Source organism: Amblyomma mixtum, chromosome 9 (assembly GCF_055824585.1).
Source record: "Amblyomma mixtum isolate Tamu chromosome 9, ASM5582458v1, whole genome shotgun sequence".
Classification (NCBI taxonomy): domain Eukaryota; kingdom Metazoa; phylum Arthropoda; class Arachnida; order Ixodida; family Ixodidae; genus Amblyomma; species Amblyomma mixtum.
The window spans coordinates 113759616-114047973 of NC_143020.1; the positions used below are offsets into that span (position 1 = coordinate 113759616).

General features: G+C 48.1%; 8 protein-coding genes, 1 long non-coding RNA gene, 1 other non-coding gene and 2 pseudogenes across 19 annotated transcripts; 5 read left to right on the plus strand and 7 right to left on the minus strand.

The window, feature by feature from the left end:
• Window positions 1-2056: 2056 nt before the first annotated feature.
• On the minus strand, window positions 2057-3295 carry LOC149330807 (uncharacterized). Its single transcript, XM_089559983.1, has 2 exons — window positions 2925-3295; window positions 2057-2229 (listed from the first exon to the last, which is right to left on the minus strand). The coding sequence occupies exons 1-2, from the start codon at window positions 3220-3222 to the stop codon at window positions 2057-2059; spliced, it is 471 nt and encodes a 156-aa protein (XP_089416109.1). The 5' UTR covers window positions 3223-3295.
• Window positions 3296-31986: 28691 nt separating this feature from the next.
• On the minus strand, window positions 31987-125204 carry LOC149330808 (uncharacterized). The gene is made up of 3 exons (XM_089559984.1): window positions 124944-125204; window positions 33047-33508; window positions 31987-32109 (listed from the first exon to the last, which is right to left on the minus strand). Exons 2-3 carry the CDS (start codon window positions 33392-33394, stop codon window positions 32059-32061), a joined length of 399 nt encoding a protein of 132 aa, XP_089416110.1. The 5' UTR covers window positions 33395-33508; window positions 124944-125204; the 3' UTR covers window positions 31987-32058.
• Window positions 68163-68672, plus strand: LOC149330809 (uncharacterized). The gene has a single exon (XM_089560423.1). The coding sequence runs from the start codon at window positions 68163-68165 to the stop codon at window positions 68670-68672; it is 510 nt and encodes a 169-aa protein (XP_089416549.1).
• On the minus strand, window positions 108514-109774 carry LOC149330810 (uncharacterized). Its single transcript, XM_089559504.1, has 2 exons — window positions 109115-109774; window positions 108514-108778 (listed from the first exon to the last, which is right to left on the minus strand). Exon 1 carries the CDS (start codon window positions 109772-109774, stop codon window positions 109130-109132), a length of 645 nt encoding a protein of 214 aa, XP_089415630.1. The 3' UTR covers window positions 108514-108778; window positions 109115-109129.
• A 144-nt stretch (window positions 125205-125348) lies between the features above and the next one.
• Window positions 125349-141514, plus strand: LOC149330811 (zinc finger Y-chromosomal protein 1-like). 2 transcript variants are annotated; one of them, XM_089561482.1, is made up of 3 exons: window positions 125349-125806; window positions 134983-135139; window positions 137763-141514. In XM_089561482.1, exons 1-3 carry the CDS (start codon window positions 125635-125637, stop codon window positions 138205-138207), a joined length of 774 nt encoding a protein of 257 aa, XP_089417608.1. In that variant the 5' UTR covers window positions 125349-125634; the 3' UTR covers window positions 138208-141514. The 2 variants fall into 2 exon arrangements, with proteins under 2 accessions (XP_089417608.1, XP_089417609.1); XM_089561483.1 differs by having other exon boundaries at window positions 125349-125803.
• Window positions 141515-150227: 8713 nt separating this feature from the next.
• Window positions 150228-172329, minus strand: LOC149330812 (uncharacterized). Its single transcript, XM_089561484.1, has 7 exons — window positions 171988-172329; window positions 169640-169766; window positions 166094-167136; window positions 162924-162970; window positions 158560-158683; window positions 155000-155168; window positions 150228-150744 (listed from the first exon to the last, which is right to left on the minus strand). Coding segments are annotated over exons 1-7 (2025 nt in total). The 5' UTR covers window positions 171989-172329; the 3' UTR covers window positions 150228-150230.
• Window positions 162097-167706, plus strand: LOC149330813 (uncharacterized). Its single transcript, XR_016285725.1, has 3 exons — window positions 162097-162131; window positions 165712-165806; window positions 166012-167706. It is a non-coding gene; the product is annotated as an uncharacterized LOC149330813 (long non-coding RNA).
• On the plus strand, window positions 172305-179797 carry LOC149330814 (uncharacterized). The gene is made up of 2 exons (XM_089561485.1): window positions 172305-173057; window positions 177873-179797. Exons 1-2 carry the CDS (start codon window positions 172761-172763, stop codon window positions 179598-179600), a joined length of 2025 nt encoding a protein of 674 aa, XP_089417611.1. The 5' UTR covers window positions 172305-172760; the 3' UTR covers window positions 179601-179797.
• Window positions 179798-182687: 2890 nt separating this feature from the next.
• Window positions 182688-203826, minus strand: LOC149330815 (uncharacterized). 8 transcript variants are annotated; one of them, XM_089561492.1, is made up of 7 exons: window positions 203687-203826; window positions 194597-194716; window positions 194008-194032; window positions 192417-192510; window positions 189907-190149; window positions 187806-187859; window positions 182688-184244 (listed from the first exon to the last, which is right to left on the minus strand). In XM_089561492.1, the coding sequence occupies exons 2-7, from the start codon at window positions 194638-194640 to the stop codon at window positions 184177-184179; spliced, it is 528 nt and encodes a 175-aa protein (XP_089417618.1). In that variant the 5' UTR covers window positions 194641-194716; window positions 203687-203826; the 3' UTR covers window positions 182688-184176. The 8 variants fall into 8 exon arrangements, with proteins under 8 accessions (XP_089417618.1, XP_089417619.1, XP_089417620.1 ...); XM_089561493.1 differs by lacking the exon at window positions 203687-203826 and adding an exon at window positions 201051-201798; XM_089561494.1 differs by lacking the exon at window positions 203687-203826 and adding an exon at window positions 197530-201028.
• Window positions 203827-204663: 837 nt separating this feature from the next.
• On the plus strand, window positions 204664-204736 carry TRNAA-CGC (transfer RNA alanine (anticodon CGC)). The gene has a single exon. It is a non-coding gene; the product is annotated as a tRNA-Ala (tRNA).
• Window positions 204737-214365: 9629 nt separating this feature from the next.
• LOC149330817 (uncharacterized) lies at window positions 214366-218238 on the minus strand (annotated as a pseudogene). Its single transcript, XR_016285521.1, has 2 exons — window positions 217963-218238; window positions 214366-215938 (listed from the first exon to the last, which is right to left on the minus strand). The product of XR_016285521.1 is annotated as an uncharacterized LOC149330817 (transcript).
• Window positions 218239-242020: 23782 nt separating this feature from the next.
• LOC149330818 (cytochrome P450 3A14-like) lies at window positions 242021-266706 on the minus strand (annotated as a pseudogene).
• Between the last annotated feature and the right edge of the window lie 21652 nt (window positions 266707-288358).

A 288358-nucleotide genomic window follows, 5' to 3' on the forward strand; every position in this document is an offset into this window, starting at 1 on the left:
CGGGTCAGCGGCCGAGCGCCGTAACCACTGAGCCACCGCGGCGGGGCGGGTAACTAAAGGAAGACACATTCTTATCTACTTACCTCTGCTCGGTTCCTCTTCATTCCAGCCTCAAGGCAAGTCGGCAGTTCGGCAGGCGTCGTACTAGAACAACTTCGGCACAGCATTTAAACCACCGCCTGCTACTAAGGAGACCAAGCACTTCCATCAGAAGCATCTTCACTTGGTAGCAGTCGCTCGTGAAATGTTGCGAGCACACACACGTTCGCGAAATCGGGGACCAGAAAAGGCGCCGGAGAGCATGAATTAATTTGTCGCGTGCCTCTTTGTCATCGGGAAATTTGCTGCTGATGACTTGTTTTACGCCGAGTGACTCGTGTATCCCACAGCAATAGCAACAATTTCTTGCTCCAAGGACATCAATGCACTAAGCGCGGGCTGAAACTACACGGTGAACCCATGATGCTGCTGCAAGCAGGCCACCGACCGTCTGCGCTTTGACAGGCTGTTCCGGGTAGCGCCGCCATCCCCCAGTCACGTGCCAGGCTGTGCCAAGCATGAGCACAATGTGCTAAGTCTGCAGGCGAACTAACATCTATTTCTCGGAAAGGTGACGACTTTACACTCCTATGCAACAAGCCATGCCGAGTAAGACTATTGCATTGTTGCCGTCCTCTGCCGTCTGCTCCGCGCTACATGTCAACCTGTGATGTCATCGAACACAGGGTTGGGCAAGCTGTTGGGCAGCGCGAGACGCTAGGGCGGGCAGCTATGTTTAAAATGATTTTGCGAGAAGAGCAAAGCGTACTCAGCTGTGCTGTTCGGCACACACAATCTTGACAGCGAGAACAATTCATGACTTAATTCATAGCTGTGTGCATCGAAAAATCGCCAGAGTTGCCCGTGAACCGGAGGCTAATATCTTCGCCAGAAGAGCAGACGACACACACAATAGGAAAACCAGGAGGGAGTCCCGAAGGTTAAAGACGTGCTTTCGCAAGCAGGCTGTGTTTAAGAACGGCGAAAGCGTACCAAATGTTTTTTTTTTCAGCATACTGAGGCAGCAATGGCTTTCTGCAAGCTCTAAATTCTCAATCGAAGCCAGAACCTGATCAAAGCCATCTGAGCACTTGGTTGCAAGCATTAAGCAAGTGCTAGCATTGCGCACACGGAGAAAAGCAGCAAGAGTAACTGAAGCTACCCAGTCTTGTCCTAAATGAAAATAATAAGGCCTCCTGATTCGCTAAACAGTCGCGAGTCACTATTAATGGACCTGTCGAGAGTAAAGTGAAGGCCAGAAACAGACTGAAAAACAGATAAAGCATTTATTTTTATACAACAAACAGTTAAACAGCGGCGAGAGGTATAAGGTCTCGAACGACGACGAATTTCCGAGCGTGCGCACATCTTCCTGCAGGTGGTATTTGGAAGGCAGGACGATGTCAGATGCCTGCAAGGGGAAAATGGAAGGCGTAACTTCAGTACGATAAGAGATTGCCGACGTTGACAAGCAAGTTCGCGGTAGAAGTGAAACTATGGGGTAAAGAATGGCAGGCATACAAATACTGGCGATTGCGTCGTGAGAAAGCATGACGCGGCAATGTCAGTCGTTACTGAAGCACGGTAGAAATTTCAGTGATGCTTCGACGGAAAAAAGCCTGACCTAACCGGGGAGAGCTAAAGGCCACAAAAAAAAAAAACCTTGTGATAAAGATAAGTGTTCTGGCGGGATGGCGAACTACTAGAGTTATGTGCCAAGAAATAGGCCGAACCAGAACAGCGGGCAGTAACACAGCCCCTCCCCCCCCCCTCATTGATGTCTCGTATTGGCTTCCTTGCAGTAGCACGGCAGCCAAAGGAATGCAGAAGTTCAATACAGTATGGAGTCCGCTGGTTTTGTTTGCCTAACATACCTTTGTTATGTTTATGTCTCCAATCAAAATTACATATACTGTTCTAAAGCTTGGTTTGCGGCTTGTACCAAACTAAAGGGGCAACTTATCTCCGCAGCACTCATGTACTCATAGTGATACAGTGCGAACAAACGCAACTCACCCTAAGCATCACCAGACGCACTTGGCGCAGCTGGATCGGGCTGATGTTCGCCTTGAGCTGGAGCACTTCCGCTGGCCTCGTCCTGCGGGGACGGCTCCGACGGAGTCGAGGAAGCACTCAGCACCAAGGACATCTCGGTCTTCGGGCTGCTGTCCGATGATAGGTTGCCACTCCCTGCGAATCAAGCCAGGAAACCCACGCGCCCTTCAATAACACGTAGATTATGGCGCCCGCCGCTGCGACTCGCCGGGCATACACGTCCCGCTGCCGTGCTCAATGGCATGGGGTACAATACATCCGTCCGCGACCACTACACCCTGCTAAGGCGCGATTTCATTTCATTTCATTCATTTCATTTATTTTACCCTCAGGGCTTTCGCATTACAGAGGGGGTGGGACAGTGAAGAAAACAATACATAGATCAAAAACGGGGCTATATATACGAACAATATTGAAAGATCCTAGAGACATATTTGGCAGGTGTCTGCGTGCCCGTCAAATAACTGTGCGTATTAGTGTAACCAGCCCGTAACACCAGTACCATAGCTTGCTTGACATCTTTGATGAGCATAACTACATTACTGGATTTGGCTGTCTCGTCTGATGTTGCACTGATTGAGGTGGTTTTGAAGACGTATCTCGGCCTCCTAAAAAAGCAAAGGAAACCCCGACTCCTTGAGGTCATCAGTTAGCTCATGCGGGTGCATAATAGCATTCTCCCAAGTAGCAGCGCACGCACGAACCACAAGCTCAGACCACACGACCGTGCTCAGCAAACCCGGTTGCACAGATATCCAACTCGCCATCGTACTCGTGGTCAGCAAGAATATTTCGCATGCACAACAAGCAACTAATACCAGCACAAGCACCTTGCGGTTGTGACCCCTCCGGCTCATCCTGCTCTTCCTGCGTCGGTTGGTGGCGCAGCCACGCTGGCAGCCCAGCTCGAATCCTTTTCTGGCAGGCTGGGCATATTGTGCACGTGCAGTCTTCTGGACGAGGCTCCAGGCCAAGTTCCACGGCCGGTTGCTGAGGTTCCACGGCCGGTTGCTGAGGTTCCACGGCCGGTTGCTGAGGTTCCACGGCCGGTTGCTGAGGTTCCACGGCCGGTTGCTGAGGTTCCACGGCCGGTTGCTGAGGTTCTACGGGAGGCTGCTGAGATTCCATGGCCGGTCGCGGTTATAGTCAAGATCGCTCTTTTGGGCGCTTATGTAGCGAGCTTCAGCCGGTTAGTCCCTAGTGGTGCGCAACGATGCGGCGCCGCGAGAACAATGCCTGCACATGCCCGAACATTCCTTCTTTTATATGCTGGGGAACGCATGACGTCACCAGTCTGAGAGCGATCGGCGAAGGAAGCGAGCCTATACGTCAGGCAAATCTTGATATCACTAGAGCTCTACTACGACGCGTGACGGTCTTTTTCGCGACAGCGTATGCAGCTCGTTCGGTCGAAAAGCCGTCGGCGTAGTAATAGCAGACGGCACCACGTGACGGAAATAATCGGGGGCTGCGTAAAAAAAAATCATATCATGGCAATTTATGGTTTTAGTAATTGATGATTGATTGGTATGGGATGGGCGACGACGTGAGATCATTTTAATTAATTGATTAGTTAAAGAAATGAGAAAATTGGAAAAATAGAGTTCAAAGGTGTCAAAATGCTCAGAATGAAAAACCAATGCTTGATGATGGTAATTAAGCAAATTTTGAGTGTGAAATTAATCAAATAATTAGTGAAACAATTGAAAAGTGCGTTCATTTACACTACCACCTGCAGCACGCAGTCGCGCTCCACTGTCAGAGGCGAAGCTTGTGGGAATCCTGGCTTTCCGCCGTCGCCTTTGCGCGGCTTGCCGGCCTCTCGCGTTGTTTCTCCTCTTTCCCTTGCTCCCGCCTCAGGCGGTGGAGAGGCGGCTGGGTGACTAATCACTGTCATTTAGCCACAGCTCCGCCCCGGCTCCCCAAGGGCCTTTGCCATTGGCGCCTTTTGGCGGGAATCCGGGACCCGCTCTGGGCGGCCGCGCACCGCGCGACCGTCCGAGCGGGGCCCAGAGAGAGAGATCCCTCCGAGACAGCGTAAGGTGCGTACGTTACTGTTTGTCCGTGCCGGCCTTTGCCGTTCGGACCAGTGCTTACTCGAGCTCGCTCGCACGTGTCCTCTGACCTGCAGCGGCTCGAGCCTGTCCAGCGGGGTCCAGCGACCTCCGACAGGCGTACCTTGCGTTGATTGCCCACTCTCTCTCGCAACCGGCCCAACGGTCGACACGAGAGAGAGATCACAGCACTGCCGCGGGGACATTCTCCTGCAGCGGCGTGCTAGCGGCGCACATTGCTCGAGTCGCTTCGTGCGCGCAGCGGAGCCTTGCTCCTCGCGCGCCCCCGGGACGGGGTGACGATTGAGTGTGTGTGTACTGCTGAAGGACGACGTGAATAAACGTCTCCTTTGTGAACTTGGAGGCTTATTTCTTTGCGGCGAATCGCTCTCCTCCCAGCGGAGGTTGAGTGCGCTGCAGCGGTGTCCCAGTGTGTGTGTGGTGACGGCTGATCGGGGCCCTTGGCTCGCGCGAAGCTCGAACCCGCGGTGGGTGGTGGCCTGTGTCCACTTAGAAACCCACAAGCTTAAGCGTCCTCCAATATTTAAGGCGAAAGCCTTCAATGCCTCATACTGCCGTTAGCAGCCGTGTCGGCAGATTTGTCCGCCTCACTACTTAAGAAGAAACTGCGTCTAGGCTGGGAATCGAACCAGGGCCTTTGGCATTTGAAGCGGAGATGCTACCACTCCGCCACGAAGGCTGAAGGCTTGAGCGTGAATAAAGGCGCATCTAGTGAATGCATGGGTTTCAGAAATAAAATAAAAGGAATAAAAAATTAAAAGAAGAAAAAATAAAAATAAATAAGAAAAATGAGGAAAGAAACACAAATAAATAATAAAATGAAGTGATAAAGTATGAAAAATAAAAAATAACACGCACAGTGCGCCAGGAAACGCTTTCGCCTTGCAGGGCCCAAGTGCCCCTGATTTTTTTTTCTTCTATTTTCCCCTCGGATTCGCCAGACTTCGGACGGGTTAAGGCTATTTCATGACATATACGTTTCTACTAGTCACTATGCCTTCATGGTGCCATCTGCAGTGGTGCTGCCTCTGACTACGGCCCTGCTTTATTACGATATCAAGAGCGGCGTTGGCAACCACATGGATCAGATTTATCGGTGAGATTAACACATGACTGCAATTCGATTGGATAAACTAGAACTACTGGTCACGGAAGGCTTCCCCAGCCAATGCATTGTATAGAAGCGTAAACCTCGATGTTCATGCTACTCCGCAGGTATAGCAAGGGCGACGGGCATCGCCAGGATGCCATGTATATTGTCACAGCTTAGTACTAAAAAAATTAGGCAGTGGTTCAACTCTGCCGAACCTAGTTTCACGCAGCAAAAGCTAGAAGCGGCTTGCCGCAATGTTGGAAGATGTAGTCACGTGACACAACGTGACTACCACGTGGCTTTCTACTGCCTCTGCCGACAACTTGCAAGGTCAAAGGTCAAGGTGGTCCACTGAGTAGGCCTCACATGGTTAGGCATATGCGCATAGCAACACTAGCCATGACTCATCTCAAGGTAGTTTCAAGGTCATTCGGAAGCTCACGGTGAAATGTGTTGCAGCTATAGTAGTGTAGCTTTTAATCGCACAGCTCTGGTTATATATACCCCATACCTGACGTCACAGCTGTGAATTGAGTCACGTGACACAACGTGATTACCACATGGCTTTCTAACTGCCTCTACCGACAACTTGCAAGGTCAAAGGTAAAGGTGGTCCACTGAGTGGGCCTCACATGGTTAGGAGGTGTATGCGCATAGCAACACTAGCCATGACTCATCTCAAGGTCGTTTCAAGGTCATTCGGAAGCTCATGGTGAAATGTGTTGCAGCTATAGTAGTGTAGCTTTCAAGCGCACAGCTCTGGTTATATATACCCCATACCTGACGTCACAGCTGTGAATTGAGTCACGTGACACAACGTTATTACCACATGGCTTTCTAACTGCCTCTGCCGACAACTTGCAAGGTCAAAGGTAAAGGTGGTCCACTGAGTGGGCCTCACATGGTTATGAGGTATATGCGCATAGCAACACTAGCCATGACTCATCTCAAGGTCGTTTCAAGGTCATTCGGAAGCTCACGGTGAAATGTGTTACAGCTATAGTAGCGTAGCTTTCGCTACAATATCGCAAACGGCGCCCCAGGTCTGCCGCTGTTTTCTTCTCGGTACGATCTCACACGTGTTAAAGGACAAAACGGGTGGTACGGCAGGAAACGGTTCCTCGAATGATACCTGAGGCTGTCTGGGTTTATAAGTGTCATTTTCTCTCGATCGCCGCGTGGATCTCAGGGCGGGGCACTTTATGACTCAGCAGAAGACACGGGTTCAATTCCTACCGCGTTTCGTTGAAGGCGAAACGAAAAACTGCCCGCGTGTTCTGAGAAGTCGGTGCGCGTTAAGTAATGCTAAATGGTCACAACGCCACGAGGACTAACATTCATGATTTAAAAATGTGAGCGAACCTTTGATTCGCAAGGCTCGCTATGCGGCTGCAAATCACTCACATACAAACCTCTATTCTACCAGGCACTTCAGGGAAAGTCGTGTATATTTTTAAATATGTTTGCATGACAAGTAAAACCAGTGTTGGCGAATGCCAGAAAAGAGGTGAATCATGTAACCAGTAATCGTACACTTTTTACCTGCTAGAGCTCATCAGCAGCCTGACTACGCCCACTGCAGGGCAAAGGCCTCTCCCATGTCTCTTCGACGATGATTTAGGCTGTTTTATTGCCAATAGAACACCTAAGCTAAAGAACACAAGGAAATGACATCGGATGCGAAGAAATTTATTACAAATGATGGTTACTTCATAACAGTGTTTTACATGAAACAGGATTGTACATTGTGAATCCTGCGATTTAACGTTCCTAAGCAACATATAGGCAATCAGGAACTGCGTAGTAGAAGTCTCCGAATCAACACCAGGGGGTCCTCAGCATGCACTGACATCGCACAATACACGGGCGGCTTGCATTTCTGTTAACATTTCTGATCGTCATTGAAATACCGCCGCGGCGGCTGGGATCAATAACGCGACCTTTCGATCACCAGCCGAGGGCCAAATCGGCCGAGTCGCCGCGGCTGGTCATGAAATAAAAAAATAAAAGCAGGTATCAAATGCCTGCAAAAGCGATAAGAACTGTCACTGTTTAAAAACAAACATTCAGACTTCTGTCTAGTAGTCACTGAAACATATACTGTAAAACAAACACGTTGTTTTAAAAAACTCAGCGCTTTCTAGCAAAAGTGTAGTGTTAAGCGAGATTCATTGTTTGTACACTTCAGGCATACAAGCACTTCGTTCTCTCTCATGCTGATTAAGCTGAATGAGAGCGTGAAAAACGTAGTCGTTAGGCCCTCATTTGTCAAACATAAGGCAAGAGCTAAACGTGACTAGATGGGATTGCGTCCAGCGCACGGAAAAAGGAGAAAGCAACGGAGGGATTGCGCAGATCGTGCTGCCGATATTCGACTAGGCAGGCAAAGATGAATCAGTGCATGCTCTGCAATGAAAAACAACTGAGTGGCCCAGTAGCAGCAGTCACAGTACACGCGTTTCGAAAACGGTACAACGGCAAATCATCGCACTGCTGGAATGAAAGATGGAACGAGGAGGCACATGTCCACTGCGCACATCGCTACTGCACGCCAACTTGAAGGCCACAGGGAGAACAACAAACGCAAATTGATAAGAACGCAAGAATAAACTGCAAAATAGGACAGGTGCCTGGGCATTCTATGCTAGAATTGGTCCTACATCGCTACTGCAAGCAGTGGAACAGGCAGCCTTTGTTTTTCGAATAAAGGTAGCTGTGCTCACTTGGACATTATAGTATTTTGTGCAGCGGCACCCGCCGGTATGGGGGGGGGGGGGGCGGCTAGGGAGGGTCTAGCATGCACGGCAGCGACGCTGGTGGCGAAGCAGAAGGTGGTGGTGGCTGTGGCGGCGGTGTCATGGGCGGCAGCGGCGGTGGCGGAGAAGAGGGTAGCGGCGGCTGTGACGGCGGTGGCATGGTCGGTAGCGGCGGTGGTGGAGAAAAGGGTAGCGGCGGCTGTGGGGACGGTGGCACGGGCGGTAGCGGCGGTGGCGGAGAAAAGGGTAGCGGCGGCTGTGACGGCGGTGGCATGGTCGGTAGCGGCGGTGGTGGAGAAAAGGGTAGCGGCGGCTGTGGGGACGGTGGCACGGGCGGTAGCGGCGGCTGTGGGGGCGGTGGCATGGGCGGTAGCGGCGGTGGCGGAGAAAAGGGTAGCGGCGGCAGTGGAGGCGGTGGCATGGGTGGTAGCGGCGGCTGTGGGAACGGTGGCATGGGCGGTAGCGGCGGTGGCGGAGAAAAGGGTTGCGGCGGTTGGAAGGGCGGTAGCGGCGGTGGCGGAGAAAAGGGTAGCTGCGACTGTGGGGGCGGTGGCATGGGTGGTAGCGGCGGTGGCGGAGAAAAGGGTAGCGGCGGCTGTGGGGACGGTGGCATGGGCGGTAGCGGCGGTGGCGGAGAAAAGGGTAGCGGCGGCTGCGGCGGCGGTGGGATGGGTGGTAGCGGGGGTGGCGGGAACGAAGGGCGCAGTGGTTGTGATGACGGTGGCATGGGTGGTGCCGACGGTGGCGGACCTGCAGTTGACGGTGTTACAGTGGATGGGAGTGGCCACGTCGGTGATATGTGCGGAACCGGCCGCGACGGAGATGTCTGTGCCGTAAGCGGCTGTGACGGAGATGCCTGTGCCGTAAGCGGCCGTGACGGAGATGCCATGGGTGGAAGAGGCCGTGGAGGTGATGCCATGGGTGGAAGAGGCCGTGGAGGGGATGCCATGGGTGGAAGAGGCCGTGGAGGGGATGCCATGGGTGGAAGAGGCCGTGGAGGGGATGCCATGGGTGGAAGAGGCCGTGGAGGGGATGCCATGGGTGGAAAAGGCCGTGGAGGTGATGCCATGGGTGGAAGAGGCCGTGGAGGTGATGCCATGGGTGGAAGAGGCTGTGGAGGTGATGATTTCGGGGACATCGGCCGTGATGGAGGTGACATGGGGGACAGCTGCCTAGACGGAGGGAACAGTGGCCGTGACTGAGAAGACTGGGCGGACAGAGGCAGTGACGCAGATGGCAGGGGCGACAGCGGCCGTGACGGCGATTCCATGGGTGAAAGCGGCCGTGAAGGAGAAGCAATACGCAAAATCTGCCGTGGAGGAGTTTCAATGACGGAGAGTAGCCGTGGAGGAGATTCATTTAAGGAAAGCGGCTGTGGCGGGGACGTCATGGACGGTAGTTGCTGTAGCGGTGATCCTCTGAGTTGAAGTGCCTCTATCGCGGATAAAGACTGCGGCGTCGATGCCGTGGGCGGTAGCAGCTGTGTAGTAGATGAAGGTGGCAGCGGCGAAACCATGTCCGGTAGCAGCCGAGGCTGAGATGGAGGCGTCGACGATGCCCTTGGTGATATAGACCATGGCATCAACGGTGGATACTGTCCCATAAATGGTTCCAGCTCTGGCATGAACGGTGGCGGATCTGGCTTCAACGGGTGCTGCTCTGGCACGAATGGTGGTGGCGGGGGCGTGGACGGTAGCTGAGGCGATGGAGATGAAAGGGATAATGGCTCTGGTAACGGCATCATGGGCAGTAGCGTCGGTGACGTAGCTGAAGGCGGCGTTACCGTGGGCAGGAGTGGCCGTGACGGTGACTGCATGGCCGGAAGCGGACGCGACTGTGATGCCATGGGTGGAAGTGGTCGTGACGGAGATGCTATGGATGGAAGCCGCTGTGGAGGAGAATGCGTGGGTGGAAGCGGCCGTGGAGGAGATGCCGTGGGTGGAAGCGGCCGTGGAGGAGATGCCGTGGGTGGAAACGGCCGTGGCGGAAATTCAATGGCAGAAAGTGGCGGTGGCAGAGATTCAATGGCGGAAAGCGGCCGTGACGGAAATTCAGTGACAGAAAGCGGCCGTGGCGGAGATTCAATGGCGGAAAGCATCCGTGGCGGAGATTCAATGGCAGAAAGCGGGCGTGACGGAAATTCAATGGCAGTAAGCGGGCGTGGCGGAGATTCAATGGCGGAAAGCGGCCGTGACGGAAATTCAATGGCAGAAAGCGGCCGTGGCAGAGATTCAATGGCGGAAAGCGGCCGTGACGGAAATTCAGTGACAGAAAGCGGCCGTGGCGGAGATTCAATGGCGGAAAGCGGCCGTGGCGGAGATTCAATGGTGGAAAGCGGTCGTGACAGAAATTCAATGGCAGAAAGCGGGCGTGGCGGAGATTCAATGGCGGAAAGCGGCCGTGACTGAAATTCAATGGCAGAAAGCGGCCGTGGCGGAGATTCAATGGTGGAAAGCATCTGTGACGGAAATTCAATGGTGGAAAGCATCTGTGACGGAAATTCAATGGCGGAAAGCGGCCCTGGCGGAGATTCAATGGCAGAAAGCGGCTGTGACGGAAATTCAATGGCGGAAAGCGGCCCTGGCGGAGATTCAATGGCGGAAAGCGGCCGTGACGAAACTTCAATGGCGGAAAGCGGCCGTGACGAAACTTCAATGGCGGAAAGCGGTCGTGGCGGAGATTCAATGGCGGAAAGCGGGCGTCGCGGAAATTCAATGGCGGAAAGCGGCCGTGGCGGAGATGCCATAGGTGGAAGTGGCCGTATCGGCGATCCCGTAAGTGGAAGCGGCCCTGACAGAGATGAAGACTGCGTCGTCGATGCCATGGGCGGTAGCAGCTGTGTCGTGGATGAAGGTGCCAGCGGCGAAGCTATGTGTGGTAGCAGCTGAGGCTGAGGTGCAGGCGCCGACAATGCCCTTGGCGATGGAGGCCATAACATTAACGATGGATGCTCTCCCATAAATGGTAGCAGCTCTGGTGTGAACAATTGCGGCTCTTGCATTGGCGCGAATGGTGGCGACCGTGGCATGAACGATAGCGGTCGCACTATGGGCGACAAAGGTGGTGGCGGCGGTGGCATGGGCGGTAGCAGAGATGTTGGAGAAGTTCGTGACGTTACCGTGGACGGGAGTGGCCGTGACTCCATGGGCGGAAGCGGCCGTGACGGAGATGCCATGGGCGGAAGCGGCCGTGACGGAGAAGACATCCGTGGAAGCGGCCGTCGAGGAGATTCAAAAGCGGAAAGCTGTTGTGGCGTAATGGCCGTGGGCGAAGATGCCACTAGTGCCAGCGGCCCTGGCGCAGATGCAGACTGCGGCGTCGATGCCAGTGGCGGTAGCAGCTGCAAAGTAGATGAGGGTGGCAGCGGCGAAGCCATGGGCGGTAGCAGCGTAGGCTGAGATGTAGGCGGCGACGAACCACTTGGCCCTAAAGGCAGTGACACTAACTGTGGACGCTGTCCCATTAATGGTAGCAGCTCTGGCATGAACGGGTGTTGCACTGGCACAAATGGTGGCGGTCGTGGCCGTAGCCTGATCGGTATCGGTCGCACTATGGGCGGCTGTGGTGGTGGCAGCTGTGGCATGGGTGGTAGAGGAGGTGATGGAGCTGAAGTTGGCGGCGTTACCGTGGGCAGGAGTGGCCGTGACTGTGACTGCATGGCCGGAAGCGGATACGACGGAGGTGCCATGGGCGGAAGTGGCCCTAGCGGCGATTCCATCAGTGGAAGCGGCCCTGGCAGAGATGAAGACTGCGTCGTCGAAGCCATGGGCGGTAGCAGCGGAGCCTGAGATGAAGGTGCCGACAATGCCCACGTCGATAGAGGCCATGACACTAACGGGGGATGCTCTGCCATAAATGGTATCAGCTCTGGCACGAACGGTTGCGGTGCCGGCATGAAAGGGTGGTGCACTGGCATGAACGGTAGCGGCTGTAGCCTGATCGGTATCGGCCTTACTACGCGCGGTGGCTGTGGTGACCGTGGTGGTGGGGGCGGCGAAGGAGACTGCGCCATTGGAGGCGATATTTTGTAGACCAACTGCTGATAGTGTTCCCTGAGCTCCGCGGCGGGTGTTACCTGTGCATCACTGCAGGAACGAAGCGCGGCTAGCGCTTACACGCTTTCTTTTATAAGGCGCAGAATACACGACGTCACTACTCACAGAACCATTAAGGAGCACGCGCAGTATAGCGCCTCAAGTAATACGACAGTCGCATTTCGATATCACCGAAACACGGCAGTCACTGTGTGATAGGTCTCTATATATTTATTTTTTCCCGCTGATTCACAAGGTTTCGCATGACTTTCTAATTCTTTTATTGCTTGACCTTTTACGGAACAGCCACGACACGATTATGACGCTATCGGCAATGGGACTGTACGCCGACTATAGGCCTACTTCCTTACTCCACTGAAGGCGAGCGTGACAGCCATGTTATCTGACCGGGTCACAGAAGAAAGCACCGGTCAGTGAACGCAATTTAGAAAATACTAAACATTTCCATTCAGCCACAACAATTTGTAATCTATGGGTAACGGACTTGATTAGCAACGACTCTTAGCGTAAAGGCGATATCATTGTTGCCGTATGTTTTCAGTTCCCTCAAGAGCTGCAAACATATCTTCAGAGACACTATCGAATCCACTGGATGCATGATGGCTGTGCTGACTGTGTTTGCGTGGAGGCTAGGTTTCACGCAACGTAAATACCCACTAAAGTTGAAGACTGGACAGCTGCTGGATCGATATAGTTTCGATATATCGGTCTGATATAGCTGCCGGATCGATGTAGCCGCCCAACCTCATTTGATAGAGCACCGTACGCGATATAGGGGAGTGGTGGGTGCGGATTACACTTGCGGCAAGTCGTTGTTTTTTCTTCTACTTTGTAAAGAACTTTTTTAGGGCTTTAAGCTCTACTTCCCGCGTTTCGGGGCTCAGCGTTATAACGCGTCGTAAGCCGGTGGTTTCCATGGTAACCGAGATGGAACATAATGGAACAAAATAATAGCAGGTGGCGGCGTGATGCCCGAGCACCACAACTATAAACGAAATCATGTCGTACCTGTATACGTATAGGTATATCCGTGTCTGGCAGGCATAAAAGTCTGGCCACTTAGTCCCGACATCCGTGTAAAGTTTGTGGGCTAACTGTTTGCCGTAGAATGCTGCGGGTTGTGTCATACTATTTCTCATTTCGTGCAGCATTACCTTACTCGTTAGGTTAGAGCCTATAGCTCGTGGAAGGTATTCGAACCGGCGACCTATGTTAGGTGTGTTAACGCTCGATATTCGATCGCTGCCTCAGCTTCGGCTCATTTTTATTTTGAGTCATAAAATAATTGCACTACTATTTTCCTGCTGACCAACGCTACAATAAAAAAAAAGAAAAAAAACACTCCCCTACACTTTGCTTAGTTTTGGTGGCAGTTGGCTTTCTTTATATGTATGTCATAACGACCCCCTCATTTTCATACCCAAGTCTGTTAAATAGCTTAAAGAGGGCCTCAGAACCGGCAGTCTAGTTGCCATAGGTAGCAAAATAGGGTTCTGGTACAGTTTCCGCCCTAATCGTTCAATCGCGTTCCACGGGACACTGGCGGTAATACAAGACGTCCTGTGTGCCCCGCTATGCACGAGGGTGGCGCTGGTGAACACTTTCCAATCTAGGTTACACGCAACATAAATACTCACGAAAGTAGAAAGTTGGCACTGTAAGCTACATATGGAGGTCGGGATTAGGGAACGCAATGGCGGCTTGCGGCTGATTTTTCTTCTGCTTTGTAAAGAGTTTTCCTTCAGCCATAAAAATATTACACTGCTGGTTTCCTATTGATCAACGTCACAAATTAAAAAAAGAGCAAGAAACATAAAATCATTCCCATGATTTCCTTGGTTTGGGCGACTGTTGGCTTTGGTTACACATAGTTGAAGCAAGTTCGCTTTACCTTTTTACATCAAGTGGGATGAGCCGCCGCGGGAGCTCAGTGGTTATGGCACTCGGCTGCTGACCCGAAAGACGCGGGTTCGATCCCGGCTGCGGCGGTCGAATTTCGATGGAGTGGATTTTCTAGAGGCCCGTGTACAGTGTGAAGTCAGTGCACCTTAAAGAACCTCAGGTGGTCGAAATTTCCGGACCCGTTCACTACGGCGTCCCTCCTAGCCTGAGTAGCTTTGGGACGCTAAACCCCACGAACCAAAGTCAGTGACCCTTTTCGCCACTTCTCTTGGTGCGGGCGTTAAGGTTAACTGCTTGAAGCAGAACATTTTGCTGGGGCTAGTTGGTTCATTGCGACGTGAGTGAAACAGCAAGGTAGATGTACTATGGTAGCGTAGGCTGCATAGAAGCCCATACGTTCAAAACATGGCGGCTTATGGTGCGCAGCCAGCGCCATCTTCGAAATGCGTGGACAACTAAAAAGTGACGTCATAATTAAAACAAAAACGCGACGTCGAAGTCCCGTGTTTTAGTGACGTGATATTCGTGACGTCAGCGTCACATGCTGCTTAGCGCGAAAAATTAACTGCTGAACGTCGCGACGCTTCAGCGCGACACCCGACATGAGAACGAAGAAAGAAGACACGACGAGTGCCGACCACCAATGCTATCTTTAGGTAGTCAGTTCTCGTTGTGCCTTTTTCCTTCGTCCTCGCCTCAGGTGTCGCGCTGAATGTCAGGGTTGTAATGTTATCGCTCGCATAGGTCATCGCTCGCACATCGAGCAACCGCACACCTCTTTTTTGCGTACGGGGGCCCATGGCCACAGACGATGCCCTTTTGGGGCAAAAGCGACAGAACCGCACCTAACCGAGCGAAACTACACAGAAGCGCTGGCAAAAGGGAAAAGCGGAAACTGTACACGAACGATGCACACCAAGAACTCGAGCAACAAGCAACGAGGAAAAAGTGGGGCTAGCAGAATCGAGTTGCAAACAAAAGCAAGCAGAATGGTCAAAAGATATGACAAGAGTACGACATCAGAGCACCGTCAACCTTGGTATCGTCCCGCTGCCATTGCCGCTTCTCTGAGCGAAAGCTGTCATAAAAATTTTTACAAAGCAAGCGCTACACTTTCTAACAAAATGCACACAACTAAAAAATTTTAAAACGCATTGCAATTGTTTTTGAATGCTTTTGAAACACAAAATATGTCCTAATTATTTTCCTCTTCTAGTCGTGTCTGTCCACTTATTTCATTTTGGCGCTTTTCCACTAATTTGATGTCGCTAGCACTTGGTTCTGGACCATATTCGAGCTCCGGCTTCACGACCTATTTCAATTGACCTTGGAAACAGCACGAAAGCAGCCCGAAGGCGAAACGAAGAAGGAACAGGAAAGAGCGCTGAACTGACAACTGAATTGTATTGAGCGAAACTCGTACAATATATACGAAGGCAGTGGCAAAGATAATCAGATGCAGTCAACGTCACATGGTGTAAAGAGCCATAAAAGCGATAAAAACATAACAGGGTGATAAGGCTAAAAGTCAACTGAATCTCAAAAGGGATGATAACAAAATGAAAAAAAAAAGTACACTTGATGTCTATAAACAGCTAATGTGACATGGCGTAAAGAGCCATAAAAACGGATAAAACATCAATAGCAGGTAACAAGGATAAAACCGATAAAAACTGACAAAATGAAATTGTGGAAAGAATAAAAAATTACCGACGATTACGTTACTTCCTAATGCGAAATTTGAGCGCAGCAAATAAGCTGTTTCACCTTTTCGATAGATTGAGGCAAAGAAATCGAGCAACACATGTATGCGCTATCACAGAATTTTTTTTTTTTAGCAGACGGAGGACTTCCATCGGTCGTCTCGCTCATGGCTCAGAAAGAACTGGCAGATAATTTCGCAGTGGCGAACGGCAGCGGCAATTTCGGCTCGGGCGGTGCACATATACAGATCCGCCGCCACCGATCTGGCTCTCTGATTGCCACCGCACAGGGGTTGCATTGGAGGAGGAGCGAAGAAAGGAATTAAGTTCGAGCCGGCGCTTTGGCAACCGGAGACTCGCAGGAAGAGGGGGGAGGGGGGCGGCGTGTACACCCAGCGGCAAACGATGGGGGCAGAAGCGCGCGCAGCAAGCGGACAACACGATAAAGGGAGGAGGGAAGAGATAGCAGCGACTGACTGATGCCGCTTACGCCGATAGTGAGTCAACCCCAGCTGCGGATGAAAGGGGGGCGGAGCTGGTTACGAGGCCGACGCCGACGACAACGCCGACGACGACGCGAAACCCAGGAACGGACGCCAAAGAGCTGCGCTCTAAAACTGACTGAATGTTAAAACGTGGGGCTAAAAAAATGCACAGACCTTAACAATAAAACGATGAAACAGTTGCACTCGATGATTGAAACACGCGCAGTCAGCAATAAAAATTGAGCAATGTAGTTCCAAAAAGGCAAGTTCACTCCCGTACAATGATTTTGACGCGTCACTGACACATTCCAAGTCCTTTCTTTTTATAAAGAAGGCTTCCTTCAACTCCCGGGCTAAGCTGTCCCTACTTCTATCTAGAACAACAGTTTCGTGTAAACGAGGCATGCAGTTGCATTCTTTGCAATGAAGCGCTAGATTAGAACCAGTGCATTTTTCAAGTGAGCGCTCGTGTTCCCTTAAACGTTCGTTCAAGCACATTCCGGTTTGTCCAATATAAACTTTGTCGCACGTAAGCGGAATCTGGTAGATCACCCCTTCCTTACACCTGACGAACATGTTGGCGTGCTTTACGCCACAGGTTTGGTCTCTTGGTTTTTCGTTATTAATCCTATGTCACAAGGTAGCTAGCTTGCAAGGGGCAGAAAACAATACGGGAATCTTATATTTATTGGCAACTTTTTTCAAATCATGTGCTACACGGTGGGAATACGGGACAACGGCTGGTCTCACCCTCTTGTTGCTTTCCTGAGTACCATTTACTTCTTGCCTTTAACTTTCTGAAGAAAAGCTTCAGTCACTGCCGATATCACTGTCTGCGGAAAACCTGCCTGTAGTAACCTTGCGGTCTGCAGTAGGAAACTTTCTTGCATGCAATGCTCACATGATTTCATAAGTGCACATCCTAATCCTGATGTGGTTATGGCTCGTTTCATTGTTTCTGAGTGAGCCGACTCGTAGGACAACAGCTCTTTTTGACTTCGAGGTTTGTACATCCAACAGAATCTGTCTCGTTCCAAGGAGAGTTCCAAGTCCAAAAACTAACTTGTTGTTTTGTGTCAATTCACAAGTGCATTCCAAACCATGGTTTTATTTATTTAAATAAATAAAACCATGGCTGAGTTCTTTAAACGCATCTAGAATTTCATTTGCAGTGGCTCTGTAAGTTGGTGCGTCTTGCTTGGTTTACACAACTAAAAAATCGTCGACATACCGGAAAACCTTTAAGACTTTCCTCTTGTCAAACCTATCGTCCAGATTTCTGTCAACTGTTGCGAGACGCAGGACCCTATGCAAATTCCTTTTTTCTGTATGTACACCCGATTGTCAAACGCGACCACAGGCGACCACAGCACTAAGGTAGAATTCCAACTAAGATAGAAAACTCTCCATTGAAATACCCGCTGAATTTTGAAACAAAACACCTTTCGCCTTCGGGCTTGTTTCGCGCTGTTTCACTCATGTAACTGCTTTAGCACGTTTCGCTCGTGCTATTTATGTGCCGGCTAATGCTGGTTTAGACAACGTTGAAGCATGTGCATGTTGATTTCACACTATCGCTGCAGCGCAAAAGACGAGGACAAGACGAGTGCACAGACACGGCGCTGTAGATATCAGTCTACCGTTATGGTTGCTTCCGAATCGTCAAAGAACGACGTAATGGTGCGGACAAAATTTGCGGACACTTTTTGCTGACGCGACTTAGCCATATATTGCTTCCGCAGTAATAAAACGTTATAGTGTATTTAGCATCGCTTTATTTGAAGAGGCCACTTCTCATTCGCCCACCGTGCACATACTTTTGCTGCCGATGTTCTAGGTGGTCAGCCGTTGTTTTCTATTGTACCCACAGTGAAAACAAACGAACAGGGCTGCCGTAATAGCTGGTATGTTTGCAGCGACAGCGGCTGGTTTCAGTTTGTGCGTGACGGCTATCGCTGATGATACCCTAATCTCATAACCTGGTCCAGCAGCCAACCGCCGCAGTGCAGATATAACATTTGATATTTATTTTATTTACCACCACAATATACATGGTGCCCATAGTAAAAGCGGCCTCTTGGACCGCTTGACTTGGCCATGGACACCCAGCTGCGAACTTTGGCAACAAAACCGTGGCACACTGTCAAACTAAATACAATATTGCAAAAAAATCGCGACAGGTACTTCCCACAAAAAACAAAATGACAAACAAAGCAATGAAGAGTGCAATACAGTAAATTCGGTTCACAGATTCAATGCAGTATCTGTAAATAAAAAGTATTCTAAAAGCTTTCTGTGTGAGGTGAAAGAAGCCAACAGCCACAGAAACCAAGGGGCACAGGGGATTTTTAATCTATTTATTTATTTTGTGGTGTTGATCAATTTAGAATATTACTGAACATGTTATCGCTTAAAGCTAATTGATTAGAAAAGCAGAAGAAAAAACAACCACTGCCGCCGGTGGGATCCGAACCCACGACCTCCGAATTACGCGTCCGGTGCTCTACCTCTGAGCTACGGCGACGGCTGTCAAATCTTCTGCTTTCGGGGGTATTTATGTTTACAAGTAACCTAACCTTGAGTGTTCATCAGCGCCACCCACGTTCATAAGCGGTGGACGTAGAACGTCCTGAGATACCGCAGGTGTGACGTAGAACGTCATCGAACGGAGAGGGTGAAAGCTGCGTGAGAACCCTCTTTATGCTTCCTAAGGCGTCAAGGCTGCCAGAACCGAGGCCCTCGCTAAGCAATTAAGCAAACAAGGGAAGGGGTATGAGGGGCTCGTTATAAATATGAAAGAAGCCAACAGCCGTGTGAGGTGGTTTTTAGGTCAATGTCATTGACACAAAGAGCATTTAGTAGACGCGGTAATATGTTTTCAAGTGTTTGACAGCCATATGTTGTTCTGTATGTTTTAATGTGCCACTGATCGACGTTTCTTGTGTTGTGTACTTTATAGCTTACTTCAATGTTGGAGAGTTCATGAAGGAAGGACGTGTGATTAATAATTTCGCGCTTCAGTGCGTGGCTGAGGCGAAAGGTGTACAATTTAGTTACCGGGAGTAGTCTCAAGCAGTCTCAGTATTTGTTTAGGATTTCGATGACACCTCTGCAGTTTCAATGGGGCCGCTCCAACCCGCTTACTGTCGTTCAGAAGCTGCATGCGGTACATTGAACAGGGAGCACTTAAGTCTATGGACTGCACAGCTGTAACAAGGTGAAGTCTGGAATTCGCGTCTTAAGCTCGAGGCTGTCATCTGCTTTTAAAATGGCTGCTGCGATGAACTGCCGATCCGTTCCTTTGTACACACCTGTAGATTTGCATACAATGTTTTGAGTAAGTAAAGTAGCGATTAATTAAAAGCAAGCTAACCAATGCACTGTAACACAACACCGGAAAGGTGCAGAGTCGGTTCCTCTCAAATTTTTTTGAAACATTTGCACTTGCCGACGCTTCTGTAACTGCGCGGCTTCGAAACACTGAGGGCTGCCAACAGCTAGGCGTCCAAGTATGTGCTTAACGACACTGTTGTCAGTGAAGTAATACAAGGAGAGCGAAGGCGAAGAATTCTTTGTTTATTTTTGAATGACGCAACTACAAGCTGTCCAAGTAGAAGACCAAGCAAGAAGCAAGTAGAAAACCAGAAGGCAGCCTGACGTCAGTGAACTGCAGTGACGAAAAGGACAGGTTAGCGACATCGGTGATTGCCAGCGATAACAAACAAGTTAGCACATTTGAAGAGGCGCTAGCAATGGAACTAGAGTGCGCATTGCAGCATACAAATGGGTACGAATTCATAGTGCATAAATTTAACGATGAAACTAAGACAATGGCTTCTCTTAATGCGAAACAAGGCTGCTGCGATGGCCGTTGGCAAATCGGTGCGAAAGCTCGTGAATAACACAAGCGCTGCAAACACAAACGCAAAGGGGGAACACAACGCTTATTCGCAACTGAAGGGTTTATTAAGAAGCACCCCACCAACCCAGAGCACTCACGTGTCAACCTATGCGCGGGAAACTTACCTTGCATTCGTCATCCGTGCATCTAAAAAATCTATCTCTTCCGGAAATGCTTACCGATCGATTGCGAAATCAAGAAGTCGCGTATTTTGATATAAAAAACGCTTCAACTACCTCCCGTGTTATTCACAATGAATGTCTACCAACTTGCTCATTTATCTGTCTTGGTGCGAAAACTGCACGGAATCAAGAAGATCAGATGACGTTAAAATCTCCCTGCTATGACGAAGGGACGAATTGTGCCAATGCCCAAGTATTTTATTTTATAACCAGTACCTGAACCGTTGTCAGTAACTAAATGTGCTTTCAGTATTAGTACAGCGGCGAGCCGCACGAATTTGAAAATGAAATTAGCAGGTCTCACCGTCCAAGCTTCTGGAAGCGCCGGGCCTTCTTGAAGGATTGTTTCGGGCGAGGTCGGACAGAGCGCCCCTACCACGGACGCCTGTCTTCGTCACGACCCGAGTCCCCAGAACCCGCCGCCTGGAAAAAAAAATTGGAGGCTTATCAAGGTTAAGCCCAGTGGATGCGAAGCATGTCCTTAGCGTTTGGAGCACGGTGCAAGTATATTATTCTTACACCGTGGTTTGGAGGCATCTTGACCGCATGCACGCCCGGCGCAAAGACGCTGGCGCGGTTGCGGGCACAGACTGACGCGACGGCGGGCGCGCGCCGCCTCATCCCTGGCGTGACGTCACTTACCACGTGATGCAGCGATGGTGGCGCCGCCGCCGCGTCACGCGCGACGGCGCGAACCGAAGCGTGGAGGCCTCCGCCGGGCGACGTCCGACGGCGCGATATGAGGCCCCATCTGCGGCCGGTGTGACGTCATCACGTGACGTCACATCATGTGATGTCACTTCAAGGTCAATGGTGGCCACCGCCGGGAGGCGACCGACGGCGCGATATGAGGCCCCATCTGCAGCCGGTGTGACGTCATCACGTGACGTCATGTCACGTGACCTACTTGAAGGTCAATGGTGGCCACCGCCGGGCGTCGCACGAAGGCCCGAAACCTACGTTAATATGCTTCGCATAAAAAATGCGTGTTGTGCATGCGTCTACAACCATTAGGCATTGGGTGGCGCCTTGGTTACTCGCCAGTTATGTGACGTTGTGTTCTGGAGTCCAATGCCACGTGTTGCAGTTGCCGTTCGCGATAGCGATGCTCACACCGAGACGCGATTTTAAAACCGCTTGCTGACAGCTCGGTGCACGTGAGAGGAATGCTGGTAGAAAGGACATCTCTGCCTATCCTCCCATTTGAGCGCCCCTCAGAGCTCTGGCTGGAGCTTAATACGCTGAATTCTATTACTTCCGCGTGGCAATGATGCCGAATTGCGTGGTCAGTGCACTGGTTTGATCTGGATGTACCGTGTCGTACTATGCGGAGAAGTACCAACGACCCACAGCTGTAGAAGAACGGAAGCAACTGTACCTCAATAGGTAGTGCTCGGCCAAGAACAAAGCTGCTGCAATTCACCTCTCCTCTGGTCCTGCGAACAGGCCTCTACGCGAATTTATTCCTGAAATTTAGAGCGCGACAATGACAGGCACAACGGAATAAATCGATACCAAGTCCCCTGCAGTTCGTATGTCATATATGTCATTGTTAGGCATTAATATCAAAGTACGAATACTGACTAACTTCTTCCACGATAACAATAACTTGAAAAAACCAGCTGGCCTATACTAGTATAAGTTTTAACGCCGGTAAACATCCACCACGCCGACACAAGGTTAGACCGAACGCAACAGCAAGGGCTCGCCAAAAGGAACCTACCCAGGGAAGCTGCGGCGCGAAGATGCTGGCCTCCCACGCACTGTACAAGCAGTTAGCACGATTACAACTATATGTATTATATGTCATGTGCCATTATGTGTTAGCCTCTTACCAGCTGAGGTGACCACGGCATCCGCGGCACGGTTTTCTGCGGTGCATCGGGTTCTGGCTGTGGTGCCACGGGTTCTGGCTGTGGTGCCACGGGTTCTGGCTGTGGTGCCACGGGTTCTGGCTGTGGTGCCACGGGTTCTGGCTGTGGTGCCACGGGTTCTGGCTGTGGTGCCACGGGTTCTGGCTGTGGTGCCACGGGTTCTGGCTGTGGTGCCACGGGTTCTGGCTGTGGTGCCTGTGGCTGGGGGGGCACTGCGTCGGGCTCTGGAGGCGGTGCGTCTGGTTCCTCCGGTTCTGGCTTTGGGGCCTCGGGCTGCGGCGGCGGTACCTGTGGCTGTGGGGGCACTGCGTCGGGCTCTGGAGGCGGTGCGTCTGGTTCCTCGGGCTCTGGCTGTGGGGCTTCGGGCGGCGGCGGCGGTGGCTGTGGGGGCACTACGTCGGGCTCTGGAGGCGGTGCGTCTGGTTCCTCGGGCTCTGGCTGTGGGGCCTCGGGCGGCGGCGGCGGTGGCTGTGGGGGCACTACGTCGGGCTCTGGAGGCGGTGCGTCTGGTTCCTCGGGTTCTGGCTGTGGGGCCTCGGGCGGCGGCGGCGGTGGCTGTGGGGGCACTACGTCGGGCTCTGGAGGCGGTGCGTCTGGTTCCTCGGGTTCTGGCTGTGGGGACTCGGGCTGCGGCGGCGGTGCCTGTGGCTGTGGGGGCACTACGTCGGGCTCTGGAGGCGGTGCGTCTGGTTCCTCGGGCTCTGGCTGTGGGGCCTCGGGCTGCGGAGGCGGTACCTGTGGCTGTGGGGGCACTGCGTCGGGCTCTGGAGGCGGTGCGTCGGGTTCTGAATGCGGTGGGGACACTGCCATGGTTTTTTGCGGTTCAGGGAAATGCCGCCTGTATGATGATTTCGACCGACGCAGCAGCGCGTGAAAAAATGGTGCATGGGCCCTTCAAACTTTCCCTTTTATTTAGCTGTACGCATGACGTCACTACTCAAAGTCATGGGCGGAGAAAACGCCCTAGCAGCTCAAGTAATACCACATTCACGTCTAGCTATCATCGAAATCGGACAACCACCATTCTGTAGCTTTCTTTTAATTTTTCCTCTGACTCACAAACTTTCACACGGGTTCATATTCTTCAATGTCATAGCGATCTTGATTCGTGCATGGTGCTATCGCAAATGGTCACGCTTCCGATTATAGGCTTACTCTATTACTGCTGTGATGACAATCGCATCAGCTAGCTGAATGTGTTTCGTGGATCGAATGAATGGACGACTAAACTAAATCTCCGGATCTCAGAAAACAGCACTGGACAGTGCATGCCATGTAGAAACGCCTGAACTGTGTCCTTCCCTCGCCCCTATTGTTGGTGTATGTATCGAGGACTCTACAAGCAGCCACTGTAAGTGTTAAGACGACGGGCTTCATTCACATTCATTTTTTTCACATTCATTTATTCCACATTTATTCTGGTACAGAAAAAATGTGAGGGCAAGGACTAAAAGCTGCTAGTTAAGCAGCTTGACTAAGGCCCTTGCCCCCTTTGATGGCAGCGTACAGGGGTTTAAAATCACACAAAAAATTACACACAATGATTAGATTAGTTTCTGCAGAAATTCTTGCACTACAGCACAAAATACGATCAAATAATATTTTACGCGCGTACACCAGAAAGCATTATACCGAGTCAACACACACACATTATATATATATATATATATATATATATATGATGGCTTGCAGTTCCTAAATGTCCCCCGGCATACATAGTGATTGCGACGTCTATGAATGTACGCTACATTTCAGTAGGAGCGAAATCACCTAGCCTTATAGAGGCCAACGCAGATTGGTATGGCAGGCAGCGTTGCGCCCGTACAACCTGAAGGAATCCAATTTCCTCAAACTGTTGCTTTCAGTTGGGGTGCCAGTGGCTGTGTCGTCCCATTAGTGAGCACAAAATCTTCAAGCGATCCCGGCTGATATTTTGAATGCGTGGGGCAAAACCTCCCTTGTTTACTTTTATTTTTGTGCGCGTAACCAATATCCGATGGTCAGAATGAAATCCGGAGCTCTCCGCGATATCACCAGTAAGGCTGTTCGAAGTCATTATTTTGAATGCAATAATATAAACCCAATAGAATTCAAGCTGGCTGGGTTTCGAATTCACGCTCCCTTGGTGCGCAGTCGGAAGAGTGGGTGACGCTTAAACAGCCCGGCTATTATCACAACGTACTGTCGCGATCAGAATATAGCGGGACGTGAGAAAGCGTGGCAAAACTGCGTTCTGCGCCACTTAAAGGCACACCCTCGCTCTTTCGCCCCTTGCAGGCATCTCTGTACCGTCACTCCTACCTTACGCGCGCCGTACGTGGCTCAGAACTGGTGCCAGGTGCCTCATCGATATCTGGAAAGCATCTGCCTAAACCGCTGATGGGCGAAGCAGATCGCGTGTCGCCTTTCACGGCGCAGCGACTCTTAGTGAAGGAGAGGGAGCGGGCAATTATGTTTTCTGTTTATTCTCGGGGTCCTCACAGGTGTGACCATCAATTTTTCATTGCGCAAGCGCTGAACGAACGGGCCACAATGCCGGGATGACCAACTGCTTACGGTCGAGAAGAGCGTTGGTATGCCAAGCCGTCCGCGCAAAATGCGGTTACGCGAAAGAGAAAAACTAAAAGTATAACAATGCTCGACAACAATTCACTCAGGTGTGTTCCGCGTGTCCAGCACTCTGCGAAGCTAATGGCCCGTGAACTTGGCGTCGGTGGTGTTTACTGGTTGTAGTTGATCTGCGGAGGGGATGATCGATGCTTCACAAGTCGCCGTTTTGAGAAAGTGTCGCTCATAGTGCTAACGCATGGGATGCATGGTGTGGGCAACAACAACAGCTGAAAATATTAACAAACTCACTGTCTTACAAAAACGTATTATACGCATTGCATGTAAAGTGCCGTATTTCTTCCACACTGCGAGCCTTTTCCACCGACACAACGTTATTCCAATGAAATCCATGTATAACTATAGGCTGTGCTATAAATATAAACTCGCCATAATGAAAAATGATGACTTCTTACTTACACTTGCTAGGTTAGAGCAAAGCAGAACTGTGTATGATACCCGCGCAGCAGAGCCTTGGAATGTTAAGAAATGCCGTACAAACTATGGCAAACAAATGTTGCAGCATACCTTACCGAGACTTCTGAACCAGTTGTACTGCCACAAGAATCTTGATGTCTCCAATATTTCTCTGAAAGAATTGCCCCAAATATTCGTGTAGTTCTTTTTTTTCTTGCTATTACCATTTTGAGTGCACCTGTCAGTTCTGCTGTCCTTTATTTTCTCCTCCCTGTGTTTGCCTTTATAGTCTCTTTGACCTAATATAGTTATTTTTTCTTTTACAAGCAGAATGTACTGCTTACTGAACGTACATGTGTCATTCTATGTAAAGAACGTACGAGTTTTTCTTACAATTTGTTTGATGTCATACTCCGCCGTCGTCAATGCTGCACTGTAAGAGGAAGCCAGTACCTCTCAAGCTGTCTATACAGCTTTTTCCCTGGCTGTCCTCGCAACACCTAGTTGCGGAAATAAACCTTCAAACCTTCAAACCTTCAAACGCAGTAAAACAAAGAACGCGTCACTACAAGTTCCCTCCCATTCGCGCAAAGTCGGTGATCCCGGAAAGGCGGCAACAATCTGTTCCGCCCTTCTCAGCGGCTGGGGCAGACACTAGCCGGATATCGAAGCGGCACCTGGCGCTGGTTCCTGTCTGCGTCCGCCGTGCGAAACGTAGGCATGAGGGTACAGAGATGCCTGCGAAGGAAGAACGAGCGGGAGCGCGCCGTGAGGTGGCGCAGAACGCAGTTTTGCCACGCTTTTCCACGGCCCCCAATATTGTGATCGCGACAGTACCAGCGAAAGTTTTTTTTTTTTTTTTAAGTGGCATTGGCACTTTGAAAAGTGCGGGCTCGACGTTGAGCGCTGGGAAGACGGATTCATGGCAGAGAAGCAGAGCGCGGAAACCAGAAAAATTGGAGGAAAGATACTGCGCCATTTTCTTTCCTCAAAAACCAATTTACCACTTTGGAGGAGACACCCGCCTTAAGGGTATGACGCGATGGCGTAATGGCTTAATTGCCATATATGAACAATTGGTCATTATCAAATCAAATCAAATCTTTATTTCCATCGGTGCTACAGATGGAGGGCTACGGAAAAAAAGCTGCCACTTGGCAACTTGACGACTCCGCAGCCCCAAATATAAGGCAGCGTGTAGACAGCACCAGATAATGAAAAAAACAATAAACAAATCAAGACACTTCATCAGTGCAGAACAAAGGAAAAAAAGTCCTGAGCTAGGTAAAACAAACATCAGAATAGATAAAATCAGGTTAGTCAATCGGCAAACATGTCTCTAAGTTTAAGAGTGGAACAACTAAATAAATCAAAATTCAGTGACTGATAGTAGTTTAACAGAGATGGCAAAGAATAACACAATCGCTCCATACCAGAATTCAAGCGTGGTACAGCAACCTTCCAGTTTTCTCCATGTCTAGTCTGATAAAATTTAGCATTTCCTTCTAAATGTGCCAAGGCATCCAGGCTGTGAATATTTTTTTCACTTCATATTTAAACCGAGCACTCAAACGGTAACGGTCACATTCATAGATCCCCGGGAGTCCTCCTATCACTCCTGGCGCAGTGGTGCAACGATTAAGCGATGCGCCACTGCCCTGCAATGGCAGGTGCTTCCAGCGGTGAGCCTTGTGCGATCAAGGTTGCTCTTCCCGAGCGACCAATCATTAATTTAACCGCCACCTCCCACCACGGGCAGTTTGCTCGCAATCCGGTGGGTAGGTTGTAATGACCCCACAAGGTCGCGTGACCTATGTGGCCCACCTAAGTTGCTTTTCCCGCGGGTGGCCACCCTACGCCATCCTATTTCTCGCACACAACGCCAACGCCCGTGGCGTTGGCACTCATCATCAGATCCACTCTTCAGAGACCTCAACATCATGCGTTTTCGTATAATTCGCGATTACAAAACAGCGCTCTTGGTGAGCACTATTATTAAAACGAATATACCGTACAATTCTTCCATTCTGAAGCTTCCTTCAAGTCACACTAGACACGCTGACAACAATAACCTCAATTTGCCCACAACACACAATGTATACGCACGTAGAAGCATAGCATTTGTCAGCGCTAAAGTTTGGAATATCATCCCATTCAGCATTAAGTCCATCTCGAACATTGCACCTGCTCTAAAAAAGTACATGCTATCAGAACAATACACCTCCCCTTATTGTTGAATTAATTATTTTTATTGCATTATATTAGTTGTATCTTTTGTATGTTTCAGCCTTGTTCAACTGCCTAGATTTGTAACATGTTTGCAATGGATCCGAAACTAGCCACTGGCTAAGGATCCAGATGCCTCATTCACCGTGAACTTTGTATATTTTTTCTGTGTAATAAACTTGAATTGAATTGAATTGAACGCCGACACCGGATTTTCTGGGTGACGGGGCCTCCTCCGCTATCGCGTTGAAAGGCTAGCATAAGCTTGACTGGGGTCGGAGGAATCCCGCCTGTACATTTAAACCACCACCACCGCCTGTGGGAGAGGGTAGAATTTTCACCAAGCGCCATGAACACCAGGCCGAGGCAGCAGTGCGCTAGGGATCATGTCCCGGCAAAGTTATGGCAGGATCACCTTCGTAGGCAGGGGGGAAAACTAAAAAGCGAAGAGAATATTGTACAGTGACGCATACTTGCGTATAGTTCAACCAAGCCTCCACAATAGACTTGACCATTCCGCCGCGAATACAGCGAACTATACACACAATGGCCTTGTTAACGAAGCCAATAGTCACGGAAACGAGGAGCATAGCGAAATGGTTCGATTTTTTTTATTTGTGGTGATGATCACAGAGAACCGTAAGAGAAATACGGAGGTTGTGGGTTCCGATCCCACCAGAGGCATGTGATAATTTTCTCTTATACTTTCTAATCAGTTATCTTTCAGCGATAACGCGTTGTAGTTTGTTGACTTGGTGTGTTGTCTTTGAGTTGAGCGCATGAGTATGTAGTGTCGTAGTATGTCGTGAAGGGTAACCTAGATAGTGATTGGAAATAGTATTTGGTACAAGCGGACAAGTTCATCATGGACGCCCAACGACAAAGGACATTTTGTGTGGTGTAGTATGTGTGGATGTTGTGTGTATGTGTAACATCATGTGTTGTGATCGCTATAATATTGCTGCCAACAAAATGAGAAAGAAAATGTATAAGAAGAAAAATAAAAGGAGGAGAAGGCGCTATCGCATATATTTTTAAGTCGAAGCTTAAGCATCCTCCTAATTTCTTTTTCTTCCTCCGGATTTATGATTCACCAAATCGCCGAACACCGGAGTGTTATCAAGAGCTATTTATCTGGTTGCTGGTTCATGCTCTCATCGCTGCGTGGAGCTACCGGCAGTTGTAAGGCGTCGTTTGTCAAATTCATCTTTGCTTGTCCACGGATGCGCATTCAGCTTAAAAGCTAGACTTAAAGAAAAAAAGCAAACCAAATGAATAACCAAAGTGCCTGCGGTTTAATCCGATTAAAACTACTGTGTCCACGTAACTGCGTCAACGCCTTACCTGAGAGCATGGTTAAGCTTGTTGCAGCTAAGTAACAATTTCACGAAATCAAAAAACCTCAGACATTTGTCATATCACATATATTTGGAACTGAACAAGGGTATGGAAATATTTTTCAACACAGGAGAGGAGATGCCATTAAAATCTCTTGACTGATGTTAATAAACTATTCTTACTTCCTTGCACATAGTGTTCTATTTTTTTCCAGAAAAAGACGGCAGCGCGAAAAAAAAATTACAACGTACGAAGGCGAGGAGACCAGAAGGAGAGCTGAAATTCAACAACTTTTATTATGACTTTTTCAGAAATTTATTTGCGGTTCGAGCCGATGGTATGACCTACGCATGCGTAAATATGCCAGCTGGCGTCACAAGAGCGATTGCCAAAGCCTGCTCTGTGATATGGCCGTTACTGCACCGCCCCCTGCAGAGTTAGCAAGAACGCTCGAGCACGTGGCTTGGATCGACGTTAGCGCCACAGAGCGGTGGCCGCTAGGTTCGAGATCATGCTGCAGGGCGTGTTTGCGGAGTTGGTGTTAGCTGGTGGCCTGCTGCTACCTTAAAATCGACTCGGACCTTTTTTTTTCCTTTACTGTCGGACTTCTAATAACAACAACCAAACAATAAGCAATACAGAAAAATCGTTTGACATATAAGCCAACGCTCAACGAAGATTGTATCTGTCCAAGGCACACACACTGGAGTGTCGTGTTAAGTATACGGGTGGGGCTACAGTAGCAGAGGCTTTCGTATCTGCGTCACTTCGAAGAGCTGAGGGCTACCGAAAATTGAAGGGGACGCTGAAGATCCGCGTTAAGGGTATGACGTAACAGCGCTTACGGGTTAATGTGGAATTGGTCATACCACTCCTGGCCCAGTGGTGCAAGGGTTAAAGGGACCGTGCAATGAATTAAAAGTCACTTGTAACTGTTTTCAATGCTTAGAAATGATGCTAAGAAGCATTCACACCAAGTATGAGTCTTCGGAACTGAGCCGGAAATTTATTATGAATTTTTAAAAACCGCGCTTTTTAAAATTCGCGGACCAATTGGTGTCTTCGTAGTGACTGACTTTGAAACTAAAATCGTGAAAATAGACGTCACTAGTCCCGTGACGTCGGCAGGCCACCACACGCTGTCATTCGCTGGAGCCACGGCAGCCACGACGTCACGGGCACACTTCCGGTAGCCGTGAAAATAGTTTGCTCGAGCCGCCGCGTGACCCCTTCGGGCAAACGCGAGCCAGGACATTGCCTTCACGCCTGTGTTTTCAATTTACCTCTGTCGCCTCTTTATGTCGGGAGTTCGGGAACCGCTCGCAGTGCCCTTGTCGCAGTGACAAGCAAAGAAATCCGACGTGCACCGCGATCCAGGAAGGCGAAGAGAGACCGGAGAGACGCTGCCGACGCTGCTGCTGGAGTGCTGTATGCGACAACCGAAAGTCGGAAACCGAACGTCAGCGAATGACACATTCATGGGTGGGGCCCAGTCCCAGGGCTGTTTTCTTTATTTTTTTTTTTTGGTGCTCCGCGCGTTCGAGTTTTAGGGGGGAGATGAGAAGCGTGATTTTTAATCGTCTATAACTTCGCTGTTATTGACGCTAGCTCAAAATACCTTTCTGGAGTGACGAGTAATAGAATGCCTATCTCTCGTCTGCTTTACGGAATCGCAATTAATTTATTGCATAGTCCCTTTAAGCGATGCGTCACTGTCCTGCGATAACGGGTTGTGCCACCATGTGGGCTTTGTACGACCCAGGTTGTTCTTCCCGATCGACTTCTCGATGCCATTCATCAATTTGACCGCAACCTGCCACGGTGGTCAGCTTGCTGACAATTCTATCGGCAGGTTGTGATGACATCACAAAGTCACATGACCTACCGTATTTTCCGGTGTATAAGACGCGATTTTTTCTCAAAATTCTTGCTGGTGCGTCCTATACAAGGGTGCGTCTTATACACCGGAAAATACGGTAAGTTGCTTCTCCGAGCACTTGTCGCTCAATGCCGACGATGACGCCAGGTTTCCTGCAGAGCTGGAGCTTTAACGCTGTCACGTTTAGAGCCGCCTAAGGAGATGGTTAACGCTCGAGAAATAGGGCACTGTACGAGAGCTCGAATAAACATGCTTTGTTTATTTTTGAATGAAGGAATAAAGGAAAGCTCTTCCAAAGCCAGGTCAATAGAGGAGACCAGAACGGAAGGCGGCGTCATTGAACTGCGAATGAAAAAAAGGGCAGAGGGGAAACAGGAGTCAGTGCGGTTGACAAGAAATACAAAAATTTCAAACAAAGCTAGCAACGAAGATAGAGTGCAAACAGATGCAGGCGTACAAATGGTTGCGAATACACCATGCGTAAAAATATTGCTGGCGGATTAGCATTGCTGAGCACGAAATATTGTGCGGAAGCACAGTTTATCTTGCATTTGGACACCACCGCCAAGTACCTGAAAGCGCGATTTAGGTGTCCACTGACCATCATACTGTTCACTGATTATACATCAGTAGGCACACTAGACCACGTGACACACCACAAGATACACAACGTCTTCCGTTTCAACAAGTACAACGAATGTGCCTCGGTGACCTAGGGATAGCAACTCCGACTCGCAGCACAACGTAAGCAGGTCTGACTCCCACCTAATCATGCACCAGTTTTCTTTTCAGCCTAAAGACTAACGTTTCATTCTTACATGCCATAATAACATCTGAGTCATGCTACAACCTCATATTCACAATTTAATTCGTTTGAAACATTACCGTTCGAGAGGTCAACGTATGACGCCTCGATCAATCAGTATTTTCTCGACACTCCAAAACTACAGCGGTTTTGCCAGTGAACTGGAGCTTAACGCTGTAACGTGACACGTTCTGCTATGACAAAACGAATTAACTGTGCCTAAAGATTTTATGATCTAACTAGTATCTAGTAGTAACCAATTTAAGCGCACAAGAACACGCCCACAAGAAGAGCAAACACACAGGACAGGCACGCACACAAGAGGAAACACACAGGACAGGCGCCTGTCCTGTGTGTTTCCTCTTGTGTGCGTGTTCTTGTGCGCTTAAATTCATTTCAAAAAAAGATATGCACCATCTAGCCCAAACTGAAGTTTTTTAAATTACCTAACTAGTACTCCATCACTACCGTCGGCAACGAAATAAGAAGTCATTTATTTTGTCCTCGAGGGCAGCTATGGTCACTTGGCTTTCGCTCAATCACACAGCGGCATGCGAACCACATGAATTTCGAATGGAAATTGACAAAGATTACGGTCTAAAAGTCAGGAGGCGAGGGTGCCCTCGTCAAGGGTTGTCTTGGAGGGCGTCCAAGAGTCCATCGTCACTACCACGGGCGCCTGTCTCCGCCATGACCCGGAGACCCAGGATGCGGCTCCTGAGAACAAAAACCACGCCATTGCGCACACGCATTGACAACTTTTAGGCAAACGGTACCGCCTTGGCGGGACGCCGGTAATGCGGCGTTCTGCGGCTGATTGAGAGTCCGCATAGTGTTGCTGCCTTTCGCGGTAGCAACGTTCTAATAGAGGCGAGAATTACAAACAGTTTTCCAGCAATTCGGTGAACATGACAGCACTGCAGGTTTAAATGACCTCTGTTTCTATCTGCCGACTATGCGGCGCCTATCCCAGCTCCGGCTACAGTGCAGATAAGCTGAACTCTATCGCTGGCACCACGACGATTATGCATAATGGCGAACTCTGTGCATCATTGTGATCTCGATATATCGAGTCTTCACAAATATACAGACAAGTACCAGTGACCCACAACTGCACAGCAACGAGAGAAGTTCCTAATGCGGAACGGTGTTGCACTGGGCCTCTTAACTCGCACGTCAATTTTGTAGCGAAACAATAACTGAGACAAAGCACGAAGACATCAACAGGTCTAGCGCCGTAGCTTTCCCTCTTTCTTTTCATTGTTAGGTATTAATGTCGGAGTATGAATCCTGGCCTACTTCCCACTTGGGAAAGCATTCCTTGAAACCGCCAGCCCAGCCGGCTTATACAAGCCCAAGATTCGACACCTCTAAACAGCACCCAACATGCGGCCACAGACGAAAGCAGCATCAAGAGCCGACCACAAGGAACCTGCCCAGGCAGGCCCGACTATCTCTCCCTACTGGACACGCAGCTAACAAGATCATATATCAAGCGACACATGCACACGTTAATAAATAAATTGATAAGCCATCACATCAGTGCAGTTCCTCCGCACTCGAAAGGCAGTGATTGTCAGCTAGGCCAAGAGCAGGGCAGCGGTGCCTCATGCAGTGGTACAACAGCCTTTAAATGCGGTTCCAGAGCATTTACCTGAGGTGCAGCGGGCTGCGGCTGGGTTGCCACGTACTGCGGCATGGTTGCCGCGTACTGCGGCTGAGGTGCGGCGTACTGCGGCTGCGTTGCCGCGTACTGCGGCTGGGGTGCGGCGTACTGCGGCATGGTTGCCGCGTACTGCGGCATGGTTGCCGCGTACTGCGGCTGGGGTGCCACGTATTGGGACTGGTTGGCCGCGTACTGGGACTGGTTGGGCTCGTATTGCGGATGAATTGGCACGTACAGTGGTTGGCGTGGCCTGTACAGTGGTTGGCGTGGCCTGTACAGTGGTTGGCGTGGCCTGTACAGTGGTTGGCGTGGCACGTCCTGCGGCTGGCTCGACATTTCCTGCGACTGGTGTGGCGCCTGCTTCGACTGGTGTGGCACATGGTTCGACTGGTGTGGCACATGGTTCGACTGGTGTGGCACATGGTTCGACTGGTGTGGCGCCTGCTGCAACTGCGGCGAAGCCGGCATCACAAACACCGTTGATGGTTCCGGAAACACCGAATAGGGCGGCGCTATCAATATAAAGGGCTGAGGCAAAGTTGAAACGGGCTGCGGCACCATTGAAGTAGGGTGCGGCAACTGCGAAACCGGACGTGGCTGCGTTCCCGCGGGCTGCGGTTGCAGCCCGGGGAGCTGCGGTGGTCTACCCTTTGGCAGTGGTGCCATGGTGATGGCGGTTTGGGTGAGTACTGCCTTTATAGGCGCTTCTGTGGAGCTACTAGTCGTAATGTCTGTCTATGCACCAACGTGTGAATAAAGTGCGCGCAAGGCCTTACATACCTTCGTTTATAAGGAGCTGTGCGCATGACGTTACTCGTCACAAAACCATTGGCTGAGCGATCGCTTTAGCGGCTCAGGTAATACAGAAATCACATCTCGATATCACCGATATACAATATCCACTATGCGATAGCTCTTTTTTTGTTACCCTCTGATTCTAGAAATTTCACACGCGTTCACATTCTTTCATGTAACGGCGGTGATGGAGCGCACTTAGTTCGCTTGTGCTGCTATCGGTGATTAGAATTCCCCCAGTTATAGACCTACTGGCTCGCTGCTTAGATGACGACCGTATGCAGCCATGTGAACGAGATTCATGGATAGAATGAATTAAAGAACGTCCTCTGACGATGCAAACTAAAACTCAGGGCCACAGAGAAGACACTGGCCAGTGAAAGCCATGTAGAAACCCCTAGACCGTGTTGTTCACCCCCGAAGTGTAAGGCCAAAGGACTCCACTATACCAGCCACTGTTATTGCGAAAACGACGAAATGCATCACGGTAGCCATATTGTTTTCAATTTTTGAGACTTCCAGGCATGCACGTTCATAGCGATGTCTGTGCAGGTAGGTTACCTTTACCTCGTAGAAGGGAAGTCATGCAGCTGTACAGAGACCAACGCACAGTATTCTGGCAGGAATAGTTCTAGGCACAGTGCTTGAAAAGACACGAATCTTTCTCTTTTTTTGCATTGTTAGCCGTTGTGGGGTTCCACTGGCCATGGCGCTCCATTTATTGGCACGGAGTGATGGATTACCCGCCGCGTTGGCTCAGTGGTTGCGGCGCTGTGTTACTCAGCCAGACTTCCCGTGTTCGGACCCAGCCGCGGCGGCCGCGTTTCGGTGGAGGCGAAACACAAGAGGCGCCGGTGTGCTGTGCGATGTTAAAGAACCCTATAGGTGGTCGAAATTATTCCGGAGCCCTCCACTACGGCACCTCTTTCTTGCTTTTTTCACTCCCTCCGTTATTACTTGTCTTTCCGCGCTGTTCAGGCGTCCACAGATATATGTGAGACAGTTACTGCGTCATTTCCTTTCCTCAGAAAACAATTTTCAAGTGATGGGTTTGATCCAAGTCGACATTTCGGTGAAAGTGTACTGCGAAACTGCCCCTGTACACTTTCATAAGTGTACAGCAGAACCGCCCCTGTGCCCGCCGCGGTGGCTCAGTGGTTACGGCGCTCGGCTGCTGACCCGAAAGACACGGGTTCGATCCCGGCTGTGGCGGCCGAATTTCGATGGAGGTGAAATTCTAGAGGCCCGTGCACTGTGCGATGTCAGTGCTCGTTAAAGAACCCCAGGTGGTCGAAATTATCCGGAGCCCTTCACTACGGCGTCTCTCACAGCCTGAGTCGCTTTGGGACGTTAAACCCCAATAAACAAAGCAAAACCTCCCCTGTGTTCTGATACTTCAGTGCGAGCTAAAAATTGCCAGATAGTCAAAATAAAATCCGGAGCCCTCGGTCGACTATGCATGGTGTGCAAAGTCGTTATTTTGAATGAGCGAATGCATTTAGAGGGACGGAGACAACTACGGTCAAATTTTTGCTTGTAGCAAGCACTGATACTTCGGCATTTCACGGCTTTCATGTCACCTGTCTGGCTGCAAACGATGCAATTATTGCTGTGAGATTTGGATTCGAGTTTGATAACCTTTTTTCAGCGTTTTTTATTCAAACTCAGGACTCTCTGGTGATGCAAAAACCGGAGCCAAGTGACAGAAACGAAAGCGATGTACGCTGCAGGAACAAAGGCACAACAATAAAAAAGGTTTGGTTTAGTTTATTGGGGTTTAACGTCCCAAAGCAACTGAGGCTATGAGGGACGCCGTAGTGAAGGGCTCCGGAAATTTCGACCACCTGGGGTTCTTTAACGTGCACTGACATCGCACAGCACACGGGCCTCTAGAATTTCGCCTTCATCGAAATTCAGCCGCCGCGGCCGGGATCGAACCCGCGTCTTTCGGGCCAGCAGCCGAGTGCCGTAGCCACTGAGCCACCGCGGCGGGGCCCAATAAAAAAGGAATATGGCCGCGTGGGTGAGAAAAAAAAGAAGAATAAAAAGTCAGAAGAGGCTTGGTTTACATTTTCACCCGCCGCCACGAAACCCAGGATGACGCAAAAGTGCACCACTGATACTGCCGCGGTGGTGCGACTTAATTAAGGGTCGCCTTTGCACGGATCAGGCGAGAGCCGAAGACCGATGAACATCTCATTCAGGGGAGTCTACAACTGTCGCCGCGCCTCGTGGCAATGAACACCCATGTTACTTTTTTATACTTCATTATCAACTAGGCGCCACTATAGTTTAACATTTCTCCACTCTACGCGCGGACTGGCGCATACAAATACAGCTTCTTCCCATGCACCATCCAGTGCTGGAACTCCATGCCCGGTGAAATTCGTTCAACTCCAATTCCGCAATTTTTGGCTGCCATTGAATGCCATTGACACCCTGTTTCGTTCATTTTATATTTTGTTTGTACTTTTTATGTATGCACGCTTGTATGTATGAACATATATACGCTTTTCATGTATTCCATATCCCCACTCCTGTCACAGCCCCTGCTGGCTGCAGTATGTACGAATAAAAAAAATATATCCCAGCAATGTCCGCAAAACGTCCTCATGGCACTCGGTCGTGGATATAGGGCCCTAGAGTATTTCAGTTCACTTTAATCGCGGAGGAAGCTTGACCTATAGTGACTAGGTCTCGCTCTGAGTTGGTAATAATCGCTTGATTACCGCACAGAGCGAAGCCGCGTAAGACAAGAGCATGGAGACGTTTGCACAAAGATGCTTACTTACAGCGCCTGGTATATCTGCATGAGAAGAAAACACGGCGTAGCATTGCATTCGTGCAATGCATTCAGTGAATGCATTGCAGTGAAACAGTGCAGTGAATGCATACGTACAGGTGCGGCACGGATAAGACCACACATTGTTCTTTTTTTTTTACACTGTCTTTCTTGTTTCTCACTCTTACGAGAATAGATTGTGCATAGTTGGGACGTGATATAATGTTTCGATTGTTTTTAGAGGGCACCTATATAGTGTGGCACTCCGGACGCGATGAACATTTTCGCAGCGAAGCAAGCAAGCACTGCTCTCTAAAGGTGCTTTTCCCGCTCTCTCTTTGCACACTCGCAAATTACCACACATAGCTAATTAAAATGGTGCTGAAACCATATGTATATTCTTAATGTTAATACTGGTAATATAGAGACAACCATGACAAAATACTGCGTATTCACGACTTTGCTTCCACCTTTTCTTTGCTTGGACTGAGCCTGCTGGGTTAGCTGGTTGAGGTGGCATGAAACGAGAATGAACCACGGAACAGGTTTAAAATTTTAATGCGGAATCAATATATGGCTCATCGACAACGAAGCCAGGCGTGGTGGCGGTGACAACTTTTTAATAAACAACAGGAGAGTTTGCAGACCAAAAATGGCCCTTTACATAGGTGGAGTCCTTAGTCCGGGACCCCGCTGGACGAGGCCGCTACCCGTTGGACTAGAGCCCTTTGAGACTCCAGCCCCGAGCAGTTGAGCAGGGCTGCCTCCCATGCCTCTCGGGAAGGGGAAGGATTGGGGGGAAGGGAAGGATTCAAGTGAAACTTGTTGCTGGGCGAGTTGGTGCATAGTCGCTGATAAAAGTTAGCGCAACACAAAAAACAAACACAAGAAAGAAAGACAGGACGACGCGTTTACTGACAACTGAATTCTTTATTGAAATACGCACAGAATATATACGGTCATCGTCACGCCACCTATCAACTGCAGTAAACGTCAGAAGTCGGTAAAAGATGATAAAACGATAAAAGAAACCCTTTGACACGAGGTGAGTTAAAAGCGATAAGAGAGTTGATGATTCTTTACAAGAAAAAAGGGAAACACCGAAAGATGTGACGCGGTGCATAAGGACAAAATAACATATTTGAATGGCATCAGAAAGGACGAAAGTAGTATAAAAAAGCCAGAAAACAAAACACACCTTCCTACACATTAAAACTGAATTCAGGCACTGAACACCAGCGACTACAGCAGAAAAAAAGGCGATACGCGTACAATCGTTGCTTACTCATACAAATCTTTCTAAAAACCCTTCTTCAGCCTTGTACAGAACGATCGACGCATCACGGACACAATTCAGGCCTCTTTTCTTAATCAAAAATGCTTCTTTCAGTTCGCGAGCAACCCGTTCGCGCCCCTTACCTACAACCACGGTTTCCTCAAGGTTGGGTCTGCACGAGCCCCCACCGCAGCCCTTACAATGAAGCGGCAAATTAGATTCTGGGGGAAAAAGTTCGCTGTGGCTTAGCTTGGTTAAGCCCGGTAATTGCGAAAGCAATATCCGTAGCTACGCCATGGTTCAGCTGGTAGTGTAGCTGGTGGTGGTGCTTGTGGTTAGACTTGTGGTGATGCATCGGTTATACAATCCAGTCCAATCCAATGCAATCCAATCCAATGCAATACAATTCAATCCAATGTAATCTATTCCAATCCAATCCAATGTAATCTAATCCAATCTAATCTAATCCAATCCAATCCAGTCCAGTCCAATTCAATCCAATGCAATCAAGGTCAAATGAAGGTCAGTGGTGGTCACCGCCGCGGCACGGCAAAGGCGTGAAGTGCAAGTGGTATTGCTTTCGCAATAAAAAAAAGGAAGGATTCTTTTGACAGGCCCAAACCATGTAGAAGGTATCGGATACTTCCCCACAGTGAGGGCAGCGCCCATCAATTTCGGTGTCGAAATGTTTCGCTATTGCAGGACACAGCAAAGTGTTGGTCTGCAGGCGCCTCAGAGTTCGCTCATCGGCTTTACTCAGGTCCTTAGCAGGGACCGGGAAAAGCCGACGGCGTACGCAATAGTCGTCCAGAATTTCCCTGAACCGCAGAAGTGGTTGCACAATCTCTGAGTCGGCGTTGACAAGCAGTAGAGCGTACCAAAAATTTACAGATGACGTCATCGTGGTATTCAAGAATTTTTTTTTTCCAAAGGTGGGGGAATTAAACCCAGGGCTTTCAGACTGCGAGGCGAGCGTGCAAGTCATTCGCCACAAAACCACGTTGCATCTGGGCGAACAAAGGTAAGCCTAGTATATGCGTTGCCTTATTACTGTATGTTAAAGAGTAGGTGTCATTAGAAAGGAAGAGAAAAATAAAAAGAAAACAAATAAAAACAATGCTTTCACACTCAAAGCACCTAAGCAATCTGAAGTGCCCTCCGCAATTTTTATTTCTTCAAACCTGGAAAAACGGAGTTTGCCATGAAATGACCACGCTCTTTTATAATCTAACCGATGATGATGATGATAGATATTTATGGCGCAAAGGCACCTGTAGACAAAGAGCGGCATGACACGAGGTGTTTTAAATCTACTCATCAACACCATCATCAGCCTCATTACACCCATGCATGGCAAAGACCTCTCCCATGTCTCTCCAATTAATCTGTCATTTGCCAGTTGCGGCCACTGTATCCCCGCCAATTTCTTAATCTCAACCGCCCACCTAACTTTCTGCCGTCCCCTGCTACGTTTGCTTTCTCTTGGAATCCACTCCGTAACCCTTAAGGACCAGCGGTTATCTTGCCTTCACATTACATGCCCTGCCCAAGCCCATTTCTTCATCTTGATTTCAACTAGAATGTCATTAACTCGCGTTTGTCCCCTCACTCACTCTGCCCGTTTCCGATCTCTTAACGTTACACCTATCATTTTCCTTTCCATAGCTCGCTGCGTTCTCCTTAACTTAAGCTGGACCCTCTTTGTTAGCCTCCACGTTCCTGCCCCATAGGTGAGTACCGGTAAGATACAGCTGTTGTATACTTTTCTCTTGAGGCATCTTGGTAAACTGCCATTCATGATCCGAGAGAACCTGTCATATGCGCTCTCTTATTCTTCTAGTTATTTCCCTCTCATGCTCCGGATCAGCGGTCATTACCTGCCCTCCGTAGACATATTCTCTTACTACTTCCAGAAAATCTACTCAAGGTGAGGTCAAAGGCCCAATTCAAGCATTTCACCCTAAAGAAGCCGAACATAAGGCTAGGGGAAAGCTTCTACCCGTTGTATCAGCAGAGGGTACACGGCAGCACTGGGGATCGAACACCGCGCCTACCGCAAGCGAGGCGAGCGCTCAGACTACTAGGCCACCGCTGCGGTATTATGTAACGGTGTGATAATTACTACAAACATCAAAAATTGTGCATTACTATCAATGAGAAACTAGCGCGAGCTCAAATTTCCAGATGGAACGCTGCATCAGAATCGAAGAGTTCGTATAGAAAGGCCGAAGCAGAAAGATGTTATTTCGTTACTGCTAATCTGAAATGATAGACAAGTTGGGGACATTTAGGTTCACCTTAAGCGCAATAGCGATTAAGAGTCCCTACTGTCGCTTGGCTCCCCTGCCGAACGCTTTAGTAGACTGGCAAGCTGGTTGCCAGCACATGCCGTTTCCACATTAATTTGTGACTAATTAGTGACCATAATTAAACAAGTGTTCCATTAATGTAATTCGCAGCCTACTGTGCGACTTTATTGCTTGCAACAACGCAACAGCATAAAATAAATCGTGACGCATGCAATTAAGATGTATTACTGAAGCTATGATTTGTACGCAGTACGCACAGCAATCAAGGGAATACTCCGAAGAATGTTCATCGTATCTCAGTCTTCCAATAACTCGACAATACCGAAAGTGGGATTACGTACTCAGAACTCTAGGTGGAAGCCATTTGCATTAACGTATACGGCATGCATGAGTCATCACCTTCTAGAATGTTCAAGTACAGTCTTTACCAAAAGTAACCAGGCTGCATGGTTTGCTTCTCATTAGTACAGTAGAGCCCTCATGGCTCCCCTAAAGAACAAAAAGTCTTTTGAAGGTGAGGACAGAAGTTCTTCTTGCCATACAGAGATAGAGATTGAGGGCTGGCATAATATATTTGCGTAACATACGACTGAGAAGAAAACCGAGCAGCCTGGTTACTTTTGGAAAAGATTATACCTTCCACACGGGACTACACTAACGACACCAACTGATCTCACTTAATCCACCCCCGAATCCACCTTAATACATTTTCTGAAGTGGGCCTTCTTGCCTTGAAAATTTGGGGGTGGGCGCGGAAGGGCGGACTTCTACATTTGGCGGCGCCCTACGATTGGCTCACTGGTGGTCACGTGGTGTTGACGTCATGATCCTACCAATCGCATTCCTAGACCGCGGTGTGTCCTCATACCACTACTGATGAAGTGGTACAGCGGTTAAGCGATGCGCCATAGCGCCGACAAGTGGCTGCACTTCAAACACAGCCAACGGTGGGGCTTGCGACACCCAGGTTGCTTTTCCCGAGCTCCTCTAATGCTCATGCGTATCGCCACGGTGGTAGGTGGAAACTGCGTTGAATTTGGTAACAATGGACATTGTACTGACAGTCCGGTTGCCAGGTTCGCACCTGCCACGGTGGGCAAGCTGCGAAGAGGTCACACTGTCACGTGACCTCTCGCCCAATCAGAGAATTTCATGACAGACAATCCGCATGTATTTTGCGAGGCGACAACCTAAATGCTGACGCATTAATGACACACGAACGAGTATCGTAATCGTGTTGGGAGGTCTTTAGGAAGTCAGTCGCCGAAGCGTTCCGAGATGCGAAACTTCGAAGCACGGAGGGCTACTCAAAAGACGCCAGAAGCCATGGTTAATTGGCACTGGCGGCATAAAGAGACGGCAGGACAACGCTGATGAAGAATGATTTATTCATTTTGGATGACGTAAGTATGATCTTGCCCGGAGCTTGTTGTAAGTAGAAGATGGGAAAGGCAGGGTGACGTCAGTGAACTGAAATGAAAAAAAATGGAGGTGAATAGCAGTAGTGGGTGTGTCAAGAACAAACAAGTTCATACATTTCGAAAAACGTACCACAAAAGCTATAGCGGGAACTGGGGGCGTAAAGATGGTTGCGAACAAATCCTATACGCAAACAATGGCACGGGTGGTGTGACGGTAGCAGAAAGTAGAATACTAAGCTAGTGCACATAACTGTTGATTGGATTAACCTGCTGTGCCCTCAAAAAGAAAAGCAACTCCGACGAGGCGATAGCACGGTGATTTTAAATGCAGCGCACACTAATAGAGCACAAAGAACAAGAGTTGCGAATAAGCGCTGGTGGTGTCTGCCTTGTCATAAATCTACACACTCTAAACACGAATACGCACATATGGGAGTAAAAGGGGGTAAATTTTTCCTCTAGCGCACACACTTATATTAAAGGGCGTGCACTAGAGAACAAATTTACGCCCTGCTTACTCCTCTGTGTAGAGTGGACCAACTTGCCCAAACGGCTGTTCTACTACGATAGCGAAGTGCGTTCGTCGATCGACGGTTTAAGAACGGCCGCGTCGCTTTCGGCTGTCCTCAATCGAAAGGGGATATTCGAAATCGGGTGCCTTCAGCACTTACAGAAATCTCGATCACCGTGGAAACATTTAAGCGCGGCTACAGTCATTCCGCATAAATCTACTGCCCTCGCGTGACCGCGTACAGATCGCTATTCTAAAGATTTGAAAGCTGTTCGATATAACAGAAGTAGCACCGGTAATCGGGCCAATAATGGAAACACTGGCAAAGGCCGGTGTTACGAAGGGACCAGATTGAAACCATCCGTTTGCAATATTAGGGCTATTGTGCTGCTTGAGAAGGGATCTGCGATGAAGTTTATCCTGTCCATCGCCGCGCCATACACAGCCTTTAGTAAGATGATAAAGGATTTTAGGCAAACCAGTAATGCATTTCCGTGTCACCTGCCTGCGTGTAGTCGAAGCCACAAGTGGTATGCGTCAACTAAGTGGACTACTACATCGATAGCGATAGCATTTAAGCAAGGAATGTGGTCAGCCAAACGTGTGTCTCTAATTGTTCAGAACGTGGTCTCGCGCTTATCGCGGCTGAGGTGGCTTACGACCACAGTATTCAGGCGCGCACTGGAACTGCAGAGGGCATGGGCACTGCAGGTTGCCTTTATAAACGCGCAGGCAGTGATTGCCTCAAGGTGAAACAGGTCCAACATTCTCGTACAGAAATTTGAAATATTGAGGGTCACGGTCCAATCTGCCGATATGTAGCAAAATGCAAGACGGCCGATATGTAAGACGGCCATAGAAAACCAACGGGCGACGCTTTTGAGGACAGCAAAAAACGTTAATGTAAAAAAAAATCCTAGACTGCCGTCGAGTGATCTACGGATATATTGATTGTTGTAGCGAAATGTTACATTATATGAAAAAATTACTTTCATTAACGGTTTCCCTCTCAAAAATGTTTTTTTTTCAGAATTGTTGGGTTATGAACTGTGCCGCTGCAATAGCGAGTTACAAGAGGAAGCATTTGCGCACTGTGCGAACTGTTAGTGACGGAAGCACAAGGAAACAAAGGACGATCACCTGATATCAGAAACGCTCGGCTATGATGTCTACGGTCAAAGAGCAGACGTCGGTGCATTTTATGCTCGAAGCTGTACTTTACCATTACTCAGGACCGCTACACAGACTGGTCTTCCCCCACCCCGCCGCAAACGTAGCGCTGCTCAGCTGGCTTTGAACTTTACCGGCGTACAGCGACGTGCAAACCAGATTAATTTCGAAATTAAATTGAGGAAACTCACGCTCTAAATGGCAAGAGGCACCAGGGTAGTCTTGCGGGGTCGTTTCAGGGGGTGCTGAAGAGGCAGTCATCCCCACGGGCGGCGCATTATTTGGGATCAGCGGCCAAATGAGAACGCCGCTTAGCCACCAGACGGGGTCTGTTAGGGAACTGCGCGTATGGTTAGCATCAGTCATCATCATCACCATCATCATCAGCCTGACTACGCACACTGCAGGGCAAAGGGCCTATCCCATGCCTCTCCAATTAACCCTGTCCTTCGCCAGCTGCGGCCACCGTATCCCCGCAAACTTCTTAATCTCATCCGCCCACATAACTTTCTGCCCCCCCCCCCCCCCCCCCCTGCTACGCTTGGCCTCTTCGAATCCACTACGTTACCCTTAAGGACCAGCAGTTATCTTGCCTTCGCATTACATGCCCTGCCCAAGCCCATTTCTTCCTCTTGTTTTCGACTAGGATATCTTTGTCCCGCGGTTGTTCTCTCACCCACACCACCCCCTTCCGATCTCTTAACGTTAGACCTATCACTGTTCTTTCCATAGCTCGCTGCGTTGTCCTTAACTTAATCTTAACCCCCTTTGTTAGCCACCGCGTTTCTGCCCCGTAGGTGAGTACCGGTAAGACACAGCTGTAAGATACATCAGCATCTTTCCATTACTGTGTCCACCCCAGCGCTGGTCGCAGTTGCGATGGACGGAATCCAAACGCTTTGTGTCGGGCAATAGCGTCAATGGCAAACTCGACTACGATGATTTCAGCTAGACGTATACCGTGCGTGAAAAGAATGCACCCTGCTCCAGCGAGGCCGAAACTAGAGAACAATGAAGACAGTATACTTCGGGTCCTGTACAATCTAACTAGCACAACTAGAGAACAATGAAGACAGTATACTTCGGGTCCTGTACAATCTAACTAGCACTCTGCATTGCTAAACGCTATTGCACTTAGCGTCTTAGCTTCCAATGCGTTGTAGTACAGCCCCTTTCCGCACTTAGAGGGAAACTGGAGGCGCGTGACGACCGCGCATTGCGAAGCGCTACTGCCGACAACCGGAGATAATGGGCGGCGCAAGGCGCATGCGCGGATAAAGTAGCTTCCCGGGCTTATTGCGCATGCGTCTTTACCGTCGGTTCTCGCCGGCTGTCGGCTGTAGCGTTTCGCAAAGCGCTGTCGTCACGCCCTTCCAGTTTCCCTGTAAGTGTGAAAGAGGCTGTATATTACTGGCTGCATAGGCTGTATATTTATGCGTGAGGTTATGCCTAAAATTTTTAAGCGCAACAATGATAAGGACGAAGAAGGACAAGTACTCGTATCGCCTTCCCGCGATATTGCCATTCATGAATTTTTCCTCGTGGCAAATGGCTCAAGACATTGTAAGGTTGTGGCAGGACGCACAGACTAGCGCGATTTGTAGGTTATCGCGTTTGTTCAGGCAAACGGACTCGCATGTTTTTCCTAGCATGGCGGACGCTTAGTCCGCAACAAAGATGACGGCTCAGGAAGGAGGAATCCTTGGGATAGCTAAGCACATGTATTCGTAGCAGCCTTCATACGAAGATAAACCATGTTACAGCAGTTTAATCCAAATAAGTGAATCCTGAAGTGATCACCATGAAATCGCTTTAGACAGCATGTTTCCATGGGTTCCGCTGTAACCTCAACCTTCTAAACCCTCGAAACGCGATTCCTTGAAAGCACTAGTTGCTCTAATAGAATTCTCCGCAGTTGTAAACACTAGTACGCATATGAAAACAAGGACAGAGTGATGAACGCAACCACAAGGGATGCAACCATGCATCAACTCCTGGTATGAATATTTCCCTGCTATCACACACGCGATTAACAAGACGATTTTCTCAAGTTTAGTATGCACACGTCGGTAGAAAAGCCAGTGTTATACCTGCACTGGTTTCCAGCTCTGTTGCAGGACCACCGACGGTGGCGGCGGTGGTGGTGGCGATGGGGGTGGCGGCAGTGGTGGCGATGGGGGTGGCGGCTGAGACGGCTGTGGAGGCGCTGGTTGAAGCAATGATGGAGGTGATGGTGGAGGTGATGGTGGGAACGATGGTGGAGACGATGATGGTGGTGGCGGCGACAGCGGTCGTAGTGGGGCCATTACCGGTGGCGGCGTTGGTGCCATGGGTGGCGGCACTACGTATAGCGGCCGCGTCGGCGGTGATGTCATGGGCAATGGCGGAAAGTGAAAACTGCTTCTAGGGGCGTCTCAGTTGCGAGCGCCTGCGAGCAAACTACTACCGATGTTTACCTATGCGGTGACGAGTGAACAAGGCGCACATAAACGATTACGCACCTTCTTTTATAGGGCCGCGGACGCACGACGTCACTAGTTAAAAAGCCATTGGCGGATAAAACGCGCTATCGGCTGAAGTGATACGTCGTTCGCTTCTTGATTAGATAGAAACTAGACAACCATCACGTGATAGTTCTTGCTTTATTTTCCCTCTGATTCGGAAAATTTCACACGGGTTCACATTCTTTCATGACATGACGATGTACGAATAGTGACGATTCCGTCGTGGTGATAAGTCGGCAAAGGGACTGCTTCCGACTACAGGGCAACTCCGTGACTGCTTCGATGACATCTGTAGCAGTCACGTGAATGAGAGTCATGGATAGAATGGGCGGTTGAAGTGCATGTGAATAGGTGAATTTATAAAGCATGTCGTTCACTTGCAAATATACATGGTGTGTCAAACGTTTTCGAACACTTAAAAATTCCTAAATATAGGGGTTTAAATATGAAGAAAATATTACCAGGAATTAACAGCGAGCCCCGGCGGATGTAATTTCAAATATCCTGCTTAAGGGTCAGCTAATTAGTTTATGACAACTGCTCAATTTTTAATTAATTCTGTCCGGTAGTTAGTGTTAGCGTAGACCGGTCTCTTTTTGTGTCCTTGTGAAATCATTTGCGCCTAGGTGGGTTTTTTCCCCAAGTTACCTTGTTTCAATTGGTCGAAATGGTCGTGACGTCACATTGCGCGAATTTCAAACGGGGCCAATTGTACTTTGTCTAGTAACCATGCAACCAATTAAAGGGATCGTATAGTGATGCGCCCAGTAAGTGGACTGAGTTTAGTTAATTGCTTAATTAACCAATTAGCCTAATTAACCTTTCTAGTCAGACCAGATAAATAAATAACACCGAGTAGGAAATTGGTCGAGTTGGGGAATCGAATCAGGGTCTCAGGAGTGTGAGACGAGCACGCTAACCACTCCGCCATGCCAGCTCGATGGTTTGGAATGGACAAAGGCGCGTCTAGTGAACACAGTCTCTTCGTTCACTCCCATCTTCCTCCCTTCCCTTACGGCGAGGTTCAGGTTACCACCGAGATATGCGAGACAGATGCATTTCCTTTCCTCAAAAACCGGTTTACCGACGAGCAAGGGGTACAGCCGAACGGGCGTTCCACTCTTAGAGGCGACGCTTAACATCTTAACCACACTTCAGTGACACAAGCAACAGCACCGCGCCTCAACGCACTTTAGGTAAACAAAGCGCCCCCTGAATTTTTTTTTTTTGGTCACACGAGCTAGTTTTGCCCAAAGAGCGCCATCGTACAAAGTATTTCAGTGCGAAAGACCTACATCACGGGGTAAAAGCCCAATTAAGAATCTTGTGGAATCTATGACCTTGAGGGTGCAGAAATAAAACAAATATTGCCCCAATTAACTGAGTTTCGAACCCGCGGCGGCGCGGACAGATCAGCTTCGCTGGCCACTTCACGAAGGGAGAGTCGGGAACAAAAGTCTCCGGACCACGTGTTCCTCCAACGAAGCCGATAGCTCTGCTATTAGCCGGCGGATGGAGACCACACTTGTGGAGGTAAAAGTTAAATTTTTGTTCTTTCATCTCCACTAGTGCGGTCTGCAGGCGCTGTCTGATAGTAGAGCTATAAGCTTCATTTAAAGAACACGTGGTCCGGGGACTTTTGTCCCCGACTGTACAGTACATTGCATGTCGCCGTCTTCATCAACTTCCATCCGTGCGCACCGGATCAAGGACACGCCGCTATCGCAGTGCCCGCTCAAGGTGCGTTAAGCATGTGGGAAACCTGGCTTTCCGCCGTCGCCTTTGCGCGGCTCTGCCGGCCTCCCGCGTTGTTTCTCCTCTTTCCCTTGCTCCCGCCTCAGGCGGTGGAGAGGCGGCTGGGTGACTAATCACTGTCATTTAGCCACAGCTCCGCCCCGGCTCCCCAAGGGCCTTTGCCATTGGCGCCTTTTGGCGGGAATTTGGGACCCGCTTTGGGCGGCCGCGCGCTGCGCGACCGTCCGAGCGGGGCCCAGAGAGAGAGATCCCTCCGAGACAGCGTAAGGTGCGTACGCTACTGTTTTGTCCCTGCCGGCCTTTGCCGCTCGGACCAGTGCATATGCTCGAGCTCGCCCGCACGTGTCCTCTGACCTGCAGCGGCTCGAGCCTGTCCAGCGGGGTCCAGCGACCTCTGACAGGCGTACCTTGCGTTGATTGCCCACTCTCTCTCGCAACCGGCCCAACGGTCGACACGGGAGAGAGATCACAGCACTGCCGCGGGGACATTCCTGCAGCGGCGTGCTAGCGGTGCGCATTACTCGAGTCGCTTCGTGCGCGCAGCGGAGCCTTGCTCCTCGCGCGCCCCCGGGACGGGGTGACGATTGAGTGTGTGTGTACTGCTGAAGGACGACGTGAATAAACGTCTCCTTTGTGAACTTGGAGGCTTATTTCTTTGCGGCGAATCGCTCTCCTCCCAGCGGAGGTTGAGTGCACCGCATCGGTGTCCCAGTGTGTGTGTGGTGACGGCTGATCGGGGCCCTTGGCTCGCGCGAAGCTCGAACCCGCGGTGGGTGGTGGCCTGTGTCCACTTAGGAACCCACAACTGGCGCCCAACGTGGCTCGCGCGAAGCTCGAACCCGCGGTGGGTGGTGGCCTGTGTCCACGTAGAAACCCACAACTGGCGCCCAACGTGCTAAGTCATTGGCGCTTACGCCTTTGATGGCACATTAGCCGAGCAGGTCGCCTTGACGATCACGCTTGCGCACCGTGTCTACCACCCCCAGCGCGGCACTCGGCAGCTACATGTCGGCTCCCTACGGAGTTGTAGCGTCGTTTGATCCGCTGGCTGCTGTTCCTTCGAATAGCTAGACACCGTGGTTGGCCGCGGCCCCCATTGGGGTTTACGGTGACACAACCCAAAATGTTGACCACGTGGCTCCCATTGGAGCAGTATCGGAAGCACCCTGCGGTGCATCCGCTGGTCACATGCCTCAGCTGTGCACGCTTTCCGCCCAGTGCGAAAGCAGTTCGTGTCACGCTGCCGCAACCGGCAGTTTCGAACAGCAGCAGCCGTGCCCCGCGAGCAGTCAATTCTGCTCTGGGAACGGCGAGGCGCTGGCCGGTTCCCTGTGGAAACCGCGCCGCTCATCGAACTAGGAGCCTTGCCTCCCTCGTTCGTGCAGCCCGCCCAAGCCTCCACTGAGGCAGGGGTGCAGTGCGCTCAGTTGGCTGATTCGGCTCCGCGAGCCTGCGGGTCGGCTGGCGCGCTGGGCTCTCCTGATGCAGCATTACGACTTTTCCGTGCAGTGTCAAAAGGGGAGCACAAATGTGGTAGCTGACGCGCTATCCCGTGCCCCACTCGCCAGCGGCGCCTTGACGCCTGTAGGCGGAGGGGGCGAAACAGCGGACGAGCCGCCGGGCGGCAAGGAGGGGGAACCCGCAAACGGGTTAACCCATTCCGCTAACCAGGCAAGCAGCGCTTCGCAAAGCGGACGAGAGGCAAAGCTCTTCGTGAGCGCCTCGGAGTTTCCGACACGAACGGAAATTTTGGCTGCAAACCTGAGTGGGGACGAGACCAGGCTCCCCTCTGGGATGACTGGAATCGTTTTCAGCCGTAAAGAGCTACTGAAAGCCCAGCAAAATGACCCCTTTTGTCGCGAGGTGAGCGACGGTCTCAGGGAGACGGAGCGCCGTGACGCTACTTGTATTGTAGCGGGCGCAGGGGGGCAGAAGCCAGCGTGTGTCGCGGCGAACCCCGGGGAGTCATATTTGCTGGACCATGACGGGCTCGTGCTGAAGTAACATAGCCACCGATGACGAGTCCATCGACCCGTTCAAGGTGGTTATCCCCAAAAGTCTAAGAGGCGCACTTTTGCGATTCTCTCATGAAGAACCACTGGCCGGTCATCTGAGTGGCTCCAAAGTTTTTGCAAAACTGAGTCAATCGGTGACGTGGCCCGGCATGAAGCGTGACATTTTCCGCTATTGCCGTTCCTGCCATGTCTGTCAAGCGGTGAAGTCACGGGGCGGCAAGCCGCCTGGAATGATGAAACCAATTGACAGTGTGCGTCCGTGGCAGATGGCCACCTGCGATTTGATGGGGCCTTTCCCCAGGAGCAAGCAGGGGTTCATTTACCTGATGGTAGTCGCTGACCACTTTTCCAAATGGGTTGAGTTGTACCCCCTTCGGAAAGTGTCAGCACGAGCGGTGCTGGATAAACTCCAGGAAGTGTTCTGTCGGTTCGGCTTTCCGGAAAGACTGATCACGGACAATGCGTCCTATTTCACCGCTCGGGTGTTCGGTAACACGTGCCGTTCCCTCGGAATCGAGCACTACACCACTTCACCCTACCACCCCCAGTCCAACTTGACCGAGCGAATCAACCGAACGCTCAAGCCAATGCTGGCGGCCTTTGCCGAGTGTCAAAAGGATTGGGCAGACCATTTGAGTGAGTTCGCGTTCGCCATCCGAACAGCTGAGAATCGCTCAACTGGTTTCTCTCCCGCCTTCCTCAATTTCGGGAGGGAGCTGGCGAATCCGATGTCAAACGTCGTGCAGAGCCAGCTCGGGGATGAGCAGACGCGGGCAGACTGCTCTGCTTATGCGTCGACGCTTCGGGACCGGCTTGATCGGGCTCTCAACAGAGCAAGGCAGAGTTTGGCGGCAGCCAGAGCCCAACAGAAAGCTCAATATGACCGCAAGCACCGCCGCCTGACTTTTCAGGTGGGTGACCTTGTCCTGAAGCGCAACCACGTTCTTAGCGATGCGAGCAAGGGGTTCTCAGCCTCGCTCGCTCCTAAGTGGCTTGGTCCGTACCGAGTGGTCAGAGTCTGGTCGCCACTCGCGTACCTGCTGGAGGATCCCCTTACGGGGAAAACCAGCCGTGCCCACATCGTAGACCTGAAGGCCTACGCGTCACGGTCTGACGAGCTTGCGCCGATACCCATTGGTATCAAAGGCAAGCGCAAAGGCACAACTGGTGCTGCGGAACGCAAGCGTACGGAGCACCGGTACAATCTGAGGCGACGGTCACCGGTGTGATTAATGCCGGACGGCGGACTTTTTCCGCAACCGAAGGCACGCAGCCTCAGCTAGCTGGCGAGCTTTCTCGTCAGGCCCTACCTAGGCGAAGCACGGTGTGTTATTTTTTTTGTTTTTGCAGCATGCTCAGTTCCAGCCTTGTGTGTTTATCTATTTATTTATTTGTTTTGTTTGAGTCAGCTTCTAGCCACTTTCGTTTCCCCGCTTGTACATCTGTTTTCGTTCTAACGTACCGAGATGTACATAGGCAAACTTCAGCCCGCTCGTGCTTGCTCTTATCTTCTAGAAGGAATAGATTGGATTAGGTGTCGTTTGTACAGCGCGCCTTTTCTCATTTCCGGCCCGACTGTGGGTGGTTGGCTCGTTAAGGAGCCGTATGTCGCGGTGCGCGAGTTTTGTGCGGCCCGTATGGAGGGGAAGTTGGCGGGGCGTTTGGGGCGATGGGGGGTGGAAAGTGCACCCTTTGACCCTCGCCGCGGCGCCTCTGGACGCTTCTGATGAGGGGTCGTTGTCGCCGACCAGCGTCCGCGCACGTGCCGGTGTATGCGTGTTTGTGGCTGTGGCTGTGTGCGCGCGTAACCATGAGCCAAGGCGACGCCTGTGAGTTGTGCCGTTGTGTCCTTCTGCGTGAGCGCGAGGATGAGAAGGACCCCTCGCTGTGGACAAGGTTACACATCTGGACGCCGCCGAACGTCCTCGCCCGTTTCAGCCGGCGTGAAAGGGGTGCACTAACTTTCTTGTGCCCGAACGTGATGTCGTGTCCAAGGGCGCGAGGTCAGTGCTCTGCCGCGGCCCTGTCGTCATCAACGCACCCTACATCAACGGAAAGAAGACCGCCATCAGTCGTCGGCCCTCCCAACGCGTTCAACTTGAAGTCTGCGAGCGGTGAGTCGCCGACCGGCCCATTGGGCCGCGCCATCGAACTTTGAGGCTGACATCCACCTGTCACATAGCTGTACAGTTTTATTCACATCTTCTTGTGTACCGTGTATATAATCTGCAAGCTGTTTTGATTTACTGAAGCGTATGCAAGTGTTGTTTGCCTTGTTTTCCTTTGTTTGTGTTGTTTTTTTCTTACGTTGTTGTGGCTGGAACTGAAGTGTATCTAGTTTTTTTGTGTATTCATTTCTTTATTTTGGAACTGAAGTGTAGCTTATTTTTTTTTGTGTATTGATTTCTTTATTTTTGGCCGCGTGCTTTGCCGATGGGTAGGAGGGCATTTAAGGAGAGGGGGATGTGGGAAACCTGGCTTTCCGCCGTCGCCTTTGCGCGGCTCTGCCGGCCTCCCGCGTTGTTTCTCCTCTTTCCCTTGCTCCCGCCTCAGGCGGTGGAGAGGCGGCTGGGTGACTAATCACTGTCATTTAGCCACAGCTCCGCCCCGGCTCCCCAAGGGCCTTTGCCATTGGCGCCTTTTGGCGGGAATTTGGGACCCGCTTTGGGCGGCCGCGCGCTGCGCGACCGTCCGAGCGGGGCCCAGAGAGAGAGATCCCTCCGAGACAGCGTAAGGTGCGTACGCTACTGTTTTGTCCCTGCCGGCCTTTGCCGCTCGGACCAGTGCATATGCTCGAGCTCGCCCGCACGTGTCCTCTGACCTGCAGCGGCTCGAGCCTGTCCAGCGGGGTCCAGCGACCTCTGACAGGCGTACCTTGCGTTGATTGCCCACTCTCTCTCGCAACCGGCCCAACGGTCGACACGGGAGAGAGATCACAGCACTGCCGCGGGGACATTCTCCTGCAGCGGCGTGCTAGCGGTGCGCATTACTCGAGTCGCTTCGTGCGCGCAGCGGAGCCTTGCTCCTCGCGCGCCCCCGGGACGGGGTGACGATTGAGTGTGTGTGTACTGCTGAAGGACGACGTGAATAAACGTCTCCTTTGTGAACTTGGAGGCTTATTTCTTTGCGGCGAATCGCTCTCCTCCCAGCGGAGGTTGAGTGCACCGCATCGGTGTCCCAGTGTGTGTGTGGTGACGGCTGATCGGGGCCCTTGGCTCGCGCGAAGCTCGAACCCGCGGTGGGTGGTGGCCTGTGTCCACTTAGAAACCCACAAGCACCAGTCCCATAATTTTATAGCGCGCTACTATGGCGCTACTACTAAGATCCCCAATCACCGATTTCGCCGATCTTTGCCTGAATACCGACCTTTCTGCAGTAGAAGCGGAATCGCACATTTGAATGAGGATAAACGCAGTGTTATAGCGAACGGAATTTCGCCTACAATCCGTGGAGGGCGCGGAATTCTCACTTTGTTTCCCACATATTTTACATACTGCCTCTGGCAACAGTTTTGGACAAAAATTTCGAATATTGGAAAATTGCAAGGCACTGTTACGGAAGTATTCAACGTAATGGTCCACTCTTCTGATGTGCGGTAAAATCTTTAATTTGGACTGTTTCTATCACTCGCATCGAGCAGTTAACGCCCTTATAGAAAACCAATAGGGAAAGCTTTTGACGGCAGCAAAAAAAAAAGTCAGCCTGCCGACGGGAAGTGTGCGATTATATTAAATGTTATATACTTTTGACACTGTTCCCGCTGAGTTATTGATCAATTCGCTCTCGCCTTACCATAAGTTTGCCGTCCCGGTGAGCTCAGTTGGTGGAGCGACTGCTCCAGTGAAGCGGGGGTCCCGGGTCCGAATCCCGAACCAGGGCGAAGGTTTCTGAGAAAGCTCTATAGTTTTCCTTTGTAGCCGTATGGCTGTGCTCGGGTGGACGCCACTGAGAAATTACTCCCATTCCTGTCAACAACGAGTGAACGCGGTCTCTGGAGTGTTCAGTCGTATGGCTGCATCAAAATAGAAGAGCTTCCCGTTCAATTGCCGACGCTAAAAAGCAAATTTTTTCTGCTTTTCGATCCTGAACTACATTCGGCTTAAACACCGAATTAAGAACAGAAAACAAAAAACAAAACTGTTTCGACAATGCGGCCATCTCTGCACCACAGATACAAGCGCCGAGTAGTCACATTTTTCAGTCATGAATTTCAGCAGCGAAGCATAAAATTTCTGCCTCTCCCGTAACCGAGAATAGAGTAAGCATGAAATGTTTACGGGCATAACACATTGGTTGTAGATGGTACTAGTCGAAATCTTGAAATGGGTCTAGTGTTCAACACACCACACCACACTCGTCTTGTTGCGTCGAAGCGTAGCGGACACTACGAGACGCAGGCCTGACAAGAATGTATATGCTGCGCGTTCGAATACTCCGCGAGCGTGTATACATCTGCCTGCCAAAGGGGGAAACATCATGAGCTGAAGGCCCAACGGCCGGTCTTTTACATGCGTGAGTGCGGGACCGCTGCGCCATCCTTGGGGACGGCGCTCCGCTCTTTTTGCTCTAAGCGGCCCTCTCTCAAAGCCCCTAACAGATCACGTATGAGTCTCGTTAAATCTCGTACGGTGCCCTGATGCTCACTTTTCAGCTCCCGGATGTGTGGAATTCAGTGCCTGGATGAATAGAATTCAGTGCCCGGATGTTGGCTCTCTGTCTCGGCGTGATGTCACCACACTGCCAACAACGGGAGCTAAAAGCATTTCTTGCTTAAAAAAACCGCGGTACCCGCAGGCAAAACGCAATAGCTTTACGTGTTTTTGCCTCTAGAATCGACCTCAAGCAGTTTGGTGATCTTATTTGAATGTCGTAAGGGCAGGTAGGCCAGACAGAGCCATGGCTGCTGGCGTATTCCAGTCGGCGATCCCGAGCAGCCGCTTCCGAATCCACGAAGCAACAAGACGTCGGGAGAGTCTAGGAACGATGCCATTGCGGTTCAGTCAGAACCCAGGACCTGAATCCAAATCACCCATTGAAACACGCTCTTCGATTTCCTAGAGCAAGAACCATTGCTACCAAAAGCTTAATAAAATTATTACCGGGGACACACGTGTGGTATCAGCGACGTTCCGAGACTTGTAAGTGATATTCGTGCCTTCTATAGCCGACGAACAAGAAATAAACATGGTGCCCAGTGCGACCATCAGCATGCAAGTACGTCGACCCTCGTTATAACGAAACGGTTTGCAACCAAATAGTGGATATAACGAAAGAGAGACGATTCCCCTTGGAAGCTAGGCCAAAACGGGTTATAACGAAGCTAAGGCTATAACGAAGTAACCGCCGGAACCCTTCAACTGCATTACAATGGGGTTCAACTCCATAAGCTGTCGCCATTACAGATCGAAAAAATGTCTGTGCCATAGCGTTTCTCATCAGTGCGTCTATCCGCTGCAGCTGTTGCATGCTTTGCGAATGATGATTTTGCGATATGTGATTTATAAATTTGCGATTCCTCCTCGTCTTCTTTCCGAGGCATTGTCACGATGACGACACACTACGGAGGTCATGTAATCGGCGGGGCCGCGCGGAGCACTCACTTGGGTGACGTCACAACGTTGGCTGGCTGGTCACGTGACCAGCCGTGCTACACGTGAGTGGATATAGTGGTAACGATCTACTAGCAGCAACGCAGCAAAAGAGGTGACATATTTCGCCCTAAGCACGTTTTCTTACTGCCACTCATGCTCACAATGTCAGCCGAGTTAAACAAATAACGTGGAGGCAGCGCACAAGCAGTCGCAACGTATCTAAACTGCGTTTAGCGGCGGTTAATCTCCCTAGATTTGACTTCGCTGCTTCGCGTCCTCGTGTTTAATGATAAGTGAATGTTAAAGTTGCAAAATGTTGTGGCAACTGATACCCAGACCAAAGCGCGGTGTCGTTACTGCGGAAGGCATGCTGAAATCTGCAGCGCGGACACATTGCTAGTGGTGTTAGTGACGTCGCACGTATCAACGAATAGCCGCGTCACGTGACCCCATCAACAAAGTAAGCAAACGTGACTGTGCACAGCCCGGCCTTAAGAAAACCACCCTTCGCGCCCCTCTCGTCTGCAGACGGTTGTAGCCGATCGTCAAGGTGGGACAGCCTTTCGGTTCCAAGAAGTTTAGGTAGTTTTTCGGCATCGTCCGTCTTCTTAGCCACACGATACGGGCTACAAGGGACTTCAGTCAATCAGTGGTACCCAAAAGGCCGCATCGATCACAGAAGCCAGGGACAGCGAAAGTCTCGTTCCATCCTCAGGAGCAACGTTCGAGCCTGACAAAACGCCACGTCATGTCTGGCAAAGACGGAAGTCGCCAGCCTTCGGGCGGTAAGAAGAACCCCGGTGGCAAGAAGTCGAAGGAAGGTGACCCAGCCGCCCCGAGAAGACCTGCAGAACAGCCAGCTCGACAAACACGGTCCTCCAGTCGCACTTCTCCAAGACAGCCCTCGAGTCCAGCAGGGCCGCCGCCCAGTCCAAGGTCCCCGACGGGTCGCTCCAAATTATCTTCTTTCAAGCGGTTATCCATCTTCCGCAAGAGCACGTCCCCCAAGTCGGCAGGCGCGGAAGGTTCTCCGAAGAAGCTCCCCAGATCGTCTAGTACGCCGCCGAAGCAAGAACCTCCCGCCCAACAAGAAACGTCGTTTTCGGCGTCGGCTTCGACGTCTGGACTGCAACCCGAACCGGGCCCCTCTACGTCCGGTGGCGATGGTGCCGGCCCATCGAAGCGACCCCAGCGCATGTACTCGAGAAAGGATTTGGACGCACTGGCCGCGTATGTCAAGCTGCACGCTTACCCCACCCGAACGGAAGGGAAGACGGAGTACCTCGGCACCGACCCGGGGAACATGGCACTTTTCTGGCCCACCAATCCGACGGGGCTGGCACCGTCCAAGCCGCAGCCGTCGAAGAAGCAGCAGCCGAAGAAGACGCCGCCGAAATCCACCTTGGATCCAAATGACGGAGCTGTGCCTTCCACGTCGAAGACGCCGCCGAAATCTACTTTGGATCCAGATGACGGAGCTGTGCCTTCCACGTCGGGTACGAGCTCGTATGAGCAGCACTACGGGAGGCCACTGTTCGTGGCCTTACCGCCCGAGTCGCCCCTACCGCCGCCGCGACCACAGGCGCCGCAGCCCCCGCCCACGGAGGAGACCGAGGAAGAGCGCATGCGCAGACCGCGTCGCAAGGGAGAACCCAGACGACCGTAACGCACCCGCTTCTCTGCTCATCTTGGGAGGCCAGAAGACTCATTCTAAGTTCCGCAACGACTTTGCCTTTTGTTCGTTTCAAGTCGTGAACTTGGTTTGTTTCGACGCCTTTTTCTGAGCTCCTCGCACTGCGGTTCGAATTCTGTGGTCATGCATGCTTATTTTATTTGCTTATGCTTATTTTTGTGCGACGCTAGTTCAACAGTGCTTGTTGCTTGTAATCCAGCTCCTCAAACAGGCTAAATTTGCGCTCGGCTTTCGTATGTGTTTTTGCCTTAGTGATGGCTGAAGGCATGCTACGCTTGCGTTTTACGCTTTTTACTACAGTAACGATGCCAACTGCCTATGCTTCGCTCATTATGCGTTTGTGTGGTATGCGAATAAATGCGATGGTCCATCCTTTGAGTTGGTGGCTTCTTTCCCCCGTAAGTCAGCAAGTGGAAATCACTTGTGTCGTCTGAGCGAATATTTCGGACCTCGTTGCCGACTTTTGACAGACAGCTGTTTCGGTGCCCACTTCGAAGCGCCATAAATTGCACCCTGCAGTGCGAAATGTAGCGTCGTCCGACGGTGAACAAAAACGCTGAAAATATATCCTCAGAATGTGACTACACCGACATCTAGTCGTCACTGCGCATATTTTTCAGCGGATGGTTTTATTTTCGATGTTTCATGAACGCGCGCCAAGCCCTCCCGGCCGGCGTGATGTGAAGAGCGTGACGTCACGGCACCCTCCCGCGGCGACAAATATGGCGGCGCCCTTCGATGCAAGAAGCCTCGCTTCGGACTGGTTTCGTCGTTGTTACTGCCTTCAGCGCGTTCAATGGCCATAAATGGACCACCGGTCTTTCGCTTCCTCTCCTGTCGCCCATAAGAAAACGTACGAGTGATAAATTTGATTTATTTTTCTACTTACACTGACGAGTCTGCCCCGTTTAGGCTAAGAGGGGCGTTGTTTTGTTACAACAATGGTTCCCCTCTTAGCCACTAGATGGCGTCACTAGTCTGAACATTATCGGGTTTCTGTTTTAAAAGTGAGAATGTTAGAAATGGCGTAAGGTCCGGGAAAAATAGCTGCATTTAGCGTACAGAGGGCAAAACGGATGTCTAGAACGAGCGAACTGTCTTTTCCTCACCTCCCAAAGCCGCTGTGACTCGGAAGTAAAAAAATGACAACGAAATCCTAAGTTTAACAGCACATGCTTACATACAGATCCTTTTTAACCAAATGTTATCTATAGATATCGCGTGTTCAGCCCGAAACACGCCCAGAACGTGTTCTAGACAAACGTTTTGCCCTCTGTACGTGAGCGTGCATACGGTTATAGTATGTAGACAGCATCCATTAACATTTTGACATATGTGTACGCCGTGAGCAGATGGCGAGCGGCCGACGCGATGGCAATCGTGCTTCTGCGGGAACGGTGGGCGCGCAGGTGTAATGACGTCTAGTCGTAGCTTCCACAGGCGGCCGCCAGGTGCAACGATACAGCAATAAATCGCGAAAAAAAACGCGTTATCCGCCTTTTTCGCTAAAATGCTTGTCGCGTTTATCACTTAGCAGTCAAGCTCTTGTTTACATGTAAAAGAGCAGCCCCAAAAGTTTGGTTCAGTATCCCTTTAAGAACAGACGTCATCCCGATAACATTTCACCTCGCGGCATACCGGGACCTTCTAATAGCATCGCTGGCCTCTTGTTGCTGTTTCTTATCGTTCTACTCATGCGTGGAAGCGTGCCAGTAACTCTGCGTGGTTTTTATCAGAAAATACAGCTGCAGGCATTAATCACACGCTTCCGTTGACCTATTAGCAGTTACTTCGGTCTGCAAGTTCGAACAAGGTAACTGCGATGCATCATAGCGTAACAACGTACACCTCGAAGACAGTGCCGCTCAGAAAAGCATAAGTCCGATGACCAGTCATTGTTAACCTTTTGCAGGTGACCTCGCCGTAATATTGCCAACCATCCCGGTTTTTCAATTCACTTTATTCACCCGACATTTGTGGATGGTTTCCTGGATAAAAGCTGCTAACGACGCTTGACGAAGTCCAGGAAACCAATACAAGCCAAAGCGCACAGCATGTGGCAACTAGTTTTAAGCCATCAGTAACTATAAATGATATAACAATAAATGGTAAAAACACAAAGTATAGAACAGAGGCAGTAATATAAAAATGTCATGAAACTCCTAGCTGTACAGAGAAAAAAAAGGTAAGAACAAAGAGAACTGAAGATGGCACATATTCAAATCAACGAAGCAAACACAAGTAGCACACCGAGCTAAACAACACAGCAAATAACAATAACAATGATATCAATAGTGCACAACTATTTACAACGTGACCAAGTAGTTCCGTAGTTCCTTTCTTTTATAGCCAGTGATGTTTTGAAATGCGTTTAAGGTACGTGGAAGGTTATGAGCTAAAGACTAATTTATAGTTGCTATGAAAAAATGGTATGACCCATACATCCTGATTTCGCGTGTGCATTAAAGCCTGGCGTGATTCTCATCATCTTCATCAGCCTGACTACACCCACTGCAGGGCAAAGGCCTCTCCCATGTCTCTCCAACTAACCCTGTCCTTTGTCAGTTGCCGCCACAGTATCCCCGCAAACTTCTTAATCTCATCCGCCCACCTAACTTTCTGCCGTCCCCTGCTACGTTTGCTCTTGGAATCCACTCCGTTACCCTTAAGGAAGCCAAAGTAGATAAATGATTTTTGACATGGGTAGCAAAAAAATACATTAGTTGAAGAAGTCGAAACTTGTATAGGTTATCTACACGGATGATGGAATGTGCTTGGAAGGCGTTTTTTATTGGACTCGATTTTTCGATATTTGCAACATGACGCAGAATTCCCTTTTGAATTATGAACAATTTGTTCATGTTAGTCTTTGTAGTTGTTGCCCATACTAAACTGCAATAATTTAAATATGATTGGTTGGATGTGTGGGGCTGTCCCTATTATACACTAAGATCTGAGTCTCGACATGCCTTGTCAAGATAGTCATTTGTCCCACACGTAGGTTTCGTGATACATGTCCTCGCCTCTTACTGCGCATGCTCGCGCAGCACTACCATCGCTCTGCATTCGTCTTGACCTCGAGAGCCTCTATATAGTCGAATACAACTCACGAAGAAAGCGACACAAAAGAGCCCATCCAGCCAATAGCGTCGAACGATGCTCCCCCTTGAAAATGAACGGATGAAAAGGGAATAACCACGGCGTCATGAAAGTCGGTGGACGCCATTAGCTGGAGGGCCCCCTTTGAAGGGCGTCTTCTGCTTCGTTCTTCAGTGTATCTGACTTGGCTTTTTAAGGCGAACGCCTTATATGTACCATTAGCACAAAAGCCACCGCCCACTATCCGTCGGTGTCCATGCCGCGAAAGTCTCCAGTGACGTCACCATGCCCTCGCATGACGTACACGGTAGCCATTTCAAAAAGGAACAGGGACGAAAGGAAAGACACACGATGACAGGTGCTGACTTGTAACGAAAATTATATTGCTTGGAACGAGGACGCATATATATAGGACGCTCAAAAAAAAAAAAGAAGAAGAAACAGTGACGATTCACGCTCGTTAATACACAGGACCCGAACAAAGCTGACTTATATACTTTTGCAAGTTTTTTGAGGAAGACACGCACGATCTCAGTGCGCATGCGCTTTTGATGCACGTAGGGGCTGAGATGAGGAGCTTTCTAGAGCCAAAAGCATAACTGGACAACGGCTGAACAAGAGTTCCCTTCAGTTTATTTTTGTTTGCGAAAAATGTGCCAGGCTCATAATATTGCTGAATAATTGGTAGCACCACTGCATGCAAGACATGTGAATAAAGACACCTTGCCTGTCCTTTTAGAACCGTCAATTATACTGCGGTGCGGTTTCGTATGTCTTGCTGATTTCAGCAGCATAATCGTGCCCCTTTGAAACAACGCCGGAAGAACGCTGTAAACAAAAAAGTAATAAAAAAACTAGGCCATTTTCGAAGTGGGAGCTGCTCTACTTCCAATGCATGTTTGATATGTGCATCAAATGTAGGAGCCTTCTAGTTTCATCTACTTGTAGGGGATGCATGTTCTTCTGTCCAGTAGCATGAACGATTCTACAATGATTTGGTGTCTAGAACTTGTGTTCTTCATTCTTTTGTTTATTTCTTGGCCTGTAATCTGTAAATCAGCTGCTCCACAAGGTTTCTTTTCGAACCGAAAGGCCTCGTTCCCAGGCGTCACTCTCGCATTCTTTCTGGAAACGAAGAGTCAACTTCCCCCTTCTGAGAAAACTGGCTAGTAAAGATGGCCCTGAGAGGGCCTTCAAAACAGCACAGTGGTACAGTATGGAAAAGGGGATTGCAGTCAACCTTCTGTAGCACTGCAGTAGAGGTTATAGGCAGGAAGTGGAAGGAAATGGGCCTTTGTCCCTGTTCCCAATAGTGAGCTAACTCATACGAAGCTTTCTAAAAATTTTTCTGCTGAACAACAAACACCGTGCCTCTAACTTCCTCCCTTCAGACCCCCCTCCTTCCCCCCGCACTCCTAGAGTGGGTTCCAGAACACGGAACCCACTCACCATAGCACTGTGTTAAAGGACGGCCTCCCTCCTGTTCCTGCCTGCCTAGACTGCTGCAGGCAGAGTGCGACCATCCGTACTTTTCATACGCTCGAAGACTGTAGCCACGTTTACATGAATGCGACAGGAGCGCATCGCATTTTCTAGCGTATTCGGTGTAGCCGAAGCGCTACTGTTTACACGTACAGCATCAAGACCGGCGGGACCATGACCCTTCGCCCATTGCAGGAGACAGAGGGGTCCTGTCACCCCCATCTTGAGCCAAGTCTGCTTTGTTATCCCGCGGGAGGGTATTGTATAGGCAGACAAGGAGGAGGAAGGACACCTCCAAACCTGTTTCCATTCACCGCTGAAGTCGACTTGTCAGTCTAGAACTGCCCCCATCTGGCGCATTAATGCGATGCGCTTTCCTCGCGCATTATCACCTTTTACATGAATACGATGCGCTAAAAAGTTGATGCGATGCGCTGCTGTCGCATTCATATAAACGCGGCTTGTGAGTATACCCAATGGCTTCGAGACCTTTTGTTTAGAAAACAAGCCTTGCAGAGAAGACGGCTTACCGGTTTCCGCAAATGTTCCATTAAAATTTATGCGTCAATTGTGTGTACAACCCGGCATGTTTCACCTATCTTTTTTTTTTCTCACACAGGTTCGCTTGGAGATTGGATGCCATCACGACGTTAACAGAAGGCTGCTGAGAATTATGCTGCCATTTTAAACTCAATACGAAACAAACCCTGTCGTGCGTACTGGTGTACTGTCACTGGAGTGTGCTGCACAGCATGCCACAAACTTATCGCACTAACACATACATAACCAGGATTTTGGAAGAGAAAAACGTCTGTGAACTGCACGTAAATGAGGTAGTTATCATGCCTTTTCAGCAAGAAGCTTTGTTCTGTATAGGTGTATGATAATGCTGCATTTAAATGCAATGTGAGTTATACGTTACAGATGACGCACCGTTACCGCACACTTACATCGGGAATTAGTTTCCAGGCCCAAAAACGGCCTTACTTTCATAACAACGGATGCCTCGTATCACAGCGAACGCGCCTGTACCTTACTTTCGAGGTGTATCAATACACTGCAATACGAGATGCAGTCCTCTGGACGGTAACGTTACCTTACCAAGAAAGGCGTAAGGATGCACCTCAACGAGCAGAACATACATACACACTTGCAGAGCAATGTTATGCCCACTGATAAGGTGCAAAGTTGAACTTCGGGAGGATTGTTATGAACTAACTATAACCCTTCTGAGGATAAGTTTACGCTTAACATTACTCTTTCTAACACGGTGTAAAGGTGCACCTGAAAAGACCAAAACCATATGCTCTTGCAGAGCAATGCTACTGATAAGGTGCAAAGTTGCACTTCAGGAGCGTTATAGTAAGCTCCTTTAACAGGCTTATGTCATTCGAACCTAATGGCATTCGATGCATCGAATGTCATTCGGTCTATTTCGGTGCTACACGGAAAAAAGTAATGTCATTCGAAAATGATGGCATCGACGATCAGTGAAAAAAAAAGTCCAACCGAACGTCATCGGCGCGCATAAAAGATGTTTGAAATTGTTGTGCAGTGTTTCAAAAGCGGGTGAGAACATTTGTGTGCCGTATTATACGCTTAAAATATTATTTGCGGCCATTCTGCACCACTTTAGCCATCAAAAGCCAAGCCAAGTACAAAGTCAACCACAAATCCGATAAATGTAAACAAACAAAATGGCTGACATGGCGGCGCGCGGACACGCGCGGAGCTTGGAAATGACTTCCAAAAGGTGAACTGCTCAGTTACGTCTTTAAGTACCTTCGAGCTTAACAAACAGGGCACGCCAGCCAGCAAGAATCACGCATCCCAAAATGACCGACGGTCGTGGGAAAGACGCTGCTTCGCGCTCGGCCGCTGCTGTAGGCTGCTGAGACCGAGAGTAATAGCTATCCACGACAGCCTCTAGTGTGAACAGATTCACACCAACATTAACTTTATTTTAGCAGAACTAAATTAAATAAATGCACTTTCTAGGCTTGGCAGTGTGCACATTATGTTTTCGCGTCGCTTGTTCCTGCTGCGTATCTGGTGTCCAGAGTACGCATTCGGTTCGATATCGAATGCGAATGAGTTCCCCTAACTCATTCGATGGGGAATGTCATTCGAACCTAATGACATTACATGTTCCCGTGTAGCAGTCGAATAATGACATAGGTGCTAATGTCATTCAATTCGAATGACATTAAATTTGCTAGTGTGACAGGGGTATTAATTGTAGCCCTTGCGAGGATAAGTTTACGCTTCGGGATAGGGCATAAGCTTATTCCGAGTGGGTGCAAGCATGCACCAGAAAGTAAAGCATATGTTTGCCCTTTCATGGCCTAAGCGTTAATCTTTCTTAGGAAGGGTAACGTTAGTCAGCAAGGGTTTATACTTACACTTGGCCAAACGGTATAAGATTAGTCCTATTGCTGCCTAAACATTACACCGCACGCACTTAGTCCCTCGACGAGGGTGCAAATTTGCACCAAAAGGGGCTCGCCACAGCGTCAGCGGATTTACCTTTTTAAAGGACTAAAATCGCACCTTTTTTTCTTAGAGTGTAGCTTGCGCGAACCCACAATGTTCATACATATATCCTCCAAGATTGGCCGATGAAGCAGAGCTCAGGTAGCTTGCGCAAACTAGCAAACCCGCCTTGATTTCTGATCTCGAAATCCGTGACTATTACGTACACTCCAAGAAAAAAAAAAGGACTAAAAGGGGGCGGGAGGCTAGAACTTCTGGGGAATAACTGATTTGCCACAACGATTAGTCCTTTTCGGGACTAACTGAAAAGGATATAGCCCTTTGGGGCTAACTGTAGACTTAAGATGTGGCGCTATAGTTTATTAACTGTCCTCTCAATTTCCAGAGGAGTACGTTTGAAGTGACGGGCGTAGAGATATGATACTGACTCCGTGTTGCGTGCCCCCTAGCGGAGATCAGTGTCGCGTCTGGTGATAAGCTATAGCTACTCTATCTCCTTATGTTATAGCGCCGTACCGCAGCGGCGCAGGTAGCGCTCTAAGCTGTTTCGCGCGATTATTCCTTTTGTGCGAAAAATCGCACAAATGGCTAATCCACACCTGCGCAGTGAATTACTCTCTTCCCCGCATCACCTATCATCAAGATTAGATCATGCCTACAAAGTCGGTGTCCCATTTTGCAGAACTAACGCTTTCTTTCAGTCATTTTTACCTCGAACAGCAGCAGAGTGGAATCACCTTCCCGCACCAACAGCAACCATCAAAGATAACCAGCTTTTCAAGAACGCCTTAGCTAACATTGTATGATTAGACACATCTATAACTTTTTGATAACAGCCCCATTTCGTTTATTGTATTGTTATGTTTTTTTTTCACCTGTATTACTCCCCTCTCTAATGCCAATGGCCCTGAGGGTATATGAAATAAATAAATAAAGAAAAATGTTCGTAGAAATATTCGATTCGTCGTCAGTTCGGTTCTGTCACTGTTCGACTCGTATTCGATTCTCATTGTGGCTGCATTGTTCGTATTCCATTCGGTTTAAAAAAAAATGACTGCAGTCGCACCTGGTCATAACGAGACGGTTTATAACGAACTAATGGATATAACGCAGGAATGACGACTCCCCTTGGCAGCTCGGTCAACACGGTCTATAATGAAACTACGGCTATAATGAAGCAATCGAAGGGCCCCTTCAACTTCGTTATTACGAGGTTCAACTGAATTATTTACTGCGTTCAATAGCCAAAACAGCAGCGTAACCTTAAGAGGAAGGATGCTGAATCCTCCCCAAAAGAAAGAAATCACTGCTAGGTGTAGCACATTTTGGGAAAAAGACTGACCTTTGCTTTGAACACAGCTGCATACAAAGCGCCCTTAACGGGTTGAAGAGTGCGCTTTTGTACTTCTGAGTGCCCTTAAGTTGGGGTGGGACTTTAAATGTAGCAACACGATAAAACAATAAATAAGCCTTCAAAAGAAGTCTAGGTTTTCTAGAATTTTTTGTCTGCTCTCAGCGAATTGAAACAAATTATAGAAAATAGAGTGTTTCTTGTATAGGACTATGTATGATTCTAGATCCAGATTTGTCACATTAGTGCAATTTTTGCACTGCTATCTAACTTGTGTCGCGTGTGTCGCGCGCGCGATTAGTCCGTGACAGGACGCTATATGTGCGCGCGGCTATGTACATTGTGTTTACATCTTTTGTGATTGTGCGCAGTGGTCGCTCGCGCGCACTTATTTTCGGACAATGTTTGGACATTAGCGCGCGAGCGGCGCGAACTTGATTACTTTTGTATTTTGTAAATAGTGTACAAAGCTCTCCCCTGTCCTTTCTCGCTGTCGCTCCCCTCTATACTTCCCCTCACTATCCTCTCCCTTTCCCTTTCATTTCCGCCGGCTGCAGCTCGGGTGCTTAAGATATTAGATAGCAATTGCCGCGGCCGGCAACACTCTTTTGCTTCACTTTTTATTTATTTATTTATTTATCTTTTTTTTTTTAATAAACCACTACCACCATCTAACTTGAGCGCTATTCGAAAAGAAATTTCGTAGAAGAATGTACAATTTTTTTTAAAGAATAAATAAATAAATATGTACATAAATTGTAAGAATTTTGTTAACAGATTTTAGACTTGTAATTAATGCTTGTGTACGTCATGCCAACTTTCATGAGCGTAGCTTTGATTGTACCAGTGCTATGATGCATTTTATAATTACCGCTTCATAAGTCTCATCCAACCTTTAAAGCTCTTCAGAAATGCTGCCTGTTAAGTAAAAATTTAATCGCAATAGCTCCCATCACAATACCGGTTGGAATCCCGTGATGAAAGGTCACGCCTCATAATCAAGGAGACGTTGCCACATAGGCGGCCAAGTGGTCGCAAATCCACTCGCCGCTTCCGCTAGTCAGTGTATGCTCTATGTCGTATGTTGGCACAAACTGTGCGAAAGCAATCTATGTTTTCATGGTCACTTCTGCGGCCCGAACTTTTATAACAAAGCACGGCCGTTATGTGCACCCATTCAGGGACAAACGAATGTTTCCGCGAAGATAGTTCAGGATTCGCCCGAAACCCGTCTGACTGAAACGAAGAAAAAAGTAAAACATTGACGTTTCGGCATCGCTACGGATGTCTTGTTCACAATCAGAAAGAAGCGCATTTCTATTCAAAGAAGCTCTTTATCAAAATTTTGGCACGTGCGCACGCTCGCGAATGGTGTGGGAGGGAAGTGGTATCGGAACTTGATAGCATCCACCTTTTTTTCCTTCATGACGTCACAAAATGAAGTGCCAGCACTTGTAGCCAGGAAACGTGGTTGATTTCATTTTGCGTCACTTTTTATATCAGTGCCGGCTACATCCGCCAAAGAAAGAACGCGTCTAAAAGCGACCACGACACGTGGCCGTTTCAGACGATGACGCTAAGCACGTTCTTGAGAGTAGACGACAGTGATTGCGTAGGGGAAAGAGGCAGGATAAGGGGAACGTGTCACCTATTTGCGACAAGCCTATACGGGGCCCTAGTTTTCCGCAGTTTCGTGAATAAAACTCAAAGTTATACTTCTTCGCGGAACTATGTGCCAAAAGGGAACGAGAATAGGACGGGAATGTGATTAAGGTAGTCACAGAATTTCTCATGACATGTGCCCACCGCAGTGGCTCCCGCCACTGAGCTGAAGGTCGCGGGGTCGAATCTCGGCCGCTGCGGCCAAATTTCGATGGAGGCGAAATGCAAATGCACTCTAGTGCTGTGCGATGTCGGTGCACGCTAGAGAACCCAAGGTGGTCTAAATTAATCCGGAGGCTTCTATTAAAGCGACCGTCATGCTCCCCCACCTGCATGCAGCTTCCGGACATTAAACCCCACATATATACCTGCCATACTTAACCAGCTGGGGATTGCTCCTCGATAAAACCCCGTGCCTACCACTCATGAAAGATGTGAACTGTCTTTAAGAACGAATTTGCGCTCACGTCTTGACACTGTTCTCTGCATTCACTTGACGAGCAGACTGTGGCATTGACGCGTTTTCACTTTTCTTCTGAAAGACTCCGTGATACTGCGGCGCCCTGCATAACGAATTATAAGTGGCAGTGGCAAAAATACTTGAGTAATCCCCGGTTCCTGTCAGTTGCGGCAACGTTGTAGACTTCAAGAACGAAAGCTACCAGCAGGTGGTCGCCAAACTTCCTTCACGCTGCTTCCAATCTATTGTCGTGGTCACCACAGCGCAAGCAGAATGATGCATATACTGGTTATGTCGGAAAGTGTGCTGTCATCGTGTCCAGCAAGCCCCGTTCATCGAGAGAAGAAAACACTAAACACCACTGGTTACTGAATTACAGTAGTGACCTTCAGAGGAAGGCGCGTTTGGAGTGTACAGTTCACCTAAAATAAGTTTACATTGCATTTATTTCCAACTGCTTCATATCTCGCGCAGTAGTTTGCAGGTTCTTTGCGCGTGCCTTTGTGTGACCAAACACCTTCTCACGTCCACGTGTACGTGGCGTGAAGCGATAAAAAGTTTGCGCATGCGCCGTCCACAACTCGCGCCAGTGTCGTCACTGGCTGGAACGTATAAAAAGGAAGCCGCCTTCACAATTCCTGCATACCGGCAGCAGCAGGAGGCCACGCAAGCCAGAGGGATCCACGGTCTTCGGTCTTCTTCTTCCGTCCACGAAGGTTCCACAGAGTACGAGTTATGGAAGCCATCAGGAAATGCATCTGCGGCACTTGCGAGGACTGCCTCCGCAGGTGTTGCTGCGAAGACGAACCCCAGCGGCAGGGCGATACTCAACCGCTGCACCACCCCCTGCAGGAGACCCCGCAGACGCGACGGCGCACGAGCTCGGAGAGCTCCTCGGAGTCCATCCCCCACGAGATCCCTTTGAAAGACATGACCGGGCCCGTGATTACCAAGCCTCCGACCAGCACAGGAGTTGCAGTCACTGGAGCTGTCGATGACCCGGGTGCCGGCCCATCGGGCATGTCGAAGCCGCCGGCAAAGAAGCCGAAGGCCGAGGGGCCCTTTGCAGACTTGGTCCGCACTGGAAGCGGCGGCTCCGGCACCAGCGAGGAGACCGAGCCGTCGGTGTCTGTCGGCCAGTTCGAGACTTCGGGGGAAGGCAGCGGTTCCTCCATGGGAGGTACCGCCGAGGATACGTCCACCTCCCCCGAAGAAAGTGCTGGAAAGGGCCCCGCCAAGGCTTAGCGCTAGGCGGATGAGGTCAGTGAATTCTGCTTGATCTCGTTACGTTTTTTTTTCTTTGCGATCTCGCAGTTACTTTTCGGTTGCTTTGCGTAGACTGTAACTGCTAGCTGGCTGCAGTCTCGTTCAACTTCCATTGCAGTGTGCCAAACTGTCACTTATGTTCACGTAATATGCAGTTACATCCCCGCATTGTACTCGACTGTTTAGGACGTAATTCCGTCTATCATGTTCATCCGCAGACTTTCGGGCAATTAACCATGTCCCGATGACTCCTTTGCCGACGCGTTGGCTCTATCTTCTGCTCTTCGGCCATAGGTCGGAATGGCTTTCTCGCTCCAGTGTTCGGTGTTGCAGAAAACATGCGCGCAGTTAGTTAGCCCACGTTAGCATGGCAGCGGATGCTCTCGAACCGCAATCAATAACTCTTGTCTACCATTTTCGTTTCAAGCCTGTACAGCTCTCCAGGAGCGCTTGCTGCGGTCAGTTCATTCTGCATAATTCCCTGGCTTCGGGAAGTGCCTTCTGCTTAACCTGCTCCTGTTCTCTGCCGTCGCGTTTACCTTGCTGTTTACCCGCTGCCGCTTCCTAACCTACATTTGCCATTTCAGCCCCGTGAGCTGTCCATGGCGTTCGTGACGTTGCTCCAGTCCGACCTCGTCATGTGACACCGCCCCAGCCTTTTCGCATTTTCGCCATGCTTTTTACGCTTTTCTTGCGCTGCAACATGCTTCCCTGCTTCGCTGTCCTGCCGGGTCCAGCTTTGTGTCCTCCTGCTTAGCTTTTTTTTATTCTGCTAGCTCTCGCTTGTGTGCTTTTTATCGCCAATAAAAACTTTTTGCTGCACTTTTACTTCCTGCTTGGCTGTCATTTTTCGAGCAGTCCTTTTTCAGCGACCACAGAAAAACCTGCCTCCAGTCCCACCCTCCCCCCTCCCCCCCCAAAAAAAGAAAAAAAAATAAAATAGAAAAAACGCATTTCCATCCTTTCTCCGGCACTTCTCCCTGGTCGGGTGACCTGAACAGAGCTGTTCCCAACTCTTCCCACCTTTCGTGCCGAAGAATGTTCCCCGTGAGTTCGGACCAGGCCGTGCGTTCAGCTTGTTCCACACGCCTTCTCACCTTCAGTAAGCTGTCCGGTCGAACTTATGGAACGCAATATAAACTATAAAACTACAACCAGAGTTCCCTGCCCTGATTAGGACGTCTGTCTCTTCGACTAAGCAATTTCCGCGCACGCGGTATAGCTTTCTTTTGTAGTCGATGACTGTGATTGGGTGAGCGTTAGTGCATCATTGCTGTACCTTGGCGCATTCCCCTGCCATGGCAGTAATTTTGCCTGCGGTCCTTGCAAGCAAGTTCGGAACCAGTGTCCTGATCGATACTTAGTGGGCGACTTATGCCGTAGATTAGTAACTACTGAATATTACTCCCTGCCTGCACAGAAACTAATTTCTTCGAAGTTCCCTTCTTTGGCGACTTATGCCGTAGATTAGTAAGTACTGAATGTTACTCCCTGCCTGCACAGAAAATAATTTCTTCGAAGTACCCTTCTTTAAGCTTATTGCTACAATTAGTCTTGTGGGAGACTTTATGTTGTCATGGCATTACTTCAAATTTCTTCACCCGCTTCCATGTGAGCGGTATTTAGGGCATGTAACATCAAGCACGTGAAACCCTTCGTCGACGGCAAGACTGGTGTTGATTACCGCATTGTTCTGGCCTGTGGAAAAGTGTATATAGTGCAGAAAGGCAAGTGGGTTAACAAACTTACAGGGACATAAAAACTTCCAAGGAGGAAGAGACACGGGAAGGCGTTTGGTTCTTTATCGCAGCAGTTTCAGAAATTGCACAAAACCTGCGCCGTTTGAACGTGTCACCATTTTGGGGAGGCGAAGGAATAGATATGAGCGGGAAATGTTAGAAGCGTTTCATATTGACAATGAGCAAGATAATTGCGCGACACGTTGCTGTATTTAACGAACAAGGAACGTGCCTACCAAGAGGGTAGATAAGGGTGATCAAAGCTGTTATCAATGCGCGTGTCGTGGGAGTAGTTGAAGGTGCGCATGCGTCGGACGTTTTGCGCGGCAATTGCATGCTTCAATAAAGCACAGTTGAAAGTACAGTGCCCGTCTGTGTCTAACGTCTACGCATCTTTGCATCATCTGGTCCCCTCCCCCCCGCCCCTTGTAATATTTTCAAGAGCAAGCTCTATTGCACCTCTCTGCCGAGTTCAATACCAAATTATAAAGCATAGTTCAGATACCGCTTTGAATCCCCGCGGCACCCCATAGAGGCTTAACTCACAAAGAACAAACTTAAGGTTAGACATGCGCGCTAGTTGGTTGGGCGAAGGCACAAGATACGTACACGGAGCTGACTTTAAACTATATGCGCAATAAGCGACAGATGAACACAAAAAACAGGCTCAGAAGGCAGAAATAAACGCAAAAAAAGAGTGCGATTTGTTTCATAAGTAAATAAATTGCAGAAGCAAGGACAGTATCACCAGGGAAATCATTGAAGCGCTACGAATCATAACTGCGTCTACCTGCCTTCCCTTCCCTTATCAGGAAAAGAGCTTTCGCATTTTGCCAGGTCTGCAAAATGCGGTTGGCGTCAGTTTTACTACTTGCTTGCCCACTGTACCTCTTTTTTTCCATTGCTCGGGCATCAAGCCATGCATATATAAACGCAAGTTCCCGCCATAAACGTTGTTGAAAATCGCTGCTATGTATTTGTCCCCTTGTGTCTTCGTCCGTGTCTTTTGAGCTGTTTTAGGATGTGAATAAGCCGTGGTGGCTCAGTGGTTATGAAACCTAATCATCATTTATTAACCATTAAGGGTCCCGTGGGGACATTACATAAGGGGGGGGGGGGGGGGGATACAACTGTCCAACGGTCATACATAAGAAAAGGCAAAAAAATGGAGAGAGAAAAAAAGAATAAAAACTATGAAAACTACAAAAAGCTGTTGCTGATCCGAAAGCCCCGGGTGCGATCCCGGCCGTGGCGGTCGCATTTCGGTGGATGCGAAATGCTAGAGGCCCGTGTACTGTGCGATGCCATTGCATGTTAAAATGCATGTGCATGTTAACTACTACTGTATGGATCCAATTGTGTTGGACTCTCATGGCATTATACCAATCATCAATAATTTAAAACAAACATCTTCTAGCGGAATCGATGGCATTAATAGCAAATTTCTTCGCAATACTATTCAATATACCTCTGTCATTTTGGAAAGCATATTCTCAGTCGTACCATGATGGCGTACTACCCGAGGACTGGAAAACTGCTAAGGTCATACCTGTACACAAAGCCGGAGACAAGCAGAACCCGTCTAACTATCGACCCATCACGCTCACATCAATACCGTGCAAAATAATGGAACATATAATTTTCCCTCACCTTGTTAATTTTCTTGAAGATAATAGCTTCTTTTCTCTGACTCAGCTTGGCTTTCGGAAAGGTTTCTCCTGTGAACCTCAATTACTTTCCTTTACTAATGATCTGCACTTCTACTTAAACTCCGCGTCTTCCACAGACTGCATATTTCTCGACTTCGCTAAGGCATTCGATAAAGTTAACCATTCATTACTTCTATATAAACTCAGCATTCTAAATATTGGCCCTTCTGTTCTGAACCGGATTCGCGCCTTTCTTTTTTCTCGCCTTCAGTTTGTGCATGCTAATGACACTAATTCTTCTACCGTGCCAGTTGGTTCTGGGGTTCCTCAAGGATCTGTCCTTGGCCCTTTTTACTGTACCTGATTTATATTAATGATCTGCCTGCTAGTATTAACTCTAGGATTTGTTTGTTTGCCGACGACTGCATGATTTACCGTAAAATAACTAACGATTCCGATATTCGCTCTCTCCAGGTCGATCTTAATAACATACTAGACTGGTGTCATAATTGGAAAATGGAACTAAATATTTAAAAATGCAAATCTATGAGAGTTTCACGTTCAAATACTACTTGTCCTACTTATTTTCTTCACAGTCATCCCCTTGAAAGCATGTGATCGTACCGGTATCTTGGCATACATATAACTAACACGCTGTCCTGAAAATTTCATATAGGACATATAGCATCTAAAGCAAACAAAACGCTAGGTTATCTTCGAAGAAATTTTACACTTGCTCCATTCTCATTACAATTATTATTATACACGACCTACGTACGACCGCAAATGGAATACGCTTCATCCATATGGGACCCTGGACTGACACAGGTTCTGGAAACTGTCCAGAATCGTGCAACTAGATTCATTTTAGGCAATTACCATCGTACATCTAGCGTCACCCAAGTGAAAAGGTCTTTAAACCCCCTGCCACTAGCTACCCGCCGTAAGCACTTCCGCATCTGCCTTTTCCATAAGATTTTCTACTCCAATTTTCAACTTCGCTCTGGATGGATTCAACAGGCACCGTTCATTTCTCACCGTCGTGATCACCAACAAAGGTCCCAGTGCCTCATTGTAACACAGTGACATGTGCGCAATCCTATTTTCCGCTAACCTCTAAAGAATGGAATTCCCTACCCACATCATTAACTAGCATCACTGATACAATTCAATTTAGAAGAATACTTACCACTCTGATTACATAATGATCGCTTTTGTATTTTATTGTAGTGTTGTGTTCTCCACCTACTAGTATTGTTCTTCAACTACTTTATTAATCTGTTCCGAGTTAATTTTGCTCACTTCTTATTATCTTGCCTCAGTTGTTCTATAGTTTTGTATGAATTGTGCTTTGTTTACTTGTTTCTTGTTATCAACTGCCCTTCCCCTCTGAAATGTACTTTGTACCCTGAGGGTATCACAAATAAATAAATGAACCCAAAGTGGTCGAGATTTCCGGAGTCCTTCACTACAGCTTCCCCATAGCCTCAGTCGCTTTGGGATGTTAAACCCCCATGCACCACATACAATATACAGGTCCGTCTCATCGTTTCAGCAAATTATACCTTGAAACATTGAACACAAGTTCACAACAACTTTAAGCCGCTAACCGAAACTGCGCCGCCCTGCTAAATGCGGTGCTTCGCGTGACTTCTCCGACTTATTGGCGAATCAGGAGCAACCAGGAGTCCACTTCGGGGTGGTTGGTCGACCGTTATAATGCATGCACGGCGCGAAGCACACAGGGCCTAGATACAAAGAATGACGAAAAGGCGCAAGTCTATGCTGTTAGCTGTTTTTGAAGGCGAGGTAGCAGCATCCCACCGCTACCACCAGTTGTTTAGGCCGAGGATCGGGGTCGCGGCTCGACGGGGACAGAATGGAAAGCTGACTTACAGGAAGATGTTTTCCAACCAAAAACCCTCGTTCACAGACACGTTTTCGCTTCCTGCAATGCAGCATGAAGGGTTTAGCGCGAGGGGAGATGAGTCAACAGCCCTGCACTGTGTCCTTCTTAGAAAAGATGTGCGTGGCTGCTCCCAAATCTGCGTGAACCTGAAGCCCCGCCGGACATTACCAGCTTTCGAGGTAGAGTGTAAAGGAAAGTTGTGGAAAGGTTACAATGATGCATTCCCTTGACGAGTACCTGTCTCGACCCGCTCCTGTCGTTCGCGCCTCGGCTCTATTGTGTCCTTTCAACAATTTCCCTCCCGTGCAGATAAAGTGACGTCTCTCCTCTCCCTCTTCGAAGAAGAATGCGAGATTGCGGTCTGCGTACGACGGTTTTTCGTTGGAAAATTGTAGAGGGCGCTTGCTATTCTGCAAGTTGTCTGAATTTATTTACATATTTACAAGAGTCGCGAACAGAGGTGTGACTGCATTTATCGTCTTGTTTTATAGCGTCCGTCTTCCCTAGTTTCCCTAGGTTGATGTCGCCAACGCCAGGGTGGGAGTGGCCTAAAACATTCACACGTGCGCACAAACTCGTACACCCGCACTTGTGGGTGCGCCTCCGTCACGTGTTGAGCCTGGGAGAGGAGGACGCCTTCGAGGAAATTCCACAGCGGAATGCGACGTTCTCGGATCTGCCGACGGCTCCCCCGGGCTGCTGACACATGTCTGTCAAATACATCCGTCGCTAAAGGTCGGAATGCGAGGCCGGGTAAAAAGGGCGGAAGTGGTCCTTCTTGTGGGTCCTGCTCGGAGACGCAGGAAAGTACGTTTGCCCTCTTCTCACAGTCAATTCGGCACGCCTTTAGGCAAACGTCATCGAATGGTCAGGGGTTTCTCGGAATCACCCATGAGCAACGTGGGTGCTGGCTCCTTCTTGTTAACGCCGATCTTAACACTGTACATAGCTTTTTAGAGCGAAAGCCCTCAGACTAACAATACAGTTTCGCTGAAAAGGAAAAAAAAAATGTGGTTGTAAGGGCGCACGTCTTTCACACCCTCATCTATCTTTAGCTTGAGGCCGCTGCGCGCCTCCGGTCTACGCTGAGATTTCTCTGCAAAGCCACGGGCACCGCACCCACGTGTCCTCCCCAAACACACACAAAAGCCCGGAAGTGACTTCCGGCTTTGCAGCTTCGCCGCGACTGCCGACTGCTAGCATTGCCGACCGCGGGTGTCCACGGGCACCAAGAAAGCGTGCCAGCGGAAACCTGCGAACCTTTTGAGTTCGGCGAAGGGACCTTTTGTTTGCTGGTATCATTGCCAGCAGGGAAGCATGGCGGGGCTCATTTCCTGCCTCTGTCACCAGTCACTCCCAAGATGATTCAGCAAGTGACTCGCCCTGTTGTTCCCCTAGAACTCGAAATCCCTGGAGAAGCGACACGTGGGTGCGGCGGCGAGAGTGGAGAGAGTTCGGATAGGGCGAGGAGACCCGCGTGGAGAGGGTGGACAGGAATGTTCTTTCTATATGTTTCTTTTTTTAGTTTTGCCAAGCTCTGGGTTCAGCTTGTGCCCAACCTTCCAGGGCTGTGGTTACTGTATGTTAGACTTTCATTGGTTAGCGAAGTCTAGGGCGGGCCTTGAAACATGACCGCCCTAACTTCTTTGTTTGCAAAGCATATAAAACAGCATGCAAAACCATTAGACAGCAGCCCTAGATCAGTCCAAGACTTGTGTAGTCTCGGGAAGAACTCCGTGCTTGGCGCGTGCAAGCAGAGAGTTTGACCGAGCCCGTGATTACCAAGCTGCCGACCGACACAGGAGTTGCAGTGACTGGAGCTGGCGGCGACCCGGGTGCCGAGGTTCTCGTCCAAGTTCGCGCTGTTATTCAGAAGAATGTACCAACTCGCTCAAGCTTCCGCGCTGAAGGAGAAGCCAAAGGCCAAGGGGCCGTTTGCTTGGTCCGCACTGGAAGCGGCGGCTCCTGCACCAGCGAGGAGACCGAGCCGTCGGTGTCTGTCGGGCAATTCGAGACTTCCGGGGAAGGCAGCGGGACCTCCAAGTCTTAGCGCTAAGCGGGTGAGGTGAGTGAATCCTTCTGGATCTCGTTTCGTTTCTTTTTTCTTTGTGATCTCGCAGTTACTTACTTTTCGGTTGTTTTGCGTGGACTGTGTAGTTGCTAGCTAGAAGCAGTCTCGTTCAACTTCCATTGCAGTGTGCCTAACAGTCACTTATGTTCTCGAAATATGCAGTTAAATTCCCGCATTGTACTCGACTGCTTAGGACGTAATTCCGTCTATCGTGGTCGTCCGCAGACTTTCGGGCAATTAACCATGTCCCGATGTCTCCTTTGCCGACGCGTCAGCTCTATCTTCTGCTCTTCGCCCGTAGGTCGGAATGGCTTTCTCGCTCCAGTGTTGGGTGTTGCAGAAAGCATGCACGCAGTTCGTTAGCCACGTTAGCATGGCAGCGGATGTTCTCGAACCGCAATCAATACCTCTTGTCTACCATTTTCGTTTCAAGCCTGTACTGCTCTCCAGGAGCGCTTGCTGCAGTCAGTTCATTCTGCATTATTCCCTAGTTTCGGTCAGTGCCTTCTGCTTACCGTGCTAGTATTCCATGCCGTCGTGATTACGTTGCTGTTTACCCGGTGCCTCTTCATATCATACATTTTGCCTTTCAGCCTCGTCGAGCTGTCCATGGCCGTCGCGGGCCCACTCAAATCCGGCGGCGCTCACCACGGGTACCCTCGACTACCCTTCCTCCCGAGAAGGCGCCACCGCCGAGGCGGCTCTCTCTGGACACCGGCACTCCCGACGCCTGCCCTGCCCGAGGACTACCTGCCCTCTGTCCAACGACGCCCTACCCCCCTACCGCCACGGAATGCAGGATTAAACCTTTTTGTTACGAAGACCTGCCTCGAATCACTGCCTGTAAGGAGAAGCCGAAGGCCAAGGGGCCCTTTGCTGACTTGGTCCGCACTGGAAGCGGCGGCTCCTGTACCAGCGAGGAGACCGAGCCGTCGGTGTCTGTCGGGCAATTCGAGACTTCCGGGGAAGGCAGCGGGACCTCCAAGCCTTAGCGCTAAGCGGATGAGGTGAGTGAATCCTTCTGGATCTCGTTTCGTTTCTTTTTTCTTTGCGATCTCGCAGTTACTTACTTTTCGGTTGCTTTGCGTCGACTGTGTAGTTGCTAGCTGGAAGCAGTCTCGTTCAACTTCCAGTGCAGTGTGCCTAACTGTCACTTATGTTCTCGTAATATGCAGTTACATCCCCGCATTGTACTCGACTGCTTAGGACGTAATTCCGTCTATCGTGGTCGTCCGCAGACTTTCGGGCAATTAACCATGTCCCGATGTCTCCTTTGCCGACGCGTTAGCTCTATCTTCTGCTCTTCGCCCGTAGGTCGGAATGGCTTTCTCGCTCCAGTGTTGGGTGTTGCAGAAAACATGCACGCAGTGTTAGCCCACGTTAGCATGGCAGCGGATGTTTTCGAGCCGCAATCAATACCTCTTGTCTAACATTTTCGTTTGAAGCGTGTACTGCTCTCCAGGAGCGCTTGCTGCGGTCAGTTCATTCTGCATTATTCCCTAGTTTCGGTCAGTGCCTTCTTACCGTGCTACTATTCCATGCCGTCGTGTTTACGTTGCTGTTTCCCCGGTGCCTCTTCATAACGTACATTTTCCCCTTTCAGCCTCGTCGAGCTGTGCATGGCCGTCGTGACGTCGCTCCAGTCCGACCAGTCGCGGGCCCACTCAAATCCCACGCCGCTCACCACGGGTAGCCTCGACTACCCTTCCTCCCGAGAAGGCGCAACCTGGACACCAGCTCTCTCTGGACACCTGCCCTCTGTACCAACGACGCCCGACCCAACTGCCACAGTTGCGATGTCCTGCCTCGAATCACTTTTTTTAGCTCTCGCTTGCGTGCTTTTTATCGCCAATAAAAACTTTGCTGCCCTTTTACTTCCTGCTTGGCTGTCATTTTTCGAATAGTCCTCTTTCAGCGGCCACAGAAAATCCCACTCCCCTCCCCCCAAAAAAAGGAAAAAATTCCATCATTTACTTGCTTTCTCCGACACTTCTGCCCTGTGCGTCGGGTTCGATCTGTCCGAAGTATGTTCGAAGCAGGTACTGAATTCAACGTGTTGCACAAGCCTTTCCGCCCCCCGTAAGCTGCCCGGTCGAACTTATAGCACGCAATATATAGCAGGAATGACTCTTCAGCTTTCCGCGCACGCGGTATAAAGCTTTCTTTTGTACTCGTACGACTGTGACTGAGTTGACGTCAGTGCATAATTGCTGTACCTTGGCGGATTCCCCTGACATGGCAGTAACCTTACAAGCAAGTTCGGAACCAGTGTCCTGATTGACATACTTAGTGCGCGACTTATGCAGTTAGTAGGTACTGAATGCTATAGTCCTGCCTGCATAGATACTAATTTCTTCGAAGTACCCTTCCTTAAGCTTATTGCTACAATTGTGTCACCATTTTGGGGAGGCGAAGAAATAGATAAGAGCGGGAAATCTTATTTCATATTGGCTATGAGAAAGATAATTCTGTGACACGTTGCTGTATTTAACGAACAAGGAACGTGCCTACTAAGTGAGTAGATAAGGGTGATGAAAGCTGTTATCAATGCGCGTGTCGTGGGAGTAGTTGAAGGTGCGAAGTACAGTGCCCCCCCCCCCCCCCCCCCCCCCCCTTTGTTAGATTTTCAAGAGCAAGCTCTATTGCACCTCTCTGGCGAATACGATACCAAATTATTAAACATATTTCAGATACCGCTTTGAAGCCCCCCGGCACCCCATAGAGGCTTAACTCACAAAGAACAAACTTAAGGTTAGACATACGGGCTAGTTGGCTGGGCGAAGGCACAAGATACATACACTGTGCTGACTTTAAACTATATGCGCAATAAGCAATAGATGAACACAAAAGAAGGCTCAGAACGCAAAAATAAACGCAAAAAAAGCGTGCGATTTGTTTCATAAGTAAATAAATTGCAGAAGCAAGGACAGTACCACCAGGGAAATCATTGAGGCGCTACGAATCGTCGCTGCGTCAGCCTGCCTTCCCTTTCCTTAGCTGGGAAGGAGCTTTCGCACTTTGCAAGGTCTTCAAAATGCGATTAGCATCAGTTTTATTACTTGCTTGCCCACTGTATCTCTTTTTCAAGTCCTAGGGCATCAAGCCATGCATATATAAACTCAAATTCCAGCAATAAACGCTGTTGAAAGTCGCTGCTATGTATTTGTCCCCTTGTGTCTTCGTCCGTGTCTTTTGCGCTGTTTTAGGATGTGAATAAGCCGCGGTGGCTCAGTGGTTATGAAGCTTCATCATCATTTAATAACCCTTAAGGGTCCCGTGGGGACATTATATAAGGAGGGGGGGGGGGGATGCAAGTGTCCGACAGTCATACATAAGAAAAGTAAAAAAAAAAGGAGCGAGAAAAAAAGAATAAAAACTATAAAGAAAACTACACAAAGCTGTTGCTGATCCGAAAGACGCGGGTGCGATCCTGGCGGTCGGATTTCGGTTGATGCGAAATGCTAGAGGCCCGTGTACTGTGCGATGCCAGTGCATGTTAAAGAACCCAAAGTGGTCGAGATTTCCGGAGCCCTCCACTACGGCGTCCCAATAGCCTGAGTCGCTTTCGGGTGTTAAACCCCCATGCACCACATACAACATACAGGTCCGTCTCATCGTTACAGCAAATTATGCCTCGAAACATTGAACACAACTTTAAACCGCTAACCGAAACCGCGCCGCCCTGCTAAATGCGGTGCTTCGCGTGACTTCTCCGACTTATTGGCGAATCAGGAGCAACCAGGAGTCCACTTCGGGGTGGTTGGTCGACCGTTACAATGAATGCACGGCGCGAAGCACACAGGGTCTAGATATAAAGAAATGACGAAAAGGCGCAAGTCTATGCCGTTAGCTGTACATCGTTTTTTTAAAGCGAAAGCCCTACCGCTCGAAGTACAACTCAGTGTTTCGCCTGGCTTTGCGCGCCTGACCTTGAACACCGACCAAGGTCAAACTAAGCACACACCCCCCAGAAAAACAATACAGTTTCGCTGAAAAGAAAAGAAAAACTTTATCAAACTGAAATCGAACTACTGCCCTTTGGGTTGGGAGCCGGACACGGCAGGCACGCGCATGCACAAACATACACACAAGGAACCGTTTAACGCTATAGCTTGATGCTTTTAAGGTGTGAAGTTAAGTGTGCCCCGAGGTTTTTCCTTCTCTCCGAAAGTATGAACCAACTCATTCCCACTTTAGACTCAGTACGTTGTACAAACGAAGCAGCGACAAAGTTTTACATAGCGAAAGTTCAAAAGGCAAGCAAATATATTGTATGAAAATAAAATGAAACGAAAGGGTTAGGGAGATGAAGAACATCTTCTTCCCCGATATGAGGAGGCAGTGGCAGAATGGGGAGCTCAGTGCATCCGATGGGAATAGTGCTCCAAACACAAGCTGAGGGAATGCCTTACGAACGTTGTCATAGTGCACCCTTGTTTTGTTTTTATGTTTAAGCATTTTTTAACAGCCCCGTGGACTCACGTATCACTGATCCGTGCGCGGGCGAATTTCTCACGTATACGGATCTGAGCAGGACCATAATCGCCAGCTACCAACTTGAAGCGCTCGCCTAACGTGGCACGTAGGGTTGTGCAGTACGGAGGCAAAAAGAAGACAGTTTCACGTTCTGTGAAGCAAGCACCCGTCACGCATACTATACGAAGTCGCTTCCCTGGAGTTTCCCACGTGTCACAAATGGCGACCTTAAGTCAGTGTCATAACATGTAGTGGAGTCTCCGTATACCAATCCATCGAAGCTATTAGTATGCTTGCACTGCCTTTTAGTATAAGGAAGAATATTTTTTTCCTGCTGGAAAAAAAGATTCAATTCGGTGGCGTGACGCTCAACACTGTCTGATCCTGCGAGCACACAGTGGAAACACAACTATGTGATTTGAAAAGCTCAGTGATATTAGCAGCCGCATAAGTGGTGTTTACCACTGCCACGTTGATAGCGGCTTCGCACAGCGTATACATGCAAGATCAAAGGCCTTGCGAAGTACTTTCCACTCCTTCTATCTCCGTAATCACCATTTGCCACGCCCACCAGATAATCGATCCTGACCGCAACACATGTGTTACGTGCATCGGTAAGCTCCTTAATAACGAAGAACACGAAGAATAGGACCGCGATTCAATCAGATTACAATCGTTGAATAGTTGCTATCGAGGACCAGAAGCGCTTGACGAAGTAATGGCTGCCCATGACCAAACAAATTCCATACCGGTAGTCGCAACTTGCCCTTTGCAATCACATCCGCGATAACTGGAACGCATGCGCCCTCGGTCGTTTACGTCACCATCCTGAAAGCGTACAAAACGGAAGCGGAGGTCACGGCGTTCGTGCAGAACGACAAAGGGCCCAGCATCGACGCGCTCTCCGGCACATCGTCTTTCCGGGACATCTAACTTTTCAAGACCTCGCCGCAAGAAAAAAAGGAGTCATCATGCCCGGCAGTCGTGTCTGCAAGATCTGCGTGGGTTGCTGTCGATGCTTCGGTGGCGGTGAAGGCGCAGCACAGGAGGAGAGTCAGCAGTTGGCGGACCAGCCGCAGCAGGAAGGCGAACCAGGAGCGGCAGGCGAGCCGGTGATTCCGATGGTGGCGGTGGTGTCACCTCCCGTCGCCATTGGACCACCGGCTGCTCCCGGAACGGTCGACCGAGGTACAGACATGTCCGACGACTTACGCCGGCGCATGGGCGTTCCCTACGTGACGCCCATCTTCAACATGGATGACCCGCCCAGCAGCGGAACGGAGCCGACTATGCTGCCTTCGGAGCGTCGCGACGACGACACTTCGGAAGGGAGCACCAGCAGCGGGATCGTGATGCCGAGTGCCGAGGCCGATTCGGAGTTCTCCCCGCCTACTGGAACTTCGGAATCTGCGGACAAGTCGTGTCCCGAGTCCGAGGAAAGGCCAGAGGCGAGTACTATTCTTCTGTTATGGTTCGCTCGGAGCCAATTCGCTCGCTGTCGCCATTCAGACGACGCCGTAGCATTAAGGACCTCTCAAACAACGTTAACTGTGTGGTTCTACTGATCCGTCGGGCGTTCGTCGCCTCCAGGTTTCCGCAACTGCGCACGGCTAGAAAAGCGTTGCATATAAGCACTACATTCTTACTTCGGGAGCTGCTTTTCTGCCTGCTAGACCACTCGCTCTTCGTTAGGTCGCGGGTTTACTTGTCAATTGCAAACGTTCAAGGCATGTCCGGGCAGTGAGTGATCGGAGTTCTTTCTTGTCCCCAACGCCGCGATTTCACGTATCGCTCGTAATCCAGACCTTGCCCTCTGAGCAGCACTCCACCATCGTAGTTAATCGCTACGTTTTCTTCTATGCTTTGGATCTCACCTCTGTTATTCTTCCCGCCTGTATTCAATCGATTTTCCTCTTCTTACAGGCCCGCTAAACTGCCCTGCCATTTCCGGAAGTGCCTTCCTCGCAAGCACGCAGCGTTGGTCACCAAACCATGTTTTTATTTCTCGTTCGGGCGTGCATTTTAAACCCCTTTTTAAGTGCAAATAAAGGTTCCTTTCTCTTTAACATTCAGTTGAATGCTGTCATTCACTCCGTTGCTGTGCACTGGGTCACCAGGCATTATCTTCCGCTCCTATCCATTATACCATTCCCATACGAGCTTGCGCGGCCTGACATTCCGAATCACAAGTCTTACTTCAGTACTTCACCTTAGCAATGTTGATAGGGCTTTTGGACTTGGCGATTTCATAGCAACAGCTTCGAGGCAGGTCTCCAACATATTTTTCCTATAGCCCATGCGATAGTGTCCACAAATTTGGCCTTAGTTGTTACCCACAGTAACCCACTGCCATCCCCCCCCCCCCCAAATTTGACTTGGCTTTGGTCTACGATCGCCGTCTGTCTAATTCGACTAACACGACCCGAGCCAACCCGGCCTATGTCAAACATGACTCGGGCTAAGTGGTTTACACTTGCAATGGCGTACTTAAGCTGCGTATTCATGTAGGCCGCAAACAAGTCAAGCCAAGGGAACAGTAAAGTCCGGTAATCTGTCTTTTTTTTTTACACGATGGGCACATAAAAGGCACACACTAATTGTATTGTTTCATTTACTTCCCTACAAACTAAATGACTCTTTGCTTACGGCGAGCCATGACACGGTAAATGAGTCGCATGTTGCCGAAAATATCCAAAACATAAGGCCAGGCACCATCGGTTTGAAGCAAGAGTGTCAACGATGCATACGTGCTTTTTAAAGGGAGATGCAGGACTACCACCGTCTAACTTCGACGTTATTAAGGTCATAAAACGCGAAAAATGACGGTAATAGCACAGGTGTCACAAAATTCGGCGTATTTTTGAAACAAACAAAATCTGCGCCACACGGACTCGTCTAGCCGGCGCGGTCGTAAAACGGGGGAAAAGGGAACCCCCGCTGTGCGACTGGCCTGCTGTGTGTTGCTGCCTCCTCCACCACCGCTCACCGACACGGCATGCGGGGAGGGAATGAGTCATCCATGCCGAAGATTTCTCTCGAACGTCCGAGTCTCTTCTACTTCTAACCGGGGGAAAAGGGGGTACCTTGCGTGCGCTAAGATATGTCCCCCTCCTCTGCACTCGGACGTCGGCGACGGCGCCACGCCAGAACTAGCCCAAACCTTCGAGAAGTGGCCCCCGACCTCTGACCAATGGGGACGCGCGGCCGGCGAGAAAAAGGAAGGGAGACTGCTCGGCCGATACTGCGCGTATGCGCGCGCCTACTCCGGCGCGCAAGGGCGTCCGCAGAATTTTTTGCAGGGGGGGGGGGCCCATTGGCTGTTGGCGCCGGAGGGGGGGGGGGGTTATGTTCGTAGCAAAAAGGCACTATTTGCGGAGTAAATTTATTTATTTATAAATAAATAAAATAAATAAGTAAAATACACACATGAAAGAAAAATTACAAACAGCAAATTAAAGCGTGGCTAGGAGAGATACATTGGAGTTTATCAACGAAGAAACAATTAAAATTAATAAAAATGCAAAAAGATACTATCACTTCGTGGAGAAGAGTGCTCAGTCTTGCTGCATACGGGTTCTCGACACACCCGGATTGATGACCAGCACACAGCACAATATGTTCACAAACACGCAACGTCAGTCAGTCAGTAAACAGCAACTGTAGACGCCTCGGATTTTTCTGGGCGAATTGCGTGATGACACGGGTGATAAATTCATTCCTGTGCTTCATTACACGCTCTCGGTGCACACTCATCATACAAAGGCCGTCCAGTCTGTCGTTTGTCATCGTTGAGCGTAGCCACGTTTTCACTCTCCTCATTGTACTGAAGGAGCGTTCGACCGTACAGGTAGTAACTGGCAAAGCCAGAGCCACCTCAATGGCTTTTGCAACACCAGGGAAGAATGTCTTGGCCTGATGTAGAAGCTCGCAGTAAGTTATTTCTGATGGGTCCCCAGTTTTGTTGCCCCACATCTCGTACCAAGAGATGGCCTCTTCCTTGAAATTGTCGATGCCGTAAAAGCACTGGAGTTCTTCGGCGAGAACAGCGAACTCAACACGGCTCAAGTGCTTCATTTTTGATGGATGCAGCTGGAGAAGTTTGAAGCTCCTCTCATTGCTTTCAGAAAAGCGCCGAGCTAAAGAAGCAGTGAGGGAGTCCAAGTACGGCACATATATTGCCACACGGTAGTATTCCTCCGGCGACTGAATCCCGTAGTTGTATCGGTGGGCCTGACGAGAGACTTGTCTTGGCACAGATATCACCACATTTAAGTGATTGGCTGCCCCCCTTGCTGCATTCATGATGTTAGAGAACTCCTCTACAGCGTTCGTCCGGTGGCCGCGAAAAATACGTTGCAGCTCAGTGATGTGGTCATGCACAGAATGGAAGTCCATGGATACACCTTGCAGAATGTTCGTAACTGGTTCGAGCCGAGCGCTGTACTTCGCTACAATATGCAAGCAGACGATGAAAGATGAGCTTGTTGTTGCGCAGTAGAGGATGTGAGCTCGTTGTCTAGTTGCAGCGTTCGAGCATGATTCCGTGGACGCGAGCTCCTCGAGTGCTTCGACTATGGCCACGTAATGCTGAGAGAAGATCCTAATAGACTTATATTTTGCAGACCATCTTGTCTCACACAGCATCGGAATGTTCGGCACCAATTTTCTCCGGAGTACGCTCTCGCGGAAGAAGTTTATGGTTTGTTTGATTATGCCAATTGTGTTTCGAATTTCAGAGACGTCGTTCAGATCGTTGATGACGAGATTTAGTTTGTGACTTGCACAGTGGAAAAATAGTGCCTTCGGGAACTGTTTTTGTATAATTTTGTTCACTCCAGCTTCTTTTCCAGCCATTGTAGAGCATCCATCGTACCCCTGTCCAACGAGGTTCGAAAGAATCAGCCCGACATTCGTCAAAAACTTCAAGATTGCCGCGGCGATGCAAGCAGAGTTTAATTGCTCCAGCTCTACAAATCCCAAAAACTGCTCTTGAACGCACACTTCGGCTCCCGCCTTGTCAATAAAGCGAACGCCTATAGACATCTGCTCTTTTCCTGAAATATCTGCAGTTTCGTCAGCAAGAACGGAAAAAGCAAACGCTTTGTTAGCTTCGGTAACTATCTGCTCTTTCAGGATGTCGCCACAGATTGTGATGATCTCGTTCTGGACGCGGACAGAAGTGTACTTGGCATTGCCAGCAGAAGAAGCGAAGTGCTCCTGAAGTAGAGTATCTCCAGCTTCTACACGAAAGTCAAGCAGATCATTGAAGACTCCACTATCGGACTGCTTGCCGCGAATTGGCAAGTCATGCGTCGCGCAAAAGACAATGGTGGAAACTATTGGAAATAGTTTCTCACGGTTCCTTTCAACTTGCGCGTGCAGTGCTCTGTTCAGCTGCTCTACAACGGGTAGCTGCTTGCCTTTCATCACATCCATAAAGTTCTGTGAGGCCGTCATTGCCTCCTGGTGCCATTGGGATTTTACGTGATCCCTGCACGCCTCGTGCATTTTTCTGTAGTTACTGAAAGCGCGCACGATAAAACTTCCTTGAGTACCCCGGTGAACACGTGGAGGAAAAATGACGCAAAAACGACAAATAGCGCCTTTCGCTGTCGCTGAGTACGCAAGCCAGGGGGCGTAATCTCCCAGCCATTGATGTCGAAAAGGCCTCTTTCCAGGTGTTACATCCTTCTTAAAATCGTATGTAACATTTGGCGACCATGGCTTAGTAAGAAGACGTAACTTCAAAAAGTCCGGTATGCCAGTGAGTTTAGCTTTGCCTAGAAACTCTCCTAAGTCATATTCTTGAGGCAAGTTATTTGTTTTCTTGATGTTGTCTCCGGACTTCGATCCCAAGCAAGGAGAAAGGGAATCGTCTCGGCTTACTGCGTGACCGGAGCTCGCTGGTGAAGTTCCTTCCATGGAGACGACGACGTCGGCTACTGTCCGGTGATGAAAGGTTGCATCGCTCTGGTCAAATCCGGACTTAAATCCCAAGAAAGGAGAAATGGAATCATCTCGGCCTGCTGCATTACCTGAACTCACTGTTGACAGAGTCCCTTCCATGGAGTCGACGACATCAGCTACTGTCCGTTGATAAAAGCTTGCATCACTCTGTTCAAATGCTACACCGTTGTCACATATCACACCAGAATCTGCAGGGGCGCATTTGGATAACGCTTCGTCAGACAACCGCTGACGCTTGAAGAAGCGCCGAATGTCCATCATTCGGAACCGCGCGAGACAAAGCTGGCTATGGAGTTCTTCGGGGTTGGTAGTGTTAAAAATATATACACATTGATTGAAAAAACGGTTGAATGCGTACGTTGAAAACAAAAAATGACTATATATACAACGAAAACTTATTTACAAGATAAATGCACGCTCGCAGCTTCATACACCTCGCTCCATCTTGCTCGCGCAACCGCACAGTCGAGTATTTGCACACACACTACTCGCCGCTCGTCGTTTTCTCGTCCGCTGTCTTGATTGTTCTCAGCTTCGTTGACAACCGGCCACTAAAAATACCGAAGCACAAACACGGAGGCGCGCACACATGCAAGGGCCTACTTGCCGCAGTATCCCCGAATACGCACTTTGGGGGTGAAAGGAACGCCTCGTGACTTCCGAGGGGAAGGGACACTCGCCACTCCGGTCGGAAAATTTGTTTTGTGTGTTTTTATGGGGTTCAGAGCCCCAAAACGACTCAGGCTATGACGGACGGAGTAGTACAGAGTTCCGGATAATGTCGACCACCTGGGTCTCTTTACCATGCACTGACATCGCACAGTACATGGGCGCTGTTGGGATTTGAGGCCCAGCCAGAGGTGACAGGCGAGCCAGGCGAGCCAGGCAGGCGCCATCGGGCTGCCTTGACCAAAGGCGCTGGTTTCCGGAGAAGATGCAAGGAACGCTGGTGTGGGGGCGCCTCTGGAGACTGCGTCGCCGTGAACAAAAGCAACTGCTAATCCCCTTTGCCGAAGATTCTGAAAGCGGCGCTTCTACCGAACTGCGCTCTCCCGTGGATCGGAGGAGACAGCGAGCGGCGGCGGCGCCAACTCATCGCCTGTAGGGTGCCTCGAAAAGCGGCGCTGGCATCGAGGCACCCTAATCGCCTGCTTGCCCTTGAGCAGCCCGACAAAGCGGGGGTGGACACGGCTGATTTGTCCCTCCCTCCTGAAGAATTCATCGGTGGCCGGAATGTGCACTGTCTGCCTCCGTGTGGCTATCTCTCTAGAGATCAAAGAAACAGGCACCCATCTCAAGACGCCTCGAAACACATGCTCGCCGGTGCCGCTGTATGTCTGCAACGACGCGTCCCCGGACGCGGCACTTCGCAGATGTGACCCAAAGCTGGAAGCGGGGCCGCTTTTACTCTTTTTGCTGAGCGCACCGCCGCCCCTGGTGTGCGGCCATCACTCACGGTTAGAGTGAGTGATTTTCCAGGGGGGTGCAGCAGCCCCCCCTTGCCCCCCCCCTCCGGACGCCCATGCCGGCGCGTAGAACAAACAGCCGCGAAACAAAAAATTGAGAGGACATAGTAGTAGCGTTAAAAAACTAGGACGACCGGGTAGACGAAGACAACACAGGCGCTAGTGTTGTCTTGTCCTTTCAATCCAAACATCAACTAGCCCATCTTTCTGCCTTAAAAGACCGCTGTCAGATTAGTCCAAGCCGCCGTTAAAGCTTCGGAGAAGCGCGAAAGCTTGACTCCCGGGAAAACATCACTCGGCCAACAATGAACCAACGAGGCAACGTTCGCCAGTCTGCGGGACGGCATCGTCGTGGAACTCTGGTCGTCGGACTGCCGCAGTGCCCGGTGAACAAATTGTGTTTTGTTTGTTTACCTCTGTCTCTTGTGTTAGTGCACTTTAGGTGCAATATTTCCTTTGAGTATTGTATTCTCCCTCGAGTTTAACTTTGCACGTGTTGCATTGTTTTGTTAATCACTTTGTATGTGTTTGTACTAGTGATTGTGAAATCCTCTGTATCGTCTCATTGCTGAATAAACATTGTTTTGTTTGTGAACCTTTGGCTCCGACCCATTCTCTGGCTTGCGACCGGCGAAAGCTGGGCACCAAACGACCAAGAACCTCTTGTCACTTGGTAGTTCGTCTCCGCTGAGCTTGCCACGTTGAGTCGAAGGCAGATATCTCCTTTGAGTCCGAGACCGCTACCCCCACACGCTCTAAGGGTGTCTGGGAACTTCACGCTTAAAAGTGCGCGAAGTTGGGTGAGAACAGGTCAGATTGAAAGCAGTTTATTCAATTGGAATTTGCTGTTTGCTCCTGCTATGTTGTGTACTGGTTTCCTGGGCCTTTGTCAAGCTGTTTGTACAGCTTTTAGCCCAGGCGACCATCCACTTGTTGGAAAATAAATTTGATTTGATTTGATATAGGAAAAAACATATACATCTTAATGGGGGCCACTTTTAATGGGCCAAACAGTTACAAGAGGCGTGTTTTACAAGTGACAAGAGACTTGCTAGAGAAAAAGTGCATTCTTGTAGCAATAACAATATTCAGTATCTGACAAGTCAATGCCGACACGTGGTCAGCACAACCCAAGCGAGCAAGGCTGCAGTTCTCTAGCTCTTCCAGCACTTTCCAGAAAATGTTTGCAGCCTTGGCGATATTCAGTGTGAATTGCGGCCGCAGATTACGTAGAACGCTTATCTTGCCTTGGTTTGGGAGCAGACAGCTCGGCAGCACCGACTCACGGACGCATACCTTGGGTGCACCGACGCTGTGGCGCTTCTTTGTTGAGTTGCAGCCGGAGCCAACGCCGCGCGAGCTGCGTCGCTCGAAACGCGCTTACATAAATCTGGCAAGGACACAGAGGAGCAGCGATCAACTTGCAGCGCAGTTTAACCCAACAAAGAAACGCCTGGCACAAAAACGCTTCGCTGTAGTCTTCGCTAACGTGGTCAGCGCGGCTACTGTATCGAGAAGCCGGTCAAACAGCGACGAGAGCGCCCCCGCTCGGCGGTACAGGCAAGGGCGACATCCACGGCGTCGGAGTTTGCAAACTGAAAAGGTAATCTAGTAACGTTGTTTTATACTGCACATGCAGCGTCTCTAGCGGGAGGAGCGCGGCGCGCCGTGCCAAGCGGCCGCCGTTACCCGACGAGCCGAGTTGGTAGCCCGTCTCTCGCTCCTGGTATGACGTCACGTTATAACGTCACTAGCTCCTCTAGCGGGAGGAGCGCGGCGCGCCGTGGCAAGCGGCCGCCGTTACCCGACGAGCCGAGTTGGTAGCCCGTCTCTCGCTCCTGGTATGACGTCACGTTATAACGTCACTAGCTCCTCTAGCGGGAGGAGCGCGGCGCGCCGTGGCAAGCGGCCGCCGTTACCCGACGAGCCGAGTTGGTAGCCCGTCTCTCACTCCTGGTATGACGTCACGTTATAACGTCACTAGCTCCTCTAGCGGGAGGAGCGCGGCGCGCCGTGCCAAGCGGCCGCCGTTACCCGACGAGCCGAGTTGGTAGCCCGTCTCTCGCTCCTGGTATGACGTCACGTTATAACGTCACTAGCACCTCTAGCGGGAGGAGCGCGGCGCGCCGTGGCAAGCGGCCGCCGTTACCCGACGAGCCGAGTTGGTAGCCCGTCTCTCGCTCCTGGTATGACGTCACGTTATAACGTCACTAGCACCTCTAGCGGGAGGAGCGCGGCGCGCCGTGGCAAGCGGCCGCCGTTACCCGAAGAGCCGAGTTGGTAGCCCGTCTCTCGCTCCTGGTATGACGTCACGTTGTGACGTCACTAGGCATGGTATGACGTCAGGAGTCATTCTAAAGGTCAAACGTAGCAAGTGGCCGCCGCTACGCGAAAGGCCGTTCTTGGGGGTAGTATTGCTTTCGCAATAAAACCCCGAAAGACATCTCAAAAAGACAGAGCACTAGATGAGAGATAAGGCTGAGGACATCACCAAGAGGGAATGTCACTCTTGTTCAAAGTCGGTGTGTTCGTATACTCCTCTCAGATGAACACTCATTTGGCAGAAATGAGATTTCGGCGAAACAAATGCTTCACAGTGCCGGTCCGCCTTACCTTTTGGCGAATGAAGGGGAACCTGGTGTATGCGTTTTTTTGAAGGCTTTGTGTTAATCAGTAGTTTTCTCATTATAGAGGAAGGAATCTTTAATGAACCCGCAACAGAGCTCACGATGAGACAACGCTTTTGAACTGAAAGCACGTAAGCAGTGTGAAGTGCCCTGGGCAATTTATTTTTTAAAGTGATAGCATTTAAGTTGTCGTCGAGGCAAATTCTCCTCGGGGCCGCTAAATATCGACTTAAAGAATCCTGGGCCCTGCTGCGTAGTTCAGACCCCGAGCTCCAGCTCCACCTCGTCCGACTGGTTGAAGAGGCCGCCGGGACACAAGACCTACCGGCCAGCATCTAAAGCGGTGTCTCCTGCCTCCCTGGCCTTGTGCCGAGGGGGAGAGGGGGGATACCAGTTCTGTTGGATAATACAAGTTCTTTCCTCCTCTTCCCCCGTCAATGTATTCAGGGAATCGTCGAGAGAAATGTGATGTCATCAAGGTCACGTGACACAATGAACCAATCGCTTGATGGCGCCAGATTTCAAAATGAGCCATCATTGGAGGAGCCGGGAGGCTGCAGCAGCATCGACATCGCTACCGCAGAGGGCAAGCGTGTCAGCGTGTCAGGACGGAGAACGAAAAAATACTATGGCCTCTAGTGGGTTTCGAACCCACGGCGGCGCAAACAGATAAGCGTCGCCTGCCACTGCATCAGACCACTACGCTATCATTTTTTTTTCTTTACACTACGCTATCATCGCAACCAAACACCCGGTTCCGCCGTGGTGGCTCAGTGGTTACGGCGCTCGGCTGCTCAGCCGAAAGACGCGGGTTCGATCCCGGCCGCGGCGGTCGAATTTCGATGAAGGCTAAATTCTAGAGGCCCGTGTTCTGTGCGATGTCAGTGCACTCCAGGTGGTCGAAATTTCCGGAGCCTTTGATTGCGGCGTCCCTCATCGCATGAGTCGCTTTGGGACGTTAGACCCCCATAGACCAAACCGAACAGAACACCCGCGTGTTTAACTGCCAGTCTCTGTGCTTTGTATGTAGTCTTCACCAACTTCCACCCGTGCGCAATCGATCCAGAGCACACTGAACCGCATTGCCTCCTAAGGTGAGTTTTTTAGGTGTCAACTTTTCATGGTCACCCTCTTCCGCCCGGATTGTCTTGTTGGAAAGTTCCCAAGTATCCTTTTCATCAGTTTTCAATTCAATTCGAAAAAAATTGGCACTGGCTTAGCTCTGGTTAAGCCTGAACATACAAGCGAAAAGCTGCAGTTGTGCTTTGTTTGACGTCATGGCTGTCGCAGTTCGCGCACAGTGCACTGGGAGCACCACGATAACGATGTAGGCAAGCGTGTTATGTAGCCCTCCTTCCGCATGCGTAGTAACTGTGGTAAACACGCGGCTGCAACGAAAGGTCAAACGGTGGCGAGGAGGCGAGCGCGCAGTAGTAGCGGCGGTGAGGTGGCGGCGCACATGCGCAGTAGCTCGCGTCTGCCTCAGGCGGCGCAGTCGGCGCGGCGGCGGCTGCGGCCACCTGCGCCGCGGGTGACGTCGCTCGGTTTCGCGCATGCGCAGCTGTGGCAAATCTTGACTCCGACGGCTCACGCGAAGCGCGGCTGTGTTGCGGGTAGAGATGTGAAGGCCTGAAAAAAACACTGCAATTTTGGAAAAAAAACGGTTTTTTTTTCAGACGAGGAAAAATGGAAAGAAACATCGAAAATTTCACAATGCAAATTCAAGGTTTTATGATTGCTTGCTTTTAGTTTAGGTTTTTGTATCTGCTTTGAAAATCATTACAACGTGCATCGTTGAATGATTGGAGAGCAGTCGTCATCACCGGTGCCAGGTAGTGCTTTTAAAATGTTCGTGCTGCGAGTACGCGGGTTGAAGGCCAGGTCACATATAAGACCCAGGCTTGGCTTAAAAACACTAACACTTGAACTCACGGCTGAAGTAGAACAAAATGGCTGCAAATTCTACAGCGCTACACATGTGGCATAAATAACATAGGCTGCTGTGCACGTAAGCGGTTTTAGCCAAATGCAAGCCTAGCTTCTTGATTTCAAACGTAGCAGAGTACAGGACATCCGCAGAAATTTGGTCCAGGAAAGGCGTCTTCAGCGAAGCACATGTCCCCATCTACCTGGTGGCAGGCCTCTGCATTTTCCAGCTGCTAACTCGTCTGGCTTGCCGACTGCTGCAAATACCATAATCATCCGCCAGCTGCGAACGAAACTGGTCACGTTTCGGAAACGTCCATACAAGGATTCGCAGCAGGCTGTCAGGGGAACGCGTTCGAAAGCTTGTGTATGTGCAGTCGAACATAGCTGTGGACACAGCTTCAATCCATGCTGCTGCGCGTAGTGCCGCATCCAGCGACAGTGACTCTGTGTCCGATATGGAGTGACTTATAGATCAGTTTTCATGTTCCCTTTCTCGGTGCAATAGAACAAGAAGTTCGTTCCACAAATATGATACTTATATCTCCATATTCGCCTCAAGTGCAAATCATTATCTTCTCGGTGCAATAGAACAAGAATTTCGTTTCACAATATGACATCTATAACTGCATATTCGACTGAACTTCAGAGCATTATTATTGATCGTTGTGCTGTTGCAAATAAATCTGTTTGTCATGTTTTGCAAATTTTCCAATTTTTCATGAAAAAAACCCTGAAAAGAACGGTTTTTTTCATGCCCTTCAAAATTTCTTGAAATTTTACATCTCTAAAACTTTCGGGTAGTGAAGCTTTTCTCTTCAAAAATGACTGGCGGCTTAGCATTGTTAAGCACGAAATATTGTGCGAAAGCAGTTTTTTGTCACGAACCGGAAAGCGCGATTGATGTGTCCGCTTACTCCGGCGCCAGTTATGCTCGTCTTCAACTTTTTCATTGTCAACGCCATTTTACCCTATGTACGCCGGCGGCATAAGCTGCAGTGCCGAGTTTCTGCCCCAACGTTGTCTGCTGAGACGAGTACGTAAAATACCGATTCCGCTTTGTACTAAAACGTTTTTCTTTAAACTTCACGCCGAAGTTCTACATGTAAAAATGTGGCTTCATAAAAAAAAAGATATTTGTTTCTTCTGTTAATTGTCGCCTTTGTGATGCGCCAGAAACTATCGAACACTGCTTTATTGGCTGCAAAGACGCGATATTATTTTGGGACATTCTACAAAGGACTCTGAAGAAAGACTTTGTTTTGAATTCTCACAGTGTGCGTTACCTAATGGCCACCCAACATAACCACGAACCCTCTGACATGATTTTCCTGCTCGGACTGCACAGCCTGTGGAAAATGCGCATGTTGGACCGGCATGCTCAGCCTGTCGTCTCCTAAGCAGCGCATATTTAAGGCCAGATGGTGCTTCAGCTGAAAGACACTTAAGACAGTGACTATCAACGGAATTGGTTCCCGTTATTGATGTCTTGTCTTTCCTTCTTTCCTTGTCAATGTTTTAGTTAAGTTGTGTTAAGACGTGTTTCGTTCTTTCCTTGTCACTGTTTCAATTAAGTTGTGTTAAGACGTGTGTTTTAGTTGTGTGGTACTGTGTTTCCATTCAACTTGCTCGGCTACTGGCTGATTACTCTGGATATAATGTATATAGCTTTTTCCTGCATATAAACGCGTGCAATAGATATCATGCCGAAAAAAAACAAACAATGCACAACGCGAGAATGACCGGCGAAGCCGTGGTTTGGAATCCCATTCGGAGATTTTTTTTTTACTATTTCTTTTACTTGGCACAAACCCATAAACATATCGCAAGATATTTCTCGGGGTTTATCCATCAGAATAGTGCCTTCGCAGTAATAAACCACGCCGACTACTGCTTTTGTGAGAGTGACCCTGCAAGTCCGTACAATGAAAAGTGTCTGCTGGGTATCCGTGTCAGTTAAAGGGAAACTGCATAGGTTTTAGAAATCCACGAGCTTAAGAGGGTCGAATGTGTGAAACTTGCACGTAAAGCATGCGAAGTCCTTTTTGGGCTCTTGAAGTAGTGCAGTAACCGCCGATTAAAATCCGGACGCCCTTCAAGCTTCTCTCTAGCGCACAACGCCAAGTGGGGGGCGCATGATGACGTCATCGAAGGTATCGGTACATTTCTAACGCACAAACGCCTGCTTTGAAGGAAAAAAACAACGCCACGGAAGGCAAACCCTGCCGAGAGTTGTTTGGCAGCGTCTAACGAGTCAGGGCAGGCTGTGGCTGACGACAGCGGTAGTTTTAAATCATACCTTCCGTGACGTCACTCCCTGCACTCCTCTGGTGCATTGAGGAGAAACGGGAAATTCAGTCGTCGATTACATCGCTATTTTAAATGCTAGTGCAAAAACACTTCGCATGCTTTGCCTACATCCTATATAGATATGAATCCTAGAATATCGTGAAATTCTCAAAAAATGCTGCAGTTGCCCTTTAAGCCACTGACGCGGCTTTTGCTCAGGACGCGGCGATAGGAGTAGAAATGGTAATTAGATCCGTATGCAAGTGCGCATTCATAACCGCTTGCAGCCCTCTTTTGTGGTGCGCTACAGGCTTGCAGAGTACGAACCTACAAGCCTAAGTTCCCGCCTTATTGAAGCATAAATTGGTCGAAAAAAAAAGTACGTGCGATCAGCAACTGCAATCGAAAGGCAGCCGGTATTGATTTTTCTTTCAGTTCCTGTTACATGTATTCCTTTTGTGTACCCATGCATTTACTTGCAATGCACTACAAATTACTGAAGGTTACCGGTTAATACAATTAGGGTGTGCCTTTTATGTGCCCATTATGTGCCAAAAAGACCTAGATTATCAGATTTTGCTGTGCCCTTGGCTTGACTTGATTGCGGCCTACATGAATACGCAGCTTAAGTACTCAATTGCAAGTGTTATCCATTTAGCCCGAGTCATGTGTGCCATAGTCCGGGTTGACTCGGGTCGTGTTAGTCGAATTAGACAGGACGGTGATCGGTGACCAAAACCAAGACATATTTGGGGGGAGATCGCAGTAGGTATATGTTGGTAACAACTAAGGCCAAATTTGCGGACACTATCGCATGGGCTGTAGTAGAAATATGTTGGAGATCTGACTCGACGCTTTTGCTATGGGAACGCCATGGCCAATGGCCTATCAAGATTGCCAGGGTGAATAACTGAACTCAAAGTTGTGATTGGAAACTTGAGGCCGCGGAAGCTCGTATGGGAATAGTACAGCGGACAGGAGCAGACGGGGTAACGACTGGTAGCCCAATGCAAAGCAACGGAGTGAATTACAGCATTGAACTGAATGTTAAAAAAGAAAGGAACCTTTATTTGCACTTAAAAACGGTTCTAAAAATGCACGCCCGAACGAGAAATATACAGAACATCGTTTGGTGACCAAGGCTGGGTGCTTGTAAGGAAGGCACATCCGGAAACGGCAGGGCAGTTTAGCGGGCCTGTAAGGAGAGAAAAATGAATTAAATACAGGCGGGAAGAAAAGCAGAGGCGAGAACCACAGCATAGAAGAAAACGTAGCGATTAACTACGACGGTGGAGTGCTGCTCAGAGGGCAAGGTCTGGATTACGAGCGATACGTGAAATCGCGGCGTTGGGAACAAGAAAGCACTCCGATCACTCACTGCCCGGACATGCCTTGAACGTTTGCAATTGACAAGTAAACCCGCGACCTAACGAAGAGCGAGTGGTCTAGCAGGCAGAAAAGCAGCTTCCGAAGGAAGGATTGAGTGCCTATATGCAACGTTTCTCTAGCCGTGTGCAGTTGCGGAAACCAGGAGGCAACGAACGCCCGACGGATCAGTAGAATCGCACAGTCAACGTTGTTTGAAAGATCCTGAATGCTACGGCGTCGTCTGAATGGCGACAGTGAGCGAATTGGCTCCGAGCGAACCATAAGAGAAGAATAGTACTCGCCTCTGGCCTTTCCTCGGACTCGGGACACGACTTGTCCGCAGATTCCGAAGTTCCCGTAGGCGGGGAGAACTCCGAATCGGCCTCGGCACTCGGCATCACGATCCCGCTGCTGGTGCTCCCTTCCGAAGTGTCGTCGTCGCGACGCTCCGAAGGCAGCATCGTCGGCTCCGTTCCACTGCTGGGCGGGTCATCCATGTTGAAGATGGGTGTCACATAGGGAACGCCCATGCGGCGGCGTAAGTCGTCGGACATGTCTGTGCCTCGATCGACCGTTCCCGGAGCAGCCGGTGGTCCAATGGCGACGGGAGGTGACACCACAGCCACCATCGGAATCACCGGCTCGCCTGCCGCTCCTGGTTCGCCTTCCTGCTGCGGGTGGTCCGCCAACTGCTGACTCTCCTCCTGTGCTGCGCCTTCACCGCCACCGAAGCATCGACAGCAACCCACGCAGATCTTGCAGACACGACTGCCGGGCATGATGACTCCTTTTTTTCTTGCGGCGAGGTCTTGAAAAGTTACATCTCCCGGAAAGATGATGTGCCGGAGAGCGTGTCGATGCTGGGCCCGTTGTCGTTCTGCACGAACGCCGTGACCTCCGCTTCCGTTTTGTACGCTTTCAGGATGGTGACGTAAACGACCGAGGGCACATGCGTTCCAGTTATCGCGGATGTGATTGCAAAGGGCAAGTTGCGACTACCGGTATGGAATTTGTTTGGTCATGGGCAGCCATTACTTCGTCAAGCGCTTCTGGTCCTCGATAGCAACTATTCAACGATTGTAATCTGATTGAGTCGCGGTCCTATTCTTCGTTATTAAGGAGCTTACCGATGCACGTAACACATGTGTTGCGGTCAGGATCGATTATCTGGTGGGCGTGGCAAATGGTGATTACGGAGATAGAAGGAGTGGAAAGTACTTCGCAAGGCCTTTGATCTTGCATGTATACGCTGTGCGAAGCCGCTATCAACGTGGCAGTGGTAAACACCACTTATGCGGCTGCTAATATCACTGAGCTTTTCAAATCACATAGTTGTGTTTCCACTGTGTGCTCGCAGGATCAGACAGTGTTGAGCGTCACGCCACCGAATTGAATCTTTTTTTCCAGCAGGAAAAAAATATTCTTCCTTATACTAAAAGGCAGTGCAAGCATACTAATAGCTTCGATGGATTGGTATACGGAGACTCCACTACATGTTATGACACTGACTTAAGGTCGCCATTTGTGACACGTGGGAAACTCCAGGGAAGCGACTTCGTATAGTATGCGTGACGGGTGCTTGCTTCACAGAACGTGAAACTGTCTTCTTTTTGCCTCCGTATTGCACAACCCCACGCGCTACGTTAAGCGAGCGCTTCAAAGTGTTGGCTGGTGAATATGGTCCTGCTCAGATCCGTATACGTGAGAGATTCGCACGTGCACGGATCAGTGATACGTGAGTCCACGGGGCTGTCATAGTAAAATGATGAAACATAAAAAAAAATTACGAGGGTGCACCATGAAAATGTTCGTAATGATCCCTTAGCTTGTGTTTTGAGCAATATTTCCTTCGGATGCACTGAGCTCTCCATTTTACCACTGCCTCCTCATATCGGTGAAGAAGCGGTTCTTCTCCCCGACCCCTCCGTTTAATTTTATTTTCATACAATATATTTGCTTGCCTTCTGAACTTTCGTTCTGTAAAACTTTGTCGCTGCTTGGTTTGTACAACGTACTAAGTCGAAAGTTGGCTGAGTTGGTTCATACTTTCGGAGAGAAGCAAAAACCTCGCGGTACGAACCTATAGCGTTACAGGGCTTTTTGTGTGCGTTTGTGCGTGTGCGTGCGTGCGCGTGCCTGTCGTGTCCGCCTCCCAACCCAAAGGACAGCTGTTCGATTTCCGCCTGACCAAGTTTTTTTTTTCTTTTCAGCGAAACTGTATTGTTAGTCTGGGGGATGCGCGCTTAGTTTGACCTTGGTCCGGGTTCAAGGTCAAACGCGAAAAGCGAGGAGCAACTCTGCGTTGTATTTCGAGTAACAGAGCTTTCGCTTTAAAAAAACGATGTACAGCTAACGGCATAGACTTGCGCCTTTTCGTCATTCTTTGTATCTAGACCGTGCATGCATTACAAAGACTACCAACTATCCCGAAGCGAACTCTTGATTCGCCAATAAGTCTACGAAGTCACGCGAAGCACCGCATTTAGCAGGGCGGCGCGGTTTCGGTTAGCGGTTTAAAGTTCTTGTGTTCAATGTTTCGAGGCATAATTTGCTGGAACGAAGAGACGGAGCTGTATATGGTTTGTGGTTTATGGGCGCTTAACGTCCCAAAGCGACTCAGGCTATGAGGGACGACGTAGTGAAGGAGTCCTGAAATTTCGACCTCCTGCACTGACATCGCCGGGATCGAACCCGCGTCTTTCGGGCCAGCAGCCGAGCGCCATAACAACTGAACCGTGGGGCGGCTGTATATGACATGTCCATTAGCTTAAGGCGTTCGAAAGGAACACGAAAGGTAGTTCTCAACTTAAAATAGCGCAGAAGACATGGACGAAGACAGAAGGGGAAAAATACACAGCAGCGACTTTCAACAACGTTTATTCCGGGAGTTTGCGTTTATATATATGCATGGCTTGATGCCCGAGAAATGAAAAAGAGGTACAGTGGGCAAGCAAGTAATAAAACTGATGCTAATCGCATTTTGAAGACCTGGCAAAGTGCGAAAGCTCCTCTATAAGGAAAGGTTGGTTTGGTTTGGTTTATGGGGTTTAACGTCCCAAAGCGACTAAGGCTATGAGAGACGCCGTAGTGGAGGGCTCCGGAAATTTCGACCACCTGGGGTTCTTTAACGTGCACTGACATCGCACAGTACACGGGCCTCTAGAATATCTCCTCCAAAGAAATTCCAGCCGCCGCGGCCGGGATCGAACCCGCGTCCTTTGGGTCAGCAGCCGAGCACCATAGCCACTGAGCCACCGCGGCGGCAATAAGGAAAGGGAAGGCAGGCTGACGCAGCGACGATTCGTAGCGCTTCAATGATTTCCCTGGCGGTACTGTCCTTGCTTCTGCGATTTATTTGCTTATGAATCAAATCGCACGCTTTTTTTGCGTTTTTTTCTGCGTTCTAAGCCTGTTTTTGTGTTCATCTGTCGCTTATTGCGCATATAGTTTAAAGTCAGCTCCGTGTACGTATTTTGTGCCGTCGCCCAAACAACTAACCCGCATGTCTAACCTTTGTGAGTTATGCCTCTATGGGGGGCCGCGGGGATTCAAAGCGGTATCTGAAATATGCTTAATAATTTGGTATCGAACTCGCCAGAGGGGTGGAATAAAGCTTGCTCTTTAAAATCTAACAATAAAGGGGGGAGGGACAAGAGGACGCAAAGATGCGCACTCAAGAAAAAAGACGTTAGACACGGACCGGCGCTATACTTTCAGCTGTGCTTTATTGAAGCATACTATAGCCGCCCAGAACATCCGACCCATGCGCTCCTTCAACTACTCCCATGACACGCGCATTGATAACAGCTTTGATCACCCTTATCTACCCTCTTGGTAGGCACGTTCCTTGTTCGTTAAATACAGCAACGTGTCAAACAATTATCTTGCTCATTGCTAACTAGAAACGCTTCTAACATTTCCCGCTCATATCTATTCCTTCGCCTCCCCAAAATGGAGACAGGCTCAAACGGCACAGTTTTTGTGCAATTTCTGAAACTGCTGCGATGAAGAGCCAAACGCCTTCCTGGGTCTCCTCCACCTAGGAAGTTTTTATGGCCCTGTAAGTTTGTTAACCCACCTGCCTGCCCTATATACGCTTTTCCGCCAGAGCAATGCGGTACACAACACCAGTCTTGCCCTCGACGAAGGATTTCACATGCTTGATCTTACATGCCCTAAATACCGCTGACATGAGAGCGGGTGAAGAAATTTGAAGTAATGCCATTGCCATATAAAGTCTCCCACACGACCAATTGTAGCAATAAGCTTAAAGAAGGGCACTTCGAAGAAATTAGTATCTATGCAGGCAGGGCTATAGCATTCAGTACCTACTAATCAACTGCATAAGTCGCGCACTAAGTATATCAATCAGGACACTGGTTCCGAACTTGCTTGTACGCACTGCAGGCAAGATTACTGCCATGTCAGGGGAATCCGCCAAGGTACAGCAATTATACACTAACGTCAACTCAGTCGTATGAGTACAAAAGAAAGCTTTATACCGCGTGCACAAAAAGCTGAAGAGTCAGTCGTCCTAATCAGTGCATCGAACTCGGATTGAAATTTTACAGTTAATATTGCGTGCTATAAGTTCGACCGGGCAGCTTACGGGGGGCGGAAAGGCTTGCGCAACACGTTGAACGCAGTACCTGCTTCGAACAGACTTCGGACAGATCGAACCCGACGCACAGGGCAGAAGTGTCGGAGAAAGCAAGTAAATGATGGAAATTTTTCCAGTTTTTTTTAGAGGGGGGGGGGGGGAAGGGGGGATTTTCTGTGGCCGCTGAAAGAGGACTATTCGAAAAATGACCGCCAAGCAGGAAGTAAAAGGGCAGCAAAAAGTTTTTATTGGCGATAAAAAGCCCGCAAGCGAGAGCTAAAATAAGTGATTCGAGGCAGGTCATCGTAACTGCGGCAGTTGGGTCGGGCGTCGTCGACTACAGAGGGCAGGTAGCGCTCGGGCAGGGCAGGTGTCGGAGAGCCGCCTCGGCGGTTGCGCCTTCTCGGAAGGAAGGGTGGTCGAGGCTACCCGTGGTGAGCGGCGTGGGATTTGAGTGGGCCCGCGACTGGTCGGACTGGAGCGACGTCACGACGGCCATGGACAGCTCGACGGGGCTGAAAGGGCAAGATGGACGTCATGAAGAGGCACCGGTGAAACAGCAACGTAAACACGACGGCATGGAATAGTAACACGGTAAGTAGAAGGCACTGACCGAAGCCAGGGAATAATGCAGAATGAACTGACCGCAGCAAGCGGTCCTGGAGAGCAGTACAAGCTTGAAACGAAAATGTTAGACAAGAGGTATTGATTGCGGTTCGAGAGCATCCGCTGCCATGCTAACGTGGGCTAACTAACTGCGTGCGTGTTTTCTGCAACACCGAACACTGGAGCGAGAAAGCCATTCCGACCTACGGGCGACGAGCAGAAGATAGAGCTAACGCGTCGGCAAAGGAGTCATGGGGACATGGTTAATTGCCCGAAAGTCTGCGGATGAGCATGATAGACGGAATTACGTGCTAAGCAGTCGAGTACAATGCGGGAATTTAACTTCATATTACGAGGACATAAGTGACAGTTTGGCACACTGCAGTGGAAGTTGAACGAGACTGCTGCCAGCTAGCAACTGCACAGTCCGCGCAAAGCAACCGAAAAGTAAGCAACTGCAAGATCGCAAAGAAAAAAAAACGAAACGAGATCAAGCAGAATCCACTCACCTCATCCGCTTAGCGCTAAGCCTCCCATGCAGGTCCCGCTGCCTTCCCCGGAAGTCTCGAACTGCCCGAGAGACTCCGAGGGCTCTGTCACGACCTCGCTTTGCGCTTTGCATCGAACGGCCGTGGCTCTGTCTCCTCGCTGGTGCAGGAGCCGCCGCTTCCAGTGCGGACCAAGTCAGCAAAGGGCCCTCGACCTTCGGCTTCTTTGCCGGCGGCTTCGACACGCCCGACGGGCCGGCACCCTGGTCGCCGCCAGCTCCAGTCACTGCAACTCCTGCGCCAGTCGGCGGCTTCGGCGCCTCGGCTGCGGGAGGTGGCAGGTTCGAAACCCACCGTCGGATACCCACTGCATATGGGTACAGGCTCCCGCGACGTGGCGACCGGTTTCTTTAGGGGGTGCAGTCCTGGGAGAGGCTCCATAGACCCCGCGGTGCCCTTCCGGAACGTGCCCTGTTTTGAACATCCAGCTGCCTAGGTGCTTGTAGAAGCACGTGCCACTCGAGACTGCAAAAGTCTTGGACTGATCTAGCACTGCTGTCCAATGCTTTTGCATGCATTTTTATATGCTCTGCAAACAAACAAGTTAGGGCGGTCATGTTTCAAGGCACGCCCTAGACTTCGCCAACCAATGAAAGTTTTACATACAGTAACCACAGCCCTGGAAGGTTGGGCACAACCTGAACCGAGGGCTTGGCAAAACGAAAAAAAAGAAACATAAAAAGAACATTCAGGAGACCCTCTCCACGCGGGTCTCCTCGCGGCGGCGAGAGGGGAGATAGGTCGAGGAGACCCTCTCCACGCAGGACTCCTCGCGGCGGCGAGAGGGGAGAGAGTGCGGATAGTGCGAGGAGACCCTCTCCACGCTGGACTCCTCGCCCTATCCGCACTCTCTCCCCTCTCGCCGCCGCACCCACGTGACGCTTCTCCAGGGATGACGAGTTCTAGGGGAGCAACAGGGCGAGTCACTTGCTGAATCATCTTGGGAGTGACTGGTGACAGAGGCAGGAAATGAGCCCCGCGATGCTTGGGTGCTGGCAGTGATACCAGCAAACAAAAGGTCCCTTCGCGGAACTGGAAAGGTTCCCAGGTTTCCGCTCGCACGCTTTCTTGGTACCCGTGGACACCTGCTGTCGACAATGCTAGCAGTCGGCTGTCATGGCGACGCTGCTAAGCCGGCAGTCACTTCCGAGCTTTTGTATGTGTTTGTGGAGGACACGTGGGTGCGGTGCCCGTGGCTTTACAGAGAAATCTCAGCGTATACTGGAGGCGCGCAGCGGCCTCAAGCTAAAGAAAGATGGGGGTGTCAATGAAGTGCGGCCTTACAACCACATTTTTTTTTCTTCTTCATCGAAACTGTATTGTTAGTCTGGGGGTGTGTGCTTATTTTCTTTCGTTCAAATTTAAGCAGCGCTAACTGTTAGGACGAATACACAGAGGACATGACAGGATGGGCTGTGACTCCAACTATGTTTATTGAACACGTTTTTCGTAGAACATACAAGAAAAGACGACCGTGAGCGCATGCGCGGCAGACCACAGAAGAAAAGGCCAAGAAAACGAGATGGGGGCAAGACTAAAGTGAGGTGAGGTGTCATGTCCTCTGTGTATTCGTCCTAAAAGTTAGCGCTGCTTAGCCTTGAACGAAAGAAAATGCATAACCAACTAGCCCCGCAACGTGTTTTACTAATTGTAGAAGAACTTGTTGTTGGGCTAGTTGGTAGTTATTCATAATTAAATTCAAAGGCGCCAAACCATACGCACACACACACACAGGAGAAGAAAGAAAGACGAGACAGAGCGCCTGTCTCGTCTTTCTTTCTTCTCCTGTGTGTGTGTGTGTGCGTATGGTTTGGCGCCTTTGAATTTAATTATGAATTTACTAATTGTGTGCTTAGTTTGACCTTGGTCGAAGTTCAAGGTCAAGTGCGCAAAGCCAGGCGAAACTCTGAGTTGTAACTCGAGTAGTAGGGCTTTCACTCCAAAAAGCTATGTACAGCTAACGGCATAGACTTGCGCCTTTTCGTCACTCTTGGTATCTAGGCCCTGTGTGCTTCGCGCCGTGCATGCATTATAACGGTCGACCAACTACCCCGAAGTGGACTCCTGGTTGCTCTTGATTCGCCAATAAGTCGAAGAAGTCACGCGAAGCAGCGCATTTAGCAGGGCGGCGCGGTTTCGGTTAGCGGCTTAAAGTTGTTGTGAACTTGTGTTCAATGTTTCAAGGTATAATTTGCTGAAACGACGAGACGGACCTGTATATGGTTTGTGGTTTATGGGGGTTTAACACCCCAAAGCGACTCAGGCTATGGGGACGCCGTAGTGAAGGACTCAGGAAATCTCGACCACTATGGGTTCTGTAACATGCACTGGCATCGCACAGTACACGGGCCTCTAGCATTTCGCATCCACCGAAATGCGACCGCCAGGGCCGGGATCGCACCCGCGTATTTCGGATCAGGAACAGCTTTGTGTAGTTTTCTTTCTAGTTTTTATTCTTTTTTTTCTCTCGCCTTTTTTTCATTTTCTTATGTATGACCGTCGGACACTTGTATCCCCCCTCCCCTTATGTAATATGTCCCCATGGGACCCTTAAGGGTTAATAAATGATGATGATGAAGCTTCATAACCACTGAGCCACCGCGGCTTATTCACATCATAAAACAGCTCAAAAGACACGGACGAAGATACAAAGAGACAAATATATTTCAGCGACTTTCAACAACGTTTATTGCGGGAATTTGCGTTTATATATGCATGGCTTGATGCCCGAGCAATAGAAAAAAAGAGGTACAGTGGGCAAACAAGTAATAAAACTGACGCCAATCGCATTTTGCAGACCTGGCAAAGTGCGAAAGCTCTTTTCCTGATAAGGGAAGGAAAGGCAGGTCGACGCAGTTACGATTCGTAGCGCTTCAATGATTTCCCTGGCGGTACTGTCCTTGCTTCTGGAATTTATTTCCTTATGAAACATATCGCACTCTATTTTTTGCGTTTATTTCTGCGTTCTGTGCCTGTTTTTGTGTTCATCTGTCGCTTACTGCGAATGTAGTTTAAAGTCAGCTCCGTGTACGTATCTTTTGCCTTCGCCCAACCAAAGAGGGTTCACCAGTGGCAGTGTCCATAGGAAATACATGGGAACTTTCAGAAGCTACACCGTGTCTAAACATGGCTCGATTTTCATGAGGTTTGTGGCAGTGTTTTCTTCCTTAGCGTATAGAGGAAATGTTACGGGCAGATTTTATTGTTTAAGTTTCATTTTTTTACCAATTAGACGCAAAATTCCAGAAAATTGTGCTTTTAGATATGTCGAACTTTTATGTCATCTCGTGAAAAAACTAAGCCAAATAACAAAATTTCGTCCGCAAAATTTCCTCCCTTTTTCCTTCTTGATAGTTATGCCGCAATTTTTATCCATATCGAACCTATAATTTGCGTTTTACAGGCTCTGAAAGTTGTGTATGCATTTTTTGCTGGGATTTGAATTTCGCGCTAAAATTTTATTAGTGCGACGTGGCTCCACCTGGCGATAAATTATTTTGTCACTATTACGCTCTACCACCAACTTCTTGCTTGTCTGTGTTCGTGCGCACACTTTCTTCTTAGAACCTGGACGAACTTGATTTCTTTCTTTCCTTTTTTGCTTGGCTGTATTTCGAAAGGATTTGTACTGTTCTTTTTTTCTCGAGCTTGTGGTGCGAAAAGGAAGCGGTATGCAAGGCCACACCCAAAAGCACCTCAGCCTCCCCCCCCCCCCCCCCCCCTCCCACAGCAGCACACACAGTAACGCATTGTTCGCACCAAAACACACGTGAGTCGAGTTATCGGGTCAAAAACTGATTACTGGGTCCATGTAAACGCGCCGAGTCGAGTCAGGAGTCGGGACCAGTAAACTCCGCCGCAAGGGGTAGGTTGACTCAGCTCCACCTAGAGTTACTGTATATGCTACCATATACAGTAACTCTAGCTCCACCCTGCCCCGATGTGCTTGTAGCTGACGAGCCGACTACAAAAAGAAATTTAACGAAGAAGATGACACATGTGCAGTGTGTGGTAGATCTGTGGAAACAATCGAACACCTGATAATCAAACGTGATGGTATCCATCCGGATGTCGATGCAGGCACAGTCACTCTTCCTGAGGCCCTAGGGTTTAAAGATAACAATGGTCATGTAAATAAATCTGCAGTGGAAGTTAGCAAAAAGCGATTGGAGGATTGGTGGCTGAAAAGCAGAGATATGGCATGAGGTTAGAATTGTAGGAAACCGTAGGTAAAGATGATGGCGATTCTTAATGAGAATTGCCAATACAGTAAACAAAAAAACAATAAAGAAAGAAAAGCTGAGCATGGTGACAATTGTTACCACCCCGTTTCAAAAGGGGCGCTCCTATACATCCATCCATCCATCTCGACTAGCTAAAATCGAGTCAACACGCGTCGGTCGAGTTGGGTTGACTTCGCTCAGCCCGACCCCCGACTCGACCTGACGTTATTGGTTTATGTAAACAGAGCTAAGCAAGAACTCGCTTATGCAATGCCAATGTTTGCGTTCAGTCACCATGCATAGCTACAGGACGCTCTCGGTTCTTTTGCAAACCACACTTCCCGTCCTTTTAAGTTTCATCCAACTTTGATTTGCTTGGTGCCTTGTTGGTGCTCAGAAGCGGAAGATGGGTGTTCGGCGCTGGTAAGGCTCGTACGAGACTAGGCAACGTAAGCTACAGGCTGTTACTACAAGCAAGGACATGCTGCTGTAGCTATGTTAGGAAGGCTACGCGGGAAAGGGAAGAAAACTAGTCATAAGGCCTTGTGCTAGGAGCTCCTTTTTTTACTTTTATTAGCAGACTGACTACATAGGAGTTCATCACAATGGAACCTTTTCCGGGTAATGTCCTGCTGATGCACCAAGACTCTCTTCCGCCATTTTAACCGGCCACACCTGTCTGCGCAGGCGAAACCAGTAACCCCAGCCTACCATTGTAAAAGAAATTTCGCAGAAAAGACGGAGTGAAGCTTAGGCAACCCAAACCGGAAACGCTAAACTGGCGGGTTACTGGGAAATTGTCCATTGACTGACCCCCACATCCTTCTTTGCTCAATGGCTTGAGAGGGGTTATCTATTTTGTGCTTCGGTCCCCGGAACCTTGGCTGCATACCCCCTGCATACCTGGAGGGGGAATAGAACTTACCTCCTTTTTTGGGGTATTCAGGTGCTGCCATCTATCGACAGAAAAAGTTCAAATCTGAACTACGTTTAATAATTTGGTATCGTACTCGCCAGAGAGGTGCAATAAAGCTTGCTCTTTAAAATCTAACAAAAAAGGGGGGGCGGGGACCAGATGATGCAAAGATGCGTAGACGTTAGACACGGACAGGCACTGTTCTTTCAACTGTGCTTTATTGAAGCATACAATTGCCGCGCAAAACGTCCGACGCATGCGCACCTTCAACCACTCCCCATGACACGCGCATTGATAACAGCTTTGATCACCCTTATCTACCCTCTTAGTAGGCACGTTCCTTGTTCGTTAAATACAGCAACGTGTCACACAATTATCTTGCTCATTGCCAATATGAAACGCTTCTAAGATTTCCCGCTCATGTCTATTTCTTCGCCCCCCCCCCAAAATGGTGACACGTTAAAACGGCACAGGTTTTGTGCAATTTCTGAAACTGCTGCGATGAAGATCCAAACGCCTTCCCGGGTCTCTTCCTCCTAGGAAGTTTTTATGTCCATGTAAGTTTGTTAACCCACCTGCCTGTCTGCCCTATATACACTTTTCCAGAGGCCAGAGCAATGCGGCACACAACGCCAATCTTGCCCTCGACGAAGGGCTTCACATGCTTGATGTTACATGCCCTAAAAACAGCTGACATGGGAGCGAATGAAGAAATTTGAAGTAATGCCATGGCAACATAAAGGCTCCCACAAGACTAATTGTAGCTATAAGCTTAAGGAAGGGTACTTCGAAGAAATTAGTATCTGTGCAGGCAGGGAGTAATATTCAGTACTACTAATTTACGGCATACGTCGCCCACTAAGTATCACTCAGGACACTGGTTCCGAACTTGCTTGCAAGGACTGCAGGCAAGGTGACTGCCATGTCAGAGGAATGCGCCAAGGTACAGCAATTATTCACTAACGCCCACACCCAATCACAGTCATACGACTACAAAATAAAGCTATACCACGTGCGCAGAAATTGCATAGTCGAAGAGACAGACACCCTAATCAGGGCAGCGAACTCTGTAGTTTTATAGCTTATATTGCGTTCAATAAGTTCGACCGGACAGCTTACTGAGGGCGAAAAGGCTTGTGTAACAAATTGAACTCATCGCCTACTTCGAACCCAAGGGAAACATTCTTCGGCACGAAAGGTGGGAAGAGTGGGGATATTGGCGTTAATGACACGTAACCGCTCTATTCAGGTCACCCGACACACAGGGAGAAGTTTCGGAGTAAACATGTAAATGATCCACTTCTTAGTCTGTATTTGTTATTTTTTTTGGGGGGGGGGGGGGGAGGGGAGAGACTGGAGGTAGGCTTCTCTGTGGCCGCTGAAAATGGACTGTTCGGAAAATAACTGCCAAGCAGGAAGTAAAAGTGCAGCAAAAAGTTTTTATTGCCGATAAAAAGCACACAAGCGAGAGCTAGCAGAATAAAAAAAGCGAAGGAGGAGTACACAACGCCGGATCCGGCAGGAGAGCGAAGCGAATAGCAAAAAGGCAGCAGGGCATTGTTTGAGCTTCGCGAAGCAGGTAAACATGTGGCAGCGGAATAAAAGCGTAAAAAAGCATGGCGAAAATTCAAAAAGGCTGGGTCGGTGTCACATGACGAGGGCGGACTGGAGCAATGTCACGAAGGCCATGGACAGCTCGACGGGGCTGAAATGGCAAAATGCAGGTCAGGAAGAGGCACCGGGTAAGCAGCAACGTAAACGCGACGGCACATAACAGGAGCAGGGCAAGTAGAAAGCACTGCCCGAAGCCAGGGATTAATGCAGAATGAACTGACCGCAGCAAGCCGTCCTAAGCAGTCGAGTACAATGCGGGGATGTAACTATTACGAAGATATAAGTGACAGTTAGGCACACTGCAATGGAAGGTGAACGAGACTGCTGCCAGCTAGCAGTTACACAGTCCACGCAAAGCAACCGAAAAGTGACTGCGAGATCGCAAGGAAAAAAAAAAACGAAAGGAGATCAAGCAGAATTCACTGACCTCATCCGCTTAGCGCTAAGCCTTGGCGGGGCCCTTTCCAGCACTTTCCTCTGGGGAGGTGGAGGTATCTTCGGCGGTACCTCCCATGGAGGAACCGCTGCCTTCCCCCGAAGTCTCGAACTGGCCGACAGACACCGACGGCTCGGTCTCCTCGCTGTTGCCGGAGCCGCCGCTTCCAGTGCGGACCAAGTCAGGAAAGGGCCCCTCGGCCTTCGGCTTCTTTGCCGGCGGCTTCGACACGCCCGACGGGCCGGCACCCGGGTCGTCGCCAGCTCCAGTCACTCCTCCTGCGCTCCTGCGCTCCTCCTCCCGCGCTGGTCCTCCTGTGCCGGTCGGCGGCTTCGTAATCACGGGCCTTGTCATGTCCTTCAAAGGGATCTCGTGGGGGATGGACTCCGAGGCTCGTGCGCCGTCGCGTCTGCGGAGTCTCCTGCAGGGGGTGGTGCAGCGGTTGAGTATCGCCCTGCCGCTGGGGTTCGTCTTCGCAGCAACACCTGCGGAGGCAGTCCTCGCATGTGCCGCAGATGCACTTCCTGATGGCTTCCATAGCTCGTACTCCCTGGAACCTTCGTGGACGGAAGAAGACCGAAGCGTGGATCCTTCTGGCTTGCGTGGCCTCCTGCTGCTGCCGGTGTGCGGGAATTGTGAGGGCGGCTTCATTTTTATACGTTCTGCAGCCAGTGACGACACTGGCGCGAGTTGTGGACGGCGCATGCGCAAACTTTTTATCGCTTCACGCCACGTACACGTGGACGTGAGAAGGTGTTTGGTCACACGAGGGCCCGCGCAAAAAACCCGTAAACTTCTGCATGATAAATGACGAGTTGTGGACTGCGCATGCGCCAACTTGGTATCGCTTCACACCACGTGACCGTGGGCGTGAGAAAGTACAGAGGGCAAAACGCATGTCTAGAACACGCTCTGAGCGTGTTTCGGGCGTAACACGCGATAACTAGCCATAAGATTTGGTTAAAAATGGTCTGGATGTAAACATGTGCTATTAAACTCATAGAATTTCATCGTCATTTTTGGCTTTCTTGGTCTCAGCGGCTTTGGGAGCTCCGGAACACACCGTTTGGTTGTTCTAGGCATGCGTTTTGCCCTCTGTACTTGGTATAACAAAGGCTCGCGCAAAAAAAAGCCGTCAAAATTATGCGCGAGAAATAACGCATTTGGAAAAATACGTATATGTAAATTTAATTCAGGTCAGGCCCGTGTACTGTGCGATGTCAGTGCACGTTAACGAACCCCAGGTGGTCGAAATTTCCGGAGCCCTTCACTATGGCGTCCCTCATAGCCTGAGTTGCTTTGGGACATTAAACCCCAATAAACCAAAACAAACAACAAACGTGCCTTCCTAGAAACTGAAGGTCACTGCTGTAATTCAGTACCCAGTGGTGTTTGGTGTTTTATTCTCTCGAAGAACGGGGCTTGCTGGACACGATGACAGCACAGCGACTGAACTGTCTCTCCGACATAACCGGTATGCATTATTCTACTTGTGCAGTGGTGACCACGACAGTAGATTGGAAGCAGCTTTAAGAAAGTTTGGCGACCACCTGCTGGTAGCTTTCGTTCCTGGAGTCCACAACGATGCCGCGACTGACAGGAACTGGGGATTACTCAAGGTAAATTATTTTTGCCACTGCCACTTAGTATTCGTTATGCAGGGCGCCGCAGTATCACGGAGTCTTTCAGAAGAAAGGTGGAAACGTGTCATTCCCACAGCTTGCTTGTCAGGTGAATTCAGGAAAGAAGCGTGTCAAGACGTCAGCAGAAATTCATTCTTCAAGGCAGTTTTCATCTTTCATGAGTGGTAGGCACGGGGTTGGTCGAGGAGCAATCACCAGCTGGTTAAGTATGGCAGGTATGTGGAGTTTAATGTCCGGAAGCTGCACGCAGCTAGGGGAGCATGACGGTCGCTTTAATGGAAGCCTCCGGATTAACTTAGACCACCTTGGATTTTCTAGCGTGCACCGACATGGCGCAGCACAAGGGTGCATTTGCATTTCGTCTCCATTGAAATTTGGCCGCAGCGGCCGAGATTCGACCCCGCGACCTTAAGCTCAGTAGCCGGAGCCACTGCGGTGGGTACCTGTCATGAGAAATTCTGTGACTACTTTAATCACACTCGTTCCCTTTTGGCACATAGTTCCACGAAGAAGTATAACTTTGATTTTAAGTCGCGAAACTTCGGAAAATTAGGGCCCCGTATAGGCTTGTCGCAAATAGGTGACACGTTCCTCTTCTCCTGCCTCTTTCCCCTACGCAGTCATTGTCATCCACTCTCAAGAACGTGCTTAGCGTCATCGTCTGAAACGACCACGTGTCGTGGTCGCTTTTATACGCGTTCTTTCTTTGCTGAATGGAAGCGGCACCGATGAAAAAAGTGACACAAAATGAAATCAACCACGTTTTTTGGCCGCAAGTGCTGACACTTCATTGCGTGACGTCATGAAGGAAAAAAAGGCGCATGCTATCAAGTACCCATACCAGTCCACCCCATATATCTTTCGCAAGCATGCGCAGGTGCCAAAATTTTGATAAAAAGCTTCTTTGAAGCGCAATGCGTTTCTTTCTCATTGTGAACAAGACGCCTGTAGCGATGCCGAAACGTCAATGTTTTACTTTTTTTCTTCATTTCAGTCAGATGGGTTTCGGGCGAACCCTGAACTATCTTTGGGGAAACATTCGTTTAGCTCCGAATGGTTGCGCATACGTCAGTGCTGAGTTATAAAAGTTCGGACAGCAGAAATTCACGCGAAAGATACAGATTGCTGAACTACCTTCGCGGAAACATTCGTTTATCCCTGAATGGGTACGCGTAACTTCAGTGCTGAGTTATAAAGTTCGGGCAGCAGAAATTCACGCGAAAGATATAGATTGCTGAACTATATCATCGTGGAAACATTCGTTTATCCGTGAATTGGTGCGCATATAACGGCCGTGCTGAGTTATAAAAGTTCGGGCCGCAGAAGTGAACATGAAAATATAGATTGCTTTCGCACAGTTTGTGCCAGCATACGACGTAGAGCATACACTGACTAGCGGAAGCGGCGAGTGGATTTGCGACCACTTGGCCGCCTATGTGGCAACGTCTCCTGATAACGGGGCGTGACCTTTCATCACGGGATCCCAACCGGTATTGTGATAGGAGCTATTGCGATGAAATTTTTACTTAACAGGCAGCATTTCTGAAGAGCTTTAAAGGTTGGATGAGACTTATGAAGCGGTAATTATAAAATGCATCATAGCACTGGTACAATCAAAGCTACGCTCATGAATTACTCATGACGTACACAAGCATTAATTACAAGTCTAAAATCTGTTAACAAAATTCTTACAATTTATGTACATATTTATTTTTTTTCTTTTAAAAAAATTGTACATTCTTCTACGAAATGTCTTTTCGAATAGCGCTGAAGTTAGATAGAAGTGCAAAAATTGCACTATTGTGACGAACCTGGATCTAGAATCATAGTTCTATACAAGAAACACTGTATTTTCTATAAATTGTTTCAATTCACTGAGAGAAGACAAAACAATTCTAGAAAACCTAGACTTCTTTTGAAGGCTTATTTATTGTTTTATCCTACTGCTACACCCATTTAAAGTCCCACCCCAACTTAAGGTCAGGGCACTCAGAAGTACAAAAGCGCACTCTTCAACCCGTTAAGGGCGCTTGTGTTCAAAGGAAAGCTCGGTCTTTTTCTCAAGGTGTGCTACACCTAGCAGTGATTTCTTTATTTCGGGAGGATTCAGCATCCTTCCTCTTAAGGTTACGCTGCTGTTCTGGCCCACTATTGAACGCAGTAAATAATTCAGTTGAACCTCGTAATAACGAAGTTGAAGGGACCCTTCGATTACTTCATTAGAGCCGTAGTTTCATTATAGACCGTGTTGACCGAGCTGCCAACGGGAGTCGTCATTCCTGCGTTATATCCATTAGTTCGTTATAAACCGTCTCGTTATGACCAGGTTCGATTGCAGTCATTTTTTTTTTAAACCGAATGGAATACAAACGATGTAGCCACAGTGAGAATCGAATACGAGTCGAGCAGTGACAGAACCGAACTGACGACGAATCGAATATTTCTACGAACATCAGCCATTTGTGCGATTTTTCGCACAAAACGAATAATCGCGCGAAGCAGCTTATAGCGCTACCTGCGCCGCTGCGGTACGGCGCTATAACATAAGGAGATAGAGTAGCTATAGCTTATCACTAGACGCGACACTGATCTCCGCTAGGGGGCACTCAACACGAAAAAAACAAAGAAACGCTGAACAAAAACAAAAAAAAGCTGAGCATGGTGGCAATTGCCACCACCCCGTTTCAAAGGGGGCGCTCCTATCCATCCATCCATCCATCGTATCATATCACTACGCCCGTCACTTCAAACGTACTCCTCTGGAAATTGAGAGGACAGCTAATAAACTATAGCGACGCATCTTAAGTCTACAGTTAGCTCGAAAGGGACCAATAGATCCTTTTCAGTTAGTCCCGAAGAGGACTAATGGTTGTGGCAAATCAGTTATTCCCCAAAAGGTCTAGCCTCCCGCCCCCTTTTAGTCCTTTTTTTTTTTTTTTTGGAGTGTACGTAACAGTCACGGATTCCGAGATCGGAAATCAAGGCGGATTTGCTAGTTTGCGCAAGCTACCTGAGCTCTGCCTCATCGCCCAATCTTGGAGGTTTGGTTTGGTTTAATGGGGTTTAACGTCCCAAAGCGACTAAGGCTATGAGAGACGCCGTAGTGGAGGGCTCCGGAAATTTCGACCACCTGGGGTTCTTTTACGTGCACTGACATCGCACAGTACACGGGCCTCTAGAATTTCTCCTCCAAAGAAATTCAGCCGCCGCGGCCGGGATCGAACCCGCGTCTTTCGTGTCAGCAGCCGAGCACCATAACCACTGAGCCACCGCGGCAGCCAATCTATGAACACTGTGAACGACGCCACATGAGAGGGCCCCGTCGCGGCACTGAGCACTCCATTCCGTGCAGACTGATCGCGGCAACATGCTGTGCGGTGTTGAAGAGGCCCATCGAGTGGACCTAGTTTTTTTAAATAGCCACGGAAGAAAACTACATCACACCTTATTCGAACTTCATGCCAGTTATTTGATAAATAGTGAAAAACTTAACAACCTGAATTTGTTTAGGATAATTTTGAATGTGCACTTTTCGATTCGTTCAGCGAATACAAGAAAATTTCCAATTTTTGCGCTCGCCTAATAATAATGCTCAAAACGGCAATCTTGCGGCAGCACGACCTCCGCCAGTTTTATGCAGATTTTTCCAGCAGTAACTTGCTTTTTCTTACTCATTTTGATTTGATTTATTGGGGTGTAACGTCCCAAAGCGACTCAGGCTATGAGGGACGCCTTAGTGAAGAGCTCCGGAAATTTCGACCACCTGGGGTTCTTTAACGTGCACTGACATCGCACAGTACACGGGCCTCTATAATTTCGCCACCATCGAAATTAAGCTGCCGGGGCCGGGATCGAACCCGCGTCTTTCTGGCCTGCAGCCGAGCGCCGTAACCACTGAGCCACCGCGGCAGGTCTTACTTATTTTCGAGCGTAATGTGCACATCCGGAACAGAAAGTTATTCCACGATCCCTCGTGTGTTTATTTGACAAGTACAGGTAATTTGACGTTACTATTTTCAACCACTTATACTCCGTACGTAATGTGGCATAATGCTTATAAAAAATAAGCGCTGGTATTTTGCTCTGGAAAGCTAACAATTTGTCTTTCTTGAGCAGTGCCGAAATGTACTATTTAGACCTGAAATTCCTGTTTAGTTGGAAAAATATTTGTTTTCAACTGAAACAAAAAATATGTCCCGAAAAGGCCAAGTACATTTCCATACTTGTTGAAGCACTCAGTCCTTGGCATTGTGTCTTTTTGTGAGTGAACCATCCTTTAATCACGATGGCACCGTAAACGGTCATTATCGCGCTTTGTACCCTTTAGTCTAAGGGCATTACAGATGTGACATAAAACGTATCTCTCTACTACTTGGGAGGGGGGGGGGGACATGTTTTTCTGCCACCTTTTTGCGGGGACACTGCTTGCAAGTGCGGCTAACGCAGCGGTAGCACAGTACAAAACGGTCGCGGAAGCTTCAACCTGTCGCGGGGCATCGGTGGTTAGACGCTCGGCTACTGAGCCGGAGCTCCCGGGTTATAACCCGGCCGCAGCGGCCGCGTTTCCATGGAGGCGGATTGCAAAAAGCGCCCGTGTGCTGTGCGATGTCGGTGCACGTTTATAGATCCCCAGGTGGTCGAAATTACTCCGGGAAGAAGAGTGGCCAGGGCCAGAGCTCTCCTGCACAGCCACGGAGACGATACGGGGACGAGGTTCGTTGACGCCGCGGAATACGCAGAACGCTCGCGATTCGCGGTTGCAGTCGTCGATTCGTGATCGGCTCCGCCAAGTTTCGGCTGGAGCCACGTATCTTCGACCGCAACCCCGTCAACACAGCCGCGTCTGGCTTCCCGAAGTCGTCAGCTACCTGTGCATACCTCTCGCACACAGGTGGGGCAAAATTTAGGCCTTTTAGGGCCGATCTTCACTTAGGTATCGTGGCGGCGGCGCTAGGCCTAACGCCTACGGCGGCGCCCGGCCGTGAGTGAGTCGCCCACCCGCGGCAAGATGGCTTCGCCAAACCTGCAACGTGGCTACGACCCGGACGCCATGGCCTGGTCCGAGGTTCCAGCAAATCCAGCGCCTGATAGCCCGGCCTCTGCGCCCATCGAGAACTTGAAGTTATTCAAGCTAGTGGAACGCCGCTCCCGCAAGCGGAACGCTTCCAAGAAAGCGGACGCCACGTCGCCAGGCCGCTCAACACGGCACAACGCTGCTGCGCGCGCTGCAGCGCTTCACGGTGGGCCCCAGGGACCTGCTTGGAAACCAAAGCCGCTGCCGCGGCTTCATCCCGAAGACATCGTTATCATCCTGAAGCCCCGGGTGACCGTCGCTCTGAAGGATGTCTTTCAACATGGTGAGCTGGGAGCAGCGTTCGCGGCCTACCTGGGCGCCAAGGCCGCAGCATCGCTCAGCCTGCTCCCCACATGGGAGCAAAACCTGATCGTGGCAGGCACCCGAGAGCCGCACGTCGCAGACAAGCTATTGCGGGACTTCGACTAACAACACCGAAAGGCCAGCTCTCTATGTACGGCCAGTTGAAGCTCACTGGTGACGTGTGCCGCGGCGTCATCACCGTGGCCAAGCACGAGACCAGTGAGTCCCTGCAAAACAAGATCCAGTGGCGTGCTGGAGAGCTTGCCGATATCCGCAAGCTTGGAAAATCAGACGTCGCGGTGCTCACCTTCGTGGGCAAAGTGGTGCCGCGATACGTTCATTACAACTCGGAAGTCACCCTTGTGCGTACATATAAGAAAACAATCCCGGCCTGCGTGCGGTGCGGCACCGTGGGACACCGAGCAGACACATGCCCCTGCCCGGATCAAAAGTGTGGCCTTTGTGGCAGTGCGGTGTCGACCGTCGACGGGGTGAAGACACCGCATGAGTGCACACCGTCCTGTGCAGTCTGTGGGCAAGCCCACGCCACCAACTCCCGGGACTGCACGGGGAAATTCAGGCAGCTCAAGGTGCCCGGCCGCAAGACTAGGCGCCCAGAGCTCCCTGGAAAACAGCGACCTGGCCGGCAGGCAAGTCATCCCAATTCAGGTGCCGGTGGCGGAACGCCGCGTGGAGCTGACGGCATCGACAACAAAACGTCATCATCATCATCCTCGGTGAAGTCACCACCCGGGAACAAGACTACGCCCCCACTGCCACCGCCCAGCGGCAGGGACGCTGGCCACTTCCCGGCGCTCAAGACAAATGGCGCTGCCGGCGCCCGGGCATCAGCGTCTCAACACGGCAAACAACAGGTGAGCAGCTGGGCTGAGATCGCCTCCTCCTCCTCCCATTCCCCCTCCTCCCCAGTTATCGTCTCCGCACTCGATGCGGAATACAAAAAACAGATCGACGTGCTCCGGGCACAGAATGAGCTTTTGCTCAACAAAATTCAAAATTTAGAATCAAAATTGGCGTCCGCCGCTCCGAGCCCGCAGAACTCGGACGCAATGGAGAGCGACGCGGAGATCTCGCCTGCCCTCGTGACAGCCATCTCCGCGATGGAGGAGCGCTTAACCTCTAAATTACGATCTATGATCGAGACCGCCATGGACCAAATCTTGACCAAGGTCAAATCTGCCATCCCCGCGGTAGTATCAAAACACATATTGGACAACCCCCGCCTCCTCCGTCGGACGGGGCCCATTAGGGACGTATCCCGTCCTTCAAAATTCAACCGTCTGATTATTGATTCGGACAATGAGGACAGCTGCCCCGCTCCTTCCGTCATCACCCCCTTGATGGCGCAAGTAGCTGGCTCTGAGGCAGCCAATCCCTCCTCCTCCCCCCCAAGAATTTTAAATCATGGCGAAACACCTTAATCAAAGGAGTTCCGCCATATCCAATTCGGCCGTGTCAACTTCAATAACACAGTGGAACTGTAGAGGCTTTAAGGACCGCACTAAGCGGGCCAATTTCCGCCTCTACCTTGAAACTTTCGAGTCCTTACCAGCCGTGGTTGCCCTCCAAGAGCCAGGCCTGGGCGCCACAATTTCAAATTACACGACGTTCCAACAGGACCCCGCGTCTTGTCTTCTCGTTCACAAAAACTACACAGCCAACCTAGTGGATCTCGACCTCCAACTAGAGTACTCTTATGTAATGGTGACCCTCCTACCAGTCCGCCGCAGGGACCCACCGTTGCATATACTCAACGTGTACTGCTCTCCCAAACTAAAGCGAGTGACTTTTGCGGACCTCTTTAGCCGCGCGCTAAGAGTAGCGGGCCGCGATCCCCTGCTGATTGTGGGCGACTTTAACGCTCCCAGTCAGCAGTGGGGGTATCGCAAGGAGGAGTCGCGCGGGCGTAAGCTGGCGGAGCTTGCGTCCACGTTGGGCCTCACCCTCCACACGGACCCTGTCCACCCAACCCGGCTAGGAAATTCCGTGACACGGGATACGTGTCCGGACTTAACCTTCACTCGCAACATACGACACGCAGACTGGCTCAACACCGAGGAGACCCTCGGTAGCGACCACTGCATCATTAACACTACACTACGCACACGCCCCCTCAAGCGTCCAAGAACACAAGCCCATATCCCAGATTGGACGAAATTCAGGCAAAATTTTAACTCACTTGATAATACACCCATTTCCGCGCAAGGCTACACAGCATGGTCCCAACAGCTGCTGGCACACCTTTCCTCGCATGAAACACACATCCAGCTCTCAGAGGCGCTCACGGACGTGGATAACCACCTTCTACACCTCTGGGAAGCCCGTCGCAGCCTCGTCCGCCGTTGGCGACGGCAGAAACACAATAGAAAGCTTAAAGCTCGAATTGCCGAGCTTACCCAGAAAGCGGCAGAGTACGCGGCCCAACTCGCCGACTCCAACTGGGTAGATAGATGCAACACGGCCGCGCGACAAATGTCCAGCCGAAACACGTGGCGTCTCTTTCGAGCCCTAATCGACCCAACCCAAACACGATCCGAAACACAAAAACATTTGCAGCGAGCACTGCACGCTTTTCCTGGCAACACGACTCAACTGGCACAGAAACTTCGGGACCAGTATCTGTGTACAGCCCAAGACCCCCGTGGATCTGCGTACTCTTATGCAGGCAGAGAGAACACGGAGCTGGATCAACCTTTCCAGCTCCATGATCTGCGGGCGGCTCTCGCCAAAATGAAACGGGGCACTGCGCCAGGACGGGATAAGGTCACCGTCAAGCTTTTGACGAACCTGCCCGACTTGGCATACCAGTCCCTCCTGGAATACGTAAATGCGATTTGGCGCGGGGACACCCCCCTGCCAATCGAATGGAAAACGGCTTTGGTCACATTTATTCCTAAAGCTGGCAAACCAATTGACACAGATAACCTCCGCCCCATCTCTCTCACCTCATGCGTGGGCAAACTAATGGAGACGATGGTGCGGGATCGGTTATCTACATATCTTGAACACAAACAAGTCTTTGCGAGCACCATGTTCGGATTTCGCCCACACAGATCCGCACAGGATGTCCTCCTGCAACTCAATCGGGAAGTCCTTGACCCCCTCGAATGCCCCCATAATGACCGGGTAGTACTCGCCTTGGATCTTAAAGGGGCATTTGACAATGTAACACATGATATCATACTCACTAACCTAAGTCACACCGACTGCGGCCTCAACACATTCCAATACATAAGCCAATTTTTAATGGATCGTCAATCCTACATTCGAATTCAAGATAGAGACCATGGTCCTTACCTACTCGGCACGCGGGGAGCCCCTCAAGGCGCGGTACTTTCCCCGCTGCTCTTCAATCTGGCCATGATGCACCTGCCGGCCCAGCTGAGTGGTGTCGCCGGCGTGCAGCACGCCTAGCTGTACGCTGATGACATCACTCTGTGGGCCACGCAGGGCAGCACAGGAGACATTGAAACCAGCCTGCAAACAGCGGCGACGATAGTAGACCGCTACGCCCGCCGCTGCGGTCTTCAATGTTCCCCTCAAAAATCGGAATTTGTGCACCTCCTCCCCTCACAGAAGTGCACAACTAAAATATCTCTCTCTCTTGAGAGTGGTCCCATACGCGAAAGTGATGAGATACGGGTACTCGGACTCTACATCCACAAACACAGGCGGCCAGACACTACATTGGCCAAACTCCGTAAGGTGGGGGATCAGGTGGGCCGCATGGTCCGCCGGGTTTCCAACAAACGCGGAGGGTTACGAAGTAAGGATGCCTTGCGGCTGGCAAACGCCTTCGTAACTAGTCGAATTCTCTATTCGACTCCTTATCTCCACCTACGGAAACAAGAGGAGGACGCCCTTGAGGTCATCCTTCGCAAAATTGTTAAACGTGCCCTTGACCTCCCTATCACTACTTCAAACAGCCGGCTTATGGCTCTTGGGGTGGTGAATACTTTCCGGGAGCTCCGGGAGGCGCACCTTACAAACCAGTACACGCGCTTGTCGCTAACGGAGTCAGGTCGCCGCCTTCTTGCTCGACTCCATATCCAACACACCCCTCCAATGGAAGACAGGTTTCGCATCCCGGAACTGTGGAGACGTGCCCTCCACGTGCGGCCTCTTCCAGCAAACATGTCACATGAAGACCATAATGGTCGGCGCCTGGCACGAGCGGAAGCGCTAGCCCGATATTATGGCAACAAAACAGGTGTATACTACGTGGACGCTTCCGGCCCTCACCACGGGGGATGGTACACGGCCGCGGTAGTTCACAACAGCAACACAGTTAACGGCCTAACTTTTAGAGCTCGCAGTGCAACACAAGCAGAAGAGGTCGCGATTGCTCTCGCGGCCTCACATTCCAATTCAAAATACATAATCACCGACTCGCGAGGGGCCTGTCGGAACGTCGAACAAGGCTGCACTCCCTTCCTAGCCTATCGAATATATCAAAATTGCATACGGGATACGGACCCCGCACACCGTTACCTCATATGGGCCCCTGCTCATCAGGGGTTGGCAGGAAACGAGGCAGCAGACGCAGCCGCCCGCGCGCTCTCTCACCGGGCTGTTTTCTCCTCCCCATCCGATCAGGAACCCGATTTTAATCCGGTCTATACATTCAAAGATATTACAACATATTATCAAAATTGTCATCGCCTTTACCCTAGCCCATGTAAAGGCCTGAAGAAGGCGGATGAGCGGCTCCTTCTCCGCCTTCTCACCAATACTTTGCTGTGCCCGGCAGCGCTAAAACATTTTGACCCCTCCTTTAGCGGCAGCTGCCCACACTGTCTTCTGACACTTATCACATGGTGTGGGCCTGCCCCTCCAACCCCGCTATTCCCCCCATCCCCAACCCAACCCGGGAGGACTGGGAGGCGACCCTGCTCGGCTGCCACGACTTACAGGCCCAACAAGCCTTAGTCGGGCGCGCCCGGGCGGCGGCAACCGCCATTGGGGTCCCATACTAGGGACCTCCACCTAGTGTTTGTAAGGATCGGTCCCTTACGGGCTGATCCAAACATACCTCCAGTTCATTCGAAATAAATGTTTTCACCACCACCACCACCGTCGATTCGTGTGGCAAAACGCGCATAACGTCAAGTGTAGCGTGCGAACGCGCAGAAGAGGCGGAGGAAGCGGCGGTGGCACTCGCCCTCACGGATCCGACGTGCACCGTGGTTCTCTGCGACTCGCGTCAGACGGTTAGAAACTTCGCCAAAGGATGGATCTCACAGACAGCAGCCCGAGTCCTGAGGAACCGACAAGTCTAGCAGGAGGTAGAATTCCAAACCAGAATTCAATGGTTCCCGGCGCACATGGGAGAAGTATCGAGGACGCATCGCAACCGAAACGAGACGGCACACGCCAAGGCGCGCGAGCTCGCGAACCGCGCCGGCGACCATCGTCCATGGAACAGCACCAAAGACTGCTTGACCAGCTACAACGAAATTACCAAGGCCCTCTGCCTGGCCCGCCGAACGTTCCCTCCGCCCAGCGACAAGCTGGACAGGGCGCACGCGGTGGCCTTCAGACAACTGCAGACGCTCACGTACTCAAACCCGGAACTATACCGCAGGCTCTACCCTGGCACATACCCGACAAATATATGCAAGGTCTGCCACGCCAATACAGCCACTTTAACTCACATGCTCTGGGACTGTAACAAAAGCCTGCACGGTGCTAATTCCGGAACCCTCCCGCCGCGGTTGGCCGCTGCCTTGCGCAGCCCCAGCCTCGGGGACCAACTCTGGGCCGTCCAGCAAGCCCGCGAGGCGACGGCGAGGCAACGCCTCGACGTCCCCACGTCGGAGACCTAAGGCCCCGTCGGCGAAAGCTCTGCAGGACTATGAATAAAGTTGTTACCAACCAACCTCCCCTACAGCACCTCTTTCTCTCTTCCTTCTTTCACTCCCACCTTCCTCTCTTCCCTTACTGCGCGGTTCAGGTGTCCACCAAGATATGCGAGACAGATACTGCGCCATTTCCTTTCCTCAAAAACCAATTTAGCGATTTGCCAAGCGGGGGAAAGGAGCGGAGCTTCCGGCCGCGGCCGTGGTAGCTGCGTGACGTCAGAAAGAGACGTCACGGCGAATCAAAAATGACAGCTCTCCGCTGCTGACGTAACGAGCGCTGCGCGACGCGTTGCGTGCGGATTCGGGCTAAAGCTGGCGTGGCTAAAGTGTGGCGTGGAAGCGCGAATTTTTAAAAATATTGTTACGGGGATGTTACGGCGGTAAGTCTGTGTTGGCGGCTGCTCTGAGATGGCCAGCACTCAGCTCAGACACCGAGGGCCCAGCTACCAACTGTCAACGTCGTCGTCGTTCAGCGCACCGCCACTTCTTCGTTCACGGTCCATCGGTAACACTATCCCCCTCGGCTGAAGGCAACGTCCCGGTGCGTGTTAGGCGTGCGATGTCGATGGTGGGTGATAGGGCTTGAGGCGAGCTACATGAACGACTTCGGACTTCAGTGGAGCGGACGTCGACTTTGGGTGCAGCGGCGTGATTTCATACGTTACGTCGGTCACTGCCCGTAATACACGATAAGGACCTGTGTAGCGCGGCAGAAGTTTTTCACATAACCCCACACGACGGGAGGGGAGCCACAGCAAGACGATAGATCCGGCAGGGTAGCGCACATCACGGTGCAGGCCATCGTAGCGGTGTTTTTGAGCCTCTTGGGAGGCGGAGAGCTTGTGACGAGCAACCTGGCGGGCGGCGTCTGCTCGGGCGATAGCGTCATGCGCATATGTAGTGACAGGGCCGGCTGTGGGCAGCAGAGTGTCGAAGGGCAGTAAGGGGTCTCGTCCAAAGAGAAGATAGAAGGGCGAGTAACCAGCGGTATCATGGCGCGAAGAGTTGTAGGCGAAGGTGACAAAAGGCAAGCTTATGTCCCAGTCCCGGTGGTCGTCGGATACGTACATGGCGAGCATGTCTGTAAGCGTGCGGTTGAGACGCTCCGTTAGGCCGTTCGTCTGAGGATGATAAGCAGTGGTGAACTTGTGACGAACGGAGCACGAACGAAGGATTTCGTCAACAACTCGGGAGAGGAAGCAGCGGCCACGGTCGGTAAGGAGTTAACGGGGAGCGCCATGGTGTAATATGACGTCGTGCAGAAGGAAGTCAGCGACGTCAGTGGCGCAGCTGGTTGGAATGGCGCGAGTGATCACGTACCGCGTGGCATAATCGGTGGCGACGGCAATCCACTTGTTCCCCGAGGAGGACTCCGGGAAGGGCCCAAGTAAATCTAGCCCAACACGAGAAAACGGGTCGGTCGGGATGGGAATCGGCTGCAGTTGGCGTGGCAGGCGCAGACGGAGGGGCCGGGTCGGTAGTCATCTCGCCCGTTCGGCCCGTCGTCTCGTCGGCATGTCGGCTCGAACCCGCGACCTCCACCAAAAGATGTTACGGGGATGTTACGGCGGTAAGTCTGTGTTGGCGGCTGCTCTGAGATGGCCAGCACTCAGCTCAGACACCGAGGGCCCAGCTGATGATGATGATGATGATGTCCTCGGGCTGCTACCAACTGTCAACGTCGTCGTCGTTCAGCGCACCGCCACTTCTTCGTTCACGGTCCATCGGTAACAATATATTGTAAATGATCGGTTCGCATTTGAGGGCTATGTACTCTCGACCACTTAACGCGACCTCTTGCCAAGCTCTTCCCGGCGAATAAAATGTTTTACAATAAAATTCGCATTTGAGGTCCTGTACGTGGCATGAACACTCGGTAGCCTGTACTCCACATAATACAAACGTATTATACGCAACATAAAATCCATTGCAGGGACCCTTTCAGTTTCTGTCTGGCTGAACGGATGGACACGGATGTTGATGAGGCCATGCAGTGAAGCCCCGCCAAGGAGGATATATCCTCCTTGAGCCCCGCCCACATTGATTTCCTCCACGACGAAAAAGTACGCCGTTGCTAAAACTTTTCTTTTCAACCTAAACAAAAACTAAACACAAGAAAAATATGAGGTCTAGAATTTTGATACCTGGCTTGTTAAATATAGTCAAACATTAAGAAGTTCATTTCCATGGCCCAGTGTCAGCAACTGCTGTTTTCTTAGTGTGTTCAGGGAGGACTCGTGGCTGTCGCTGTTGATGTCGAAAGCCACGAGACGGCGCCACCAGAGCATGGGCTGTCACTGCATGCCTGCATGCACTCCTCCCGATACGCGGCGGTGCGTTCTGTACATCGCACAGAGTATTTTTGGTCCTTTCAAAAGCCAATACTTCAATAACGTGTCCTGTAAATGTTTGTCATTGTACATGCACGACAAATAAAATTAAATGCGATAGGACAAGTCGCACACGGAAGAAAAAAAAAGAGCAGTGACTAGCAGACGGCCGCAAAACAGCCAAAATTGCGGAAAAGCAGCTCCAAATTCTTTTCCAATAGCTGCATTGTGTACAGGCGCAGAGAACTTACAGCGGGTACTGCTGCCGAGGAAAGTTTGAACACAAGGGTAATGAACAAACTATTGTGCATACTGCAGCGAGCAGGAAACGCGACCTCGAAATCGTGACCAATTCATGATCAGACGGCCGCGGTGGCATACTTATGAACATCGTCTGATTTTCGCATGCAGTTTGTCCTTTTCGCCCTGCCTCTCGCGACTGTTCGATGCCCTTGACAAAAAAATGACAAGTAGCTCGTGTTATTGGGAAGCAACGTCAGCACGGCGTCCGGCGTCAACTCTGGTTTCCCGCGTGGCATGCGGACTCCTCCGTTTATAACGTGAACGTAATCAGTGCAGTTTTCATACCGAGTACGTTTCATCCAGGGTCTTGTCTTTCCGGTGCAAATTCCGCTCCCAGATCTTCCTGCGGGCGTCATCTTTTGGAACAGCGAAAAGCGACGGCTGCTCACCCTTAGTCCAATGGTAGCCTGTTGTGCACACAGGTGTAAATCAGTGGCGTTGCCGCTGACGATTCGGCATTTCTTCACTGTTGGACGGCCAGCGGCAATTATAGCACGAGAAAGGGATCACATGAAAAACTTTCTGTGAGCCGCGTGCGTACCACGCAACCGCGTCAATTACGCGTCACTGACTAGCAGACGACAACGAAAAGCGCCCCTTTTCCGGACAGCCCATGCTACAGCAGCGCCGCCGCACTTTCGACGCGCGCCGCGACACGCCAATGCATGGTGAGCGGCGGCGCCTGAACAGAGGACGGGATGGGGAAAGAAAAAGGGGAGCGATAGAAAGACAGGGCAGAAGGAGGGTGGCATTGTACAATATACAAAAGTTCGAGTAAAGTTCTCGGCAGTTCTCTTCCAAGAATTTGCTCGGACGCAACTGAGTTATCGAAAGCCAAGCCAATGCGATCCATAGCAAGTGGTTGCGTCTGTCGCTGGCAGGAGCATTTACTGGTGGAGGAACGGGACGGATGCGTGCTTAGCTACACTGCAACCGTTGGGCGAGCACTTCATTTATTTGTTACGCATTGGGTGCAATGTTTTCACCCAATCTTACTAAGAACCAAAATAACGCTAGTGCACACCGGCGTGGCGGTGTGGTCTGTGATGTTTACGTTCTTCAAACTGTGGCGCGAAGGTGCGATGTGGACTTTGCAGCTGGCACGGACGGCAAAAGCGCTAACGCCGAGGACACCGTTGAATTGGGTAGTGAGTAGACATTAGGTATTCTGCGCACGGCATTTAATTTGCTAAAAATTACTGCTGCGTTACAGTAAACTTCGGGTGCTTTTACGTTGTACTTGAAAGTGTGGTCATTTTCTAAGAGTGCGGTGCGACTGCTTGGTGTGCGATAGCTGGATAATACCGAACGCTGTGAAGCGAAAGTTCCGCTGTCCAGATCAAAGTATCTGTTCTAGTGACGATCAAAGTGACGACCATGCGTCGCTCCTATAAGCTTGAGAGCGACGGTCCGTTTTATAAAAATACTTTCAACCCGTGAGTCTCTCGGCTGCCGGCGAAATAGACACAGCAAATGCTGTACCGTTTTCATTAATGTCGAGAAGCTTTCATGTTCTCGTGTACGATGTTCATGTGGAGTCTTGTCTTTCTGTGACTGAAACATAAGCATGTTTTCTCGCTACCACATCATGCTGACAGTTTTCCGAACGAAAAGCATGTCTAAAGCCCTGCGTTATGGGCTTAAAGCGTTCATATATTTCACGCTGTGATAGCTACAAAAGGCATTTGAAGAAAACATCACGAGCTAGTTGGTTTTCCATCACACGAAAACAGCGCAAACTTCACAAAGGACGCAGAAAGGGGAGACGAGACACAGGCGCTGGCTAACACGCCTGTGTTAATCAGTGCCTGTGTCTCGTCTCCCCTTCTGCATCCTTTGTGAAGTTTGCGCTGTTTTCGTGTGGTACAAAAGGCAGTGTAGGAAGCTATAGCAGAGTGAAAATTTTCTGGCCGAGTGAATTCGGGCTTTATTCTAATTCGTGCTTCTAGAGTGATCGCACGTCAGTGAATAACAGACATTGATATGGGATGTCACAATTGCTTCTTTGGGTCATTGTAGTGGTTAATACCTATATTAACCACTAACGGTGTATACACAATGTCATTACTACAGTGACCCAAAGAAGCAATTGCAACATCTAAGATGCCGCCGCAGTGGCTCAGTGGCTATGGTGCTCGGCTGCTGCCCCGAAAGACGCGGGTTCGATCCCGGCCGCGGCGGTTGAATTTCTTTGGAGGAGAAATTCGAGGCCCGTGTACTGTGCGATGTCAGTGCACGTTAAAAAACCCCAGGTGGTCGAAATTTCCGGAGCCCTCCACTACGGCGTCTCTCATAGCCTTAGTCGCTTTGGGACGTTAAACCCCATAAACCAACCAACCAGCAACATCTAAGATCAGTGTCTGCTATTCACTCTCTTGCAACTATGGCTGAGCTATGACTGGGCCAGTTATAGGCCTTTTGCCAGCTAAAGGTGCAAACCCTTATGCAGTGCATGTTAAATATGCTGTGAATACCACCTGAGGAGGCTATAATTCAGCGTTGCTATGCATTTACATCATGATGTGCTTGGTGTGAGAGGGACACCACTATGGTGCGAGTCTGGTTGGATACTTCGAAAGGTACCATATATGCTGATTCTACCTATCATCCTTTTTTTTTTTTCCATGAAGGAACGTAGAGGAAACCAGGAGAAAAAGCTCCAACAAGATTTACGAGCTTCTGGGACTGAAAAGGCAATAGCGCCACAGCGAGACATACACAAGAAAGACTGACGCAAGACATGCGCTAACTTTCTCTGAGTTTATTTACTTCCAAGCCAGTAAATATATAGAAAAATATATAGAAATGCAAGAAGTGTGAACCACAACTTCAGGAGATAAAGATTCTGGGCAGGAGTAGAGATATGTAGGCGCGTGAGGTTTTGGAAGCGTTCGACGTAAAATAGAAGGGAATAGATTGTGTGAGCTATACTTCGGTCCGCCTTTTCAAAACCGAGATGTCATATCTTGAACAGTTTTTGTTGATGCCTTGAATTCTTGTTTTACACACACATATATATATATATATATATGTGTAAAACAAGAATACACACACACACGCGCGTGCACACACACACACACACACACACAGACAGATATATATAATTCAGATGAAGTTAGCGGATGTCCTGCGTCAGCCTTTCTTGTGTATCTCTTGCTGTAGGTCTGTTGCCTTTTCAGTCCCAAACAATGCACCATCTAGCCCAAACTAACATTCCTTTAAACAAGCTTCTGGGTTTAACTCGACTAAAGTGCTATACATTTGCATGCCCTGGAATATTTTGTGATAAGCACGCCAAAATTATTTGCTTAGACTAGCCTCAGGAAAGCTTATTTTTACTGTTCCGCAAGCTTAATAACTAGCAGTCTGCAGAAACAGAGCTAGTTCATGCGTACTTGGATTAAAAAGATGCAAGCATTAAACTTTAATGTCACAAATGAGAAACGAAATGATTTCTTTCCTCAGCATGCAGGGATGCCTCTTCAAAAATTTCATTCACAGGTATTTAGTGGAAACTAATTTAGTATGCTTTTCGAGATCGATTGGTCTGCGGCTTCGACATTTCCAGCCGCACTCATATTGACACCAAGTGATGCGCCATCATATTTTGTGACCTCTCTGTGTCCTTCTTTCAAGGATCAGTGACGGGGAACTCAAGAGGGTTTTTGCCAGTGAGTGGAACACAAACTTCTCTGTCATTTATTTATTATTTCTTCAAACTACCTTACGGGGCCCTGAAGGGCATTGAGTAAGGGAGACAAAGAACACCATGGCACGAGGTTTTGAAGTTTGAAGTTTATTTTCAGTTTCTTCATACAGAAACTAAAGGACCCTGAACGAAAGGTGCTTCCTTGCACCTGACTATGTTCAGGGCCTCACACAACCTGTACACAGGGGAAACAGCGTGGTACAGATGAAATTTTTTGTTTTCTCCGCTTAAGGTGTTTTGATCTACGCAAGATAGGATCAAGGACCCATTTTCCAAGCATTTCACTCCAAACAAGCCAAGCATCAGACCAGTGGAAAGCTTGTGTCGATTAAAAAACCAGTTGGTACCGGCAGCACTGGGAATTAAAGCTTGCACCTCCTGGAAGCAATGCCCAATGTGTATTTCTTTCTTGATGGCTCCGTAGTATGGGTGGGTGTTTTCTCGAAACTTTACGGTAAGTGGCAATACAGTGCTACAGCACACACGTCTCACATACATTTGCAGTAAGGGTGTGCGAATATTCGAAATTTTCGAATATAATTCGAATAGTATATTTTTAGTATTCGTATTCGATTCGAAATGCAAGTATTCGTGTTGTTTCGAATATTCGACCCGACATGAATATTCGTATCTAGTCGAATATTCTATTGCGAGTACGAGCATTTATTTCGGTTCGCAAGTCCTACAGGGACATAACAACTTGGCGACGCCCAGAGCAATGCGTAACGTTGGGCCATGCAGTAGCTGACTGCGCTGGTGAGCTTCTTTGTGGCTATACCTGCGAAGCTGGTATAGTCAGAGCTGTGCACGAAATACCTTGCAATACGTACCAGTTCAGTGCCAAGTGAGAGGGCATTTTCTGTGGCTGGAGAAGCCGTTTCATCTAGAAGGGAACTACTACTGCCTGACCATGTGGAGCAGCCGGTTTTCCTTCACAACAACCTTTTATGTTCATCCCAGCAACGCGCTTTTGTGCTTATGGCAAGCTAGCCTTAATCAATGCTGTGTACTAGCCATCTTCTCTGATATTTCCACTCTTCTAAGAATAATGTTGGAGGCTTTGATACTGTTTTGTCAGCCGTACACATCTTTTGTGTTCATTTCATCACTGATAGTTGAACTGTGATGTTGTTGGGTGCTCAAATAATGTTTTGTAGTAGTTAAATGCATCTGTCCTTGATTATTCGATATTCGAAACGAAGTATTCATATTCGATTTGTATTCGAAAAATTTGATATTTGCACACCCCTAATTTGCAGTCAAGTCTGCAGCGGTTGTATATCAATACAAAAGTGACATCTGCGCTGTGCATTCAAGGCATCATTCAGATGTTGCATGGTATCTCACTGCACGTTTAGAAAATGGGCACACCTTTAAAGGAAGTACCCATCATACTAGAGCAATATTCGGCTGAACAAAGTGCTGCACAGGGCGCACATAAATGCTTGCCATTGTTGCCGTTAGCGCTTGTTGCGTGTGCCTGCTGCAGCATCCCCATTTCGCATCTCATTTCTGATGAACTCAGTGAAACTGATAACTAGACTGAAACAGGTGATGGTAAGCTCAACGATAAACCCTTTCAATGATAACCCTTACAGTGATAATCTCACTGATAACCTTTTGTCAGGGTTCCTCTTTCTTTCCACACGAGTTATAAACCCATTGTTTATTTGCAGGACCTTCCGCAACATGGAACCATCCACACTGTTGCATTAGAATGGAAGAAGAAATATACATGGGAAGGGCATGTAATGCAATGAAAAAATGCCCAGTGGTCCGTTGGAGTAACGGAATAGATTCCAACAGGAGCAAACATGGCAGGAGGTGGCAGGTAGTCGGGTGGGTAGATGGGATTAGGAAGTGTGCAGGGATAGGTTTAACTGGAGATTCATTCTCCAATTAATGCCGCCGCCGTGGTGGCTCAGTGGCTATGGTGCTCGGCTGCTGTCCCGAAAGACGCGGGTTTGATCCCGGCCGCGGCGGTTGAATTTCTTTGGAGGAGAAATTCGAGGCCCGTGTACTGTGCGATGTCAGTGCACGTTAAAGAACCCCAGGTGGTGGAAATTTCCGGAGCCCTCCACTACGGCGTCTCTCATAGCCTTAGTCGCTTTGGGACGTTAAACCCCATAAACCAAACCATCCAGTTAATGCCACTCTCCACAAGCTCCTACTATGATGGCCAGAGGGCGCGAAAGGTTGCTGGATATTAAGTGATCGAGCACTCGCCGTTCTCACTCTCCCATTTATGGGCCGAGACAAATTATTTTTCACTCTTTTACTTGTCCCAGCATAGTTTTTGTCCCAAAGGAAGTCTCCTGGCATCCTTTTGGTCTTTGTCAAGACCTCTTCTCTCTTCTAGGTCTCAAACTACTATCGTGAATTTTGATGTAGAGCCCATGGGCTGTACATGTTTAAAAGTTGAAATTTTGGGTTTTTGCCGACCCTCTGTAACTGCGGACTATGTGTTTTCTTTTTTTTTTTTTCAATATCGCCCAGTGTCACATGAAATGTCCATTGCTGTTTTTATGCCCATAGTATAAAAAAATCTAGTAAAAAGTTTTTCTTTTTTTCTTCAGCCAAAATTAAGCTCGGCAGACTATACACTGGGTGCGGTCTGTGTACCGGAAATTACGGCATCTGTCCCTGAGGGAGTATTTAAGGCCTCTGAAGGACTTGCTAGTGCTAGCACTGGCTACCGTATACACCCTCTGTCTAGCCTCACTTGTGCCTGAACAGTCAACCTGCATTACCCGAAAAAAAGGTCAAGATGCAGGCAAACAAAAAAAGGGGGAAGGGTACATGCAAACATGTGGCAACTATTGCTTTGGATGAAAGGCATCCAAGAATGTTGCCGCTTGCGTTAACTGCCAAATTTGTGCCATTCTGGAAACCAGATTAAAATAAGCATCTAAACTTTAAGCTAGTTATCACCACACTATAAACTAACCTAACACTCAAAGGAATTAGTAATTGTAAATAAAGTTCCAGAAATTGTTTTAAAGTTCTGTAATTTTTGTTATCACTGACTAGCACTTCTCATTGTTTGTGCTTTTGGGTTTTCTTTTTTAACTGTGTTTGTTATATTCCTCTTTGCATTTTAATTTTCTACGGTGAGGAGATTGTTTCTGCGGCGTTGTTTGGTGTCCTTAGCTTCTTTTACACTTGCTAGTGTCGCCCCCCCCTTTTCTTTTGCTCCATTGTACTTGTTTCTTTAGCTGCATTTTTGTATGCCAGTGCTCCCTTCATATTTAACACCTTCCATTGAGGGCCTTTATGGATAATAAATACCTATATGAAGAAATAAAAATTTGATGTGTCAGAGAAAAATTTCTCTTTCTTCTAGCGACTGCTAGAAATAACATATCTAAATATGTATTGTACCCGCAAACTGTAAGTGAGTAGAATAAGTTGCCACTCAACTTATTCAGCAGCACTGATTCCTTTGAAATAACTGAATGCTGACTGCTTTATCATAACTGCTAGCATTTTCAAAGTTATGATTGTTCCTTGCAACTGGTGCATTGTCGTATTTTTCTTAAGTGTTTGTACCACATTTTGTTTTGGGAACATTCATTTCCACTTGAAAATAAAACGCCCAACCTCCTTGGGCCCATTGTAATGGCTTGCAGTATTTTGTAAGTCAATTGACCACTAACCAGAATTTTTTAGAAGATTCAGCATTTGCTCTTTGTTATTACCTTTCCTAACCCCAACTGTACTTGTGGCATTTCAGATAACTACACCAACCTTGTTCTTGTGATGACTCCAAGCACTCCAATCGGAACATGGCTATTTGTGCACGTCACCAGCTACAGCAATTTGTGACATGAAAGTCAACTAGTATATTGTTCACTTTTTATGAAGTTGAAAGTACAATGACTCCCACACCAGATGAGAATACCTGGTCACTCTGGGCCCAGAATGCTTAAGGGACTCAGTAGTATTTTTCTGTGTAAAATTTGATGGTTTTGCATTGCCTTGTTGCGTTCATTTCGTCGTATTGTTGTTTGTGGTTTCATTCGTTTTGCCCTGTAATAATTTCTCTACTGCCACTTGATTCATGATTCACTCATAATGTTTGGTTATGACATTGACTGTTATAGACTCTTGCGATTGCTGCTGAAAATGGATTACAGTGTGGTCTAGCTTCAGAGGTTCTTAAGCAAGAAAGTACCCGACATCATCGCAGTCTATTTCATTGTCTGGCCTCGTGTAGCCTATAAAAACTCCATTCTTAATGAAAGTATCCTTGTTGTCATTAAAATGTGGCAACAAATTGATATAGGCCAAATTCAGTTTATCAGGAGTATCCCTTCGAATTTTAAAAATGAAATTGGCAATGTTCTCAGATCCGTAATTGTAGAAGAATTGTTGCCAGACTTGGGCTTTTGCAAGAATCGCGGTGCTATGGCAGCTGAAAAACATGTACAGAAATTTGTTGTTTTGCATGCTTGTACTGTAGTTGCATTGCTACGTGCACCGTCACTGCATACAAATTCGGATTCCGACTTTCAATGCTTTTGCTCTCTTTTTTTTGTGAAGGGGATGGTCAATTCCTTGCAACACTTTATGCTGTCTTGTTTTGTGTTCTTTGCAGATCATTTTTGCTGAAATTTTGTTGTTCAGTGCAACCTGTTTCCATCTTAATTTGTTTGTTAGTTTCCGTATTGATTTTGAGAAATCTGCATTGATATGCCGAGTGTTGTGTCGTTTGGGAAGGAGTAGAGAGCTACCCCTTACTTACGTATGTTTGCATTTTGACAGCCTCGTAGGGAACCCTGTTCTCGATAAAAATACGAATTTGTTCAAGGAAAGAATGGATGCTCTCTGATTGCCATTTTCATCTGAGTTGGCTGCGGTATAGCACTTTGATTTCGATTTTTTGAGCTTGTGCTTTATAGCATCAACCTGCATACCATCTAACAATAGCAGCAGCAAGCAGACCTGAGCCCTTTTTTCTCTTCAGAGTGCGTATGACAGAGTACGTATTAAGAAATGTATGCACAAACGGCGTACGGGAATGCATGCTAATAATGAACATCTTGTTCTTCCTACATATTCGCAGCTGTATTGTTTTCATTTATGCCCGCGAGGAGAGCGTGTTTGCAACTTCATTCAAGTGGTCGTGTTTTGCTTTCGTAATTCTCTGCAGTTAAAGCTGTGAAGTGTAATTTATTGTTATTGAATCATTCAGTTCTGTGTATGTCAGACTTCCCCACATATGAAGTATTTTCTGGACACATTGTTTTTCGTGTCAAGGGTTACTTACAGTTGGCAGCCAAAGTTTACAGGATGCACAAGCTTAGGGAAAAAATGCGTGTGAATTGGTTTGTTTTCGTAGGTTTTCTTATGATCATTTTGAGGTGATGTGAATGGGGAACAATTAGTGCATTTTTTTTGGAGAGTAGTTATAGTTGTAAATTTTGTGAAGCTCGCAAAAGTGAGCTAACTAGTATTTTATGGCAGGTAGCAAGTTCCAAAAACATTAAAATTCTTTGTCGTTGCACAGTTGTAACTGAACGAGATGAAATGAGCAGCAGGTTTTTGCACTGCTTCCATGTGGGTTATTACGAGCTTCCAGCGTTTGATATCAATAATGCATATTAAAGAAATGGAATATAGATGTCATTACGGAGTTTGTGAACTCAGCAGAAGCGAGGAAGGATCTGCAGGGTCAAGCAGTAAAGTGTTAGGTAAATATTTGTTTCATTCGCTCTTTATGACCTCCGGCAGAGTCGTGCTTGTATGGAAGTGCAGATACGACAGCCATTAGTAAGAGCACCTAGCCTGCAAGCAGTTTTTATTTTTATCAATACACACTGGGGATTCTTCATGCAAGCAACAGCGATTCTTCATGCAAGCAACAGCAAGAACCGGAAACAGTCGTCCTCAAATGTCCTCAATTGCCGTCCAATTCTTGCGATAAGTGACGAGAGTGCACTCAGTGCTAGAAGCTCTCTTAAAGGTGCACTGAAGAGGAATCTGAACTCGTCTTTTTGCCGCGAGAATTCGATCTACACGTTCCCAGCATTCTTAGAAACGTCGACTTATGGCCCTGTGTAGCCGATTTCCCTAATTAAATCAAATTAACGCCCGGCTCCCGCCTTTATTTTTTTAATTCTCCCCGTACGGTGGGCGGAGTCCAACAACGCGTGGGGTGCCTTTCAGCCAGCTCTGTGGAGGCTTTGCTTTTGCTTTATTTTGTTTTTTAGGTTTCCGTGAATAAATAGTTTCATTCGCAGATAATACAGCCGCAAAATAAGCCCGCAGAAATAAAAATACACGCGGACTATTTGCTTCTACGGATTACTACGTATTACTCCGCCGATGGCAGAGCAGCAAGCCGCCACGGGACTGGGTGAAAGGCACTCCACACGTTGGTCGACTCCGCCCACCGTACGGGGAGAATTAAAGAAATAAAGGCGGGAGCCGGACGTTAATTCGATTTCATTAGGGAAATTGGCCACACAGGGCAATAAATTGAAGTTTCTAAGAATGCTGGGAACATGTAGATCGATTTCCCGCGGCAAAAAGACAAGTTCAGATTCCTCTTCACTGCACCTTTAAGTATTTGTTTCTCATAAGCACTTCGCTCTGCGCTCTTTTTACCCCCAGAGGCTGAAAACAGTGTGACTGTCCTACTTCCGGTCTACCCCTGCAAGACCTGTGACCAGCTGTTCTCCACGCCAGACTTCTTGGATGCCCACCGGCAACACAAACACCCGCTGGTGATGCATCACTGTAACTACTGCCCGTTCTCCTGCGATAATGCGTAAGCTGCAGTGCGATGACTTATTTGTTATTGCAGATGTCATTCTGTTAAGAGAATGGCATTATCTTTAGAGGTTGGGTGTGTTGGTTTAGCCAAGAAAGAAAAACGATAAAAATTCGGGGGCACTTTGGCTCTCTAAAGTTCTGCAAGGCGAAAGCGTTTCCTGGCACACTGTTTGTTTTTATTTACCTTTATTTTTCACATTATGTTTTTTTTATTTTTGCTCCTCTTATTTCTATTGTTTTTATTTTATTTTCATATTTTATTTTTATTTCGTTTTTATTTTTGTTTATTTTCTTATTTTTATTTTTCTTGACTTTATTCCTTTTATTTTATTTATGAAACCCGTGCATTCACTAGATGCGCCTTTATTCATGCTCGAAACTTGAGCCTTCGTGGGGGAGTGGTAGCGTCTCCCCTTCAAATGCCATAGGCCCTGGTTCGATTCCCACCCTCGGCGCAGTTTCTATTTAAGCAGTGACGCCGAAAGGCGGACAAATCTGCCGATGCGTCTGTCGACACGGCTGCCGACGCGTCTGCTAGCGACAGTATGAGGCATTAAAGGCTTTCGCCTTAAAAGTATGCCGGCTTAAAAGTTTCGAAATTCGATTTTAACCAATACAGTTGTGCCTTGTTAATGTGAACACTTTGGTTCCAAATCAAAACTGTCCGTAAAATGAGTTGTCGGCAGTAAGGAATCGTGTAGTAAAAGTAGTCAGGAAGAAAACCGTGCCATGATTGGGAAGGTTAGTGGCTCTGAATGAAGTTGAAATTAGACAGAATTAGGGGATTTCCCAGCCCATTATCCTGGTTGCCATTATGCTTGAAATAGTGTGGTGTAGGTTCACGTGCATAGTGACTTATGGATAATGCACTTTATCGCGCCTCATTGCTAGGTGATCTTACTCCTACTACAGCTATTCACATCCCATGACTCAGTCCGCTGATAGTTGCTGAATTAGGCTTTCTAAGTAACACACACTGCACAGAGAGTTTTCTTCACAGCCATTCATGCAATGCAGCAAATGGTAAGGGTCATCGATTTGCCAGCTTTGCACTTGAAAGCATGAAACCAGAAAAGAAAACGGCCATCAGTCAGTCACTTGCACTTTTCCACTGCATTCCTCTAGTGCCCAGCACTCGAAATGCAGCAAATCAAACATTTGGTTGGGGAAAGAGATTTTGTTATCACTGTCCACATTAACATGGCTAAAATACATGAGCCCCAGTGGGCTCTATGCATTTTCCCATTGTCCGGACAGTGAGTTTTCATATTAACAAGGCATAAACACATTGAAAAAGTTTGGTCCCCAGAAAAATTGCTCATAATTCGAGTCATCCTTATTAACGGCGGTCGTATTAAAGAGACACGACTGTAAATGTCAGTACTTTCAAATTGCATGCTGCAACTTGGTCACCCTCAAATACAGGCTGTGTTTGCTCACAAGAAAGAATTGTTTAATTTTATTCTTTCTACTTAATTCTTAATTTCCCTGTGTGAAAAGTGATGTCATGGTCGTGCAGACTCGTGGGTAGTCAACTCTGTGAGCTGCTTATCGCGAATTTGTTAGGCAGCTTCCTAGCTTTGTGTCGTAAAGCTTTCAGGTACTCGGGCATTCCCGCGAACCACAGCGACGCCTCAGGTTTGATACAGTGATGGTCGACGGCAAGGTCGTACTGAAAGTATGCATGGGTTTCAAAAATCCTTTCTTGGCTTAGGACTGCAAGCCTTTTCGCTACTCTTGGACTCGGGAAAAGCCATGAGCGCACCTCTGAATTCACCATTGGAATCACTGTTGTGATTGATTGGAGCTGTGAGGTACTCAGCCGCACCTCTCCACAGGTAGATAGCCGTCTTCACTCGATGGTCACAGCAGGCCTGCAGAGTATCTGTAGTCTTCGAGATCCTTACTGGTTGTGTCCTTTGTTTCGGGCACTTGACATATGCCCCACACTTTGCTGAAGGGCATTCTAGGGTTTGGACTGCAAATTTTTAACCAACTTTTTCAACGCTTCTGTTGTGTTCATGTTGCAGAGCTCAAAAAGATTGCCATGAGGAGCACCCACATCTTTAAAAGCATCCATTGTATACGTGGCTGAACATCTAGAACGATCTGATATATATATATATATATATATATATATATATATATATATATATATATATATATATATATATATATATATATATATAGGCTGGTCCTCCAGCCGAAATGTCGTGAATTAAATCCTGTTATGTTTTTTCAATTTCTGGTGACTTTATTTTATATTGATCAATCAGCTGCCAAGAAATCAGTCTTGATATATATATATGTATATATATATATATATGCATGTATGTGTATATGTACCTATACATATGTATAGGTAGGACCATTGGTTAGTCATGTAATCCTAAGCTTGGAAGAACAGGATAATGAAGGACTAGTAGATGAAAAAGAAATACAGCTTCGATAGAACGGAGGGGCTTTTGTGAAAAATTCAATTTCTACAACAGGTGCCCGAAGTGTTCTGTGTGTGTGTGTCTCGGCAATTCTTGTTTTCTCTTCTCTGTGCCACCAGCGACGCTTTCACGCCAGAAGTCTCTCCACTCGCTTCCTCCTTTTCCCTCCCGCCCACCTAGAACGACTATCGCCAGGCACGAGAGGACCCACACCGGAGAGCAGCAGCTCTGCGTGTGCCAGGTCTGTGGGGAGGGCTTCAGGCAGCCGTGGCTTCTCAGACAGCACCACCAGCGCACCCACGTGACTGTGAAGCGGCACGAATGCACCGAGTGTGGCAAGCACTTTCGTGACCTGACCACTCTAAGACGTCACAACAAGAAGAAGCACGCGTGTCGCCAATGCGGAAAGAAGTTTCACGTGAAAGCTGACCTCTACAAACACATTCGCGCCCACGCCAGAGAAAATATGCCCCACGTCTGTTCGCAGTGCGGGCAGAGGTTCGGAGCGCTTTGGCACGTCAGGTGCCACGAAAGAATAGTACACGGTCGGCAGCACCCTCCTGAAGAAGACACTCAGGGCTTCATTAAAATTGTGGAAGTGAAGAAGGAGCCACCCTCAGACTAAGGCAGGGAAGGTGCCTCACTTGCAGGGCCTACGTGAAAGAAAAAAAAGGGGGGGGGACAAGAACTGAAGGTCCGTTGTGTTCATTGATAGCTGAAGAGGTTGTCCACGTGTGTAAGGTTTTAATATTTCAAATCTGCCCATAGGCTATGGATAGGATTTCAACTACTTGGGGTTCTTTAGTGTACACCGACGTCACACTGCACACGAGCATTTTCGCAATTTGCCGCCATCAAAATGTAGTCTCCACGGCCAGGATTTGATCCCACATCATAAAGCTAAGCAGCTGAATGCCATAGTCGCTAAACCAGCACGTTCAGTGGGACCACATCGGGACGCTTGACAAAGCCCTGAAGCATAAGGAAGGCTTAAGCAGAGTGGATAAACAAGCACTGGTGAGGAATCATGTCCTCAGTAGAGAGGCTTGAGGTTAATCAATGAAGGGGTTAACTGGAAGTCATTTGTAGCAAGGAGGAACTCAAAATGCCTGGCATGCTGAGATGCGTCAGCAGGTGTAACATACTGCTAGAGTCTTCAAATATCGTTTCGGTCCTGAAGCTTCCGTGGAGGTGTGATATAGGGACAGAAGTTACCACTGTCTTTGAGGGGGAATGATATAGCACCAGTGCTGATTAGGTACAGCACACATTGTTCCTTCAAAGTTTTCTAGTTGCTGTTTCTGTTGGCAGTTGTATGCGGGCCCTGATAAAACTGTAGAAGGTTAGCTCCAGTGTTCTTTATTGCATAGAGTTGCAGTTTCACTGGTCAATGATGTGGAGTGCCTTGTACACAGAACCGCTACAAGTCACATGCGTTCACAGCAGATGACAGCTTTGAAGCTGCTAACACTTTAGTGTATTGGGAGTGCACATGACAAGGTGGTTTTGTGTAGTAATGGGTCATCTGTGTTGCAGCCTACAAGCACCAAAAACCTTTGTGGAAAATACCACTGTAGCAAATTATTTAAAGCACACTGGGACATATTTGCCTTTTTCTCTCATTCCTAAAACCTTGCACACCGAAAAAATGAAGTGGAAAATTTTAATCCATTATCTTTAAAATTCCTCTGCATAAATTTGTCTCCTTCTTTCTCTTGTGACGTTGGCAAACTACCTGTGGAGAAAAAATACCTTTTTTTTTGCCTTTCAATGCAAATAAAAAGCTTCGAAAGTGAGTAGGGGGTGACTGTAAAAGGACAATCTCTCTGTGATGTTATGTAGTTGCGGCTGAAGAGGTGTTTCTTACGCGTTAGTTGTACCATACCCATTAAAAGTGCACAAATACAAGCACTAAGTAAACATATTCAGATAGAGCGTTTTTCTGTGAACAACATGTGACTGCAACAGTCTGCCTATGGAAATTGCTGCCACCCCTCCCACATCTTTCTTGATTGCTTTGCAAAACCTGTTAAAAAGATGGTTCCGTTTCCTGTTCGGTGTTTCAAAGTGTGCTATCGTGCTCAGTATGACTTGCAACGTGCTTCAGCTTGCTAGGTAGCGCGGTCGTAGCGCCAATATATGGTGCATTCCAAAGATACATGTCACTGCTGAGTTGGCTCTCTTGCCTGCCCTTTCCTATTAAAGCGAGAAAAAATGGTGCATCGATGAGCATGCCTGAGATGGGTTTACTTGTTACCATGGGCCACTACTTTATTTAAGGCGGTTTTATTCCAAAGAAAAAGCAAAGGCATTATAGCATGAGAAAACTAGATCCTTTGAGAGCAAAGGATGCAAACGAAAGTAGTTGCATAGAGTTCTGAGTGCTCTCCACTACCGCAGCGAACACTTGAACAGAAATTACAGCTTGCCACAGGCAATGAAAATGCAAATGGAGAAATGAAATACGCGCTTTAATGAAGGCTGCAAATCTTATGCCATTTATGAAATACCTGCTCTTCAGTTCCAGCAATAACAATCATTTCACGGGGTATTGCCATGCAAATATACGGCGACCTCCTCCAGTTATACGAGAGTTTATCGGTGCTGTTTCATTTAAGCCATTAATTGTTATTTATATGGGCTGCGAGTCAGAATAAAAAATTGACTTAGCCACCAAAAATTACACTTGGACAAGTGTTCATAATACTTTAACTGTCTCCCCGTTCACAAAGATAAAGCGTGGTGCAGAATTGGCCTACTTATATTCACGGCTGAAAGAGAGTGGGGGATGGAATGACAGGTGCAAGCCAAGGAGACAAGAGCACCTAACGTTGTGCCGACTTTTTGTACATGGGCACACATTTTATATCTGTACTTTCAGCCCCCCCCCCCCCCTCTTATCCATTGATCCAAGGGCGCGTTGCAACTTGTACCGAGCGTGATAGTACTCTGTGCTGATTATTGCTGAATGCCACTATTGCTGTATTTCTAAATGATTGCTGTATATTAATGTGTGTTCTTTTTTTCTGTATCTGATTGGTTCTTTTTCCTCGCAGTTTTTTTTTTTTCTCTAAGACCTCCTACGTTGTATCATCAGCTTATTCATTAACGTGTACTATGCTTCTTTTTTTTTTGTGATGTTTTCCTCCTACAGTAATGCCCCCGTGTAGGTATTGTATAAACAAGATTTCTCTTGATCATCATGAGCAAAGGCAGCATTCAAAATCTCTATCGCAGCTGTTTTGCCCCTGCACCCTTTTCAGCATCAGTTGAAGAAAGATTGTAAATACCTCACTGAACGTGAAGGGCAATCATTCCCTCAGAGAAATGCAGTTTCTAACACTTGTTTTGAGAAAATTGTTGAAGAAAGATTGCAGTCACTACTGCTCCAGTCGTACGCAGGAATATGTACAACAGGCTCAACAATTCAAACCTTACTTAACTCATACATTTCGTTTGTTCAAATTGTTGCTTTCATCTTGTCAGCATCTGTTGTACCGGGAATTATAGGCTCTCACTAAGTTTAATTCTGTATAATTGAAACAAACTGTCAGTCCACCAAGTTTAAACCATCAAGAGCTGACTGTATGTGCACAATATGTGCATTTGTTTTGCGGTTGTGCTTCGTCAAAGCTTGCCTGAACACAACTGTATGTCATCGCTTCTACCTGTTATTTTTACTCATTATAAAAATGGGCAGATTACATTTGAACAATTTTGCACATTAAGGACTCCATCGGTTTTGAGGTGCACACTACTGACACCTTCTGCACAGTAAGATCAGGGGACAGCCACGATTAATTTTGTTGTGTTTATATCTGATGTTTTTTATGTGTGGTCTTTGTTTAAGCACATTCCTTGCAAACATAAAAAAAATGTTCACATATCCTGTTTGTACAGAAAAGTGACAAGTAAAGAATCATCCATGTGAATCTGCTACTGTTCCTCTTCTTTTGTGTGTTACCAGAATTGTGATTGTTGAGTACCTGACGAGCTGATCACTGCTGTTTATACAAGCTGCTGTGAAAATTTCAGCATTCCAATACAGAAGTGAGTATGTCTGAAAATTTACACACAACAGTGGATGTTCTGCTGGTATCATTCTACAAGGTATTGTTCAGTACATGTGCAAAGCACCTTTTCAAGTATGTACTTCCATTACTGAAGGGACCAGCGACTGATGACATTATGTTAGAAGCAATACTGCTGCCTCTGGAAATTTACTGCGACTTCTCTTGCACATCGAGAACATGCCTAACGGGCTGTGACTGCACTAATTCACTATGGTTTGCTAAGCTTAAGCAAGCCTTTAAAAGGACCATGAAACAATGTTTACCAAAGTTCCTGACAGTCTAAACTCGATCGTCGGATAATTTGCCCAGATAATGTAGTTTTGCCATGGTTAAATTTATGAAAGTTGGCCTCGGCGCTGTACATGATTGCAGGCGAATATTGGGAAAATCTCGAATACGAATACGAACAAAATATCAAACATATTCAATTCTTATTCGATATTTCGAATATTCGCACCACTGGCTTCCACACAGAGAAGCCGTGGCTGGGAACGTCCACAATAAGTGAGCTCCAGTGAATTAGGAGCCACTTAACGCACAATTAAGGAAAGGATTTGGTGAAGGAAATTCCTTCCTTCCTTCCTATACCTGTGATCAACACTGGATTCACCAGCAAAAAGCATTCTCTGTCCGTGTACGAGTATGAAATTCAGCTTGGTTGCTTGTAGAATCCCTTTTGGATGTGGGCTTAAGTTCAGCCTCTCTGCCAAGAAATTAAGACTGGAGAAAATGGCAAAGCCATCGAGATACTGGAGCATTAAAGTTAACTTCAGCAGTCGTGGATCTGAACAAAACGCGGTTGGCGCTATCGCATGGTCACAACGTGCTCAGCGACCATTCTGGTGGAAGAACAAGTACTGTCTCCAGGTTATACGTGTTTAAAAGTATAAATTTCGGGCTTCATATTGCCAACGTACGACACGGTCAAAAGTTTACGGCTTGCATGTTTTCGGTAAAAAGTTTACTGCAGCTCTGCCGTGCGACCCAGTCGTGTGGTATACTGTTATCAGTGGATAGAGCACATGCACTCACTAACATTTCAGGCAACTGGATTATGACTGCGTAAAAAAAATTTTCTCAATACTTGCGTGTCTTAACTTTAGATTGCAGTAGTATGTAGCATGAAATGCCCAGTGCTATTCTATGTACTGGGTGCGGGCTGTATACCGGATATTACAGGACTCTCTCTATTGGAGCGTAACCGCTCCATTCGTCCCTGCTGGATGCCTCTGCTTCTCTTAGTCCAGTAATGCGGCAATAGATAATAATCAAGGTCAACCATTGGTAGCACAATAATTTTATGACTTAGCATAGCTCTGCCACAGCCCACATCTCCAACCAGAAAGTATCCACCATGTGCAGAGACCGGTTGTGAGGACTTGTAGTTCTGCAGGCTCAGTTCAGACTCTGACATGGATGCATAAATAAGACAAGAACAGCGCACCACCTCCCCTGTGTTCCTCACGTCGTGCCTACGGTCGATTTACATTATCACATGTGCTGCTCGGACCACAAGCGGAGTGGCAGTCCTGCTCGTTTCTCCGAAGAGGGCGCGAGCGCCTCGTGCATGGCGCACGGGAGATGCCACAGAAGGGCCACATATTCTATCGAGGAAAAAAAAGATATGTCGCTTCCAGTTTCGTTGCAGTTCAGGTTGTCTGCGTGAGCATTCCGAAACACCATGGACCCGATGTCAACAGCCCGGTGCATCTATGCAGGCAACCATGGCAGCGCAAAAAGCATGGCGTTCGGATGCGCAGGCGGGTTCAACGTAGCATCGCGTCATGCCGACATGAGCAGGGTAATCCGATTGTCCGGAAAATTTGATAACAGTGACATTTAGCATAGCGCGTACTGTACCATCACCGCTTATCGTGTTCTGGCGCGGTAAGAGCCGAAGTCCTGGCCGGCACCTGGATTCCTCAGGGAGGTCTGTACATGCGCAGTAGCAGTATGCGCCATGCGAGAAACTTTTAATGGCACTTGCGTGGAGCGAAAGTTCGTCGGTGCCCTTCAGGTCCCGCCTTTTGCACATCGCACAGCACATAGATGCTGCATTTTGCCTATATCAACATGCAGCCAGGATTCAACCCTGCAGCCTTGTTCTCGGCAGCCAAAAATTACATCCACTGCAGTGGGCACTTAGCAACAACGCAAGACATAACTTTTTCTTTGAAAGCATGAAACCGCTATGTTTGCACGTTTGTCGTCTTTTACACCGCTCAAATATTGCTCGCTCCCTTCACGCAGTCTTACTTTTTCACAACGGTAGCAGTGGAGTGCAACTGCAGATGGTGAATGCTGGGCATTACCATCATTGTGAATTGCACACTTATTCCCGATGTTTGTCCATCTGTCAGCTCAGTCAACAGGTCATGCGCTTTGGTTGACCAGCACACGATATCTGTATGCAAAACGCCAAGAGTACATGAACTGAACCGCCGCACCACTTTGGCGAGTCATCTGAAGTCAATGCAGGCATTCTCTGATACAAGCTTCTCTTTATTTTATGCAACCCTCTGCCCCTGCCCAAACTCCCTCCCACACGCCTTCCACTCTTCAGGAGCTCCTAAGTCACATCTTGTCGGAGCTGCCTTTTTTTTTTAATCCGAGGCTTCTTTCCCTCCATGATTGGCAGCAGGCTTGAAGATGCAGGAGCACATACAATTGCTCCCAATGTCCAGGCAATCACACCACTCTATTCTGTTCGCTTTAATTTTTATCCCTTTTTCTGTAGATGTGCTCGAGAGCATGTTCTTGTAGTCCAGTAACAGCTCTTGTAACTGCCCTGCTCTTGAAAAGCACAATGAATGTTATAGTGCTTTCATGTCACGTTTCAGTGACGCTAGGAATGGCGTCTAACAGCCTGTTAAGCTTAAAGGGGCAGGGACGCCAAACTTTTAGTTGCGCTTTTTTCATCAGAATAGTGCACAGAATGGTTAGTAAACATGGATGACCACGTGAAATCACCTGAAGCAAAGCAAATTATTTTTAATTTAATTTGCTTAATGTAATCTGGTCTCATTCCTGGCACCCAAGCGGTGGCCACGATATCACAAGAAGATCTGAAGTCATGTCAGACAAAAACTACAGAGTACTACAGCCAACAAATAGAGCCACACAGGGAAGAACACAAATGCATGAGGCTTTGTACATGTGTTCCCGGTTGGGCATCTATTTGTTGGCTGCAGTTCTCTTGTATTATGCACCAACTAGCTCAGAAACAAATTCGTTCACAAAAACGTACCTGACAGCTGTATGTTCACTCACTGTCAATCCCCCTCGGGCAGGATAGCTTAAGGTATACTGAAGACTAAAAGAAGTTAGCTGGGAACAATAGTTTACTGCGTTCTAATGGCAAAGAGGCTACTGACACACAAACAAATTTCGCTTTCACAAACAAACTTCGGTGATATACGTGTAGCTGTTTATCCATTCACTTCCGCACGTCACCCACAATGCCGCAGCATGACATGGGTCGCTGCAAAAAATTAGAACTCTCGCTGAAAAGGTTGCACATGTAGAGTAAGTAAAATATTTTCTGTATGCAAAGCATCTCGAAGGAGTCAAGGAGTCAAGTGTGTGAACTGTGAAGTGGCACTCGTCGCACACCTGACATCTTTCACAGACCATTCCCAACTTTGTGCACTAAACATCTGCGCAATGTTTTCTGCTATGCTGTCATTCGGAGCTATTTGGCAGTGCTCTTGAATCAAAACAACACACCACAGTCACATAAACTATCTTTTCAATGAGACAAAAGTTTCTCTCGGAGTAGCACATTGTTTTTGAGTTGCTTTGGGTTGAATATACAGCTGACGTAAACAGCCAAATATATCGCACTGATGAGCATTTCTTTGCACACTTTCAGATTTCCAAGCTGGGGCTCAAGCTACATCTGAAGTGCCAGGCTCAGGGTTCAAGTAATAACCCCACCTTGTGGATCAAGTCGCGCTCACTGGTTTCACTATCACCTAAAAATTTAGGGTATATTTGAAGTCTGCGTCCCCCTCACTGCCAAAATGCAGCACATGAGTTTCGACATCCTTGAAACTCGTCTTCCAGCAACGCCATGGTCGTGTTCAAAAGAAACGGCGAGAAAATAATTTTTTTTTTCCTCGAATATATTTTTGAACCTAGTGAGCAACTAGTGTCATCTGGTGCGAAAACTAGTGTCTCAAGATTAGCGGTCAAGCATCTTGCATCATTGGTTGATACGTATTTAAAGAACATTTTAAAGCGAGGGCGGTGAGCCGTCTTTGGAAGTGAATGGGCTAATAGCACATGCAGGAGCAAGGGGTGCCTGCTGTTGACGTGACCGCCACAACAACGCTCTCCGCACAGGTGTCTTGCTGGATCCACGTAAGCAGCTTGCAGTGGTAAAATACTGTGCCACCGGAGCATCCTTCAATTACATTACAGCTGAGCCGTATAAACACATTACTGAGAGAGCATGATCACTGGGGCATTTCTTTTAATGCAGATCCCAGAGTCTAGGCTAGTGATCATGTAGCCCTTTTCAGTCTTGATGTGACTAGTTTGAATATTTTCTTAGTAATAAATGTGTCTTTTCCTGCCAAACAAACATTAACGCAGTAAAGTCGATCCTGTAGCTGCTCCTGAATATAAACAGAAATTGAATGGTGTTGTCCTCAGAGTACCATTAAAGGAAGACTGAGGGCAACTCATTCAAATTTTTGCTCTTCCATTGCTTGAAATTCCATTATTGCTTGGCTCTTCGTGGCTCTGGTGCTGTGCTTGGCAATGAAAAATATATTTATCGCAAATAATTTGGATGCCTAAAAAAAAGGATTAATTTTTCCACCACTTGGTTCCAAATTATAGCACTAACGATGATGCTGAGAGATTTCTGGACTGTTCATAATGATCGCTGACTGGATGTGGATGACAGTGTGATCAAACCTCAGAGATCTGCAAACAAAAACAAGCACTTAACATTGCAGCTTACATGCAAGAACAATCTGTAGTGGTGACACCTGTACTTTATTTTTTGGCCTCTGATAGCTTATAAGAATTTTCCCACCACTTGGTTCCAAGTTATAGCACTGAAGACGATGCTGGGATTTTTCTGGACTGCTCATAATGACCGCCGACTGGATCTGGATGACAGTGTGATCTAGCCTCGGAGATCTGCAAACAAAAAATTTGCTGCGGTTCAACTACTCTTGAACCTGGTTAGAGAGCGCAAGCTATGGCGTGTCGGCCAACTATACGCAGCTTGGCGTCTGTAACGTTGAGTGCGTTCGCACACTGCATAGACAGCGCGCCCATCCTGCCAGGGGTCAGTTAAAGGGACAGTGAGGAGAGCACTATTAATATCTTTTTATAGCAAAATCCGATAGTTCGAAATGTCATGGCTTTGTTGCCACTTGGCCGGCAGCGAAAGATGCATTTATTTCTAAGAAATTTGGATTCGAAGTTGAAAAAGTTTTTCCCGCCGCTCTGATTCAAACTTGGGATTCTCCTATGACGACACAGGACTAAGTGACGTGAAACATGACGTGAACATGACGTAATGCAGACTCCGTGATTTCTGGCGGCCAGCAGTGCGGCCCAGCAGCAGCCAAAAAGAAAGCTACCGCCGGCCGCACGTTGAAGGCATCTATCTGCTATTGCGGCCGTCGCTACAGTCGCTTCGCTTACGTTTGCACCGGCGTTTTGCCAGCGTTACGATGGATCTCGTTCTCGAAGTCGTCAACGAAGTTCTCGCAAATAGACACCTTTAGCATACCGTGTACCTTGTTACCGCTAGCGGAATACCGGGAGCCCGCCTAACGCCGGTGAGCAGGCGCTGATTGGTCCCGATGCTTCAGGCGCGCGCGTAGCTGCCGGGCACGTGGCGCCATCTGGCGACGTCAAGGAGATTTGCGCATGCATTGGCTGCGCCTCAGTGATTCGTGGCTTCTCGTGTCCTAGTGTTGCTAGAACCATTGGTTCCAGCAACACTGTTTTGTCCTATGACGTCATGACGCTTGTACTTGCGAGTTTGGCCTGTGGCGGCGATACCTGTATTTTGGTTCTTGCTCTTTTCTACGTTACAAGAGCTTTGTTGTCAGTATGAGTGGCGTTTTTGTAATCAGGAGCTGGTATTCTGTCGATACAAGCCAACTTCAATTTCTCCTCAGTGTCCCTTTAATGGTTGATTGCGAGAGTTTGCTCACCCAATGAAGGCTGTGGCCTATTGCTGCAGTGCCACATGTCTGCCACAACGTTGCAAGTGCTAACGCATGCAGCACACACATCTCTCTCTCTCACCACCCCACATATCTCAAAGCGTGATTCAGGTGTCCACAGACCCAGGGAGCCAGTTATGCGCACTTCCTTTCCTTAAGGTCATCGGAGTCTAAAGCATTGTCAATGCCAATGAACGCCGACGGCCTATGGCTTCAGTGCTGCGTTTCTGCCACAACCTTGTCAATGCCGACGCATGCAGCGCACATCTGTCCCTACCGCCATGCAGCTTAAAGCACGGTTGAGGTGTCCACTGTCCCAGGGGGCCAGTTATGCACCTTTCCTTGCCTTTGTTTTTATTTGGTTATGAAGGTGGTCATTTGAAGGTCAAACTTGTGGCCACCACGAAACTGGCCTTACCTAGCACTGTGAAGCTTTTTCTTCAAAACAAGTACTTAACATAGCAGCTTACATGTGAGAACAATCTGTAGTGGTGACACTTGTGCTTTATTTTTTTGACCTCCGATAGCTCATAAAAGCTCAGTTCTCAGTGAAAGTAGGCCTCTTGTACTTACACCACAGAACCAATCAATATACGCCAACTTTAATTTGTTGTCAGTGTCCCTTTAGGAGTCGGAGTGAATTCAAATGACGAAGCAGCATTCACTTCACAGTTTTTGTACACCTCAAGTGACTTCCACCTTGCTTGTGAATAGGCAGTGTCTGGCTGATGAAATTGAAACTACATGGGAAAAGAAATTCAGTTTACTATTTATCTGGTAGAGGTGACTTCCACGTGGCAATCAATGTTCATATTAACATTTATGCACCATTACAACAAAAGAACACAGAAGAAAAATGTTCTGCCTCTGCCCCTTTAACCCTTTGTATCCCAACAGCCAAATATGCGGCCAGAAAGCATGACCAGATTGATGTCGATCATAAAACAGAGTGAAGGTCTGAAATAACACTCAAATACAGTGGAACCTCGATTATACGTCCCCCGGTTATGCGACGACCCGCATTTTACGACGAATTTGTGCGGCCCCGGCAAAACCACCATAGAGACAATGCATTAAAAACCTCGGTTATACGACGCAAATTTTAGAAGGACCCCGCTTCGTACGACGGCTGGCTCGTACCGTCCGTCAAAAAAGGTCGTCAGCAAACGCAGGCCGGGATGTACCGTATTTTCGCGATTCTAAGCACCCCTCCTATTTTCGGAAAAAAAATTCTGAAAAAAAAAAATGCATGCGAATCTAAGCACCCCTGTTTTTGCGCGGAAGAGAGCGTTGCCGAGGCCGCCAAGTGCACTTGCTCTCTTTTTCGTCGAGCCTGTGCAGTCGGAGTCACGAGAAGGCGGGGCCTGCGCGTTGTTGTTGCGACTGAGAGAAGGATGAAAAGGAAAGTGCATGGGCCAGCAGGCCACCACCGCTGCCAAGTGCAGATAGAGGAGAGTTAAAAGATCAGAGGAAAGATAAAGAGAAAAGATAAGACGCGCGTCGCAGCAACAGATGCTGTTGCTGCGTCCGCAGGAGCCGACGCTGATGAAAAAACAGATAAGCGGGCGAGGCCGCGCTCGCCCAAGCGAGGACAGCGGCGTCCACGGCGCTTTTTGTAATGGAAGTAATGGATGCCATGTGCCCCGACGATAAAACTTCCGACGAAGAGGAAGTGGACAACGATGCAGAGGTTTGCGCTCCCATTCCTAGTTACGCGGACGTGTTGCAGAGCGTCGACAACATCCGGCGCTTTGCTTGCGCGCGCGACGATGTTGGCGACCTACTGCCGGACGTGGCAGCCCTTGAAAGAAAGTTGATGCGCCGAGGTTGGGCAAAGGTGCAAAAAAAATTACCGATTTTTTTTAAACGGTAATAAAGATTTTTTTGCAAATCTGTTTCAAACAAATGCTGGGTTTTGTCTTTTTTAATCTGATTGGCGTACTTGCCGCGGGCTTGAAGCCGGTCAACAGTTTTCGGCGCAAGGCCGAGCGCCACTGGCCGCATTCTTTGATTTTCGATTATACGACACCCGGATTATACGACGGTTTCGCGCGGTCCCCTGAACGTCGTATAATCGAGGTTCCACTGTATTACTGCCACAATAATGCTGACGTGGCAAGAATATCTGATTGTTATTTGGTGCGTTTACTTCCATTCAGTAACCTGATCAGTAATCTGCTTGTACCTGATCTTCCAATGGCCATATTTGGTACGTTCACTTCCATTATATGATCAGTAATCTGCTCGTACCAGATCTTCCAATGGCCATATACGGCTGTTGCGATACAAATGGATCTTAGCAACACAAAAGATAACAGCTCATGAACGTGGTCTGAGCCCCCTTCCCCCCCCCCCCCCCCCCCACACACACATTTCCTAAATCATCCCTCCTGCTCCTTTTCAGCCGCAGCCAACGCTGCCCGCGTCAGCTCGTAGTGACGGGCACGCAGGTGTTTCTTCAGCTTGAAGTTGTTGGCCAGGCCCTTGCCGCAGTGCGGGCAGTAGTGCGGGTACTCGCCAGCGTGCACCATTTTCTCGTGCTTACGAGCGCTGCCGAGCTCGGTGAACCGCTGGCTGCACATGCTGCACGAGTACGGCCGATCCCCCGTGTGCACCCGCAGGTGCGCCTTGAGGTGCACCTTCTGAGCGAACGCCTTGCCGCACTCGGGACATGCGTGCGTCTCGGGGTCGTCCGAGTGGAGCTTCTTGTGGCGCGCCAAGTTCGAGGAGACGTTGAAGCGCTGACCGCACTCGTCGCACGCGAACGGCTTCTCCTTGGTGTGTGTTCGCATGTGTGTCTCAACGTCGTCAGCCCGGTAGAAGCCCTTCTTGCACACCTCGCATGAGAAGGGACGCTCGCCCGTGTGCGTCCGCTCGTGCATGGCCACGTGGCACCTGGAGAAAAGAACGGGAAATGCCGGCCAACATGTCACCCGGACCAGAGCTGGCGTGGGCGTCGCCAACACTATAGTGTCATTTGTCTACCCGTACCTGCTTGATGCCGTACCCCTTTAACCCTTTGAGGGTCGAATTATTTTGAAGAAAACTTTCCCAGGTGGTCAAATTACTTTATTGCGGATCTTGAATCTACAAAATGTATATAATCGAGAATAAATAGTAAAAAAAAATTAGGAACAGTACTTTGCTGACAGCATCACTCACAACTGGAAAATGTTCAATAGAATAGAATAGCAACGGTGATAAGCAAGCTAAGAGCAGCACCAATAAAGACAGAAATCAACTTTCGCCGCCTCTGCAAAACAGTGCCCACAAAGAGAAAACACGTTTCGCGCGACTCCGTTGCGATCCCGCGGCGGAATCGAAACCGCGTAGGCGCGTTGCCACAGAGGGCGAGAATACCTCGCAAGCAACGGTGATAAGCAAGCTAAGAGCAGCGCCAACAAAGATAGAAATCAACTTCGGCAGCCCCTGCAAGATAGTGCTGACAAAAAGAAAAACTCAAATTTCGCGCGACTCCGTTGCGATCACGCGGCGAAACCAAAACTACAAAAGGGGCGTTGCCGCAGTCTGTGCCGCCGCGCTAAAGCTAGGCATAAGTTTTGCTTATCTCCGTAAGAAGGCAGCACAAAATTCAAACACTTCTTGTAAGTCCTAAGAGGTGGCAGCACCCCCCAGTGAGCACGCATTGTTCTTTTGGCACAAAATTTCAAACGGAAGATCGAAACCGTACCCGTACGGCAAAGACCTTGCGGGACAGAAAACCGCCGCCGTACATATACGGCAAAAACCTTCAAAGGGTTAAGGCGCTTTGTACACAATTGTGTAGACAGCAAACTCACAGCTTTTTCTGAGAGACTAGCGCATCTAGCAGTGATTTCATTGTTTCAGTTGAACTGAGTAGCCTTCTTGTTGCAAATAAGTTGGTTTTTTGTGCCATGTAGCTAACGCAGTAAATAATATTTCACTCAACAGTGGGCTAGGTAGCACTTTGTCCACCATTTTTGTGCAGACAGATTTTGTTGCAAGTGAACACATTCATTGTTTTTGCTCAATTTTGGGCGTAATGTGCACCTTCGAAATGCAAAATGATTCCACGATTGCTAGGGTGCTTACCTGACACATGAGAACATTTCGATGTTACTATTTCTAACAAATCTGGCACTTTGTACGGAATTCTGCACATCGTTGTACAAACTTACCTGCGGGTCTTTCACGCTCAAAAACTAACAAACTTACTTTCTTGAGGCCTGAATATACTACTTAGGTGAAAAAAATAACTGATTTCAAAAAAACGAAAAATGGCGCCTGAAAGGAATATGATATTCCTGCGAATCTTTGTAGTGTTTGTTTGTTCATACTTCAAAGCTGCTGGCATTCCGCTCTATCACTGTTTGTGAAGCAGGCATATTATTTTTATTTCCTTTTCGGTTGCTTCAACCTATTCTTTGTTTGTGAAGCAAGATGCGCCCAGATTTATCTCGGTTGATCGTATCCAGGCGGAGCCGGTTCTACATTGTTCCAGAATGTTCCAGTAAAGTGCCCTATCAGCTTTAAATAGAGCACCGCTGACAGTGGTGGGCATTCGGTTCGACGACCGCCGAGTGCGCTTGTTGCTACGCCGCCGCCAGCTCAGTCAGTTCTGTGCGGGCGCAAGTCAGCCCAAATAAAGAATTTTGTTGAAAAGCCATTTCTGCTATCTTCCTGCTCTCTGGACTCAAGTCACCTCTATGTGGCAAATATACAGTTAACTTGGATATAATGAACCTTCATATAAAATTCCTCGGTATCAAGAAATCAAATTTCCTGACTCCTCGTGACTCCATGTAATGAAGGTGTCGCAGCAGTTGATTACTTAAAAGTCAACCATCCCACACTTAAAGGAGAACAGCCACCAAATTTTTGTATGCAATTTTTTTTCTCTAGAGTGATGCACTGGACAAAGGCATACATGAGTCACAATGAGCAATTAACCTAAGCCAGCTGAATAATACATAATTCAAATTTTTTCTTGTGTCGTTTCGGTTTCAAAAGCCGAATGATGGCTGTGACGTCACAGGTGACATGAGGTCACGCGAGGCGTGCAAAAACTGCAGCATAATCACTTCCTGTTCATCTTTTGTTCTTCCAATTCTTCGGCAGGCATGCGTAAGAGTTCATGTGAATTAAAACGAAGGAAGTAGCAAGCAGAAAGAAAGTGACCTGAACGTGTCTGACGTCAAAGCCATATTGCTTGGCTGTTAAAACCGAAACCAAGACTCTTTAACATGCACCCAGGTATGGCGTTGGTAGCAGACATTCAAAGTCACTATAGTGGCATGTTTCTGAAGGCCGTCCACAACCGACTAGTTCGGCATTACACACATTTCTGGCACTCAGACAGCACACTAGCTCCACTGCACCACCAGCTTACCACCTCGCCGGCTCACTGAGAACTACACAGTTCAACACGCCAATCACCACAGCCTAACTAACTATACCTGTATCATCCCTTGCTCCCACTTCTACTGACCCGACTGTCCTTGCCTGCATGCAAATTCAGAGCATCTATAGTTTGCTTGCCCTCACTGCCACCCTCCTTTCCCACCTCACCCCCTCCCCCCTACTCTCAACCGCCATGCACGGCTGCGCTTTGTGGCTCACATCAACCACTTGGCTTTTAGTGTGCTTAGTGAGAGTGCCACCAGGGTCTTCATCTGACCATCATTAATGGCTTTCCTCTCTCTTCGACATATAGCCCCACAGGTGATTTCAAAAAGCATGTCACTCAATTTAATGTGACCGTGCAAGCTCTAGCTATGGTCACTTAAATGGCCTGTGCTCCCAGTTCTTGGTGACATTTGGAAGCAAGGGCAATACGATACCATTTGACTATCTCCCTCCCTCCCCACACGTGCAATCAAATGTTTCCCTCTCTCAATCCACTCACATAGTCCTTGATAAAAGAAATGGGTCTGTACTTGCAGCACTTTGATACAGATTCACAACAAAACACGCTGCGATAACTCTGATCACCTCTGCCTTCAATTAGCACTAAAGCTTCGCTTTCAGCTCAGCATTTTTTTCCATAACCCCTTGGGAGTTATTGCACTAACTCTCTGATTAACCGCCCCGCCACGGTGGCTCAGTGGTTACGGCGCTCGGCTACTGGCCCGGGAGACACAGGTTCGATCCCGACCGCGGCAGCTGAATTTGGATGGAGGCGATATTCTAGAGGCCCGAGTACTGTGCGATTTCAGTGCACGTAAAAGAGCCCCAGGTGGTCGAAATTTCTGGAGCCCTTCACTATGGCATCCCTCACAGCCCGAGTCGCTTTGGGACGTTAAACCCCAATAAACCAAACCAAACCATCTCTGATTAACTAAGAAAGGCAGATGGAATTATTCTGTGGATTGCTCTGAATTCTAGCAGAATATGCTGGATGCCTTGGGTTTATGACAAGGTTGCCAGGTAATTCCAAGCGGTTAAAACCCACCAACCAATGCGCGAGAAAGCACTGCTGCATACAATGCGTTTCAAGGTGAATACTGGATAGAAAAAGGTAAAGGACAACAAACGAATTACTAACATTACGTAACGTGGTTTCACAATTACTAAAACATTATTTACTGGAAGTACTAACAATCAATCTGCAGCATTTTGTGACATTTATCAGTTCTCCTGCTGACTTCAAACATTTACGATCTCCACTGTTCCCCTGTTACCATGAGTTTGTGGACATTACTCCCTTTCTTATTCATACCGAAAAACGAAAATTGGTTTTTGAGGAAAGGAAATGGCACAGTAAGGGTCTCACGTATTTCGGTGGACACCCGAACTGCCCCATAAGGGAGGGATAAAGGAGAAAGTGAAAGAAGAAAGGAAGAAACGGGTGCTGTAGTGGAGGGCTCTGGACCACCTGGGAATCTTTAAAGTGCACTCACATTACACAGCACATGGGTGCCTTTTGCATTTCGCCTAGGGTGGGTAATCATACTGTTGACTACGCCAATTTTCTTCTGCCTTCCTGCTTTGACTTATCCCTGTGTGATGTACGGCACTGAATAAGTCTTCAAGTTTGATTACTTTACTTACTTTAAATACACCTGAAAAGGTGCACAGATTTATGAAGACCTATCGAGTTCTGTTTACAGGCGGCTCTAACTGCCCACAGGAAGTGGCCCACAGGAAGGAAGAAGGCGCGGCCACTCACTTCCTGTCGCTGGTGTAGGAGCAGAAGGAGCAGCGGTGCTTGCCCTCCCGCTTCTCCTTGTGCCGGTTCTGCCAGTGGCGGTGCAGGTGCTTGGCCGCCGAGAAGCAGTCGCCACACGCCTCACAGCAGAACACCACACACTGCACCACATCATCGTCGTCTTCCGCACCTTCAGGAAAGAAAGAAACAAACAGAGGTTTAGAGCAATTCCATTCTCTAAGGAGCACAGAACGCCAGCTTTCAGTTACACCTCCTAGCTAGTCTCACAGCTTCCTAAACGGTGATTCTGGCTCAAAAGCACCTCGATATCCAACCTGAAAGGTGTGAGCGATGACATCTTTCGAAAACCCGAACAAGCGCCGATAGTGAAGCCCAGACGTGATAATGGCGAAAGCCGCTGTGCCCGTCAGCAATTGATGTCAGGTGCCGCTCGTGTCAGCGATAACGGCAACTGAGAGGCCTGGAAGCACTGAGATGACTCTGCTGCTCACGAACCAAGGACCTTGCATGACTGCAGAAGTGTGTCTTTTCGCTCGGGAGAACTGCACACCCGCTCGTTTTGGCAGCCCCTGTTCGGCGTGCACCCAGCTCTTAGCTCTTGCTACTCAGGCCAAGCCCCAGGATGGCAGCAAGGAAGGATGTCAGATGGCGGCGAGGAGCAAGAGGTGGTTGTTGGTGTGCTCACCACGCAGAGCAGCAAAACGACAGCGGCAAGCATTACGGTAAGTCATTCGTCACAAACAGCACTGCAGCAAGTTGAGGTAAACCCGCACGGAATGACTTGACTCAGGTTCAAGCATTTCGATGTGACAAAATTGGAAAACCACCAAAGTAAAAGCATCATTTGGAAAACTTTTCATCATAAAAGCATTCAGACAAAATCACTGCTTATGCACACTGCTTGCATGAGATTATCTGATCGTCTGTCCGTCCATCTGTTTTTTTTTTTTTTTTGTACTCATAGAGCTTCACGAATGACGGGAATGGGCACCAGCATGAGGCATGTAATAACAGCGACTCAGCCTAACCTAAACAGACCATGCGAATAGGTTGGCTCCGTGCGTGGGCCAACTCCTTCAATTTCAGGCGGCCATTTTTGAAAAATGTTGACATAGGTTCAATGAGTGCGACAAATGCACTCTACCTTCTTTTTTTTTTAATGTAACAGCTACGTGTGACAAAACTGCATAAAATATTCACTTCGAAAGAAAATTACTACTTGCTTCAAATTTTCCCTGAATTAGAAAACCGCTATTCATGCACGCCTAACAATTGGCGAACACTGGACATTTGTCCGGTAGTGGACATAGCTTGGCTGATGATGGTGACCTATAAGATGGTCCATCCTGTCAACACAAGCCGCACGTGCAGGGAGATCAGTCACTTATACTTAGGATCACCTAGTCTGCTCAGCAGTTGTATGTGCCTTTCTAAGGACTGCACGTGAGGACGGCATGTAGTAATTTACTGCGAGAGGCTATGCACTTTCATCTATTTGGAAACACCGCTTGTTGAAAATTCCTGCCAATGAGACGATATCTGGAATAAGTAGTGCATTACCAAGAGCCATCACCACCAAATGCACGGCACATTCTGAGGCACTTTATTTGGTGAAGTACGAATGCTAATGTTAGCATTTTACCTACTGCCTGACAAGGGTATAAGATCTGACCACACTGTGTAAGATCCACTGTTCTCCATAGTTCTTATATAACTCTTAAAGGGGCTGCGAAACACAGCTTGGGGGGATACCGGCTATACTTCAGGTGGATTCTTTATGTCACACAGATGCTGACTACAAAAGAATTACAGGAATCGATACACAGGAACGGAAGTTATTCCATGAAGAAATTTCAAAATACAAGCAAACAAAATGCTGCCCTCAAGTCGATTTTGGCGGGGCTTCCCACTCCTACTTCACTCTCCCAATGACGGCACCTGGCGCAACCAATCAAAACAGCCTGCCAGAGCATGTCACGGAAGTTTGCACTCCATGGTTGCCTGCTCTCTGTAACTCGTTCTTGTTGAGACTGGCAGCGTCGTTTCCATGCCAGAGCCCCTGGTGGTGTATTTTTATTTTAGTACTTGTTTTGCAGGGCTTTTATCTAAGACAAACAAGTTGTTTTTGTTGATCTAATATAAAACATCGACAGGTGACAAAATGTGCCTCTGTTTATTCACACAATTTGCAGTATATTTACTGTTTGTCCGGTCATCAAGCTCACGCCAGGTGATGTCATATCTGCTGCTAAAGCCCGCCACTGTGTGGGTACACCATCAGAGCCGTGAAGTTGTTTTTGGGAGGACATTAAAATATTAAAAAACGGAATATACGTGGTATTACCGATGCTAATAGCACCATTGTAACTCACTGTATGTGATCAACAGGCGAAACAGTCAACTAAGATTGTGTTTGTGGGCCCCTTTAAAGGAGTGCAGAATAAACTTTAGCTGAGCTTTCTTTCTTTGCAATGATTCCCAACACATTCATAAACACATATCACCACTTGGAATTTGCCCTGGCCCAGTGAATAATTTACAACTGAATTTGTTCTCCCACACTGCTTTGGGTTTGGTTAGAACAGATGAACGATGCTAAAATGTCAAAAGTTCGGGAAAGGCCACGCAAGGCATATAAAAAGCAGCGATACAACGGCTGCTTCCTCATGCATTGTCACTCTGGCTCTTCGAGGCAAGCTGGCATTGCAGCATGTACTGCAGCAAATTAAGGTGACAAAACAGAAATTATAGCTTCGTTCTTTTTATGCCTCACATGAAAAACTGAACACCAATGCCAGAGCCACATTTAGACTATCGTGACCATAGCCAAAAGATCATGAGAGAAGAAGCTCAATAATACCATTATCGGGTGGAGGTGAATTACCCGTGGTGATCCATGTATACAAATGCCTTATGCATTGTTGCAAAGAAAGCATACAGTTGAAAATTTGGCTTCAACACTCCGCAAAAAAGAAAACTGACAGATGATTATGCTACTGGAACAAAACAGCGTAGCAACACGGGAATACAAAAAGGAAGAACACTGACACAGCGCTGACTTACAACTGAGTGTATTTCGTGCGAGAAGGCATTAAATACAGAAAGCAAGCACAAGAAAAAAGGAAAACAACACACTACTGAAATCATTCGCTGATTATGATGATTACAAAACTCGGTAATGTGAAGTTTGAGCACAGCTTTTCACACGTCACTACAGGTAGCTGCCCTCCGGGATCTTCCCGTGGCAGGTGGAGATTCGCTCTGGCATGTACTAGCTGCCAACACGCCACCTGTCAAGTGGCATGTTACGCCGACAACTCCGATGCTGCAAGGTGGCGTGTTACGCTGTGTTACGCCGTAAGGATCTTCAAGTGACAGCCACTTTCCAGGTGGCGTTTCGCTCTGCTACTTGGACAACCAGTTACACCGACAATGCTGATGCTGAATACGACATGGAACGCAAGAACGGGAGCACCTAAGAGCTGCGCTTTAAAGAAAGGTCCATTTACATCCACCAGCTAGCGTTAGATTCACTAATTTTCTTCACTGGCCACACTCACCTTTCTTGCGTCGCTGAGAGCGCCGCACTGGCGTTGTCAGTGTCTTCATGATGGCAGTGCACGGCTGTGCTGGCGGTGAGGGTTCGCGAACTTTCCGGGGCCTCCTTATGATCACCCTGTCAGTCTGCGGTGCACAAGAAACAACAGCGGAGAATATTTCTAAATGAGGCTAATGGTAATTTCAATGACAATGACTTCGTTTTAACAGCGCAAGCGTAGCTTGGGCAAAGAGCACCGCAGCTGCTGGGTTTCTGGTCTGCTTGAGGTGGGGTGAAAGAGCCAGTTTCCAAGCAATGCACCCTAGAGGTCAGGGGAACGCTTGCACCCATCGAATAACTGGTAAGTACCCAGCGCCACAGCAGATTGAACTTCGCGCTTCCAGCATACGAGGTGAAGTTCATGATAATGTGTCCTCCGCGCACCGTGCAACCACGGCAAGAAATCACATTGAACTCAGAAATAATCACGGCAGTTCCAATCAAATCCACTTAACACTGACCCTCTTGCGCAGCTAGAGAAAAGCTCTACAGACACTGCAACTCTTCACAATCGAGAAAAATCAGCACCAATCCAAAAAATTCAGTGGGGCGCTTTGTTGACCTAAAGTGCGGTGAGTCGGAAGCCTTAAGTGCGGTGGTGCTGCTTGTGTCACTCATGTGTGGATAAGATGTTAAGCTTCGCTTCTAAGAGTGGAACGCGACAGCGTCTTGCAACGCTGCCAGGGAGTCCACAGAACGCCATCGCCCGTTCGGCTCTACACCTTGCTCGTCCGTAAAGTGGTTTTTGAGGAAAGGAAATGTATCTTTCTCTCATGTAGACACCTGAACCTCATGGTAACGGGAAGGGAGGAAGATGGGAGTGAACGAAGACACTGTATTTACTAGACACGCCTTTGTTCATTCCAATCCATCCAGCTGGCATGGCAGAGTGGTAACGTGCTCGTCTCGCACTCCGGAGGTCCTGGTTTGATTCCCAAACTCGACCAATTTCTTACTCGGTTTTATTTATTTATCTGGTGTGACTAGAAAGGTTAATTAGACTACTTGGTTAACTAAGCAATTAACTAACCTCAGTCCCACTTACTTGGTGCATCACTACACCATCCCTATAATTGGTTGCATGGTTAGTAGCCAAAGTACAATTGGCCCCGTTTGAAATTTGTGCGCTGTGACATCACGACCGTTTGGACCAATTGAAAAGCGTGACATTTCTGTCGACAGCTCCTGCTTACAACGATGAGGCACTAAAGGCTTCCGCCGTAAAAAAGAAATTTTACAGAGACACTTATGTACCCAACCAGTGCATTCACACCACCAACTAGGGATGTGCAACTGCTCTGTGGTTAAGGTAGGACACGGATCAAGAACAGTTCTTCCAGCCTCGCTTATATTCTTGTAATGCTCAATGACAAAAAAAAACAGTGCTGCGCGCCATGTTGTTACCAAATGCCCCACGTTAGTGGTGGATGTGGAGCATATACCATGCGCCTGCAATGTCATGGCTGCCCCACCTCATTTCCCTTAAAAGGACAATAAGCAGAACTCCACTGTATTATTATTCTTCATAAAAATTGAGTCTGTGCCTCTCTGTAGCTATGATGACGTTTGTCGTACAGCCAACTACATATTCATCGCCGTGAAAATAGGTTTTAAAAATCTTCCTGCCGGATGATTTGGACTTCTGGCGCCCTCACCAAAAAGGACAAGTTTCCACCATCCTGAAGTGAATGGCAGTGTGGCGTGGCCTCTGGGAGCAGCACCAAAAAATCGGGGCCGACACATGCGTTTTACTTCCTAAACCGACCAGTGATGGCGACACCTGTATTTTGTTTTTTGTTCTTTTTTAGCTCATAGAAACATTTATTTTGGCGAGAGTGGCCTCTCTTAGATTAGAACACCACACCCTATTGGTATAGGCCAACTTCTATTTGTCCTCAGCGTACCTTTAACCCTTTAACCACCAACCCCGAGCTGTACTCGTCATGGGTGGGAGAATGTACCAAAATCGCCAATGACGAGTCACACTCGTCCGGCCCGATATTGCGGTGCTGCAACCTCAAAAGACGAGTTACGGTCGTCAGTCGCATTGGTTGCGATTTCGAACACTAGAGGGCAGTAGTCGACCATGAAAAAACGCATTTTACGCCTTTGGCGCGTAATTTAAAGGCTCAAAAGAGTCATTTCACAATGGCATCATCAATGAGGAATGCTGGTGGTGGCAGTGTCCCAAGAAAAAGAGCTGCTTCTTCAAGCAGTTGTGACAGCAGCATTTCTGAGAATATGGAATTTGTTTCTGAAAGTGACTCGGACTTTGTACATGCTGGAGTCGGCTTCAAATGACGACGAAAACGGCGACGACGAGGAGGGTGAGTTGCTGCATGTGTGTGGCAGCGTGTGAGCACGAAAAACCCACCGCTCGCGCCTCCACGGTTTCATTTTTCTCAGTGCCTGGGATCTTGCGGCAGCCCACTGACGAGCACAACATTCTCGGCTGGTTTTAGGTATTTTCTGACTGGGACATCATTGACGTTATTGTCGCAGAGACGAACCGCTCTGCGGTGTACTTTGCTGCTCGGCGTTCTGAACGAAAACCGGCAGACCTCAATGAGATCATGGTCTTCCTTGCTCTGATAATATTGCAGGGTATTGTTGGTAAACTTCGAGTAGAAATGTACTGACCTACAAAAGAAGTTTTGCAGACACCAGTGTACAGGAAGGCCATGAGAAGGAACTGCTTCAACACGTTGATGCACTGCCTCCATTTCACCGATATGAAAACCGTGAATGAACGACCCACCCGCACCCCAGTCTTTGGAAGTTGTGGCCCGTGATCTCAAGGCTGAACGAGGCCTTTCCTTTAGGACGAAGCAATGTCTATGCACTTTCTTTTGTGTCATAGCGTATAATATTAGATAAATACGTGGTATTTCAATGCGTTCTGCCCATTACTACGGCATGCACTGTGGGAAAGTCACCCTCATAAACTGTTTTTCCTTTCAAACTTTGTGTTAATTTTCACCAGAAACCATCGAAGTAATATATTTTCAGAAACAGAATTACAAGGAGAAAATTATGGTCACTTAAAAAAAAATTGCCGATTTTGGTGCATTTTTCGGAAAATGAATTGGCGGTTAAAGGGTTAACCACCTCCCACTACTACCTGGGAATGTCTAAACTAGCAATGGCTCGGAGACACAAGTGGGCCTTGGCTGACTCAGGCGCCCATTCCGGAGATCTTAAAGGGTCCCTGAAAGGGGCTCTAATAAAGTTGCGGCATGCCTGGGATGTTAAAGCACGCCACTTCACGAATACTGTCCAGCAAGAATTTTTTTCAATGCGGCATGTAGAAGGTAAGTTATCTGTAGTCAAAATTCGAATTTCAGCGTCTTCATGTCTTTCCCTCTCCTCCTGTCACTTTTTGCATGCTGGAAGGCCGGCGGAGGAGCGCCGGTTCCACCTTCAGGGGCAGAGCTTCCTGACCTGTCAGAGCTACGTGGCTTATTGGCCACAGCCACGGTAGCTGCCTGTTTGGAAGAATCTGACCAACAGCCACCTCTCATCTTGTATACACAGGTGCGAGCAACAGAGGAAGGTGCGAGCATAAAAAAGTCACCAGGAAGGGCTCGCCAACTTTTACGCATGATTGTGGGTTCTCTGCTGCGTGTAGAAGTGCATTATTTGGCTCAGGTTTTCATGACAACACAATGCAATGATTGAATGGATGTGTTCTCCTCGAAAGGTGTTTCGGAGTCCCTTTAAAGGGATTCTAAGAACAGGACCATACAATTTTTGTTAAAAATCATTCCTTCCACTCTTTGCCATCACTTTGTGTTTGTCCAGCACCAAAATACTCATTTATTGCTGAGGGAATTGGATTTAGAAACAAAACGCAGTTTTCCCACCACCTGATTCAAGCTCATGATACCAACAAGTACACAGCGGTCGCAGCTTGGAAGTGAATGGTGATGTAAGCCTAGCCTAAGAGAGACCCACGCGTAAAAAAATTGATCTGGATGCCACTGCACTTTGCTTGTGAAAATGGCCGGTGGTAGCGATACTTCTGCTTCATTTCTTGGCCACTGCTAGCTCCATTTACAGTGGAAATATACCAGCAGCCCTTAGAACGAGGTAACATGTTGCCATATAGTAAGTGCTTGCTGCAAATCTCTGTTTCAGAAGGGCGTAGCAAGTAAATAAGATGCAGGCAAAAAAAGAAAGGAGACGAAAGATGAAACAAACAGCCTTTGTGCACAAAAAACAATAAAGACTTTTGTTCTCGCAACAAAAAACAAGGAAAGATTGCTACCTCCCAGAAGCACTGGTGAGAAATCCAAACGGAGTTCCAGTCAAAAACGGTAGACATACCTGACATGCAGTGGTCTGCGTTTTCTGCCTCGACACTGGACCTGCCACTGAAAAAGAAGAGGATCCACAGGGAGCGCACTGTAAACAAAACAATGCTATTCCTTTGTGTGTCTTGTGGGAGACACGTAATATGGGTCATTCCCATTAATTCCATCTAAAAGGAGGCCAGACCAAAGCGCTGAATGCAGGAGCACAAGAGAAAATGCCAGTTTTATATCTTTTTTTTTACTTGTGTCAGACCTTTCTGTAAAATATTTTACAAGTAAACTCTGCCTTCTCTGCAATTAATTAAATCAGGTTCTTCCCCTTCTACTAGCAATGATCATTATCAAGAAGTGAGCACCCAATCAGAAACAGTAACACTTTTTTTTTAGTAAATGAATGAATGAATGAATGAATGAATGAATGAGAACAAGTTCACTCTATAGTATTGGAAGGGACGGTTGGTCATATATTAAAGCAAAAGAGAAAGGGCTGCCTCCGTGTTATAGAACACATTACAGAGGCAGCTAAGTAGGGCCGCGTGCACCTTGCGGCCGTCACAGAGCTGATCAGTGATTAGAATACCAGCAAACGCAGCAAACCAATTTAAGGGTTTACATCAAGTACAGCTAATTTCATTCCTTTCAACTACATTATAATATGCTATAATAACCAAGTCCGATGACCACTGTGACCGTCTGTCATCACTAAATAACGACCTCTTAATGGATATATATAGAGAGCCCTTCATTTATGAGTGAAATCCAGTTTCACCCAATTCTCACACCCCAAGAAGATTTCTGAAAAATTGGACTAAACCAAATTTCTACCCAACAATGTACAGTCGCGAGCAAAAAATATTAGCACAGATCATTGGGGATCAGAATTTGTATATCTCACCACGCGGCGTTGCGGTACGCAGACCTGCCTAACGGGCCGTTTCCATGTTTGCAGCGTAGGGGGGGACGGCAGGAAGTAAGCTTTATCAAGCGTGCACCGCCCGAGCGTTGAAGTGCCGACCCTACGTGACTGTGCTTGCGGCATTTATTTTGGCTCGGTTATCATGAGCAAAGATGGCCTCTTTTTATTACCTTTTTTTTTATGTCCGCGATGGTTTGTCAAAAGGAACTCGCGCGAACAATAGATGATAGCGCTGCTTTCAGCCAGTAATTTTGCTGTCCGTGGCAGTCCGCTGAACCCCCCTAATACTGTAGAATGGAAACGGCCCGGCACTCTCGTTATCAGCCTCTTCGCCACCCGCAGCGCCACGCGTTGTCATTCCGGCGCTCCGGTGTTCCGTCGTGTGTGCTAATCTTTTTTACCCGCGACTGTACTTTGCCTACACACAACCAGCAAATCTACACCATCTTGAGGGGATTCCCCAAACATTAGACTCGCACCGTTCCCATTTCGAGTTGTTCATCAATTTGCTCCTGCTCTACTACATGCTAGCCATCCCAATTAGCTCAGTTGGTAGAGCGACAACCTAGGTGAGGCTTGAACGTAAGATCAGGACCAATTTTTCCTCAACTATGACGCGGGTTAGTGACATCCTAGTCTAAATCAAGAGGAAGAAATAGGCTTGGGCAGGGCATGTAATGCAAAGGCAAGATAACCACTGGTCCTTAAGGGTAACGGAGTGGATTCCAGGAGAAGGCAAGCATAGCAGGGGGTGGCAGAAAGTTAGGTGGGCGGATGGTATTAAGAAGTTTGCGGGGATACGGTGGCCGCAACTGGCGAAGGACAGGGTTAATTGGAGAGACATGGGAGAGGCCTTTGCCCTGCAGTGGCCGTAGTCAGGCTGATGATGATGACAAAATTTCTGTAAAAGCTGTACAGCTTTCGTACGTAGCCGCATGGCTATGCTTGAATGGATGCTAATGAGTAATTATTCCGTAGTTACAAATCTAATCCAACTTGTGGGATTCCGCTAGAACATCGGACAAAGATATCACCAGGTTCCGCACTTTTGTCCACCTCTTGTTAAATTAAATAACCCTGCAATGTCCAGGCAACGACAATGTAGCATAAAATTCATGAACTTCCAGTATTTCATTTCTAGTCCATAAACTGCAGAAATGTGACAAAAAAAAAAAAGAAGATTTATTAAAAAAATATAATTACCGTTTCAGTGAAATGAATGAATTATGCAATAATTTCCAAATATCTAAGACCGACATAACTGCGCAAAAGCACTAAGCTGCATACAATAAATAACTAGTGAAAAGCAAAACTGCTCCATCTCCTGCCATTGCAACAGTACGACACTGACAACCTTAGGCTGCTCTGCCATTACAGTTAGGTTTCCCAGCCCGTTATCTTCCATCTGGCCTCATGCATCTATGCCAGCTGGCACATAAGACATTTTTCTCGACAAGTGTGTTCTAAGGGGCCATTTTTGCAGTATAATGGTTTATTGGGGTGTAACGTCCCAAAGCAACTCAGGCTATATGAGGGACGCCGTAGTGAAGGTCTCTGGAAATTTCGACCACCAGGGGTTCTTTAACGCGCACTGACATTGCACAGCACACGGGCCTCCAGAATTTCGCCGTCATCGAAAGTTTTGCAGTATAATGAGCAACTAGATGTACGTCTGCAAGCGTAAATGGAAACTATGTACATTTTTACAGTCTGCATTGTTGATACGATGGGCATTACATGATTGACTTGTCTTCCTGCTTTGTTAGCTTAATGGCTTCTTTGAACTTGTGGCAGCAAGACACGATCTCTGCAATGCATGCCGAGAAGCCCCAAGGTCTTACATGCTTATTGACACATAGCGATGCTTCCTTATTACATCATTTAGATGGCGAGAAGTTCTCCCTGCAAACTTCAAACTGCAAATAAATGGAGTCAAGTACACGGCTCCTGCCCAGCATTTCCTAAAGCTTCTTGATTCAGGTGAGTGCATTCAAACCGGCTGGTTCATTTAAAATGGTAGCTGCCATTGTAATGAATCATCCATGGATCACCAAACAGCACACAAGAAAAAGATAAGAATAGAATGAAACGGATACAGGGAAGAAAAATAAGTTTGATGAGACCGATTCCGAGTTACATACACTTCTTGCCTTCTTTACCCAGTTTTTCTTCTTTTTTTTTTTAGAATGAACCAACTGCACTGACAGTGTGCCTTGTTAACAAAGAGATGGAACACAAAACGAAGAAAAGGACTTGCGAAAACTCACTGGCTCGCGGCGGCAAGACCCTCATTTGCAAGATGATTTTCTGTGCCCCCGGAGATCCACTTTCCAGCGAACCAGGCATAGTGGCTGATTGGAGCAATGCACCACTGTCATCTTTGACCAACAGAGTGACCATAGACTGGTGAGGAAGTGGCTGCGAGGTGTCTTCTTCCAGGACTGACAGATCGCCCGTGCCACTTCCCGAGACACCGCTCGCGGAGTCATTGACCTGGACAATGCGCCTCTGCGCAGCCACGGGCTGTCCGCTCTTCTGAGTCACAATGATGCACCGCTCCGACGAATCAAGTGGCGCCACCTTCCTCTTCTTGCTCAGCACGTGCGGCGCTTCAGCGGGCCTTTTTTCAGCCCTCCGAACGGCGGTTGTTTCCAAGGCACAAGGAGCACGTTCCGCGCTAATCACATTGGGGAGCACAATTCTGCTGGCGCTTGCATCCGCGGCGGCATAGCAGTGGTCCTCATTGGAGCCAGACGCACCCGACTCACTGTTCCTTTCGTCAGCTTCCGCGAGAAACAGCTCGTCATCTGCACTGGTTAAAACAGTCTCACGGGCGACATCGAGGCACTCGTGCATGATAACAGGCGGAGACGGCGAGTTCTCCAGGACGCTCGGCGTAGGTGGAATGACCTCGCTACTAGCTACCACCACTGCTTTCACTTTGCCGGAGCTCACAACAGGGCAAACTCTGGCACGTTCACTTTGCGACGAACTGTCGGGAATGGCGACACTTTGTGCAATGTTGTCAGTCATTGTGAACGCGTCATTTGTGGACACGGTCTCGTTGACAGGTGCAGCGAAATGGTCACCAGGGTGCTCTTCGCTCTCACTGACAGATGCAACACAACGGTCACTGAGGCACACTTCAGTGTTGCCAGCAGGTGCAGCAGAACGGTCACCGAGGCATTCTTCAGTGTTGCCGACCGGGGCAGCACAACGGTCATCTAGCCGCTCCTCGTGCTGTAGCAATTTGCACACTTCGTCTAGCTTTGCGACAGCGTCCTCCCGGGCAGAGCCACCAGCTTTGCACCTAGCCAGCAGAGGGACAAAGCAGGGCACTGTTAATTCGTACACTACAATTTATTATTTATTTATTTATCTATTCACAATGCTGCTACCTCCATAAACAATGTTGATGGCACACAGTGTTTAACATTCCAAAGTTGGACTCTTTGTGCGGCCTCAAAATGGTCCAACAATGGCACAAATGAACCTGTCATGCAAATCCCAGCTGCCTTTATGATAGAACACACCTTATGGACCCATGTCCTGCCTGCCTTATACCTGGCCTAACCTTAGAAAAATACAAACACCAATTTTTTGGTTGCCTGTTCTTTCTTCGTTTGCAGTGGGTACTTGTAGCAGCCACGATGGTACTGGCTAGGATTACATTATCTGACATGTTACGACTGCCATATTAATATGCCTGCAATGTTGTCTGGATAGCAATGGCCGGCTATAGACCCTGCACAACATAGACCTTGCATTAGGCTACAGGCTATAGACCCTGCACAACATAGACCCTGCATTAGGCTACAGGCTATAGACCCTGCACAACACAGACCCTGCATTAGGCTACAGGCTATAGACCCTGCACAACACAGACCCTGCATTAGGCTACAGGCTATAGACCCTGCACAACATAGACCCTGCATTAGGCTACAGGCTATAGACCCTGCACAACACAGACCCTGCATTAGGCTACAGGCTATAGACCCTGCACAACATAGACCCTGCATTAGGCTACAGGCTATAGACCCTGCACAACATAGACCCTGCATTAGGCTACAGGTTATAGACCCTGCACAGCAAAAACCCCTTCACCATGGTGCTGTGGCCCGCCCTAGGGTCAAAAGTTGGGTGCAGTGCGGCATGCTACATGGCACAGCTGGGTTTATCATCGTTCACAATCCAAATGCGGGGAGGGTGTATTGCTTTTGCGTAGCAATGTCTTGGCAGAGCTGCATTTAATCCCTTTATCACTCAGCTACACACGGCAGACGCAAGCAGGAAAGGCACACGGCATTACTTTGACAATAGATGCCTCCAAAACAGGTTTGGCCACCATGGTGAAGGGGTTTTCATAGTGTGGAAAAGCTGAGTTCCAGAGTGTTACAAAGGGTCCATCGGGAGACGTTATGATGATGGTTGACCAAATGTTTAGGGGAATCCCCCAAGGTGGAGTAGATTTGTAATAGGGGAGTAACTACTCATTGACGTCCACCCGAGTGCAGCCTTACGGCTACAAAGGAAAGCTATACAGCTTTCTCAGAAACTTCGTAGTTAAAGAAAAATTCGTCCTGGTCCGGGGTTCGAACCCAGGACCACCGCCTCACCAGAGCAGTCGCTCTACCAAATGGTCGCTCTAAACATTTGGTCAACACTGTTCCCACTTCGAGTTATTGATCAATTCGCTCTCGCCCTACCATAAGCTTGCCGTCCGGGCTAGCTCAATTGGTAGAGCGACTGCTCCGGTGAAGCCGTGGTCCCAGGTTCGAACCCCGTACCAGGACGAATTTTTCTTTCACTACGGAGTTTCTGAGAAAGCTGTATAGCTTTCCTTTGTAGCCGTATGGCTGCGCTCGGGTGGACGTCAATGAGTAATTACTCTCTTATTACGATGATGGTTGCGAACACGATTAGCAAGAATACAGAGACACTGTGCATGGGAGTGCAGGGCTTTAGAAAAAAGGGGACCACTACCATCTCGGCACACAAGGACCCTAGGAAGAATAGCTACATTTCTTGACAAACTTTCAGCGCCTCTGGATTAAACAGGCTTTGAGAGCTGCCAAACAAACTGAGGCTGCCGTCTCAAACGTTCCAGCTACCAGTTTTTTCAGCTCATAAATGGACACCACAACACTTAAGCATAGAGCATTCTCACTTTTTTCGCACATTACACTACACAACACAACACCTTCTGACTACAGCATCATCAATTTCTAGAAAGAACTCCTTCAAGTGTTTATTTTTTTTTTCCGGAAGTATTGTTGAAAGGAATGATTTTGTTAATAACATTGTAACACAAGGTTCACTGCCCTTATACGAGTAAAATCTGTCCTTATGCAACAAGTATGGTTTGGTTTATGTGGCTTAACGTCCCGAAGCGACTCAGGCTATGAGGGATGCCGTAGTGAAGGGCTCCGGAAATTCTGATCACCTGGGGTTCTTTAACGTGCACTGACATCGCACAGTACACGGGCCTCTAGAATTTCGCCTCCATCGAAATTTGGCCACCACGGCCGGGATCGAGCCCGCGTCTTTTGGGTCAGCAGCTGAGCACCATAACCACTGAGCCACCGCGGCAGGCGTTATGCAACAAGTGATATTGATGGTGTTCACATGCCTGCCTTCCTTAAGCTGTGTCACAAGTTGAGCCATGTGTAACTTTGTAGTAGTGGGTGACCTCAGTTAGGTTCGGTTATGTACCCCACCTTTTACATGTTCTATTTTCAACCGATTGCATTCACCCTGATAGCGTCTCAGAAACACGGGGGTAGTATAAGAAATTAAATAAAACAAACACCCACCTCGATTTTGCGAGCTGGGCGCGTATTTCATGCAGCTGTCTCTGCAGCTGCGAGAGCTCAAGGTCGGATGAATTTTCCATTGCTGGCACTTCTTGGTCGTGCTTTGAAGCTTGCTGTTCCAGCATCACTGCGAAAATGAATTTTGACATCTACATTGAAATGAAAACCGCTCGCTACAAGTAGTCACCTGAATCAAAAGTTCTCAGAGTACTGTGGAGCCCGTTAGGTTCCATGGAATGTTTTTTTGGATCTTAGAGCACTTAATTCCATGTATGCTTCAAACCCCACCTTTCATCAACCCTTCTTATTTCGGGACTGGACATACCATAACTGATTAAAGGAGTATAGACACCTAATTTTGGTGGCATGTTTTCTTCTCTATAATGATGCGGAAGACACTACTATGCATGAATCACCATGTGGCATTCGCCTACAGCCGCCAAATTATTTATAATCGAATTTTTCTGCCAAGCTGTTTCGGTATCAATAGTGGAACGATGGCTGTGACGTCAAAGAGAGGTTATAGGTCGCAAGTGGCTTGGAAAAACTGCGATATAATCACTGCTTCATCGTTATAATTCGCTACAGTGCTGAAACCAGCCTTCCACAGGAGCTGGAATGACAACTTATGTAGAAACAGCGATTATATTGCAGCCTTTTCATGCCTCACGTGGCCTACAAGCCTCGTGTTGACGTCACTCATCGTTTGGCTGTTGAAAGCGAAACCGAAACACCACGAGAAAGAAATTCAATTATAAGTTATTTAGCCATCGTAGGAGGATACCACGTGGTAATCCACATAAAATAATGCCTTACGCATGATTCCAAACCAAAGAACACGCACCCACAAGTCAGATGTCTATACTCCTTTAATGCTGACTGCTGCATTGTACAGTTATTTAACTAAATAGTAATTGTCAATGATTTTGACCACTGTTCCAGGTTCTGTGTGTCTTCGCGCTGTTTTCTGCATGCATGATAGGCAGCAAGGGGTGACAGCCAGATCAAACAAGGCTGCTCAACACCTTTTGAATGTCACAGAGGTTCCTTGAGGCTAAAAGACTGACAACCCTTAGCGCGGACGTTTTGACAGCCTACATTTGGCAACCAGCATGAAAAAAGGGACACTGAAGACGACATTTCTCGCTTCATGGTGAAAAAATATGCTGAAAAAAGAGTGCAGTTTCACTCCACCTATCAGAAACAGTTTTTCTCATAAAAGCTTAAAAAGAAAGGCAAGTAAAGTGAATTAATGATGGAGTTCAAGAGTAATGGTATGCATATAAAAGAGAGGATAGGGAAGGCAGGGAGGTCAACCAGACGAGTGTTCGAGTAGGCCACCCTGCATTGTGAAACAGTTTGTAAAGGGAAAAGGTGAGGAGCCCAATAACAATCGGCAAGAACAGCCTTCGTTCTTTCTGCAACTAAACGTGTGCTAGAGCGCACAGTTCAGTACGGAGAAGTTCACCGAATATGTCACATTACCCGAATATGTTTCACATTAGAAGAACTGCCGTCATCTGAATTTCCATTAAAAACGAAAAGACCTTTAGTAGTGACGGTACCAAAGCAGCCACCCCAAAAATTTGCCAGCACTTATAAAACTGCAGAGTTCTTCCTTGAGCCTTCATTAGGCACCCTTGTTGTAGGCACCCCTATATTTTGTTCATTTATATATACATTTTCACCTATAAGAGCAGCAATGCAACAGTGGCATCATGTCTCCCGGAAATTTGACTCGCCACCACGCAGTGAAGATCCGGGCGCTGTCCCTGACCTTTAGCAATTAAACTAGACAGGCATTACAACAGCTGCCTGAAGTGTGCGCAGTAATCAAGAATAAAGAGAGACGCCTACCGCGTTACATTACAAAGTGCGGGATTTACAAACTTTCTGTGTATATAACTGTAGACTCTGCTGAAAACCTTTTTCTGTCATTACGTTCCACTGCATCGAGAAGTGGTCTTTGAATCTGGTACACGACTTGCTATGGCCTTCCTACACTGAGTCGGCGCGCACATAATGTGTCCACGCTGTTTACGAGAAAAGGCACGAAAGAAACCCCACTCTTCCGCACCAATCCCTGGCCAATTATTCCCTCAGAACGTGCCATTTGCAGCGAGAAAATAGTTGTTTCGAGCTGAACTTCACCCTCCAAGCAGCATTATACTGTCACTAGTTCCCAGCGAACTGCACACAAACGCATGATTTTTTTTTTTTTTTTTTTCGTATACATCAACAACGGTGATTTCTGGCGCATCTGAGCACCGGGAATTGGAGTGCCAATTCTGCGTTGGCAGAAATTTATGCGCAAATATTTACGCGGTGAAAAGATGATGTCAACTCACTGGACTGCGGCTGACCCAAGTGAAAACTCTGAGCGAAGTTGGCAGACTCGCCAGTCGCACTAACCACGCATCAACACAGCATTTCACACAAACTTCCAGGCTTCGCGCCGGGAGATGCGACGGGGTGCGGGAAAGTTTCGTTCCTTTCGTCGGACATTGCTACTACAGGTGTGTCATGAAAGTTGCTTCTTTCGCTGTAGAACTTCGCATCTAGACACTACTGTCTGCTACTGTTAAATAGGCACGGAGAAGAGAAATCGTTAATTCAGTTGTAGGCCGCTCGCACATAACCCGCCAACGTCTACGGTGGGATCTGCTGCGTGCCCTGGCCTGGCTTTGGCGCGGCTAGATGCGGCTTTGGTCTATTTTTTCCGGTTTGCTTTACACCACACGTTTTTCGCGACTTTTTCTATTGAGATACAAAAAAAATCACTATACGCGCTCTAAAAAACATGTACAGCTTTGAGTTCATTTTATTGAGCAAAATGTGAGGACATTTTTTTATTTTTTTCGTGCTACGAAGCAATGAAGGAATACGAAGCGGCGGATATAGAGCGAAAGGTGGTTTTCCCCATTTTCCCGCTCAATTTCGGAACGTTGTTTGGCGCCAACTGTGAGACGTTGTCGTTCCTGCATTTTCTGGTTGGATTATTCACACTTTAGGCGCTTTACCGTTGAGGTACCAACGGCAACAGCGTAGACACTTTCGCGCCAACAGCAGATTGTGACTGACCTTGGTGCAGCCATCTCATTGGGCCAACTCTACCTATGCGATGTCCTGCGGCACAGAACAGCGTTCGCACGCGCTGGTGGGATTCTCCGAGGAATTGGATCGCAGGCCGCTGCGTTTCATCGAGCCAATTCCTCCGGCTTGGGTGTGCAGCCTGTGTGGAGTCGTGGCCAGGACGAGCGGAATCCTGCCGTGCGGACACTGTCTGTGCAAAACCTGCTACCAACTGTGCGCGAGTGAAGACGTTGGGCCCGCCTGTCCTCTAGACTCTGACGTCTGGCCCCCGGACAATGCAGTCTCCTGGAAAGATGTTCCTGTCCAGAGCCTCTTTGAAAGACAGGTGAGCAGTGAAAACGTGCACAGAAAAGGGGCCCCCCTGGTACGCTACCAGGGGCTACCGTGAAGTACGCGTCCTCTTATTGGGAGACGCTTATGCGTGCATGACATGTTAGTTTGCATAGTGTTTCTGCCCTTGCCTTCGACGTACGTCGCAGCAGCAGCAAGAGTAGTGTAAGCACCAATTAGCACAGCGAGAACCTGCGAGTTTTTATAATTCGCGTATGGCCACCCGCTCCAGCCTGCACGGTGGATGTTGTGCGTGGTTCACCGCCGTGGCGAACGTGGCGTCACGTGCAAATAAGCTATAGTTTCGTAATGAAATCCATAAAAGAAAAAAGGCGACCATTAGAAAGGCCAAAAGAACAGTCGAAAACCGTTGCCAGCAGAATATATTTCAAACTTGTTTGCATTCAGTTCAGAATGTTCAGGTTGCATTTGTGACTGACCTCTGGTTTTTCATTTATTTTTGATAAGGAGCACTTGCAGTACTGCCAAGAAAAACAGGTTAGTAGTGTAAATGTTTTCATCCATAGTCCTCTGTGAATTGCACAACACTTTGCAGAAATATACTAATATGTGCAGATGTTGTTTTAGCTGTCAGAAAAAAAATAAACAATAATTTTAGCAAACTTTCATTTAATCTACTGTATACTTGGCAACAACTTTTTTTTTTGGCAATGAAGAGAAAGCTGCAATGGTGGAGCATCTGTAACTGTCTCACTCCACCAATAGCTCGGCCGTGAAATGGCCACCTGACACATTGCTCACGGCACGGTTGCTTTGCTTCGTCGCTGGTGTAACTGGTACCATCTAAGGAAGTTTTCTGTAACTGGACATGCCAAATTCTTTGTAATCAGAGAAACTGTTTTTGGCATTACTCACTGATGTTTAAAATGCACAAAATATGCCTTAAAAAAAGCTATTATGACTACAACCGGGATTATATTCTGCTTCATAAAGTGTTTTGGCTCGGTAGCTTCGGCAGTGTTGCCAAGAAGAGTTTGGGCTTGGCTGGCTACCATACCAAGGGCACTGAAACTCCCTTGGACGTTTAGGATGTCCATGGGACGTCCAAGAGAGTTCCAGTGCCCATTGGGATGCAGTAGCAAAAAAGGGGACAGAGGTATAGAAAAAATTGGAGGGGACACTTAAGCTCCGCCTTAAGGGTATGACGCGATGGCGTTAAAGGGGCACTGCGATGATTTCCTCAGTACCGGTTAATATCATTGTGGATTCATCATGCGTTGCAGAGAGCAGGGCAAAAAGAATTATTGAAATCTGAGCATGCAGACAAAAGTCATTCCACTCTGAAAATTCAGAATGAAAAGCTCAAACGAAAGTGCATTTCAGTCGCCCATTTCACGCACCCAGTACCGAGTTTGGGCGCTACCACTCAGAACCGCGCCTAGCACACACGGAGCGGAAGCGTGCATGCAATTGTTGCTTTGTCGGGGCTTCAGACAGCCGCGCATTTTGACGGCGTGACAACAACAAAGGAAGCTCCCCGATGTTTCTTTTTTAGTCGGACTGGTAGGCTGTCAGCCGTACCCCCCCTCCGCCCTAAACTCTACTCCCGTCTCGTGTCCGGCCTTTCTCTTCACAATTTTGGGCAAGGTGTGTAGACAGGCTTTATTTTTTTCGCTGCGGTCTTGGTGTGGTTTGAGCCAACGTTTCTTGAACAGCGCTGGCCGCCAGGAAGGTTTGAAGCGGAATGGAAAGTGTTGCCCCTAGGTTTATTCTTGTTAGTTTTCGTTCGCTTTCCCTGCTTATTTCCAGATTTTGTGGCATGTGAAAAGCTTTCAGGACTCAGAGACATAATATTTTGGATCCATTTTGCAAGTATAAAGGAACAATATGCAAACTGGACGCCCAACCAATGAGAAAGGCAGTGCCCAAACTGGATGCCACCTCATTTCCGTTGCCGCAAATGGCCGCTGCGTTGTGACACTATCGGCTCGAAACAAGCATTTCTGGCGAAGATTAAAATATCAGATATTACAATTTCGGCGATCCCATTGCGCTTTCAGGGCTCACAATGTCCCTTACTCTGCATACAAAGAATAAAGACCTCATGCTTTATCTATGTCGCAGGGCACCTTTAATGGGTTGATGCCCACATATGCGGAATTGGTCATTCTCTACTTCACATTCATAGGTCCCTGGGAGTTCTCATACCACTCCTGGCGCAGCGGTGCTATGGTTAAGTGACTTGCTGCTGCCCTGCGAAGGCAGGTGCTTCCAGCGGTGAGCCTTGTTAGTCCCAGGTTGCTCTTCCCAAGCAACCCCTTGCGACCAACCATTGTTTTAACTGCCATCTGCCATGATGGGCAGTTTGCTCACAAACGGGCAGGCAGGTTCTGATGGGACCACAAGGTCATGTGACCTAGGTGGCCCACCTGCCTCCTAAGTTGCTCCTATGGAGATTTTTTGTCGATTTCTCGCTCACGGTCAACGACGCCAATGCCGACAACAGATGCCAATGACGACACCGGCTTTTCTACGACACGGGCTGCTTAACGCTTTCGCGTTAAAAGGTTAGAGAAAAGACATACGAGCGCAAATAAAGTGCCTTTGCAGAATGATGCTCTTGATGTCTATAAATGGTACCCCAGGGCCCGCTGGCTTCAGGTAAGGCAGCAGCAGCTGAGCAGAACTGGAAGATAGAGTTGAACACTGGGAATAGAGCTTTATGTGTTAAACAATGCAATGTCGAACATGTCTGATGTTATTAATTCCTGTCACAAGCGGTGCTTCCTTTTGGGCGAAAGGGGGGGGGGGGGGAACGAAGTCAAGAACTTAAGAGTTAAGTTCCAGATGATAATGAGGTTGTTTTCATGTTTTTCTTTGTATTTTTCCAACCTTGACCTTAGCACAGCAAGAAAGGATCATTGATACAAATAAGAGGGGACATTGACACCTATCTATGCAACTTGTGTTCAATGAGGTGTTAAGTTTGTTTGGCGCTGTGTTGCCTCCTCCTCTTATCTGTGTTCTGTGATATTTCCATTCATGTGTAAAGTACTAGCTATGATTCCTTACTGGTCTTTGCTACACCAGTATTAATGCCACCATTAATGCAGTTTAAGTCAGTCTCTTCTTTGTCGACCATAAGCAAGAGGGCTAGTATAAGATAAGATGGTTAAACTTTGTTTTAGGTGCTGTGTGTGAACATGGGGTGGAAACTTTATTTTTGACGTGTACGAAAGTAAGTGGTTGAAGTGTTTTTGGGTGTTAACGCGGTGTCTTTTCGCCTAAGATCTTTTATCAGATATGTTTGTTTTGCTTCTTATTAGGGCCGCTGCGTGTCAGAATTTTACTGTCCCAGGTAGCACCGAAACATTGCGATAATGTTACATTTTTGTTACGCTCAAATGTTTTTTCAATGTCCTTAATGTCCTTTTTTTCTAATGTTTTTGTAATGTTACATATAAATGTTCGAATAACCTTCCCCAAACATTCATGAAACATGTAAACAACATAAATGGAACTTTCTCGAAAATGGTGAAGCAGCGCCGCACAAGCATGCAGACCTGCCAGTGGTGACGGCACACAACTTACAACTCTTTGCAAGAACCAACAACAAGAGTGACGCCTTCTCCACTACACTACAGCACAGCAACTCGTATTCACTCACCTCCAAACGGATATCATGCCGCCGAGCTTATATACTCGCTACTGCGGGATGTCCCATGAGTGACAGTGGGGAATGGGTAATAACTAAAGTTTTGTGACAAAATAATGGGGCTCTTCATGTAATCTATGGCGAGTACTATCTAAGAGATGTGGTTACAAGGTACTGTTAGTTGAAAAACATCTTTACTCTAAGAACAGTGAGAAAATGTCTAGAAATCCGTGCTCGAAATATATTTGCAATGTTGTTTTATAGTTGCGACTCTAACATTATAATAAAATTTAGAAGATTATATTAGAACAACGTTTGTTTAGAATGTGAAAATAACATTTCCTATGTAACTTATAACGTTATATGTTAATTTTTAATGTTAATGTAAAGTTAATATGCAACATGTAACATACTCCAACTTACGTAACATTTTTATAACACTATTCCAATGTTCGGTGCTACCTGGGGTGCTGTACGTCTGGAGCTATAAGTGCAGTTAAGGTTTGCCTTTCGTGCGTGCTGTTAATTGAAGCAATGATTTCTGGCAAAGAAATCTGGAAAGAAGTCTGCAAATTGGCAGTGCATCAGTGAATTAAGAATAGTTATTTTAACTGAATTTTCATTCAGAGGGAAACTTCAGCAACATTTTTTCACTATTCCTGACCTTCACTTTAAAACATGTTTATCGAAGCATTTTATTTATAGTTCTCATTTGGGAGTTCTCTGTTGCAAGAAATGCCCCCTTTTTTTCTCTTGTTATTACTTCTGTTTAGTGCTGCATTTTATTGCTCACATTCTTGGTTTCAGCCAAACTGTGTGGGGTACATCGAAAGCAGAGTTGGCAGAGCACTTTTTCTTGAGCGAGCGATTTTGTTTGATTGGCAAAATGCTGTGCAACGAAATATACACCACAAGGAAACATATCTACATACTACTTGCGTCTGCTTTTGTAACCAAACAGAAGTTTGAAGCTTACTTCCTTGAAGTAAAAAAAAAATCACATTGTCTTATTTTGCACCCCCGTTGTAGCTTTCTTTCCATTAATCTTGTTCCATTGCTCCAACCATTCTCTTGTGTGCTTAGCTGAACAGACTGGCAAAAGTTGGAGGCATGCAAAGCTGTCAGTGAGCACTGTATGTCTGCCACAGAGCGCTATTTTGATTGGTATTTGGAATTTTATTTCTGTTGCTTCAGGTGAAGTGTTGGAACGAAGACAATGGCTGTCAAGTGATCACCGCTGTTTCACAGATCTCAAGGCACTATCATCATGTGTGTCAACACCATTCTGCTTGCTGTCCCAAGTGCTCCGCATTTGTTCTCTCCGTCGATATGCGTGCACACCTGATATCACAGTGCGGGACTCATGTGATTTCTCATGCACGCAAGAGCAATACCGAGCATGGCACTGCTCAGCAAACTGTGCAGCCACAACTGCCTGATGGGAAGCCAGACCTTGAGGAAGCGGTCGGGCAAAACTCTGCAGCTACAGCATCGACAAAAGCAGAATTGGAAGAAATGCAGCCTGGCCTGAAAGTAATTTCCCAAAAGGAAAAGTCAGGAGCAGCATATTTCAAGCAAGTGTCTGATGGCCACATGAATGACATGAAAGGCCTGCTTCATCTCCAGAACGTCCAACTGAATGAAATTGTGCACAGTGTGTTCACTGAGAAAGAAGACTTCCTTAATGCATTTGGTCAGGTGAAGGAGGAACTGTTGTGTTTCTACAAGTCTGTACAACTCAGAAAGGAAGATGAGAAGCAAATGTCTTGGTTGCCTACATTTGTAGAAATCATGCACGATAAAATTGACAGCCTGAAAGCCGGGCTTGAAGGGCTGTCCTTCGGCATTAACTCAGCAATTGTCAAACTCAATGGCCTTTTTCAAAGAACCGATTCTTTGAACAAGACTGTGAAAGAACAAGGTATCCAGATGGATCAAATGAAAGCCGCATTCGAGCATTTTTCCATCGACAGAAACTCTTGCACTCAGAACCTCGAACATTGTGATGAAAGTTTTAAGTGTAATGTGTTGCAGGAAGTTGAAGGCAGAATGGGTCAAGTGAGATTTGCGTTGGAGCAACTTTTTATTGAGAACAACCTACAAAGTGGCAAGCTTGCAGAAATTTTCCACAGGATGGATGTCTTGGCTATGATGCTAAGTAAAGATTTTGAAGGCAAGGACAATGATGTAAAATCTATGCTTGAGGTACTGATTGAACAAAGCAACTTGCAAAACGAAGGTCTACGAGAGTTTTCTTGCGAAATTAGCAAGCTGAGTGCATTACTGCAGTTTGGAACGATGATGCGAGGGGAATCGCTGGAAACTCCGAAAAAATGCCCTGCAAGTTTGAACTGCGACACAGCTACGAATGATTGTGACACTGCAGGAGATCAAGAGTATGCACTGACTAGCAGCTCAAGGTTAGTTGCCCGCAACGCAAGTGGAGGTGTGATCACTCTCGAGTGCATCCTAGATGGATATTCTTCGCTGAAAGAAGCGGCAATGAATACAGGCAAGTCTGGCTGGGACATCGGGCAGCAGTGCGTAGGCAGCTACCAGATATCATTCGGAGTTCTCCTGAGAAGAAACGCTGACTCCGTGTCAATGCACATGTGTATCCAAATGCACGAAGGAAGCCTGGACATGTTTCTTGAGTGGCCTGCAAGTATTGAGATGGCCATTGCGCATCCAAAGTCACGTGAGAAGGAGGTGCTGAAATGTCAAAGCCTTAGAGTCTCAGGGTTCAGACCTGTGGATGGGAGCGAGAAATGCTTGTTTTCTCAGAGCTCATTTGTCATCTTGAAAGACCTGGAGGACGCTGGTTGCGTATGGAATGACCAGTTGCTGCTACGTTTCACGCTGGTGGCACCTTGGGCAAGCAGAGAGAGGCAGCGCGGCAAACGAAAACCACGCAAAAGGTAATGCAGTCTGTTTGCAAGGGACGCAGACGCATTTCAAGAAACGTAGCAAACTGTGCTAGTCACCAAGCGTTCCTCCATCAACACAGTGTACTCTCACTGAAGAATATCATGTTCTTGACATAATTCATACCTGCATTACTTCATGCATTACTTAAGTGATTCACTATTGTCCTGCTATGCCAAAGGAAGGAAGGCAAGTTATACCTAGATTGTTTATATATGTACCTGCACCGTTTTATGTCAAGGCCGACACAAAGCAGACACTCAGTATTGTTGATTATTATGTTGTGCCAATAAAGGAAGCAATGGAGCAACACTCGGATTTCTACAGTTGCCAGTGGCTCTTTATTTCAGATTGTGATTGCATTTTCGAGCACCAACCAGTCAAAGGCATTAAAGAGAGAGATGAATTTATTAAAAAAAAAAAGGTTGGCTCGAGGCCTAACGGGGGGTAAGGAAAGTATGATGGGTCTAGGTGTGACTCAGCATGGAAGCCTCACAAGTGAAGCGCGCCATGGAGCTGCAAATTTGGGGTCACTTCACAGCCACCTGCATAGCACTTCACTGGTGGTGGTGACTGCGGGTTGGCGGGTTTATTGCGTTGCAGTCTCTACTTCCATGACACGACTATGTTATCTGTCATGGCGCGTAGCAAACTCTTGCCTTGATGAAAACCTGACCTCCCCGGGACAGCCTTCTAAGTAAAAGGTCTGCAGCACGGAGGGTCAAAGACAGGAGGTCTTCTTGGTGACATTGCTTCAGGTAGGTACTTATAAAGTAACTCTAGCGTCTGGCGTCATCGCTCCTCTTCAGGGCTGTGCTGTAGAACCTGTGGGCTGGGAATGTTGATAAGTTGTGCCTTGCTCGTGGGTCCGCTTATTACCTGGGTTAGCAGTATGACTTGTCACACACTTTATGGTCGTCCGAATGCCGGTCTTTCGCAGCGTGTGTCAGCATGCCTCTTTGATGCGAGAGTCTGCGGTGCCGCACCTGGTTGGGCCCTATATAGTCTCCAAGTACTGCTACACTATCGGTGCATATGTTAGTATTTTACATGTATTGGTGTGTGGCTGCAGACTTGAAAGTAATTAAATTGCTGTAATTTATAATTACTTTTCCAGTAATTTATAATGGAATGAATTACACTGCATTAGTAATTATGCGGAAGAAATAATAATTACTGCCAAAATTGCTTTCATTAAAATCCACTGCAAGTCTTTGTGTCGGCAGAGCTTTGATCTCTCGTGTGTTTGGTGGGGCGCCTCGAAAGCAGGAATGATGCACGGCAAGAGCAACATAGGGCTGTGCCCCCGAGACCACCGGCATCCTCTATTGCAGAGTCGCTGCCCACGGGTATTGGATAGGTAGGCGACAGTTTCTCGGATTCACACGAGTTGCGTGGTCAGGATTACGCCGAGGAAAACAGGAAAGAACTTTATACAGGATATTGAGATCTTGTTAAAAGTGAGACATGATGATCGGAGACCGAGAAAACAGCCTGCCTTCTTTCTCGGGAGTCTAGTCGCACAGTGCTACTGTCCGACGGCCACGGCGTCCGCTTTGAAGCCTGGACCTCGCCCTCTCAGACCGTCAGCACTGTAGTGTAGCTCGCGCCGGAACCCCACATCCAGTCCAGACCCTCAGGGCAGTAGGTTCTTTGGACGACCGCTTTGAAGACGGCCGCCAGCGGCGTCCGCGGGTAACCCACACAACTCGACCAGGAGCGATAGCAGAGCAGAGCAGGGTCATTCTCTCCCTTTTGCGCCACCTTTTCTCCCGAACTCGCAGTCCCCTAGGAGGGGGGGATTGTCTCCGTGGTATCGCCGAGGCCACATCTGCCGCTGGCTCGGCAGGTTTGGCATGCAGTGCGCTCTTTGGAAGAATCGGGGCACTATCACAACGTTGTCTTTTAGGATGCTATGCAGTTTTGCCCGGCACAAGTAGTGAAAGCAAAACAGAGTCTATTTCGCGAGCATCCCCCAAGCAGCAAGATGCTAGGCTGTGTTTGGGGCGACGAAGGGTCAGTGCCACACGTTGCAGTTCAATACTAGTCGAGAGTGCGCCAAAGCTCTCCCAAGTTTAGACCGGTAAAGCTGAAGTGCTAAAGCTAAGGCAAAGTGGTGCTTGGTTATGCCTGGTTATGCTCGTTGCCATGATGTGCGGCCGAGGTCTGGTCTTGGGACCACCAAAGCAATAAACAGCCTGCGTCAGAGACTTCAAATGGTTGACAGTGCTATGGGCAGCAAGGCGCTTGGTTTGCGGCTCGTGTCTTAAGTGCAACGAAAGTGACGAGTGTTCGGCCATTCTTCTGCTTTATTTATTTTGTTGGCGTTGCCTTATCTTTGTAATGACCTGCGCTAAAGGAAAGGAGAGCGGTGGAGAAATAGTTAGCTGGGGCGGAATGTGGTGGCAAGGCCAAGGAATGTGCAATGCGCTCCCTGTTTGCTCCGAGTCACTTCATTCCAGAGAACACCAAATTAGAGCCAGCTGCGTGCTGTCGACATCAATGGCCACCAAAATCTCGAAGCACATGAATTTTCGAGCAGCAAATCACAATAACTGTTGCCACGAACCAGCCCCTGAAAGTCGCATTGTTTTATTGAAAAAAAAAAGTCGCTGCTTGTATATGTGCAGATGATTTACGAATATGCGCTGAAATGCTGCTTATGGGTCCCGACTTAACGGCTTAGGTTACAGTTTTGATGCCATGAAGTTGCCCACCATTTCCTTTCAAGAATGAACAATCATTTCATTTAAACTACGGTCAGATCTTCTCCGACCTATACACGTGGGTCACCACATTGCTGCACTGCACTTTTGCAAAACTCCCACCTTCCTCCCTTCCCTCACGGCACCGTTCAGGCATCCACGGAGATATCAAATCAAATTTATTTTCCAACAAGTGGATGGTCGCCTGGGCTAAAAGCTGTACAAACAGCTTTTACAAATACTGCGCCAATACTGCACCATTTCCTTTCCTCAAGAACCAATTTACCAAGCACAGCAGACATGCATTGCACTGGCAAAACGAAGGCAAAAGTGCTGCTCTTTGAACTGGTGCAGCAGATGCAGACAAATCAAAGGGACCTTTCAATGCGTACATTTTTCTTTCTTTATTGCTTCCTTAGACATAGTCCAAGAGGGGTCCGAGGCTAAAGGCAACAGCGCACCTGACAAGGGCCTCGATCCTTTACACAATGTAAACAAACAAAATAATAAAGTTCGGCCAAACAGTCTATGGCAGAATTAAAAGGGACTAGTCTATGAGAGAATAACATCATCACAAACACTTCAATTAGCAATGCAATGACAAGCACAAAAGAATGCCACAATTCAATGGTAAATATTGAACACAATGTCTGCAACAATAGGCCAATGCACAACAAATTGGTTTTTAACCAACAGTCACCAAGTGCAACCATGATATTCATCATACAGCTAAGACACTATGGCACAGATTCAGAACAGTTCATAAAAATTGTAGGAAGTGACAGGGACATGGCAAGAGAGGTCAGAGAATGCATGAATGAACTTTTTGCAACAATTTACGCTAATAAAAATTTCAGTAATATCTTCAGTAAACTTCTACAGTACTTTTTAAAAGTCTGGAGACCTGTATTAAAGTTCAACCATATATCTTTCTTGTTCAACGCATTAGTTATCTGAATAAGCACTCGTCCCGTGTACTCTGGCTGGCCACAATACCAAGCGCGCCCACAATATTCAAAGCCATCATCATGCTCATCATCATCATCAAGGCGCCACGCAGAATCTCCGACGATTTAGTTACACTTAGCAATTGCACGGAATGCGATATCCTGTAGCCTCTGCCAGCAGCCATTCAATCATAGTCATGAACAGGCATCCTGTCAGTTTAGGCTACATAGCCAAGGAATGTTTTTTTGCAATGAAGTATAAATATTTAAAGAACAAAAAATATGAACATGCAGACTGGTTGAGAAGAGTATGTTTCAGTCCATAAGATCAAACTGATTGAATACTCTCTTAGTGTGCGTTTCACAACTCCACAAATGTTTGAGCAGAACAAAACGAGAGGCGGACCATGTTTATAAGAGTAAATAAATGGCACTGCATTCGTCAGGAAGAGTAAAAGCATATCATTTGTGGAACAGGCAGTATTAGTGTTGCAGGAAGCCAGCAACTGCTCTGCCCTATCACAGCGTCTTATAAGGCACAAATTATGCTGACCAGGTACCACAAATAATAAAGTAACAAATAAGCTGCGGAAACTAACCCACAAGACGAGCCAACAATACTGAGGATCCTTCGGCAGTAGGTCCTCTGAGACAACAATGGCACAGACTACGTCGCCCAAGGATTGGCGGGCAGGCACTGCCACCTTTGTAACAAACGCTAGAAATCTACTAAAACTGCAATAAAACAAAAAAATGCAGTTATAATGGGCAGCAACACACAGTCAAGCAATGTGCATTAAATAAATGTGCGCAGTAGTGGGTCCCAGCAGTTCGCAGTCCTTGAGAGGAGGGTGGCGGCCGCAAGTCGTTTACTCTGTCTCCCAAATGATGGAGCCAGAGTAAACTATGCGCCCACGTCTTTCAAGAGATCAGCAACTTGAACACAACCATGGTGATGAAAGATGACCAGATGAGCACTTGAAGTGGCCCTGCATAGCAAGAAAAATGAGATCTCAGTTTTGGCACACCAGGGATGAAATCATTTTTCTTTTCTTTAGCCCAGCCAAATTTCCCCAAAGATGAAAGGAAACAGAAAAGAAACGGCTCACACAGAGACACACCCAACACAGTCATAACAAAATGCACTGCAGAACCTGCAAATCATCATCATCGTCAGCCTGAATACGCTTCAGCTCCACCTTTGAGGGTATGACGCAGATACGAACACAGTTTTCATATGTTAAAAACCACGACTTATGTACATATAAAGTCCTGCTTTAACTCTTTCGGGACCGCGGTCCGGATATCGTGCAAAAATGCACGATCAAATTCCGCGCGCTTTGCAGCTCAAAATGCTCGCGCTGGAACACGTGTCGCCATCTAGTGGGGTTGTTGAACATCTCTAGTTTTCGTTTTGGCGTAGTTTGCCTCTCTCACGGCAGGCGGCGACCTAGGAGAGATTTTAATCTTAGGCGCGGCGGCGGCCGAGACTGGGAAGCATGGCGTCGACGTCGCGTCAGGCCGCGCGAAAAAAGAAGCGTGTGTCGCGCTATTCAGCTGCTTCGACTGCGGATTTTTCTGATCCGACGAGCAGCGAAGAGTCTGAAGACGAGTTTTCGAGCTCCGACTTCAGTTCAGAGAGTGATGCAGCATTGCCATCACCAGGACCGTCAACTAGTGTCCGAAGGTGAGTACATAGTTTCAGTTTCCGCTCGCTCTTGTGTATTTATGCGGGATCACTATATGTTCTCGTTATTTTTTTCTGTTTGGTAGGGTTTCCACAGCCTACGGGAACGACTTCCTGCCCCCGCGGCAGAAGCGTATCCAGTTTTCTCCCAGGCGGGAGCCTGGTGTACATCTCACAGAAGATGTGGGCGTGGCGCTCAGAAGCACCACAAAGAGATTTCTGACCGCCCTGGACTTTTTTTTTCTTTTTTTCACGGCCGAAGTAATAGAAACGATTTGCAAAAACACAAATAAATATGCTTGGATGAAGATTTTGGAGAAGCCCACTCATGCCCGTCCAGATGGGTCTTGGGAAGAGGTCACTCCAAGTGAAATGATAAAGTTCATTGGCCTTGTAATTTATATGGGCATCTTGAAAGCGCCACGAATCAAACTCTACTGGAACGTGGGAAGCATTTACAGTGGTCTGCTGCCACCACGAATTATGCCGCGGCGTCGCTTCATTGCGCTCCTTGCGATGCTACACGTCGCTGACCTGGACGATGCAACGCAGCTATCGAAAGGAAAGCTTCGCTTTGTGTGGTGGCTTCTGGAGCACATGAACAAAGTGTCGGCAAAGCTCTTTCAGCCTCACCGAGACCTCTCTGTGGATGAGCGGATGGTGAAATCCAAAGGCAGATCAGGGATACGCCAATACATCAAGGACAAAGTGACCAAGTGGGGCTACAAGTTGTGGGTGCTTGCCGACCCTGACACCGGGTATACAGTGCAGTTTGCTGTATACACAGGCAAGCGCGAGCAGCCAGGCCCCCACGGGTTGGCTTTTGATGTAGTTTGCCAGTTGTGTGCAGAATACTTTGATCAGGGGTATAGAATATTTATGGACAACTTTTACACCTCAACGCACCTGTTCAGTCACCTCCTCGACCGGAAAACATTGGCTTGTGGAACTACACGAAAAGACCGCCGGGGATTCCCTGCTGAATTGAAGGATGCGCGCTGGGAAAAAAAAGCTAAAAGAGGTGAAATTAGATGGTTGCGCGACCAAGAAATTCTCTATTTACAATGGAAAGACCGACGACTGGTAAATATGATGAGCACAATCCACACAGCCAACGAGACAGTCACCGCAAAAAGAAGACAAAAAAGTGGAAGTACCTGGACCCAAATTTCTATCCCAAAGCCTTTGCTAATTCATGATTATAATTCTGGAATGCTTGGAGTAGATAAATCAGACCAGATGATTGGCTATTACAATGTACTGATGCGTAGCGTCCGCTGGTGGAAGACCCTCTTCTTCCACTGCATCGACATTGCATGCGTGAACAGTTTCGTACTGTTCCAGGAATACCGAAAGTTGCACCCAGAAGTCCCTGAGCTGGCCAGAAATGCTTCCTTCGACCATTTGGCTTTCCGAGAGGAACTGATCCAACAGCTTCTTCAACTTGAAGGATCCAAGCAAGCTCGTGCTCCTCCACCACCACCCGCAAAGCCCCCCCTTCACAAGCCCGAAAAAGTGGAGAGACGCAAAAATTGCAAGCTGTGCTATCAGCAAACAAAAAGTGAAGTGAAAACCACGGTTTTCTGCAGTGACTGTAATGCACACTTGTGCTTCAATGCTGCGCGCAACTGCTTCGTCGCATGGCACAGCGAGCGGGCACAGAAGTGAGTCGTGAACAGTGGTGAGAAATCACACACACAAAAAAATGTACACAAGTGTGCAATGTTTTTTTGCCTCAGAGCTATTATAGAGGTATTGTAGCATATTTTGTATATTCTGGAATTTTTTTAGTGCTGTTTTTTACTTTCATATGTAAAAATTTCCAACTTTTTTTTCTTTCCTTGAAGTAAAAATTTGTATTTTGAGATTTTTTTTTATATCATATAGTTTGTTCAGTTGTTTCAATTTTTGTACAATAAAAGCCCAATCATTTAGCTTCATTATGATATATGTTTCAACAAAATAGTGCAAAAATTTTGTTGAATAAAAAATATTTTCAAACATGTATCAGAATTGCCTTCTTTTGGGCGGTCCCGAAAGAGTTAATCAAGCAGTGCACACACGCATTCACGGCCTATAGTAGTGTCTTTGACTCGCGACCAAAGGATCAGTCAGGGCTTTGACGGCCGACTGTACTTTAATTATCTTTTCAGCACAATTAATTTACTTTATATACTTGCATGTTATAATCATGTTTCAGTCATGCTGCAACTATCTAATCAATAGTTTTCTGATGTTTAAATAATTTACAAGTCTGGCACTTTACGTGCGACGCACCCACCTTTTCGGACCACCTAGACTTTTCGCTTATGCCGCCACCGGATTTTCGTGAGACCAGACCCTTAATGCTAGTGCATGAAAAATGCAACATTTCACACTTACACCCTCAAGTCTATCTACACTCAGGTGGTTATGAGGCATCATCAGAAGAATGCGCTCCTGCAAGAATTTATTTTCCTATGAAGACTCAACAACAGTGGAGTTACTGCTTCCCACATTCAAAGAGTTTCGCCAGGACTGCTCGCACCGCGCCATCTGCAAAATAGCTTCACTCACACAGTGCGCTTGTGAAAGCGAAAAGAGTCGCCAGAAGCGTACACCATGTGCTCTGCTTACGGCATGGCCACTCTGCATAGGAACCTGCCATTTAGACTCGGATCACAATAGCTTGCCAGATGGCGATAAAGGGTCCTTGAGCGCCCATCGTGCACCTTCCTTAAAGGTCTGATAAATGCTGAGCGTTCAGAAATGCCTTTGACAGACACTGGAGGAAAAACCGTTTCCTCTTTCCAGCCGTTTTTTGAAGCTCAGTGACGTACGTTCAGTTTAACAAGGCCAATATTTTAGCAAGAGCAGGCCATACCTTTCTTGAGTGATGAGGATCCGCCGTGTGGAATGTGAAAGTCTTCAGCGTCACCTGTGGAGAGACACAGTTTACATCATTAATTAATGCCGTTTCATTTGATAAAATCTTTGCAGACCGACAACACCAAGCAGGCTAAGAGAAACGACACATCGAAGGAGAGCAGCTTTAAAGGGACACAGGAGAAAAATATAAGGTGGCCTGTATTGGTAGGGTACCATGTTCTAGTCACAAAGAGGGCACTGTCAGTGAAGTACCCGCTGCGGTGGCTCAATGGTTAAGACGCTCATCTACTGAGTCGAAGTACCCGGTTTTAAACCCAACCGCGGCAGCCGCATTTCGATGGAGGCAATACGCAAAAGACGCCCAAGTGCTGTGCGTCTTAAAGATCCCCAGGTGGTCGAAATTACTCGAGAGACCTCCACTACGGCACCTCTTTCTCTCTTTCTTCTTTCACTCCCACCTTTATACCTTTCCTTATGACACACCTCGCCGAGATAGCGAGACAGATACTGCGTCATATACTTTCCCCAAAAACCAATGTACCAATTTACTGTCACTTAAACATGGAGCATTCATAACTTAAAAAAAGAAGAGAGAAACAACATACAGGTCGTGCCACCACCAATTTTTGAACACAGGCCCCGGAGCCTATGCTACATTGCCATTCACTTCAAAACAGTGGCAACCAGTCCTTATCGGTAAAGATGCCATGAGTTTAAATCAACTGGCAGTAAGATTTTGAAACCCAATTATCTCGTCGATAAATGAGTCTTTTCCTCCTATACAAACATCATTTTAGTCAAAGAGAGAATACATTTTTACTGAGAACAACAAGTGGTTGGTGCTAACCTAGGTGTCCGTTTAATGCTCACTATAACAGGGTTCCTGGCAGTATCAAATACCCCGTCGCAGGCAAGAAGGGAACCCCTGGAAGTAGTTGACGAAAAATCTCCTCGTGCGTTGATGGAGAAATGAAGGAGCCACTCATCAGATCACCATGGGTAAACACGAGAGTCTATTTTGCAGAATGATCGACAGGCTTATCCATTTTTCTGTTTTGCCACGACCATCGATTTACTTTCACTGCATCAGAATCTGACCTTTATCTGGGCAATGAGGACAACCCTACCCAATTACTGTTACCTTTTTCTAGCTTTGTTGATATCTGTCTGACAGCTAAAGACACACTAATCAGCAAGAAGAGGATTTAAAGGGACCATAACACTGAATTTTAAGCACCCAATTTTTTTCAGCACAATGAAAAGCTTGCTGTCTATGGCACTTGATTTTGTAACGGTTTTGTTAGAATCACTGTAGCAAATTTTTACAGTGAATTTTTCAATGATGCATGTACCAGTTTTTATGTATAATAATGTTGGAAACCAAGATCAGTGTGCAGTGTGATGGCGATTGCATGTCAGGAAAAGTGATGTACCATAAACTAAGATAAATGTCACCCGCCAGACAGTAATTAGACATACTATAGAGCAGCATCCATTTCAGTTTCCACACCCAAAGCTGTTACAGTACAGTGATGTATGCCATGTAGATGTAAGTTTTACTGCACTGTGGTTGCCGCTCCATCTAAGAAATGCAAACACCTTGGCGCCATTTAGTAACAAAAGTTAAAAGCACATTGGTGGTAATTCAAAATGAGCTATGCTTTTCATCCTAAGGCACATAAGAGAGAAGGTAAATTATAATAAAACGTGACGTATATACTTGTGAAAGAAAAAAGTGTGCACTTAAAAGAAGTCATCGATATTTTACGACCATGAAGCACTGAAGGAGTCTAGTGATATTTAAACGAAAAGCGCTTTGCTAGTACATTCTTCACGCGAAAGAATCTGTATTCTGCGTACTATGCCTTGGGATACCCACGCTGCCCATGCATACCAGAGCAGGAGAGGCGGTTCATGCTACAAATTCAGAGCTATTTCCCTTCTTGCCGCAAAAATGGTACTACATAAGTGTGCCGCATCTTTGCCACCACTCTTGTTTTGTGTGTGTGTGTATTGTGCAGTTTGAGTACATTAGGCACCATTCCCTCTCCCTGTATACTGCTTTCCCTGTGGGAGCACACAAAGGAAATACGTACCTTTGGTGTAAATACTGCAAGTCCCAGAAAATGTCGGGCGTATGTTAGCATCGTCTGGAAACAGACGACACGTTCCAAGGGCTTCTCCTTGGCGTGCACAGAACTCCAGATGCAAGCAGGTGAATTGGTCATCATCCGTGCAGTTCTTTGCACATTCCTCCTCGTCGATATCTGCTACGCTGCGGTATGGCTGGGGTCGCGAAACCTCGTAGAAAGAAATTTTTCTATACTCGTCCAGGTAAACTGCAAAGGGAACAGGGAAATAGTAAGTGCATCCCTCACTTAATATATCTGCAGTTGTAGAGACAGATGTAAGACAGGCGATTTGGTGTTCAGTTTTCACAAAGCACATATGTCAAATTAATCAAATCATCAGGTTTCTTTAACTGCACTCAGGTAGATGTCAGTAAGGGCTTCAGGTAACTGAAGCTTTAAAGGGCAGTGCTAGCTTGGTTTGAGCATAGTGGAATATGAAAAAAATACGCTGGGTCCTGTGGTGTTCCACCCACAGGTGAACACCACCAGCGTGTTGCAGGTTGCCTTTAGCAGGACAGCGTCGCAACAAGGCAGTCGGCAGGTAAATGTGCTGATAATCTTCACAGCGAAGTGAAATTACCATGAGTACAGACGTGATCTCACAACGCTACCCCTATCATTTTTCTTTCCATAGCTCACTGCGTTGTCCTTAACTTAGGATGTACCGTCTTCGTTAGCCTCCACGTTTCTGACCCATAGGTGAGTACCGGTAAGCTACAGCCGTTGTACACTTTTCCCTAGAGGGATATTGGTAAACTGCCATTCATGACCGGAGAGAACCTGCCATATGCGCTCCACCCCATTCTTATTCTTCAGTTCCCTCTCATAATACGGATGAGCGGTCACTAGGTGCCCTAAATAGACATATTTCCTTACTACTTCTCACTACCAATCGCAAACTGCTGTTCCTTTGGTGGACCATTAGACATTACTTTGGTTTTCTGCATTTTAATTTTTAGACTCGGTGTTCTGCTCGGCCTGATCATGGTTTGCATTTCATGTCCTGAGCGACTCAGCAGAGCAATGTCACCAGCAAATCGCAAATTACTTAGGTACTCTCCATTAACTCTTATCCCCAACTGTTCCCCCGGTGTTACCTCCTGTAAGCAGGTGGTGAATAGCATTGACGAGATCGTCACTCCCTTAACTTTATGTAGAACTATGGTAGATGTACAGTCGTTATAGATATTTCAGTATTTGCACATAACAATCTTCTACACCCTGATTGTGCAATGCCTGCATGACACCTGAGGTTTCCACAGAGGCAGATGCTCTCTCGTAATCAATGAAGGCTATCTACAGGGGTCAGATATATTCTGGGCATTTCTCTATCACCTCATTGATAGCGTGAACGTGTGATCTATTGTGGAATATCCTTTATGAAAACCTGCCTGATCATTTGGCTGATTGAAGTTTAAGGATGGCCTGATTCTATTAGCGATTACCTAAGTAAATATGGAGTAGGTGAGATAATGACATCCTCGTTGAAATCAAGAGGAAGATATGGGCTTGGGCAGGGCATGCAATTCGAAGGCAAGATAACCGCTGGTCCATAAGGGTAATGGAGCAGATTCCAAGAGAAGGCAAGCGTAGCAGGGGGCGGCAGAATGTTAGGTGGGCGGATGAGATTAAGAAGTTTGCGGGGATACGGTGGCTGCAGCTGGCAAAGGACAGGGTTAATTTGGACAGACATGGGAGAGGCCTTTGCCCTGCACTGGGCGTAGTCAGGCTGATGATGATGACACACATGCTCGCTCTAGAAGTCGCAATGCAGCTGCATTGACTGTCTCTTGCAGGCACAACTGGTGGCCACGGAGTGCAAGAATACACAGTCTTGAATGACAGTCAACTTATACTGCCATCTAGGCATCACTTTTGGAGTCTAGTGGGAGAAACCAGAGATCTGATTGATAACTATTTCAAGACCTAATGAAGGATAAGATTGTAATGCCATTACTTTTGCACTAAGCCAGGAATAGGAACGCAAACTTAACAGAACTAACACGTGTTAGGCACCCAGCTGGAAAAGATAACATCTCACTCAGCTCCTTGGCAATTGCCACAGTGTTTCATCCATGGCTGGGCAACTTCGGCAACAAAAATGGCTACTCTACATGTATCACTATGTGCCACAAAATAAACAAAAATATTGAGCAAGTATCGCTACTTAGATAACTGTAATTGTTATCTTTTTATCAAGAACATGCCTAGACCAACATACACTGAATGATGAAGCATTCAAGTAACCATCACCTTCTTTTTTTAATAAACCTCTGGTTAACATCTCTGCCTTTCCCCTCTCTCTGTATCTATCTATCTAGAAATATTTTAAAAGATCACGCACTATATATACATTTTTATTTATAGGTTTCGTTGCGGTAACATAATCGATTTAAAAGTTTTTCACTCTGCCGTCATCCGTGAAATAGTTTTCATTTCTTAATTTTTGCATGCGTACAGTGAATACCACCTACCTTTCACAGGTGGCTTTCGAGTGGAAACAACAGCAACAGTGATACCAATCACCACCACAGCAACTAGGAAGACTACCCCCCCGATAACAGCCATCTGTGTGATTGAAGAAAACAAAGGAAAATAAAATGCAGCTGTTAATTCACCTAAAAACAAAAAAAAATATTGGTACACCTAAGCAATTCTTATGATGGGTAAATGCGAGAGTACGGCTTGTTGCTGAGTGTTTTGCTGAGTTGTTCTTGGAGGAGAGGGGGGCGTGGGTGAACATTGTTCGCTGTTTCGTTGGCGGGGTTTCCACAAAATGAGCCAAGTAATGCCCTCGCAATTAAAAAGCAGCACAGACACAAAATTACCAAGGACTATAACCAAAGATATTCGTTTCTTCAGCACATTAGGAAGCCTTTTAGCATGTTTCGATTGCAGGCATTAAGTGGAGTGAAGCTTGCATGGTTTTTAATGCCATCTGACGAGCAGCCTTGATATTTTCATCTGCATGGAGACTGATGTCTAGTGGCAAGCAATCTAAACAGTGTGAACTATCGTTATGTCTCTGCGTTCATGTGTTAACAACTGATGATGCAAATTTGAGAGGATACTTGGTAGCGCACGGTGGAAGCTCGAGCAAACAAACTTCCTGCGTCAGATTTCTGAGGTGGAATGACCTCCAGTGTTGCAGCGCTTGGTATGTGGAATGTCACGCAGAAGCCACGGACTGCCGTTGACTGGTAGTGCAATGTCACACAGGAGCCACGGCCTGCCGTTGACTGGTATACAAAAACTGACGTGAAATATGGCTTGTGAGTAATCACTCAGTGTACACTTTGGCTTTCCATGTTCATTTGTATTGGTACAGTATGGGTGTAGAAATCTCTCAAGGAAAACATCAAAACTTTTCTGAGACAGACAAGAAATATGCCAAAACAAAATAAAGAACTTCTCTTGCTTTCTTCTCTCGCGGCTTTCAAATTGCAAAAATCTAGAAAAAAATTTAATTTCACAAAACACCAGATTTCGTATCTATAGCATCTTCAATCACACTGAGAAAAACTTTCCTGAAATCAGGCCAGAAGTGACTTTAAAAAATGTTTGTTACCATAGGCAACAAAAAAATGGCTGAAATCTCTCTGAAGATGCCGGTACTATTCTCAAAAATGTTTTTTGACCCGACTGCCCTGCTTGAACAAAGCCTAGCATGACAACGGCCTCGTGGATTGCCATCGTGTTCATAGATAAGATTTGCATGCAGTGAGCTCCTACATTTCTGAAATACTCCAGAATTTTTCTTTTCAGACAACAATTAAAGTGCAGGTATGTATAACATTTCGTGTAGAAAACTATCACGCTGCTAATAACATTTGGAGAATGGCACTGCATCAACCATTCCTTTGAGTAAAACTTAAGAAGAGTGCCTACAGACTACTACACTGTATTGTTGTCATGCGAGGCTTTCTGCAAGTTTGGCATAGCAATGAAGCATATGAAAATATATAATCTAACAACTACATAATTGCAATGAAATTTTGTACTTAAGCAATTAAGGGACTCTCCAATAAGCATGCCAAACTTCATTGTGGAAAAATAAAAATTCACCTCCAAATGCTGCGTCCCCGGCAAACTGAGCATGAAAACAGAACAAGCACCAGGTTAGATTTGAGACAGAAAATACTTGGTTAAGATTTGAGACAGAAAATACTTGGTTAACCTGTGGTAAGTTAAGCGCTCGGAATGGCCTAACTACTTAGACTTGCACCCTGGGTAATCTGAGTGCTTTCCCGAGAAGTTGAAGCCGACATTCACCACCTGCTGTGGGTCTGCCCATGCAGCACTGAAACCAACAGGAATCCGGCACCTGGTAGCAATGTATTTCTCACTGGACAGTGCAGCGTCCTATGCTGCTTGGACATCCGTCTCTTCTGTATGCCATTACATCGGCAGACCTCTTCCAATTCATATAAGCATCCCTTTTCATGCCTTACGGTAATAATTTAATAAAGATAAGTGCTCTTGAAACTAATGGCTAAGACGATCAAAAGGTCGTTAAAATGGTCAAGTTACTTATTTTGTCATATATTCAAGGAAAAAATTAATGGCTTTAAGGACGCTTAGCAAGAACACTCTTTTGAGATGAAAGGACTTTCAGCACTGTTCCAATCGCTTGCTCATCTGCTATGCACACTACCTTTTTAATCTGGTAGCGATCCATTTTGTGGAAGCCAGTTTCATTGTTGCTGAGACCGGCTGCTCCAGCCTCCACTGAGCCAGTGTTATCAGCAACCTGCGTCATTGTTTTTGAGCTGGCCTGTAAAAAATAAGGCCAGCATAAGGAAACAAGCAGCACTGAAGACTGCTAGTTAGGACACACCAGACACAAAGCGAATGTTCCCATGACTGGCTGTTGCCCACCTATGGTGGATCTCTCGGAGGGTATGATGTCTGCGCCATGCAAGTGTTTGGGAGTGAGCTGAAGGCTCCTGATCAGCCATCGCCATGAATACATTGGTGCCACTGGAGAGTGCACTCAACTTCCGAAAAAATGAAAAACGGCTCAGCACAAGAAAACAATACTCGGAGTTCACAAAAAAAAGATGATCATTAGCAGGGGCAGATTAATGGGTTGCTCTTGGAGGGTACGGTTCGGGAGGAGGGCAGTGCCATTTGAACCATGCATTTCTCGAGAATTTTTTCTAAAAAAATGGGCTTCAGCATGGTGTTAAGGCGGAAGCTTTCAATGGCTCATCCTCTGAGCCAAAATTCTGTCACACTATGAATCAAACTGATGACGTCATCGGTGGTTCCTACTGCGCATGCACTCGGCGCCGACAACATGACGGAATTCAGCGAAGATACATCAGCACAATCATTCAGCCAAATGCATCAGTAGAATGATAGAAACTCTGAACAGAAGCGTAGTCGTTCATTCGCAAACAGTGTGAAATCAGCAACAGAGGCAGTCACAGCGTGAAAAGGCTTTCTTAGCTCGTCAAAATGCCCTCCCCCTAATTTTTTTCTTTTAAAGATTTCGTGCTTGGAGGGAGGCAACCAAGGCAACTGCCCACAGCGCCTCTCCCTTCAACCTGGGTCTCTATGAGTGTAATCTCCTTGTCTGTTGGGCTGCACGAGCAGCAAGTGCCCCCAAAGCATGAACATGGGAAGGGTGAGTAGCGTGGTGGTACCAAACATCCTAGCAGTGAAATACAATGCACTGTCCACGATCAGTCTTATATCAAGAAGAAGCCAAACTGATAGAAAACTTTCTGGAGTTTGTCAACCATCGCTCGTTTCGATAGTTGTAACAGTGGTTAAAGACTAACATGAGGTAAATGAACCACACGTTACTTCTGGTGAAAGGCTCCATCAAATCCAAAGTGGCTATCTTCCAATAGAAACAATGTCACTCCGAGCGGCTAATTTTCCACAATGTGGCTGCACTGTTTGGCTTATATGGCAGGACTGGGAACAGCGGATAATGTCAAGCTTCATGCCAGATCAAGTTGCCTTTGCAAATACTTCGGAGCCACTCAGATAAACAACGAAAAGTGCACATTGACTTGAGTACTGGTGGCGCAAAAGCAGAATGGAAAAGAGAACAGGATATGAAGTTTAAAAAAAGGAGGTGGACAGCATCAAAAAATATATATATATAATTAACCGCTTTATTTACTGGGCAAAGTCGCACTTGCCACCACCCCGATACGAAGGGAATGCTAATATATATATCTATCTATTTCGTGAAGTTGCCGAGCTGCGGTGGCCTTATTGCAGGTGCTGTGGAATAGTTCAGTGGTGCGGCATGTATGTGTGCTTAAGAGCGGCAGCGCAAAGAAGGGTTGGAACCGATGTCAACACCTAGTCATTTTATGCAACTCCCGTGTTCTACTTGCTGGAACTGCAAGAAATGGGCGCAACAGCAGCAAGGACATGGCCCGGTGGTCCTCCGGAGCTCGTCATCGAAGTATATTAATTGCAGGCTTTTTGACTGATCTGCACAACTGTCGAGAGGTTGGTTAACTATTATGCCCCTCGCAGAAACGGCCGGCCTCAACGAGCACGCTACCACATTTGGGTCAAAGAGCCTGTACACTTGCATCCGAACATCCTTGAGCAGCGTAACTGGCCGACGCTGTGACAATAGGAGGCCCGCCATGCAGAAAAGACGGTTAACTTCAGTGACCTCGGTTCTCTGATGTGCACAGAAATCAAAAGGGTGTTTGCGCATTTTGTCTACATTACTAATACTGCCTCTGAAGCCGGGAATCAGCCCCGCGCTCTTGTGGCCGGTAGCAGAACTCCACGGCTTTATGTGCAAGTGCCGAGAGCAAAAGGAAACCATCAGTGTAATATTAAGCGATGCACTGCAGCTGGTAAGTGATGAGATGCATGAAACTAGCGTATCTTAAAAAGAACTGAAGAGTAGAATGGTCACATCTGGCTGCAATATAAATAAGCTTACAACCAGTGATTCACTTTATTCATATGTAAGCCATTATTGGAGCACTACAAACAGTATCAAGAATTTTCGCTGCAGAACTGTCTATTACAGACACCACGATAAAATAGAAAACAATTTCATCAAAAATTACACAAACATAATGTGAAAGGAAAGAATATAATAAAAGGATTCTAGAGCCAAGACATACAACACACAAGAAAGAAGACAATATAGTGCTTACAACTGTTTAATGAGGTGAAAGCGATCGACATACACACTTTTCCAAAACCATTGCGCATACGCACAGGGCAACAGGAAAATATAACCCTGCTCAGCCTCATAGAGATAAACAGATGTGTCAGTGGCACAGTTTGAATCCACATTTTTTATATGAAAGGCTTCCAAAGTTTCAAGAGGTGTTGTCTGCCTGTGCCCAGAATCCTCACATCGCGGAGCTATCATATACAGTTGGCGCAAGTCCTGTTGTGTTCAACAAGTGGCTCACCCTCATATCTTTTATCTTTTGAGCATGTTCCCCAAGTCTGTTGTTCATGCAACGCCCCGCTTGGCCAGTGTAGGATTTTCCGCAAGACGAGAATTTCGTAGACACATATTACAAGATGCTGACAATGTTTTTTCTAATAGCCAACCTTTTGGTTTTCGCAAGTTATGAGATGGCTTACCTCAGCCAGCTTTCTGGGGCACAGAACACCGCCTGTACACTGAACTGGTTAGCCACTTTTTTCAGGCAGTGGGTGACTTTGTGGACGTAGGGTACCACAACAGGCCTCTCTTTGCCCTTTCATCCATTCCTACTTGAGCCAGTTCTAAAGAAGCGTTTCTGCCACAGGGACCACCACCGACTCTGGGAAGCCAGCTGCAACGAGCCTGCCCAATTGATTATGAAAGCTAGCTTGCGTCTAATACACACACGATTTCCGGAGCAAGGACTCCAAAGCAGAGGGTTGCGATGCCTCTTTGAACAATCTTTTGAGTAGGAAGAATTATACGGCAAGAGCCCCTTATGAGCACAAAGGGAATAGGCCTAGCAAATGTGCCCATCTAAAAGCTTCAAAGCATGCCATTATCCAGTAGTTCAAATGTAAACGTAAGCCATTTTCCAAGATTTCTAAAATCATCTAAAACACTGTTTACTGTAGGCTCATCGAGACTGTCCAATGCATGTTTAAAACAATTAAAAAGTAAAAATCACGCAACAAAATACTAAGGAATTTGTCATTATTAAAATTATTAAAATGATCGTGCAAAGAGCGATCAATGAATGATAAAAAGATACTACAATGTAGGGGCTAAGCAGGGTCCAATGCAAATGCCTTTCTTTTGTAAATAAGACAGCTCGTCAAAGAGGATAAAGCGCTGCAAAGATAGAATGGGACATTGCGACAAAGGATGCGACACTAAATAAAAAAAACATTTAATGCCCCCATAACAATACTTCATAATCATGATCACTGAACAAAATTTTGCAAAAACAGTATAGTGTATTTTCCGGTGTATAAGACGAACCCGCCATGTATGCAGGCTTTCATTGAAAAAGTTGGTAAATAAGACGCACCTGAATTTATCAAGTTAGGCTAGTGAGGCTTAAACATGCTTGTGCAACCATTACAAAATGCACCATACCTAAGTGATCGAAAAAGGCAACACTCATGCCATACCCACCCACGTTTTAGCAAAAAAAGAAAAAGACGAAGGAACTCTCCTTATGTCCATAACATTTTATATTAACTTAAAACCTTCGAAGTCTTCATCTTCGGATGCGCTATCAGAAAGCTCGCCCATTTCTGGAGGCAACGCAGCTGGAACATTCGCTTCGCCCTACGTACACGGAGCAAACAAAGTTGCAAAGGGTGCCAAAAAAACGCCGGCTTGACTTGACAATGGCGAGAAACGCAATTGTCGCCATCTTTTGGCACTTCACATTACTTTTGCTTGGGGCCTCTGAAACGGCCGCGCGTTTATGATCCCAGTAGTCTTCATCCCTGCCGTTTAAAAGTTCACCTAAAAAAGTTGCTCACGGCGGTCCCCGTATTGAAGTATTAACCGTGTTACAACCACGTTACTGGTAGTGATATTTTTTTTTCGGAGAAAAAAGTTTGAACATGAACCTGCGTAATTTCTTAACTCGCAAAAACAAAAAGCAGAAAAAGTCGCATATAAGACGCACCCTTCTACAGGACGCACCAGGAAAATTTTTGAAAAAAAGCCGCGTCTTATATACCGCAAAATACAGTAATTAGCATAGCTCCAGATGGCAGGTCTTTGGCTACAGCCCCATTTCAACGTAAACCAAGAAATGCAGAAAGTGGTACTAAAAGTAATTATATTTTTGGGAACAGGAAGAAGAAACATATACATGAATTTCATTAGGCTATCATTAAAAATAAAAATATTGACCTGCGTCTCGACAAAGTGGGCATCGGCAGCGACGAGGAAACCACCCTCAGCTTATCGCCTGAAGCCATCATGTGTCATGTTGCGTTGAATTATCGCCACGTGGCGATTCCATACTTGCGATCGAGATGCGAGCAGTGTCACGGAGAGAGGAACTGAGGAGAAACTGCAGGCGATCAGCTGTCGATCGTAACCTGAACGGCAAGCCTTAACCTCGAAGTGTCGTCTTCAGCAGTGTAGCATGCGGAGTGGAGCAGTGTAGCATGTGCGGAAGATATACGTCTCCAGCATACATGGCAAAACTGCTTTTGAAAAGTAATTAAATTACATTACAACTTGGATGCATTACAATTGAGACGCATAAAAAGTTGCGCACTGGTCATAGCTCCTAAAAAATTTTCAGATTTCTTTGTTTGCACCGCCACTGAACTTCAAAGTGGACGTCAGAAATTCTGCCCCTTTTTGAAGAAAGGTAGCTGTAGTCTACTGAACAGCCACAAATTTGCTGATGCAGGCGAGCTCAACTTAATCGATAAATTTAATTTTTCGCAACTCTTTAATCAGAAGTTTATCATTCAATGCACAATGTGGTGTAACTCTCTTCACTTTGAAGAATTTGTTGTACACTCCTCGAAAAAAGGTAGTAGTACGTACTATCTTTTACGGTAACAACTGGTTGCCACATATATTTACTACCCTGTTCATAAATGCAGTTGGTAATGGGAATGTTAATGACAGTTACTAACCCAATGAGTTAGTAACGGCTGCTACCTGCAGTTAATAACGGGAAGCTAGTAGTATTTACTAAGAAAATGAATAGAAACTCGCATATGTTGCTAGATTAATCGTATGGTGTGCTGGCTTGGCCTGTCAAACTTCTGCGTACTCGAAAAATAAAAAAAAGCTTTGTAGTCAATTTGACTAATTCCGGAATCCAGACAAAGCTATCAGAGCGTGCTGGCCGTAAATCACACACTTAGGGTTTAGGCTTATCGCGCATTACATGTAGAAATTATTCGAGGTGATGGCATCAGCAACCTTACCGTGCGCACACAAAGGTTCAGAATGCAGGAAAACCAGAAATCAGGAAGAGTTACAAACGCGCACTGCGAGTGCACATGTACGGAAATCTTTCCGAGTCATATATTCCGTAAATCAGAATCTCATTGATAGGTTCTCTTACCGGTTTAGCTAAGATACCAGCGTTAATTATGAAGTTGAGATTGTAGAAACAGCTTAGTCTACCTAACCATATGCCCTTGCAGAAATGTTTAATTACCAAACCAATTTATTAGCACGACAATCTGTGTCAGTTTATATTCTTTGACTTTATTTTAGGGTTAAAGGAATGGTTACCAACTATAACTATAGGTGGCAACTGGCGACTATGGTAAAAAGTAGCGGGCTACTTTTACTAACTATACCTTGAAGAGGGCAGCAAATAGCTGATAAAAAGTAGTAACGAAGTCGAAGTTAGTAACTGCTGCACTTACTATCTTTTTACTAACTTCTTTTTTAAGAGTACACGTAAAGAGCGGTAGTGCATAGACTGCTTGTGGATGCTCATCCTCCCGGAAATGAACCAGGGCACAGAAAATTACGTTGGCGGAAATAAATAGCATGCCGCGGTGCCGCAGTCGCTTTATTAAACGCGAGTTAGAAATCCGGCCACAGTCGCTAGTTTTCCTCAAAACTCACAACCAAGTTCGGTGAATGTCATTTGAGATTCTTGGTCAGTGCGACGACGTGACAAAGCAGTCTAGAAGGAAGTACTGGCTCAAGCACTCACGGTATGTCATGGAGCTCTGCTCGTGGCCTTGCGGCGCGTCTGTGCGTGCGACCATATCAAGTCCGCGCGCACATCACCTTTCGTCGCCGTGCGCCGCTTCGCTGGAGTACTGGCCGCGCTTTTTTCTTCCTTTGTGGACGCTCGACCCCACAAACGCAAGGATAAGCATGGCCGATGCATGGCAGAGCCGTGCATTACCTTCGGGAATACGGAATGTACAGCTCTGATAGAAAGAGGAGCACGGACTCATCAGGGCGTGGCCACACACTAGGCCTAAGTCGGCAGACGCCATTTTTCCTTTGTCTATTCCTCCATGTTGCCTTGTCACATTACGCAGCTGCTGACAGCCCACTGATGGTCGGCCAACGGCGTTTTCGGTCAGTCCATAGTCTCAGTCGCACCGCGGAAACAGTCTGCTGACTCCGTTCGCCAACACGACGTCTCCATAGGGTTGCCGACCCTGTCACACCGCCTCAACACAAAACTCACTGGAAACACATCCCTTCCGCCCAGCTACGCGCACTGGAAACTGCTGCGACCGTTGGCGAACTCCCGATGTCTCTACGTGTCACACGGCAAAAACAACTCGGGCGGCGCTCCACCACCGCCTCTTTCCGTGCACGGCACAGCCGCAGAAAGCAAAGATAGCGGAGACACCTAGCGCAGACTGTTGCGTCATCTTAGAAAATCGAAAAAAAAAATTGGCTCGGCCTACCAGCCCGCTTCTTCGAGATGAAATTTTGCAAAGTGGTCGCATTTGGAGGTCAGTTTTGAGTTATATTATGTTTGGGTGGAGTATTCGCCTGATTCGGTCAAAATTAATCGGAAATCTCGGTGGTCTGCTACGAAGGAAGCCGAAACAGTGAAGCCGGTAGCGCCATCTCGCGCCTTACGTACGAATGAGCACATTACCGTCATGGCCTCCGAGATCACCCGTTACGCGAAACGAGCGCGCTCGCATGATATCAGAGGCGATGCTATCGGGAAGGGTTTGCCGCATAGTCGACAGGAGGAGGAGAGTAGGTCAGGGAAGCGTCCGTGCATGACTACCGGGTATGGGAGTGTGCGAGTTTGAGAAGCTCTGCGTGTTCTGCTCATCTGTTCCACTTACCCGCACCCTTCCCCCCAGACGTAGCACTCACTTACTGGGAACAGCTGATGTCCAGTCCAGCACTCCAAGACCAACGACTCACCATCACCAGTGCCTCTAACAGGCTGGCCCTCCAGGGTCTGTCTGGCACACCATTTGTAAGGGAGGAACCCACTGCGTGGGCCCCTCCCGTAGGCCATGAGGGCCACCTGTAACTTGTAATGGCCAATAAAGTTTATACCACCACCACCCTATCGGGAAGGGAGGGTGGGCAAGCGCGAACATAACGAGAAAGTTTTTTTTTCCCTTCCACGGCTGCGAAGAACCGATGGAGAAACGCAAAGATGGGGACAGAGTCGCGTGCAAACAAGGTTTTCTGCGCCAAAGTAGTAGTAGTAGTAGTAGTAGTAGTAGTAGCGGCTTTATTTTTTGCATTTAATATGAAAGGTAAAATAATTTTTGCTACCCCGGCATCTGCTATCGCGGCTGGAAGCACCTGAGCTGGGGCAGCGGAAATAAAGGATAGTAGGCAGTGTGTAGAAGTGAAATGAAAGAGTAAAGGACAGGGGGAGGAGCACACTGACAAATCTATTTACATATATACATGATAAATATTAATATATAGAGGTCGCACGCGCGTGAAGGTCTGGTAGGACACAGTACAAACACACGAGAAAGTACTTTCAAGCCATCCTCTACTCATGTAATCAACACAAGCCACCACAGAGTCTGCAGCTCTGCACCCAATCGCAGCGAGAGGCTGTGCTGCTCATCTCGGACCCGGAGGTTCAACTCCGAGACACGGAGTGTGCCGAATTGATCGCCGAACGACATCGCCTCAGCGGTAGCGAACGTTAGAGCGATCGTGCGCAGCTAAAGCTTGCTGTTTTGGTCCGCCGTGATCGCAGACGACGGAGATTTTATAGCGAGAGCTACATTACCTGCAGTCTCGCCGATTCACTCTGGGCCTTCGGAACCCACAGCGAAACTCTTCTGTCTGATGCGCCGCGCGCCGCTCGTCTCCGACCGTTGTACCTGCCGGTGCCGCCGGTACCGCGCGCCGACGCCCCCGACCGAGATGGCGATGCGGCAGTGGAACGCGTGACGGAACCAGGGATATACCGAACCTCTCACTACGTATGTCCTTGCATAGCTGAGTCACGTAAGCCATTGCCAATTTTTTTCCAAATAATTTTGAGCGATTGAGGCAGGTACCCCACCCAAACGTAAAAAAGAAACATAAAACTGTCCGCCAAATTCCACTACGTGCTAAATTTGAGCCCGAAGAAGCGGCCTGTTAGGTCGACAGAATTTTTTCTCGATTTTCTCTGTTCGACGGAACAGTATATGAGGGAACTGCTATGTGCGGCTGCTGCAGCGGTAGTTATGCTGATGTTTTGTGCCGTCGATATTCTGCCTCGGACGACGCACATATATGACAGAAAACGCTCCTACTCATTACGCAGTCTGCGCGGAACATGCCCCATCGAAGAATTTCAGTTAATCTCGATTTTTCAAGACACCGGGACAAATCACTCGTGCTCACCTGTGAAATGAAATCCCAACGTTGTAGCGATCTCTTCCAATGACTTATGCTTGAGCAGCAGGTCACGATCCCTCGGCAGCGTGGACTGCACCGTTCCGTTCGCTCCAGCGTCTCCACTCCGTCTGCGCCGAGCTAACGCGAGAATCTGAATGCGGCGGCGGCGGCGGCGGCGGCGACCCTGTTTGCGCGTGGGGACTACATGTCGCGCCCCCTCCCGGCTTAAAAGGGGTCGCGTGATTGGCTCGTGTCGGGCCACGGCCGGTCTCGACGCGCGCGCTTTCTCGCGTTCGAGACCGGCCGTGGTTGGTCCTCAGCTCTGCGAGAGCGCGAGGTGTGCGTCGGCGCGCGATGTTTGAAAGGCGCCTTTCATCAGCCGGCGCCTCGGGCACGCCACCCTCACCGACCCTCACTCACTTCGTTCGCCACGCTAGCTCAGCGCGCGTATTGCCAGCCGCTTTCGGCGCACTGGTCTCAGTTTCGGCTGTACCGTTACTCTTGGAGCCCTCTCCAATGGAAATCTTCTCTCACTCCTTTCTCGCGTAAACTATCGTGGGAAAAATGAAGCCGTTCTGTGCACAGACTTCGAAGTTTCTTGGATGTGCGTTCTCGTTTCGCCGTACCAGTGGCGAATTTCTCCGCTGAGAGCAAGCTGACCCAATCGCCTGAACGATGGCGAATGCCCTTCAGTGGGTGAAGAAGCGAAAATCATTTACCCAACTGTGTAAGTGATTGACACAAATGGCGCGGGTACATGGGCACGGATAAAGAGCTGGAGGAACTCGGGAGAGCACTGCTGAGTCTAGCGGTTTCTTTCATACATCATTGAGGCAGCATGCTGACGACAAAGTAAAAAAAGTAAAAAAAAACGAGCGCCCCTGCTATATATATATATATATATATATATATATATATATATATATATATATATATATATATATATATATACCCCAGAGCCCAAAGCTGATGATTTCACAGCCGCCGCCGTAGCTCAGTTGGTAGAGCACCGGACGCGCAATTCGGAGGTCGTGGGTTCGGTTCCCACCGGCGGCATGGGGTTTTTTCTTCCGCATTTCTAATGAATTAGCTTTAAGCGATTACATATTCAGCAATATTCTAAACTTAACGACACCATAAAATAAATAAATAAAAAACCCTGTGTCCCTTGGTTTCTGTGGCTGTTGGCTTCACTCATTCTTGTAACGAGCACCTCATTACCCTTCCCTTGTTTGCTTAATTGCTTAGCGACGGCCTCGGTTCTGGCAGCCTAGACGCCATAGGTAGCATAAGAGGGTTCTCACACAGCTTCCACCTTCGTCGTTCGATGACGTTCCACGTCGCACCAGCGGTAACTATAGTTACCGCTGGTGCGACACACACGCGCGCGCGTCTTTGTTTTTCCTCTACAGAATCCTGTTGTGGTCTCTCTTACATGTAAATTTCAACCAATACCTCAGGTTCAATCTCTAAAATACCTAGGCGTCATTTACGACGACAAACTCACCTGGCGGCCTCGTTTCCTGCCAACCCCTGATGAGCAGGGGCCCATATAAAGTAACGGTGTGCGGGGTCCGTATCCCGTATGCAATTTTGATAGATTCGAAAGGCTAGGAATGGAGTGCGCAAGCCCCGAGACCACTGTTACAGTGCACGTCGCCTTCTCTTGCTTGGAGGTTGCCTGTAGCGCGAGCGAGCGAGCGAGCCCCAGATAGAGAGAGAAAGAGGGGGGAGATGGACAGAGAGATAAAAGAAGCCCCGCGTGCGTGGAGGAAGCCCGCGTGCGTAAACAAGCGGGAGCGGGCGGGCAAGAGAAAGAGAGAGAGAGAGAAACGCGAGCGCAGAACCGCGTCCGCGGAAGCCACGACGCTGGTTTGCGCAACAGATATCGCAGGTCCAGACGAGCAGCCGTGACTAGTGCGCAGACAACCGGTGTGGGCGCAGAACACATGGAAGACATCGATTTTGATTTGCGCGGAATTCAAACATTATTAGAAAAACTGAGTGCTTCAAAAGCCACTGGGGCCAGACGGCTTTCCAGCGACATTACTTTCTTCGTGCGCGGGCCCGGTATCAGAACACTTCATTGTTATTTTCTCAAAATCGCTTCGAGAAAGTGCTTTGCCAGATGACTGGAAATTTGCTCACGTCGTGCGAGTGCACAAGTCGGGACCCCGCAGTATCGTTTCAAATAGCCGTCCGATATCGCTAACGAGTATTCACTGCAAGTTGCTTGAACATATTTTCTTTACAAGCACAATGAATCATTTGAACGCGTGTTCGTTACTATCCCCCCAGCAACACGGTTTCCGTACTGGATTTTCTTGTGTCACTCAACTGAGCGAATTTACATATGATCTGGCTGGTGCCTTGGAGGATGGATCCACTATTGACTGTTTATATTTGGATTTCAGGAGAGCCTTTGACTTAGTGCCCCATTCTCTACTGCTTGAAAAACTATTCTGGTACAACATTAATTGTTCAGTTATTGTTTGGAGTAAATAATACTTACATTTGAGACGTCAGATAGTAGTGTAAAATGGAGCGCAGTCTGATAAGGCGGACGTATCGTCCGGTGTACCGCACTCCTCTTTTTAATCTATATGAATGATATATTTTGGGATATTTCTTCAAAAATGCGTCTGTTTGCAGACGACTGCGTTTTATACAGGGTCATCCATACTTCCGACGATTGCAGTGCCCTGCAGAATGATTTGCCCTTGATTACTAACTGGTGTAATACTTGGCGCACGAATATTAAAGGTGCAGTGAAGAGGAATCTGAAACCGTCTTTTTGCCGCGGGAACTCAATGTACACGTTCCGAGCATTCTTAGAAACATTGGTTTATTGCACTGTGTGGCCGATTTCCCTAATTGAATCGAATTAACATCCGGCTCCCGCCTTTTTTTTTTAATTCTCCCCGTACGGTGGGCGGAGTCGACCAACGCGTGGAGCGCCTTTCACTCAGTCCCGTGGCGGCTTGCCGCTCTGCCATCGGCGGAGTAATACGTAGTAATCCGCAGAAGCAAATAGCCCGCGCGTATTTTTATTTCTGCGGGATTATTTTGCGGCTATACTATCTGCGAATGAAACTATTTATACACGGAAACCTAAAAAACAAAATAAAGCGAAAGCAAAGGCTCCACGGAGCTGGCTGAAAGGCACTGCACGCGTTGGTCGACTCCGCCCACCGTACGGGGAGAATTCAAAAAATAAAGGAGGGAGCCGGACGTTAATTCGATTTAATTAGGGAAATCGCCCACACAAGGCAATAAGTCCAGGTTTCTAAGAATGCTGGCAACGTGTAAATGGAGTTCGCGCGGCAAAAAGACGAGTTCAGATTCTCTTCAGTGCACCTTTGACGCGAAAAAATCTTTGTACATTTGTTTTACTAGCAAAAAAAATCTCACGACTTTTTATGCCGTATTAACACGGAAACATTCTCAAAAGTTTTCAAAAATAAATATCTTGGTATTAACCTTACTGCAAATTTATCCTGGCGTCACCATATGCGTAAAGTTGGGTGTGCGGAAGGGGGCGGCGGGGTGCGCTCGAAGCGAAGTGTCACCTTTCTTGGAACGGTGAGCGCGACAAAAAATAGAAATGACAATGAAAAATAGCCGGCAGCAGCGCGGCTAGCCGGGAACAGCGAAGGCCTGAGTTGGGTGACGCGACTGACGGGGTGTCGGTGAGGTGCCGGATAGCTAACAGCCTTGGGAAAGCTAAGTCGCCTAGGAACGCGGGTCCGAGCTCGCAGTGGCAATTACAGCGGTAACTGCACCTTTAAGCCCGATTAAGAGTGTAACATGATTGGATGCTACCAAATGTGGGCCGGGAATTTAGGTCTTTAAAACCGGGCCCCGAAGCCCGAAAAAATGGTTCTGGGCTAAGGTCAGATGTAATGCATCCTCCTGATGTTGACGTGTAGTGGTAGAGGGCGGGTCTCGTGAGTGACCCTGGGGACGTGCTTCGCGACTGGTGAGTTTAGACAGGTGTGCAGGTCTTCGGACGGTGAGGCACTTGGAAGGCTTCCATCAAGAAATTATTTATTACAATATAAACACACTTATTTACATATGGCGAAAGATTTCGGCCTCTCCGCTTTAACTAAAAGTAAAACCTCAAGCTTCCACGACTCCGGACCACCGCCGGCCACCACATGGCAACCCGTCCGGCTGCCGCTCAAGTAATTAACTCGCGTCTCCAACGTCACGCTCTCGGCCCCGGGACCACCACCGGCCTCACATGACCGATCTGTCCGGCTGCCGCACACTCAACCTCCGAGCTCTCCTTCGCGCGCACCCATCTCGTTACATTCGCGCCAAAAATTACATCTTCAGCCAATAGACAATCCTCCCGCCAAAACTTACTGGTTAGCCAATAGATGACTTTCCCGCCATCGTTTAGACGTAAGATGTCACAGCCGCACACTCAACCTCGGCGCTCTCCTTCGCGCGCACCCATCTCGTTACATTCCCGCCAAAAATTACAACTTCAGCTAATAGGCAATCTCCCGCCAAAACTTACTCTTTAGCCAATAGATGACTTTCCCGCCATCGTTTAGACATAAGATGTCACAGCCGCACACTCAACCTCGGCGATCTCCTTCGCGCGCACCCATCTCGTTACATTCCCGCCAAAAATTACATCTTCAGCCAATAGGCAATCTCCCGCCAAAACTTACTCTTTAGCCAATAGATGACTTTCCCGCCATCGTTTAGACGTAAAATGTCACAGCCGCACACTCAACCTCGGCGCTCTCCTTCGCGCGCACCCATCTCGTTACATTCCCGCCAAAAATTACATCTTCAGCCAATAGACAATCCTCCCGCCAAAACTTACTCTTTAGCCAATAGATGACTTCCCGCCATCGTTTAGACGTAAGATGTCACAGCCGCACACTCAACCTCGGCGCTCTCCTTCGCGCGCACCCATCTCGTTACATTCGCGCCAAAAATTACATCTTCAGCCAATAGACAATCCTCCCGCCAAAACTTACTGTTTAGCCAATAGATGACTTTCCCGCCATCGTTTAGACGTAAGATGTCACAGCCGCACACTCAACCTCGGCGCTCTCCTTCGCGCGCACCCACCTCGTTACATTCCCGCCAAAAATTACATCTTCAGCCAATAGGTAATCTCCCGCCAAAACTTACTCTTTAGCCAATAGATGACTTTCTCGCCATCGTTTAGACGTAAGATGTCACAGCCGCACACTCAACCTCGGCGCTCTCCTTCGCGCGCACCCATTTCGTTACATTCCCGCCAAAAATTACATCTTCAGCCAATAGGCAATCTCCCGCCAAAACTTACTCTTTAGCCAATAGATGACTTTCCCGCCACCGTTTAGACGTAAGATGTCACAGCCGCACACTCAACATCGGCGCTCTCCTTCGCGCGCACCCATCTCGTTACATTCCCGCCAAAAATTACATCTTCAGCCAATAGGCAATCTCCCGCCAAAACTTACTCTTTAGCCAATAGATGACTTTCCCGCCATCGTTTAGACGCAAGATGTCACAGCCGCACACTCAACCTCGGCGCTCTCCTTCGCGCGCACCCATCTCGTTACATTCCCGCCAAAAATTACATATTCAGCCAATAGGCAATCTCCCGCCAAAACTTACTCTTTAGCCAATAGATGACTTTCCCGCCTTCGTTTAGACGTAAGATGTCACAGCCGCACACTCAACCTCGGCGCTCTCCTTCGCGCGCACCCATCTCGTTACATTCCCGCCAAAAATTACATCTTCAGCCAATAGGCAATCTCCCGCCAAAACTTACTCTTTAGCCAATAGATGACTTTCTCGCCATCGTTTAGACGTAAGATGTCACAGCCGCACACTCAACCTCGGCGCTCTCCTTCGCGCGCACCCATTTCGTTACATTCCCGCCAAAAATTACATCTTCAGCCAATAGGCAATCTCCCGCCAAAACTTACTCTTTAGCCAATAGATGACTTTCCCGCCATCGTTTAGACGCAAGATGTCACAGCCGCACACTCAACCTCGGTGCTCTCCTTCGCGCGCACCCATCTCGTTACATTCCCGCCAAAAATTACATCTTCAGCCAATAGGCAATCTCCCGCCAAAACTTACTCTTTAGCCAATAGATGACTTTCCCGCCTTCGTTTAGACGTAAGATGTCACAGCCGCACACTCAACCTCGGTGCTCTCCTTCACGCGCACCCATCTCGTTACATTCCCGCCAAAAATTACATCTTCAGGCAATAGGCAATCTCCCGCCAAAACTTACTCTTTAGCCAATAGATGACTTTCCCGCCATCGTTTAGACGTAAGATATCACAGCCGCACACTCAACATCGGCGCTCTCCTTCGCGCGCACCCTTCTCGTTACATTCCCGCCAAAAATTACATTTTCAGCCAATAGGCAATCTCCCGCCAAAACTTACTCTTTAGCCAATAGATGACTTTCCCGCCATCGTTTAGACGTAAGATGTCGCAGCCGCACACTCAACATCGGCGCTCTCCTTCGCGCGCACCCATCTCGTTACATTCCCGCCAAAAATTACATCTTCAGCCAATAGGAAATCTCCCACCAAAACTTACTCTTTAGCCAATAGATGACTTTCCCGCCATCGTTTAGACGCAAGATGTCACAGCCGCACACTCAACATCGGCGCTCTCCTTCGCGCGCACCCATCTCGTTACATTCCCGCCAAAAATTACATCTTGAGCAAATAGGCAATCTCCCGCCAAAACTTACTCTTTAGCCAATAGATGACTTTCCAGCCTTCGTTTAGACGTAAGATGTCACAGCCGCACATTTAACCTCGGTGCTCTCCTTCGCGCGCACCCATCTCGTTACATTCCCGCCAAAAATTACATCTTCAGCCAATAGGCAATCTCCCGCCAAAACTTACTCTTTAGCCAATAGATGAATTTCCCGCCATCGTTTAGACGCAAGATGTCACAGCCGCACACTCAACATAGGCGCTCTCCTTCGCGCGCACCCATCTCGTTACATTCCCGCCAAAAATTACATATTCAGCCAATAGGCAATCTCCCGCCAAAACTTACTCTTTAGCCAATAGATGACTTTCCCGCCTTCGTTTAGACGCAAGATGTCACAGCCGCACACTCAACCTCGGCGCTCTCCTTCGCGCGCACCCATCTCGTTACATTCCCGCCAAAAATTACATATTCAGCCAATAGGCAATCTCCCGCCAAAACTTACTCTTTAGCCAATAGATGACTTTCCCGCCTTCGTTTAGACGTAAGATGTCACAGCCGCACACTCAACCTCGGCGCTCTCCTTCGCGCGCACCCATCTCGTTACATTCCCGCCAAAAATTACATCTTCAGCCAATAGGCAATCTCCCGCCATAACTTACTCTTTAGCCAATAGATGACTTTCCCGCCATCGTTTAGACGCAAGATGTCACAGCCGCACACTCAACCTCGGCGCTCTCCTTCGCGCGCACCCATCTCGTTACATTCCCGCCAAAAATTACATTTTCAGCCAATAGGCAATCTCCCGCCAAAACTTACTCTTTAGCCAATAGATGACTTCCCCGCCATCGTTTAGACATAAGATGTCACAGCCGCACACTCAACCTCGGCGCTCTACTTCGCGCGCACCCATCTCGTTACATTCCCGCCAAAAATTACATCTTCAGCCAATAGGCAATCTCCCGCCAAAACTTACTCTTTAGCCAATAGATGACTTTCCCGCCTTCGTTTAGACGTAAGATGTCACAGCCGCACACTCAACCTCGGTGCTCTCCTTCGCGCGCACCCATCTCGTTACATTCCCGCCAAAAATTACATCTTCAGGCAATAGGCAATCTCCCGCCAAAACTTACTCTCCCGCCAAAACTTACTCTTTAGCCAATAGATGACTTTCCCGCCTTCGTTTAGACGTAAGATGTCACAGCCGCGCACTCAACCTCGGTGCTCTCCTTCGCGCGCACCCATCTCGTTACATTCCCGCCAAAAATTACATCTTCAGCCAATAGGCAATCTCCCGCCAAAACTTACTCTTTAGCCAATAGATGACTTTCCCGCCATCGTTTAGACGCAAGATGTCACAGCCGCACACTCAACCTCGGTGCTCTCCTTCGCGCGCACCCATCTCGTTACATTCCCGCCAAAAATTACATTTTCGGCCAATAGGCAATCTCCCGCCAAAACTTACTCTTTAGCCAATAGATGACTTTTCCGCCATCGTTTAGATGTAAGATGTCACAGCCGCACACTCCACCTCGGCGCTCTCTTTCGCGCGCACCCATCTCGTTACATTCCCGCCAAAAATTACATCTTCAGCCAATAGGCAATCTCCCGCCAAAACTTACTATTTAGCCAATAGATGACTTTCCCGCCATCGTTTAGACGCAAGATGTCACAGCCGCACACTGAACATCGGCGCTCTCCTTCGCGCGCACCCATCTCGTTACATTCCCGCCAAAAATTACATCTTGAGCCAATAGGCAATCTCCCGCCAAAACTTACTCTTTAGCCAATAGATGACTTTCCCGCCATCGTTTAGATGCAAGATGTCACAGCCGCACACTCAACCTCGGTGCTCTCCTTCGCGCGCACCCATCTCGTTACATTCCCGCCAAAAATTACATCTTCAGCCAATAGGCAATCTCCCGCCAAAACTTACTCTTTAGCCAATAGATGACTTTCCCGCCATCGTTTAGACGTAAAATGTCAGCCGCACACTCAACCTCAGTGCTATCCTTCGCGCGCACCCATCTCGTTACATTCCCGCCAAAAATTACATCTTCAGCCAATAGGCAGTCTCCCGCCAAAACTTACTCTTTAGCCAATAGATGACTTTCCCGCCTTCGTTTAGACGTAAGATGTCACAGCCGCGCACTCAACCTCGGTGCTCTCCTTCGCGCGCACCCATCTCGTTACATTCCCGCCAAAAATTACATCTTCAGCCAATAGGCAATCTCCCGCCAAAACTTACTCTTTAGCCAATAGATGACTTTCCCGCCATCGTTTAGACGCAAGATGTCACAGCCGCACACTCAACCTCGGTGCTCTCCTTCGCGCGCACCCATCTCGTTACATTCCCGCCAAAAATTACATTTTCGGCCAATAGGCAATCTCCCGCCAAAACTTACTCTTTAGCCAATAGATGACTTTCCCGCCATCGTTTAGATGTAAGATGTCACAGCCGCACACTCCACCTCGGCGCTCTCCTTCGCGCGCACCCATCTCGTTACATTCCCGCCAAAAATTACATCTTCAGCCAATAGGCAATCTCCCGCCAAAACTTACTATTTAGCCAATATATGACTTTCCCGCCATCGTTTAGACGCAAGATGTCACAGCCGCACACTCAACATCGGCGCTCTCCTTCGCGCGCACCCATCTCGTTACATTCCCGCCAAAAATTACATCTTGAGCCAATAGGCAATCTCCCGCCAAAACTTACTCTTTAGCCAATAGATGACTTTCCCGCCATCGTTTAGACGCAAGATGTCACAGCCGCACACTCAACCTCGGTGCTCTCCTTCGCGCGCACCCATCTCGTTACATTCCCGCCAAAAATTACATCTTCAGCCAATAGGCAATCTCCCGCCAAAACTTACTCTTTAGCCAATAGATGACTTTCCCGCCATCGTTTAGACGTAAAATGTCAGCCGCACACTCAACCTCAGTGCTATCCTTCGCGCGCACCCATCTCGTTACATTCCCGCCAAAAATTACATCTTCAGCCAATAGGCAATCTCCCGCCAAAACTTACTCTTTAGCCAATAGATGACTTTCCCGCCTTCGTTTAGACGAAGTTTCTGTGAAAGCTGTATAGCTTTCCTTTGTGGCCGTATGGCTGCGTTCGGGTGGACGTCAATGAGTAATTACTCCCTTATTATGAATTGTAATTAAGCCCCCGTTTCTTTAATGATTGCAAAAATGTTGCCTGTATGCTTATTTGATCGTAAATTCAGTTGCTTGCCTATTTTGTTCTGATCTGCATATTTTGCTTTTTCTACTGTGTTGGGGTTGTCGTTAGCGGTCGTAGGAGAATACCAGGTGGTAATCCATGTATAACAAAGCATTACGCATTATTACAAAGAACAAAACGCGCCCCCAAAAGTTAGGTGTCTTAGCAGGTGTCTTAGGGCCGCCTTAGCAGATTGTTTATTCTGGGTTAATTTCATCAAAGTGAGGTGTTCTTTAACGTGCACTGACATCGTTCAATGCAATGGCGTTTTTGAATTTCGCATCTATCAAACTGCGATTTTATCATGCGAGATTAGATCCTGCGAGCTTTGCACACATTGAGCCAACAACAAGCAAGCAAAATTTTGCCGTGAAAATCTCATATTTTGCAACGACGTGAATGGGCAGGTTGATTAGCGAAGAACGTTAGAAATCATGAATCACACTGGTAGGTTATTACTGGCATAGGTTCACGCCACACCCGTGGAAGAATGCAACTAGAAGAAGAATACAACTACGGTACTAGCGTCTGTCCTGCGTATTTGTGTTCGTGTCTCGTGTGTTCACTAAGCGCTAGCAAATACGATTACAAACCCACGATTTCAGCGTATACCTTAGAAATAGTGAATCACACTGGTAGGTTACTACTGTCATAGGTTCACGCCACACCCGTTGAAGAATACAAAACCGAGGTTTCAGATTATACGAATGCGGGCGAGTCCTCTCTGCGGCTGCTGTCATATTACGATGAACGCAACTGAACCTCACAACTGACAGTGCCGTGGTGCCGCCATTTGGTCCGCGTCGGTGCAGCCGAAGGTCTGGTGAAAGGCCTCCATAGTGGACACCGCAAGCGAACAAGCGGCGGAAGCCGTGTCCTGGTCGAGCTAGTTGAAATCCGCGCGCTTCTTTCCACCAGCGCAGAGCGAAAGACATGCACGTCGGAAGAACAGCTGCGGGGAAAAAAATGGCGCTTCACTCAAGGGTGCAACCATGGCAACCATCGACCCGACATCCAGCACCAGTCTCAACGCCAAGGCTGCCCCGGCTGCCTCGTCAAACTGCACATCGCCCAACAGCCCGTGGAAGGCGCCGGAATAATTGGCGTAGCAGCTTTGAGCCGTTGCGTAGTAGCTGGCCGTATCGTTGGACCAAGGGGAGGATCCTCGTACCCCGATCAACAACGCCATCACCTTGCGGGCTATCTGGAAGCCCACCATCGCGAGATTGGCATAACTGCCTGCGGAGATGTCGTCGAAGAAGACCGGAGGAACAGCGAACATGTGCGGAACGAATACCGTGTTTGTCGTCGCGTCCGCCGACAGCTGCACCTCTACGGCCTCCGTGTACTCCTCGTCCTCCGGTATCGCGAAGTCCTCATCCACGTCGTCCGGGACCTCTGTTCTTGTCAGCACGATCGCCTTGTTGGAAATCCAGTCGTCGCCGCTCATGTGCAAACTCTGGTGAAGCCGGCTGTTCTCCGTCTCTTCCTTGGACAGGCTGCCATTGCTGAAGATCGTTATGCGCATCTCTTCAGCTCTGGCCAGCGTGGGGAGCCGGTCTTTGATGCTCATCCACGCCGGGTATTTGGCACCCTCGACCTCAATCTGCTTCTTCAAGGTTGAAAAGTAGCCGTCGAATTACTCGGCTGCGGTGGGCGAGATGGAAAGCACATCTGCAAGAGCTGGAAACCAGAGTCGTTTGAATGTGTTCATGGTGTCCTGATGGCACATCCTCTGGACCAACTCTGCATCGGGCTGCTTCGATTCGGACGTGAGCATGAAGTCGAGTTTAATAAAATCGACTACTAGCAATGTTAGAGGGTACAGGGTTCTCACCAACGGTGTCTTGTGTAGGAGGACGGACTTGAGGTAGTTGCACGTATCTTTGAACTTTTATCGCGAGGACATTCGTGTCAGTGGGCAGCTTTCCTTTGTCCTGTGAATTCGCTCCTTTAATCCACTTGTCGGGCGTGAACTCGGGGCAGTCGGCTGCTGATGTTGGCGTGAGAGAGGACCCTAACGTCTGTCGAAGAGTTTGGTTGGGTCCAGTACTGTCATCGAGAGCCTGGCACGGCGCGATGACGGCGTCATCGTTTCCGATGGCTTTTAGCACGGCGGCCAGGTAGCTGCTGGCTTTGCTGTCTTTGCTCATTTTCGGCAGTCGCTGCTTGAAGGAACTCCATCTGTCTATTGCTAGGTGCGTCTTACTCTCTGTGATCCCGGTAGCTATTCTGAAGAGAGCGTGTAGCCGGTAGATAAAGGACAACTGAAGCAGTTTGAAAAATGTGTCGTCGGAGGACATATTGAGCCATGATTGTAGGTTTGTGCCGGGCACCTGCGGAAAAAAACGTTTTGGTTTCAGTAGACTGAGGGTAGATAGCTTGCAAGATGTTTTTATAGTGAAACTATTGTAGCTTTCTGCCGTGGAATCTACAGGGACAACTTTAGGGCCTCGAGTTGTTTGTAAATTACTTTGCCTTAATGGGACTTAAGCTAAATTTTCATTAGCAGTTGGGAAAGTCGAGAGGGAAATCTCTCCTCGTTTACGGGAGAGAAGGAAGAGAGTAAGTCGGTAAGGGAAGAGACGGCAGAAGGCGAAGGGTGGCCGGATGATATTTCGCTGACCGGCATGAGCAAGGCTGTTCTATTATGGCTGACGACGTAGATCTCACGGCCAAATGCAAGGCTAAATGGCTAAACTAAAGCTATACCAGCTTTCGCTGAATAATGCGCTACGAAGGTAATCTTAACAAACTTTTTTTTCTGAGGTTAAAAGCATAGCAACGCTTTTGACCCCTAAGTATTGAACAGAGACGGATAAAGGTGGTAAAAAAAAATTAAAGCTAAGCTTCCGGCTCAGCGAAAGCTGTTATAGCTCCGGATGAGCCGTGCATTTGGCCGTGGAATCTACATCGTCAGCCGTAAGAGAAAACCTCCATGCTGATGAAGTCTGACCTAGCCACCAGCCGTCTTACTCCCTCTTTCTAGTCCCTCTCCCTTCTCTCCCCTCAACGTGAAGAGGGGAATTTTCCCCTCTCTACTTTGCAACCTGTCAGGGTTGGTGGGCGGGAAATTGAATTTCATACAGTTACATTCACTCGAATTAAACGAACCTAAATTCCAATCAGTTAATTAAGCTAAGTTCCCAAAGTAATTAAGGCCTTACGGCTGTTGCTATAGTTCCAAGGTTCACGTGGAGGATAGGGAAAGGGGTTCCACTTAACTTGGGGACAACATAGCGACCTATGGAATGAAAAATGCTAGGCGTAACGTTAAGAGACAGGAGGAGTGCACAGTGGGTCAGGGAGCAATCGGGAGTTCACGACTTCCTACTCGAAATCAAAAAAAAAGAAATTGGCATGGGCACGGCATGTAATGCGAAGACACGATAGCCAATGGTCCTTAAGGGTAACGGACTGTGTTCTAACAGAAGGAAAGCGTAGCAGAGGGTGGCAGAAATCTAGGTGGCCAGATGAGATAAAGGAGTTTGCGGAGATAAGGTGGCTGCAGCTGGCGCAGGACAGGGTTTACTGAAGAGATATGGGAGAGGCCCCTGTTCTGCTGAGAGCGTAGTCAGGCTGATGATGACGATGAAAATACAGGGATATACGACAAACCCAAAGCTATAACAGCTTTCGGTGGAAAAAAAAAGAAAAGAGGGAGTCTACGACGACTAACCCAAGGGAATCTGTTTTCATATCAGCTGAAACTGAGTCTGTATATATATAGAGAGATGACAACAAATGTTGCAGCGTTTTGTAATCTGCACCTTGATAGAGATACCGGTTATTCATTGCGCCGTACTACCTTACTGACAAAAAGCCCAAGAACAAATTATGGCACACAAACTATCGAACATCAAATTACAAAGTTCTGCAATTCCTATCCAGATATAACAGCTACTGCAAAAAATGTTACATCTGTATATCAGTTTAGGCAAAGAGCACGCGCCCTATTGTGTCATTGATGTTCTTGTTTTTTTTTTGTTAAATATTCCTATGTTTCTTCATGTCGCTATTAAGCAAAGTGCCATTTATGGCTCGCAGCTTGTGCATATGTATATTGCATGTAGGATTATATAATCATCTGATCCGATCGTGATTAGGATGTATGCTTAAGGGGATATGTTGCTCTGCTGCGCCCGGCGAGGCCAAGACCTAGTCAGGAGACCAATAGTCTCCTTTTGTCTTGCCTCGTGGGCAATACTTGTATTGCCTAAAAAAATGAATAAATGAAGCAAAGAGGGGCTTGTTTCTCCTATGTTGGTCAGGCCGTATGCTTCCTCAGACTACTTTTCGCCTGCGAAAAGAAGTCTGCTCTGTAATTCCCGCGCCCTTTTTGCCACTGCGCCCGTCTCACCTCCAGGACCTTGTCGACGATTTCCCGGACGCTCCTCGAGACGCCTAGGTAGGCGACGCAGTTGCTGTAGTAGCGAGACACCGCTTCGGCGGGTTGCGACACTGTCTTCCGCGTCATCATCTCCCGGTGCCTCCTGGCGGAGTAGTTGCGCATCACGTCCGCCATGAAGGACGAGGCGGGCAGCTCAGGCCCCGACGCATTCCCAAGCCAGCGGCCGCATACGTGCCGGTAGAAGTCGTGGCATGGCTTCACGCTTTTGTCTACGATGCTGTCCATGTAGCCCAGCACCTGCAGACACCGCAGGGATTAGGCTTAACTATGTCGACGTCCATGGCAATCGTGACGTCTGCTTCCGAGACGGGCAAACTATGTCGACGTCCATGGCTATCGTGACGTCCGAACGACTTTCGTGGTACTCAACCCAATTACTAATCTTAATTACTAATCTATGACTGATTACTAATTCAAAACTAATGACTAATCACTAGTTACTAATTACAGATTGTAATTAATGCATAATTGCTAATTAATAGTTACTACATACTATGCCAGAATGAATTCAGTGATTTCTGGATACGGCGTATTGCACCACTGATTACGCCATCGGTATGATTGACAGCTATACTGCGACGGACGGACGGACGGACGAACGGAATGATGATCCATTAAAGGATTTCGCCTCAAAAGCAGGCAGGCGGAACCGCGTGCTGCTCCAGACTGTCGCTATAAGTGTGACTGAATGACTGGCGTGATTCATGGTAATCCAATGCGAAACGTTCGATACGGACTTACAGATGCCGCTGACGCGCGCAAGGACAGTCGAGATCCGTGGCAAGGAAATAGACTGGCATGAAAAAAAAAAAAAACCCGAGAAAACGTCGCCATCCTTTCTTGCGCTAGTAGCGACGACTTCCGGAAGCGGACGCCGTGGTCTAACAATTACACCTAACAATCAGACCTAACAAGCGGCGTTGGCTAACGCGATGGTTCGAACTGCGCTACCCTTCGTATACGACGTCGTGGCGCTCGAGTGAAGCTGGTGACGTCACTGCTCACCTCAAGGCATGCTGGCGTGACGCATTGCGTTTTGGGCGTGGGCTTTGTAGTGAAGAGCAGAATCACTAGGATGACAGCGCCGGCTCCTAAGACGCACACGGTCATAGAGGTCTCAGGACTTGGGGAGTGGGAGCAGTCGCCTGTGAGTGGCGGAAAGTCGAGAGGAGAGAAAGAAGTCACGTGGAACTCGTATACTACCTTATTAGAACGCAGCGCTAGCCATAGGACGAAATAATATGGCACGGAAAAAATTTAGGGGCGATCAGTTGGGTTGATGCTGCTGATGAATTTTTGTAGCGCAAGGCCATCTATGGCCAAAGAGTGCCACGGCACAAGGTATTAAGGCGGAAGCCTTTAATGCCTCATCGTTGTAGGCAGCAGTTGTCGACAAAAATGTCACGCTTTTCAATTGGTCGAAACGGTCGTGACGTCACAGTGCCCGAATTTCAAACGGGGCCAATTGTACTTTGGCTAGTAACCATGCAACCAATTAAAGGGATCGTATAGTGATGCTCCAAGTAAGTGGGAATGAGTTTAGCTAATTGCTTACTTAAACAATTAGCCTAATTAACCTTTCTAGTCAGACCAGATAAATAAATAAAACCGAGTAGGAAATTGGCCGAGCTTGGGAATCGAACCCCTGTCTCCGGAGTGCGAGACGAGCACGTTACCACTCCGCCATGCCAGCTTTTTTTTTTCTTTATTGAACTCCGCCATGCCAGCTCGATGGTTTGGAATGAACACAGGCGCGTCTAGTGAATACGGTGTCTTTGTTCACTCCCATCTTCCTCCCTTCCCATTTATTTATTTATTTATTTATTTATTTATACATACTGCAGCGCAATTTGTATGCGCTATGGCAGGAGTGGGAAAAACACAAAATGCAAGGAAACAAAATGCAGCAAAATGAACAAAGTGAGAAATACAAAAAGTTAAAATCACAAATGAAATATCAAACAAGAAAGGAACTGTTAACAACAGGGTAAGAATACACAGCTATTATGCGTCTTCAATGGCAGTTACAAAGTTTTGAAATGGACGAGAACGAATGGACCCAGGTAAAGAATTCCAGGCTTCTATTGAACGGGGAAAAAAACTGAATTTGAAAAAATTAGCATGCGCAAAATACGGTATCAAATTAAGCTCGTGATGACGTCTTGTAGATGATAATGGTGCAAAGTTAATGTAGTGGTTAGCTGAGAGCCTTACTGAGGAATTGACAACACAATGTAAGAATTTTAATGATTCAGTGTGGCGACGGGCAGACAGCGTGATTAAATTCAATGAGAGAAGTGTAGAAGAGGGTGAGGTTTAGGTGTCCACCGAGATATGAGAGACAGATACGTTTCCTTTCCTCAAAACCAATTTACCGACAAGCAAGGCGTAGAACCGAACGGGCGATGGCGTTCTATGGACTCCCTGGGAGCGCTGCAAGACGCTGTCGCGTTCCGCTCTTAGAGGCGAAGCTTAACATCTTAACCACACATCAGTGGCACAAGCAGCAACATTGCGCTTAAGGCTTTCGCCTCACCGCACTTTAGGTCAACAAAGTTCCCCCTGAATTTATTTCCGTCTGCTCAAGGTATAGGGTCAGAGACCCCTTTCCCAAGCATTTCATCCGAGATAAGCCGAGCACCAGGCCAGGAGAAAGCTTGTACCTCTTTTAGGAATGCCAAGGTCATGAAAAATATCCCGCACCTCGCATGTAAGAACGGTTCCGAGAATGTGGCTTCCCTTTTAGACACTAGCCGTACAGCTTTTACGCCAGTGCCAGAAAAAAATTCAGGGGGCACTTTGGCTCTCTAAAGTGCTGCAAGGCGAAAGCCTATCCTGGCGCACTGTTTGGCATTGACTGCGAGACTGTTTGTGCTGTACTAGTGCTTTTGTCTACACACTTCGGTTGTACCCATGGCTATGTTCGCAGTAATAAGGTATGTAATGTGGTCAACCACGGACGCCTTGCGCCCTTGTCGGAGCGGACTACAACTATTTTTTAGTTGTCGTCTGCTCCAAAAGGGGCGTCAGGCATCCGTGGGTGACCTCATTACTTCGAATCAGCGCTCTCTGACGTCACAACCATTTCGACCAACCGAAAATGGTGACACCTTTAACGACAACCTTCTGTCGACAACCTCCTGTCGACGACGATGAGGTATTAAAGGCTTTCGCATTAAAAATGAAAGCGAAGCGTCTCAGCGATTGCCGCCGGAAGACGCGAGTACGCGCTACCTATGTGTCGCAAGGCCGGAAAGGGTGGCCGTCTCCTGTGAACGCGCAGAACCACGTGCCGCGTAGACTATAGAGTTGCGTTCGCACGTAAAAGTAGATCAATACATTATCGATCGAAATCTGGCCACACTTGTCCCCCGCGAAGCCGCAAGACTGCCGGAGACAATCCGGTGCCGATTGCTAAAATAATCACTAGGTTCCCATTAAAGCGTGCCGCTTATCCCGCTGCATTGAGCAAAAGTCGTCCATACCTGTCGATCGATCAATCAATCTATCGGCCAGCCAGGCAATTGTTCAATGAATCATTCAGCCAACTACCAACCAATCGACTAATTAGTTAATTAATCATTCATTCAATCAATCAACCATTAAATCAGTCTATCACTAAGTCAATAAATTAATCACTGAGTTAATCAATCAGGCATCAAATGGCTTGGTTTCACGTCCCAAAGCGACTCAGGCATCAATCAAAAAACCAGGCGTCGGTTTAGTTTCGGTTAGTTTAACGTCCCAAAGCGACTCAGGCATCAATCAATTATTCAATCAGGCATCAGTCCATCAATTTCAGTCATTTCAAAACACGCGACCAACCTTTCCTATCACTCACAGAGATCGTCGTCTTCCTGCTTCTGCTGTTGTGTTCCCTGTGGGTGCTCTGGCTTCAATTGGACCTCTGTGGCTTGTTGCTGTGCCTGCTGCTGCTGCTGATCCTGATGCTGTTCGTGTTTCTTTTTCGATTTTCTTGAACGGGGCTCCTCGTCGTGGCGCCGCCTCTGCTGACTCTTCTGTTCGGTTTTCAGCTCCGACTCTCTCGGCTCCTCCCGAACCACGAGAGAGGCTGGGAACGGACGGGAATGAACGCTCAGCATTTGCCGATAACATTCGCCCGCTCCTAAGCGTAGGGCACAGCCAAGTGAAGAGCCCTGCGGCAGTTTCTTGCCTTAAAAAAAAAAAAAAAAATTGGAGCGGACACTTAAAGGGCAACTGCATAGGTTTCAGAAATCGACGACCTTAAAAGGGTCGAATGTGTGAAACTTGCAGGTAAAGGTTGCGAAGTCCTTTTGAGCTAGCATTTGAAATGGTGACGTAAAGGTCGATTAAAATCGCGACGGCCTTCAAGCTTCTCCGCACCGCACAACGCCGAGTAGGGGGCGGATGATGACGTCATCGAAGGTATGGGTACATTTCCAACGCATGAACGCCTGCTTTGAAGGAAAAAAAACAACGCCACCGAAGGAAAAGCCCGCCGAACGTTGTTTCGCAGCCTCCAACGAGGCATGGAAGGGTGTGGCTGACGGCAGCGGTAATTTGAAATCATACCCTCCGTGACGTCACACTGAACTTCCCCGCCCTCCTGTGGTGCTTTGAGGAGAAGCGTGAAATTCAATCGTCGTTGTGTCACTATTTTGAAAGCTAGTGCGAAAAAACTTGGCACGCTTGGCCTACAGCCTATATAGATTTTAATCATTGAGTATCACGAAATTCTCAAAAAGTGGTGCAGTTCACCGTTAAGCTTACTCATTTCTGCGCGTCATGAAAGGTGCTGTCCCCTGCTTCGAAGAAACACGGTAATCGAACCCTTGAACGCTCTAACAGACAAAGTGATCATGGATTTTAGGAATAAAATGTAGAAGGCAGCGGTTTCATTCAGTGTTGTGTTAACCCACTAACGCCGACGTTGCATACATGATACAGTGCGCAAAAACGTAAATAACTTTAATGTCTGTCTGCATATCTGTTAGAGCTGCTAGGCTAGCGTATCAGCTGCTAGAAATGCAGGAGGCGCGCGAAAAGATAAATTCATGCATAAGCCAGCCCTAACGCAAAACAGCCCAAAATTTTATGTAGTGTTAAAGATGCATTCACATATGATAGAGCATGCAGTTTTGAATGTTGCACTTGAATTTCTGCATTCGCCTGCGTGTTAGCACAATATTTTGTGGACCTTAGGTACTCAGATATTGCAAAAATCACTTCAAATGAGAGAGAGAGAGAGAGACTCTTTAATGAAGAGCAGAAAATTTAGCCGGCGTTTAAAAATCACTGGCATGCTACTCTGCGTAGGGAGGGGAATTTGGGAGATAAAGACAGAAGGAGAGCAGAGTGGAAGAGGTAAAAAAAAAACGAAGATAAAATGCGGCCATGAAATGGGTGCTAAGGATGCAATGGCGAGTATTGATGTAACCTATGGAGTGATGGAGTGCATAGTCCGTCAAATGGGCTGACGAAGTTCACTGCATGAAGAATGCATGAAGGTGACGTGCAAGTGAATTTAAAGCTTATCGACATGTCCAATGTCTTTTAAATATGTGAATAGAAAAGTCATTGCAAGTCTCTGTTGCCTAAGGCAGGCTAAGGGACCTAAAACTTTGTCCATTGTAAGGGGCACTGAGCAGAGCTTCTGCATGCAATGTGCGTAGTACGCACGCTCGTTAGCATATGCAGGGCACTCAAGCAAGATATGCTCTACAGTTTCTATCGCGGCACAGTTGTCACAGTGCGGACTGTCCATTTGTCTAAAACGGTATCGTAAGCCGTTTGTATATGCAGCATTAAGACGAAGTCGATGATAAAGTGTTTCCAGATGTCGAGGAATTCTGGGTGAGAGTCTTGATCTAAGATGTGGGTCGATTGAGTGAAGAAATTGGTACTGATATGTCGGCAAACTCCAAAGCCGATACATTTCTTCGGAAGCAAAACTTTTGGCCACCTGGGACGCATCAGATTTCGTAAAAAAAGTTCAAATGTATCTCCGATGTTGATGGCCCTTACGGGCCGCTTCATCTGCTTTTTCATTAGCCTGAATGCCACAGTGAGCAGGTACCCACTGAAATGTTATGCAGTGGCCTGCGGCAATAGCTAGATGATGTAGATATCCGATGTCCAGGGAAACTGGCTGGTGATTCGTTTTCTTCAGCAGGTTAATTAATAGGTAACTAATATGCAAAGCTAATAGGCAATTAACTAATAGGTAATCTCGTTGGTATTATATTAAGTTTTGGTTTCTTGTGCAATTTCAACCATTCGTGTGTTTTTTATGGCTACTGCTTTTTCTTTAGATGTGTATTGGGTACATGCGATGCATTCTTGCTATTTTAATTTTTGTTGCTCGTGGTGATGTATGTGTTGCAGTGGCGTTTTGCCCTGTATATTAATAATTGTTTTTACTTTTTACCTTGTATCACGCGTTGTTTTTAACTTATTGTTCCTATTGTGCTTAATCTATTGTTTTTGCCCCCCTTACTCAATGCCCTTCTGGGCCCTGTAAGGTATTTTGAATAAATAAATAAATAAGTTTTTCTTAACGACTATGAAAGTTTCTATATTTCTGTGATCAAGGAGCTATTGATGATGAAGTCCCGGGAATTCATAACTTTTATCTGACGTTTTCAATGCATGGGAATTAATGAATTAAATGGATCCATTGTTCTTAAGTGAGTGAAAAATAATGATGGCTTCGGTCGGGCGATTCGCAGTTAAACACGAAACATTAGCCGAATCGCAAAGCAACCTTTGTCATCGCTTTCGAAAACCGGACGTCATTCAAGACATCCGAGCTCCGTTTACCGGTGCCTGTGATTTCAGCACCTTCCGGGCTCAGCGAGGAAGAATCGGCCCGGTCTGCCTGCGACCCGTGGTGCTTTCCTGCAAAACGAAACGCCCTCAGGCTTCTTGCGGTCCAGAAGAATCGATTGGTGGGCGAGTTGGTACATGACTAGATGATACAAAGCGCAAAAGGGACTGGACGAACGAAGACGACAAAGCGCCTTGTCCGTGTTGTTTCTTCGTTCGTCCTGTCCCTTTTGCGCTTTGTATAATCTATTCTTGCGGTCCCCCGAAATGAACGTCTCACGCGGTAGCGTGCGGTAAAAGAAGATAACGCCACCTAAAAAAAAAAAAAAAAATCTGATAACGATTACTATATTCCCTAATTCGAAATTTGAGCGCAGCTCTGTAGGCGTTTTAAATTTGCGATATATTGAGGTAAATAATTGTAGAGATACGTGCATGTATGTACAGTTACAAAGCACTGTATTTGACGCACACAATCTTTCTTCAAGTTTGGTTTATGGTTTGGTTTGGTTTGGTTTGGTTTATGGTGGTTAAACGTCCCAAAGCGACTCAGGCTATGAGAGACGCCATAGGGCTCCGGAAATTTCGACCGCCCAGGGTTCTTTAACGTGCTCTGACATCGCGCAGTACACGGGCCTCTAGAATTTCGCCTCCGTCGAAATTCGACCGCCGCAGCCGGGATAGAACCCGCGTCTTTCGGGTCAGCAGCCGAGCGCCGTAACCACTGAGCCACCGCGGCGGGTTTTCTTCAAGTAACACTCCTTTTTGACGTCAGCGGCTCCGTGCCTCTATTCGGACTGGATAACAGTGATTCTAGCTCGGGCAGCTCGTTTAGCAGCAGCGGCAGAAGAAGCATAAATTTCCACCGGTTGCGTCGCTCTTTCTTCACAAAGAACTGTCTGAGGCTATTTTGTATTGTATTATATAAGCAGGCAGTTTATACTAGGAAGACAACGCTGTGAGAAAACAAACTGCGCTGGCAGAAGATTGTGTTGATCCGTCGTTCACGAAGGTACCGTCATCATCAGTGACAGCAGCCTGGCTACGCCCACTGCAGGTCAAGGCATCTCCCATGTTTCTCCAAGTAATCCTGTCCTTTGACAGCTGCGGCCACCCTATACCCGCAAACTTGTTAATCTCATCCGCTCACCTAACTTCCTGCCACCCCCGCCACGCTTGCCTTATATTATTACAGATCATCAAAGTATAGTGCTCTATGATAACCGCAGCGCGGATAGAGTGGATCGAACGGAGAAACCTGGGATGCTCACATTGATCACCTTCGTAAAAAACTTTCCTCGATTACAGGAGTCATACCGCGCTGTCGTACAGTACTTCCACCCAAGATAAAACTTCAAGTATATCATGCTTTGTTTAACTCCCATTTAAGATAATGTGGTCTAGTTTGGTGCGCACAACCACAAAAACCAATTGAAATAAACTCCTGGTTTTACAGAAAAAAAATCATCCGTTACATAGCAAATATTGAGCCCATGGAAACTACAAAGGGTGCATTTGAATAATTCAGTATCATAAGTGTAGACAAGCTGTATGAATTTCGCCTATTACAGTCAATCTACTTCCCCCCCTGAAGTTACTAACCTTCTAACGTCCTTGGCATCCTTAGAGCGACGAAATATTAGCGTGCAAACAAGAAATGTTGATGCGTGGGCAGTTCCTCATTTACGCACATTTTATAAATATCAGTCACTTACCCATAACCTCCCTACAATACTAAACAAATATGGACACACAGAGGGCTTGAACAAAAAACAATTACATTCCTATTTCGTGCAGTTGTGATCCATTAATTTTTGTTTCTTGTTTCCGCGTATGTGCTTTTCAGTTGTTTTATTTTGGTTTCAGTTCATTACTGGCTGCTTTATGTGACTGACATCATTATTACTTGTCACAGTAACTGTTTTATTATTTCCCTATTACTGTCTACTTATGTACTATTCATCTATTATGTATCTATTCATTACGCTGCTGCCTTGTAATGGTCTCTTGGGCCTCGTCAAGCTTTTGTGTAGCTTTTAGCCCGAGAGACCATTCAGTTGTTCTCTGGAAAATAAAGATGTAAAGCGAGCAAAGCCGGACGGCCGGCCGACTCTCCGCGGATGACGTAACTTCCGCCCATCCGGCGCTCCCAGAAGCGACGACGACGTGTTTTTCGTCGCATGACACAAATTTTGCAAGATCCTTTCTTCCCATGCAGTAGTACATTTTAAGCAGTTTGAAAACCGTTTCAGCTGCACTTTAATTCACTGAACACACAGCGAAGTCTACTTTATTGCCTTTTGGCCCATGTATACTCGACGTACAGCTCTGTCGGTTTCTAGAGTTACATCATTGGGCACACAAGTTGCAACAACATTACCGTCCTCCTTAAGCGAAAATAACAATGTTCGATTCGAATACAGCGGTCATTTTTCAGGTGCGCTTATCCGTTTATCCGCCTCGGTGTCATTCGCAAAACAAAGCAATGTGCTTACGTGAGCTCGATTTCGACTTGTGCCGCTTTCCTGCATGAAGAAAAAAAACGGGATGGGGGGAGGGGGGGGGGGTTGAAATGGGAGTAGAGATATGCACCAAAAGAAGTATAGCATTTCTGTTTTGAATAGGACATACGATGGACAACGCTGTGGCTGATATACATACATGCTGCGTATTGTTGCGGTAAACAGTTTACGCAGTGAGGAATTCCTCGTCGAATGGAACGACGGCTGCTCAGTAACGTCTTCTACTCCATGCTAAACCATGCTAAGACTTTTATCGTTCCATAATAGGTCCTCTGTGAAAAAGCGGCACAGAAATCCTTTTTTCATGCCCAAATCGTTTACAACCCAACAGGCACTGAAACTCCGGTGGACGTCTTGTGGACGTTTAAGACGTCCATGGGACGTCCAACGGAAGTTTAGTGCCCGCTGGGAAGCTGACTATGGATAGCTCGTTCACCCGAAAAAAAAGGCGAGATTATAGATACAGGCTGCACGAATTTAGTCAGTGGCAATCGTGAACTGAATCGAGTGATTTACACGTCTTTTGAAAAACGTACTGTCGTCGGCAGCACTATAGTAGGATACAACTTAAAAAAAAACAGCAGTTGCTAACACTGGCCGCGGCGTCCTGTATTACTCCGTTGGCCAATCGCAACAATTAACAAAATCAGTTTTTTAATGCTTGACTATATCAAACAATCCACCTATCAAAATTCTAGAGCTCATAATTTTTTTCTTGTGATAAGCTTCTTGTTTACTTTACACGACACGTTTAAGCAACAGACTACTTTTTCGTCGTGGAGGAATTCTGTGTGCGGAGGCTGAATGTAGGCGGATCTTCAGTATACAGACTTAAATGTGCACTGAAGAGGAATCTGAACTCGTATTTTTACCGCTGGAACTCGATCTACATTTTCCGAGAACTTTTGGAAACTTGGAATTGTTGCCCTGTGCGGCCGATTTCATTAATTTAAATCTAGATAACGTCGGGCTCCCGGCTTTTCTTTTTTGAATTCCCCGCAAATGGTGGGAGGAGTCAGCCAACCTTTCAGCCAGTCCCGTGGCGGCTTGCCGCTCTGCCATCGGCGAAGTGATACGTAGTGATAGGCGAAAGCAAAGAGTCCCCGCGTATTTTTATTTCCGTGGGCCTAATTTGCAGCTTTGTAGTCACTGACTATAACTTTTTATTCGGTGTTTGGCGCATGATAGCCATAGTTGCTTATGTGCCATAAAACCCCATATAACTAACTAACTAACTAACTTTTTATTCGCGGAAACCTAAAAGAAACAAAATAAAAGCGAAAGCAAAGTCGCCACGCGACTGCCTGAAAGGCACTCCATGCGTTGGTCGACTCCTCCCACCGTATGGGGGGAATTAAAAGAAAAGGCGGGAGCCGGATGTTAATCCGATTTAATTTGGGAAATCGGCCGCACAGGGCAATAAATCGAAGTTTCTAAGAAAGCTGGGAACGTGTAGATCGAGTTCCCGCGTCAAAAAGGGTTGTGTCAGGTGGCTCCCCCACGCATAGTGGCACGGGTCGGAACTTGGAGGGGGGGGGGGGGGGAGGGGGGTACTCTTACTTTTTCCCACGGTGATACATTTGATAAGGAAATGCCGCTACGCGAGATAATGTTTCTGGACTGCAAGCACATAAATTATGGTTAGGAAGAAAAAAACAACTTACTTTTGCTACCGTCTACTGCAACAGATGAGAGAGCATCAATTTAGACGAGTCGTAGCGGTCAGCCATACGCTAAATCACTTGATATTAGATGAAAATTTCAGCTTCTGCCGAGTAGATACGGGGTGTTTCAGTCAAGGCTTTACATATTTTTTAAAATATGCTTTTTCATTTAAAAGAGCGCTTTGTTTCGGCACAGCATTCTCACTGGTGCAGTACATCGAATACAAATAAGACGTGCTAATAACTAATACTGAATAGTTAACTTTATAACTATTACTGTTAGGCCCCTTAAATTGAAGGGCATGTAGCCCACCACAAATAATATCCATACCAGTCTTTAGAATTTCGAAAACGCGTTTCCCTGGGCGATGTATCCGAACAAATTTTGGCTATTTAGACGAGTTACAGGCACTGTAGAGGTTGCTTTGCCTACAAGCATCTCGAAAGCCCACCTGGCGCTGCGAAAAAAGCCCTTTACTACCAAAGGTAAATAGCCCTAGTCTAGAGCAGTGGGAGGCCCTCCTGGCTGACTCCGACCCGAGCACTCAGCTTATGCTGGTGACGAGGGCCAAGGCAGCGGCGGAGGCCAACGGGATCCTGGACTAGGGAAGACCGACCACTGAAGCTCCACATCTATCTATCCCCATCCCCCTACTCCCTAACTCTTCCTTTTGAAAAAAAAATAAATAAATAAATGTATTTACTACTACTCACGTATTTTGGCGTGATGTAGCCAGAATTTGTTGGGCCACAGCGCCGAGAGGAACCACGTCTTCGAAATTCTAGAAACTGGAATGGATATCACTTACAGCGGGCTAAACACCTCTTCATAAGTAAGGAGCCTTTCATTAATAGTTAAAAACTGAACTGTTCGCTGCTAGCGAACCAGGCTGCTAGTTAGCACGTCTTAGCGGCATTCCGATGAGTCACACCACTGACAATGCTATGCCGAAAAAAGCGCTCTGGTAACACAAAAAACCAATTTTTAAAAATTGTGTTAAGTCTTGGGTGAAACACCCTGTATATTTGGGTCAAATGTTTAGGGGAATCCCAAGCTGGAGCAGATTTGTAATAAGGGAGTAATTGCTCATTGACATCCACCCAAGCGCAGGCATACGGCTACAAAGAAAAGTTATACAGCTTTCTCAGGAAGTTCGCAGTTAAAGAAAAAATCGGAAACACCCCGGACCAGGACGAATTTTAGTTTCCTTTGTAGCCGTGTGGCTGCGCTTGGGTGGTTGTCAATGAGTAATTACTCCCTTATACCCTCTATATTTCCTTATATATATATAGGGAAGGGGCATGAGGGGCTCGTTATGGGGCTATGTTTGCTTAATTGCTTAGCGAGGGCCTCGGTTCTGGCAGCCTTGACGCCATAGGAAGCATAAGAGGGTTCTCACACAGCTTCCACCCTCGTCGTTCGATGACGTTCTACGTCACATCAGCGGTAATTCAGGATGTGCTACGTCCGCCGCTTAAGAACGTGGGTGGCGCTGGTGAACACTCCCAAGGTTAGGTTATTTGTAAACATAAATACCCCCGAAAGCAGAAGGTTTGACAGCCGTCGCCGTAGCTTAGCGGTAGAGCACCGGACGCGTAATTCGGAGGTCGTGGGTTCGTATCCCACCGGCGGCATGTGGTTGTTTTTTCTTCTGCTTTTCTAATCAATTAGCTTTAAGCGATGACATATTCAGTAATATTATAAATTGATCAACACCACGAAATAAATAAATTTAAAAAAATCCCCTGTGCCCCTTGGTTTCTGTGGCTGTTGGCTTCTCTCATATATATATATATATATATATATATATATATATATATATATATATATATATATATATATATATATATATATATATATATATATATTCCTCTGCTGCCCCCTCCAAGCTCCGAACCGTGCCGCATTGCATGGGGGCGCCACTTGACGGCGCAGTCCTGGCGTCGAGACTGGCGTACAGGCGCGATACATAGTTTTGAGGGTACAGCCACCATATGCAGGGGGAACAGAGACTTGTGACTCCGGCTGTAAAACAAAGTATAATGAAACAGGCGTATATAAAGGGCGAACTGGCCAAACTTGTTTTAAATTTAAAAGGACGCTAGAGGCACGGCATATTTCGGCCAATGAGAACTGAGCATTGCGCTTCGTTCTTCCAGCATACTTCCTTTGAGGAAAAAGGCCAGAAACTGAACTTGTAATTTGAGCGAAGCCTTTCTTTAGGCGTGCCTCATAACCGCGTTTTATCCGGGGTTGTCACTTACGCAAACGGAAGGATTGATGCGCCTATGGAATTCATATGACGAAGGCATTACGCAGCCAATTAGTCCTATCACAAATTATTGGCATTAGAGTTTAAACTGCGACGACGACGGGACGGCTTCCACAAGTGGACTGTGCTCGCGTTATCCTGGAAGCCATCTTCTAACGTTCACGATACTTCGCTGGGCAGCAAGTCGTGAGATTCGCATAGAATCATGCCAAGTTACTTTATATTTTTGTTTCCGGAATCCACCTTTTTCACACGGCCGCTACGCGCATGCGCTTCTCTCCTCCTCCAGCCCCTCAGGTTGAAAACAGCCAGCTCCTACTGCGCATGCGCAACTCAGGTTAGTGACAGCCGCATGCGACAGATGGCGGCAGCTGTTTATCTTGCACTTCCAACTTCGCAGGTACAGATGGCGCTTCGTGCAACGGGATCACTCCTGAGTGTCCCAAGCGTGTTTGTTTTCAACCAGTTGCAGACGAATTTATATGCGTCAGCGTTAACGGTCCCGTTCGGCGAAAAACCTGGTGTGACCGTCCGCGTAACTGAAAAATGCTGATTAGTCGATAGGGTAGTGACGTAGAAAGTTTCGCTGAAAAGAGCAGAGTTGGTCAAGCGGAATCGAACCGCTGTCCTTTGGGTAGGGAGTCGGGCAAGCTACTTCTCCACGACTGGAGCGTTCGTTCATTGGCATAAACGGAAGCCTTGTACGAGCAACTCGCACCGCACACAGGTGAATTACATTGTAGGAACACTTAGTTAATTAGGGTGACTAATTACGTCAGCAGTTAATATAGACAATTATGTGTGATAAACCAGTATGTGATGGCAACCATTGAGCGTATCGATGTCCGTGGAACGGTGCGCCAGCGGACCCCCGAGACCCTGTAACGCTATCGCGTTATTAAGTTTCTTGCCACTCCCCAGAGGGCGTCACATCTTGTGAGAAAGGTGGATTTGAATATCTCGGGAAAAACTTTCAAGGAATAAACGGACTGGGCAGCGATAAATAGGGGGGGGGGGGGGGGGGTGCAAGATAATGTGTGGAAACAGTGCTTTTCTCCTGTAAAACGAGGTTCAGTAGACATGCGAATGACGTTCTTTTTTTTCTCGGCATTTCGGGACGTGTGAGGTAGGATGCAAGGTACGCACCAACGGACGTCGTGCGGCTCTGCTCGGGCTCGTCTCGCTTGTCACTGGTCTCCATCCTGCAAAGACTTGTTTGATGGAGACCTCTCGAATAATAATAATAGTAATAATAATAATAATAATAATAATAATAATAATAATAATAATCTTTATTCCCATCATTGATGGAAGAGACTGCGGATAAGAAAGTCGCTGTAGCGGCAAGCGACTTGACTAGAGCCCGCGGCCTCTTTTAGATCTCAAGCAACGATCGAGGAGGAAATAGACAGCAATTGACATCATACGTTAAGAGATCGGAAGCGGGCGGAGTGGGTGAGGGAACAAACGCGGGCTAATGACATCCTAGTTGTAATCAAGAGGAATAAATGGGCTTGGGCAGGGGATGTCATGCGAAGGCAAGATAACCGCTGGTCCCTAAGGGTAACAGAGTGGACTCCAAGAGAAGGCAAGCGTAGCAGGGGGCGGCAGAAAGTTAGGTGGGCGGATGAGATCAAGGAGTCTGCGGGGATACGGTGGTCGCAACTGGCAAAGGACAGGGTTAATTGGAGAGACATGGGGGAGGCCTTTGCCCTGCAGTGGGCGTAGTCAGGCTGATGATGATTTCATATGAGGTATGAACAAAAATAAAGAAAAAGAAAACTCAAATTACATTAAAAATGCTCTTCAATTATTTAATAAATAATGAGTGACAAAAAGTTCACGTAATGCTCGTACAGGAGATTTATAAAAATCGAGACCTGATTGTTGACAAGTATTTAAAAGTGTTGGTATAGTGTGTATGATAGTTTTATGTAGAATAATTGGTTCGCGGAGTGACCACCTTCCACTGTTCCCTGTATTGTGACGTAAGCATGTGTGTTCTTGGTAAGATTAGATAATTCATGAAGAAACCTTAAATTTTCTTTTACCTCTCGCTTGAAAGCTTGAGTTAACTTGTAAATATAAATGTTAAACACGGGCATTATATTGGTTTTCGGAAATAAGCCTGATGTGTGGCCATTGTTAGGTAAGTTAAATAGGGCTCGAACAAATTTTTTTCGGCAGTTATATGTATCTTCTCATGGTTCGTACGTGATGCGGTACCCCACACGAGCGGACAATAATATAGAGTGGAAAAAAAGGTGTTATAAACAAGAACCTTTATTCTGTAAGATAAAAGAGCTCTCAGCCTTATCACCATACCAACTACACGAGATAACTTGCGTTATCTCGTGCGTCTTATACAGTGTGTGCCCGCCGTTCGAACTAGCAGGCTTCGTGACAAACATACATGCCACTCGATTTGCCGCTGTTGCACGTATACTGGAATTCTTGCAGCATGTTTGGGACTCTCAAGTCCAGAAGGGGTTAGCACGTATCTCCCCTCTCCCTCGAGGCGTCTGTAACGCCGGTGATGCGAAAAAGGTGTACGTTAAAGAACTCCAGGAAGTCGAATATTATTCCGCATCCCTCCGCTATGCCCTTTACAAAACTTTCTTTGCACAGTCTGTAGACTCTACATTGACTTTTTGTCAGTGACGTCTATGGAGTTTCTATAGACCAGTCCTATAGATTAGTTTATAGTGAATACAAATCCTACAGACAGTGGTATAGACCATGTATACATTTATTGCCGTGCACTTTTAGCGGACTTTTGTCTGTAAATGGTCTAAGACTGTGAATAGATAAAAGAAAATATTTGTAGGGTATAAGAATTCCCTAAAAGTCTATTGAACAATTTTATGAGAGTGGCGCCTCTTTCTCTTCCCTCGTTTGCTCTTTCCTTCATCCCTTCGCTCAAAGCGTGGTTGAGTTGTCTATCAAGATTGGCATAGTTACAACGCCTATCTTTCCTCAAAATGAATAAAACACACAGCCCGGCTTTAAAAGCAGATGTGGTGGCTTATGTACTTACAACTGCTGCCCATTCGTTGGTCGTGCTCGTTATGAGAGTTTAACAACGGGCGGAAGTACAAAAATCCAGCTTTTTTAAACCATAACGATTAGCGTTGGGAAGTTAAGGATAATGCGCTACCAGCCTCTCAGGACATCGTTATCTGACAATTTCTTCCAGTGTTCTGTTCATTATCGTTGGGTAGCTTAGCACTGATCGCGACCAACCTCTAGATTACACATTCTTGCAGTGAAGACCGCAAGTACCTTACTAGCGATCGTGAGTTACGCAGTCACAAATCAGTATACGCACATTTCAGTGGGAATTTTACGGAGTCGTGTGAGGTGATTATAACCAAACAATGTGACAAGTGGGGCTAATTGGTGGCACATCATGTAATTAGCGCGAATGGCCGCAGAAATAGCCACAAAAATTTTGACTAAAAGCCATCAGGTTTTTTTTTCTTTACGTTCTACGGAATCGGAAAAAAATCAGGAGTCAACACTTACTCCTTCGGCTTTCAGGTGTAAGAGAATTCCTTTCATGTGACTTTTTGATCCCAATGTAACAGGGTAACGGAAAAGCTGAAACCTGATACGACTGAGCGAAAATGCACGCGTTTAAGGAAAGAAAATTGTGTTCAACGCTGTTTTCTGACGTGAAGCTATTCTGTAAGGAGTATGCACCGACGTCAAAGTGACCGCAAAGGATAAAAATATAGCACGCCGAACGGGGACCGAACCCACGACCTTCAGTCCGACACACTCTTACAACTACGCCGGCAGACATTCCAGAACTTCGGCGGTCACTCGTGATTGTGTACCCATATGTATCAGCAGCGCGAACACAACACACGGAGAAGATGGAGAATATAGTACAGAACACTGAAATTCAGCGCTCTCTACTATCTTCTTCTTCTTCTTCCCGTGTTGTGTTCGCGCTGCTGATACGTATGGATCGCAACCAACTAGCCCGGCAGATGGTGTTATTGTGTATGCGTGCGTGAATAGGTGCTAGAGTGCTCACACCACTCCAGACCGTCAAGGTGGCTTATGTAAAACGTACTGTCAAACCGGAAGTTCAACGCGAAGTGTCATCTATAGGTACGAACTGCTACTAAGTGGCGGCAATGCTTTCTGCTGATGATTACGGCGCTAAGCCTTTCAACTCCGAAGGCCACGCGAGCTTAGCCCAAGCGACGCCTTGCACAGCAGCGCGTGTCGTTGCCGCTCAGCGTATACATCCTACCTATTTCCGTTCCAGAGGGACCAGCGGCCCTATAATGACGTAGGAAATGGCGCGGGCAGGCTAGGTCGAACGTTTCGACAGTGGCTGGCAGGGATCGTCGCGGAAGAGAGATTGGTGCTTACTTCCTCTGTTCTTAAACCGCGGCTCCTTCTTTCCGGCTCGCTGTCCTTGGACAGTCGACGACCGGGGAACTGCCTAGGGTTCCAGGGTGCTTCCCCTGTGAGCCGAGAGCAGCTGCGTGGTCTTCCCAGGCGAAATTCCTGCACGGTGGAGGGCTATAGTCGCGGGGTAGATGGCCCCTGCTGGACGGTGTCACGCTGGAACTCGTGACGATGCGACGAAGGCGAAGGTGGTGGTGATGATGATGATTGTCATGATTACGATATCGAAACCATTTGTAGCGCGGATGGCGCTGCACGCTTTGCATTCTGATCGGGCGTTTAAAGGAGACATGTTAAAGCGGAGCAGGATTTGCAGTGCAGAGAGAACGGCAACGAAAAAATAAATTACAGGATTGTACTTATCAACGTCTGCCTCCCGATTCTTGGCCTATCCCCCAGTGTGAGTATGTGCCATGCTTTCAAAGCCTAACAACAACAACAACAACACTTAGGTCTACTTAAGAACGGAAATGCGAAGGCCTTTTCCCTGTCCTCTCTTCCTTCTTCCATTTTTTTTTCCTTTTTCGGGGTGTTTTTTTTTAGTTTTTTGTTTATTTTGTTTTCGGTTTGTATTGAGTTTCTTGCTTTTTATTTTTTCTTCTTTTTTCTTTTTTGTTACGTGTTTAGTTTTTTATAAGAAAGAACTGTTCAGCCAGTTTAGCCAATGTATGGATTGTTATGTGGCTAGTGTTGGATTGGCTATGGATCTGTCTTGTCGGTCGAACGCCGCTGATGAGCCAAGAAGTGGTTCCGCATCAAAAAGAAAAGGACGGTTACTACTACGTAATCGGCGTTGTCAGTATACCAGGTGTTTCAAAAATAGGCTTTTTGGGCTAAAAATATGGCTTTTGCGGCGTAGTATTACCAGTGATGGCGAGCATCGGAAAACCGGTGAATCGTCTTAAGTAGCAAGCTGGTTTACTCATTTTTAATAAGTAGTTTTTAATAAGTAGTACAGTTAGGCGCCTACTTACAATTAGAGATTTGTAGCCATTTGTTAGTAATAGCCATATCAGTTTTTAGAATTATGGAAACGCGATTTCCCTTGTCGATGTGGCTCGACAAAATTTGGCTTTTTGACTACTTACATGCACTGTAAAGGTTGATTTGCCTTCATACTTTCCGGAAGCGCGTGTATTTTGGCACGATGCAGCTAAGTATTGTCGAGCCACAGCGCCAGGGGTAATCGCGTTTTCAAAATTCTGAAAACTGATATCGCCATTACTAACGACCTCATAGAGATCTCTGATTGCAACTATACGCTTAACTCTACTAGTTAAAAGGTTAGTTATTAAAAATTAGGTAACCAACTTACTGCTTAAGTCGATGCACCGGTTTTTTGGTGGCCGCCAACAATAATACTATGCCGCAAAAGCAATATTTTACACCAGAAAGCCTATTTTTGAAAATTTTTGAAAGTGTTCGCTGAAATACCTGCTATGTCCGCCACATGGCACGACCCGTAGATCTCTACCGCTGACTTATAACACCTCATGTACTCATGTGAGGCTGGTGCATGTAAATCCCGGCAGTGTAAGGTAGCGATGTGGTGCAGGACCCCCGCCTAAATCTTTACTTACACAGATGCGGGTTCAGTCCCAGAAACCTTTGCGCGGCTTGCGGAGAAGTAGAAACATTGCAGCATTTCTGTACTCTTTTTTCCGGAGGTTTGCACCACGGTGGTTTGCACATTGGAGAAGGACGCACCTTGAAATTCCCATTACAAAGTTGGGACTCACTTTGTCGGTCCCGCTTCTTCTGTCATTCGGTGCTAGCGCCAGAGGTTTTGCATTGCATCAAGTTTGCGGCTACCTCCACGATTGCATAATAGCCACCGGCAGATTCCCTAGCTAACGGTATCCAAAATTTCCGCATGTAAAACATCTGTCAGTAATTTTAAGGCGAAAGCCTTTAATCTCTCATCGTTGTAAGCAGCAGTTGTCGACAGAAATGTCACGCTTTTCAGTTGGTCGAAACAGTCGTGACGTCACAGTGCGCGAATTTCAAACGGGGCCAATTGTGCTTTGGCTAGTATCCAGGCAACCAATTGAAGGGATCGTATAGTGATGCTCCAAGTAAGTGGGACTGAGCTTAGTTAATTGCTGAATTACTCAATAAGCCTAATTAACTTTTCTAGTCAGGCCATATAAATAAATAAAACCGAGTAGGAAATTGGTCGAACTCGGGAATCGAACCCCGGTCTTCGGCGTGAGAGACGAGCATGCTATCCACTCCGCCATGCCAGCTCGATGGTTTGGGAAGAACAAAGGTGCGTCTAGTGAATACGGTGTCTTCTCTCACTCCCATCCTCCTCCCTTCCCTTCCGGCGAGGTTTAGGTGTCCACCGAGATATGAGAGAGAAATAAATTTCCTTTCCTCAAAAACCAATTTACCGACGAGCGAGGCATAGAACCGAATGGGCGATGGCGTTCTATGGACTCCTGGAAGCGTTGCAAGAACGCTATCACGTTCCACTCTTAGAGGCGAAGCTTAACATCTTAACCACACATCAGTGACCGCACTTTAGGTCAAAAAAGTGCCCCCTGAATTTTGACGGGTGTTCACCGAGATGTGTGCGACAGGTACTGCGTAATTTCCTTTCCTCAAATACAATTTTCATTTTCTTCATTACGGGCCATCTTTGTCTTTCTTCTTCCACTCCCACTTCCTCCCTTCCTCTATGGTGCGGTTCAGGTGTCCACCGAGATGACGGAGAATCACTGCGCCATTTCCTTTCCTCAAAAAGCGTTCAAAGGGCAAGGCATCGCGCCGAACGGGTGGTGGCGTTCCGTGGACTCCCTGGCAGCGCTACACACGCTGTCGCGTTCCACTTCTAAAGGCGAAGCTTAAGCGTTATTAATTAGCAGTTAATTAGTATTCAGGTACAAATCAGTAATTAACCATTAATTAGTGATTTGTCGTCACTTAGTAATTAGTACTCAATTACATGTGACGCCACCAGTGCCACAGAAGCAGTCAAAGTGGTGCGGAAAACGCTTTCGCCTCTACGCACTTTAGACAGCCAAAGTGCCCCCTGAATTTTTTGATGTATTCAGTTCTATATTCGTGTGCCCTTTTTTTCTTTCCTCTTTAATTAATCTCTGAGTTATTACCCAAAGCATAACCATTAGCTTGGCACCAGTTTGCCCTATTCTTTTGGCCCTTCTCACTGAACCCTGGCCGATCGATGCCCCGTCGTGGGTATGTGTCATATCACTAAGACAACAACAACCCGAGATTCAGCGACTGCTGTTTTAAGGTATATTCGTGATGTGATATATTGAAGTAAATTATTCTTCAAAGTAGCTTGAGGCTAGCTCTCCATGTCCTTGATTGTCATGAAGGAAACCAAGTGATTTGAGAAGTGGCAGGAGATGATGTTTTCGAAGTGATCGATCAAACGAACTCTATGAGTTTCGGAAAGTCGCCACAGCAATGAGAGAAGTTACGAGAGAGAGGAAGTACTCCGTCACACGTGACGTCATTGAGTTGGACCACTCAGCGTAGTGCGATGTCATGGCGCGCTCCAATCACGTCACTGTAACCCTTCCCCTCCGTGTTCTATAAGGTAACTCCTGGTGGTTACCGTGGTCGCTACCATCCGGTTACGCCGACCCGTACTAATGTAACGGCGCTCAACCAAAGGAATATATATCCCTTTGACAGCTATCGCTGTAAGCGGAGGTGAGGAGGAAATTAAAGGTGGAGGCCAAGCGAAGAAAATGAAACCAAGGGCACAACAACAGCAACAACAACATCAACACCGTTGCAAGCACTGCAGCGACGCGCCGCATCAGAGAGAGAGAGAGAGAAATTTATTTATTTATTCAATACTGTCAGCCGCCTTTTGGTGGCCAAGGCAGGAGTGGGGATACAATTGCACAGTGCTTTGCCAATAGCACACAACGAAAAAAAAAAGGAAAAAGAAGGCCTGCAGGAATGCAGCAACAATTTTGCGGAACAACTCGAATAATAGACGAGTGACAAACACTTTACATTAAATTCCAAAACAAAACGCGACAAGGGCAACACTCCAGAATCGAACCAAATACCCTAAAATGAGAGGAAAAGGAGGAGAGGTTGGCCGGTGGTAACACTGCCCTGGCCGCATCAGTAGCCCTGGTTGTGCTTGCATCTATTATCGTTGCTAGCCGTCCATCTATTTCTGCGTAATGGTCGTGGAGATCTTAATTACGGAGCCAGATGGGAAGGGGAATCGCAAAGTGAATGGCCAGTGTGGAGTTGTAACACTAGTGGTGGAGTGCACTGCTGCTAGGATTTATTTCATACGCCTCAAAGAAGACTTTCGGGCGTAAGCTATGCAGAGGGCAGCAGTGCCCCGTTCTAACTAGTCAGTTCACCACATTAACTCCTTGGCCGCAGCACCAGTAGTCTTTTAGAAGCTTTCATTGGCACACACATGAACGGTCGTATAAGAGTAGACGCATATAGCAGCTCGCTACATGCGCTACAAGGAAAGAGTCGTGGAGAAATGGAGTTCGGGGAGAGGGTATTTGTTGGGCATACCGGAAGGCGTAAAAAAGCAATGGCCTCCGCGCAATAAGCACTGCAGGAAGCGTGATCTATCGGAAGCGCGCGACAGAGCTTAGGGTACCGCCATACATGCAGAACTCGCTGAGACTGGGTTGTGAGAACTATCAGTAAATATGGTTTGGTTTGGTTGATGGGTTTTAACATCCCAAAGCGACTCAGGCTATGAGGGACACCGTAGTGAAGGGCTTCGGAAATTTTGATTGCCTGGGGTTCTTTAACGTGCACTGACACCGCACAGTACACGCGCTTCTAGAATTTCGCCTCTATCGAAATTCGGCCGCCGCGGTCGGGATCAAACCCGCGTCTTTTGGGTCAGCAGCCAAGCGCCGTAACCACTGAGTCCCCGGTAAAAGAAGGCAGACTGGGAAAGCTGGAAGGGAGGAGGCGAGGGAAAGAGAAAGTAATAGACGAGGGCCGGATGGTCTTGCCAGGGATCGTAGCGCAGGAGAAAGTCAGTGTGAAGATATGTATGACCACCAAATTGGGCCATCGACGATGGCGTAAAGACAGCGTATTCAGCGAAAAGACGGTCCAACTCCAGTGGGAGAGGGGGCGTGCTGAGGGGAACTTGTAGCGACGCTGTACGCGTTGAGTGGTGGTGGTGGTGGAAAACATTTATGTACAGATACACTGAAGGAGGTGGTGCATGAGCTGACCCAGAGGGGGCCAGCTTTTACGAGTACTATGTGGAGGTCCCTGGTTCGGGACCCCAGTGGCGTCGGCCGCCGCCCGGGCTCGCGCGATCAAGGCCCGTTGGGCCTGCAGGTCAGAGCAGCCGAGAAGGGTCGCCTCCCAGTCCTCCCGGGTTGGGTTGGGGTGAGGGGGGAGAGCAGGGTTGGAGGGGCAGGCCCACACCATGTGGTAGATGTCCGAAGACTTCTCCGCACAGTGCGGACAGCTGCCTGAGAAAGAAGGGTCGAAGTGTCTGAGAGCTGCCGGGCACAGCAAAGTGGTACGTGCCCGTCAGTGCTCGAGGAGGGACACGTTCTGCAGTAAGCACTTCCTCTCGCTAACGGGAATTTGGAGGAGGAGGATAAACTTTATTTCCGCCGACAAATGTAGCAGACGGTGTGGGGTGATACAACCATCAAGTGGCCATGAGCCCGTGGCGTTCGGCGACTTCCAGGGCTCTTGTCACAATCCAGATCTGTGTGTTCGAGTCGGAACTGGAGATGCGGAACACCAGACAGGATCAGATATAGTTAAAGTCTGCTGTAAGACCTGAAAATAAATAAGCCACATAGAGGTGGTAGGAAGGTAGTGATGACAAGAGAGAAAAGAGGAAAGGCGCGTGGAAAGAACTTTTATCTTGTCCCTCAGGTGCGTAGCATGTGGAAGGCACCCGTGTACTCTGCAATGCCAGTGCGCGTCAAGGAAGCCTTGGTGGTCTAAATTTAACTGGAGCTCTCCATTGTGGCATCCCTTTGGAACATTAAACCCCATTTACCATACCATACCATACAATGCAATACAATACAGTACCGCACACTGCCATGCCATACAATACAATACCATACAATACCACACAAGACAATAGCATGCAATACAATAGCATGCCATACAATACAATACCACACAATACCATACTATACAATACCATAAAATACAACACCACACAATACAATATCATACAATGCAATACAACACAGTACCATACCATACCATACTACACCATACAGAAAACGTTCCCCGAAAGTATAAAAATCGTGAACTAACAAAATACCTGAATATTCCCCAAGACTGAGATTCGTGGATGTGCGATTTTACTGTTAAAACACGCGATCGCCTTTGTGCAAGTCACCGATGCACAGCAAACCCAACTTTCGTTTCTCGCCAGGCGTCGAGCTGGTAGCTCCCTCTTCCGGCCTCATTAGGAGTTCACAGTTGGCGAAAGACAATCCACGGGCCATGGCTGGGTTTCGAGATGCCAGTTAGAGCAGTAACGCTGAGGTAGTCCTGAAAACGAGTGCGAAGGAGTGAAAAAAAATCAAAAATCTGAAAGTCTTGCCAAACATCCATATGAAAGCACCTATATGACGCCATGCGCAACAGGTACCAGGAGCAGACACCTCATGCAGTCTGCGGCTGCCCTCGATAACCCCACGTATGTGTTCGCACCCACGGAGTCGATTTCTGCCGAACGCGAGCTCTGCAGCTAGATTCAGCGATATGCAGCCGTACGCGATGCAGCGCAGAGCATCTGCCTTCCAGTGGGGGACTTTTAAGGCGAATGTCTTTAATGGCTCATACTGCCGTCCGTTAGCAGAGGGTGTCGCACCTTTGGCAGCGTTTAACTCCTGTTAAATCGGGAACTAAAGAAAGATAAGAGAGAATGAATGGTTGCTTCAGATAGAGGAGGAAAAAAAGAACCTAGAAGCCACGTTTAGTGACTGTAGTGTAATTAGTTAATTAATTACAGTCAAAAATGTAGAAATTGCGTCAAAATAACGCGGACGTCGATATAGCCACAAAAATGCAGTGACGTCACATCCGCCGTAAGTCCCCACGGCATAGAAAATTGCCACAGAATGGTCGGAAAGACGTCCGATTTGTGTCAAATTAGATAGAAAAATGTGTAATGAAGCGTAATTAACATTTAAGATCTCCGAAAGGTGTATAATTTGCTTATCGATATATCCACGGGAATGGTGTGACGTCACATCCACCGGAAGTCTTCACGGCAATTTTTTTCCGGTTTCCGTTCCCGTCTCCGCTTTTTGGAAGTGGCGCCTCTGGTTGGTCGGAGAGCTCCACCGCAAATACGTCATAAGAACGATATAACTGTGCTCATTATTCGCATGCTATTTGAATGCGCAAGGGTTTCAGAACGTTCACTTGTGATTTTCTCAGCAAGGCAGCCATCATTCCGCGAAGAAAAGAAAAAGAAAACGTTGGTAGTGTTCCCTTAGAAATAGTCTATCCCTATAGTGCTATGTTTTATATTTCCTTTTAGAGCCCTTTAAAATTCGTTTCCAATACCTGCAGCTTACATTCGTTGTCTTTCTTCTGTAAATGAATTGTTACATATTTGGGGGACTAAAATATCAAACCTGGCAGGGCATTTCATTTACTACTTTGTTATCGACGACGAGAGAGATAGCAAATTATGGGCATGAAATGCTTTTGAGCTCCAGTATTCGGCAACCTAAGGTGAATGTTGTCCGATTGTAAAGAACAACATAATAAAGGAGTTATTACTCATTGCCATCCACCCAGCCGTAGCCACATGGCTACAAAGGAAAACTATACAGCTTTCTCAGAAACTTCGTAGTTAAAGAAAAATTCGTCCTGGTCCGGGGTTCGAACCCGGGACCACCGCTTCACCGGAGCAGTCGCTCTACCAATTGAGCTAACCGGGACGGCAATCAAGTGTCAGTGAGCAATTGCTCCCTTATTACAAAATTACTCCACCTTGGGGGATTCCCTTAAACATTTGACAAACACAGTTCCCACTTCGAGTTATTGATCAATTCGCTCTCGCCCTACCATAGGCTTGCTGTCCTGGTTAGCTCGCTTGGTAGAGCGACTGTTCCGGTGAAGCGTTGGTCCCGGGTTCGAACCCTGGACCAGGACGAATTTTTCTTTAACTACAAAGTTTCTGAGAAAGCTTTACAGCTTTCCTTTGTAGCCGTATGGCTGCGCTGGGGTGGATGTCAATGAGTAATTACTCCCTTATTACAAAATTACTCCAGCTTGGAAGATTCCCCTAAACATGACCATAAAGAACAACATGAAGACGAACTTATCCGAAAAAAATTATCTGCCTCTCCCGTAAACGAGAGTAGAGTAAGCATGAAATGTTTACGGGCCTAATGTCATCTCGGTGGACACCCGAACCGCACCGTACAGGAAGGGAGGAACGCCACCACCCGTTCGGCGCGATGCGTTGCCCTTTGAACGCAGCGCTTCTCCCCCGGATCACGTATGACAACGAAGTGTAACGTGACATTTATGTGCTTTTTGCACGCGTTATTAGAAATGGAAAATTACATTTCCGTGCATTATCAAACCCACAGCTCCACTGATATCTTGATAAACATTGAGAAGGCACTGGCAGCAGTTATTTTTTGTCTCGTTTGGAGACCAACCGGCGCTTGCATGCCGGTCGCGTAGGAGGGCTTAGAGAGTCTCGTTAAATCTCGTAAAGTCTCGTACGGTGCCCGGATGTTCTCGTTTCAGAGCCCGGATGACTGGAATTCAGTGCCCGGATGAGTGGATTTCAGTGCCCGGATGAGTGGATTTCAGTGCCCGGATGACTGGAATTCAGTGCCCGGATGAGTGGAATTCAGTGCCCGGATGAGTGGATTTCAGTGCCCGGATGAGTGGATTTCAGTGCCCGGATGATGGCTCTCGGTCTCGACGTGACGTCACCACACTGCCGACAACGGGAGCTAAAAGCATTTCATGCTTAAAATGCCGAACTTTCCCGCCATAATGATAGCAAGCAAAAAGGGGCTGTCACCGGGCTTACGTTGCCATCACGTACCTCTCCCTGCGAAGGTCCCAACTCGAGGCGAAACCTCTGCACAAGCCGGGCTATGGTGGAGTTCAGCCCCATCTGAGCCATGCGCATTCCGACGCAGTTGCGCGGTCCAATACCAAATGGTTGGTGCGCCATATTGTGGAAGGTGCCTTCGTTCTCGGGGGAGAACCTGTCGTGGACAGAAAAATCGAGATCTCATCGTGCGCTCCTGTATAGGTCAGTTTATCGTCATCGCCACCACCACCACCCCCATCATCGTCATCACCATCACCGTGTTAAAGTCCATTGCAGGAAAAAAATTCTCAGGGACACCCAATTCTATTCTGCTCTTTACCGAGAGTGATGCCACTTGCGGTTAGGTGCCGTCGCATCCACACCGACCCTTATAAAAATGATCTATAGACAGTCTATAGAATTCTTATAGACTCTACTGCCTTTCCATAGATATTTCGTTTTGTCTACTAATAGCCTATAGAGTGTCTATACACAAACGTCTATTAAAGTGTATCGCCATAAATATGTAGATTGTCTATAGACTGTCCATAGGATTTGTATTGCCTATAGACTATTCTCTAGAACTTGTTTATAGACAGTCTATAGACATTATAGACAGAAGTCTATGGACTGCCTGTGGACTGTCTAAAGAAATTTTTGCAAGGAGAAAGTGACCACCACTTCCTTCCAGTCAGTCAGCCATTGGAGATTATCCGTCTTTGTGATGTAATTTCCGGCAAATCAGCGAACATAGGTTCCGACGATACATTTTCTTCCCGATGAGGCATCTAATGATCTCTCATTAGAAGACGTCGTCCAGAGATCTGCAATCACTCCCGTACTGCGCCAGCCGTTGGCGCCCCATGGGAGAACTCGTCGAAACCTAGTCGCGCCACCTACACCTCTGCCGACCACCAGTACTGTTTCGGCATCAGCTTTCACCGCAGTAGACCAACGGATCTTTCCAGCGCATTTACATATACTGGCAAAGGCAGCTTCCTTCTCTACACTCCAAACAGATAGGACTAAAAGGGGAGTAAGTTCTCTAGCGAACACCCTTCTATGAAAGGATGTGCACTAGAGGACAGCTTATTCCTCTTTTACTCCCATATAGGTATAGTCTTGTTTAGAGTGTAAACAATAATACACCTATATGGGTGTAAAAAGGCAGTAAGCTGTCCTCTCGTGCTATCCCTTTTAAAAAAAAGAGCCGGCGTGAGTGGCCGTGCATGACGCACCTCTCCGGGTTGAAGTTCAGCGGGTCTGGCCAGTAGCGCCCGTCCCTGTGAATATGCAGTGCCGGAGAGGTGATGCACGTCCCGGCCTTGTACCGTACGCCCTTGTACTCGAAGTCATTGACAGCCTTTCTCGTGACGAACCTGTTCAGAGGCAAGACAAGAGTTGATAAGCGAGTGAAGATAACGGCAAGGTCTGAAGGAGACCCAACCGCGTTCCTGGTGAAAGGCGAGCTGCATATGTGCGGTATAGGGACGGCACTCACATGGGCACAGCTGGGTACATGCGGAGAGCCTCGTTGACGACTTGGCCTAGGTACGGCAACTTCTTTGTCACTGTTTCGTAATCCATGTTTGCCTACACGAAATAAATCACAGGAACATCTAATAACAATGTGTGTTGGTGATGCTGTAACATTAGAAGCTGCTGATGCCTTCACCGGAAGTGGGGTCACTTCCCGTCTGGTGAGGAGACTCCTCCAGCCAATGAGAATTAGCTGTGCTAGTGACGCCACTTCCGATGCAGCAACATCGGGCTAGTGCCAGAAGACTCCGAGCAAGCTGGTAGAGGAAACAATGGGCTAGAGCAGCCAAGTCATCTTTTGTGGATTTTGTACTCTTGTATAGTTCGGCCAGCTACGGACAATGCGGCCCTCCTGAGCGTGCTTTTGCATCATAGTGATTGTCCGGCGGCTCAGCGACGCCTCAAATATCACAGCATACAGTGACAATGCCTAAGTCACCGTATTTGTGTGATTAGCCAGATTGTACGAGCTAGATAGATGTAATCTGGAAAGCAAGAAACTACTTACATTGCTGGAAACAACATCGTTCACTTCTTTTCGAACTCTCTCTTGAACTTCAGGGTGCTTAGCCAGAAGGTACGTAATGTAACTTAGTGACAAAGCTGTGGTCTCGTATCTGAAAGTAAGCGTCCACATTTGCGGAAAAATTGGTTAGTGCGGAGGAACACGTTTAACGCACTCTCCTGACTGGCACAGAAAGTATCTAGCTTCCATAGTAACTTGTGAGGTGGAGTATAGGGTCCTGGCGTATACAAAACGCACTTGGAAGCGTAAACACGTCAACAGGTTGCCTATCATCTCAGTACGCACAAGGCCTGTTACGCGACAAGGTTCCTTTCCGGGTACCCCGCGGACGTATTGGTGACACGTAACTCCCACCTGCCCGCAGTCAGATGACTGGCGCGGCTACGACCTTTTGCCTTGAACTGTGGCAAATCTGTTGCGCCACAGCGCCGAGGGTAACCGCGTTTACTAAATTCTAAAAACTGATACGGGTACTACTTACACGTCTCTCAATAGTTATGTATTCTTACAGTAATCGTTAAATAGTTAACTATTCAATATTTGTTAAGCAGCCCGCAATTTCGCACACTTTAGCTGCATTGTGATGCACTACACGGCTGACAATGCTGTGCCGAAAAAAAGCGCCGTTCTAACTCAAAAAGCCTCTTTGTTTAGTCTTAGATGACACACCCTGTATATCGATCCATGCTCTATGCGGTGTGGGCTGGGCTATTTTATATTTATTTCTTTTTTCTGCCCATATTAATTTATGCATATCGATCCAGGATGTTTCGATTTATTTGCTGTATCGAACACACGGAGATATCGCCGTGAAAATCCCCTAGAAAAGTATCTAAAGATGGCGACTCGTATATCGAAGTGCAATTTCGCCGGCCATTCCATATATTGAACGCTGCGCGCCGCGCCCCTGTAAGTGCCACTGCTTCAAACGGCATTCTTCGCTTACTTTCTGTGGCACCTGCTGGCAGCGCTGGCGCTCAGAAACCGTAGACAAGATGCACTTGGGGTGTGTTATAAGGCTGCCTTCAGTTTCTTGTACTCATTTTCCACGCCACATCGCTGTGATGCGGCTAAGCCAAGCTAACTAAAACCTAGCGGGAGCCCTCGCGTGGCGTCCTCCGCTGCCAAAGGCATTGAAACCAACTATTCTTTAACTTAAATGGCCGATCATTCTATTTATAGTATGCTGGTAAAATGATAGACATCTTATGATTCGTAGGGGCCAGCTTCAAAGCAGCGTCCGCTGCATCTTTGATGCGAAACAGGTTAGACCTAGCAGCATCTTTCCACCTATGAGCTTCCCGGACACCCTACCATATAATCTCACTTGGGGTATACGGATGATCAGGCTACATACTGCTGTTTATATATATGGAATCATCGATGTATCGAAACGTTTCGCAATCCCATGGATGTCGATATATCCGCTTTCGACTGTATAGTATATAGCTAATAGAGCAGGGCATCGAAAAGGGATGGCTCAGCAGCTATTCGGGGTCGAGTAAGGCATTCTCTGAGATTAAGTAAAGATATATTTTCGGGAATTTTAAGCCGCCGTGGTGGCTAAGTGGTTATGGCACTCGGCTGCTGACCCGAAAGACGCGGGTTCGATCCCGGCCGCGGTGGTCGAATTCCGATGGAGGCGAAATTCTAGAGGCCCGTGTACTGTGCGATGTCAGTGCACGTTAAAGAACCCCAGGCTGAGTAGCTTTGGGACGTTAAACCCCATAAACCATAATCCAACCATTTTCGGGAATTCGTTGGTTTATGGTTTATGAGTATTTAACGTACCAAAGCGACTCAGGCTACGAGGGACGCCGTAGTGGAGGGCTCCGGGTAATTTCGACCACCTGGGGTTCTTTAACGTGCACTGACATCGCACAGTACACGGGCCTCTAGAACTTCTCCTCCAAAGAAATTCCAGCCGCCGCGGCCGGGATCGAACCCGCGTCTTTCGGGTCAGTAGCCGAGCACCATAACCACTGAGCCACCGCGACGGCCACTTCGGGGACTGGTATTTGCTTCTCGACTTCGAAGCTTTGGTTCTGTGAGCTGTCATTAATTAAAGGGCTGTTACTATTTTTGTTACTAGCGGCAATACGTTTGAGCATTAGTATTCTTACCCTGCCACGAAAATGGTCATTGCGTTGATAAGCACTTCATCCGTGGTCAGTGCGCAGCTTTTCGAAGCGATTCCTGTAAAACCCAATGATACCAAGTGAAATGTGGGCGCATTGTACGCTGTCAATGGGCACCAAGAAATGGTATTTACTGAGGTTAGGAAATGCGCAAGAGTGATTGATATTCCATCATTCGTCAACGTTCTACAAATTTTTTATAGCTGGCCTCATTAACACTGAAGATATCGTTTGAGCACGTCCAGTCAGAAGGCCTGCTCAGACTTTTTGTTCACGTCATCGGAGTAGGGGCAGCTAAGAACGCGCGTCCAGGTTTCGCCCTATTCGGTTGGGAGCAACAATTTTTAAAAATTATTTGTGAATTGCAGGGTCCACTCAGAGCTTATGAATCTTACTCCAATACCTACAAATACCACCTGTATAGATCTGCTGCATTAGTATGCGACAATAAATAAAAGAGCAAAACGCTGACGCAGCGTACGAGTATCGAGCGATAGCAATATCGAACGAATATTGTGTCATTAGTTGCCTTCGCTATATCCGGAACAAATTTTTCGTTACATCTAGATACCTATACTTTTTGATACCAACGTACACCGTGCTAGAAGCGAGATCTTTGGCTCCACTTCGAATGTCCTACATCAATTAGTTTGGCCGTAATGAACGTTTCAAGTTTCAAGAACTCGCGGTTTAGGGACCCAAAGGTCGTCGGTGCGAATCCCTATTATATACTAAGCTTCGACTAGTAATCTTATGCTCCGTAATGCGCTGAATCGTATGTTATCACTGCGAACATTCCACGCCGATTAGGTGGTCCACAATGTGTGTACCAGTGGTACCACCCACTGGTTCCACTTGAATGACCTTGTGTTTCTTCATACTAACGCGACCTTGAGTAATGCGAGTATTACAGCTAACGCTCTGCAAATGATTCCAGCTGGGTCCACTTAAATATCGGCGCCAGCTGAAAAGTGGTGCCCATCATTTCATTCTTTGCGCCGTCTATGTTGGGCATTTTTCAAGGTATGTTGCAGCGGCTATCTCATTCAAATGGAATTTAATATTAATAATTTGAGGTTCAGTTCGAGAATTTCAGGTGATATCCGCTTTTGGTACTTCGTCTTTCAATTGGGCAAAGAGATTGTGCCAGCAAACAGCAGCGCTAAGGCATGAGGTAGCTCTGCTTTTTCACGGTCCGTTTTCACCGGGGTCTCAAACAACGCATCAGCGTTAGCGTGACAGAACTTTCAAGACACAATTCACAAAATCATCTAGATGCCTTCACGAGGAAGAAAGCGGGTTTGATGTATCCGAGCTGAATATATCTATGAATGATACCTTCTGTTCATTAAGATCAGAGCTCAAGGAGTTTCTTCGTTAAGGCGGATCATGCAACGTCCCTCTTTTTGCGTGCTTCTAATTCACCTTCAGGGGTTTATTGATAATTCAAAGCATAGCCACAGAGTGTCGAGGTATTCGAAATACTTAACTCAAGGGCGATCATCATAAGGATAACTTGCATAAAAGCGCCGGCTAAATCTATGGCTTCGTAGATAGCCGACTTTCATGTGTTTCTGTATTGAGTTTTCTTACCAGCAGCACTATCTCTCTGAACGGCTTCGTTGTAAACCGTGGTGTCTTCCGGTTGATACTCGGCATCCAGCAAGCTCTGAAGAAGATCGGGCTTCCGGAGCTGTGACAGGCAGTTTGAACCATTAGGCTGCGATCATTGCGAACACTTGTTTTGCACTCGCATCAACTGAGAATTAGCTGGCGTATAGCGTATGACAACAGTGCATATACCGTATTTTGCCAATATATGCACGTAAGGCGGCAACTGAAGTGAACGCAGTCAGGAGCAGCTGCTCTTTCCGCGAACTTGGTTTCGTCCCATTTTCACCGCACAGGCCCCGTTGTATGTGGGTGAATGTGCAACCAGTGTTAAAGCCCAAGTCGAGACTTTATCGAGTTATCCCTGTTATGGCTCGTTTTATGCCAAGCTTAAGCGGATACAGAAGTTACTCTCACGGGACACTTTTGCGAAAAGCTTTTGTGTACACTACCGCTTTTATTAAACTCTGCAATGCGATAAGGATGTGCACGAAACTCGTTTAACCCTTTGAGACCCTTAGAGCACAGTAGCGTACAGAGTGAACTCACACCTGTTGTCCGCCATTTTTACGAAGGCAGATTTTGTCATCGCTACACTCTAAACAGAGAGAAGTAAAAAGGGACTAAGCTGTCCTCTGACGCTGCACTTTTTTTAAAAAAGGGGGTGCGCGAGAGGACGTCTTACTCTCTTTTTCCTCGCACATAGCCGTATTTGTGTTTAGAGTGTAACAATATCACTTTTTTTTTTCCCCCAAGCACAAGCGTGACGTTCATCTTAAATGCAAAAATTGATTCCACGATCCTTCGGGTGGTCGCAATTCCTGACTTTCTGATGTTGCAGTGTTCATCAGTTATGACCATTTGTGCGAATATTTTGCACATCTCTGAAAACTTAACCACTGTTTCGTGCTGGGAAATTAACAACTTATCTTTCGTGACGCCTCAATATACTATTTAAGTGCAAAAATACTTGTTTTCGATGGAAACAAAAAATGGCGTCCGAAAGGATCAAAGTGCAAAGTGCAGTACTTATGGACAATGGTGAGCCTCTGTGTGTTCATCGAGCAGGCAGGCTTGACTTCCCGCTTGCTCTTCGCCAGGTAGTGCACGCGTGACAGGAACGCTCCGTTGGTGCTACCTCGGACGGTATACGCGGCCGGGCGCCCCACCCCGGCCGCTAGTGCAGTGTGTCGCGCGCGCGATTAGTCCGTGACAGGACGCTATATGTGCGCGCGGCTATGTACATTGTGTTTACATCTTTTGTGATTGTGCGCAGTGGTCGCTCGCGCGCACTTATTTTCGGACAATGTTTGGACATTAGCGCGCGAGCGGCGCGAACTTGATTACTTTTGTATTTTGTAAATAGTGTACAAAGCTCTCCCCTGTCCTTTCTTGCTGTCGCTCCCCTCTATACTTCTCCTCACTATCCTCTCCCTTTCCCTTTCGTTTCCGCCGGCTGCAGCTCGGGTGCTTAAGATATTAGATAGCAATTGCCGCGGCCGGCAACACTCTTTTGCTTCACTTTTTATTTTTTTATTTTTTTTTAAATAAACCACTACCACCAGTACTTATGGCGAAGCACCTACCTTGGGATTTTTCCTCCTGCGTTCAATCACTCTTGCGGTTTCTTTCGTCACAGGAATGGCAACCTTGGCGCCGAGGAGCATGTTGAGCCAATGCAACGGCTTCATTACAGACCCCAGCATGGTGGCGCTTTCTGTCGCGCATGAAAATGCATAACCTTCATGTAGGAACACTGTTTCTTAAATCAAATTTACATGTTGATGCAGATTTAGCGTTGCTTTTAACTCATTTGGTCTATCTGCTCCCATCAATTTATTACAGTCAAGATAACGCAGTCAACTACAATGTAACGTAAGATCATCAGTGCACGACAGAGAGCCAGGTGGTCGGTTGAGATAAGGAAGTTTACGGGGATAAGGGGCTGTGGCGGGCGCAGAAGGGGGCTAACTGGAGGCCAGTGGAGTAAGCCTTTTGTCCAGCAGTGCACGTAGATAGGCTGATGACGAAGGTGATATAATTAATCGGAAAAAGGGCTGCACTCACAATTCGAGGACCGCAAAACATAGGTACACAATTACTTGTACCGTCAGCGTCCAGTGAAAAGTGAATGCGATAAGTGAACCGCGAAGACGGTAACAAAAAAAAAATATTGGAGACGTACTAGCGTAGACGTTTAGCTGTTCACCGGACGCCGGCTGCGCTCGCACAGTGGTCCGGCATCCCCATGGCGACTTAATTGGCATTGCAAATCACGGACTAGGCAGGCAGGCATTCACTTATTAAACCCTCTCGTTATAACATTCACTGATAGTGACCTCCTTTTTGGGCGTTGATTTAGTGAGTGCAATTAGGCGTGCGAGCAGTGTATACCCCTCCGCCAGTGGCGTAGCCAGAAATTTTGTTCGGGGGGGGGGGGGGGGGCTCATGTTGTAGCGCGGCCTCCTCATAGAATTTGTGGAGGGATCAAAAGTCAGAATAGTAAATGCATTGCCGTATTGGCAATGCCATTGTGTATTAGATAACGCTACGCACTGTCTAGACAAGTGAAATATGTATCTTTTTAAATAAAACAATGCATTCTATGTCTTAAAAATCGTGGCAGACATAACTGACCCCAATTCTTCCATGTTTCTGCGTATTTAATAAGTAAAGAAAATATCACACGAAGTCTAGAACTATATCAGTCCGAAACCAGCAAAGCAGTGCATGCCGCTGATATGAAAAGCGTAAAGGCCGTGAAATTAGCCAGCATAGAGGACAAATATTTTGATGAATCTCTGTCGTTAAAGAACATTTACATTTTTGTACATATGCTTTGCGACGGCCAGGGAAACATCTCAACGACGCCGTCCTTCGTTCGAGTGTACTGCGCAGCAGCAGCTGTCACCGGCCATGTATTGCGAGTAATTGCACCGGAATTTTCGTCGCAATAGCGGGCACATGTATAAACAAGGAGTTGTGCAAAATATACATGAGAAGTGCGAAGATAAAGTGGGCGATTAGAAATGCGAAGATAAGATTCAATAAAGGACAAAAAAGTGTCACTGGGAACAAAGTCACTGTATGTATGCACAAGACCTCGCAACAAGATATTTAAGTACATGTATGTCTCCATTAAATCTACGTATCTAAGCAAAAGTCACTCTACATAATGCGTCAAACAAGGTAAATAAACAACTTGCGCAATCACAGATACTAAACTTTACGCACGGAAAGACAGACGATCCAGACAAGAACAAAACTATGATAGCAGAAGTCGCGATATGTACTTGGGCCATGCTGCGATTAGAATAATAGAGGAACTATGCAGAAATCAAAACGAAAGTATGTATTTTTTAAGTGCCTGCACGGCGACAATTATTCTGCGCCCAAAATTACAGAAAGGCATTCCTTTGGTTCAAAGAAAAAGTAACAGCAGTTAGCTAATGAAAGAGAAGGACAAACGAAATCCACGAATGTTGCCGCAAGTTGAAATGACCAATATCCGAGTGTGTATGTTGGGGAAACGCCGCGTGGGCAGGGCTTTCAACAAGCAAGATCTATCAAAATCGATTATTGATGTCCTCAAAATTTTCTTATTCGCATGGTAATTTTGATCATGAGGCTAACTGATGCTTGCGTTACGTGACTCCAGGTGCATGGGCGTTGTCACGAAATCCAACCCGAGTTAGCAATTTCTGCGCCAAAATGTCTTTTCTAGTCTGAAAAAGACATTGTACGTGACAAAAACCAAAATGACTTCCGGCGCCAGTGGTTGTTTTGGTCACCGGTGCGTAACAGTTCGAAAAATTTTCGGGGAGGGCTGAAGCTATACCTTTCACAGCGCTCGAAATAACTTGTGAGATGAAGTATGGGTGACACGCGCGCTTCCCGCCGCCGCCACTTTAAGACACCCTACCTCACGCTAACGCATTAAATTTTCATTGGGGTTTCAAATCAAAATATTTTCCTGTGATTGATAAGGAGCAGGGGGACGAACAACTTCATTAGTTCCAAAAGTAAAAAAAAAAATAACGGAACTTCAGGTCTGCGCTAGGTGATCAGAAGACGTTGCTTCATAATTACATCGGCGGCTCGCTCGAGGGCCCAGCTTTGGAATGCTTGGTCCGAGCTGAGCAGCGCTGCCTCTTGCAGCTCAAAAGTACTGAGTTGCACCTGTGATTTTGGAAGCTTATCAGGAAAAAATATTTGCCTGTGTACTATTTTAAAGCACGTTCTCCTCTCCCCTCTGCCCGAGCACCGTTCCAAGAGTATCATAAATAGATAAGGCAATAATTTTTTTTTCTGTCCTTATCTATTTACCACTGGAAATGGCTTTCAGTGTTGCATTTATAGTTCAGCGTACAACTATAGTGCAACTTCCTATCGTCGATGTCGAAGTTGCATTCCTATACGGCAAACAGGATCTTGTGTATTCTGGAATGGGCGTCCACCCTTCACTCACGGCAGATCAAGTGGAGAGGCCCCGTCCTGACGCTGCCTTGATGGCAGCGGCGAGGCTACCATCGGGTCCCTTCTGGAAACTGTATTCGACGCCGAACGCAGATCGCCCAACGTAGTCCATGGCGAGCCGCTGATAGAGTAACCACACGTTCACCTCCTGGCCACTCTCAGCGAGCTCTGCCACCAGGTCCAGAAATATGTCGGCGCCCATTCTCAGCTCCGGCATCATCTGTCCACGGATAGTAGTAGGCAGTCAGAAAACAAGGCATGCGTTGGAGGAAGGAAAACTCAGGAGAGGCCCTCGCTATCTGAGCTGTATGCCAAAATGTGTGCCGGAAGTCACGCGCTTTCGCAAGGACTACTGGGAGTATTTGGTCCGACGGCGCACCCAATAGTAACGCTAGGCGCAGCGGCGTCGTCTGCTGCAATGACTGCTGCGCATGCGCAAACGCGCTGAGACGGCAGCCAAGTAGGTGGTGAACAGGGGGTAGCCGGCTTCAAGAAATGTGACGTAACCGCCTCTCTTGAGTTCTTTACTTCCACCATGGGCGACAGGGACCAGGTCGAAAGTCAGTAGGCATTCGCCATTATGAATAAGGGCGGAAGAGTTATCATGGAGTGATGGAGTGGATACCAAAAGAAGGCAAGCGTAGCAGAGGGTGGCAGAAAGTTAGGTGGGCGGACGAGATTAGGAAATTTGCGGGGATACGGTGGCCGTAACTGGCAAAGGACAGGGTTAATTGGAGTGACATCGGAGAGGCCTTTGCACTGCAGTGGGCGTAGTCGGGCTGATGATGATGTTGATAGGACTGGCGCAGGCTTTAGTGAACAACGCACAAAGGCCATCGCCGGAAGTGAAACACTGGAAATATGGCAGGGGATTTCTTAAAAGATTACCGATTTTTATTTTCAAAAATCTCTGCCTCTCCCATAACTGAGAGTAGAGTAACCATGAAATGTTTACGGGCATAACACATTGGTTGTAGATGGTGCTAGTCAAAATCTTGAAATGGGTCTAGTGTTCAACACACCACACCACACAAACTGTGCACTGGTCCATGAGGACGCAATCGTTTCCTGTGAGTGTCTGGGGAATCTCTTCCGTCCTGCCTCGTCAGCTGTATCTGGTTTCTGTCAGGCTCCATTGCTCGGCTTAAGCAGCAGTGACGGTGGCGGCACTGAAATGCAGGACGATGCAGAACCGTACTCGGACACGACGAGATGCAGGCCTGACAAGAATGTATATGCAGCGCGTTCGAATACTCCGCGAGCGTCTATACATCTGCCTGCCAAAGGGGGAAACGTCATGAGCTGAAGGGCCAGCTGCCGGTCTTTCACATGCGTGAGTGTGGGACCGCGGCGCCATCCTTGGGGACGGCGCGGAAGCAGTTTTTCCGCCCAAAGCCCCTCTCGCCCTGGAGCTCCCCTCTAGCTCAAAGCGACCCTCTCCCTTAGAGAGTCTCGTTAAATCTCGTACGGTGCCCGGATGCTCTCGTTTCAGCTCCCGGATGTATGGAATTCAGTCCCCGGATGAGTGGAATTCGGTGCCCGGATGTTGGCTCTCGGTCTCGGCGTGACGTCACCACACTGCCGACAACGGGAGCTAAAAGCATTTCATGCCTAAAACTGTGTTCCTGACGAGAGAATGTAGTGATTGAGCGAGTTTACGTACTCTCTTCAGAAGATGTTTAGAGCCTCTTTCAATGCAGTCACCATCATCCTGACTATGGGCTCAATTATGTAATCATGGCTGTCACAGATTTCAAAGATTATCAGATTTCCGAAGACCCCCCAACTGTTGAAGACATATCTGTTTTGTATTAAGAAGCTTGCTTCTTACTTGCTTCAGCTTCGTTGGAGTGTAACCCGAAGCGACTGTCCGACGTAGGCTTCGCCACTGCGTGCCGTCAGCATTGATAATAGATTTCCTCAGGAGAGGATGATTCTTCTCCAGAGCCATCGTTAGCTGGGAAAGAAAGGCGCCGACAGCAGCCCTTGTTAAATTATTAGTGCGCATGTAGCGTAAAAGTGCTATCGTAAGAAACTGATATGCATGTAAATAACGCGAAGGATTGGCGATGGGTAATTATACTCCAAATTAACATAGCCACAGCAGTCACAGTCGCTCCCGTCCCATGCAGCTGATGAGGTCACATGGCGATGACAGCAAGCAGAGAAGAATGCGAAGTATATGGGACGCCGGGTTTTATTCACATAGACGTTTTAATGCCAGCGCATAAAAAATTCAGGGGGCACTTTGGCTCTCTAAAGTACTGCAAGGCGAAAGCCTTTCCTGGCGCACTGTTTGGCATTGATTGCGAGTCTGTTTGCCCTGTACTAGTGCTTTATTTGACTACACACTTTGACTACACATTACAACTACACACTTTGACTGCCGACTTTGGCTGCTTCTTTAGCATGACTCTCTCTCTGCTTCGATGAGTTCGGTTGTATCTATGGCTCTGTTCACAGTAATGAGGTATGTAATGTGGTCACCCACGGACGCCTCGTGTCCCCCGTCGGAGCAGACGACAACTATTTTATTAGTTGTCGTGTGCTCCAAAAGGGGGCGTCAGGCATCCGTGGGTGACCTCAATACTTCGAATCTGCGCACTCTGACGTCACAACCATTTCGGCCAACCGAAAAGCGTGACACCTCTGCTGACAACCTTCTGTCGAAGCGATGAGGCATTAAAGGCGCCTTAAAATGGGCTTTGGGGCGAACAAACCTCAACACTTTAGAATCACGTCTGTGTGGTGTGGTATTCGGCATTCGCGAACAAACTAATGGCGCAGCGAAAGGATAGAACGGCATAGCTCGCGCCCGTTAAGCGAACCTGAAAGCTGAAATGACGTGCGTCTACGGTAAGCAGTATGCGAATGAAACGAGTTGAAAACTAAGGCTAAACAAAACGTGGCTCAGTAGGAGGTACAAGGGAGGTATTCTCGTGACGTCATCCGCAAGGGACGCTAGCGGCCGCCGCGGCAGTCGCCGTGTCGGTCGTCGAGTGCGCCGCCGCCGCGTTCAGCCGCAGCATGTATCTCGCCGGCGATCTGGTAAATGCGCGTGTGCCTCGCGTGTCGTCGCAGATAATTTCTGTCCGACCCGTAAGACCGCGTGACTGAGTGGATACGCCATGAACTGCGCGGAACCGAAAAGAGCGGGCACGCTGAAAACGTTCCACTTTGTCAAAACTCCGACCCGTTAGAATGCAGTGGCGGCTACGTGGTGTGCGATGCACAGGACTGCTGCCGCGCGTTCGATTCACCGATATCGAGGCCCGGCTTGTGTGCGGTTTAAGTTTGCTGACAGGCCATGAAATTAAAGCGTAAAAATCTATGTGTGGAACTACCTGACGAGCGGGCGAGCCCAATATCCATACTTGGAGAGGTAAGTAATTCGAAGTGTCTGTTCTCTCTGCTAGCTTAACTTGTCATCTGTATCTGTTGAAAGTGACGTTTTACTACTGAACCTATAACGGAATCGCTGCACACCGAGTTGCTGCGAACCAGCCTAGATTCCAAGGCTTGTGCATTGGAAGTAGCGACATGTTGCTACAATCAAAATTGCAAAACATTATTGCTGCGTCTGCCTTCTTCCTGCGAGCGCATGACAAATAAGGCAGCTATGACGCTGCCTCTCTGCTGAGGCACGATCTGTGAATCTTGGGCAGATCGCGGGCTACAACAGCCGCTGGAAATACGAGTTTCTGCGGCGGCAGTTTTGGAATGTAGGTAATCAATCATGTGCTGTGTATCCACGATGTGTCTCCTGCATGATTAGCGGACAGTTATCAACTGGTATTAAAGCTGCAAGTCATGTACATTCTTGCGTGCAGTGCTGTCGGCCAGTTTTACTGCCGAGTTGCGGCGTAGGATGGCCTTCTTCCTTACAAAAATGTTTAGACATTCTATAGAGTGTCTATAGACTTATGTCTATAAAGTCTATAGACAAAAGTCTATAGGCAATACAAATGCCATAGACAGTCTATAGGCAATCTATAGATAGTAGACTTCTGTCTATAGACTATGAACAGACAAAAAGCAATATCTACAAAAAGTCAATAAGAAGTCTATAGGCTGTCTATAGACCATTTTTATAGGGGCTAACTGAAACACTAAACAGGCAGCTTGGTTATATTACGGCACAGAAGAATTCTACTGCAGGCTTAATGCGCACATAGCGTTACACAAAGATAATTGGACGTTGACGCATTTAACAACGTGCAAAGAGGTTACGGATCACTGCCACTATATGCCAGGTATACCTCATGGGGTACTTAACTCCGCGCGAGCTGGCGTGAAAAGACCGCCAACATTAGGGAGCCCATGTAGGCTCCCTAGCCAACATGGCGCGCTATAGCCGTCTGGTGGCAAATCAGGGAACTTATAGCTTCCGAAGACGCAATTTCTTCTCCATGAGGCTTCTAAGTAACCGCGTTCAAACAAGGATCTGTATTTACCACACCCCTGTCCACTCCAATCCCCATGCGTTTTGTTGGTACAAGTCGACCTTTAGAAAGTATTGGTATTGCGAAAGTATTGGTCCTGAGAAGTATTGGTCCTGAGAATATTGAGAAAGTATTGGTCCTGCAAAAGAGGAGAGCGGAACCATCCTTTTCCAATACTGGGCCGATTACCTTCCTTGCAAAAAAAATTTTAGACGGCCTATAGACTGTCCATATACTTTTGTGATAAAGTCTATAGACTCTCTATACACAAATCCTAGAGAACAGTCTATAGGCAATACATATGTTATAGACAGTCTATAAACAATCTGTAGATTTATGGCCATACACTTTTAGTAGACTTTTATCCATAGACATTCTGTAAACCATGAACAGACAAAAAGAAATATCTATAGGAAGGCGATAGAGTCTACAAGAAGTCTACACACTAGTCTATAGACTATTTTTATAAGGGCTGTGCTTCTTGGACACAACATTAATTGCGCCATTAGGAAAGTAGGAGAATTTTCAGGTACAAAGTACACTGCAAGGTTCACATCCACGACTGCGCATGCCTAGGAACACGTAGACTGTCCATAGACTTTTGTGATAAAGTCTATAGACTCTTTATATACAAATCCCAGAGAACAGTCTATAGGCAATACATATGTTATAGACAGTCTATAAACAATCTGTAGATTTATGGCCATACACTTTTAGTAGACTTTTATCCATAGACATTCTGTAAACCATGAACAGACAAAAAGAAATATCTATAGGAAGGCAATAGAGTCTACAAGAAGTCTACAGACTAGTCTATAGACTATTTTTATAAGGGCTGTGCTTCTTGGACACAACATTAATTGCGCCATTAGGAAAGTAGGAGAATTTTCAGGTACAAAGTACACTGCAAGGTTCACATCCACGACTGCGCATGCCTAGGAACACGTAGACTGTCCATAGACTTTTGTGATAAAGTCTATAGACTCTTTATATACAAATCCCAGAGAACAGTCTATAGGCAATATATACGTCATAGACAGTCAATATACAATCTATAGATTTATGGCCATGCACTTTTAGTAGATTTTTGTCTGTAGACATTTCTGTAAACTATGAATAGACAAAAAGAAATATCTATAGGAAGGCAATAGCGTCTATAAGAAGTCTATAGACTGTCTATAGACTATTTCTATAAGGGCTCAGCATTAATTGCGCCATTAGGAAAATAGAAGAATTTTCAGATACAAAGTACACTGCGAGGTTCACATCCACGACTGCGCATGCGTAGGCGAACACGTAGACGTTCATAAGCAGTTGACATGCGCCAAATGAGAGCAATCTGAAAACTGCCTGCACGCATGTGCGGATAGCAAGGCAATATCTTTGAGCTCTAAAACAACTTAATGATAAATTGGAAATAAAGCAAAGGAGAAAACACTTTGGTTGATTACAGGCCGTCGAAAAATTCTACCGTTCGGTAATTGCCATTTTTGGGCAAAAAAAAAATGCTGACATAAAACTTACTCCGCGATCCGTGAAGTTTTGGAAGTTGCTAATGAAAACAAACTTCAAGAAGTCCAGGTCTTTTGTTACGATGAATGGCACATCTCCGTTGTAGAATCTGAAAAGCGCCACATGTAGGTGTTTTACCTTTGATTAAGATAATAAAAATATTCTGGTGCGCAACAGATTTTTGAAGTATATTTGCACATGTCTTTATATTAAACACCACATTTTTTGTAGTATTTTGCAGTTCCTTTATGGCAGTAACAGAACTAGCTGTGCCGTGACAACAAGCAACCTCTCGTTACGACGTGACCAAACATTTTGTCATATTTGGGCCCGAATCTATCGTTTATTTCGGGTGGGCGCCTCAACTATGAGTTTTACAAAGAGATATAGGAAGGGGGCCCACAGTGCCGAAGTAACAAGCACGGTTTCTTAATTGGATTGAAGCTCTGGCAAAACTGTAGCAGCTGATCAGAAGCGGGTTAGCGAGTATACATGACAGCCTCGTGAAGTCCAGTCAGGGCCCGAAAGGCTGCCGCTTAGCTCACCAATGACGTATGTGTTGACTAATTTTCATTTTGGAGCAAGAAACCCCTTAGAGCAACGCATAGCGCGCTTGTTTTCAGAGGAAACAGCTAGAGGTCCTTAGAAGTGGTCTGTCGGCCTCAGTTCCCAAACGCTTGCTCCGGCCCAGTGCACATATTGTCACGTAGTGGTGACTGCAGTCCGTAGAGTAGAAAGACGGCGAAAATGGCTTCTAAAGGAAACTCTTTATTTGGGCTGACTAGCGCCCGCAAAGAACTGAATGACTCGGCGGCGGCGTAGCAACAAGCGTGCGAACAGAATGCCTGCCGCTCTCGGCCGCGCTCTTTTTAAAGCTGATAGCGAACTTTCGAGATAAAGCTTGGAAAGTTACTATAACATTCTGGAACAACGTAGAATCGTCTCTGCCCGGATGCGATCAATCGAGATAAATGCGCATCTTGCATCACAAACAAAGCGATAAAGTGGCGTGCCGGTAGCTTTGAAGAATGAGCAAACGAACACTACAAAGATTCGCGGCAATGCGTATTAAGGAAGGCGACATGCGTTTTCCGATCACAAATTAACAGCTAGAAAGGAAATCTCCCTCTCAAATCTATCGTGTAGACCTTACCCGAAAGTGTCGCCGTACTTTTCCAGCCATCTCTCAATAACCTTGAGGTGGTCCTGTCATAAATATTGAACGTATTAATTACAGGTCGTAATACATATATATTTTGGTATTTCATTCATCGCTGAACGCCGAATAACAAGGCACCAAAACAACAAAAAATTGAGTCGCCACAAGTAACGCAACGCATGTTTCCAGTTCAGCCCATCCTTTCAACTGTTTTTTTTTTTTTCATAGAAATGGAAAGAGAAAAAAAAACTGAGAACGTAATCACAAGCTACCGGGAACATCGCAAAAAACACGAAGCTAGAAAGAAGGAGGGCCATCAAAGCCAAATCAAGGCGGGCGGCCCTGGAGCGGCGAAAACACGAAGAGGGCGGGTCTTCAACTGTTTGAGTGCAGTCGGGACATCATTTCAACTTAGATCGAACAGGCAGCAAAATTTAAGCTTCAAGTTGCGCGTATGAAAGGAATGTTTTCGCGTCACCTTCAACTGGAACTCTGCCATCTTGTGTCATAAAAGTCACTGATTGGAAGAGGAGGTGCGACGTCACAGCGACGTCAAACCACGAGAGAAGGAGACATTGCGTCACAGCAACGTAACCAGATCGGAAAGACGTCGCATCGCGCCTCGGCGCAACCGAGCGATCGAGCGCACCGGAGCAAAAAGAGAGCGAACGCAGAAGGCACCGGCGGGCGAAAGACGGCAATAGCGAAGAGAGGGCGAGGAGGAAAGCGGAATGCGGGTGATGCCGCTGCAACCCGCGGCAAAAGTAGGAAAAGATAAAGAGTGTTCCGGAGCCCGCTTGAAGGCTGGGGCTCCCGCTAGCCCGTCTCAGCCACGGCCCTTGTTCTCCTCTCCCAGCAACCTTGACGAAGCGGCTTGATAGGACCTACGGTTCGAGATGGTTTGACGCGAGCTGCGACTGCTATCCCCTTTCTTCCAGCCGCTTATAGAAATTCTGCTTGGTAATGTAAAGGCTTTTAGCGCAAAACGACTAAGAAAGGACGGGGATAGAACACAGACACAAAGGAGCGCTGCTTTGTGTCTGGCCGCCGCGGTGGCTCAGTGGTTATGGTGCTCGACTGCTGACCCGAAATACGCGGGTTCGATCCCGGCCGCGGCGGCTAGAATTTCTTTGGAGGAGAAATTCTAGAGGCCCGTGTACTGCGCGATGTCAGTGCACGTTAAAGAACCCCAGGTGGTCGAAATTTCCGGAGCCCTCCACTACGGCGTCTCTCATAGCCTTAGTCGCTTTGGGACGTTAAACCCCATAAACCATAAACCATAAACCTTTGTGTCTGTGTTCTATCCCCGTCCTTTCTTAGTCGTTTTGCGCTAAAAGCCTTTACATTACCAAGATGAACCAACTTGCCAGCAGAACGTGTTACTGAAATTCTGCGCTTCGATTTTCGACACCCCTACATGTATCGTACACACGTGTCGACGGCTTGATTAGTGCCCTATGACCTTCGTGTGCGGCGATCGTCTGTCCCACCTTCCCTCTAATCTCTCTGCAGGAACTCCTTGCCGAAGTAATAACGCTGACGTTTGGTTGTGCTGGCCATTGCCCGTGGCATTTAGCCGCGCTGGTTGAATTAGCATGTGCTAAATCGTCCTTCTCCCATTTGTGACCGTTTCTACTCAGTCATTTGTGACGTTTTGTGTTAACTGGTGTATCGTAACAGAAATTAGTATGTAACACGAGCACCTACCCACGCGATTGATGATCAATCCCTCGAAATTTAAGGTGTATGGCGGGGAAGAGGGGAGACGGTGAATAATACAATGAATCGCGCTGCAGAACCCCCTGAATTCCAAGCAACTGCAATAGCCCCTGTCAGGAGGCGAATTTATTTTTTCATTCCGACGAATGACATGAGCCCGAGTAGACAGCCTTGCTTGCGTTCTTGCCACGTGACTAAAGCTGTAATGTCATTAGTAAACGGTTCCAGCGAGGATTCGCCGAGGAGAGGTAGAACTATAAGCTAAGCGGTGGCTGACTCCTCTGCGCGCTGCCGAAACCTAAACCCAAGTCCGCACACGTTCGGCACTGCGTGCTGTTACGACTCAGCTTGAGACCCGCGATGATCACGGTGGCGGCAACAGCAGCGGAAATTTCGAAAGGTCGTTTGACCCCAAGATGACCCCACCAAAAAAAGGATGACTAGCTGGTAAGTGGCCGATGGAGCTCTTCCCGCGCTCGGCTTGGTGCGAACGGCCTTCCCTTCGGTACCCCGCAAGGAGCGACCGTCGATGGACAGACGACAGGGAAGAAGGGATTCACCACGTCTGAGAGGAACCGGAACGAATCGGAGGAAGCCGGCGCAGATGCGGCCGCGGCGCCAGCACGTCTACGCCACACCTGTGTTCGATGGACACGTGCTGCTTGCAGTAATGTTGCACCGCAGTGCGAAAGAGGTGCAGACTTGCGTTTCCTCCTCGCCAGTTCCCACGCGTGGACTCTGCACCAGGTGCCTCCGTGCGGTGCTGTGCTGATCTGTGTGTCTTGTTGAATTGCCGCCTGGTGAAGGGGCGGAGCCTTAGGGTATATAACCAGCGCCATAAGTGAAAACGAACGCTCTGGGCCTTGGAGACAAGGCTCATCCAGTCGGTCAACGCTATGAACTCTTAACTTTTGATTCTTTGCTCTTTTGTACAGTATGTAATTCAGTGTCTTAAAAAGTGCAATTAAACAGCTTGTTTTTCGTTTCCCAAACTGCGAAGCTTCAGACTTCCCTCATCCTGGACGAGCCCCCAGGGTGACGCAACAACTGTCCATGCTACCCAACCCAGAACAACTGGTGGCAGCGGTGGGATGCTGCTACCCGAGTTATAACAGTGCTCAGTCTGCGGTCGCACATAGTTTTAGTACCTCAGCAGCCGCTCTCAAAAATCGCATTCCCGAGAAGCGTAATCGTCAGACAACTTTTTAGCGGCTGTCCCTTCCCGATGGGCATTGAACCTTCCTTGGACGTTCTGCACACATCCTGAACATCCGCAGGACGTCCAAGGAAGTTTCAATGCCCTTTGGGTTCAACATTGTTCACTTCGCTGAAAACAAGCAGACATATTGGATCGGGGTGTTTCTGCACCGACATTCCAGAGGTGTTTATTCTTTTGTAGTTGTACTTTCCGCGTGATCTCACCGTTCCGTTGTACTCGCGGATGTTTCCCCACAGCAGGCTAGGTTCGGGGCCAGGTATTCCGAGAGTTTTGAAGTAGGAGAAGTGCTTCTGTCGCCATCTAGACACAAAAGGAAACATTACCAGCGTGTCTATCGGAAGGAGAGGGACGGTGGCCAACCTGTCTGCGCAGTCCTGGAGGGCACGGTTAAGTGCCTACTTCTGTTTTGTTATTTTATAGCTTTCTGTCTCGTATCCACAGTGAATCTGTTAAAATCACTGGCATTGGAGTTTCGAATCGATTCTTCTGACTTTGATTCTATAAGCCAGCTGTTTCACTAATTTGCAGCGCATTGCAAAGACACAGAAAATATATACTGGGGTGAAATCGGGTACCGGTACGCAATGTGGAAAAAGCGCGCTGCTAATAAGCACGCCCAAAATATATGTGCGCAGAGCTGTTCACACATGCAGAGATGTCGAGGACAGTAACTGGAGCACATAATCGGTGCCCGGTAAACCTTTAATGTAAACCATAAACTACCCTATAAGGGAGTAAAAAAGGAGTAAGTCATCCTTTAGAGCACTTCTTTTAGGGGCAGGGTATGCTTCCCTGAGAACTCATTGCGAAAATGGGCGTTTTAATGCTACAACGCATAAGAATAAATAGAATAAACGCCATAGAGCTTCACGCATGGCTCCTTGTGCTTAGCGAAAGACTCATTTAGCGTTCACGAAGGCCCACGAAACAATAATTTAGAGTCGAGAGTCCCATTTGAACAGCGAAGCACTCATCTATGAGGTCATCATCATCATCAGCCTGATTACTCCCACTGCAGGGCAAAGGCCTCTCCCATGTCTCTTCAATTAACCCTGTCCTTCGCCAGTTGCGGCACCGTATACCCCCGCAGTCTTCTTAATCTCGTCCGCCCACCTAACTTTCTGCCGCCCCCTGCTATACGCTTGCCTTCTCTTGGAATCCACTCCGCTACCCTTAGGCACCAGCGATTATCTTTCCTTCGCATTACTTGCCCTGCCCAAGCCCACTTCTTCCTCTTGATTTCGACTAGGATGTCATTAACCCGCGTTCGTTCTCACCCACTCCGCCCTCTTCCGATCTCTTAACCTTACACCTCTCATTTTCCTTTCCATAGCTCGCTGCGTTGTCCCTTTAAGCTGAACCCTCTTTGTTAGCCTCCATGTTTCTGCCCCATAGGTTCCTGCCCATCTATGAGGTAACTGAGATTAACTCCTCACCTGAACAATGAGGCTGCTAGAAGGGCTATCACGGTAAGGACGCCGACGAGCAGCAGCATGGCAGTACGGTAGACCGACGAAGGCGAGGTATATGCGGTGGAGGTGAAGAGCAGAAACTGCAGAGTGGCAGAGTAGCAGCATGTGGCTCAACCGGAAGGCTGGAGAGGTTTGCCCTACGTCCTGATGCCTCTCCGCTCGCCATTTTCAATTTTCTTATTTTTCCTTTTTGTAGAATACCGGTGTGGAGTAGTATCAAGGCTGGGCAAGCTCATTTACGTGAAGGTCACTGAGCGACTTTGCGCTGGAGCGTTTGCAGGCACAGGCACACTCAAGGCTGGAGAATGGCGCGCTGGCGGGCAATTAAGCGTGGAGTCCCAGAGTAGCTGCATGATTCGTCTGTGTGACTTGTACATATATAGCTTTATGTTGCTGCCTTGCCTCTCAAGTTGCGTAAACAGCTCTTTTTCGTTTTCCGCAGTGTGCCGCAGATTGAACGCTGTACACAGGTGCGTACAGATGTGTACGGGCATGCGCTTTACTTATCTAAAGGCTACGCGCTTTCGAGCTTAGTTTGGCCTCAAACAGTTGCGGCGAGCTTCAGTTTCAAGAGCTACAGTCTTTGTCGAAAGTATACAGCCCAAGGGGTCTGCTTCTGAGCCCTGCAGAGCCGCTCCTCTTGCATACTGAAGGACCCTTATCTCAGGATAAGTCCTCAACCCTCCCAAGCTTAGGACTGTAGAGTGCGCTTCTGCACGCCTTGGAAGCGGACCCCTTGGGCTGTATATTTTTGACAAAGACTGTACGTAGCAAAATAAGCACTCAACCCCCCTAGTTACCTGAGCCTTTGTGAAGCAAGCCCAAGAAATCTGGACAAATGCTTCTACACTCTTAATCTCAGTCTCAAGTTAACTTTTGCGGATCCATATAAGCTCTAGTTAAAACGTCTGTTTCATTAATTTAATATGGAATGACGGTCGTTTAGCTTTTTTAACGCGGCAGCGTTGAGGCTTCTGTTCCGCAGAAAACCCAGCGTCGTCTGCGTAGTCCGTTCAGAATGGTTCGAGGCAGGGTGGCCCAGGCAGCCTATCCTTATCTTCCCTATCCACCCAGTGTTGCCAGTCAAGATGGCCCGAGACAGGGTGGCCCAGGCGGCCATCCTATTCTTATCCTCCCTATCCACCCAGTGTGGCCAGTCAAGATGGTCCGAGGCAGGGTGGCCCAGGCGGCCATCCTATCCTTATCTACCCTATCCGCCCAGTGCGGCCACCCTATGACCGACCTGGGGAACAATATTCTGCCAGCCATGGTCGAAAAATGGACCGGTGTAGGATGCTTTAGGTGGCCTATCACAAATGGGAATTATCAGCCTGGGGAACAAGATTCTGTCCGGCGTCGAGGAACCTGTCATGGTCATTTCCCAGGCAGCACAACAACATTGGCCGAACGTCGCGCAAGTGTTGGCAAAACTTGGCACGAACATCGGTCCTACACTGGCATTTGGGCCGAGCGCTACCACTTTACACATTGGCCTTACTTTCATGCCAGTTTTGGGCCAACGCTCGGCCGATCAAGCGACCAACGCAGTCCCGATGTTCGTTCTGCAGCATGGACCAGCAAAGGTCTCATACTGGCATCCAACTTTCAAACATTGGCATCCAACTTTCAAACATTGGTAGCCAGCTTTCGAATAATGGTTTCTAGCTTTCGAATATTGGCATCCAGCTTTCGAATAATGGTTTCCAGCTTTCGAATAAGGGTTTCCAGCTTTCGAATAATGGCATCCAGCTTTCGAACGCTGGCACATGCAATTAACCCACTCGCCAATGACCGGAATGTGGTTGTTTTTTCTTCTGCATTTCCAATCAATTAGCATTAAGTGATAACATATTCAGTAATATTCTAAATTGATCAACACCACAAATTAAATAAATAAATTTAAAAAAAGTCCCCTGTGCTCCTTGGTTTCTGTGGCTGTTGGCTTCTGTCATATTCTACCTAGCAAATACTCATAAATGAGGGTGCGAAAGAATTCCAGAAAAAAGACCCCTTTATTGCTTTGAGTTACAAGAATTACGCTTCTAGCGCACACAGGATGGTTTGCGCTACCACCAGCCACCGTGGGGAGTAAAGAAAGGGGGCCCAAGAGCATGGTTGCAGAGGTTGTGGGAAAACAATTTATTTTCAAGTTTGGTGAGTGCCGATCAGGTTGGACAAAGCATCTCGGCAAGCTGCTGCGGCACGGCTAAGGCATCCATAAAGCGCTCAACGGAGCTGTCCTCCAGTGAACTGATCAGCCATATCCGAAGTAATCGTTGCACTCCACTTGCAAGGGGGCTGCTGGTCTGCATTCAAACAAATTCCTCGTCCAGTTCTTGCACGATGGCCTCACGAAGCGCCAAGCCTGCAAAGAGATGCATGATGTCATGGTAAGTTGAATTATGGCCATCACAGAACAAAAACAAAAATGATTAAATAACACAGAATTTTGTGAAACACAGTCATCGTGAAGACACTAGCAACATATTTTACAGGATAATTTTTAATTTATTCTTATAGAACCAGCACTACATTAGTTGCACAAAGTGGAATTTAATTTACTAAACTTCCCTTATACCAAATGGTTTAATTTAGTTTAATGCGTCGTGTCGCACTCCCAGTAAATATATTCAATGCGAGATAAGGAAATTAATGTGATATTGAAAACAGATTAATGTATTATTTTGTTTTAATATCATAACTCGTATCTCTAAATTGCGAGGTAATTTTTTATTCCAGTAAATATGCACAGGTTGTAGCGTCTCTTGCACATGGACGTCAAAACAACATTTTTGATTAGTTTTATTTAATGGGGTTAAAAATGCGGCTTGCGATTTTTGACGAAATACGCTGAACGCAAGGAACTCAGGGCACCTTTGTTTTACCTTAGTTGCTTCGCATGCATGCTATAGTTGGATTCGAAACTGCAACTTGAAAACCACACAAAAATACTAGTCTGATAGTCCAGAGTAATGCCCTTTTTCATTGCGAGAGAACTTGGGCAAAAGCTTTAACCAGTAATTGCGGATTTTCTATTGAGTCTGCAAGAGTAGAAGCCAAAAAAAAAAAAACACTACGGAAGTATTACACATATCCTTACCAACTAGTCTGCAGTGGAAAATTAATTAAGCGGTTCTGATTTCCGTCGTGCATAAGCGGTAAAGGACATATTCCCGAAGGCATCCTATCTCAAGTCATATGAGTTCAAACCCGCTGTTAGCCAAAGTAGTGAATCTTCAGTGAGTTCATCTCACCAAAGACAAAAAATTAAATTCTCACCATTCGGCCACAATTCCACTGCTCACGACGTCAAGCAAGCCATTTCGCAATGAGAGTGGGTACACAGAAGTCGCCCTCGTGCTTTTTGGCTCGCTCTCTTCTCCTGCCGAAAAAATAAAGGCGCATGTAGTCAAAGCAACATTTACTACAAAAACCACTTTAACTTCCAGACGTATATCAAGATAAAAGAGTTTTAGTACTTACAAAAGATCTTGCAGGCGGTACGAACAGCGTCGGAGCTCTCCTAGTATATGAGTGTGGCTTTTCGCGTGCACAGACTATGAACGGTGCTAGCTCGAGTGTGCATGCATTTTCGTCACGTTGGTTGTGCACGTGGTTGAGCTCCGCTGTGCAGTCAAGAATGTCGCGCGGTTCCAAGACGAGCAGTGGAGACGATGGTGTGGGGGGGAGGGGTGGCTGGAGGGGAGAGAGTAATTTTCCTTTACACAGGTTTTGTGGTTCCGAGAAAAGTCCTCGAGCTGAAAGGCGGAGACAGGGAGGTGGAGGAACAGCGAAGAGCGTAGCTGCGCGCGAGGGAAAACAGGTTTGAGAAAATGACAACCAAAAAGAAAAAAATAGCGCTTCGCGGGTGGTGGGTTAGCCCGCTACCTGGAAAAGGGCACGGCCGGGAGAACAGGCGGGGAGATATTGGACTTGAAGACTTGAAAGAGAGAGGGAAAGAGGCCAAAACACGTGAAAAGGGTTTGGAATTTTTGGAGAATGAGTCACATGGCCACAGGCAGTACAGAAAGCAATATCTACAAGAGAGAAGTGGATGGGAAACACGGAAGCGTCGAAGTATTGCTACAAAGCTGCAGCAAAAGCCTGAAAATTTTGAAGTGAAAAATTTGGAGCTTCAAGATGCATTTCGCCAAAACGACTTGAGACACTCGCGTATTTTGTGGGGCCGTATGATGTGGCTTCTGTTAGTTCAAGATAGCTTAAAATGTTACCACATAATAACAAAAATATAAAGCAAAAAAAATATCCAAGCAGAATGCGCGCTCTTTCATAGTTTCATGTACCGTACATGCGCCAAAAAAGCTAGGTTAACATGCGTCTAACGCCATTTGTCAGTCCATTTATTCAGTGGTCGTCGAAGAATCCTCAAATTGTTTGTTGGGGTGGAAGTTTCGCGCAAAAAAAGCAAAACAAACAAAGGCACGTTGAATTGTGGTTCGCAACTACTTTCGATGGTTTTCATCAATAAAGGTGATATTCGAAAGAAAAAAAAACCTGCGAGTAAATATGCAAAGACGTGAGGAAGAGCTATATAGCCCCCAATGCAAATTACTCAACAGAAGAATAAAATGGTCAAAAACAACAATTTCCAACACAACGATTTGCAGAAAACGAAAGAAATAGCAAATCAGAAAACACGGGAAAGGTGCGATCACAGGGCACGACGTAGGGAAGCGTAGGAATCGCTTAGCACGTGTCGGCGTGCGTTTATGAAGCACCCGCCTAATATTTCACGAGCCCAACGCATAATTCGAAATTACGAGGCGACTGCTTCGTTTCTGGACGTTGCCAAAACTGAGCACAATTTCGGTTTAGCGAATGCACTTGCGCTAATCTATTACGTTTGTATCGCGATCTCCCTGAAGCAGACACCAGCTGCGCACTGCGGCAGTGAATTCCTAGAGCGAATAAAAAAAAGTGATTTTTTTTATTCCAAAAATTTAATCAAATGAAACTTATTTGATTTTTGTTGAAGGCACCTGTTGACAATTTTTGTTGAAGGCGTCTCGGGTGTAATCAGAACGTTAATTCTGAACAACAGGACTTCGATCGCAATTCTCCTAAACGTATTATTGCTGCTCACTGCGCAACCAGAGTGCAGCTTTTCCAACGGAGTCATGGGTAGCTTTGCTCACAAACTGCAAAAGTGTTCGGTTAAAATATAATAATAAATAAAACCAAATCTTTGAACTCGCATGTTTTAGCGGGTTCGAAAATAATGAACTGCCGATATGGTACTCGACAATAAAATTAATTTTGAACCCATTTTAATGGATGGCACAATGTTTACCAACGTTTGCCAGTATACTTTGAACACTGGATAAGCGGTGGCAATCCTAGGCCAATATAGCCAGCTCCCGGAAATGGCATAGCCAATTCTGGCAAAGAGTGGAACAACACTGGCTAACATGGCCCATGATAGCCAGGATTCGATGATGGCACAGCCAGCAATGGCAAACAGTGGGGCAATCCTGGCTAACCTGGCCCATGATAGCCAGGATCTAATGACGGCTCAGCCAATACTGGTAAAGTGACGGACAACCAGGGCCATTGTTGGATGTGCTAAGGAGTGGCACAACCAATATCGGATGCTCACTGGCAACTCTGGGCCTAGTTAGGGCCACGCTTTGACAGTGGATTTCCAATATTGGCCCGCCGTCGTGTGCTACCTGGGAGGTAGCCACCGGAAGGTCCAGTGCTCGCTTTGTTGCCTTCCTGATGATGGCGTCAATGCGCTCGTCTTGTTGTTTGGTGGTGCGTAGGTACGGCACGGCGTAGAGGATCCGGCTGGTCACGAAGGCATAGGCGAGCCGTAGCGCGTCCCTGCCCCGCAGACCACCCCGCTTGTTGGAAACACGGCGGATCATGCGCCCTACCTGTTCACCTATGCTCTTGAGTTTCGCTATAGTAGAGTCCGGCCTAAGTTTGTTATTGATGAACAGACCCAGGATCCGGAGCTCCGCCACTTCTCTGATGGGACCGCCTGACAGAGATATGTGTAGAGACGTGTTGTCCTTGTGGTTTGTCCTGACGTACGTGTAGAAGCTCTGATTTGGCGGGAGCACATTGGAGACCACAGTCGGCAGCATATGCTTCGACTATGGTGGCGGCCTGCTGAAGGCGGTCCTCTATCTCCCCAAGGCTCCCCTCGGTGGTCCAGATTGTAATGTCGTCTGCGTAGAGTGCGTGTTTTATGCCATCTACCTGAGCCAGTCGGCCGGGCAGGTGCATCATGGCGATGTTGAAAAGGAGCGGTGATAACACCGCCCCCTGTGGTGTACCTCGTGTACCCATAGAGTACGGGCCGTACTCCTCGTCCTCGATCCGGAGGAGTGCCTGACGCGCAGAGAGGAAGTCTCTGACATAGGCGAAGACCTTCGCCCCGCAGTTAGTGGTGTTCAAGTTAGAGAGTATGGTGGCATGTTTAACATTGTCAAACGCCCCCTTAAGATCGAGGGCGAGAATGGCCTTGTCGTTTTGTTGCATGGCTGTGGGTCGTATTATGTCCCTGTGTAGTTGGAGTAGGACATCCTGTGCAGACATGTGCGGGCGGAACCCGAACATAGTGTCTGCAAAGAGGCCCTTACCCTCCATGTATGGAGAGAGGCGATCCCGAACCATCGTCTCCATGAGCTTTCCCACACACGAGGTTAATGAGATGGGTCTCAAGTTGTCCGTAGTCACGGCTTTACCTGCTTTGGGGATGAACGTTACAAGGGATGTTTTCCATTCGAGTGGGAGCGGACACCCATCCCAGATCTGATTTATGTATTGTAGCAAATGGAGATATATGCACAGTCGGAGAGGTTCGCCAACAGTTTCACTGTTATGCGATCCCGACCCGGTGCCCCACCTCGGCGCATTTTAGCCAGGGCCGCCTTAAGGTCATGCAACTCAAAAGGGGCGTCTAAATCCTGATTTGGCTTGCCGGAGTACGTGTACTCGGGCCCAACCGGGTCGTTTGTGCGGCAGAGATACCTGTCGCACAAAGTGTCCGCAAGTTGCGCCGTCGTACCTTGGTACCCGTGCAGAGCCCGCCGGAGCTGTTTTTGCGTCTCCCCTTTCGTTTGAGAAGGGTCGATGAGGCTGCGCAAGAGACGCCAAGTCCCCTTCGAGCTCATCTGACGCGCTGCCGAGTTGCAGCGTTCTATCCAATTGGTGTCTGTGAGCTGGGCGGCATATGCCGCAGCCTGCTCCGTAAGTTGTGCAATACGAGCTCTAAGCTTGCGATTCGTCTTGTGTTTCTTCCATCGTTTTGTTAAGCTCCGGCGCGCCTCCCACAGATCCAGGAGGTGATTGTCCACTGCGGGGATCTCGTCGGTGGTGTGAAGTGTTTGCGTGTGTTGTTTCTGTATGTTGGTGACCTGTGTTGCCCACTCCGCATAGCCGTCAGAGAATAGTACCGGAGGGACGTCCTGAATTCGAAATTGGTGCCAATTGGTTATTTTCGCCTGGCCCCATTTTTTACGGGCTGCCTTCGCCAAAAGCGTGATGCGGAGAAGGCAGTGGTCGCTGCCCAGGGTATCCCCCAGGTTCTCCCATGTGGCGTTTGTAGTGTTCCTAACCAGAGATAAGTCAGGACACGTGTCACGGGTGACCGAGTTGCCCACACGTGTGGGGCAAGACGGATCCGTGAGCAACGTAAGACGAAGGGTGGAGATGAGCTCCGCCAGCTTGCGTCCCCTGGATTTCTCGAAGTGATAGCCCCAATGTAGACTGGGTGCGTTGAAATCCCCAATGATCACCAGGGGTTCATTGTCAGCCGACTTGAGAGCACGATAGAAAATTTCGCTGAAAGTAACACGCGGCTTATGCGGGGGGCAATACACATTAAGCACATGTATTGACGGGTCGCGGCGCCTGAGAGGCAGAACCCTCACCATGGTGTATTCTTGCTCAGTCTCCAGATCAAGATCGACCTGAATCGCGGTGTATGCTTTATGCACCAGGATGCAGGTCGAGGGGCCCCCCTGAAACGAGCTATACCCAGAGAATTTAGCATCATTGCCGGGCTCTTGCAAAGCAAGAAGCGCCGGCATGTCACCAAGGGACTGCAGGTAGAGCTGGAGATGTGACCGTTTTTTGCAGGCTCTGAAACCCCTGCAGTTCCATTGAATGATTTCGAATTGGTCTAATTTTTTAGCTTTCTGAGAAGGTTTGCCAGCCATATTGATGTTTTTATTTTACAGTGCTGGGTAGCCACTCGGTTCGGAGGCCGGCGCAGCCCCAGGTAGGGGTTGCATCAACGCCGCGGCTATCGGCCCGGAACCGCTTTCTTCCGCTGCCTGTCGAGGAGCTATTTTACGTTTTAGCTGCGGGGAGTCGCAGGAGAGATAATTTTTTATTTGGGAGCTGACCCAGGGCTGCACCGCCTTAAGGACAGAGTCAGTCACCTGGGCCGCAATGTCGGAAAGCATTGTAGCAAATGCGGAACTGAACATGTCCTGAAAGGACTCGCGGACCGCAATCATAATTTGGTTCGGGAGCGCTGCCACCCGCTCCTCCAACTGCTCGGCTTTACGCTCCAGGGCCTCGAAGCGGCCGGCGTCCGCGGGGGCCGAATCGACCACCGTGTCCGCGGTTTGCCGCGAGACGCTAGTTAGGCAAGATGATACTGAGGATCCGTCATCACTATCCTCGGGCTCAGCGTTCTGCATGGGCTCGGACTGCCCGGCCTGCTTAGCTTCTAATTCTTGAATTTTACGGGCGAGAATTTGATTTTGGCGCCTGAGCTCCTCTACCTGCCGCTGTAGGGCGGATTCAGTGGGGGAGGGAGGGGGGGTGGGCCCAGAGACTAACCCACTCCAACTGCTCACCTGATTTTGGCGCGGTACCAGAGGTGGGAAATCCTCGGCTTTCAGGACCGGTGGCCTCGTCGGGTTCCCGGACTTCACAAATTTTGGCGGCCCGGACTGGGCCTTCTTGGGTTCGGGCTTGGGCCCCGGGGCTTGCTTGGGTCCGGCTGTGGGCGTCTGGGCCTTTTTGGGTCCCGGCGTCTGCTTCTGCTTTGAGGTGTGTGGGCGTCCCGGCTTGACGACCTTGCGGTACTTGCCCGCGCAGCCAGGCGCTCCGGTGGGATGGCTGCCTCCGCAGATGAGGCAGCACGGGGAGCATTGATGTTCAGCTGGGCCACCGTCAGGAGCAGCAGCAACCTGAGCCCCGCAGCGTTCACAGCGTCCAGGCTGCGGACGCGGGCAGGCGTCGGCCCGATGCCCCACCGTGCCACAGCGAGGGCAGGCAGGGATCGTTTTCTTATAGAAGCGGACGGGGAGACGCTCGCAACTATAAAGCACGGTCCGCGGCACCCTTGTCCCCACAAAGGTGACCACAGCAACCTGCGTTTTGCCCAGTTTGCGCACGGATAGTACGTTGGGGTCCTCACTGAGTTTTTTCTTGACAGTCTCAGATGTCTCGTCCGGGGAGACGGTGATGACGCCCTTGCAGAATTCGCCGGAGAGCTTAGGGTGGCCCCGGAATAGCAGCGTGCGGCCTCCGACCGGCAGCATGACGTCCCGGAGCAGCTTCTCCGCAGCTTCCACTGATTTCAGTGTGCACACGAGCACATTTTGCTCCCACACGGGCCACACTGCAAGCCCCACACTTGCGGCGTCCCCGAGGATGCTGCGAACGGCAGCGCCGGCTTGTCCGGGACCTAAGGTGGCCTTCAGGTCGATGGTTTCTCGTGGCTTAAGCACCACAATGATTTCGTCTTTCCCGATGCGGGGCGTGTGTTGCGGCCGCCACCGGGGCTGTTTTGCTTGTTGCACAGCTCCATGTTGAGCGTTCTCGCCCTGCACATGTGCAGAGCGTCCCGCCACCCGTTGCTGGCCGGCGTCCGTGTTGGCGTCCCTGGAGGCCTTAGTCTTCCTGCGTCCGCGCCATACGCGGACCATGTCTTGGAGGTATTCCTCCTCGCTGGGAAGAGGCTCTTCATGTTGAACGGTTTCCATGTTAACGATCCCTATGGAGGTGGGATCGTATCCGGTGACTTGGCCTTGGACCGCCATTGCCGAGGAATCCCAGAGGAAACCCCGAACGCTGCCGGCGCAGGCCTTGCCACCGTCAGGCTTAGCGCCGCAGAGATGGGGCGATGTCTTCAAAGCACTGAAAATGGAACAAAATTCAGCGCACCTTGGCAAATGTGGTGTCCACGGATGCCGCTTAGGTTGCCGGAGACGATGGTGCCAAGCTTTCTACGGGAAAGAGTTGAGGACCGCAAATAACAGCGATCATTGGTAGAGCCGACGTGGCGTGCGACCGCTCGCGCTGCCTGCCACCGTGACAGGTCGGAATGAGAGACGGGCTACCAACTCGGCTCGTCGGGTAACGGCGGCCGCGCCAGAGGCGCTGCTTATGCAGTATAAAACACCTGCTTTCGCAGCCTACACTGTTAGCAAAAAAGCACCCAAAAGGGAGTAAATGGCTTGTGCTTTAACGCACACCCAAAAGGAGGTTTAGTTTACTCCATATTTATGGTGTTTTTTATTTACTCTCTTATATAAGGGAGTTATTTTGGAGTGAAAAGGGGGTAAATTTTTATGCAAAGCATATTAACGCAGGTTTCGGGCCTTCGCGCGACGCCCGGCGGTGGCCACCATTGACCTCGAAGTGAGATCACGTGACGTCACGTGATGACGGCACAGCGGCTGCAGATGGGGCCTCATATCGCGCCGTCGGACGTCGCCCGGCGAAGGCCTCCACGCTTCGGTTCGCGCCGTCGCGCGCGACGCGGCGGCGGCGCCACCATCGCTGCATCACGTGATATGTGACGTCACGCCAGGGATGAGGCGGCGCGCGCCCGCCGTCGCGTCAGTCTCTGTGCCCGCAACAGCGCCAGCGTCTTTGCGCCGGGCGTGTATGCGGTCAAGATGCCTCCAAACGCTAAGGACGTTAATAATAAGAATGCAAAACGAAGGCTGCTTCGCATCCACGGGGCTTAACCTTGATAAGCCTCCAACTTTTTTACTACCCACAGAGATGGAGCCCAAAAATGACGTCATGTTTATTTATTTTCATTTGGCTCATTCTTACAGCAGTGACAGCGGCGGAAACGGGCAGTAGGTCTGCGGGGCCGCCGGCAACCCAACTTGGGAAACTGTGCTGCACTAACGTAACTCCGCGTCACGCATTCTTTCCGTCGTCTGCTTGTCGTCTCCTTTTGCTGTACGAGCTCGTTTCGTTGGCCATATGTTGGTAGATAAATGGATGTAACATTATAATCAGTAGTTCAAAACTGAAATGGAGACGCTGGGTAGTTTTCACGGTCATGCACCACGCTATATTTTACCCAGAACCAGAGCAGAAAAGATGAAAATGCACCTGATGGTAGTTTGGAATGGCAGTGCTGAGCTCATGAGCTCAATCAAGAGCTCAGCGTTGACACTATGTTCTATCACAGTTCCATGTTCATGCAACACATAATCTGCTGCAACACATTGCGAGAACCACACTGAAAAAAGCCTGTGAGAATTAGGCCTAAGCGGGGGCTGTAACGGGGTGGCGATATACAAAGGAAAGTCAGGTATCGTTAGAGCACTGGAGGCTTCACAGGAGCAATTCAGTTATGTAACGTACTGTAGCGGAAAACGGCGACAAGCCGACATCTTGTACCGCGGCAGGCGCCCGTGAAGGAGCAGAAGTCAGCAGAGAACCAGCGACGATGGTAACCAAGCGGTCGTCACTCACCGCCATCATCCGACAACTGACCAGAAGCAGACGAGACGCTAGGCGGCGGGGCAGACTGCACAAAATGGTGTTTTTTTACTCCATTTCGGCACTGGTGGAGTATTTGGCACAATTAACTCCCTTTATAGACTGGAGTAAATGCGGGTAAATCCTCATTTTTACTTCCTTATTCCCTCATGAGAGTAAAATGGAGGACAGTCCACCTTTTTACTCCACACTCATGGAGTAAATGTTTTCAAAAATGGAGTAAAAAGGGTGGCCGCCACCATTTTTACTCCCTTTGCGTATATTTTTGTTTACAGTGTACCAGGCTTAACCAAAGCTAAGCCCCCAGCAATTTTTATATTTATGTCGCAAAGGCATCCTTACTCTGCTGCTGGCATACCCGGGAAAATTGGCATACCCCGTGAACAGTCCTTGCGTACGAACAACAAATGCAGCATCATTCTACAGAATTCAGCGACCATGACCCTCTAAATTACAACCACGGAGGAACATCAAACAACCGCTGTCGTTTTACAGTGCAGCCAGCGACAGGGGAACATAGCAGTCCGTCATTACTTCTCGGTTGCCGTGTGGTTAGAGCGACTGCACCATGCATAATACACATTCAAAACTTCCGGAATATTGTTGCTACAAGCGAAACAACTATGTACTGCATATTTCCAGTTCAATCGCATTATTCCAGTCGCTATACGCAACGGCATACAAACCACGCCACACGCATAGCGCACTGTACGTGACCGCCTCATGGGACCCAACAATGCGCTGCAAGGGGGAAAGGGCGGCGTGAGGTGGTACAAAGGGTGTCCCCACCCTGAAAGCTGAGGCGCGCGGACGTCAACGCACCCTGTGTTTGAGCAGACTTCTCACACTATAAGCGGACCAAACTGCATGGGACATGCGACGCGTGTTCCGGTGCTAAAATGGCCCAGAGATAGCTCTCGTAGTCAAATGTGGTTGACGTATAGGCGAAGGGGCATAAGGATTGGACGAAAAAAAAACATGAAGGTCGAGGGTCAAGTTACTGCTGTCAGTTCTTTTCTCCGGTGGCCTAAAGGCGAAAGTGCTTTGTCGTTCGGGCCGCTGAACGAACTGCGCAAAAAGAGGGACTGCGACGTCAACAATCCGAGCTCCGCGGCCCAGGAAAATTCACCGATAGTATTGGGCACAAATCAAGAACGCGGCGGCGAATGCCCCTCGTCACTAAGTTGTGTCCTCCTATGGGCCCCACGTCCTTCCTGTTTCTCCCTTGTGTATACCCTCCCAGTGGGTTTCTCCGTGCGGGTGTATACGCGTCCGCTGCGGGGCCAACCGGGGCTCGATCCACACTCCCTCCGGCGCTGGGTGGTCGCGGCGAATCAGTTACGCAACGACCAGCTGCTCTTCCTCCCTTCTCTCTTCCTCCTCTCGCCTCCTGCAGCCTCCCAACGCCTACCAGACACAGGCGCTTGTCTTCGCTCGCCAATTTGTCTGGTGATTCTAGGAGGTGTTGAAGGAGCATTCATATTTGCAACGTTCACGCGTAATCAGCATCCACGCATTTCACCCACAGGCGGTGAACTGCTATAAAGAGGCGCATTTATAGAGGGGGAAAAGGAGTAGTTATATGGTATAGACTGACAGATTTTACGACGCAACGAGAGGGGACATGTTAGCTGGGAGATCGAAGACAGGACGATGGCTTGATGTGCAAACTGGAATACACTGACTGAAAGAGAAGCCAAGGCTTCACGCTTAGTTATTCGTATTCTTTTACAGCTTTGACACGGCATGGCTGCTACGCTGCAGCAAGGATACGATAAGCTTGTTCTTGGAATGGGGTCTTTCTGTTGATTTGTATCGGGTGCGCCGCGTAGGAATCCACCGAGGTGCGATCATGCCGATATTCCATGTAGAACTTTCTTCCCTCTTGCTTCAATATTGCAAACACGTTGCTTTCCCTCGCATTCGCTCTGAACAAGCGGCTGTGTCCTGGCTGAATCCACGTTTTATGTGCGCACTGGCACGCCGCGCCAGCAACAGCAGTTCTAGATAAAGGACTCCAGCTGGCACGAAAAACACGCGAACTCAATATCCCCCTGACCATGGGAACCCGCATGCACAACAGCTGGAAATAACACGATTACACAGCGCATAGCCAAGGCAGCCCTAGCTCAGCCAAACGCATCTGCGGGTCCCCGCAGCTTAAGCCAGCACGGCGTTCGTGACCCGACCACTCGCTAGACGGCGCCAATTCTGCGATATGTTTGCGCCCACGATAAGGAGGCCTTCAGCGCGTTTCTCAGGGACGTGAGTCCGTGAGATCTTGAGGATACGCGACACGCCCGATGCCGATTACGCGTGAAACTTGCAAGTATGAATGCTCCTTCAACACCCCTCGGAATCACCAGACAAATTGGCGAGCGAAGACAAGCGCCCGGCCCGTGTCTGGTAGGCGGTGGGAGGCTGCAGGAGGTGAGAGGAGGAAGAGAGAAGGGAGGAAGAGCAGCTGGTCGTTGCGTAACTGATTCGCCGCGACCACCCAGCGCCGGAGGGAGTGTGGATCGAGCCCCGGTTGGCCCCGCAGCGGACGCGTGTACACCCGCATGGAGAAACCCACTGGGAGGGTAGAGAAGGGAGAAATAGGAATGACGTGGGGCCCATAGGAGGACACAACTCAATGGCGAGGGGCATTCGCCGCAGCGTTCTTGATTTGTGCCCAACACTATCGGTGAATTTTCCTGGGGCCGCGGAGCTTGGATTGTTGACATCGCAGTCCCTCTTTTTGCGCATTTTGCTCTGTGGCCCAAACGACAAAGCAATTTCGCCCTTAGGATGCCAGGGAAAAGAAATGACAGCAGTAACTTGCCCCTCGTCCTGTGACCGAAGCACATGAGCGCACATTTCTTCTTTTTTTTTCGTCCACTCCTTATTCCCCTTCGCCTATACGTCAACCACATTTTACTACGAGAGCTATCTCTGGGCCATTTCAACACCGGGACACGCGTCTCATGTCCCATGCAGTTTGGTCCGCTTAGTGTTAGAAGTCTGCTTAAACATAGGGTGCGTTGATGTCCGCTCGCCTCTAAAGTCCCTGGCTTGACCACAAGTGGGTTGACCACAAGGCTTTCGCCAAGTACAGTTTAGAATTTTCAAACTGTCTTCAGTAATTTTTGGAAACTGGAGCAGATGGGGCACGGAAGGGACGACGGCTGCCCGCGTTGCTGTGACTCCCATTTGTTAGTTTAGCTGGGTAGGTATAATGGGATTCAAACGAAGCGGTTATCAGAGGCTGATTTTGTGAGGTTACTTTGATAATCGATCACTTTTAACGATTTTTCTCATGAAGTTTTGTAAAGAAAAGCTAAATGTGCTAGCTAAATTTCTCCTCGACTAAGAGCCGTTTCACATGCTGCGACTAGAACGAAAATAGTCGGCCTGGTCGGTGACGCCGCAGTGCAATATTCGCTCAGTGCTTTCACATGCAACGCGTAACCAGCGAATTCGGTCGGAGGGACACGCAAGGTTGCTCGATAATCTCATGGGCAACCCACGGTTAAATGCGAGAGATACGCTGCACGGAATGTGTTGATGATGTTATGACCAGCGTGTTTTTAGATGCAAGGCAAAAAATTGGCTGAAGGCTTAGCTTGGTTAAGCCTAGCTGATTGCGAAAGCAGTAACACCTGGCTGCGCTTGGTTCTGCCGGTAGTTAAATTTCTCGAATTCACGCGTAGCAGACTCGAACTCGCCAACTCTTATCTCTTGTTCTTCACGTCGCTGAGCCACGATGTCGCCGTCTCGAATCACCACAATGCTCTGCTCTTTCTTCTTGGCTGTATACTGCACTCTTCTTTTAGCAAGCCGCTCTTCTTTCTGTTCCGGCGTTTCTTCCGCACGGCGTTTTCTTCTCTTGTGATTATATCGCTCCGCACTACTCAGATTCTTCTTCGGCATTAAGTAAAATGGATTAAATTAATTAATTGAATAAATCAATCAATTTAATCAACTAAATGAATTAATTAATTAACGGCGGGCCGAGGAGGCCATCACGTGGTAGCCGCAGCGCCGAGCGAAGGAACGACTACGGCCGAAGAGACGAGTTGGGGCCCCTGCTCTCCTCTGGGCGTGACGTCACGCTGTCACGTGGTCGTGCGCCGCAGCTGCGCCGGAGCGAAGGAACGACCTCCACCGACGGCAGAAAAGTGCTAGCAGTATTGCTTTCGCAATAATATTTCGTATGTTCTGATTAGAATAAACAGTTTTGCTTACGCCGCGGCAACAGCTCCCGCGTGACATCACGCGCCGTCTCGGCGTTGCCCATTGGTCAGTCGCAGAGCGAACACACCGACGCTGCGACTGGATTCCAACCGGACGGAACTCGGTCGCAGGCCGTCTGCGGCTAGACCGACGGCCCTCCCCAGTCGCAGGACGACAGAATTCGCAGCGTCGCAGGCGAGAATCGCATGCATGTGAAACGGCCCTAACACTATAAGCAACTACGAATCAGCAAAACGTCGTCTCGTCGTATCATCAATCTACATGTAGCCAACACCGCTGAGAGAAGATCAGCCGCCTGCATGATTTCTTTGCGGAACAATCAGTTGAGAAAGTATGACCAATAGGTCATACCAATAGGTCATAGTCATGCCACCGCTACACATATCAGAGCAGTGTGGCGACGGACCGTTTGGATGAGAAATTTGCCATTATTTCATGGAAGTCCCCACATATGGTGCAGTAATAAGAAGAAGGGATCTCAAATAATGTTGAAAAAGTGGGTGTTATAGCTACACAGAAGTAGTTGTAGTTGCTGGCATACCACGGAAAATTAGGGTCCTGTGAATAGTCCTTGCGTACGAACAACAAATGCAGCATTATTCTACTGAATTCGGCGAGCATGACAAGCTAAATCCCAACTACGGAGGAATAACAAATAACCGCTGAAGTTTTTCAGTGCAGCCAGTGACAGGGGAACATAGCAGTCCGTCATTGCTTCTCGGTTGCCGTGTGGTTAGAGCGACTGCGCCGTACATAATACACATTCAAAAGTGCCAGAATATTGTTGCTACGAGCGAAACAACTATGTACTGCATATTTCCAGTTCAGTCGCATCATTCCAGTCGTTACGCAACGGCATACAAACCACGCCACACGCATAGCGCACTGTACGTGACCGGCGCGTGTTATCCAACATGCCGCTGCGAGGGGGAAACGGCGGCGCGGGGTGGTACAAAGGGCGTCCCCACCCTGAAAGCGGAGACGATCGGGCATCAAGGCGCCTATGTTTGAGCAGACTTCTGCGGACCAAACTGCATGGGACATGCGACGCGTGTTCCGGTGCTAAAATGGCCCAGAAATAGCTCTCGTAGTAAAATGTGGTTGACGTATAGGCGAAGGGGCATAAGGAGTGGACGAAAAAAAAAAAACGTAAAGGTGCGCCCATGTGCTTCGTTCGCAGGTCGAGGGGCAAGTTTCTGCTGTCATTTCTTTTCCCTGGCGGCCTAAGGGCAAAATTGCTTTGTCGCTCGGGGCACAGAGCGAACCGCGCAAAAAGAGGGACTGCGACGTCAACAATCCGAGCTCCGCGGCCCCAGGAAAATTCACCGATAGTGTTGGGCACAAATCACGAACGCGGCGGCGAATGCCCCTCGTCACTGAGTTGTATCCTCCTATGGGCCCCACGTCATTCCTGTTTCTCCCTTTTGTATACCCTCCCAGTGGGTTTCTCCATGCGGGTGTATACGCGTCCGCTGCGGTGCCAACCGGGGCTCGATCCACACTCCCTCCGGCGCTGGGTGGTCGCGGCGAATTGGTTACGCAACGACCAGCTGCTCTTCCTCCCTTCCTCTCACCTCCTGCAGCCTCCCACCGCCTACCAGACACGGGCGCTTGTCTTCGCTCGCCAAATTGTCTGGTGACTCTGAGAGGTGTTCAAGGAGCATTCATACTTGCAAGGTTCACGCGTAGTCGGCACCGGGCGCGTCGCGTGACCTCAAGATCTCGCATATTCACGTCCCTGAGGAACGCGCTGGAGACCCCATCGTGGGCGCACACATATCGTAGAAGTGGCGACGTCTAACAACTGCTCGAGTCACGAACGCCGTGCTGACTTGAGCTGCGGTGCATGCCGACAGTGCGTTTGGCTGAGCTAGGGCTGCCGTTGGCTGCGCTGTGTAGTCGTGTTATTTCCAGCTGTTGTGCATGCGGGTTCCTATGTTGAGGGGAATATTGAGTTCTCGTGTTTTTCGTGCCAGCTGGTGTACTTTATATAGAACTGCTGTTGCTGGTGTGGGGTGCCTGTGCGCACATCAAAAGTGGATTTAGCCAGGACAATGTCGCTTGTTAATAGCGAACGCGGGGGAAAGCAGCGTGTTTGCAATATTGAAACAGGAGGGAAGAAATTTCTACATGGAATATCGGCATGGTCGCACCTCGGTGGACTCCTACGCGGCGCACCCGATACAAATCAACAGAAAGACCCCATTCCATGCAAGAACAAGCTTATCGTATCCTTGCTGCAGCGTAGCGGCCATGCCGTGTCAAAGCTGTAAAAGAATACGAAGAACTAAGCGTGAAGCCTTGGCTTCTCTTTCAGTCAGGGATATGAAAGCTTATATGCGTTGTATTCCAATTTGCACATAAAGCCATCGTCCTGTCTTCGATCTCCCACCTAACAGGTCCTCTGTCGTTGCGTCGTCCAATCTGTCAGCCTATACCATATAACTACTCCTTTTCCCCCTCTATAAATGCTCCTCTTTATAGCAGTTCACCGCCTGTGGGTGAAATGTGTGGATGCCGATTACGCGTGAACCTTGCAAGTATGAATGCTCCTTCAACACCTCCTAGAATCACCAGACAAATTGGCGAGCGAAGACAAGCGCCTGTGTCTGGTAGGCGTTGGGAGGCTGCAGGAGGCGAGAGGAGGAAGAGAGAAGGGAGGAAGAGCAGCTGGTCGTTGCGTAACTGATTCGCCGCGACCACCCAGCGCCGGAGGGAGTGTGGATCGAGCCCCGGTTGGCCCCGCAGCGGACGCGTATACACCCGCACGGAGAAACCCACTGGGAGGGTATACACAAGGGAGAAACAGGAATGACGTGGGGCCCATAGGAGGACACAACTCAATGACGAGGGGCATTCGCCGCTGCGTTCTTGATTTGTGCCCAACACTATCGGTGAATTTTCCTGGGCCGCGGAGCTCGGATTGTTGACGTCGCAGTCTCTCTTTTTGCGCATTTTGCTCTGTGGACCGAACGAGAAAGCAATTTCGCCCTTAGGATGCCAGGGAAAAGAAATGACAGCAGTAACTTTCCCCTCGTCCTGTGACCGAAGCACATGAGCGCACATTTCTTCTTTCTTTTTTTTTCGTCCACTCCTTATTCCCCTTCGCCTATACGTCCACCACATTTTACTACGAGAGCTATTTCTGGGCCATTTTAGCACCGGAACACGCGTCGCATGTCCCATGCAGTTTGTTCCGCTTAGTGTGAGAAGTCTGCTTAAACATAGGGTGCGTTGATGTCCGCTCGCCTCTAAAGTCACTGGCTTGACCACAAGTGGGTGACCATAAGGCTTTCGCCAAACACAATTTAGAATTTCCAAAGCATCTTCAGTAATTTTTGGAAACTGGAGCAGATGGGACACGGAAGGGACGAAGGCTGCCCGCGTTGCAGTGACTCCCGTTTGTTAGTTTAACTTGGTAGGTATAACGGAATTCAAACGAAGCGGTTATCAGAGGCTGATTTTGTGATGTTACTTTAATAATCGATCATTTTTGACGATTTTTCTTATGAAGTTTTGAAAAGAAAAACTAAATGTGCTAGTTAAATTTCTCCTCGACTAAGCCGTTTCACATGCTGCGACTAGAACGAAAATAGTCGGCCTAGTCGGTGACGCCGCAGTGCGATTTTCGCACAGTGCTTTCACATGCAACGCGCACCCAGCGAATTCGGTCGGAGGGACACGCAAGGTTGCTCGATGTTCGCATAGGCAACCCACGATTAAACGCGACAGAAACGCTGCACTGAATGTGTTGATGATGTTATGACCAGCGTGTTTTTCGATGCAAGGCAATATTTCGTATGTTTTGATTAGAATAAACAGTTTTGCTTACGCCGCGGCAGCTGCTCCCGCGTGACCCCACGTCACGTGCCGTCTCGGCGCTGCCCATTGGTCAGTCGCAGAGCGAACACACCGACGCTGCGACTGAATTCCAACCGGACGGAACTCGGTCGCAGGCCGTCTGCGGCTAGACCGACGGCTCTCCCCAGTCGCAGGACGACAGAATTCGCAGCGTCGCAGGCGAGAATCGCATGCATGTGAAACGGCCCTAACACTACTAAGCAACTACGAATCAGCAAAACGTCGTCTCGTCGTATCAACACCGCTGAGAGAAAAACTCAACCGCCTGCATGCTTCCTTTGCGGAACAATCAGTTGAGAAAGTATGACCAATAGGTCATAGTCATGCCACAGCTGCACACCTCAGAGCAGTGTGGCGACGGACCGTTTAGATGAGAAATTTGCCATTTTCATGGAAGTCTCCACATATGTGCAGTAATAAGAAGAAGGGATCTCAAATAATGTTGAAAAAGTGGGTGTTAACTACAAAGAAGTAGTTGTAGTTCGCACGTCATTCTATGCGCTGCTGGCATACCAGGGAAAATTAGGGCCCTGTGAACAGTCCTTGCGTACGAACAACAAATGCAGCATTATTCTACTGAATTCGGCGACGATGACAAGCTAAATCACAACTACGGAGGAATACCAAATAACCGCTGAAGTTTTTCAATGCAGCCAGTGACAGGGGAACATAGCAGTCCGTCATTACTTCTCGGTTGCCGTGTGGTTAGAGCGACTGCACCGTGCATAATACACATTCAAAAGTGCCGGAATATTATTGCTACTAGCGAAACAGCTCTGTACTGCATATTTCCAGTTCAGACGCATTATTCCAGTTGTTACGCAACGGCATACAAACCACGCCACACGCATAGCGCACTGTACGCCACCGGCGCGTGTGACCCAACATGCCGCTGCGAGGGGGAAACGGCGGCGCGGGGTGGTACTAAGAGTGTCCCTACCCTGAAAGCGAAAGCGCGCGGACCAAACGGCATGGGACATGCGACGCGTGTGCCGGTGGTAAAATGGCCCAGAAATAGCTCTCGTAGTCAAATGTGGTTGAAGTGTAGGCGAAGGGGCACAAGTAAACCGGGCAAGTTGCGTAAGCAGCCTGGAGCCTGGTGGAGTGCGGCTGAAACGGTTGCTATGGCAACGGCGCTCCATCTGTTTGACCTCGCTGCGGCGAAAGGTCAACCGTGGCCACCGCCGGGAGCTACGCGACGGCTCGAAACCTGGCGCAGTATTGCTTACGCAATAAAAAAAACAGAAATGTGCACCCATGTGCTTCGGCCATGGGTCGGGCGCAAGTTAGTGTGAGTTCTTTTCCCCGGCGGCGTAAGGGAGAAATTGCTTCGTCGTTCGGGCCACGGAACGAACTGCGCAAAAAGAGGGACTGCGACGTCAACCATCCGAGCTCCGCGGCCCAGGAGAGTTCACCTATAGTATTGGGCACAAATCACGAAAGCGGCGGCGAATGCCCCTCGCCATTGAGTTGTGTCCTCCTATGGGCCCCACGTCATTCCTGTTTCTCCCTTGTGTATACCCTCCCAGTGGGTTTCTCCATGCGGGTGTATACGCGTCCGCTGCGGGGCCAACCGGGGCTCGATCCACACTCCTTCCGACGCTGGGTGGTCGCGGCGAATTAGTTACGCAACGACCAGCTGCTCTTCCTGCCTTCTCTCTTCCTCCTCTCGCCTCCTGCAGCCTCCCACCGCCTACCAGACAGATGAGCTTTTCTTCGCTCGCCAATTTGTCTGGTGATTCTAAGAGGTGTTGAAGGAGCATTCATGCTTGCAAGGTTCAGGCGTAGTCAGTACCCACGGGTTCCACCCACAGGCGGTGAACTGCTATAGAGAGGAGCATCTATAGAGGGGGGAAAGGAGTAGTAATAGGGAATAGGCTGACAGATTGGACGACGCAACGACAGCGTAGCCAACGTAGACGGCGTAGCCAACGGCAGCCCTAGCTCAGCCAAACGCATCTGCGGGTCCCCACCGCTCAA

Bases quoted from the DNA above. Each gene is read 5' to 3' on its own strand.
- LOC149330815 (XM_089561488.1), bottom strand. From the start codon at position 194,701: ATGACGCAGGTTGCTGATAACACTGGCTCAGTGGAGGCTGGAGCAGCC. The intron at 192,511-194,596 runs GTAGTGTGCATA...TCAATCACACAG, and splicing joins ATCGCTACCAGATTAAAAAG to ATGGCTGTTATCGGGGGGGT. The intron at 187,860-189,906 runs GTACGTATTTCC...GTCTCTCCACAG, and splicing joins TTGCAGTATTTACACCAAAG to GTGACGCTGAAGACTTTCAC.
- LOC149330809 (XM_089560423.1), top strand. From the start codon at position 68,163: ATGGAAGCCATCAGGAAATGCATCTGCGGCACTTGCGAGGACTGCCTC.
- LOC149330807 (XM_089559983.1), bottom strand. From the start codon at position 3,222: ATGGAATCTCAGCAGCCTCCCGTAGAACCTCAGCAACCGGCCGTGGAA. The intron at 2,230-2,924 runs GTGCTTGTGCTG...CTTGATTCGCAG, and splicing joins GGAGGGGTCACAACCGCAAG to GGAGTGGCAACCTATCATCG.
- LOC149330812 (XM_089561484.1), bottom strand. The intron at 158,684-162,923 runs GTATGTCTACCG...TGTGCACCGCAG, and splicing joins CGCAGACCACTGCATGTCAG to ACTGACAGGGTGATCATAAG. The intron at 150,745-154,999 runs GTGAGTGGCCGC...TCTTTTCTCCAG, and splicing joins TCCTACACCAGCGACAGGAA to GTGCCACGTGGCCATGCACG.
- LOC149330810 (XM_089559504.1), bottom strand. From the start codon at position 109,774: ATGAAGCCGCCCTCACAATTCCCGCACACCGGCAGCAGCAGGAGGCCA.
- LOC149330808 (XM_089559984.1), bottom strand. From the start codon at position 33,394: ATGTCGAGCCAGCCGCAGGACGTGCCACGCCAACCACTGTACAGGCCA. The intron at 32,110-33,046 runs GTAAATGCTCTG...TTTTGTTCTCAG, and splicing joins CGCAGCCCGCTGCACCTCAG to GAGCCGCATCCTGGGTCTCC.
- LOC149330814 (XM_089561485.1), top strand. From the start codon at position 172,761: ATGTCCTGCGGCACAGAACAGCGTTCGCACGCGCTGGTGGGATTCTCC. The intron at 173,058-177,872 runs GTGAGCAGTGAA...CTGTTGCTTCAG, and splicing joins AGAGCCTCTTTGAAAGACAG to GTGAAGTGTTGGAACGAAGA.
- LOC149330811 (XM_089561482.1), top strand. From the start codon at position 125,635: ATGTTTTCACCCAATCTTACTAAGAACCAAAATAACGCTAGTGCACAC. The intron at 125,807-134,982 runs GTGAGTAGACAT...TTTTACCCCCAG, and splicing joins GGACACCGTTGAATTGGGTA to AGGCTGAAAACAGTGTGACT. The intron at 135,140-137,762 runs GTAAGCTGCAGT...CCGCCCACCTAG, and splicing joins CCGTTCTCCTGCGATAATGC to AACGACTATCGCCAGGCACG.